The sequence below is a fragment of the Rhipicephalus microplus genome, chromosome 8, assembly GCF_043290135.1.
Source record: "Rhipicephalus microplus isolate Deutch F79 chromosome 8, USDA_Rmic, whole genome shotgun sequence".
Taxonomy (NCBI): domain Eukaryota; kingdom Metazoa; phylum Arthropoda; class Arachnida; order Ixodida; family Ixodidae; genus Rhipicephalus; species Rhipicephalus microplus.
The window spans coordinates 97,816,519-98,104,876 of record NC_134707.1 but is presented as its reverse complement, the minus strand read 5'-3'; the positions used below and the strand labels follow the sequence as shown (position 1 = coordinate 98,104,876).

The window sequence follows — 288,358 nt, the reverse complement described above, 5'->3', positions numbered from 1 at the left end:
ATGAGGAAATAGATTGATATGTGAGATTGATTGCCCCAAAACTACCATATGATTATGAGAGACGCCGTTGTTAAGGGCTCTGGAAATTTCGACCACCTGGGGTTTTTTAACGTGCACCCAAATCTGAGCACACCGGCCAACAACATTTCCGTCTCTATCGAAAAAGAATGAGGAGTCACTAGCACTGAAATATAGGAGCATAAGCTCTATTTTCCAAAAAAAAAACGGAAGAAGTGCTGGCGGAGTGGAGCTTTCCTAAATGCCACACGTTCCAACAAGTGTCAGTGTAGTGCATTACGAGAAAATAATGAGCGCGCAGCTCTGTTCTCGGCTTCGCCCGTATTCTACGAAGTTCCTTGTCTTGCACTCTGACTCGTCATACCTTCAAGGAGCTATCGTCGTTCTTGCGTCGAACTGGTCGTCGCAGTCTGCACTTGGCAAGGCACATCACGCGAGTGAACCATTCGCCCAAGCCAAGGTAATTGAAGTCATATTTTCGGCACGTCTTTCGTATACTTTAGATCCGACGCTTGCATAACCATGCTTATCGACGCGCTCCAAGAGGACGAAGTCGCCATCTGTGATTCCGTCTGCATGACAAGCGAGCCCTTTGACGTTAAGAATTTCATTCCAGCTACTGGTGTAGCACGTAAACGCCGCGCAGCTAGCCACGGAGCTCGACTCGTCGCAAGTACTTCTGGTCACATATACAAGTTTTGTGCAAATCAACCAGATACCGCAATTTCTCCCAGTCGCCGCAGAGCAAAAGACTGCGATACACCGAGGGCGGGACTGTGATGTCGAATCCCTGTGATCACGGACCGCGGCCTGCCCGAGTTCACACACGTTTTGCGTCGCTGATGTGTTTGCCCACTGGGCACACAGACGCGAATAAAGAACAGACCACCGGGTTGAAGGGCCTGCTTGGCGCGTGCCCACCACTGCGTCACAGTCACGGCCGCACGCCAGAACTATCGCCAGGGAAATTTGACGCCAAACCTCAGCGTCTTCAGTGACAATTCGAATGACCACGCTGACATACCTACTACTGACTACCGAATTCAACTCTGAAAAAGTTCCCAAAAATTCAAGCGTGATAGATACAAACCACTCCTATATAGCCCACACCGCCCACTGGATACATTGCCGTCAGATGCCCGCGATGCCAGTCATGGCTGAGTGTCATGACTGTTGACACGAAGGAAGACGCTGGGACTCAGGCATACATGCTAGGCTAGCGAAGAGGAAGGCGAAAATCAGAATAGAACAGCACGCCCAGGATCGGGCGCTGTCTCTTTCTACTTCCCTGATATATATATATATATATATATATATATATAATGACATATAACAGACAGTAATGCCAAGGAATGTACAGGGGAAGTTATTAACATTAATGGAATGTAAATAAGAAGAAAGAAAAGTGGATGAAAAAATTACCAACTGTAATTACCAAATGTATATATATATATATATATATATATATATATGTATATATATATATATGTATATATATTTACTATGGAGATATATCAATACTGGCTATATCGAACAGTGGAACAATCCCCTTGAATTTCTTATGCACAAGTACAAGACTGGTCTTCACGTCCATCGATCTTCTGCAGAAGATTCGAAATGGGGAAAATAACTGTTTTTCGGTTGTTTTTTTCCTTGCAATTCAAAAAATTGGCAAAAATTGTGGTGTGGCAAAACGCATTGAAATAAAACTTAGGCAGCACCCGGCAATGAACATGAAACCAAAACATCGCACTTTATACAAAATAATCAAACGGTTGTTGACCCCTCACCATCAACATCACAAAAAGTCAGGTTCGGCATCAGCTTAACGTAGTTTTGTCATTCGCGTGTGGTCATATTGCGGGCAGTTTATGATGTTATGTTATTCATTATTGTTCAAGTTTAAGTTTATTTCTCCTACACTTCTGCAACCTGCGGCGGAAGTCTACTTATAAAGTCAGGTAAAAGTAGCTTCTGCAATGGTCGGGCTAATTTCTGAAGTGGATGTACTTCACGGTCGAATAGACCGGTGGCAAGAAACGGGGACTCACTCTCAGTAAGCACTGCAACATCAGCTACGTTTTCCCCAATGTGACATCTTAACATGATGAAAAAATCTTCAGATGAAGACAGTGATACTGACTCGGAGTTCGGACTTCATTTTTTACCGTCGAAATTAATATTTCCATAGTCCCTAGTCACGAGAAAAAATACATTTTTGGGTTCTTTTTATTTATCTACCGTCACAATTCTGGGAAGGCGAAGCCATCAACAGAGGGCTAAATGAGTTCGCGGTGATGCTTCTGGCCTGCTACTGATCTGTTATATTGCTATATTTATTTCATAGAAGGGAGAAAGCATTTTAGTTTTGGCATTTACATAATGGAAGATACTGCTTTTGACACTTACCAATAAAATAATACAAAATGGCAATAAACCATTGCAACATGCCAAAAAAACTTGGTTCTCTCAAATTTGTTGCAATATTTTTGAAAAAAAAAACCAAAAAGGTGTTTTTTGACTGCTTGAAATTTCCGGAAACTTTAAACCTCCATGCAGACGAAAAATGCTCCACTATATCAAGCGCTGCAATGCGCTGAAGCTGAAAAACCGTATTTTTCCCAACAAACAGTGATTACACTTTCGCCGTGTTCTAACACGACCCTATCCCTGTTTTCACGTAGGTCGCAAAAATGCGGTGTTATTCCATCGCACTGACCTGGTTTATTTCGTGGCACTCGTGACTGCACTGGTGTGTTTGATGCGCAATCTGCATGCATAGTTTTGCGGGGGGCAGAGTGCTCTTCAAAATACAGATTGCCGAGGGCCCCAAAACGAGAATGCGGAGTCACTGAACGGCCTTGATGCCATGCACTTTGGCACATGGACCCGCAAAACACGGCCTTCAAAATCCTCGACCTCGTGGCGCATTTAGATATTTCATGTTTTTGAACTCGCATCTACTAAGCTACGCTTTTTTCTAGCTTTTCACTGCTTCTCGTGCCAAAAAAGTGAATGCCTGCTGAAAAGCCACAAGTGACAGCGCTGTGGCCAACATTACGATGGTGGGTGCTCCCTCCGGTGTTGTTAATAAGCGGGGTTGTATTTTGCAGCTTGTGGACTTCTCGCCTCTATCCCGATAGAGGCTCATTCGGTAGTAGAACTCAACATCGACTTGCTCTTAGCGGGGAAATTGGTGACGTAAGCTTGCAGTGACATCGAGTAAATCGCCATGACAGGCTGCTTCACGCTTTGGGGCCAGGTGTCGACTAACGGTGTGTCGTGACCGGTGACTACGGCGCATGGTGACACGCGTTTTCTAGCACCACCTCGGACAGCGAGTGTCTGCATCGGTGCATATCAAGCAGCTGTTTGTCGCTGCATTGATGTCGAGATCGTGGCTGACGTTACCGATGCCATGGATATTGGCTACCTGTGCGGCTGCTGCTCCAACCAGGCTAACCGCGCTACAGCTTGAGCTTGCGTCTGCATTCTGCGTCAATCAAAGCAGTCGTGGCCGAAGGAGCTGATTTTGCTTATTTGGACAGCCCCAATGATTTTTGAGAGTGACTTGAACTTGACAGCACGCAAGAAGTCAGACAAGATTATGGGATATTTTCGTGCGAAATAAAGTGCAGTAACTTCCAATGTTCACACCCTTTTCTTTATCATATCGTGAGCGGATCCTTCATGCACGACCGCTAAATAAGAGTAGTTTATGTTAGCGCTTGTTACCACTTCCGAAAATTGATTGAGGCCAGGAATGCGTTAGTTTAAGCGATATATACTGATGTTTTGTATGACGTATAAATGTACAGTTATCTATTTTTTAGCTTCTTCCTTATCAAATCGCGCTTAATCCTGATGAGTGATCTCTTACTCTCAGGTGAAATGCTCGAAATAAGAACGCAGCTGTGACGTCATTGTTGCTGCCACAGGACTGAACAAGGACTTCTGCCAGGGCTGTGACCAACACTCAACCTGCTGTCGGAAATGTTTGGCACACGTACTATGTAGTAATGTATGCGAGCATATTCAGGGCAATCACTTTGTTGATTGCGTAATTGTATATTTTTATTTTTATTTTGTTCCCGCTCATCGTTGCGGTTGCTTTGTGGACGTATTTGCGTATGTTCTCGCATTCTTTTATTTGTTCTGCCCGCTCCTGCCAAAGGCCTTTTTCAAAGGCTGGCAGTAAATCTGAAAATAAAAATAAAAATAAATAAAGTGCAGAAATCGCGTGATAGCTATGGCGTCTGAGTATCCACATACAACAAACACTGAAGGCCCGCTTTGAATGAAAACATAAACGCACAAGCAGATGAAATGAAAGAAACTTTACACCAATTGACAAATGAAAACAGCTTTCAGGGTATGCGTCCTAATGAGATTTAACATTTTGTGAACGTCATAAAAGAAACAGTACTAGAAATATTAAAGAAACACAACACACTCGATGACCTTTCATCTTACACTGAAGCTAACCGGCAAAATCTAAGTGGCCACGCGGAAAAGTGGCGTGAACTTGAAGTGAAGATGAACGATTCAAATAAAACGCTGAAAAATGGCTTTCATATCACGAATTTCGATGTCGAACAAACGAGAACAGCCTCAGCAAACTTGATGCAAGTGCAATTTACGCTATTTGCCAGTGAGGGGGGTGCGCTCAAAGAAACCCTCCGTAAAGAGCTGGGCGTTGCCACTAAGACAATCTGCACCAATTGCACGAAAAGAGTAGCAACGATTCTTGCAGGAAAGGGGGAAAAGGAAACTGGTTTACCTGCAATGAACATGGAAGTAATATTCACGTCAAGCACAATGGTGGTTAGGTGACGTAAGTTCTTTATATAGGGATGCAAAGCCATTGAAAACAGCGCACTTTCAGAGGGCTCTCGTCTTTAAGAAAGAGAAAAAGTGTATATCTCCGGCTATTGCCTGTCACTAGGGGTGCAGTTGGATAAAAATGGTGGGGACGTTACCCTGCACGTATACTTACAATTGCACAAGGGAGTTATCGACGATGCTTTCCACTGGCCGTTAAATGAGAACATTCGGTTCTCATTTAACACCCAAGGGTCAAACACCCTTCCGATAACAAAGAGTGCCAAGACGTTCTCCAGATAATAAGTAATATTGAGCACTTTCAAAGACCTGAACAAGAAAGCAACAAATAGTGTTATAAGGCGCACCCATCATTTCACTTGGATCAACTGGAACATCAAGGATACATAAGGAACGACCAACTTCGAATTGTGTGGGAGCTTTTTTCAAAATATTGAGATGTAACTTAGTCATGAAATTACTGCTTTGTATGAAATACCAAATGTCTTAATCTGCATAAAATAAGCAGCAGTGCTTCTGTTTGCAGCAGTGTTTCTAAAGCAGCAGTGTTTCTAAAGAAATCAAAATAAAATGTCCTTTTGAAGAGCCTATTCAGTGGGTTTTACGACGAGAACTGCAAAGGCGCTGGGTTCGGGCTAATTTGAACTGATTCATAACTTATGCAAGTGCTAAAGACATGTACGAAAGATGAGTGGAGGACACGGAAAAAGTGCTACTTGGACTAAAATTTTATTGAATGGCGGCATCAAATATACAGGTGTAGTTCCATAAAAAAAGCATATAAACAAGACTGAAAGAACAATCGAAAAAAGATCTTGTTATCACTATGCAGAGTTCAGTCGCCCCAACAAGTATCTAGAGCGCGCTCGCCGGTGCGGGTCTAGGTGAAGACTTCGTTAGACATCACGCCGGAAGCGTCTGCAGAAGTACGGAGTCCATGTAGGGCAGGTGGGTTGCTGTATCAATATCCGTCGAAAACCTTTGTTATACTGGCAGTCTAAACCGTGGTTACGCTAACCGCATTTACCTAAACCATGATTCACTGATGTTACACGTCACACGAAACCGCGGTTATGCCTCTAACTGTGAGTTTAAGAAACCAAGCTTTGGCAAGCTCGGTTAGGCCCATAACCGAGAAAATGGCGGCGCTCACCACCGATAAGTGCATGCCGGTGAGCGCGCGTGAAAAATGGACGAACTTGACGGCACGAACCACGCGTAAAGCCTGACAAGGATGTGGGAAGATCATTTGAGTGTTATGTAGAGCACGTCACGCAATTCAAATGTGTACGCGGCAATTACAGCCGAGTTGAACGCCGAACTGCCGCCTGACGCAGAGTACTCTACGCCAAAGCAAGTCCGGAAGAAGATAGACAATCTGAACATGAAGTACCAGCATAAGTACATGAATATACTAGGGGGGAGATATCACATTTTTGCCTGGTTGCTGCTAAATTTATTCGGAACATATTCACGCAAGGAAGTGGCTCTCTTGGTTGTTCTACGCCAGACGGCGTCAGCGACATTAACCGAAGATGCTTTCGCACTGTGTAACATCGGCGAACCATGGTTAACGCTAACCGCGGTTCAACGCGGTCAACCGTGGTAGGTCGTAATCGCGCTTGCTTTGCCTTTGTAACATGGCCATAAGTGAGCATCACAATAAGATGCGCGAAGGAACACATGGGCACCTCGCGCATAACTATCGAGATTGCGGGTGCGAACCTTTTTTCAATACTACCATGATGTTATAATGGATCTTGGACTTTAACTCTAAACAACATGTTGAGGCCGGTGAGATGAAAACGAGTGATTGAATTGTGGTTAGGTGCTCTTTGGATTTACTTGACAAGAAAGGAACTGCACATTTTGGAGTGTGCGCATTGAGACAGTCACGTATGGCGCTCCTTGACACTTTTCAGACGCTATTTGTGTGATGTCTAACTATGTATTTGCCCAGACCTGGGCCAGTGCGTATGCTCTGGACACGTGTTGGCGCGAATGAGCATAGTGATAGCATGATCTTCTTTGATTGATCTTTTTTTTTGTTTTGATGCTTTTTTCTGCAGGATGCACTTATATATTCGATGTCGCCAATTAATAAAACTTCAGTCGAAAGTAGCATATTTTCTGTGTCCTTCGCTCATCTTCCGTTCGTGCCTTTAGCGATTTCATGAGTTATAGATAACTGAGAGTGACGTAGGAGTACAGCGAATACTTCTAGTGGCATTATACTACAGCCAATATGATTTACTCTTCCAACATTTCATGACGTGTCGCTCACCATAAAAAGTGGCAACACGGTCACCTTCCCTCCGCATGCTTCGCATAACGTCGATTCCCAGGTACGTGGGATCTGCCGAATTTATCCTTTATACTATCCGCCACAGCTAGTACTCTAGTGGTTATGGTGCTCGAATGCTGACTTGCAGGTCACGAGATCAGATCCCGGTGGCGGTGGTCACATTTCCGATGGAGGTGCGTGCAGCAAAATCATCGTCTTTGTTCGTCGTAAACTGACGTATGTTGTGAAACCAATCGCGCCTCACGATGACATTCAGTATGTCTGCATCACTGTGAAAAAGAACAAACTCATGTTTACTCTCATAGGCGTTTATATATCGCCGTCCAATAATCTCCATTTCAGGAGAATAGCGGATATTTTGAGAGTGTGTCCTGCACCATCGGTCATTATAGGTGATTTCAATGCGCACCATCATGCATGGGGAAGAACGCGGACAAATGAAAGAGGACGCAGGTTAGCAAACATCGCATACAACAATGTCCTTACGCTCCTGAACGATGGTAGTCCCACTCTTTTACGAGAGGCGACATACGGCAGCCGTCTCGACCTTGACTTTGTCTCCAACTCCCTCACGACATACGTCAAGTAGTTTCCAGATGTTTAGACACGAAGAAGTGATCACACTCCAATCTACCTTAACATCAAAGGCTTGTCTAGTTGTGGTCCACGGACGACCATTCGAGCCTTCCAATGGACAAACTTCAATTCTGACATGGAAGATGCTTGCAGCGATGGCCTATGATCTAGGTTAGAGCAGCCAATTAAGAGCACAATGCAAAACGCCACTCGCACGGTGACAATATCTTCCACACGAAACAACTTTGACATAGAGTTGGAGCGACTTCGAGCACTTCGACGCCGGGCGGAGAGTTGGTATCGGCGCACAAAATCAATTCACGATCTTAAGGCAGCCAGGAGTATGTGAAAAAAGATTCGCCATCGCAAGGATAGATTGTCGTCGGAACTATTGACAACGTTTTTCCAGTCACTAGACCCTCTCAAGCCACTCTTACACATTCTGAAAACGGTGCAAGGTCTGCGTCACCCAACCGAACAGCGTTTTTCATTCAAAGCGCTCGCGCTATTTCAAGGGAGGCAGGACATCGATGTCGCAGAAGATTTCTGTGCGCAGATCGCCAACCAAGCCACTCATCCAGATTCTCCAGTGAGAGGTGATGTCACCCGTTCCCGTGACTACCACATGGACCTTCCTTTTAAAATATAGGAGCTTGAGGCGGCACTAGCTCTCTCAGGCGTTCAACTTCACTGGGCCGAGATGGTATTCTGTACCGAGTCTTAATTGTGCACTTTGGGGAAGGTGCAAGGAGAGAACTGTTGAGCCTTCACAACATCTCGTGGCCGGATGACAATGTTCCTGACGACTTGAAAGTAAGCCACTTGTTACCCATCTTGAAGCAGGGGGAAATCCCCACTCGAACTCGCCTCATGCCGCCCAATAGCGCTGGCCAGCTGCGTAGGGAAGATAACGGAACCGATGATACTAGGTCGCCTGGAGTGGTATCTCGAATACTACAAGATTTATCTGAATTCCATGGCTGGTTGCCGACGCGACCGCTCTTTCATTGACAGTATCGTTGATCTAGTTTCGTACGTTCAGTACGAAAGATCCTGTAAGTGACTATCTACAGCTTTGTTTCTAGATGAGGAAGGCGCGAATGATCATGTACTACATGAAGACATTTTGGGTGCTCTTGTGGCCGTTGGCCCTGGTGGTCGAGTCTTTCAGTGGATTTCGAATTACCTGGCAGCAAGATCATTTGTGTTACAGAAGATGGCCCAACTACGCGACGCTATACTTCCAGGTGTGTTCCTCAAGGCAGAGTTCTTAGCCTGACGCTATTCAATCTTGCAATTATTGGCTTTGCGGAATACTTGCCTAGTTTGATTAAAATCTAAATATACGCAGACGACATCTATATCTGGACATCGTTTGTCACACGTCCTCACATATGTTCCCGGCTTCAAAAAGCAGCAACTATGATTGCTAACTAGTTGTTAAAACAATATCTCAGCATATCACCAGAAAATTGCGCGCTGGTGGCCTTCACTCGCAAATCAATGACCCTTTATGTCGTCTTAATCTGCGAGCGACCCATTTCTAACACCAGAACCCACCGGTTTGTGGGCATCAATATTGATAGGGACCTCTGTTGGAGTCCGCATGTGGCCTCTATGAAGAAGCACCCGACCGCTATTTCCTAATTGTTCAAGTTTCTGACAGGCAAGACTTGGGGGATGTCAATAGACGCAATGAAGGAAGTCTACAGAGCCCTGTTTCTCAGTTTCCTGAGATATAGCTTGCCCGTGTTTAGCAATACCTGCACGACCAATGTTCGTGTTCTACAGGCAGTACAAGCCCAAGCACTGAGAGTGTGCCTTGGTCTGCCCATATGTACGTCAACAGAGGCAACAATTCCGATGGCTGGTGACTATTTCATACAAACTCACATTGCTGTAGAAGTTCTGAGACCTCACATTAGACACTTCACACGGGCTCCCTGCCATCAACTTGCAGTGTTGCCTTCAGAAAGGCGCCAAGCATCGTTCGCTAAAATGATTGTGGAGTACAACGAGAAACTTCCCTCAGGCTTCACTCCTTCATCTAAACCATTGATACCTCCTTGGTGTCTTATTCGACGCACAGAGAATCTTGGTGTACCAGGAATCCGGAGGAAATCTGAGCTTTCATCGCCCGCGCTGAAACAACTGCCTATTCTTCGTTTGGACGAGAAATATTCAGACAGTGTACATATATACCGATGGCTCCACAAACCGCCAGTGTTCGTCAGGTGCAGAAGTTGTCCAAGCAAGAGGTGTTACAATCAGCTTTAGGACTGACCACTCCACGGCATCTACGTCAGCGGAACTAGCTGCTTTGCGTGCTGCACTTTGTGTGGTCAATCGGGAACCACCGCAACAATGGCCGATTTTCAGCGACTCAAGACTGCCCTACAATGTGTGCTCACAGAACTGCATCGTGGACAGTACGAATAGCTTGTTTTCGAAATCCGATGCCTTCTCCACACTTAACACGAGAAAGGGCATCATGTGACGTTTCAGTGGCTGCTAAGTCACTGCGGCGTCATAGGGAAGGAACTTGCCGATACTGCCGTGCGGGAAGCTCTTGAAGAAACACGACAAGAAGCCATGCCACATTCGCAGACTGATGCAGCCAGTAATGTTCGACGACTGGCGCGTGAAATCACGTTTTCTCTATGGTGCCTACCAAACAACGAGACGAATCATCAACACCACCGGTCCTCTTTGATGGCTCTCCGCATGCCCACTGGCCTCGACCGAAGAGAAGCCAGCCTTCTTCATCGCTTATGGCTAGGAGTGGCATTTACAAAATCTTGTTCGTTTGTAATGGGAATGGCCGACAACGCTCTCTGCGATGCCTCTCATTGAGAAGAGACGCTACACCACATCTTGTGCGACTGTCCATTGTATGACATCCAGAGACAGTCCCTGGCGTTCGTTCATGCGCACATCGGCAACAGCCAAATGTCTGTGGACACTATTCTGTCAAGTGCCCGAGAGAAGACATTGCAACAGAAGGCGACAAAGACTCTGTTGAAATTTATACGCGGCACGGACTTGAACAAGCAGCTGTAACAGCAATGTCACATACCACGAAAGACAAGACTGGACTATGACTGAGCGTTCGCGCGTGTGCTGCCGATTGTGCTGTGTTTATCTCTCTTCGCTTTGTGCTCTCTATTTTTCATCTCCCCCATCCCCTTCCCATGTGCGGGGTAGCAAACCGGCTGCGTATAGGCTGGTTAACCTCCCTGCCGTTCTTTTTCTCTTATTTTTCAGTTGCGAGGTCGCCCAGGCTGCTGTTTGGTTTGCTGTCATGTATGTTTTTCTTTAGGGAGCACCTTGTCTTGGCAAGGAGCGCATTGATGAAAGAATAACCCTGCAGTTCAAACGACTGGCGTGATTTGTCGTCGCCCAAGCAAAATTGCTTGTTTTCAAACACGGCCATGCTGAATCAAACGTCTCAGCCACAGCCAGTTAATGTTTCTTTGTTTTTGTTTTCTGAAAAGACCTTGTGGTTAAGCAAACGAGATATTGGGAAGAGGTGTAGGAATTTTTTTTTGTTATTGACAGCAGCAAAGTAATAGTGCATGCAGTTTTCTGAGACGCTTCTGTTATCAGTGTGACAATAAAATTACACGGTAAAGTAGACAGCAGTTTTAAATACACAAAAAAGCACAGCAATGAAACTGACACCCAACCAAGCAATCTATCTTCACGTGTAGTAAAGGTTGGTGAAAACTAGATACCGTTCAAGGCTTGCCGGTCTCACCAGCGCGGAGTATGAAAGCGGCGAATCGCAGACGGCAGAAAGGTGACCACTACGCAAGAGCCATACAATGTAATTTACTGATCATGACTCGTGCATGAGCTCCTGAGAGCTTGTAGACGCAAACAGCGGCGATTCAGAGCTGGTTGAAGGCAAGTTCGAAGCGGCATCCTTCTTCGACGAAGGACAACACACGTGTTCAGCTGCGTTCTTGCGTACCGAATTTTACTGCCAAATTGGCCACCTGACCAGGCTGCTCACATAAGTGGCTGACGAGATCGGATAAACTTCTAAAGATAAGAGTGTGGACAACCTAAACTTTTTATTGTTACTATGGGAAGAGGTTATCACTTTGTGCATAGCAGCGTCTACCACCGCGTTGGTAGGATGAATCATACATTTCCCGTGCATGTTACTTTTCTGTAGGCATTCTCCGCCTTCTGTAACGCATGCGGACCTGTATACAGTGTAGAAAGTGTTCCCGAACTGCGAAGTTCGCGCTTGTGCCCTCTTTTATATACCAGTATAAAAAAGGACCACTTTCGCATCTGAATCGACCTATGGAATCATACGAGACTTGCTAACTCTATGAACGTACGGAAAGCAGCCAATGCCAAGCCGTGTTTCTCGAGTGGTCCTCTTTAGCCTTGTTTAAATACTTCCCTGCAGTCACTAATTGTTTCTTTTTAACATGGAAGTATTTTTATGCCGGGGTCCGCCACGGCTCCGCTGACGTATTTTCGTAATCCATATGATGTTATAAAAAATATACCAACAGATAGCGAAGCAAAAGAAGTTCCGCTACGGCGCGTCAATGCTAGTGACCTCGCGATTTTGAGCGCGAGCCGCTAACACCTACGGCTTAGAGCGAACGCTCTCAAACTTGTTAATGGCGAGCCATTCACATTTACCACGTACCGCTGATAGTCCTCAGAGCTCAGCAACTTGTGCGTGTTTTCGTCATTCGGAGAGAGGACACGACGGGCGTTGTGCCACCCTACCCCACGCGTCACTATGCGTTCGCCAATCCTCATGCCCTCGTCAAAGTTCGTATAGGTGTTCTCTAGTGGCTTTCTCTCTCGCGCGCTTATTACGCCATTCAGGCGCTTTGGACCTCGTGTGCTTCCACTGCGTTTTGTACGAAATTACAGCAGTTAAAGAGAGCAGGAAAGTCACGTCGCTCGCTGCCGCGGACGCATTCAAGAAAGTGGTGCGCTGCTCACAAACAGAGGAGAAGGAATTTTCATGGTTTAACTGTGCGTTCATTTTGCGCGTGTTTCTTTCTGTTTGAGCAGCGTGATTTAGGTGTCCATCTATGGCAGTGGTTTGTCCGTGGCCATCCTGTATATGCTCATTTCATGCGTGCTTTCTGCTTGCCGTTCATCGCGTGGCACTGCTCATTGTGGCTGTAGCATTGATTCGTTCGCCAGTGTGGTGCAACAATGCATAAGGAACGCTCAACTATATCCGCAAAGGCACTTTTCCCTTTTGAGTATTACCGAATTCTAAAACCTAAAGAAAGCAATCAGTCACGTGTTTTCTACAACAACACTGAATTTACCATCATTATGAGCCAGCTTTATCTACACTGCAGAACGGAGGTCTCAGCGAACATTCTCCAATGCACCCTGCCTTGCTCGCAGAGCTGTTTCCATTTCATAGCTTCAACTTTCCGAATTCCGTAGATCGACCTAATTTTTTAGAGCCCACACCCTCACTTCCCATCTCTTAGTATTCATTACATTGTTTCAGCTAACCATCTGTTGACCGTCCTCATGACGTTAACTCTTGAGGTCCATTTTTTCCTTCATTTTAATTTTCTAATAGGACAATAATATCTCTTTTTTTTTTCACTGATACACTCGCCTTTCTTTCCCCAACACAACAGAGAAAACTTCTACGCTCTATATCTAGGAACAACTACCTCAATCCCGTTCGTCGATAACGCTAAACATGGTTGCTATTTTAGACCGGACTAAGCTACAGACGCTTGTAAAACTGTAAAGTTACTTTTTAATGTTTATATACCTGAAGCATGAGTACACGCTGATGACGGTAGCGCAATTGAATCTCGACAATAGTGAGGCAGAGAAGCGAGCAGAGTCGAACTGACAACAACGTGCCGCTCATTTTACTGATAAATATTACATATACTGTCGAAATACGAAAGGGTAGATATTACGTGTATTGAATGTTTTAACTGAGCGTTGGTTTAGCCAGTTTATTTTTAGTATTTCAATAGTTTCGAGAACACAAAAGGCATGTGCACCACAAAGGAGACTGATGTGAAATTTCTCTTTATTGCTTTATTAGATTCAATAAAAATGCAATCGTAGGTCATTTGCCATTACTGCAAGATGGTCAAACCCTAGAAGAAAACATTCAAAGATATAGAAAACATTCAAAGAAGAAAAAGATAAGAAGTAAATTTGAACAAGAACATAGTTTCTGATTACATGCATTGCGCAATACTTGTTGCATGCTGAAGAGGACGAGTTTATACATATTCATTGGAATGGGTAAAATAATGCAAGTGGCACTTCCAGTTTACGTAACTTTTTTTGACTGGAAACATGCTGGGTATTCGCTTCTTAGAATATAATATAAAAGAACCAGGAACTTGAAGTGGAATACACCAACCGAGGAGCCCGACAGGATTGATTAGGGACTTTTCATTGCTTGAGATGGCACATGAATGTCATTGCTTTAAAGTAGGTGGCGATAAACTATAGTACACGCGTAAGCCTATATAAAGCTCGTCGTAATTCTGACGATGGATGGGTAAAATCAGAAGTCGTAAATAATTCATGAGGGCATCAAAGAATCACCCAAGACACAAATTTCGCGCTTAGGACTTGCTCGCACTCAGACTCATCATTTCTCTCTCAATATCACTTCGACTCAGAATCTTTAAAATTTTCTCAGCTATACTGACTCATGTGTTAATGGGAGTCCGAGTGAGTCTAAGTGAGCCGCTTCATGAATAAGCTTGCCAGCCTATGATCTTGAGGGGAGCAGCTTGTACGTTTTGAACTTGAGATGAAATGGACGTAACTGTTAGTTTGTTGAAGATCAGGACTGTATCAAATCAGCTTCTACATGCTGTATGTAAGAAGTCAGTTGAGGTATCCGTGACGGCTGGACTGAAATTTGAGCCTAAGGATCAAGATTATCTTTTGCCAACTCCATTACCTATGGACTTGTCATCATAGCAGTGCTGAAGCGCCTTGCTGCCGAGACACCATCTTTGCTACTTTTCGAAGCGTGGGTTGGGCAAGGTGTTGCGATAAAACCGTGGGTACGTCGGCCCGCTCTGGTCCTCGAGTGCTGCAAAGTGAGGGTTTTCGGTCAGTCAGAACATAAGAGGTGTCGCTTTGCAGGAAATAACACAAACATTTGGCGAATTATTAGCCTAGGCGGAAAAAATCGCTCGTTTGAATAAGTTGCAGTCGCACTCATCACACAGTGAAAAAAATAATAACGAGGAAAAGGCACATAGAAGCCAGCATCATTGTGGTGCGTGCCGGCACAGCTTTTGGAGAGAGCGAGAAAGGAATCGATTTCTCGAAGAACGCTGTGCTTCGAAGCAGCAGCCAAGAGAGCTAGAACAAGCAAGCAAACAAGCAAGCAGGCGGAGAGCAGCTCAAGAAGAGGTGATCGTCGCAGCTACCGCTTCGTTGCAGCACCCGTCCTGTTTAGCGGTGAACCTGCAACCAGCTACGCGAGCGCACGTCGTTGACGTAGAGCGTCATCAGCACAATTGTCATCTTTTCAGGGAAATTTGAAAAAATTTTGGCAAGATCAACAAGCACCCGAAGTTCACTTATTAGTACGAAGCTATCAATATTTTCAGCCATCGTAATTCAGTGTATGACATCCACAGTAGTCACAGGTTTGATAATTTAGAGAACTGTTCTTTCGAAACTGATAGCAGAAGTTTCCCGAGCTAAATAGCTCACTTTTACTTTCTACATCACTTTATACCTTTCTTCGTACCCTTATTCATGTCTTTATCGCAAATTGTTTTTTTACCTCTTTTCGACATGCTGCTGCGTAACTCTACTGGACCACCTAAACACAACATATTGTTACTGCATATGTGATCAGAGTATGAGCCTATGGGTAGCGGAGAACAGGCAGATTAGAGAAGAGGACGTTCGCCAAGTGAGATGGGTCTCCGGTGCAAGACACTTTCAAGTCTACCGGTACGCCACAGCGGAATAAACGCATTTCTAACATTAACAGAGTGGTGGAGGTGCCTGGGTACAGCACGTCGACGAACCATGGAGCCACATCTGTTTGAACTACGCCGGAGCCGTCGTCTTGCTGGTGTGCCACCGACAACTGCCATGGCCGAGAGCGATGGTAATGGCTTCTCAACCACGCAAAGGTCAGTGCCGGCTGCACCTCGGTATCACTACATGGAACCCCGCCCGTTCGTGGGAAGAGCAGGAGAAGATGTGAATGCGTGGCTGACACATTACAAAAGAGTGAGCTGGTAGAAATGCTGGGGTCCCACTGACCAAATGGGAAATGTCGCGCTCTTTCTCATGAAAATCGCCCTGATGCGGTACGAAATCAGCAGATTCCTTAACAGCATGGGATCGTTTCGCTCAAGAACTCAAGAAATGATTCGGTGACTGATGCGAAAAAGAAAAGCGCGGACCGAACGTTGGCTCAAAGAGCCCAGACTCATGGAGAAACGTGTACCACCTAGATAGAGGAGGTTCTGATGCTCTGCAATATCATAGACCCATATATGTCTGAAGAGGGCATTGTTGTGTCGTCAGGCGGTGTCCGAACAGCGCGAAAGGGCCCGACGTCTGGACGCGGAACTCGGCGCGCGCCGGCAATTGGCCCACCAAGACGAGCGAGGCAAACGAACTCCACGGAAACCAAACATTGACTGGACTCACTAGCAGCCATTTATTAAAACCACAGCACGACGTGACGCGTACACACGTAATTTGCTACTGACAATCAGGTGTGCCGGTCTGCAACGACATCTATATATAAAGCACACAACCACATGACACACATTGTGCATCCTTCTCAAGAATGACGCCACAACACCACGTCATCGCCCCGTTGAAGGAAACAGTCATCACAATCTCGCGAGTGTCAACACATCCAAAACACACCAACGGCGAGATGAGTGACCTGTCCGCACATCCATGAGTGGCACCACAAAACACATCATTCCCCGATCATGAAAAACAACACGCACTACAATACCACAGTCAATCTCCTAGATGTCCGCACTAAGTCACAAAGTCTTTAAACCACACTGGGCGGTTTGTCTCACGGAGCGGACACGAAGAGGCCACAGAACATCTTGGTGGATTGCGACCATTTTCGTTCGGCTTCGAAAATCACGGCACCCCTTCATTTACCCCCTCCCCGGGATTGATATGATTTTGAACAGTTATCATGGGTTTCCCAACAGGATCCTCTTGACATCCCAACGTTCCCTGTGGAACCACTGATTCAGACTTTAATTAACTGAGAGCTCTGACAATTGAGAGTCTGTTTGAAGATTTGGGGGGAAAGGCAACTAGAGCAGGTGAACTAAGGGGCTGACTATCACAACTGTCTATGTTAGAATAAGGGAAAATAATTCTTTAGGTGGGGTAAGACGAGCCGCCTTCTCAAAGGAACGCTCAGGAATTATTGTTCGCTTGGAAGCGTTCCACTTTATGGCGTCACTTAGCACAAAAGTGAAACGTGCAACTTGAGCCTGCACCCTATGAGGCTTGCTATACCTATAATTTCCTTTCCAATGGAACCTTATTTTAACTATGTCTCCTACATTTATGCGGTGTTTCTGAGTACCATTCCTTTTATCAAAATATTCTTCACGATTTTGCTGTTTTTCCGAGACTCTAATACGAACCTGAGGCAAATAAGCTTGTAACCCCGATAACTGAGGATGTATTCTAAACTTGCTAATGTCTATTTTAGAAAGAGGTTGACGGCCATGCAGCAAAAAAGCTGACGAAAGACCTGTCACCGCATGTGAAGTGACTTTGTATGAACTCAAAATTCTGTGATGCTTTTTGCTGGATCTTTACCTTCCAGTCTAGCTACCTGTAGATGTACCTTCAGAACACTATTCGGGCGTTCTATTTGACCGTTGGACTTGGGATAATAATTTGACGACAACACGTGACGAATGCCTTTTTCCTTAAGATAGTTCTCACACTGCTGCGACACAAACTGTGGACCATTGTCGATAACTAATACCTCTGGTAGCCCTTCGCAGCTAAATGACAAGTCCAACAGCTTAATGACGTCTTCTGCTGATATTTTATTCGTTCCAATAACCTCAGGCCACTTAGAATAGTAATCCACCAATGTTATCAGATACCTTGGAAAAGGCACATCTAATGGGCCGACAATATCAATACCCAATTTTTTCCACGGCCCGTCTGGCCATTCAACTGGCTGCAAAGGCGCCACACCAGGCTTGGCAGACTTATCTGCCAGCTGACAGACATGACAATGCTTTACATATTCCTTTACAGAACGATCCATTTGTGGCCACCAATATCTCTCACGAAGGAGTTGTTAAGTGCGTACTATTCCTTCATGATTTTCATGTGCTAAGTGCATGAAAGTAGTTATGAAGATATTCGGAATGACTACACGGTCACCACGCATGAGTAACCCGTCTACAAAAGAGGCATCATTTTTAACATGAAAATATGCAATTAAGTCATTATTTGGTTTCTTTGATGACCAACGCTTAGATACATACTCACATACTTTCCGTAATGTCTCATCCGTACTCTTTGCGAGCTGCACAATTTCCTTATCGTCTACTGATGTAACTAATGATACTATTTCTTTCTCCTGATTAAGTTCTGGACTGTTCTGTTATGGCAGTATAGACAAGGCATAGGCCACAACGTTTTTCAAGCCCTTCTAATACTCTACATCAAAATTGTAGTATAACAGTCTAGCTGACCACCTTCAAATTCTTAACGGTCAACGACCGGCATCTCCTGCTGCTAAAAAAGCAACTACTGCTTGATGGTCAGTTCTAAGAGTTAAACGCCTACCCCAAAGGTAAATGTGCCACTTTTCACAAGCGCACAGGCACGCCAGCGTTTCGCGTTCGCCCAAAAAGTATTTTCTTTCAGTTTATGACTGGGTTCTCGACGCGAATGCTACAGTTTGAAGCTTAGGACCATACCGCTGCTATAACACTGCTCTCGTACCAACGTCAGATGCATTGGTTGTAACTACCACAGGTAGATTAGGATCAAACACCTTAACCACTGGTGGGCAAGTAAGGCGCGTTTTCAACTACATGAAACTGCCTTGAGCACTCTCCGACCAACCAAATTTTTGGCCCTGTCTGAGCATGAGACAAAGTGGTTCGACTACATCTGCATAGTGATCTATGAACTTGGAAATAAGCCTATCAGCCCCAAAAATGGGCGCAACGACCTAATGTCTGTAGACGTTCGAGCATTCACGATAGCATTCACTTTACTGTTTAAAGGTGAGAAAAGCCCTCGGCTAAAATCTTGTGTCCCAAGAAACAGAGCTTCTTGACGGAAAAAAATTAACGTTTAACTTCATGACACTGTTTGCTATACAAGTCAAAACTGCGATAAGGCTCGCGTCAAGCACAGACTGAGTCTTCCCCCACACAAGAATATCATCAAGATAGCAACCGATGGATAATTGTTTGCGTCGACTACCACACACGCTACTGCGAGACGGCGGCCGTCCCCTCCGCAACTGCCAGTGAAGTCGCGTCGTTTTTGCTATAGTACGTCATCCTCCGACACGGCCCACCTCAGCTGATTATCTGTGATCGTGGACGACAATTCACAGCGGATGTCGAGGAGGAGCTACACCGTTTGTGCGAATCCCGCCTGCGTCACTCGACCCATACCGCCCCCAAACTAATGCGCTGACGGAGCGTACCAACCGCACCATTATCAACATGTTGTCTATGAGTGTCTCATGCGACCACTAGAACTGAGAGGACGTACTCCCGTTCATTACTTACGCGTTTAACACCGCGGAGCATGAGATTACAGGCTATAGCTCTTTATTTTTGCTTTATGCACGTTCGCCCCGGCTTATGATCGACACAGTATTACCTTTCTGTGATCACGGCGACGTCAATGTCGCCGAGACTCTCTGCCTCGCCGAAGAGGCGCGTCGCATAGCTCGACTGCGCACATTGGTATCGCAAGACAAAGCGAAGGCACGCTATGACATTCACCATTGACTAGTGATTTATCGCCGTGGTGATCTGGTGAGGTTGTGGACTCCGATGTGCAAGCGCGGGTCATACCAAAAGCTTTTGGCCACTTACGATGGACCTTTTGTCATTGTTGACAGACTTACAGAGGTCAACTAAGTAATAGCTCACCCTACGGCGAGTGGTCGACGAGCTGCCAAAATTCAAGTGATTCATGTTGCCCGCCTGAAACTGTACACGCCATGACAACTCGTCTGCCCGGAGAGAAATGTTGCGCACATGCACGCAGACAACGAAGCGTATACAGTGAACGCACCTGTCGCCCGGAGCGAGAAAGGAAGAAGCGAAGCAGGAGAATCTTTAACCAGTCGGCCGCTGCTCAGCTGCCCCTCATGACCTAATAAACGGCCCCTTTCAACTTCTACCGGTCTCTTTCAAACATAACAATATTTTATGAGAAGCTGTTAAAATATACATCCTCTAGTCCGCTAAAAATGAAGCAGCGATATCTTGCAGTGCTGAAGTAAGAGTTTTTTTGCCCGACTTCATTTCCAGTATAATTTTGGATAGTTGTTTCAATTTGCCACGCATATATAGGATATGCAATGAAATTGTAGCGTCGGCTGTACAGGAAAGGCTCGTTAACCAGACTTTCACGGGAGCGCAGGAAATGCATGAATCGGCTGTACAGCGATTCATTGAAAGCATGAAGGTACAAAAAAAGAAAAATGTTTGTGATACATCAGTACATTTTCATTTTCTTCAAGCAAACGCGAATACTATACCTATTGCTCATAAGACCAGAGCGAAAGCTACTATTTTCGTAATCCTGTGACTTCATGTCATCTTAATGTAACCACGGCACGAAGCTCTCTTATTTGATTATTCCAAACGTGTTCCGCTAGTACCTGCTTAAGTACCATTAGCACTACCACGCACGCCAGAATAGTTCTTTTTCGGCTAAATTGGCGTTGAACTGATAGCTCGTCTAGGCGGTCACAAGGCGGGGACCAAGTGACTTGCATATTGATGCAAATAGCGCCACCTCGTTCGGATTGTCAGCGAACGCTGTTTATGCTCTTTGTCATCGCACGTTTTCGGCGCCCCTCGCTCTGCGCGGTTTTAGGATTACACAGAAGTACCACGCTGGTGTCCAACGTGACCGAATTAGTGAGTGTTTGATGCCAACAAGCAATGCATATGCTCTCCAGAACCAGGTAACAAATCCCCATCATCTGATTTTCTAAATTATGGGGCTTTGAACTACCCTGTTCTACTGTATTCTTCACAACATGCATATACGCTGAGGGACCACATGTTAGTGAAACAGAAACAAGATTATAACACCATCCCTGCACCACTTGGGCCTAAAGACAGACGCGATTACGAACTTCAATCACATTGGCCTCTCTCGGGCACTTCCAGTAACTTTAATGCAGGAGGAGGAGCCTAGTGACAGACCAATGTCCAAGGGTTCCGAGACACTCTATTCGCCTATTATGTATTCACTAAATATTATCATATGTAGAATATTATTGTTCTCTCCCTATAAAAAACTCACATGATCACCCAATACCAACCTAATGATGCTTCAGACTGATTCGTATCTTAGTCTAGCCCTCACGTACTGCATTTTTCAGAACGTTCTTGCTCTCAGTGTTACAGTTTGGGGACCCGTCAAATATATATAACATCCTCTGGTGGTGACCATTGTTATGAGGGGACAAGGGCATTACTAATGAAGCACTGGGGCATGGGCACTAATAGCTAAAAACACTGTCTTCAGCTTCCGCCTACTCAGAGGGCCTGTGATGTAGTGGTTAGGTTGGGTCTAACCACCGTGGTGTGGGAGCAGCCTGAGTTACCACATTCAGGCCGGGCACTTCAAAGGATGTCTTTTAGAAAGTTCTTTGTATAAGTATTCATACAGTTGTCAATCACGTGCACCTATTTCCAAGTCTGCAGATTTTCCCGAGCGCACACTCTCACATCAAGACTGACTGTAGGCCTAGTTGGTACTTGCCTAATGACATACTTCAGCAGTGAAATATTACAAACGCAGTGTAAAGAAAGAAACGACGACGAGCCAGTTGTGCGTGTCGTTGTGTGTTCTTTTACTCTGCGTTTGTGATATTTGGCAGTTAAAGTGTGTCATTTAAGCACGCTATCGTGTTGCAAAAAAAACCACGCGCTTTACTCACCTATCAAAAGCGCAAGAAGTGACGCGCAGAAGATCACCGTGGCGCACAGACGTAAATAAGTCATTGCTGAAAGTACATAAAAGTTGCCTGTAAGGTGTACAACTCAAGAAAAAGAGTTTCAGAGTGAACCTACTTGTTAATGGTAAGTCGCTGCGTCCGCTCCGGTTCGTGGACGTCGCAAGGATGGAAGTCTGCGATGGCCTACTGGGAATAAATAGGCACGGTGGGCCTTCCGCAGAGCTTGTTGTAAGTACTCTATGCCTAGGTATGCCCATACCAAACAAAGAAATTTGCGCAATTCCTCATCACAAGGTGCATCTCATAGTGAATAGCCGTACATCATCTAATGTATGCACCTGGCACACAAAAAATTGTCTTTATTTCTTGAAGTGCGTCATTACGGTTCATTAAAAAATCCTATGTTTTTTTTTAATAACGTCATGCACAAGTGGGACTGTCAGAATGATATAGTGGTAGTTGGCGGGCGGAAATCACCAGAAAATAGAAAGCATGCAAAGGCGGCTAGACAAGAACAGGAAGGCAAAATGCACAACGATCGTGTTATCTATTTCTGTTGTAGTTTTGCCTACACGTGCCTTTTTTTTTCTGCTGACAGAGTCTGTGTGTGTGGCGCAACAATGATGCCAAGAGGATAAAGGCAGTAGAGGCCTTTGTTCACTGGAGAGTTACAGAAATGTGTACTTCATCATAAAAACACATACTTGAAAGCCTCATGTATTCGTGAGCTACTCGCGTAGCCGTCAGTCTATTCGCTTGAGCTTCTGCAGTGAGCATTGCTCGATCAACATGAGGAGTTTTCAAGAAAATATTGGTCTTCCAATCAAAATTTTCTATAACCGCTCTCTTTAGGTTTCTTGGTTTTATTGCTTTTTCTTCTACCAATCTCTTATAAAACTGTGCTTCTGGAAATGAATTCATCGCATACGTGGACCATTCAATGGAAAGTTGTTTTATCTAGATGAGCACGCCTAAGTTATTTCATGAAATCAGTGCGTCAAACCTTTAAATAAAGTTTTTGTCCTTTGAATTGGTAAAACTGCAAAGTAACTCTAGCCAAAAAGGTACTATAGCATTATAAGAATTGCCAACCCATGCCTGCCAAGGAGTAAATCACCGATGGTATATTTACTATCAGGCGTTGCCGTCCTGGTAGGCCCTAGACAGGTGAACCTATGACAAACCTACCGATATGCAAAAAAGGACACCATAAATGTAATTATCTTACGTGTAGATCTAGCGATAAAATGGTAGAGGGTATTTGTATTATCTGCTATGAAAGCCATTTATAGAAAAATTTAATAGGGAAAGAACCATTTGCTAGCGTTTAATAGCGAAGGCAACCTACACTCCACTAGCGCCATTCGACCCGAGAAAGTGATACCGACAGCAGTCTCTTTTTCTTCTAGGGCAGCGGCATGCAGCCTCGTCAAAATTATTTTAGGCCCGCTGCTATACGATGACGAAAAACATTTACTTCGGTGTGTAATGCAAGGGGAGGATGGGTAATGCTCTTTAGGGGCCACCCCGTACAAACACTATGTGAGCACACCTTTGCGGCAGCCCATTGGCGTCGGCAGTGGCTCGGGCCTGCTCAACCAAAGCCTCTTGGGCCATCAGGTCAGAGCACCGAAGAAGGGTGGCCTCCGTTTTATTGAACGAGTATGAACGCGCCCGTTTGCAGAAAAAAAATACCAACAAATACGGCAGTGCCGAATGCAAATTATCAGTGCAGCTTCCTACAGGGGCAACGCAAGCTGCGTGTGCAGCTATGGCTACGCGAACTTTTAGCAGTTGAACTCGAATGTACGCTACAATGTCCGCTACATATGACAGCAGATGGCGGAGGCTTGTGACTGAATAAATAGAATGTTAGATGTAGTCAGGAATTTTCAGCAAAATACAAAATATTATTGAGTGTTGTCTTTCATCAGCATAGATTTTCCACTAAACGCACAAGAGACTTGCGCACTCCAACTTTCATTGCGAAAGCAATTGAATAGACCCCCTCCGCTGCTTTTTTTTCTTATTTATTTGTGAGGGTAGTATGTACGTCGTGTGCATTTGCCGGGAAGTTTGCGTGCAGTTAGTTCGGACGCCGTTACACCAAGAAAGATAACCAAGACTACAAAACGTTAAGAAGGCTTTCGCGAGCTGCCTGGTTTCACATGCATGGTATACTCTTTCAGCACCACACTGTTTAATATTATCGAGTTAGTTAGCCCGACTAAGTGGTACCTTTCACAGCTTCATGTTTTACCGTTAAATTTATTGAGAAGTAACAGCTCAGACATCGACAGTTACGCCTTATAAGACGAAACTGTGATTCTTTAGGAAGTATTATATGTGGCATTGCAGTTACTTCCGAAAAGAAGTGAGCCGCAGACCCCTTTTCTTCCTATGTGTTTAACACTGTAGACAATATCTACAATGCACGCAGAGGAAAGCGCTTCATAAGCAGTCGCTATATTATTTTGTCTCGACGTGCTGCAGGGGGGCTAATGTGGCTTTCCGTGCTAATGTCGCGTCAGTCCAGACTCCGAAGATTTTCCTCCAGGGAAGGACCAATAGTTGAGTCTCCTTGAAGTTCACTTGATTTTACTGAATAGTCCGGCAACGGTGTTCAAAATACGCGAAAGCGACCCCAGATATGATTAATCGCTGATTCATAGAATTGTGATAACTGCAACTGTATATAACAGCACAAAAACATCAAGTTTTGAATATGGCTTAGCAATAGTAACCCAAAAGACTGCCCCAGGTATACTAGCGCTTGGATTAACATGAAATACGCCCTGCTTACTTATATGCTCCTATATACTCACTAAAATCAACTGGGTACAACCGTCGCCGTAGAGCTTCGGTGAAGCATCGGACGCGCTGTATGAAGGTTCTAGGATTGATTCGTGTGTGCTACAAGTTTTCTTTTTGTCCACTTTATTTCTTCGCAATATTTATCTCAATTATTACAGCAAACGTCACCTACACTTTCCATAGTTTCATTCTTTGTCAAGCCTCTCGAATGCCTGCAGAACAGACGTTCATAAGTGCCTCCGGCCGACGGGCGCCGGAAATACTGCATATTGAAAGACAGGCGCACCTTGATATAACAGCATTGTCGAGTTGCGACCTGTACGTTCATCCGGTTTCGTGGCGTACACCTGCAAACGGGATTTCACTAATAGCAGCCGGAAAGCACGTGCCGGAAAAAGTGCACATGCAAGGATAGACGTAATAATATATGGCCTGGAAGTAAAATATCAAAGAAATTATAATAGAGTAAGGTTTCGCTTTAGACTGTGGTTCTGTTTTGATATGACATAGAAGTCTGTCTGACGTACTGGGCTACGAGTCCCCAATATTATCTATATCCTCCAGAACAGCTTGACTCAAACATTATTCATCATTATGAAGCAACACAATTCGTCATGAAAGCAAGAAGGCATGCAGTTGCAGGTGCAAGAGAAGCGTATCAAAAAAAAAGAAAAAGAAAGTGACAGTGTTATCAGCTTTTCCTGCATTCTTGCCTAATGCCCTATCGCCATTCCTTCTGACAGAGTTCCGGAGTGGGGTTCACTCGATAAGCTTGTGAAAAAAAAGCAGAATCAGTTAGTGACTTGAAATTTATAAAACCTACTTTTCTGAAGCTCACATTCCTGTGCCTATTTATGAAAAAATAGGTATTAATCACAGCGAGCTGTATTATGACCGTTAATGTATATTGGCCTGATCATTGTAGTGTCATCATTACTATGCATTTTCAAGAAACCTATTCTGTTCCTATGATGTTTTATATGCTTATGTAGCACTCCAGCCAACGCAACATAATTTGGCAAAGTTCTTAATCTGAAGAAGAAATTCCTGTTCTCGGCACACACACATAGGTCCAGTACTGCCATCAAGCTGAAGTTACGAACAGAATTTGCCGCAAAACACACTTTAATGAAGGTTTTCTTGAAAATGCTAAGTGAATGAGCAGTTATTTTCTTCGAGTTCCAATAGTTATAGGTAGTTTTTTTTATTTTCAGGGATGTGTGCTAACGTTATCACGGTCAATAAATGTGCCCGCCTTTACAGCATCCTCGCTTTAATTTGGGCGAGTTTGCGCTCCGTACCCATTGGTTATGTTACGTGTCAAGTGGTGCTAGATGCAGTATTGGTCGTGTTTATTTTTCGTAGTTTGCGCGGCAAATAGTAAACATATCCACCACGGGACTTTCTTATGGGCCTGCTAGCCCTATTACTTCATTGCTCGTATCGTAATGCTATTGGCCGCAAGATCGAGCTGTATCGTCGCCTGGCGGCAACTGTCCGAAATTGTGAAGTGTGGACTGCTCCTTGTGTCGTCTGCTAGCCACGTCGTGTTTCTATGGGCAGTACGTCATGCACGTTCTCAAAGTGTGGTTTGTCTGGTTATGTCAGCGCGAGTGTAACTGTTTCTACGTATGCCTGAAACGACGTACGAAAGCATTTGCTTGGCTGCCAATACATTGTAATAAGATCTGCGAGTGCAACATTCCAGAGTGCTGTTTATTGTCATCGTACCCTGCATTAACCAGAATAATTCCAGAGTAGTTGCTGCTTTTTTTTTAAACACATCGAAAACGCTCTTGGTATCCTCCCAAACATGAGGGTAAAAGCTGTGTGAATACAGCATACTATAGTGACTTGGTTAAAAAAATGAAGAAAAAAAAACAGGCTCTAAGTCACGCACTTTCGCAGTGTTGTTAGGTGAACAACTTCGGCACTGTAGTTTATCGATCATGCGAGGAGCCTTAGTTGTGTCTATCTGGCTGTGGTACCACTACATGGAAATATAACTATCTCATAAACTATGAAACTTGGGTATTTACGCTGTTGTTAAAACAGAGTTAGCGTGCGCAACCATGTGCTTAAATTTAGGAACGCTTTAAAAAGCCCAGACGTTGAAAATTATTTCAGACGTCATGCCTTATGTACACTATCATATAATTTGCCTGAAAATTTATTCTATTTTACATTGTTTTCAGCATTGGTGTGGCATTGTTAGGGACTGACAGGAAGCAGTGATAATATTTTGACTGAGAAAAAACATGCTTGCCTCATTATTCAGGCCTTTGTTGTAACATCGTCATGCACGTAATCCATCGGTGAAAGCTTTTTGTTGTGCTCTAATATAAGATCTCTACTGGTGCAAGAACATGTGTGTGCACGTGGTAAACGCAGTGCTGTGCAAAGCGCCGTCAGCCACCAAGCTTTCCTGACTGGACTTATTGACTGTCCCACATTTCATGGTGAAAATAATGAGAAAAAAATCATATGCATATAAGGTGTCAACGGTGGTACTGAATGAACCTGAATCGCACAGATATACGGCCTTTGTACGATGTTTCGTTCTCTCTCTTTGTGGTACGCAGGTGACGAAGATGCAAATAAGTAGTTCAGTCACGCTATGACAGTGTGCAGCAGAAGGGACACAAGCTAACGATATAAAAACAACACAGAAAAGGCACAATTTAGTGCGAAAGCATGAACAGAGTCACCCAGGGCGAGCAGCCGAACGAAAGGCAGAATGCGCTTTACTCGAGGATAATGTTAACATTGCATAGGTGTCGTGCACCGATTCAGTAGGGAAGAGCCCAGATGTTAAAAGAAAACTGCAGTCAACGCATCTTATCCACCGACAATCGGCCCAAACGGCAGGCAACGAAGCGCCACTGCGTGTATACGCGCCGTCGACGGCCTATCCACACTTGCGCAGGAACGGTGCTGTCACCTATACCATGATCTCGCCGCGAATAGCGCATCTTAGTTTGAGCATAAAGTAAAGATGCAGGAGTGAAAAGAGAAATACAGACGACGGGATGAGCAATAACACTGTTTGTTGCCTGTATTTTCTTTCTTCATGATTGAATTCATTTTTGATGTTCGAACTGGGCTGTGCTGTAGAAGTACAATATATAATGCACCAGCTCACTCAATCTGCAGTCATTGTTCGTGTGTGTCCTCGCAAATCTGTGCTCAATCACAACTTCATCTGTACGCCTTGTGGGCTGTATCATACGGAAATGAGGCCCCTAATTTCAGTGTACATAAGGTCTCATTAACATGTCATTCTCCACCCATCCTCTCAAACTTTTCACCCACCAAGTTAGGTGGCGAAAAAACAAACAACAGTCTGTGGTAAATTTTGGGTATCGATATTTTGAAGTTGTTATATCTGAAATCAAAAAGTTATTTTTTCTTACTTTTCCGCACTTTTTGATCTGACGAAACGATTTCATCAGTCAGACTTTGTTAAACTGTGTTTTAAGTTTATTTGTCTTCCATGAAAAACTTTTTGCGGCTTCTGCATTTCATAAGTGTAACCTAAAATTATGGTGGTGGGAATGAAGGGCTGAACTGCAACTTGAAGTGTAGAGTAAAATAGGCAAAGTTGTTCTATTAAAGAGTCGTATCGCTTTATCTACAGCAGAGCAGTACAGTTTTGCTGTGGCCTGATACATTTGCCACGCCACGGCGTTGTTGGTGCTTTCTGCGGAGCGAAATTATCGCTTCTTCTTGTTTTTAAGCCTTTTCAGTTCAAGATTGAACTAGCGGGAAGTGCTACGTTAACGAATTTCGATGGCTGGGATGTAAGTACTGATCAGTTCATGCATTTTGGATTTAAACATTAACCCTTTTGTTGTAAAAGATCTTTCAATAATTTTTTTGAAAATGAATTGCCAAAATATTGCGAATTCTTTTTCGAAGTTGATATACTTGCCCTTATTGTATAAGGTGAGCTTTTTGCTTGTTTTCATGGGCCGGTTCAGTCTACGTTGGAAAAAAAACCATGAATGACCTTATGATCGCCGATTCCATCGAGGTATGAAATCGAGGTGATTCTGTCAGGATGGGTGGTTAATACAAGACCAAGCATATTGGCTGAATTTGTGGATTGTTTTGTTGTTGCATTAACAATTGAGTTAGGGAAAACGTTAAACCAGTATCGACAAAGTTGCTTTCAATGTTTTGTTTCGATATGATGAAGACTAGATCAGATCAATCTATGTTCGGAAAATTAAAGTCGCCGGAGAAGACAACTGTGGCATTAGGAAATTGAGTCTTCGAGGATTTAGCGTGCCATGGCACATGGGAATAAACGTGCTGTCGAAATCTGGCGGGCGATAGCATGCTCCTAAGTTCACGTGTGGATGAGCGGCTTTACAGCACACAAACAACATTTCAACCGCCGCGCCGGCTGTCACGGTCAGTACGAAAAACACTGAAATCAGGATGAGAAAGAAATACTTCGACGCTATTTATTGAAGAGTTGAGCCACGTGTCAGTTAGTACTATAACGTTTGAATCGAAAGAATCAATTAAGCTGGCTAAGCTATCCCGCATTGGTAATACGCTAATGATGTTAGTAAAACGAAACAAAAACTAGTCCTTAGCATCATTAGGGCGACCACTGGCTAACTGCTACGGGGCGTGAAGAACGACCTGTTGCCCAACTGGGTCATACACGTAGGTGTTCTTCCCTGCTACAAGCTTGTTGTTACAAAGGCTGCTGGAAAAATTTTGTGTTTTTTTGGATTCGACCAATTTTTTTTCTGGCTAGTCGAGTAGCTGGACAGAAGTCTTGCACAACATCAATGATTGGGTGTTTGTTATCTCTGCTAGAAAGAAGTATTTTTTTCTTTATCTTTAAAATGAGTGTACCATACCAAAATTGGTCTAGTTTTATTAGGCGAATAAGTTGCAAGCCTTTGTGCGCGTTCTATATTTCTCGGGAAAAGCGTTCATTCGAAGTGATTGCTTGAAAACCTGATAATATTTTTCCTCGGATTTTGTCCAATTCTCGTGTGACTCGTCATATATCCCTTAGAATACCAAGTTATTTCGCCTTGCTCTGTCTTCTGCGTCATCTGTGCGCATAGTTATATTTTCAGTGTGATGCGCGTTTGCCTCTGCAAGCTCATCTACACTCTCTATATATAAGCTTTGATTGCTGTCAGGGATTGGTACTCCCCTTCATTTTTCTTAAGTCTGTCTTTTATGTCATTGAGCATTTTAACGTTATGAGCCTGTTTTTCTCGAATACTTTTTATTTCTTCTAGCAGTATTGACTGGCCGCGTTTTGCGCCAACACACTAGAGTGTTCATCACTGGCCGAGGCATGAGTGGCAGGTCTTTGGTTTAGGTCAACATCGCCGTTGGTGTTGACATAACTGCAAATTTGTACACTGGCACACCCACTGTTATGCTGCCATAACGTTGCTTGCGCTAAAACACTAACCTATATTCATTCGTATACGCACATATGCATCAAACAAGTAGTCATAAAACCTCTGTACACGTTTACCAGTAGCAAAAGCGAAAAATTGCCATCAAAGAAAAAAAAAGTTTTCAGTAACAGCCGGCAATCTGTAGGTAGCTGCTCCTGCGCTGAATTTGATATTTTTCAGAGTTAAGATTGGAACACGTAAAAAAACAAAAAAACTTCTTTCTCTTGCCAATATGCGCATGTTATTAGGTGCCCAGCAGCCTTTAAATAGGTGAATGATGGTCGTGGAACTCGCCCACTGATAACATTATCCTTCAGGGCCTCCTTGTTTGTTTAGCCACATGACTTCAAGGTAGTTCAATAGCTAGCCAGGGTACTCATTAATCCAATGAATAGCGATGTATTTTTTTACCTTTGTGCAGGTAAAACACTAAGCTAGCAGACGATCTGGGCCCTTGTTTTGCGATAGGATTTGCGCGAGCTCGACTACGCAGAAGCTATTATGTATTTAAATAATGGATCCATATGTGTTCGATGTGCGTTAATCTTGAAGATAATTTTAATTTCAATCGTGTTATGTGAATATATTACTCAACCAACCTCTGTACAACGGTTTACAAAAAAATTGTGAACTGCGTGCGCTGAGCACATCGTTCGATGTTTGTGCCATACTGCTGGCGTCATCAGCTTTCACCGCCACTGTGTCATCAATTTGCTGTGAAGGCGGTACACTGCCCAACTCCAGTACACCACAGACATAAAACGATAAAGAACACCATATGATCAAACATTCCGGAGCCCATCGACACGTACCCCTCCAGCGGACACATGGGGACACTCCCACGCATGCTCTGGAAGTGTATAAACGCTCATGCCGACTCTGCTTCAACAACTAAGAGAGGTTCCTCGAAAGTTGGTTTCTAGCATAATAGCAATAGGCCGCCCAGGTGTCACAAACCGAGCGCTCAAAAAGGGCGCGCCGCCTAATTCTCGTGACGAGGCGCCGAGAGGTCAACAATAATAAAAAAGAAAAGCATCCAAAGACTCCCCGGGCGCGCGCCCCTCTCCCCACGGAAGCGTGGGTTCGCCGACGAACCTTCTCGCATCGGCGGCTGAGCAAGCCCTCGAAATTTCTAGATGGAAAGGGGCGTGGTGATGCCGGGTTGAGTCATCCGTCGCGGACGGCCCTCGTATTGTCTTGACCTTTCCCCCAGCCTTCGCTGCACATCGCGCCGACGAAATGATGCGAACTTTCTGGAATCTCGTGCGGAGGGTATTTAATCGAGCAGCCGAGACGAGAGATGAGGAGAAGACGGAAGTTAGCGCCAGAGCGCGTAGGGTATACCACCGTGTAGTCGGCGAAGGTTTTGTCCGTAGAGACAAAGCAGGAGAAGAAGATGATTTCCACCTGAGGGGTGACGACTTGAGCTACAGGCAAGAGTGTGTGTTTACCGCTATCGAGCGAAGACTCGTGGCAACAGCTGCGTGTGGAAAGTCGACGTGTTTCCCGCGAAGTAGTTTGGAGCCTGCAGAACGGTCAAGTGAAGAAGCGAGGTTTCCTGGAAGAGAAACTTCGGAGGCAGCAGAGCGATGTTTCCTGGAAGAGAAACTTCGGGGGCAGCAGAACGACAGAGGTTTCCTGGAAGGGAAACTTCGGGGAGGGGGGGTGGCAGCGGAACGACAACAACGCTGGACTTTGAGTGAGTGATTCTCGGAAGCGTATCATCCAGACTTTTGTTCCAAGAACTTTGGACATAATAGGTTTTCTATCTCTTTAGTCTTTAAGTGTCTTGGTTGTTCAATGCATGCGACTGCATTGTAGTGCGTATTGTCGTCTGTGTCCGTTGTTTCGAGTGTGGCTGATTGTACTGTGTAGTACGTTGTTTGATTGGTGACATATTGTACTCAACTATTGTGGAGTGTGCATACTTGTGTATTGTTTTGATCTGCCATTATTGAGAATAGAATTTTGTTTTGTTTATCAACTCTCGGCTCTGACTTGTTCTTTGGACCACAGCCGGCGTCCGCTTGCGCGCCAAAAAGGACCACTTCTAAATTGTCCACGCTTTCGTGGTGCGGTTCGGGGGGCCGATACCTCGGCCCTTGAAATTAGCCCGGCGATCGCCTCCCTAATTAACGGGACCTGTGACACCAGGTAGTCCAAGAAATCAGCCGCCAGGTATCGCATGTCGGTTTGTGCGTGCGCGACGCCCGCTACGCACTATTGCGTCCTGTTGGACGAAAACAATTTCACTACTTCCCGCTAAAGGGATCCAAGCATAGCATCTTTGGAACCTCCCCCCCTCCCCCCGCATCCTATAAGAAATGTGTCCAATACATTGGACATTGCAGGACAGTACACCACAACTTTCCAAACGCAAGCCTCTTTGCCAGAAGCGTTTTCTCAGCTGCCTGTCAGACCCGGGCTGCCACATAACCGACTTGGTAAAAGTCGGTGCGTTCCCGCCTTTCAAGAGCACTCACAATGGCGGGATTGAGAACAAATGGCTTTTACCCTTGGTGCATAAGAAGTGAATTTATGGTCATTCCCGGATATTCTAAAGCGTATTTAAGCATTGATTTGTGTTCGTAACAGGTTGAATCACACAAATCGATTCAAATATGAACAAAATATGCGACTGTTATTTTGAATACGTTCAGAATTCGACAATGTTTATTATAATGGTCATTGGGTCACAATGACCACAAATGTACTACAGTACGCTGGTGCACCCTTTTGGCGCTCTACACAGAGTAAAACATTTCACTGAACGTCTATCCTCATTACATCTAAACTTCATGTATTTTATTTCGTACTTCATAGTCCCTGTGTGAATAATGCCACGGCGAAGAAAAATTTGCAAACTGTGATTGCTTGCCTTTAGAAGTTGAACGCAGTAACAATATTCTCATGGCGTTAGTATCATTATTAAACACTGTGGCAAATTCGTGGTGCTAAAAGGAGGCCCAATCTTGTCTCTGCCTCATGGGCAGCCCCCAGTGCATTACATGTAATGGGTAGTGTGATTATGCGCAGAAATATTTTCGAACTTGCTAAGTATCCTCTACGCGGTATTAAGGAAATAGGCGCCGTAAAGTGTGTCAGTTGTAGCTGGTGGCGGCTTGAAACCAGGAGGTAGCTATAACAACCTGTTCTGATGCTTGTAGCACGCAGTATTACTGATTTACTAAATGTATTTTAAAGCCTGTATACAGAACACAAGTGTATGTAAAGCATGAAGGTTATTTTCCCTGCATTTCCGAGAACATAAAGTCATTTTCATTGTATACCCAGCAGGCGCTTAGAACACCTACTGGCCACGAAAACGACTCGGGTGCGATTATCACTCGGGCCCAAAAATGTTTGTTACTTATTTTATTTACATATCTTTAGTGACGTACCACAGCATTTTGTTTTTAAAGGTGGTTACGCTATTGAAAGCGAAGTGACGTGAGTGAGTGAGTGAGCAAACTTTATTTAACCAGCGGATTTAGGCGTAGGCCTAAGTCACGCAAGGTGCGTTGGAAAGACCCTGTCTCTCAGCCGCCTCCCGTGCTCGCTGGATGGCCCATATTTGATCTGCCCGATCTGATCTGATCAGAGGGGCAATTCACCGCGCCCCAATCTGTTCTGGGGAGACTGCATTGGAGTCCTGTATTTGTGCGCATTCCCATAAAATATGCTCTAGGGTGGCGTGTCTCATGCTACATAGCTTTCACGAGTCATCTGGGTATAGTTCGGGGTAGATGCGATTTAGGTGCTTCGTGTTGCGAAATGTTCGAGTTTGAAGTTGGCCACAGTCAACCTCCTGAGATCTGTCGAATGTGGAGCTGGGTGGCAGAAATCTGCTCCTCGACTTTTGGTAGAATTGGATATTGTCACAGAACCTAAATATTCTCGCCTTCTCCCACCACTCCTCTCCTCCCCGTACCTCATGTGAAGCTCCATTGCGAGTGCGGTAAGTGAGACCTCGCGCTAGGCGGTGAGCTTTCTCGTTGAGGTTGGGAAGGGGGGACGCACGCGGGGTGTGGGCTGGGAACCATATAATATACCTTTCTTCGAATTCTTCGGAAAATATGAGATTTGCCTTGCGGAGCAGTATGTCAGTTGCCTCGGGAGATATTGTTCCTGGTGCATAGTTACGAATTGCCGACTGCGAGTCGCTGATGACATAGCTACACTTTGGGGAAATTATGGCCTGTGCCATAGCCACCTCTTCCGCGATTTCCGAATTATCAGAGCGTATAGAGCACGCGTTTACGCATTTGCGGTCGATGTTTATGACTGCCGCAACGTAGGATTTGTGACTAGGGTACTCCGCTGCGTCTACGAACAATGCCTCCTTGTCTCTGCCGTAGGCCTTAAGTAGAGTTCTAGCACGGCTTTATCTTCTGCCCTGATTAAGTTCGGGGTGCATGTTTTGGGCAGATTGGGGACCTGGATCTTTTCCCTGATCACCTTTGGAACCGACACTTTAATTCTTTGCCGGCTATGGTAATTTATCCCCAACATGTCAAGAATTCTCCGTCCTTTGCACGTGCTGGCTGATTTCTCCAACTGGGCAATCTGTTGCACTTCTATCAGCTCCTCTAAAGTGTTATGTAAGCGCAGCTGAAACAGTTTTTCGGTGCCGGTGCTATCTGGAAGGCCTAAAGCTTGTTTGTACGGCTTTCGTAAGAGTGCGTTAATCTTGAATTTTTTGGCTGTATACCAGTTTACATATGCCGCTACCTATATAATATGACTTATGGTGAATCAATAAATAGGCCTGACGAAGTTAGCTTCTTTCATTCCTGGGTGTTTGTTTGTGACTCTCTTGATTAGCCGTTAAGCGTTGGTGACTTTGGTTACTAACCTCTTGGCGGTTTCGCCGTTTGTACCCTTAGACTCGATGATCAGTCCAAGGACGCCTGAACAAAACTTTACACAAGGGGTCGAATGCTTGCTTCCTTGCTTGTTTTTTGACACTTTCCTCCTGCCTACTGAAAAAGATTGGCCATGAAACATCTGATAATAATTCATATGCGATATGTGGGGTTTAATGTCCCAAAACCACCATATGATCACCAGAAACAATGTTGTGTAGAGCTCCAGGAATTTTGACCACCTGGGGTTCTTCAACGTGCATCCAAATCTGAGCACAAAAATTCTACAGCATTTCCACCTCCATCGAAAATATAGCCGCCACAGCCGGGATTCGATCCCGCCACATGCGGGTCAGCAGCCGAGTACCTTAGCCACTAGACCACCACGGCTGGGTGAAACATGTGATAGATATAAGACTATAGTCTTTAACTCAGGAATAAACAAACAATAATTTTGCCCCCTAAAGAATATAATAGAGATGGAGAGCTTTTAACGCATAATAGAGAAGCTCAATAGCGCAATTACATGCAATCAACAAGTGGAAAGAATTCGGAAGTGTGAAGAAGTATGTGTTGAGAACATCTTAAACAAGCGATTCTTGTGTGCCGGAGAAATCGGCAGACAAGTAAACAGACATTCGTGGTGCTGCAACCCAAAAAGCACTATTGCTGTCTTGCCTAGCTTTATCGCCCATTGGCAGCACTATCATGTTTAAAAAGGACATTGGCCGTGCTGTGAATTATTATCTTTTCTATACTGCATTATTGGACATAACTTATTGTGTGTTACTGAATATAAGTACCATTGTTTACTAATCACGTCGGAGCTGAGATTGAATAGCCATGTAGCTCGCATTCAATATTATTCTATGAAGAAGCTTTGATATATAAGGAGAACCTTGTTTAAATATATGAATATTATAATAATGTTGGTGTACATTCATTAGAACAATGTTAGAATATGCTCCACCTGTCTGGTGTCCTAACCCTCAGTAAAGCTTATGTTAAATGAAGAACATGAAGCAAAATCAGACAGATTCTCTACTCTTACGGTCGTCACACATTCGTTAGTTCTTTTTTACAGGACGAAAATGATAAAACTCTAGAAATACAAATCTATCAAAAGAGGCCTAAAACTGTATACCTAATTCACCATGAGGACTTCAAAGTAGACAGGGACTTGTACATTAAGCCACGCAGCCACCGCCCTACACGTCCGTCTCATTCGCTGAAGCTAACTAAATATTCTGCAGATCCCACGCACTTCGGAAATGAGCGTCATGGGAAACGTGTTAAGAGAAGGTGACTGTGTTATAAATGTTTATTGAGCAACCTGCTACGAAAAGACGGCAAATATATATAGAATATTGCACGCACAGAATGATGTTCAACATTTGCAAATGTTTATACAACCAGTTGTTTGCACAGCGAACAGCGCGTGGTTTCTTGCATGCCGCTGCCTTGCATGCCGGCTGTGCGTGCGCACCGTCGTCCGTTATTTGCGGCATTCTCAAACCTTCGCGTTCTTGCGACCGACGCTTACGGTAGACACATTCCTCTTAGCGTACTTGAGGGCGACAAGAAAGGCGGGAATCTCGAGGACGCTATCCTGGTCGTAGCAGTCGCACGAAAAGCGGTGATCTCCCTATTGAAAATCCTGGGTTGGTGAATGCTGGAATCGTTGGTGGATAGGGTGGAAAGAATTGTGGATACGGTGGAAACATTACTGGATATGCTGGAAACTGTAGTGGCCATAATAGCTGATGACGGCTAGAAGAGAACAAAATGTGGCGGATGGTGGTGGTGGTGGCGAGCCAATGGTGGGGACGGTGGAAATATCACCTCATGGTGGCGAGGCAAAACTTGTTTGGTGGGAAGCTTGGTGAGCAATGTGGATGACGGTGGCAAGATGGAAGCTTGGTGCATGATGTTTGCATGGTAAAAGCACATGGCTGTATGTGATTTTTATTCCTGTGGTGTCCACAACGCTTCAGTTTTTGGGGAGCATAGAATGTGCGGCCGGGAATATGTTGACATTTCGCGCGCTTACTTACATCAGTTCAACATCCGCGATGTGTTTCTTTATTGTGATGTTTAGAAGACTAGACTTGTCACTGTGAACTTAACAATAAATGCTTTACATCAGCGTGCAGTTGCCGACAAATAAATACGCTCCAGTTCGCAATTGTCCTTCCATGGTTAGAACTGAATACAGCGGTCACTTGATGTCGCCACGTTAGAAACGCAGGTCTTGTCATTCTTGCGCACTCTATTGTATGAGCCGTACCTTTGTGTTAAAAAAGTGCGTGCGAATATAAGTAAACTTTTACTGTCGACATGCGTCGAGATGAGCCCCAGCGAATTTGACTTTCACCCTTTTGTTCTACCACCATGATTTACACCAAATGTTTATCATGCCGACCAAGCCCGTACAAGTATTATCGGCGCTTCTGGGTTTCAGAATAAATAATTTTGACGAGCAAAAATGACAATACAGCACAGCTGCGGCGTCATTTAACCTAAATGAAGCCTTTTTATTGTGTACTGTGTCCGCGCAAGAAGCGACTAACATCGATGCGACACGCTTGCAGCACTTCCACCAGATGTACACCTTCCCTCAACGACAGCCGCCGGTTGCACTTGCCGGCACTTCACTGGCTCTTATTTGAGAACATTGACACGTCAATAAATATACTTACTGAACCAATATGATAGCATAATGTTTCTGGCGCACTGCATTCGTTTTGGCCAAGGCGTTATGTAGTTGTTTCTAACTAGAGAGGAACAGCGGTGGGCGGGCTTGACCGCACTGTGCGTTGCGCGAAAAACATCAATATCAAATGTTTGGGCGTATGTATCGAATGAGCAGAGAAGCGTCGTAAAGGCTGAAATGATATAGCCCTTCGGAAGGAGTGAGAAACGGATAATAAACTTGGCAGTAACCGTCAATGAACTCTATTTGATCCTCAGTCCACTGAGTTGTTTTTTGTTCCTTGCGGTTATAAATTGGAGCAAAATTATAGCGGTGTTGCCATTATCACAGTGACAATCGTTACAGGCAGCAGTTGTTCGTGTGTATCAAATGTGTAAATTTTAGTAGCAGGTGCAGATCCCATCCCTCCCGAGTAAACAACAAACAGAACTGAAGTTAAACAGTGATATTACGATTTGACTACTTCTTTAACACCCACGACGCCATCTGTTGGCATGGCGCAGTGGTTAGTGTGCTCTGTTCAAAAATCAGAGGTGGCAGGTCCGATTTCGCGCCGTTGCACTTTTTTTTCAGCTACTTTCTACGTCGTTTTTGTACACTTAATTTTATTTTTTTAGTGGCAGCTCGTACGGTGGTTCTGACGCTGCTTCGTGCTCCAGCATTGGCGGCTGGAGCAGTCCATCCACCATCCGCTCCACCATACGCCACCATACACCATGTGCCACCAAAATTTCAACCGCCATAATTCACCAAAATGGTTGATTGTGGAATCCACAATTCCTATGGTGGACGTTTTTTTCAATAAGGTTGGTACAAGGGCCGCAAGTTCGGCGTGACCACCATATTGCCACTTATGAAGACGATGAACGAAACCATGGCAAGCACGGACTTGCACGCTTGGCGTCTCAGCCTCGTCCAAGTTCCTGCCACCGGTGACGACGTCATTACCTTGATGACGATCATTTGCCGAAAATATGCTTTACAACAATGCAGATTTGTGGTATTTTTTTAAAGATTTTTGAATGTGTCTCACTAATCCAGAATGCATCAAGACTCGACAGTGAGGAAGCATTGTTGTCCGTTGTGGGCCCGTGACTCGATGTGAACAGCGCGCCTGATGGGGAACAGAAGCAGGGCTATATAGGGCCTGCACCATCCATCTAAATGTAGTCTTTGTTGTACTTCTGCAGATTTGATCATTTTTTCCTGTAACTACTTGCAAGTAATTGTCAGTTCGGAAGAACATTATTATTTCATCGGGTTATCATGTGTTTAGTTCGAAGTAATCAGCTACGTTGTGCTCTTTCATGAAAAGCTGGTGAAAAATGATGGGCTAGAGTGGTTGACTCGTCACAGCGCATATTTCAGGAATGGTTCATGCTTCTGCGGTCATTGCGAGGTCATTGAACTAGCTGCGGAGTCACACATTCACACGTTCTGTGCATGTTCGTCTTGGAGACGTAGACCCTCTGACCGTCATGGGGCATAAGGTTTTCTGTTCTCACATTGCACCATTGCAGAAACTTTGATTTCCGCGCGAGTGTATGTGCGCTGTCTGCCACTGTACAGCAGCAATCACACAAGAAATCGTCAGTCTCCGGACTCTGCCCGAATTCGCTCTGTCTAAGGTATATTCGATATGGCTGTTCCGTGTGGCCATGACCGATTGCGTAATTACGGGCTAGTTGTCATGAGACGCCGATGACTCGCCGGTTGGCTATGGATGTTTCGCTACCAGATTAGAGGTTGATAGAGTTTCTGCTCAACTGGCAATATAATAAAGCATTCCACAGCGAATGCAGCAACTGGCGTACTGCAGCTTTGCCCGCTTTTCTTCAGCGTATTATTGGTGCTGACAGTGATAGCATGATCGTTGCTTTGACATAGTGGTTATGGTGGTTTAAAAGACAGTGTAAGTACGGTTACCACAGAGGCTGATAGTATGCGTTCATATATTTTTCAGACATTTGGGCCAGCTGCTCGTCTTGCAGTATACGACGAGATTGCAGCCGGACCTCCTCCCGGATTCACACGTACATGTGGAGAAATGTTAAAATCTATTTGGCGACCATGTTCTGTCTTCGAAAGTTTCGGCGACGCTGGATGCACTGTTCTCTTCCTTGGTCGTCTCTCTGTACATGATTGCAAGATCTACTGCCAGGCACTGCATCAGGACCCGGTTTAACCCTATTGAGTACTGGTCTGGTGAAACCCCGAAGCCTTTGAAGGCGCTGACGTAGAACTGAACATTATCGGGCAGCAGACTGAGCTTCGGTTCTTCTGATAAGCTAATATTGGGCTTAGCGTGAGAACATTATTCACATGGTCGTTCACAAAAAGAGCCCACCGTCTGAAGCGCTCTGTGAGCGTCTTCGTTGCAACGTCGTTGTTTTGTTTAGCAAAGCGGATACCTTTGATAGCCCACTTCGCGCTGCCACTTAAGTAGTGAATCAGGCGCTTGATTTCTACTAATGTGTGGCAGCTGAGTGTTATAGCGGATTGTGGCGTCGAAATTGTCCCAAGAAGAATGCCATCAACGGAGACTAGCATGAAGAGCCAATATCTGCAGCTTCAGTAGCTGAGGTGAACGATGAAGGTGCTTTCTCACCTAGCCTGCTGTGTCGCTGGAGTTCGGAGATCCGAGCTAGCTACGCACGAGTTCATTTGCTTGAACCAGCGTTCTGGTAGTCATCTAACGTTCTTGAAACCAAACCAAGGTGCGTGACACCGCACACACAATCTTCTCGTTGTATTCCTACGCAGTTTCTACTTCCTTGTCGAGTTTCCTTCGTCTGTGGTCACAAGAATGATGTCGTCGAGCTTCGAAAGGGCTGCCTCCTTGTCCTTGAGGTATTCATGTGGCCATTAATCTGAGAAGCGTCAGGATCCCGTTGCTGCAGCAGGTTCATTGGAAGTGCCAGGGTTCGGAAAGAACCTGATATGATTGAGCCATGCTTCTTCTGATAGTGCTCAGAGTTCGCCGTAGCTGTGACAAGAAAGGAAGTCTTTCGACGAGCAATTGTGAGTTTCACGGCACCAGAAATATAGCAAAAATGTTGGTTGCCCAGACATGAATTAAAGAAGTGTGCTCATTGCCAATAGTAGAGGTGAGCTGCTGCACCACCCGCATATGCGTGCCCCCTTTCCATCTCTGCCACCTCAGTTTCTTATCTTCGACAGTGTGTGGCACGCTCTCAGTTACCCTGTTATTATGTTGCAAAAGATGTCATTTAACTTGCAAGCGCATTGTAAACCAGCCTTAGCCCAACGTTACTAGACTAGGTTCATTTTAAAAACTATCCGTAGACGCCCTGTTTTGCTTGCGTTTCAATTTTTAGTTGGACCAACAGATAGCGGGACCGTTCAATCAAGACCCGCCCTCGCCGCTCGCAAGGCTGCACTCGGCGGCCCATTGTGCGTGTGGGAATCTTTAAATACATCGCTGTAACATGCCTTAGGCACTGGCGCTTCTTCTGTGCTTGCTTTAAAACATTCAAACGCGGCATGCTCAACACTCTCAAGTCCACAGCTCCCGATACATCAGGCGTTTCACAATGGTGTGGGTTTGACTACCTTTAGTAACGTTGTTCACTGCTTTCTCACATGCCGTGCTGTTTTTAAATTTGCCTAAGGTTATGACGAGAGTCATTTGAACAAAACAGTTTGAATTTGTATTTTTATACAAAACAGGGGAATAGTGAGAAAAGTTTTTGGGAGGGGGTTCAACCATCATATATGCTGATGGGTGTGTTTGCATGTGTGCGTACATATGTGCATGTGTGCGTGCATGCAACCTTATCGCGACGAAATTCCAGTCAATAAACATTTTCGGCTGCCAATTTCGGTGGAACACGTGGAGAGCTTAGTCAGCCTGTGCTCTTACTGTACAAGTTTCCACGAAATTCGTCTACACTACCCATCCCCTTACGGAAGTGCTGACTGAAGAACGTGCAGAGTTTTTGGGTGAACCGATGAACTGTATTCCGTCAACTTACATCACTACTCAATACAAGACTACCCTATCTGCAACATTAGTTTTTGTGAACTACGTGCCTTTTTGAATGGATGATGCCGTGAAACTCTCACCCGCATTTGAAAGCCTACGTCATCACCTGTCAGCTGTTGTTGATGTTTTCGAAACAGCAGGGCTGCAACTCATTTCTTCCGAATACTGTTTTGGCTGCCGCGAAATCTCCGCACTTGGCCTCTTTGTTAGCGCTCAAGACGTGCGATGTGATCACGACAAAATTCGTGTCATAAAATATTTCCCGATGCCAAGTTCTGCGGAAGACTTTGGGAGCTGAGTCAGTCTGTGCTCGTGTTGTCCACGTTTTCTCAAGAGTTTCGTGTACAGTATCCATCCCCTCATGGAACTGCTAAAAAAGTACGTGTTCATTTTCAAGAGTACTAACGAACTGTATGCCTCCAACTTACGTCATAACCCACTTCAAGTGGGCTCTACTTGCAACTTTATTCATTTATTTATTCACAAAATCCCCACAGACTTCATGAGGAGTATTGTGTGAGGGGGGTATATACAGTGTATATTTACATTATTTGAAATACCAAAACATGTTTACACTCATTATATAACATCAAATCAACGTTATATAATTGTTAACAAGAGCAGGCACGACATGCAACTAATAAACAAAATGCAGAGAAACTCATTTGTAAGCGTGCAAGACATAACTATAACAAATTATACAATATACAGCGAAGACCAATATACATGGTTTAGTGGAAGGTTGATACCACTGGTAAAGAAAAAAATGGTTGTTTATTCGTGATGAAACAATACGGGATCCTAAATGTTGACAACATTATCGGGAAGACCATTCCATATTTCAAGAGCTACTGGTAATGCTGAAGAGTTGAATGCGTGCATGTGCCCGAGAATGCGTTTGAAAGAAGGCTAATGTGCAAACAGCGAGAAGTGCTTGTTGGCTGGGTGAGAGGTAGGGTGGTTTCATGCTTACCGGTTGCTATTTTGTGAAACAGGCAGATTAGGGGATCTTTCTGCGAGAATCTAAGAGAGGCAATGATAGTAATGATTTAATGTGAGTGATACTGGAATATCGGCTCTAATCTTTCGCAATGAAGCGTTTGGCGCGTATTTGAACACGTTCGAAGGCATTAACTTGGTAGGCCTGATGAGGTGACCAAACTGATGAGGTGAATTCAAGTTGAGGACGAACTAAGGTTAGATATGCAAGTGCTTTGGTTAAAGTTGGAGCGTCATGAAGGTTACGTTTGAGGTAACCGAGAGTGCGGGATGCCTGTGCTGAAATTTTCTTTATAAGCGTGGACCATGATAGTGAGGGTGAAAGATGCATGCCAAGGTAATTATATGATGATGTGCGCTTCACGTGACCGTTGTTAAGAGTATAAGTAAAAAGAGAAAATGATTTCTTGCGGGTAAATGTCATGAGCTTTCATTTGTCATTGTTAAGTGACATTTGCCAGCGACAGCACCGATTAGCTATGAGGTCTAGGTCTTCCTGAACAGCGAGGTGATGTGATGTTAAAGTTATCTTACGGTAGATGATTAAATTGTCGGCGAAGAGTCGTATGTTAGAAGAGATATGCGATGGTAGGTCATTGATGTAGATTAAAAATAACAAGGGACCAAGAACACTACCTTGCGGCACACCGGAGGAGACATCAGTCAGAGCAGATCAAGATTAATTAGCAACGGTATACTGTTTACAGAATGAAAGAAAGTTTCTTATCAAGGACAATGCCAAGGAGTCCATATTTATTGATGATAGTTTATATCTTAGGCGACAATGTGGAACACGATCAACAGCTTTAGAAAAATCGTAGAATATGCAGTCAACGGATGGGTATGTGGGGTTTAACGTCCCAAACCCACCATATGATTATGAGAGACGCCGTAGTGGAGGCCTCCGGAAATTTTGACCAACTGGGGTTCTTTAACATGCACCCACACGGGCCTACAACATTTCCGCCTCCATCGGAAATGCAGCCGCCGAAGCCGGGATTCGAACCCGCGACCTGCGGGTCAGCAGCCCAGTACTTTAGCCACTAGCCCAACGCGGCGGGGCGATTATGCAGTCAATGTCAAGGTATTTATCCATGAGCGTCAGCATCTCATTCGTGAATTCCATTAGTTGAGTGTCACATCAGAAATTTTTTCTAAATCTATGTTGGTTCCGGTAAAAAAAATTGTTAGCTTCGAGGTGCTGAGTGACCTTAGAGGCGATGACATGTTCTAGCAGTTTGCACGGCACACTAGTTAGAGATATGAGGCGATAATTAGTGACATCAGATTTATTCCCGGATTTGAATATAGGTATAATTTTGCCAATTTTTCATTCGTGTTGTATCTCACCCGTTGATATTTATTGATCGAAGATGTTGGCAAGTATGATACAAGAACACGTAATGGTCTGTCTAAGAATTTTAGTATTGATACAATCGACTCCTGCAGATGTTGATATTTTCAGATCTTTAATGAGTGCCGAAATTCCAGCTGTGCTGATGACTGTGGTATCCAGGTATCTGTAATCAACTTCTTCTGCTAATGGAATGTTGGAATGCTCTTCCTCAGTAAAAACACTCGTAAAATAATTATTGAGCAGGACGGCACAATCATCGGAGTCGACGTTTATTCCGTCATCATTCACCAATGAAATGTCCTTAATGGTGTTAGTAGAGGAGATGCGTTGTAAGAACTTTGTAGGGTTGTTTTTAATGAGTGATTGAAGGTCACAGGACATAAATTTGCGTTTTACGTTTCGAATAGCACGACAGTAGGTCTTTTCCTCAGCTTCGTGTTAAGCGCGAGACTGTGGTGTTCCCCTGAGCCATGCCGCTTTAAAGAGCCGTTTTTTTCTTATTTCTCATTGTGTGAAGTGATCTGTGGAACCATGGCTTAGATAAGGTTACTCTAAGCGAGATACGTGGTATAGTGCCCCTTACTTGCACACTTTTTATAGTTCCTTCTTTGTGAATATATTATATTATTAAAACTGCCTCCCAGATTATGTATTCAAGGAGACTGAGAATGACTTTGTTTTCCTGTCAGAAGGCCAAGATGACTTCTGTGAATAAGTGTAGTAATGTCTGCACTTTGAGACCAAGGTGTAACTGTTTGCAGTTTAATATGAAAAAAGCACTATTCATGTACTGAATCTACTCATTTACACATACTTATCATCACCAAGCTGGCCTGGGTCGTGAGGTTCAGTGTCGGCGAATACAAGAAGAGTATTGCGTCTTCAACGTCTCCGTACAGTATATATATCGGGCTTAATATCCATCTTGTACATTGTTGTATTTATTGCTAATTGTATTATACTGCGACCCATATTCAACTCACCCAATCAAATCTTTATGGCTCTGTAAGTCAACTGTAACTAGAAATACAATGGATAAATGAAGTACATTTCATAGCCATTTCAGTAAGGTTAGAGTAATTACTCACTACTTTCTTGTGTGTGCGATGTTTCGATGTGCTGTTACTAATGGACTAAAATCTTTGAGAAGAAATATTCAAAAGAATTTAGGCAATGAATTTCTATACTTTACAGCCCAGATGAAAAACTCGCCATACTTTATGTAATTCATTCGCAGAGTGATGTTTGTACTTTTCACTTTTGTACTTTTTCTTCACAATGAAGTACTCACTGATGATTTATACAATTTATCATGATAAAGCTGCCAAATCTGGGCAGTACACTCAATGCCTGTGAATGTTCTGATGCAAAAATGATGGGTCTAAAGGCACGCGTAATAGAACTTCGATGTTCGTGAAAATTCGTTGCGCAATGTGTTGGGGCCCCGCCTGAAAAAAAAGTTATTCTAATTAAAAGCCTTTTCATTCCAATCGAGATTAACTTGTTCAACAGTTAGTACAAAAACACATTTTAACGTATTTGTTTGAACAGTTCATTGTAGCGCAAGTTAGTCAAGTTTAGACTTTTATTGTGACCATGGACATGCATGCCCGACGCACTTCATTGTAAATACCGGCTGCAAATGCTGCAAGCTCTAGCAGGAAAGCGTGTTTCCTCTTCTCCGTGATAGGTTGTTACTTTGAGACGTTTTTGTGTCCCTCAGCTATAGTTTCCGTTCCAGGTACCTCAAAAGACGCGGTGATACAAGTTTTCTTGCAGACACAGTCAGGCACGTGAGCACCTCTAACAGTAACACACGCGTCGCAGGACCCGTGCATTTAAGCCACAAACGAAAAAATTGGCCCCGTACTTGCGTGCTAATCTGCAAATGTTGTAGAAAACGATAGTCTTGCATGTGAAGAGGCGAACAAAACATTTATTTAATGTTCGGCGCAAGAAAAACGGCGAATGGTGTTTTTGAGGCGCTGCGTTAGAGTGCCTCCAGCGTGAAGCGGAGGCGAACAAGCGCATAAAGTCGCGTTACACGTGAGACATCGGTGCCATCTGGCAGTTTTCTGGGAAAACAAAGCGCATTGGTCTGAGACGGGTGTGTGCGCCCGTCTCGGAGGTGATAAGGTGTAGCATGCAAGGTGACGGGTAGGTGCCACCACCGTCTCGTCTTAGCAAAGCGTTGGAAACACTCACATTTTCGTGCAAGCGTTGCATGGTCAGCGCAGCGTGATAAGCGCTACGGTTTTTAAAGTTACCTATGTGTGCCTTTTCTAGTAAAAGACGCACACGCAGATTACATACTTGTTGTTATGGTGCGCCAGACATGCGCCCGAATTGCTTTTTAAATGACAATTGCACAAGTGTGAACGCTAAATCTTGAACAACATTGATGGGCGCAGCGGATGGGATCGGCTGTTTCAAGTACCTGGTGCCGTTAAGAGTGGACAAACAGAGAAATGTACAGACAGACAGACAGACAGACAGACAGACAGACAGACAGACCGTAAGACGGACATACAGACAGACAGACAGACCAAAATTTTTTTGTTGAAGGTCCCCAAGAAAGACTATCGTCTCTAAAATTGTGCTAGAGAAGGTGTAAGAATTATAACACACACTAACGCGTTATACGCGTGGTGGTTGGTTATCCAGAGTAGAACGAGACTGTTGGTCTCGTCGCAAAGAGCTCCAGTCCACTGCGAATTCTGGGGAAAAGCCGTTCAAACTGCTTTCGACATGCGCTAGCTGCTGTATCAGTCATCAATGATAATTTAAGGACGATAAGTGCACCCACAAAGCTGCCTTACGTTATGCCATCATAAACATTTGAAGCAGCTGTCCTCCATACGCATAATGATGTTGTTAGCGTGGCGAACTTCTCCTTGTGAAGATGTGGAGAAATTTCTGACGACCTCGGGCTTACTGCAATTTTATAAGCACCAATTGTCATTCGAAAGCACTCATTATGTTCCACTAATTGGTGTCTTATTCTGAAAGACATGAAAGACGTGTCCTCTTGTATTTCCTGTGCGCGCGCTAAATGCAACGTCGATGCCGTCTCTAACTGATCACAGGTTCGAAGACAGATGCTTTCTGAGGGTTCTAGTGGCTCCAGTGGTTCTATGGAGGAATCCTTCACTATGAGTAGTTAGGCACCCTGAAATATTGGTGATATTACAGAGGTACCAATGATCGTGAGGCGGTAACACACTTCACTTAATGCCATTATATCCTCATACTTCGAGTGAAAATTTTGTATACATGTACTTTCTTCTAACAGACTTGCCTGATAATATATTCGTCTCAGTTTCAGTTCTTGTTTTTTTTCTTGGTATAATTTTACAGCTTTGCGGTAACTATGAGTGGGCAGCACGTCTTGGATTTAGAGGATTGGCCTCTAACGTCAATCTAAAGAGGGCAATAAGCTATATAACTGAATAAATTATAGCCATACTGGTGAGTAACGCTCAACATTTTTATACGATAGCGCTATGGCTCGTTTAGCAGATACTCTGTTCTTGGAGCCGCTGTCGGCGTCGTTGGTTGTGAACGCTAGATCTTCAGCAAAACTTCTAGAAAGTTGAGAAGAAATCAACATTATAAGGAATGTTAAACTCGCACTCAATAGAAGCCGTGTAGTCTCCAAAGCAAGCATGGCCTCGACCTTAGAACCATGACACTGCCTGGAAGTACTGACAGAACACCGTTTAGGAATTACATGTAGTGCGAGGAGTCTCCTAAAGGCGCATAATGTTGCATTACAGATGCGTAGAAAAGCATCAGCGTCAAGACGCTTAATGGGCACTAGTGACTGGTGTAAGGTCATTGCATAGCGCTTATGCAGCAGTGCCATAGTGTTATGTTGTGGTTTACAGATAGCTAGTGGGTATTTCGCTGATTCACGTATAGGAGGACTATGGCGTAGTAAACACTTCACAACTGTGCTTGGATTAGGAGATAATTTATAGGATTTGGATTTTATTATTGCATCAGCAGACATTCCTTTCTTCAATTTTTTTTGTTACCGTTGCAGTGTCTATTGAAAAAGCAGTCTAGAGCAGCGTTTGAGAAAGCTGTGCAAATGGGTCTCAACACGCCGTCGTGTTCAATTTTTGAGGGCGAAGCCGAAGCGCCCTCCAACTTTCTAAACATTGTTAGCAGTTGTCTTAAGGCTGAACGGCAAATAAAAGGTTTCAATTAGGGTGATTCAATGATCTTGTTGGAATGAGCCGAGATAGCTGGCAGTTTTATCGTCGTATTCCGGCACTTGTTCGTACTCCGCATCTCAATCCTATCGCATAAGATCAGTTCTAAAAGCATATGCTCTTATGCATATGTTCTATGCATAAGAAGTTCTATGCATAAGAGAATATGTTCTATGCATAAGAGCAGCATAAGAGCAGTTCGACGTTTACCTCACTTAGCTGCTTCTGAAGACGTAAACGCTATATGAGCGCATCTGCTGCAACGAAGTCAGAGACTAGTCAACTTCCCAGAATCCCTTCGGCCTCATTGTTGAAGTAGGCAGAGTGCGAAGCACGCATCGTTTTTTCTTCAGCATCTCTATGGCTCTCGTTGATGCTGTACGGCTTGGATTCGGTTTATGAGGTTGATGTGTATAAATAATTTGTTTCTAGAGTTTCGGCACCAGAAATGCTTTGAATACCCTCTATGCGATGTCGATCGGGGACGGCACAGTTTTACCAGAAAACACTGAATTCATTTACACTATACAAAGGCACTAAAATGTCACTTCAAACATCTAAAAGAAACATCTGAGTGGCTGTCAATACAATTTCTTTCGACCGGCCTTTTTTTTCGTCTCATACACTCCGTCGCCTTTTGACCTTCCGCAGCCGCCTCTTTCGCCCTGTGGCACCTCTTTCTGTGCACGGGGTAACTAAAGCGGAGTAACAGGGTCCCCGTCAACAACACGGAAAATATGTGCCATTCACAACAAGACAAACGCAGCACAAACCTACAATTATTTTGTTTGAAAGTTTTTGTGAGCTTTTATACAAATGCCCAGAGCACGTTACTCTTGTCCAGATATTTCTCATCAGACGTGTGTGCATGAGATGACTTGGTGCGAGATTGCTTACGTCATAGAGTGATGGTTTTTTTTTATTTTTTGGTCACTCGTCCGCGATGGCATAGGATGGTTGCCACTGACGAAAAAATTTCCGTTTTATAGAGGCATCTAATGCTTTCATTTGAAAAACATATTCGGTACGATATTGTGGCTTCTGGAATAACAACAGGAAATACTTCTATAGACTGACACGGCATACTAGTCGCAGTGAGGGGTCCGTACTTCAAATATTTAGAGGCGTCGGTTCATTTATAGTCAGAAATACTCTTTCCCGCCTTCTAATTGCGGAAGCTCAAAGCGTACGACGACGCGTCTGAATAAAAAAAGTCATGATTGAAAGCGCACATTATCGCTTTACATTACCAGATGTATAGAGAATGCACTGCAAAAGACCACTTCGCAGATACATACATGTGTGTCTGAAGAATTGTTCTCGTGCATATCGTTTATCTTAATTTTTCTGCTACTCGAAGCTCGTAAGCAGTTTCGAAAACGAAAACCTATGCGAAGCGCATGGTAAAGAGTTGACAAACCTGCGCTGCTGGCCGAGCCCGCTTAGAGAAGTTCGCTCTCTTGACCCTCCGTATGTCTTCCCCCTTGTAGAGTATGGGCTACGTGTAAGCAGCTTAACGGCAGGAAAAAAAAAACAAGCCCATGTTGCGTGATATTGTTGAGAACGACACAGAGGAATACATGAAGAGTAATTTTCCGATTGATTCTAGGTTTCTATTACGCAAACAGACTCTTCTGCGTATGTTTTCACACTGCGTTCACCGCTTGCGATAAACTGTTGCGAGTACTGGTGTGAAGAAATTGGGGAATACACAACTCGAGGAAATTATCAAAATGCAATATTAACATTCTGCACAACGCTTGTTTTCTTTCTGGTTTGTTGCAAACGGGCGGAAGCTTCGAAAGTGCGCATAATGCAACCTTAGTCCAATTCAATGTTCTCTTTTCTTATCTTTCAACGTGAAAGTGTTTCATGTCGGGCTCCACCGCAGTTAGGCTGACGTATTTCCATCACGAATATGACGTTGCGAAATAAACTACCAGATTGCAAAAAAAGCACTGAGTAAGGAAAAAGCATTTTAGCGGGACGCCGAGTCTTGAAGCTCTCACTCCGCAGTAAGTGACGCAAGCCACTAGACCGAAATGCGCACGTTGCTTACCTTGTTAATGGCAGACCCTTCTATACATACCATGTACCGTTGGCGATCCCCGGAGTTCAGTAACTTTTGTACAAGTGGCTCAAACGTGGTTGAAGTGTCAAGCCGTGACAATTGTTTTGACGCTGTCGTCTTGTGGACGCTCATTTCGTTCATGCTTCATTTTTGAGATGCGCGCTGTACGTTTCTCGCTGCTCGCCATTCATCGTGTGACATTGTGATTCGTTGCTCAAGCATTCATTGGTTCACCCTTGTTGCAAATTGTTGCACTGTAAACCCTCTATCACCTCTGTGAAGACGCGTTTTTGTGTTATGCCGATTACCGAAAAGAGGGACCGACAACGATCTTCTTTTGTAGCTAGCTTGCCTTCACAATCTCCCAGAGGAGCGTTGGTGACAAATTTCGTGCTTTGTTTCAATTTACAGGCTTGCGAGGGAAAGGAGGCTAACCTGAAGGAAAAGTTTGGTGTGGCTGCTTATGATGTGGACTTTGACTCAAATGAACCGTGCGCGGATCTTTACTTTTGCATTATAGCTGGTCCCAATGGCCGAACGGCAACTGCGAAGAGAGTTTCGGATTTCCTGTTGAATAGATTCCCCGACGCTTCGGCTACCGAAGAATGCAAATATGGGCGGGTACATACTCGTTTATGGGAAAGTGAAAGAATACACAATTCCTGCTTTAACTGTGTACTGATTGTATCACGCTTCCATCAATTTTCTGGACCGCAGCTTACAAACACACACACACACACACACACACACGCACACACAATCACACCCTCGCACACGCACACAGACACACAGGATTTATTTTAACCAGGACTGGCGCTTTGCATGGCGTGTTGGAGGCCACGTTCCTTCTTGGTGGTTTTATGTCGTGATTTAGCCCTGAAAAAAAAAGGATTAAAAAAATCTGACTCCAGGGACATCAAGAGGGGCGCTCGCTGATAGACTACCTGAGTTTGCAGTTTTTTTTATTGGTATAAGGCATGTGTTGCAAGGAACACCACAGCAGATCATGGTGCGACGTTGCGCTTCTCACAGTGCATTGCTGTGGCGAGATTGTCGGAAATATAATGCCGTATAAAGACTTCGAAATAGACATGATGGAAGTGTTAGAAACAGCTGTTGAGACCTTTCCTTTTTGGCATAGTGGGATATTTCGAAGGTGCCTTTAGAATATATAGAAGAAACATTGCGGAACTGAAACACACAATACAGATTTACGAATAGACATGAACATTTATTTTTTTAGCCGTGCAGCTGCCAACTTTTCACAAGTACCTTTTAAATGCACCATATGACTCTGCGTTATAGCTCACAAACACCCTAATTTCGTTCGAAAATATTTTGGCGGGTTCAACACCTGCCTTGCCAGAGATCTACATTAGTCAGCACTATCTCCTTGAATCTGCATCAGCAGCTTTCCGTTGTGTTTTGCACGGAACAATATGGGGGTGCCCACCGAGATTCGTCAGTCTTCATGTCGCCAATCGTCGTGCGTCTTTGCTTTTCTTAGCACAGAAATATCTTCCGTCCCTTTTTAAAAACACATCGCTCAATTCTGATAAAAAAAGTAGCGAGGTAGTCACATCTAGCACTATATTACAATGAAATCAATACACCATGAACTATTTCACTTCTGGCATCAAATTGTATATTTCAAGTGCGTCTCGAAACAGAAATACACTTAGTCAAAAGTATGAGACACTGTCGCAATACTGACACCCCAGGTTTGATGGCCTTAGGCACAATGACAAATAGAATGTCACAGACGTTCATCTCCAGTACCCGTGCTTTGTGTTGCCCCTAACTGTTGAACAGCAGTGGTATAAATTGTATTCGAAAACAATATCACTCATTACACTACCGAGTACACAGAGCCTTGCAAAATCGTGATAATATGTCGAAACGAATGATTGGATGACTGATTCATGATGGTTTCAAATACGAGCGCGATACCTAGACAGGGATAGCTAAGACAGAGGCATGAGCTTACTACGAACTGAGACTTTTATTGGAATGCCCTGAAATATATACTGACTCATTTATATATATATAAATATATATATATATATATATATATATATATATATATATATATATATATATATATATATATATATATATATATATATATATATATATATTATGAGACCACGTCCGGTACGGCAGCAACCAGGTTATCTTTTTAATCCAGACGCACGAGCCAGAGAGCCAGCCCGCGTGACATACGATGATGATCACTACAATGGTTGGACTTAGTAGGCGCTCACACTATTTTCCCCCCTTCGCGAAAGAGGGCAGCAAGTTAGAAAGGGTTGGGACGCCGACTATATCGTTTCAGTCGAGAGACGTGGGCGATCTCGGTGTGGCAGCGACGGTGATCAGGAGCAGCGTTGACAGGTGCAACGTGATAGTTAACTTCAGATGTTCGTTCCAAGACGGTGTACGGACCGAGATATCAGTGAATGAATTTTTCGCAGAACCCAGATACACGAACAGGTGTCCACAAAAGGACTTCGTCGCCTGGGCGGAACACAACAACTCGACGCTTCGCATCAATGTTGATTTTTCTCTTGTCCTGATTGGTGGCAGTGTTGGCACGGGCGATTTCACGGCAGCGGGCGACGCGAGCGGCGAACTCTTCCGGGAGAGACGAAGATGGATTGGAAGATGTGGACAAAAAGGCGGTGTCCAGAACAGAAGCCGGTACACGGCCATACACGAGAAAAAAAGGGCTGATGTTCGTCGTACGCTGCATGGCAGTATTAAATGCGAACGTGTCGAAAAGAAGTATTGTGTCCCAGTTTTTCTGATCTGGTCGCACGTACATAGAGATAATGTCGGACAACGTTCGGTGAAAACGCTCAGTCAGACCATTAGTTTCTGGGTGATGCGCTGATGTGGTCTTGTGGATGGTGTTACAGGCCTGTAAGACTTCAGCAAAAACATGTGAAAGAAATGCCTTGCCACGGTCACTAAGGAGAACACTCGGTGCGCCATGTCGTAAAATAATGGCGCGAAGGAAAAAATCGGCTACCTCAGAGGTAGTATCAGATGAAAGAGCTGCCGTCTCCGCGTAGCGAGTAAGGTGGTCTACGGCAGTAACAATCCAACGATGACCGGCTGGCGTAAGCGGAAGAGTTCCGTATAAGTCTATGCCCACAAATTCAAACGGAGTGGACGGGCTCGGCAGTGGTTGCAATGGCCCCGCGGGAAGAGACGTGGTACGTTTTAGGTGCTGGCATGACGCGCAGGAATCGACGTACTTGGCGACAGAAGTGGAGAGGCCAGGCCAAAAGCAGCGAGTCTTGGGGCGGTCGTAGGTCTTGTGTAACCCTAAGTGGCCAGCTGTCGCATCGTCATGAAACGCTTGTAGAACTTCCAGACGAAGTGAGCGAGGAATGACGGGAACCCATTGGTTACCGAGAGGATGGTAAATTTGCCTACATAATTTTCCCTCTTGAAGCTTGAAACGGGCAAGTTGTCGTCTTAGGTGGCTGTTTGGAGCACGCAATAAGCGAGTGAGCCGATCGATGATCGTGCAGCAGTAGGTATCGGCATGTTGGAGCGAGGCGAGGTCTGTGAACGAAAGAAGGTCCACCGAGGCAACTAACTGTTTCGAAGCAGCAGCCGTCTGTTTGGTCACTTTGGTGGGTGGTGACGAACAGATGGAAGGTGACAGTTCGGCGCTTTGCGAGAGCGGGCAACGTGACAAAGCTTCGGCATCTTGGTGCTCACGACCCGACCTATATGTGCCCCTGTAGTCATACTCTTGCAATCGTAGTACCCAACGGCCAAGGCGTCCCGACAAATTTTTGACAGACGATAACCAACACAGAGCATGATGGTCAGTCACTATTGTGAAATGCCGGCTGTATAAGAATGGGCGAAGCTTTTTTACGGACCACACGATGGCGAGACATTCTTGCTCAGTGATGCTGTAGTTTTCCTCAGCAGGTGACAGAGTACGGCTCGCGTAGGCCACGACTTGTTCTTCAGAAGCGTGGTTCCGCTGAAAAGGGCCATCACCGATGCCAAGTTCACTTGCGTCAGTGTGTAGCACAGTAGGAGCTGCAGGGTCGAAATGGCGAAGCACTGGCCGTGATTTGAGGCATCGCTTGAGGGTGTGAAAATCGGTTTCGCAGTCATCCGACCAGACAAAGGGTGCGCTCGTTGTCAGAAGTTTGTGCAGAGTAGCGAAATCACGTACAAAGCGGCGGAAGTACGACACTAAGCCAAGGAAGCTGCCGAGGTCTTTCTGTGCGGTTGGTGTAGGAAAGTGCAGTACCGCGGCAACCTTGTCGGGATCGGGCTCAACGCCATGTTTACTAACGACGTGACCTAATACCTTGATGCTGTTACTGGCAAACCAACACTTCTTAGCGTTGAGCAGGAGACCGGCCTTAGCTAAACACGTGAGGACTTCGTCTAGCCGTTCCAGGTGCTGTGAGAAGCTGGACGAAAAGATCACAATGTCGTCCAGGTAGCAAAGGCAGGTCTTCCATTTTAATCCCCGCAGTTCCGTGTCTATTATTCGTTGGAATGTGGCTTGGGCATTGCATAGGCCGCAAGGCATCACATTGAAGTCAAAGAGCCCATCTGGCGTAGCAAACGCAGTCTTCTCTTTATCAGACTCGTGCATTGGAATCTGCCAATAACCGGAGCGAAAGTCGAGACTTGAAAAACACTATGCACCTTGTAAAGTATCAAGAGCTTCGTCGATGCGAGGCATTGTGTAGACGTCCTCACGAGTGATTTTGTTGAGTGATCTGTAATCAATGCAAAACCGTACCGAGCCATCCTTTTTTTTCACTAGTACGACAGGAGAAGACCATGCGCTTGTCGAAGGCCTGATGACGTTGCGCGCAAGCATGTGGTTGACTTGTTTTTCTATAAGCTTGCGTTCAGAAGCCGACACACGGTAAGGGCGGCGGCTAATCACACGGGACCCGTTGGTGTCGATATGATGGGCGGTCACTGTTGTTTGACCAAGACCTTCAGAACAAACTTCAAAGTAAGTTTTGTGCTTCAATAATAACGCTAGCAAGGTATCAGTTTGCGTTGGGTTGAGATGTTCACACAAAGTGGCGTTGAGAGCAGGAAATGAATCTTCCGGTGGCATACACTTTGAGAATGACGAAGCAGATGAACCAGTGACGACACAAAGTGGTGCTTCTTCGGTAATGCTGGCAACAGTGGTCTCTTCTGGCAAACTAAATGGTTCTGGCGTCGTGTTGCAGGCCATGAAGCTTGCATAACCACGGGAGAACCGCAGTAAACAAATGCGATGGTGATCGCTCGAAAAATGCAGCGCTGGCAAGAAACAACCACAGCGTCACCATCTAGAATGTCTCGTGACTTGATCGTAAAGACACGTTCTTGTCCGCGAGGCAGGTGGAAATCTGCAGCTGTCAGAAGGTTGGGCGACGAAAGGTCGGCAGCAGAAGAAAGCTCAGTGTCCGTAATACGAATGAGGGGCCGACCACACGAAAAACAGCAGACGCCGCTGACAAGAAGTCCCAGCCTAAGAATATCTGATGAGCGCACGAAGACAGCAAAGCCAATTGTATGTGATGACGGATTCCATCGATGAGAACACGAGCAGTGCACAACCCGGTCGGGCAAATTGGACTGTCATTAGCGCCGCATAATATGGGATGGGCATAAGGATTTTGCACTTTACGCGGGCGAAAACACAATTCACGATCAATTACCAAAATCGCGGCTCCAGTTTCTATAAGGGCGTCAACAAAAACCTCTTCCGCACAAACAGGCAGTAAATTAGCTGGACGAGACGGAGGAGTTGTAACGTTCCGACCACAAGCAGTTTCCCCTCCACAATCTGCACCTTCTAGTTTTCCCAGTCCAGAGAGATCGGCGCGGGACGCAGGGTGATGACGTACGCTGAAACGGTGACGGAGAACGGCGGCGAGATGAACGAGAAGGATGAGGCCCAACATGAGACCGTGGAGGGGAGGGCGACTGATGGGAGGTGGATGGATACGGTGCGGGATCGTATTCATCGGGTCTCGGGGCAAAGTCTCTCTCGTAAGCTGAGTAACCACGTCATTCATCCTGCTGACGGCGGCGGCAGAAACGGGATATATGACCCCTTATGCCACAGTAGAAGCAGATGGGGCGCGAAAGACGCCATGTAGAATGGTGGGGTGGCCTTGACACTTGCGTTGTCATCGCAGCCACATGGTCGCATCCGACGTCCGCAGGCACGGTTGGAACTGGCTCAGGGGCCCACGATGCAACGTACGAAGGCACTGGGAAGCGCACAGGAGACGGGGCATATGCAGCGCTTGTCATTGATGTCAGTTCGTCCTTGATTATCTCACGCAGGTTGGGACAAGGCTGTGGACAGACTAAATGGTTGGGTTGCCTGGAATAAGGCCGTGAAGATCTTCTCTGACATTTGTGCAGATAAGGGCCCGCAATTCATGCTCCCTAGTAAAGCGAGCGTCGCAGGAGGCGTGTGGAAGGCGCATGGAATGAAGCGCGTCCAGGTGTTGGCATGTAGTGATGACGTCCCGGACGGTAGTCGGATTCCGGATCACAAGAGCATTGAAGGCCACAGAGTTTATACCTTTCAGTAAATGTCGTATGCGATCAGTTTCCATTATGTCATTTTGTGCTCGGTGACAGAGAGCCAGAATATCTTCAATGTAGGACGTACACGATTCGTCGTCCCCCATGATGCGGGTTGCGAGCTTCTGTTTCGCTACTGCAGAGCATCCTGCAGACGCGCCAAATACCTGACGGAGGTGCCTCTTGAAGGCCGACCAATTGGAGAAGTCGCTCTTGTGGTTGTAATAACAGGTTTTAGCGACGCCATCGTGGTAAAAAGGAACGTAGCGCAGTTTGTGCGCCTCGTCCCAATAATTACAAACGCTGGTTCGATCATAACTGTCCAGCCATTCTTCGACGTCTTCGTCGCGAAGGCCGGAAAATACCGGAAGGTCTCGATGAGAGGTGCTGACGGTGTAGTGGAGCCTAAGTGGCTGAGAAGGAGCGGTTGCAGCAGTGGACGCGTTGGGTTCTGCAATCGCTGTTGCTTGAGGGCAGAACCGTCGACCAGACCGGAGCTCCAGGGGTGACGGGTAGAGCAGGAGGACGTGGGAACCAAAGCAAGCTCCACCACTTATGAGACCACGTCTGGGACGGCAGCAACCAGGTTATCTTTTTAATCCAGACGCACGAGCCAGAGAGCCAGCCCGCGTGACATACGATGATGATCACTAGAATGGTTTGGTCATACAGATGAAGATGAAGTACGTAGTCAGCGCTCACAAGATGCACATACACACACACACACACAAATATATATATATATATATATATATATATATATATATATATATATATATATATATATATATATATATATATATATATATATATATATATATATATATATATATATATATATATATATATAGATGCGTGCGTGTTTGCTGGTGGACAAAACGACGCTAAAGGGATTTGGTAGACACCAGGTAGTGGAGCTCAGGCTGATCGAAGACAAACAAGGTAATCTTGCTGTTCGGCTGCTGAGAATCGCTGTGTCAACGTCTATCTGCGTTTTGTTGGCGTTGTACCACGACTCTGGTGAAGGTGCTGGGCCGCAACCCTGCCTAATGCTCCATTCTCCCGCTGGGAGCCGTTTATCTAGCCCGGACACATTGCCAACTATTGCGACGCCCGTGCACCGATTCGGTCGGCAGCTGATAGGCTTCGCGCCAGAGTTAGCTCCTTCTACGGAACCTTGCAGGTGCTGATTACCTCACGAAGTGGCCAAAGCCTGTCCGCAACCGGCGCCCCAATGTCCCCCGCCGACACAGCCTTCACAGGTAACCATCTTTCAAACGCTGGTTCCGGATCACTTTTGTGCTGGCGCCCGTGAAGACGTTGACGACTGGCTTGAGCACTATGAGCGTGTTGTCAAGATTGATCTGTGGCCTGAACAAGAAAAGCTCTCACGTGCCTATTTCTACCTTGACGGTGGTGCGAAAACTTGGCATGAGAACAGGGAAGCCAGTCAGTCAACCTTGGGCGATTTCCGACAACAGCTTGTTGACACGTTGCCATTGTCGATCAACGGGACCGCGCGCAGCAGCTGTTGGAGCTAGGGGTTCAAAAACCCAATGAAAGCGTTGCTATGTTCGCTGAAGATATGACTTGTCTTTTACGTTGAGCTGATCCGAACATGAGTGAAGATAGAAAGTTGAGCGACCTCACGCGTGGCGTTAAAGAGCAACTCTCACCGAGCTACTGCGCCACCCTTCAAGTACCATAGTGGTCTCTATCAAAGAGGCTACGGCTACTGAGCGGGCCCTCCAACAACGATGCAGGCAGTATCATCGAATGTCTAGCAGTGCCCCAATCAAGGCTGCCGCCGTACCTGAGAATCAAAGCTCCCTGCGAGACCTCATTAGGGAGATAGTTCGCGAAGAACTGCAGAAGTGCGGGACTCCGGTTGTTCGAACTCCCGTTGCGTCCATCGCTGAACTAATACACGATGAAATCCGCCACGCATTTTATGCCGCTGGTCCTGAGAGTGAGCACTGTTCCATGAGCTACGCCGACACTCTCCGACGCTCACCATCTGCTATATTGCCGCTATACTGCCAGTGCCAACGGCCCCTTGGTCAAAGCTGCAAGAACAGACCCTGAGCCGACCGCCAAGCCAACCGATGTACCACGGGCCGTCCACAGCAGCACCATGGACATCGTCTCAAGATGGGAGGCTCAGACGTCCACCGCTCCGAAGAACAGACGCATGGCGCAAAACCGTTTAACGTCCACTATGCTTTAACTGCGGAGGTACAGCTCATATTGCCCTTCATTGCTGGCACTGCAGTAATTCGTTTCACCTTCTTCGAACATGGTCTGACGATCGACATGAGAACGTAGAATACATACCACGCCAGGAGGACGGCTCTTTCCAATGAGCCCATTCTCACTTTTAAGACTACCATATTTCTGACGAGGAGGCAATACCTACCCACCACCAGGTTTGGGACGTCGATCCCGCTCTCCTTCTCCCGCGCATTCGCCTTCGTCACACCGACGTACCTCCGCGGATCTTAACGCAAGAAGGTCACCCAGCCCGCACCGGGGAAACTGAGGGTGGTGACCTCCGGAGGTAAGGTTGCAGGCCATGAACATGACGATGAAAAGCCCCCAATACACCATGCTGTAAAGCCGACAAGACGTGAGAGCGACGACATTGTGACCGCCGACCTTAGTGTTATTCTTGACAGCCAGAAAGTAACAGGCTTAGTCGACACTGGCGCCGACTTTTCTATTATCAGTCAGGACCTCGCCGTCCGCCTCAAGAAAGTGAAGATACCATGGACAGGCCCTCAAATAGGGACGGCAGGTTGTCAGTTATTGATGCCCCCTGGAAGATTCACAGTGAGAAGTGACATAGGAGGTTCTTCCTTCGTCGCGCCGTTCGTCGTTCTCGCCGCATGTTGGAAGGATCTAATTGTTGGTATAGACTTCTTACGAGGTATGGCGTCGTCATCAATATCTCAGACAGTTTGATTACGTTCCGCAACAGTTAGGGCACACCTTATTGTCCATAGGCATGACCAACCAATTGCGTCTAACTGGTGACGCTGTGGTTCTCCCTCCTCGGTCATGCATGCTTGTGTCTGTGTCAGCCGCTGTGTTTTTTGACGGCGAATGAGTTGCAGACTAAGTAAGCTCGCTCCACTTCACTCATGGAATTTCCGTTGCAAGAGGTATCGTCAGTAGCTAACGTGGTTGCTTGGGCGAGTTGGTATGACATGATTCACATAAAAAACAGCGCCAATAACGAGAGACTAGAAAAAGAAGGAGACAGACAGCGGCACTGACCGCTCAGTGCCGCTGTCTGTCTCCTTCTTTTTCTAGTCTCTCGTTATTGGCGCTGTTTTTTATGTGAATCGTATCGTCAGTGTCGCCGCTGGACGCACGGAGTTGCTTCTGACAAATGTTAGTGATGAGTGCCGGCACCTGTCATGAAAGTCGCTTACTTCGACGATATCACAGACGCAGAAGGCTACTTGGCAAGAGTCGACGATGCGACAAACCTTGACTCAACAACAGTTCTCGATGTTAGCCCTACTTTGCCTAAGAACGAGCGAAAGAGGCTTCTTGAGCTACTAGTCAAATTCAAAGACTGCTTTTCGACAACATCAAGAGCTGGCCCCACGCCTCTAACCAAGCATGGGATAATTAACGAGGACATAGTGAGATCAATTCACCAAAACCCCTATCACGTGGCTTAGCAAACTCCAAAGAAACGCGAAGTGATACAAGAGCAAGTCGACAAAATTATAGATGATGACGTCATTCAACTCTGAAAAAGCCCCTGGGCGTCACCTGTAGTCCTCGCTAAAGAAAAGACGGCAGCCTGCTCTTCTGTGTATATAACAGAAAATTCAATCAGGTGACAAAGAGAGATGTGTATCCACTTCCTCGTATAGATGACTCTCGACAGACTTCGACATGCTCGTTACTTTTCATCGATGGACTTGAGGAGTGGATATTGGCAAATCGAGGTGGACCCGAGAGACCACACGAAGACTGCTTTTGGGACACCAAATGTCTTATAAGAATTTAAAGTCTTGCTCTTTGGTTTATTTTCAGCGCCTGCTAACTTTCAAAGACTCATGAATACCGTACTTTTGGGGTTGAAGTGGAAAAACTGCTTGGTCTACCTCGATGATGTCCTGGTTTTCGCCACAACATTTGACCAGCACCTTAAAAAACTTAAGGTAGTTTTACAAGCCATACGGTCCGCTGGCTTGATGTTGAAGCCTGAAAAGTGCCACTTTTGCTAAGAAGAACTGAGATTTCTGGCCACGTTGTCAGTAACACAGGCGTTCGTCCTAATCTTGAAAAAATTGCAGATGTTGCACAGTTCCCGGCACCGACTGATAAGAAGGTTGTCCGATGATTCATCGGCCCATGTGCGTATTAGAGGCGATTCATTGCGGACTTTGCACACATCGCATCAGCATTAACATGCCTCACGGGAGAAGACGTTGCCTTCCGATGGAGCAACGAAGAGGAAGCTACTTTCAAGAACCTGCGCCAGCAACAACATACGCCTCCTGTGCTTGCCCACTTTGATGAGAAAGCCTTAACGATGCTACACACTGATGCCAGCAATGTTGGTCTGGGAGTTGTGCTTGCGCAGCTGCAAGAAGGCACAGAAAAAATAATCGCCTATGCAAGCCGAACGCTAACACGCGCCGAGACTAATTACTCCACGACTGAGAAAGAATGCCTCGCCGTGATATGAGCGTTCACAAAATTTCGCCTGTAGTTATACGGCCGCCCTTTCAAAGTCATCAGCGACTACCATTCAATGTGTTGGTTGACGAATCTTAAAGATCCTACCGGGCAATTAGTGCGTTGGAGTCTCAGGTTGCAGGAGTACATCATGACGGTCGTACACAAGTCAGAAAACCGCCACATGGATGCTCAGTGTCTATCCGGCTAACCCATTGAATCGGCAACTCTATCCGATGAGGAGGAAACAGCACTCCTCGGTGTGCTCGACATGACCGTCATTGCGCAGCAACAACGTGGCGACCCTGAGTTACTTGCCCTAATTAATTACCTGGACGAAAGATCTTTGATGGCAACAACTGTTTTCGTAAGAGCGCTGTCATCATTTGGCTTACGGGGTGGAGTATGGTATGAAAGAAACTTTTCTTTGACAGGATCTGCCTATTTGCTCGTCATCCCAGCAGCCCTTCGCTCTGAAGTACTCTAAGCATGCCACAACGAGGTGACATCAGGCATTTTAGTTTACACGAGAACGTTGGCCAGAGTACAGCAACGCTACAACTGACCAAGACTGACCATAGCCGTAAAGCACCACGTTCGTACTTGCCTCGACTGCCAGTGACGGAAGCCACGCCGACTAAACCAGCTGGCTTCCTGCAGGCCGTGCAGGTCCCAAGAACACCGTTTGACCAGATTGGAATCAATATTTTGGGCCCACTTCCTACTTCTACTACCGGGAACCACTGGGTTATTGTCGCGACTAATTACCTTACTCGTTATGCTGAAACAAAGGCTATGTAGAGAAGTACAGCAGTGGAGGTGGCACAATTTTAGATCGAAAATGTCCTGTGGCATGGTGCACCAAGCGCTGTAATCATAGACAGAGGAACCGCATTCACGGCAGCTTTTTTGTATTAAGTCCTCATGCTGAGAGGAACAACCAATCGTAAGACCACCGCCTACCACCCGCAAACAAACGGGCATGAAGAGCGTTTGAACAAAACCACTGAAGACATGCTTTCAATGTAAGTAGACGTCGAACACTAAAATTGGGGCGAAATCTTGCCATATATTACGTTTCAATAAAACACGGCCAAGCAAGAAACAACCAGGATGACTTCTGTAAGCCTAATTCACGGGAACTAACTGGATTCCCAGAGAAGGCAAGCGGGTTAGGGGGAGACAGAAGACTAGGTGGGCAGATGAGATTAAGAAGTTTGCGGATATAAATTGGCAGCAGCAAGCAGAGGACCAGGTTAACTGGCAGAACATGGAAGAGGCCTTTGTCCTGCAGTGGACGTAGTCAGGGTGATGATGATGATGATGATGGGGATGACGCAGATGTTCAGACTGAAGGCGCAATCTTGAAAACTGGTGCGGAAAAGTTCCTTGGCTTTTCTTTCTGTGAAGAAAGAAAAGCCAAGGAACTTTTGTTTACTCTGGCGCACACCCACAAAGGGGGATCGGCCAAGAACCGGGCGGCAGGATCTTAACTAAAAGGCTAATGGTTTTAAAAAGAAAACGTAATTTTGGGCTGAAAAAAATGTTGAAAGAAAAGCTGAAAAGCGAAACAGAAGTATATCTGAGCAGGGAGCGATGCAGGCTATCAGATGCGATTTGAGACAGAGGTAATGGTAGGTTTAAAATTATATATATATATATATATATATATATATATATATATATATATATATATATATATATATATCCAGATCAACTTGGCAATAGCTTTGTTTCAATTATGTATTCAAATACCGCAGAGCAGACGTTCCTGTGGCTTTAACCGAATTTAATGCTGCCAAACGACAAAATCACTGCCACATTTATTTCTAATCCCAATTTTTTAAGTGGAGCTACCAGGTATCTTTTCTACTGATGATAATATCGGCGACCGAACAAAAAGAAGTGATATATCGTTTCCATTTCTTCGCAAGTCTGACATAAAGGTGACGCCTTTAGACCAACTTTATGCAAATAATAATTCAGTTGCGGAATTTCGCAAGGTAATCTGGTAAAAGTAACTTCCAAGTGCCGTGTTGCACACCACTGTCTATTACAGCGGCATCTTAGATGTCCGAAATCTCGATATTTATTCAATGAGTAGCAGTCGTATTCATGCAAACTGAGGTTTCTAAACCTTTTTGCTGTCGCGTAAGCCGTATCAGGCAAAATCGGGATAAGGGGATCGCTAAGAGATACTTTGGCTAGTGCATCCGCCATCTCATTGAGATATATGCCACGATGGCCTGGTACCCATAAGAGCTGCAGTTTTTTCAAGTTTGTCGGTATGAGTTGTCGAAACATGTGCATAAGTGTTAAGTTGGCTCCTGAAGACAGAGCAGCACATACTGAAAAAGAATCTGTAATTACAACTGCTTCCGATTCGCCCAAAAGAAGTTTCCGAAGTGCCAGTACAATAGCAAATAATGCTGCTATGAATATTGGTGTGTAATCTGCGAGTCTAACCGAAAAGGACCAGTCAAGGGAACGTGAGAAGATACCTGCCCCAGCCTTTTCATTTGATACGGATGCATCAGTCGCAATTATGTTGTTCATGTTCACATGTGCCAAGTAATCCTGCAGCCGATCATTTAAATCTTGAAATGGCATTTGCTTTGCGTTAGAGGGATGAATATTCTCAAATTCTATCTTAAGATATAAATTAACGTTTGTTGTTGAGAAAATATGTTTGATTTTGACGTTCAGTGGTTCTAGCAGCGCTTGAACGAACAAGATCTGTGTGCAGTGGAATCGTGACCAGCAAGTTTCAAAAAATTAAGTTGGTTTTTTAATAAAAGCATAAAACAATGATCTCTGGGGCACAGTGTATAGTTTTAAAAATGTTTGCATAGTAACCATTTTGAATCTATTCAACAATGAAGGTAGACGCGCTTCCATGTATAGCACATTGTTAGCAACAAACTTGGGCAGTCCAAGGCACAGTCGTGAAGCCTCCCTTTCTAATAGTATTAGTGGTCTCATTTTATATGTCGCACTGCCCGAAAATAAGACACATCCGAATTCCATGATAGGATGAATGTACATTTTATAGACCATTACCAACGTATTTCTTTGCAACCCCCTTTTTCTGTTGCTGAGCTTGCGTAACCACCCCATGGCTCGTGTTGCTTTGGACGCAATGTGATCGATGTGGCTTTTCCAATTTAACGAGCTGTTATATATGATGCCTAAGTATTTGAGTGAATCCACCTGGGGAATCTGCTCTGTGCCATACATCAAGGAGATGTTGACAGGATCCCTGAACGAGAATGCTAGAAGCGCGCTTTTGTTTACGTTTAGAGATATTCCAATTTTTTCAAGCCATTCCTTTCTCATGTTTAGGTAATTCTGTAATGTCTGATAAAGTAATTGCAGATCACTGTTTGTCGCAAAGAAAGCATTGTCATCTGCATAAACATATAAATGAATATCGCTATGTGTTGGAATTGAATTGAGGAAGATGTTAAAGAACACCGGTGAGAGCACTGCCCCCTGTGGTACGCCACGGTATTGTCGATATCTGTTAGAAAAACAACCCCTTTGAAAGCAATAAAACTCTCTCTTCCTTAAAAACTCTGCTACCCCTGCTGTCGAGTAGTTTGGTAAGTGTGACATTTCCATTTGCTCTATTAGTATTTTATGCTCCACTTTGTCATAAGCCTTGGCCAAATCCAGAGTAACTAACGCACAATACTCTCTTCTACGCCTAGCCAACTGTATACGACTCTCCAAATCCGCGTGCGCACACCATATGGAGCATCCCGATTTAAAGCCAATTCGACTGGGGTTCAGTATTGATTTCTCGTCAATGTATTTTATTACACGTGCATTCAAAGCTCTTTCAGTTAGTTTAACCAAATTAGATGTAAGAGAAATTGGCCTGACATTGTCAAGTGTATACCCAAGTCCCTGTTTTTTAAGTTTCGGAATTATTTTGGAAAGTTTTCAATCCGTCGGTATCCAAGTATTTTTCAAAGAGTAATTAACCATATTACAGAGTTCAAGTGGGGAAATGTCATACAGTACTTTTATCATTGCTGAGGTTACTCCGTCTGGTCCAGGTGCTGTAGGAGGTAAGTGCCTCACTACACCCGCTAGTTCCGCTAATGTCACCTCGTTGAACTCCTCCCCTGCAATTCGCTTTACTGTGTGTCTTGGCATTGTTGATCTGAATCTTTCTTGTAATCCTTTAGCAACATTTTCTAATACTTCAGTGAGTTCGCTAGGCAATAGAATTGAAAAATCAATATTGTCTGATGGTGGTATCATTTTTCTGGAACGCAAAATTCTAAAAAGTGTTTTTCTGTTGTATGGTTTTGAAAGATAGCTAAATTTGTGAATGTCATAGTCATCGTTTGCATTGCGTACTGTACGTTTAAAATCTGCTGCCACGTATTTATAGTCACACTAGTTTTTTGGGCATTGGTTGTGGATAAGTTGCTTCCACGCCGCTTTTCGTTTTCTATACCCCCTCATACAATCAGCGTTCCACCATGGGCTAAACGACCCGCCTGTGCCTGAAGTTATTGAAAAAGTTGACTTTTTATTGCTCTTCCCAATACCGCACACAGACTCACAGCCCGACTGTCTTCCGGCATGTCCTTGCGAAGAACCAAAGTAGACTTTAAGTCTTTTTGTAAACGCTCATAATTCACAAACGAGCCAATTTTACCAGTTAAAAATATCCCGGGAAAGTTAATATCGAAGCTAATAGGAAGGTGGTCACTGTTTGTTGCGCAATCTAATGTTTTCCACGACGAAAGGCTTAGTGAGGAGCTGGAAAAGGTAAGATCTATCGCCGACTTTGGTTGTCTCCTAATAAACGTAACAGCGGAGAAATTTACACAAGATAAGTTATTATCAACAGTTCATTTCCACAAGCGCCTTCCATTTACATCTGTCTTGAAACCCCAAGACACGTGGTTTGAATTAAAGTCACCAGTTAATATTACATCCTTCCTGCAGGAAGCTAACATTGCATCTAAGCATCTTGTGTCCTGTACTCCTACCGGAAAGTATGCGTTAACAAAAGAAAAAGGGGAACAGCCCGGCAGAGTGATGTCTAATACCATAATTTCATAGTTAAAATCAATGCACAGGTAGTTTATCTTCGCTCTATGACTAAATTTAGTTGATATAAAAATGGCAAGTTCACCACCTCTGCTAGGTCTGTCTAAACGAAATAAGCGATAATTTTGTAGGTAAAACTTTTGTCCATTTGTAAGCCAAGTTTCTTGTAAAGTAATAATATCTGGGGAAATTTGCGAAGAAATACACGATAAATCTGTGGTAGCCGACACTATTGATCGACAATTCCACTGTAATACTTTTAAGAAGCCTATTTTCACTCTATAAACCCGCCGCAGAGACTGCTTGATCCAAAAGATCTTTCTTCAAAAAGTCTTTTTTGGAGAGGTTCTCCAAAAAGTCTTTCTTTGACAGGAATTTTGATTTCTGTGAAGACTTTTTCAATAGCAGAGATCTGGCACGCTTCAAGAAATTATGAGATTCCGCATCCATATCTGTGAATTCATCAGTGTCATCTGATACGGGTTCTGAATTTGCCCGCAGTATCTTATTGGAGGGTCCTGCTTTAGGAGATTTGCATCGTGTAGGAGCTATCGGACTTTCTGTCCCGGCACACTTTGAAACCTCCAAATCCTGTGAAGTCTGATTTTTCATAGACACTGAAGCAATTATTTGGGTCAACTGAGATGTTAACGATTCAGTCACGACTCCAATAATACTGCTGGCAAGACGCTCCATCGCCTTTTTCGTTGCCTTCTCTATAGCCTCTGTTATATATTTTGCTAACGATGCATCCATAGCAGTGGTATGTCGTGCTGTTACGCTTGCGTAACCTTTCGAGAGTTCTTGTAATTCAGTCACAGCTGCCCTCCGAGAGCAACGCCTGCGTTCCACAATTTCCAGCAGCTTAACTTCTCGTTCTTTCGCCTCACAACCTAAAGAGTCTGCAGGATGCGCTTCATGACATAAGCAGCACTTCTCTTCCGTCGAGTTGCCCTTACGGCTGTCGTGATTTTCTCCGCATAGTCGACATCTGGCAGTTGATCTGCACCCTTTCACGCTGTGGCCATATCTCCAACAATTCAAGCATTGCAGTGGCTTAGGGGATAGAGGCTCTACCTTATAGATAAGAGGCCAAGCTTTAATTTCAGATGGTCTTATCGTTCCCGCAAAGGTTACTATCACCGATCCGGTAGGTGATTTTTTATTGTCAACCAGACGCGTGCACCTGTATACTGACACTGCACCTGCTACCCAAAATAACTCAAGAATTTCTGCAGGGGTTAGGCTCGTATCTACACCGCGGACTATGCCTTTGGAACATGCAAGATTCGCTGGAATAAACGGGCTCACCGGTGGCGTTGCAAATTCGGAACAATTGAGAAGCTCTCGGACGCACCCCTGATCGGCAGAGCAGCACAAAATACCACCACGACCGAAATGCCGGACCTCAGTGATCTTTTGAAAGTGTGTTGTGGCTTTCCGAAGCTCCATTTGAGTTATCTTCGGGTTCTTCATAGGTATCGTACCTCCATTGGTCGGTACCAGAGCCACGGGGACGTTGATAACCCCACTGCAAAGAAAAAAATCAATCGGCCAATCCTTGGCCGGTATAGCTGCTAGCCAAAGTGAAGGCCCTTGGCCAGGCGAAGAAACCGACATCTAAATAGCCTGAGTTGCTTGAACTCAGAAAATCATATGGCACAAACCATAAACAACTGCCAAAAAGCACTAAAACCACAAAGAAGCAAACGTTAAACTCAAGTACGATCGCGCCGCCTGTCGTTCAAGCCGTTCCAACCCGTGAGCAGCAGCGCAGAACAGGTTGACTCGCCGTTCGCTCAGACAGCCTCCTTGGTTTTGTTCTCAGTGTTGACAGTGATTCTCCTTCTTTTTTACTTTCTTTTTTTTCTTTTTTCTTTCTTTTCCTTTTTATTCTTTTCGTCTTTTTTCTTCTCTTATTTCTTTTTTCTTTCTTTCTTTCTTTTTTTAGTTCTCTCTCACTCTCGCAAACATCTTCCAAGGCGAGAGGGACGCGGCAGCAACGAAGTTTAGAAGTTCATGTTAGTGTAACTCATCCCCTGATGAAGGGAGGACCCCTCCCTAAACTGTTGGGAAATAAATATATTTATCCTTGTTCACAACGCTCCCGTTGTGCCATATCCCAAACCTTCAAGAAAACTAAGTGGCCCATTGAATTATTACTCCCACTATATATATACATACATATATATATATATATATATATATATATATATTGTTATGTCCGGTGTTCCTCGAACGGTTAAAAACAAGTTTATTCCTATTCGGATGGAGACGGCGGCCGAACTGCCGGGGGAAACGACGGTAGCTCGTTTGCGCCGAGCGGGGGAAGGGCAGGAGTCAACATTTGGAAGCAGTTTCAGCAACCGGTCCTTCGCGGGTTCAAAGGCTTGCTCGTGACACAGGGGTGCTTGGAACACAACATCTCCTCCCTCCTTAGCTTGTCGCTTGGAAGCAATCTGGGGGCCGCCGTGGGCGCGTGGACGCTCTGGGCGCACTAGGAAGAGAAGCCTCCGCTTACTGGGTGTCGTTTCTCTTGTGTTCAGGGCCGGCGGGCGGCGGCGCCGATTCATCTGGTGCGAGATGCCAGGCTAAGTGGAACGAAGTTTCCGTCGAGGTGGCTGCTTGAATGGGAGGTTCCCTTGGCAAATTACCTGAACGGCGTAGCTGATTAAGGGGGCGGCGTGTGGCCTTTCCACCAATGTCGACGAGCCATGACCGCATATCTATGCGTTTGAGTGCCGTCGCTTCAACCCACCCGGGCTTTCTGTGGAACTGGCGGGCGTATATGCGCTGTCCACTTTCAATTCTCCTGCTATACAGGAGCTTTTCTTCCTCCGACGGTGCTTTCGCTGAGGGGTCCGGGACAATTGCTGTCAGCTGGGTTCTCATTTCTCGTCCGAACATCAATTTCGCTGGCGTTTGATCAGTAGTGCTTTGAACAGTGTTGTGCTGTCTGGAAAGAAAGCGCGCGATGCGGCGTTGCATTGTCCCAGTTTGGTCTTTAGTAAGGGCGCGCTTTAGCTCAGCCACGTAGCGCTCGGCTTGCACGTTCGTAGCCGGGTGGTAAGGAGCTCATGTAACAGACGAGACGCCATTGTCGCTGTAAAACTTGAAAATCTCCGTGGACACAAACGGAGTGCCGTTGTCTGAGACCACCTTGCGCGGTAGGCCAAACGTTGCAAACAACGACCGCAGAGTGTCGATAACTGCTGCCGATGTCGTTGTAGCTATTTGTTTTACCTCCAGCCACTTGGTGTATGCGTCTACAACCACCAGCAACGAACACCCTTTGATAGGTCCAGCAAAATCAATGTGCAGGGTGTGCCAAGGCGTGTCTGGTCTTTCCCATTCAGGAATAGGAGCTCTTGGCGGGCTTCTGTGGTTGCATTGGCAAGGCTGACAATCGTGAACTGTAACGGCGTTTAAGTCATATAGTGCAGATGACGTTAGTGCTGTTCGGCTTGTATCTTGCGTCTGGCCCTCCTATGCGTCGACATTGCTGTTCCGTTGCACTGAAGTCTTCCGTCCGAGCTGTTTGCGCTTCGAGATGCATGCCTTTTCAGTGTGTCCCAGTTTTTGGCAAAAATTTCAGGTCGCTGTCTTGTATCGACATACCTGGGGATCGTGCATGTCGTCGCATCGCCAACAGCGCTGTGTCTTTCTGCTTGATTTCGCCTTAGACGTGGAATGACCTGACTGCTGACTGGTGTGATGCACCGGCTTGACGTTACGCCGAATATCCCTCTGCTGGTGAAAAGTGCTCTCCACTCGTTGGGCGATGTCGTAGGCTTTGGAGAAGGTGAGACCCGCCTCCGCGAACAGGCGTTGTTGTAGGCCTGCGTCACGCAGTCCGCACACAAAACGGTCACGTAACATAACGTCCAAGGGGAGCATAGTGGTGTTAGCAGGTGTGGCAGTCGATCCTCCCTCCTGCGCAGTAGCTGCAGTTGTCGCGGTCAACATCCCGAAATTGCAGTCAGCAGCGAGCTTTTTCAGAGCCGCTACGTATTCGGCCACTTTTTCGCCTTCCAGTTGGTCTCGATGTTGGAAGCGGGCTCGACAGTAGACCTCCGATGGCCTTGGGTCATAGTGCTCTTGTAGCGCTGCTACGATGTCGTCGTAGTCAACGGCTGCTGGAGTGCGTGGCTGAATCAGGGCACAGACTGTGTCGTATGTCTGCTCCCCACACAGCGTTAGCAGGTTGGCCCTCTTTATTGCTGCATCAGTGATGTTGTTAGCCTCGAAGTAAAATTGCAGGCGTCCAAACCACGATGACCATGATGAGCCGTTGAATTCGGGTAGCCGATTTGGGAGCCCGTGCGTAGCCATAGCTTGTAGCTTGTCAATATCGTTGCGTAGCGTTGGTCCAAATCCACTTCCTCGTCGCCACTGTTATGTCCGGTGTTGTCGTCGGCCCATAGACGTACGCGTTGGTCGCTGTAGTCCAAAAAGCTCAGACAGCATCGAACGGTAAAAAACAAGTTTATTCCTATTCGGATGGAGGCGGCCGCCGAACTGCCGGGGGAAACGAAGGTGGCTCGTTTGCGCCGAGCGGGGGAAGGGGAGGAGTCAACATCTGGAAGCAGTTTCAGCATATACATATATATATATATATATATATAAGCATATATATATATATATATATATATATATATATATATATATAAGCATATATATATATATATATATATATATATATATATATATATATATATATATATATATATATATATATATTTATATATATATATATATATAATGAGATCTAACAGGCAGTAATGCCAGGGAATGTACAGGGAAAGTAATTAGAACAAATGAAATGTAAATAAGAAGAAAGAAAAGTGGGTGAAGAAATAACCCGCCGTGAGCAGGAATCAAACCTACGACCTTCGAATAACGCGTTCGATGCTTTAAACACTGAGCTATCACAGCGGCATTCCCTCCATCCACTTTGTGGGGTTTATATGTGAATTTAGAAGTAAGAGTGTCAGTTAGTGCCATCTATAAGCCAAGCGACGAGTGTGAAACACTCTTTTTATGCGCTTGTGTGGCGTCACGTAGCAGGTGAACTTATTACGAGGTGGCAGCTGATTAATTGTCCCTCGTATGCAACCTAATGACACCAAGTCTGTCAGTACGAGACTCTCGTTAACGAATAAGGGAAAGAAGTGTATCTCTAAGGGCTCGTTTTTCCGTGTTTTGACACAATATAATGAGATCTAACAGACAGTAATGCCAAGGAATGTACAGAGAAAGTAATTAGAACCAATAGAATGTAAATAAGAAGAAAGAAAAGTGGGTGAAAAAATAACCAGCCGTGAGCAGGAATCGAACCTACGACCTTCGAATAACGCGTTCGATGCTCTAACCACTGAACTATCACAGCGGATTTCCCTTCATCCACTTTTTTGGGTTTATATGTGAATTTCGATGTAAGAGTGTCAGTCAGTGCCATCTATAAGCCGAGCGACGAGTGTGAAACACTCTTTTTATGCGCATGTGTGGCGTCACGTAGCACGTGAACTTATTACGAGCTGGGAGGTGATTAATTGTCCCTCGTATACAACCTAATGACACCAAGTCTGCCAGTACGAAACCCTGGTTAATGGATAAACGAAAGAAGTGTATACCTAAGGGCTCGTTTTTCCGTGTTTCGACACAGTAATAATGAGATCTAACAGACTGTAATGCCAAGGAATGTACAGGGAAAGCAATTAGAACCAATGGAATGTAAATAAGAAGAAAGAAAAGTGGGTGAAAAAATAACCAGCCGTGAGCAGGAATCGAATCTACGACCTTCAAATAAGGCGTTCGATGCTCTAACCACTGAGCTACCGCAGCGGCCTTCCGTTCTTCTTCTTTTTTTTGGGGGGGGGGGGTTTATATGTGAATTTAGATGTAAGAGTGTCAGTCAGTGCAATCTATAAGCCAAGCAACGAGCGTGAAACACTCTTTTTATGCGCATGTGTGGCGTCACGTAGCACGTGGACTTATTACGAGCTGGCAGCTGAATAATTGTCCCTCGTATACAACCTAATGACACCAAGTCTGCCAGTACGAGACCCTCGTTAATGAATAAGGGAAAGAAGTGTATACCTAAGGGCTCGTTTTTCCTTGTTTTGACACAATAATAATAAGATCTAAATGACAGTAATGCCAAGGAATGTACATGGAAAGTAATTAGAACCAATGGAGTGTAAATAAGCAAAAAGAAAAGTGGGTGAAAAAATAACCAGCCGCGAGCAGGAATCGAACCTGCGACCTTTGAATAACGCTTTCGAAGCTCTAACCACTGAGCTATCACAGCGGCCTTCCCTCCATACACTTTGTTTGGGTTTATATGTGAATTTAGAAGTAAGTGTGTCAGTCAACGCCATCTATAAGCCAAGCGACGAGTGTGAAACACTCTTTTTATGCGCATGTGTGGCGTCACGTGTGGTCGCTGACCAACATGGTGTAGAAACAGATCAACAAGCATCTCTTCTAGAAGTTTTTAGTGTGGCTCTGTATCGGCTGGCCACCTAAACTTAGCCGCTCGTCTAGTTGTGACGCAATATTAACGTCTGCAACGTAGCCATCGGGACTTCGCCTCGAGTTAGCTCAACCTTCTCGAAGTCACCTGCAAGCACTAGCCTGCCGGAGCCACCAGCGTTGCAACACCGCCGATATCGCAGTCGTGCCGGAACTTTTTTCGACTTCTCGCATGCGATCGTCGGGGACGCAAGCTGCCGGTCATCACACGTATGCCTTCCCCTGTTTATATCTTCTAACTTTCTCCTCCGTAGTTCTATTGTTGTTAGTTTGTGTAGTTTGTAATAGTTCTCTCTCGTAAGCTGATTTATTATTTTTATATGTATATTTTGTTGCATCAAGTGTTGATGTATTTTGTTAGTTGTATTGAAGTGTTGTACTAGATCCCGTGTGCTGCAATATCACTAGAGTAAAGTTTGTTTTGTTTTCTCACGTCTCTGATCTCTTCACTGTCTCTGCTTGCGTACAGAACGAACTAACCTGCTGTCATTCCCGTCGCCGACTTCGCGCTGGCGACGCTAGAGTGGCAGCTTGTAACAAAACTGGTTACGACCTCTTACTGCTAAATTCACATATAAACCCCCGAAAAAGCATGGAGGGAAGGCCGCTGTGACAGCTCAGTGGTTAGAGCATCGAAAGTGTTATTCGAAGGTCGTAGGTTCGATTCCTGCTCACAGCTGGTTATTATTTCACCCACTTTTCTTTCTTCTTATTTACATTCCATTGGTTCTAATTACTTTCCCTGTACATTCCTTGGCATTTCTGTCTGTTAGATCTCATTATTATTGTTTCAAAACACAGAAAAACGAGCCCTTAGGTATACACTTCTTTTCCTTATTAATACATGCATTGCTTTCTCCGTCGTATTGCGCGAATGCTCCCAAAACCTAATTTTCTAAATGGATTTCCTCCGCGACCACGTAGCTGTTATTAACCTTCGCGACCTGCTCATAACGTTCTCTGACGACCATACAGCCCAACAAAAGGATGCAGCTGCGCTAACCACCACACTTCGAATTGCTCTCGACACCGTCGCACTTCTGCCGAGAGTTAGTATGTTGGTAACTGTGGAGAGCAACTGTGACAAAAAGAGTAGTGGCATCACCAAAACTAACCTCTAGGTGCTCTTCACTCGGCAGATTTGCGTCGCGCGTGCTATCGCCCAACTGAAACATCAGAGGACTGGGCTTTTGATCACAAATTACAGCGGCCAGTACCAACACTTGGCAAAGCGAACAGCGATCGTAAACATCGAAGCCATTGAGGACGAAAAATGTTTCACTATCACTACGATTGCCACTGCCGCCGAATGTGGCACTGCATTAGCCAGTACAGTTGACGTGAATTGTCAGCTATCCTCTGTGCAGCAGCAGCAGATACGCATGATTTTACGTAAGTATAGTGACTGCTTTCCGTCCACCTCCAAAATCAAGCAGGCCCCAAACGCGACGCACCGCATTATAACGCACTCTACCGAACGGCCAAAGCGACAGCACGCCTACCGCACGTCGCAAAAAGAACAATGGGCAATACGTATTCAGGTTAAACAGATACTGAACGACGACGTCATTGAACCCTCGAACAGTCCATGGGCGTCACCAGTCGTACTTGTTAAAAAGAAAGACGGCAATCTTCGATTTTGCATCGATTACCGGAAACTCAACAAAGCGACTAAGAAATTGTCTACCCACTCCCACGCATAGATGACTCACTGGATCGACTTCGACATGCCCGATATTTTTCATCAATGGGTTTGCGCAACGGCTACTGGCATGTCGAGGTTGATGAACGCGACCGGGAAAAAACAGCGTTCATAAATCCCAATGGCCTCTACGAATACAAAGTGCTATCGTTTGGATTGTGCTCTGCACCGGCAACACCCCAAAGGATGAAGGACGCCGCCCTGTAGGTATGAAGTAGAAATCGTGCCTCGTCTATTTATACGACGTCGTTGTTTTTTCTAAAACATTTGAGCAACATTTACAACGACCTCAGTTCGTCTTCGTCGCTATTCGACCCACGGCCTATCGCTAAAACCGGAGAAGTGTCAATCCGGCAACGAGGAACCAAAGTTCCTCGGACACCTTGTCAGTCACGATGGCATTGGACCAGACCCAGAAAAGACCATAACCGTTGCTGCATTTCATACACCTTCGAATAAACGTGATTTTCGCCGATTTGTACGGCTCTGCGCCTACTGCAGTCGCTTTGTGCAGAGCTTTGCTAACATCGCTGAACCCCTTACCCGCTTAACGAAGGAGGATACTCCTTTGGTCGGGGTCCATATCAGAGAGTCGCTTTTTCGAAGCTTCAACAGTGCCTTCAGGGCGGACCTTTACTGGGGCAATTTGATGATGATGCAACCACCAAACTGAACACTGACGCGAGCAACACCGGTCTTGGTGCAGTGCTCGTCCAGTGGCAAGACGGCACCGAGCGTCCCATCGCTTATGCTAGTCGCATTCTGTCATCTGCGGAAACTAACTACTCCACCACGGAGAAGAAATGCCTTGCTTGTAATTGAGCGATATAAACGTTCCGACCGTATCTGTATGGTATTCACAGTAGTTACGGACACTCATGCCTTCTGTTGGCTGGCCAATCTCAAGGACCCTTCAAGGCGCCTCGTGAGGTGGAGCTTACGCTTTTAAGATTTGGAGGTTACAGTCGTCTACAAGTCGGGCTGCGGTCACACTGATGCTGATTGCCTTCCGCGTGCTCCCCTCGCGACTAAATTGAGCGATGTTGATACCGATGGCCATTTTCTTTGTGCAGTCAGTGAATCTGACTTGGCCCATCAACAGTGGAATGATTCAGAGTTCTGACAACTAAACCAATACCTTCAAGGTCTCAGCTCGAGTCCACTATCGGCATTCGCACGTTCAGGGCCATTTTCTCTACGCGACAACACCCTCTACGAAAAGAACTTCGAACCTTATGCGACTGAATACCTCCTCGACGTTCCACCAGGCCTATGTGCTGACATTTTATCTGCCTGCCATGCCGAGCCTTCCTCCGGCCACCTGGGATTCGCACGTACCCTTGCCCAGATTTGGACTCACTACTACTGGCCAAAACTCACCCAGGATATCAAGCATTACGTTAAAACGTGTATTCACTACCAGCGCCGTAAACCCGCACCTGTGCGCCCTGTTGGTTTATTGCAGCCTGTTGCACCACCGTCAACACGTTTGAATGAATCAGCATTGACTTGCTTGGGCCCTTCTTGAAGTCACATGATGGCGACTGCTTGATCATAGTCGCTACTGATTATTTAACAAGTTACTACGAAACAAACGCTCTACGACGAGGCACCGCCAACGAGATTGCGTATTTTTTCATTACCAACATCGTCCTACGCCATGGAGCGCCAACAGTTCTTATCAATGACCATGGTACAGCCTCTACAGCCCAATTAATGCAAGATGGCACGAGACTTAGTGAAACAGCTCATTTCAAAATGACCGCATACCAACCACAAACCAATAGTCGGACGGGGAGAATAAACAAGACGCTCGCTGACATGATATCCTTGTACGTCGACCACGATCACAAAAACTGGGATGAAATTTTGCCATACGTAACGTTCGCTTACAACACTGAGGTTCAAGAGAGTACAGGTTTCACTCCTTTTCGGTTGCTTCACGTCCGAGAAGCAATTACGATGCTGGATGCCATGCTGTTGCCTGACATGACCGATATTCCTACTGATGCGAAGAACTTTATCCGGCTCGCCGACGCGGCCCGCCAGCTGGCACTCTAGCGGATCCGAAAACAACAACGCATCGACTCGCAGAAGTAAAACTCCCGTCATCGCCATGGTATTTACCAACCCTGTGATCTCGTGTTGCTGTGGATCCCCGTTCACCAAAGGGATTGCTCGGAAAAGTTACTTCACCACTACTTCAGTCCTTATTGAGTACAACGGTGCCTCACAGATGTCAACTACAAAGTCCTGCTTGAAGACACAGCTCGGCGATCTCAATGTTCCCAGGAGGCGGACATTGTTCATGTGTCACGGATGAACCCACCCAATCCCGAGCCATCTCACACTGCATCATCATGTATCTTTGTGCGTGTACGTGATTACTTTAACTTTTAATCGGCATTAACCCTTTTGTTGTGCGGTGGTGTCAATTGACAACACCGCACAACATTTCCCCTAATATCTCGGAAACGTAAATACAGCTCATTCTTGGTGGCATAGTTCTTTAATGATCACCACTGCAGTTGATATCAATGTTGCGGCACGTTTGTGAAGGTAGCAGCCCCAAAGAAGAAGAAGCACGACCAAGGTCTTTTGTGAAGCTGAGGCGCGTAAATTGAGTCAGGTAAGCGCGATTTTTAGGACGTCATATTGACGCTGATTCAATGAGTATTAGACTTAAAAGTAAGGCGTTGATTCCAATTTTGTGTACACTAATCATTAGAAGGAAAAAAGAGGACATTTTTTTATTATATAATTACTGAGCTCTGATTACCTAATCTGATGCCACATTGACTAATCCGAAATTTCTTGCACCGCTGCCTCAATTTTTCCTTGTTTTCTGAGGTCTTAGCTACGACGAAATCACGAAAAAAAATCTATCCGACCAAAATAAAGATTTTATGACTAAAACGGTTAAGCATCAGGGTGGTACTTTTTTCTGAAGGGGGGGTAATGCCACGGGCATCGAACAAGATTGAGCCATGCCAATGCGAGTATGTGCCATTTCGTGAAAAAGAAGACTGTTTGTTGTGCTCGTGGTCTAACGTTTGGTTTGGTTAGACGTCCAGTGCAGTTGATCCTGTGAAGAGACGTTGTGGTCTTTCCGTAATCACGTGTAAATATACACGCACACACACACATATATATGTAGCGGTACTGTAGCTTTAGAAAAGGAAGACGCTAAAGCGTTCTGTGAACACCTGATTCGGAAATACGCTTTTACACTGTCACAAGCTGTTTCCGTCTTTTGTTTTCGCTACACCATGACACTGGTGGAGGTGCTGGACTGCGACCCCGCCTGATGCTCCACACTCCAACGGGGAGCCGCTCAACCAGCCCGGGCCCACTTATAGAAACTCCCGCCCGTGAATCGCTTCAGTCGTCGCTTGCGAGGCCTCCCTTCAGAGTTCACCCCCTCACCACAGCCCTCTGCACGGCAGCGCTCACCTCTTTCAATGGCCACTGCCAGTCCACAACAGTTACTCCGAGACAGTAATCCTCCCGCCCCATTTCAGGTAACCCTTTTTCCACCACTGGTGCCTAATAGCTTTGGCGGCGGCGCAAAAGGGGACGTCCAAGACTGGCTTGATCACTATAAACGTGTCGCCAAAACTAACCAGTGGTAAATTGAACAAAGGCTCTCCCGTGCCCATTTCTATCTCGGCGACAGCGGTCATACATGGTTCGAAAACAGAGAAGGCAGTTTATCAACATGTTGTGATTTTACGCGGCAGATGACTGAAACACTTGCCAATGTTCACCGGCGCGACGGTGAGCAGCAGTTACTAGATTTATGAGTTCAGAACCCATCGAAACGGTCATATTGTTCATTGAGGACATGGCCCATCTCTTCCGCAGATCTGACTCGCACAAGAAAGACGACAAAACGTTGCGCTACGTCATGCGTCGCATTAAAGAGCAGTTGTTCGCCGGACTTCTACGCAACCCGCCAAGCACCGTGGTGGACATTATCAAAGAAGCTACGGCTATCGAGCGGGCGCTTCTTCTGCGATGCCGACAGTACAATCGCTTGTCCAGCAGCGCCCACATTGAAGTCTCCAGTGCGACATCTGGCAATCAAATTTTGTTGTGCGAAATAAGATTAATTATTCGCGAACAGCTGTACAAGCTGTGGACCCTGGTAAGAGAAACACCCACGGCTTCTGTCGCTGAAGTTCGCGAAGAAATACGCCGAGCGTTTTCAACCACTGATCCTACTCAGGATCAGAGACCCATAAGCTACGCAGCCACGCTTCGCCGCCCGCCACACGTTGCGCCGTCGTACGGCCAGCCATCGCCTGGTCACCACCACAACAACAGACACCGTGGCGCTCTGCCATCCTTCCGCCGAACGAATTGCTGCCATAGAGAGAGCGGTCTCCCGACATGACGGGTCGTTCGCTAAATTACGAGCCGTTGTGACGTCCACAGCTTCACAAACAGACGGCAGGCGCACTGTAGACAGGCGTCCAATTTGTTTTAACTTCGGAGGTTAGGGCCACGTTTCTCATCACTGCTGGCACCGCACCGAAACTTTTCTCCCTATTCTGCCGTGGCTTGACAATCGACGCGCCAACGACAACTATGTATGATGCCGAGACGAGCTCATTTTGAAGGACCCCTTTGTCACAACCCCATTTTCACGACCGCCGTGTCAACAATGAGGACTGTGTGCCTGGTTACCAGCCAGGTTTGCTACGTCGACCACGCACTCTGCCTACAGCCTACTCGCCTTCGTCGTGCCGCCGCACTAGTACTAACGTCAGTGGGAGGAGGTCAACTAGTCCACGCCAGGTAAACTGAAGGCGGCAACCTGCGGGAGTGGGGTTTCAGGACGTCAAGGTGACGAAAAATTGGCCCCGTATCTCCATGCTAATCTGCAAATGTTGTCGAAAGATGATAGTGTTGCGAGTAGAGAGAGTGAACAAAACATTTATTTGACGTTCTGGGCAAGAAAATTGGTGAATAGTATTCTGGAGGCGCTGCGTTAGTGTGCCTAGAGCGTGCAGTGGAGGCGAACAAACGCGTCAAGTCACTCGTGAGACATGAGCGCCATCTGGCAGTTTTCTTGGAAAACGAAGTGCGTGGCTCTGAGACGGGTATGCTTGCTCGTCTCAGATGTGATAAGGTGTAGAACGCAAGTTGACAAGTCGGTGCCACCACCGTCTCGTCTTAGCAAAGCGTTGGAAACGCCTTCTCGTGCAAGCGTTGCATAGTCAGCCCAGCGTGATAAGCACTACGGTTCTTAAAATGACCTATGTGTGCCTTTTCTAGTAAAAAACGCACATGCAGAATATATACGTGTTGTTATGGTGCCCCAGACATGCGCAATAATTGATTTTTAATTCACAATTGCACAGGCATGAACGCTAAACGTCTAGGAACAGTGGTGAGCGCCGCGGATGGGGTCGGCCGTTTCAAGTACTCGGTGCCGTTAAGAGTGGACAAACGGACAAATTTAGAGACCGACGGAGAGACCAAAATTTCGGCATCGAAGGTCCCCAAGAAAAGCCCCTGTTGCTTTTACCGCAGGATGCCGTGAAGCCGACTAGTCGAAACCCTAACGTAAAGAGTGGCCACTGGAGCCTTTTCGCGGCCCAGCCAAAAGGGGTCTGACTGACCGCTAGATGGCGTAGCCATTCTCGCTTTTACTCTTTTGTTAAGACATATAATAAACTCTTCAAGAGGATCTCAGATACCCCAGTTTGGCATAAAGTTTTCGCAAAAAAGAAGTCTTATTATTCTGTGCAATTTTTTATATCTGCTCCACATCATGTCCCGCGAACGACATCTAATGCCTTACAACAAAAACAGTAAATTATGACAAGAAAGCGTTTCTTTCTGAATTTGTTTAGCACAAAGAGGCACATTCATGTAGTTTAGATGTACTGTACATGTATTCACTTTCTGGAGGCATGCATGTGTAGCCTAGTGGTGAAGACACTCGCTTTCGGAGCATTCAGATACGAGTTCAAATCCCAGCATCGGAAAGATAACTTTTTGCTACTTTATTTATGGTGAAGACATTATCGGGTCTGACAAGCCACTTGTGGCGCTGAAAGCAGCACAGTAGCTGGGCCGCAGGGCCGTACGGGAGTGTCCTCTCTTAATTTAAGTATGTTTCTCTATAGCGAAACTGTGACCACAGATCATACCGTTTTGAAGACGATGGTCTTTCTTGGGGACCTTCAGCGCGAAAATTTTGGTCTGTCTGCCTGTTCATTTGTCTGGTTGTCCATTCTTCACGGTACCGGGCACTTAAAACGGCACCAGCGCATATCCTAAATAGGTAACCCCATCCGCAGCGCCCACCATTGTTGCTCAAGAGTCAGCGTTCATACTTGCGACATGGTCGCTTAAAAAGCAATTATCGCGCAAATCTTAGGCACCATAACACGTATATATTCTGTATGTGCGTCTTTTACAAGAAAAGGCATACATAAGTTATTATAAGGACCATAGCGTTTATAACGCGGCGCTCACTGTGTAACGCTTGCACGAAAAGGAAGTGTTTTCAACGCTTTGCTAAGACGACATGGTGGTGGCACCTGCCCAACGCCTTGCTTTCTACACCTTATCACGCACGCCCGTCTCAGAACCGCACGTTTTGTATTTCAAGATAACTGCCAGATAGCGCTCACTTCTCACGTGTGACGTGACTTGGTGCGCTCATTCGCCTCCACCGCACGCTCGAGGCACTGTGACGAAGTGCTTCCAGAATACCATTTACCAATTTTCTCGCGCAGAACGTCAACTAAACGTTTTGCTCAATCTTTCCAGACGCAAAACTATCGTCTTTCGATGGCATTTGAAGAATAACATGCAGAAAAGGGGTCAATGTTTTTTGTGAACGGACGGCAAGTAACAGCCTTAGTTGACACCGGTGCCTACTTTTCTATTATAAGTGAATACCTTCACGTACGCCTCATGAAAGTAAAAACAACGTAGACGAGACCTCAACTCTGGACGGCAGGAGGCCAGCTGTTGATTCCTGTGCGATGATGTTTAATGGAACAGAGGAGCGGCAACGAAGTCGCGACGGAAAATGGGCGAACAGCAAGTCTGGCAATGGCGGCACAGGTTCTCGCGCAATCAGAGCACGGGCTTTTTGTTGTCTTCCGAAGGCGCATACGCGTTGGTGCGTATGCTCCACTACAATACCCCCGGGGTGAAGGGTAGCCATCCTGGCGACTCAGGGAGTAGGCACAATGAGGGGGTCGTAGTAGGGCTTGAGACGGTCGACGTGTACGGTCTCGCGTCCTCGACGGCGCAAATCTGGTGATTGTGTTAATGGCTCGATGACGTAATTCACCGGGGAGGTCGCGTCAATGACACGGTAGGGACCATGGTACCGGGCCAGAAGTTTGGAAGACAGGCCAGGAACGTGCGGGGGCATCCAAAGCCACACAAGGGAGCCAGCACGAAATGTAGGAGCTATGCGGTGAGCGTCGTCGTGTCGATTCTTTTGTAGACCTTGAGCCTCACTTGTCAGAGACCGAGACAACTGATGGCAGTCTTCAGCGTATCTGGCGACTTCCGAAAGCGGGGAGCACTCAGATGCATCAGGGCGGTACGGTAGTATAGTGTCGAGTGGGTGGGAAGGTTCGCGGCCGTACAATAGAAAGAACGGGGAAAAACCGGTAGTCGCTTGCGTCGCGGTGTTATAAGCGAAGGTAACAAAGGGCAATACAGCGTCCCAGTTAGTGTGGTCGGAGGAGGTGTACATCCTCAGCATGTCGCCAAGTGTGCGGTTGAACCGCTCAGTAAGACCATTTGTCTGTGGATGGTATGCGGTAGATTTCCGGTGGATAATGTTGCATTCAGCGAGGATAGCTTGGATGACCTCCGACAGGAACACTCGACCCCTATCACTGAGTAATTCCCGCGGAGCACCATGACGTAGAATGAAGCTGCGGAGAATGAAGAGTGCAACTTCGTGGGCGGTGGCTGCCGGTAGAGCTGCAGTCTCAGCGTAGCGTGTCAGATGATCGACTCCGACAATAATCCACCGGTTTCCAGAGCTACTATATGGGAGGGGGCCATATAGGTCTATACCCACGCGGTCGAATGGGCGAGCCGGGCACGGGAGCGGCTGTAACGTGCCAGTAAGGTGCCGCGGAGGTGTCTTGTTCTGTTGGCAAGTGGTGCAAGACTGAACGTATTTCTGCACAAAGCGATACATTCCTCGCCAGTAATAGCGTTGGCGCAGCCTTTCGTAGGTTTTCAGGACCCCTGCGTGAGCACTTTGGGGATCTGCATGGAAATTCATGCAGATGTCAGAGCGCATATGAGTTGGGACAGCAAGGAGCCACTTCCGACCACCAAGCATGTAGTTGCGGCGGTACAGAATGTTGTCTCGTAAGGAAAAGTGGGCTGCTTGCCGGCGTAGCGCTCTCGTGGAAGGGACAGCAGACGGATCGGTAAGGTAGTCGACTAACAAGGCAAGGTATGGGTCTTTACGCTGCTCCGAAAGCATGTCAGTCGTGTCGAGTGGTGACAAGGTGGTAAAAGGGGGAGACAAAGAAGCCACATCTGGTGTTAATGGCGATCGCGAAAGTGCATCGGCATCCGCATGTTTGCGACCGGAACGATATACGACACGGATGTCGTATTCTTGCAATCGAAGTGCCCAACGCCCCAGGCGTCCGGACGGGTCTTTCAAGGTGGACAGCCAACATAGAGCGTGGTGGTCTGTGACCACGTCGAAAGGACGGCCGTAAAGGTACGGGCGAAACTTCGTCAACGCCCAGATTATGGCCAAACACTCCTTCTCTGTCACGGAGTAATTGAATTCAGCCTTCTTGAGAGCGCGACTTGCATAGGCGACTACGTATTCAGCTTGGGTGCCTTTCCATTGTGCCAAAACTGCACCGAGACCGATGCCACTTGCATCGGTGTGAATTTCTGTGGCCGCAGCAGGGTCGAAGTGACGAAGAATAGGTGGTGAGGTCAGCAGGCGGCGCAGCTGGCGAAATGCATCGTCACATGCAGGTGACCATGCAGATATGCCTTTGCTGTTGGAAAGCAGACTCGTGAGAGGTGCGATGATGGACGCGAAGTTGCGCACGAAGCGACGAAAGTAAGAGCAGAGACCGACGAAACTTCTTAGGGCTTTCAGTGATGTGGGCAACGGAAAGTCAGCGACAGCTCGAAGCTTATCGGGATCCGGAAGAACACCGTCTCTTGTGATGACATGTCCCAAGATGGTTAGTTTTCGTGCTGCGAAGTGGCACTTCTTGGAGTTGAGTTGTAGGCCTGCAGAAGTTAGACACGTCAGAATCTCGTGGAGGCGAGCAAGATGTGTCGGGAAATCAGATGAAAAGACTACGATGTCGTCCAGGTAACATAAGCAGGTTTTCCACTTGTGGGCACGCAAGATGGTGTCGATCATGCGCTCAAATGTGGCAGGCGCGTTGCAGAGCCCAAATGGCATGACTTTGAACTCATATAGGCCATCCGGCGTTAAAAAGGCTGTTTTAGGGCGATCACATTCAGCCATTGGCACCTGCCAATACCCACAACGCAGATCCAAAGATGTAAAGTACTCGGCGCCTTGTAAACAGTCAAGAGCATCGTCTATTCGTGGTAGCGGGTAGACATCTTTTTTCGTAATATTGTTTAAGCGGTGATAGTCCACGCAAAATCGAACGGTGCCATCTTTTTTCTTGACCAGAACCACAGGTGATGACCAAGCGCTTTGAGAAGGCTGTATCACTCCACGTTTAAGCATGTCATCTACTTGCTCCGTAATGACGCGGCGCTCTTCGGCGGAAACGCGGTAAGGGCGCTGTCGCAGAGGCGAATGTGAGCCGGTGTCAATAGTATGAGTGATAGTCGTGGTGCGGCCCAAAGCAGGTTCTTGAAAGTCGAAAGAAGAACGAAACTTGTTAAGGAGAGCAACAAGTTGGCGGCGATGCGAGAGGGGAAGGTCTGCGTCAATAGCATTGTCGAAGGCTGACGAACTTGACGGCTCAGACGCATGAGTGATTGCAGCAATGTGACATGGCGTTTCGTCGGGAAGAATAATATCATCGATATGGTCGACAGGTTGCACATATCCTAACGTTTCACCACGAAGTAAGCCAATGGGGTAGTTGCAGTGGTTGGTGACCAGCATTACGGTTAAACCAGATGCAATTGTAAGAACAGCAAATGGGAGAACGATGCCCTTGCGTTCAGTAAAAACCGGAGATGGCGTAAACACCACCGTGCCGTCAGGTTGCGCCACACATGAAAGGCTAATAGGGACCGAAGCTTCAGGAGGCAAGGTGATGTCGTCATCAGCGGTGAGTTTGCAGAGCAGAGGAGTGCGGTCGGGTGGTGTAAATTCACATGTTGGCACAAGGGACACTTCGGCACGGGAACAATCAATGATAGCTTCATGACGTGATAAGAAATCCCAACCCAGGATAAGGTCATGAGAGCAAGATGGTAGAACAAAAAACTGTACGACGTACAAAACGTCTCGGATGACGACGCGCGCCGTACACACAGCCGAGGGATGAATGCGTTGCGCGCTAGCCGTGGACAGCACCAAGCCACTGAGAGATGTGGTCACTTTCTTCAGCTTCCTACAAAATTTTGCGTTCATCACAGAAACGGCGGCCCCGGTATCAATTAACGCTAATGTGGCGACTCCCTCAACATCGACATCAACAACATTTTGCGGCGAAAATGGAGGCCTTGGGAATTGCGCACAAGGTGCAGTTCTTGCCTCCGGAACTGCACTGATTAGTTTCCCTCTTCAGGAGGTGGTCGACGACGCATAGGCGATGGCGATCGGCGACGAGGTGATGAGAAACGAGCAGTCGATGGGTGGTGATCCGAGTCGGAGTGCCTCTGTTCATATCTAGACGTGGTAGTCTGCTGCGGTGCGTAGGTAGGAGCTCCGAAGTATGCGTGCGCAGGTGTGGGACGGCGGCGGCAGAAGCGTGCAATGTGGCCAGCGATGCCACACGCGAAGCAGATGGGACGATTGTCTCGGGTGCGCCACTCATTAGATGGACGGAAAAAGCGAGGTGGGGGCCTGTAAACTGGAGGCGAGGCCGGAGGAGGTGGAGCCGATAAGGCGACTGGATGCGGTGGGGGCCGCGCGACCACAGCTGCGTAGCTGAGAGGTGAAGGCGGCGCCGTTGGTGCGTAGCCAGCAGTTGAGAGATCAGATGGCACCGAAGTGCATGGATAAGAGGCCGGAACTGTAGGGAGGGCATTGCAAATTTCAGTGCGTATGGCCTGCTGCATATTCGAAGGGAGGCTTGTCGTGGGCGCGTCGCTATGCGGCAGCAGGGAGAGCTGTCGGGCGACTTCCTCCCTGATGAAGTCTTTAATCTGGTTCGACAGAGTTCCTTGGTGAACGTTGCCATTTGCGAGTGCGACGGCCGAGATTGAATCTGGTGATGGGACACTCTGTCGGGCGATGGAACGCTGACGACGCAATTCATCGAAGCTCTGGCACAGGCTTACGAGGGCTGCTATTGTGGTCGGGCTTTTCGCCAGCAACATCTGGAATGCGCCATCCTCGATGCCTTTAAGAATATGTCGAATTTTCTCCTCTTCAGGCATGGATGAGTTAACACGCTTGCAGAGGTCGAGCACATCCTCAATATAGCTAGTAAAGGTCTCGCCAGGCTGCTGGGCTCGGTGGCGCAGACGCTGGTCAGCGCGGAGCTTGCGGACCTCTGGTCGGCCGAACGCTTCGGTCACGAGGGTCTTAAAGGTGGACCAGCTGGCGATGGCGGTTTCGCGGTTGGTGAACCATAGCTTGGCGACGTCAGCCAAGTAAAAGATAACATAGGCAAGCTTAGAGTCATTGTCCCATTTGTTGCTGGCACTCACGCGTTCGTACAAGGAGAGCCAGTCTTCGACGTCTTGCTCACCACTGCCGCTGAAGATTGGTGGGTCCCGCTGACGGGTAGCACCGGGGCAGGTCGACGGGGCAGCCGATGGTGCTGGCTGTGCTGGGATGGGCTGGTTGGCGACTGCGTCAGTCATGTTGTACGGTGGTCTTTCGGCCAACTTGCGAGAGCGGAGCTCCAGGTCTGCCTTGGGATCTCAGCAGCCTCCACCAAATGCGATGATGTTTAATGGAACAGAGGAGCGGCAACGAAGTCGCGACGGAAAATGGGCGAACAGCAAGTCTGGCAATGGCGGCACAGGTTCTCGCGCAATCAGAGCACGGGCTTTTTGTTGTCTTCCGAAGGCGCATACGCGTTGGTGCGTATGCTCCACTACACCTGTCGTATGGTGCACAGCGAGAGGGGACACAGGTGGCTCCTCTTTTGTGGCGACGTTCGTAGGCCACACCTCATGATACAAGGACCTGATTATAGAGATGGACTTCTCGAGAGAATATGGCGCCATCATCAACATCCCGGATCGTTCAGCTACGTTCTACAGCATCCCTGGTTTAGTCGACTGTTCAGGCCTAATGCCTAATGCTTTACCTATAATTGATGATTATGTGGTCGTCCCACCATAGTCATGCACTCTTGCTCAGGAGGGAAGGCGCAAAGTTTTTAACGGTGAAGGCATTACCGACTGAATTCTCTCACTGTTATTTAGCCATGCATTTTAGTCACACGAAGTATCGTCCGTCTCACTGGTGGACGCACGAACGTTACCGGCTGGAAGAGTGATTTTCAAGACAAAGTAACAAGAAACTTAGAGTCTGAAGATGAAGTTAAAACGAAGCTTGTCTTGTAGCCACGTCAATCAAAAATAAAGAGCACCTTGATTCATCATGAACAACCTTTTTGAATATTCACATTTAGCCTTTTCGAATATTCACATTTGTTCTTCCGCCAGCTGCTAAGTGTCCCAGACATACTGCAGTCGAAGCCACTCTATTCCACTACTGACATCAATAATTGCTATTACGAAGAATGTCCACGTGACTGCCAATTACTCTCAATCAACATATTCCAAAAGATTTTGCATCACATCGATAGGAAATCGACTCATTGGATAGTCTTCCCTAATACTACAGGGTTAGAAATATTTGACTTTTCCTCAGTTGACGGGGTTAGAACTATTTTTTTTTCCTCAGTTGGTTGACCAATGCTACACGCATGCAAGACTATATTCTAGTGAGCTTTATATCTTTGCAAGTGGTCAAAGTTTTCTAAGCTCGTGAACACTGCACTACACATATAGATAACGGTGTTTTGAGAAAAAAATAACCTAGTGAGTAGTTGCGAGCAGAACGCGTAGTCACGAAGTAGAAAAGAAGTTTGTTCGGTAACAAATTTAGGTAGGCAGCCATGAATACAGCTGTAGTACCTGATACAGATCGTAAAAAAGCAAATGACTTTAGGTAACAGAGAAAAAAACTGTCGCTGTCTCCATAATTTCATAATGTGCCACTCAAAAACTGAACATTAGGAATGGGGCGCGAAAGCCAATCAATAGTTGCTAATAATCAGCTGCAAATATGAATCAGATATAAGGTGTTGCCCTTAGGATACCTATTTATTTCATAATAAAGAAGCGTTTGGGTGAGCAAATAACCCTTCCATTGGTCCTGTATTGTCAAAGAAGTGCGCTGACTCACACCGATGGCAGTCTTGTCTTGATATATTTCACTGCACAGGTTTATACAACGCAAGATGATAAAAGCCTTGCGAAAAATCGGCAATACAGCTAGTTATTTGACATGAACGGTATAGCTCTTGTCTAAACGCACAAAAAATACAAAGGAACCCGAGACAAGCGCGTGTACTATGTTTCTTTGTAGTCTTTTTTGCGCCCAAACAACAACTATCCCATCCATAGTAAGCTTTGCGGACGACTAGACGGCTCGTTGAAAGGATTTCAGGATCGTAATAATACTTCTTGGAGTCTTAAATGGACCCTGAAAAGTTCTTGACGAATTTTTACAAACACATTGGGCTTGAAGATCAAGCCCCAAGGGTAATTTAGAGACTGATTTGTGCTTTCTGCTTAAAAGGTGTTATTAAAAGGCAGCAGGTGCACCAAATGGCTGAAGCGCATCGGATTGCCCGTATCGAACTGCTGGCAGGGTTCACGCGTATGTGGTAGTCACTTGAAGCTGGAAGACTACGAACACGATTCCGTGCTTATGTAGCCATTCGGCACCGATATGAAGAGGCATGCCCTCAAAGCCGACGCACTGTCGAATTTGTTCCTTCCCGGTGAATAGGTAAGTTCACGGTCAATGCAGATCGTGTGACATGCACAGAAAGCGTGGTGCGCACGTAGGCGTTCCGAAAATTCTATCTAACCTTATTGTTTATGACAATAACGACTATGTGTCTTCAATGCATTGTGGTCAACTTCGCAAAAATTTTAAACACGCTGAACAATTTTAGCCGGTTTGCGATTGCCCGAACAGAATAAACAGAATACAAAATAGCAGGATGCTTGTGAATCAAAAAATATACTTTTGAAACGACTGCACAAGTATCATTGGACCAGCTGAAAAGTCGAGGTTCAAGTGCACCGGCACGCGTTTTACCTACACGATGAGCACAAATAAAACCCTAGTGAAACACGTATTCGAAGACGTTGATACGGTACGGCCCGATTGCTCGTGTTGTATTCACGACAAATAGCGATAGCACGGCACGCTCGAAATTGATTTCTCAGTGCCGGTGTCCAAAGTGCGTTGAATTTTATGCTTCAACTGTAGCGCATAGGCTTTTGTACTTTATTTATTCATTTAATTGCTGGTGTGAATGCACTTTTACATATGTGTAAAGGCAGTCTTGCAAGAAAAGCGTGCGAAGTGATGGTCGGTTTGATTCATCGACTGTGCTTGCGGACATTCATTTAAAAATTTTAAGCTAGCTTACGGAGCTGATTGTGAGCATGGTGCTTAACGTTGTAGCATGTCAAGTGAAAAAAATGAAGAATCTAATAAATATTTTCACCGGAGTGCCCCCTACTTCTTTATAAAATTTTATAGCTGAAATATTTCAGTTGTTTGCGTCATAATGCGTGAGCACCAGATCACAGCAGTGAAATCAAATGTTGGCTTTTCATTCAACAGAAGTTAGCAGCTCATCAATGAAAGACAGAACTGCTATTTAGAAGAACTGCAGGCTAAGCTAATGCGCTTATTTCATCCGAGATATTAAAAGAACTAAAAATGCTGAGGTGGTGTTTATACGAATACAATAAGCTCTCCACTATATTTTAGCTTTATACCAGATTTCTTGGCAGTGGGTATTAGTGCAAACAAAAAAGAATTCATTCTATGTATATGAAATTATTGCGCATAAAATGTGTGAATGAAAATGAAAAGACAACACTTAAAAACATTATCATCCAGTCTGCTTCTGGTAAAAGAAATTGTTCTTTTTTTCAGTATCACACACTGCCCAAAAAAGCATCATATAGTGTGGCACAGTCTTAGAACCTTCTGCCGGCCAGGTTAGTCGTGCTCTGTGTGTGTACATTTTCACTCCACAAACGTTAGATTGGAATGTACATGTGTTGCATGTCATTGCTGCGTATTATGAAAAAAGACTCAGTAATATATTGCCCATGCAGCCACACACTGTGCAACAAGCGGATGCTGAATGAGGCAGCGCGATTTCCAAAGCTAAAACCAGAATCATTTTAATATACCTTAGCGTGTTGTTTAAAATAAACACAAGATAATTTATAAAAAAAAGTGATCTTAATACACATAGCTTCAAAGACACCGTGTGATGTATAAAATGCAAAGTTTAGGAGAATCGAAGGTGTAACATAGTATGTTTATTTCAACTACCTCATATCCTGAGAACCATGCAAAACACTGCGCGCAAGGCAACCACATGTACAAGGACAACTCAGAAGACAGTGAAATGCCGGTCTGTTATTAGTTGACCTAATCGTTGAAAAATGCCCATTGAAGGTCAAAATTTACAGTCAATGTTCAGTTACAGGATCCACACCTAAGCTCTGAAACAAAAAAAAAAACTTGTAGGAAATATTGCTTAACGATGAAGAATGGGCATGACACCAGTCAAAGAAGTTTTGTTTATTGGAGTGTATCATAACCATCGCAGCTACGCAGGTGAACATGACACTGAGGAGGCTCGTTTTGGCCTATACACTTGCAGCAGCTCCCGTCATCTTACAAGCTGCAGATCAGACAGAGGGTGGTGCTTCTTCACAGGAAAGAACAGTAGCAGCTGCAGTCGTTGTTGCTTCAGCGCAGCAGCTGCCAGCAGGTTTCAGGCCTCTCGGTGGCTGAACACCTGTTCGATCGGGTGATTTTTTCCCGCTGAGATAAAAATCCAGATGCTGAAAAATCTCTCCAATTGGGTAAATCTTTTCCTGCCGAAGGAGACCCCACTGCTGAAATTGACATTGCGTTCTTGCCCTCATTCAACGAGAGTTTACGCAGGTATTACAAGCATTAGCTTTTGGTGGACGAACAACAAAGTTTACCTCGGTGAAAATATCAGATGCTTTGCAATTTAGTGATCTTTTAACATGTAATGGGCATGTAGTCACAAACTAGTTAACGTAATGAAATCATCACTTCAGACAGTTATTCTCTGGGGTTGTGCTTGTCTTTTCATGTTTTTACTAAAGAAAGCTGAGCCCCATTCTTCCCTGAACTATTTCACCTCAGAGTAGAAGTTCATGACAGTTTACGTATTTCTGCCTAAACACAAATGAATCATTCTGCAGTGCATGCTCAATTTCACTACCTGTGTGTTTCAAAACTAAGCGAGTGTTAAAAAACAGTTACATTCCTGTGAGAAGCCTGCCGAGACACTTCCATGTATTACAGGGCAACCTGCGGGTTTTAAGGAAGTAGTACATAAGAGCTTGTACAATTGAACGTAGGCCTGTAGCCAGGATTTGTTTCTGGGGTGGTCAACCTGTTGATCGCCAAGAAAAACCAATATTTTGATTATTCATTTTTGGTAGAAAACAGCCCTCAATTATAATTCTGAGTTATTTGGGAAAGGCTCTTTGGGCACTCTTCTGGTTACGGGCCTCGTTGAATACCTGCATAACACACATGCACTAAGTAGCAATTGCAGAACCATGCGAGTTCTCTTATCACCACAATATAAATGTAGCCAAAGTGGCTTCGATTATGCCACTTTGTCTTTTATATGAAAGAATCTTATAAAGGAGTTCATCTCTATAAGCAGCATTTACAAAACCTCTTCAATGACCTCAGCTAAAGAAGAGATTTTTTATGACAACAGCAGCAAAGAATGTTGGTGCTCGTTTGCAATCACGATGCTCTATATACAGCAGCGTTTTTAGTTGTTGCCACATCCTCTACCTAGATAATCACGAGCATAAGGTGCCGCGTTCCTTTGAAGTGAGTACGCTTAGGCCCAGCTCCAAGACAAGCACAGCAATTATGCTGAATCCTATGCGTGACTAGAATGCAGCCCTGCCGAAAGGCTTGGCCAAGAGCACCAAGACTTTCTGAAGTAGCGAAATTAGGTATTCTCTGCTAGTGTTAAGTGTTCTCTAAAGAAAACGTCACCGCTCGAATGAAATGCATGTGAAGAGTCCATCGAGTTGTGCCCTGCTTTTCTTTCTTTTGCATGGCTAGAACAGAACTTCTAAAATGAATGCGAATGAGGGGACGTTCTCAATGCATTTTTTATACATGTTGTGGTTTTCCAGAATTCCAGAAGGTTGGTATAAAACGCAATGTCTCTTTAGGAAAGCAAATGATCTTCTATAAAAAGCAGTTCTCAAGAAATGAAGTTTGCTGGCACTAAATTGTCCATTTACACACCATATGCCATTAGCCGCGCCTAAAACGTTTCGATTGCTTAAATCTCAATGGCAGTAGTCCTGACAACGAACGAATCATGCTTTGTGTGAATCTCACCCGGTTTCCATTGGCAAACATACCGTGTCAGGATGCCTTCACTGGTGTAAAGAGTTGCCACTACTTCCTGTTTCTTCAAGTGCCAAGCATTTCTTAGCAAACTTCGGCAACTTTGAGCGCATCTGGCTATCTATCTATCTATCTATCTATCTATCTATCTATCTATCTCCGGCTGCGGCGACTGCATTTCCGATGGAGGCGGAAATGTTGTAGGCCCGTGTGCTCAGATTTGACCCCAGGTGGTCGAAATTTCCGGAGTCCTCCACTACGGCGTCTCTCATAATCATATCGTGGTTTTGGAACGTTAGACCCCACATATCAATCATATCATTATCTATCTATCTATCTATCTATCTATCTATCTATCTATCTATCTATCTATCTATCTATCTATCTATTTATCTATCTATCTATCTATCAGCCGCCTACGACTTTTAGCTCTCCTGGCCGTTTCGATAATGGTATTTATACCAAACTTGGTATGGTATAACATGGCTGCGTGAAGCACATATATGACTAGTCATAACATGACAATCATGATATAGATGTCAGTTCATGGCCCTGCAGTTCTTGCGGTGGTTTCGTTCACATGGCATGTTGCTAAACTAGTATGGTATGACAGGACTGTATAGCAAACACAAGCGACACACCCTAACAATAAAATTGTTACCTGCGTGCCATGTAACAACATAACTACGTGCCTAGCTCATAATGCACTCGCTGCTGTTTTGCTAGCCTCATATCTTCGCAATTTGGTATTAAGGTACGTGAATGATTGACGAAGGTATGTGACCGGTGCAAACATGATAGTCATAAGATGCGTGTCATGTAACATGACAACATTCCACGCTAATGATGCGCTGGCGCCGTTTTGCTAGCTTCCCTTATACCAAATTTGGTATTACGGGACATGAATGGACGACGAAGGTATGATACTGGTGCAAACATGATAAACATGCGATGCCTGTCATGTAACAGCATGACTACATGATGCGCTCAGGATGCACTCGCGGCCGTTTCGCTAGCTTCACATCTACCAAATTCGGTAGTACGTCACGCTAACGGACAACGTGGGTAAATTACACATAAAATGTAGATAATCATGACATGGTGTTATATACCAATATGACTACAGGCCATACTCATGATGCGCTCGTGGCCGTTTCGCTGGCTTTCCACATGCAAAATTTGATTTGACGTGACATCAATGGATGACGAAGGTATGTGTCGGGTGCAAACATGATCATCATGAGTTGTGTGTCATGTGAGAACATAACTACATGCCACAGTAAAGGCACCATTATATTATGACGTGACGCGGGGCGTGTGCTCGCCGGCGTTGCGACGCCAGGTGCTGGTCCTGCCTTATACTGGCAGGTGCGCACTGCGCTGCGTTCCTTTAACGCATGCGCGTTTCAGCGTGTCCCTCCATCACCAAAAGAGGGAAAGGCAGTGTTGTCTGGGTAACGCATCAGCGTGAAATGCAGCATGTCGCATTTCGCACCGGTTGCAGTCAGGGCGCGCCGACGGGTGCTGGTTGCACTGGTCGCGCCTGGCGTCAGACGATATAGTGCTCGGGTCTTGCTAACGTAGCGTTGTTGTGTCCAGCGCGCGCACGCGTAAACGCTGCATTGCAGTATATTGGACCCGTTATGATGCACTCTCGGCCACTTTGCTAGCTCCACATATACCAAATTTAGTGTTAAGTGACGTCAATGGATGACGAAACTATATGTCTGATGCAACCATGATAATCCCGACACGCGTGTCATGTAAAAACATAGAAGCATACCACGCTCATAGCGTTCCCATGTTCTTTTCGCTAGCTCAACCAACGCCTCCTAAAAAACTGTGCCTGGAACGTGAGCCGCGAACGTGCTGCCGTACCCTCTGATTTTACCCTTCTCCTTCGGTACTAATGCTAGCATCTCCAACGGCCGTCCCCTCTGAACACAACAATGCTCCAACAGTTGCCTTCGATCAGCTCTAATGTCACGCGACAGAGTGGTACGTTTATGTCACGTGACCGAGCGGTACGGAGGCAAGCGGTCTCACGCGGTGGCCGGTCGCATTACAAGGCTCTGGCAAGGCCTCCGAGATTGCGTGCTGGCCGGAGGCTCCCACTGGAAAGTGGAGCGACGTTTCACGCATAGTTTTTCTAGGAGGTGTTGGGTACACATATACTAACTTTGGTATCACGTGACGTGATTACATGGTGAAGGTAAACAACACATTCAAACATGATAATCATGACATGGAAGTCACTTACACCGTCATTTACCTTTACCTCCTAACGTTATGCTGATTTTAAAGCGACATATCAACATTTCTCATTCGTGCTTCGCAAATCATCCGTTCGCACTGTACGCAAGATCTGCCAATTGTTTTTAGCTGCAATGAACAAAATGATCTATGAGGCACGAAACATTCAGTACTCAGTTGAAGAAGGCTTGTTTTAGATTTTTTATTTCATTTGAGAAGGCTCGGGAATCTGCAGCGCAGGTAAATGATATTATCGGCCAAATTATTGACGAATCCAGCTAGAAAGCGATTCGACAACGTTTTTCTATGTAACGTGATGCCATTCGCGCCGCTTGAAGGAAGGAAACCCAGTTGCTTACATGTTTTCAAGGGGATAAAATCTACATCGTAGGCAGCCAGATCAAAGTTTAGAATAAATTTAGCCTGCTTTGCAGAATATGCCTGCAAAACGAAGAAACGCAACCCACGTGTCAAAAGTTAGCCTAATAAATTTTGAAAAGAAAAAAAAAGTGGTCTTGAAAAGGAATTAAGAGAACATTGAAATGGTCGAAGATTGCGTTGAGCACACCTCCGAAGCCTACACCTCTTTGCACCGTAGCCAAAAGCGAGTGAAACAGCGTAATTTTTAATGGGTGTATTCAAAATATCCTTGACTTGTGATTTGCTCAAGCGTTTTACGCTGATATTTGCGGTATTTTGTTAAAATATGACTGAAGCCGTGCAAGAATATTTACAAGAGTATATTTTGAACGTACATTTGGCCCTAAAATCAACACTTTGGTCATGTTTTTTTTATTCTTCTGCATGATGCCGTGCTAAAAGGGCATGCTTTGTTCGGCTGCCAAGCTGCTTACATGTAGCCCATGTAGTACCAGTGGAGATAAACGCAGAGAGTTAGGACGGTGCACCTGTCAGAGCGCTGGACCTGTTGCGCTTGTTTTACAACTCGGGGAGAGCGCCCTTAAACTGTGCATTTCCGGAGTTAATTGACGAGACGACGGCTCAGGCGAATGTGCTTGCGTTCACGTTGTGTGCCAGTGCTGCTCTAATAGAACGCGTAGGAGAGCTGGTACTGCAGACAGCTAGAAACCAATGTGGCGTAGCGGGTTCATGCTGGTGAAAAATGTCCGAGTTGAAGGCAGGCGCATACAACCAAAACGCAAGTAAAGCCAGCCAAAGTGGAACCCTGAAAAGGTGAAAGGTCTGCCAAAATACTCCTTTCAGTTAGTAGGCCGCAGTGACGCTGTTTATTTTCCGCAAGTTACAGGAAAACGTTAACGTGGGAGCTGGTTGGGGGTAGGTAGCTGCTCTGGCAATAGGGCATCTGACTCAGAGAAGCCCACAGCTAGGTTGAGGAAGGTTCGAGCACATACGTGGTGATCCGACTGGGCGGGGACTCAGATCAGTTCAATTTGGTGTGGCTCGTCTCGCAGGAAGCCCAGGTGAAGGAGCCGCATGTTGATAAGGAAAACAAGGCCTCAGGCGAAGTTAGAGATTGCTGGATGAGAATCTCTGAGCATTGCAGAGGCTTCGGTAGTCGTGGCAGTTAAGGCGATGGCAACCTCCTCCATGCCAATGTGGCCAGTTGTGTGGACGGTGATTGCTGTGACACTCGATTTCGTGGGTACGCACAAGGAGGGCGAGATGGCGACGATGGCAATTGCCTCGTCGGGCGTGGTGCAACCAGCGCATTCACAGAAATGACGGATGGATGGGTGTTGTATTTGTTCCAAACCACGGCCACGAGCCTTAATGGTTGGCGTATGCTGGCAATAAAGCATGCACCTGGGTAGCGGATTGACGTAAATGACCGCCAGAGGGGCGTGCGGTATTGGGATATGGTTATGTGGATAACAGAGAAATTAGTGCTGACGAGAGTATACCGTCCAAGAAATCTGCACAACGTGCAATTTTTGGGGCGTAATTGCACTATTTTGCGTTTCTCATAATCATATAGTGGTTTTGGGACGTTAAACCCCACATATCAATCAATTGCATTAGTTGTTAGTTATAGCACGTAGCTCTAATAGTTTACAGCGGGAGAAAAATTTGTATATTTTGGAGCAACGCTGGAGTGCGGTAGTGGGCAATGGTTGTATGGACAACAAAGATATGTGTGCTGACGCGAGCAGGTATCTTTCAAGACATCTGCACAACCCCAATTTTTTTTGGGGGGGGGGAAGGGGCAGAATCGTAATATTGGTTAGTCATAGCACGAAGCTCTACTAGTTTACAGCGATAGAGAAATTTGTACATTTGAAGTAACGCTGTCTGTGGGGCAGCCTGTTTGAGCGGTTATCGCTACAAAGGCGCAATCGGGAGAAAACGCCTCTTACAAGAACACGCGGTGTGAAAAGCAATAAATGAGTATAGCTTAAGAATTAACTGCTATTTTTTGTATATGCCTGCGATAGGAAAAAATTCCGTCTTTTAATGTCCTGGCGCATCAAATATTACGCTGTAGTTAAAATGTATGTTTGGAATATGAGGATCTGCATAGCTGAAAAAAAAAGTAATTCAGTTTGAATGAATGAAACAACTTTATTTCAAGATCCAGCTTGTTGCTGACGCGGGCTACACCGCTCACATGGAGTATAGAAGAGGCTGTCTCCCAATAGACTCCCTGGCCTGCTGGATGGCGCAGGTTTGGTCTTCTAAATTTCAGCTAAGCAGCATTGTATGCCATCACTCTCGGAAGGTTCTGGGGAGTCTGTTTGCGTCTTGCGACCGCTCCAGATAAAGTGGCTTAGAGAAGCCACTTATACTTCACAGGATTTACATATAGGCTCTGGGTAAATTGCTGGAAACGTTTTGTGTAGCTGAGTAGGGCTGGGAAAGAATAGGTTTGTAATTTGCACCAGTCTGTCACCGTTTTTGATCTAATTTTGCGTGAGGTGGAGGATGAAGGGAAAATCCTCGTCAAGTTACGATGACACTTGGTGTGTTCTGCATAGCTGTAGATTCTGCATATAATTATGCCATCAATTTCCGCAGCACTCTCCCGATGAGGGTACTCCTTGGGCTGGGTGGTAGGTTAAATTTTTCGACAGCGCATGGAGTGTTCCGTTTGAGTTGCATAGGTGATGGTAGGGAGTTTTAGTTTGTACGTATACTTCTTTACGTTACCGTGTTACCGGATACCGGATAGAATCTGCGCATGCGCGAGTCTTTACGGAACGTGAACCTTTACGTAACGTAAACTACTCGCCGGATAGGCTTTACGTTCACGGCCCGGAGCAAGCCACCGAGTCAAGACAAGCCAAAGCAGAAGCGCCAACGGCGAACACGTTGTTTACATTCGCTCTGTCATCAGCGGAATCGATGTCTGGGCGCAAGCGATTTACTCTCAGAGATGACATCGCCCTAGTAAAGGAGGTATTATATGTAAACCCTTTCCTTGACCCTGCAAGGTGGCTGAAGATAGCCGATCGGCTCTCCGAGGTGCTCGGCAGGTGCTTCAGCATTCGCAGTGTCAGAGAAAGGCTTAACTTATGCCTCCTGCATTTTCTGCGAGATCAGAAGAAGAAAATTGAGAGGTAAGTGCGTCTCGTATTGAACTTTGTTATGTACTGTTCTTTCCCATTGACAAAAATTGTGATTACTGGCTCCGCAATAGCTCCGGTACAGAAGAGGAGCAGTCCGAACTGGAGGACCTCCTGCAGCAAGCGGCTGACATAGCGCGCGAGTGCGGCTACACGCCACCGCCGTCAACCGCACGACAGCTCGCTGAACGCGACGACATAAAAAATAGAGCCACAAGAAACTCGGTCGCCCGACCGCCAGTGAAACGTCGCGTCGACAACAGGGAAGAAGATGCCCTGGCGGCCTACGCGGAGTTAACAGCGGGGGACGGTGTTGAGCCTGGTAAGAAATGTGCTGATTTCGCAATTCTTACTCGTAATTAACTGATAGTGTGCCGTACACTTGGCCTGCGTTGAATTTACAGGTGGTGTCATTTGATCAATTGCATGATACTACAGTGCTTCACCGGTTGAGTAAGTTAAGAAGAGAGTAACAGACTGGACAAATATTTGTAAACGTTTGCTTTCAGCACGATCATAGCAGGCACAACCTCTGGAAGTTTTCTGTGTGAAATCTGAAGGCAGCAGCCATGCTTGCAGCACACTTGGCGGCCTGTTGTATGACTTAGTTAGGTGCTACCTGTGTGGCAATGTGGTATATTTACCAGATAGGTGGAGACAGAGATATAGCAATGTTTAATAAGATTCCCGGAAATGTTTGCTTGGTTTCCTAGCTTGCTACTTCTGGTGTCAGTTGATTACCGTGATGTAAAAAAGGATCACATGTGCAAAAAGATATGTTTACTCGCAAACACACACATGCTCAGAAAAGAGTCACGCAGAGAACCTCGAACATGAGTTATATCAAGTGGCAAAATTGACAATGCTATAGACATGGCATGCAGTCTGCTTGCACAACATGTGCGAATTGGAATATCTTCATGCAAGCCTTCATCCTGCAGTAGACATGAAATTCTTATGAATATGCAATTGTTTCCTATGTTACATAATCATTTCACCAGTTACATAACATTTTACTAGGTCAGAGCTTGAACTATTCTGCCAAAGGTTGAGGAATAGCTGTCTCACCAAAGAAGGCTGTGATGCGCCATTTAGTGTCTAGCAAAGATTAGAACAACTTCACTCTTCTGAACCAAACAGTGGGATTCGATGTCAGACAGATTGTTGGGCTGAGGTACTGGCTAGATTTAGGATCAAGCAACATGTGAATGTGATGATTTTTTTTTCAAGGAATTAGGTGACACTTTTGTTTTCAGCAGCTTTGCACAAGGCTGAAATAGACTATTTATAAGTGTACCTGAAATAATTGTCTAGCTGGAGTTTGTAGATGTTTTTTTAGCATGGTTTTCCATTTTTCTATAATTATTCTTATTTATGTGTAACCTACTACTTATCTATAAGTACTTGTATTCCCTCTCTTTTGTTTCTTGTTCCTTGGTTTAGAGCCCTTATGTTATAACAAATCAAATATCTGCTGACTATATTAAGTAGAGGTCAATAAAAATTTGTTTTCTTCCTGACCAGCAGATGGTGCAAGCACGTTACAGGCTCGCTCGGACACTTCTCAATTCAATGTATGAGCCGGAGAACATAGAGATTCACATGAATCTGCCTGACTGTGGTGAGTGAAAATACAGTGAGAAACACTAAAAGTTTTTCATTACACACGTGCTGAATACACTGTTGCATAAACTAATGGATGCTGTAGCATGCAAAATTAGGATAGTTGGTGTTAATTCATTTTAAGACTGGAAAATGTACGTACACGAACACACGGAAGAAATGGCAACACCATGGACCCCTTAAAAAAGTCCTAAGTAGTCATTTTCAGTCAGGTGAGCCTCTCAGCATGGCTCATTATTTTTCTCTTTTCTCCTACCTGTCATTTTTAGCCTTGCAGTGGGTTTTTGAAGCTACCAAGGCGGCAATAGGGGTTAGTTGATAGCTTGTGCATCACCCTGTGTTGTTTGTCATTTTTAGGTCCATGTTATACCTGAGAGATCATACAAAATAAGGTTTTTCAAGTAATTGCACCGGCACTATTGAGCCCTAGCCTCCAGCATGTAAATAAGGCACTAGGAAGAGCCTGTATTTCTCATCAAAAGAGCTGCTGCATGAGAGGAGTTATTGCCGATGTGTATTGTAAATGAAAGCTGGGTTCAAGCTCAAAGCACACAGCACAGCTCTTAAGTTGCTTCACTTGTGATGTACAGAACTCGAAGACAACCGGACGGCCTCATGCCCAGCACCTGACCGCATCACAACTGCTGCACCCAGTCGAGCTCAAACTCCAACATCTAGTCCTTCAGATGTTGCTTCTGCAGGTTTGTAATCCCTAGTTTTGTTGGTGCATGCCTACAGACTCAAATGATTTTCGTCATTAGTGCTTTCAACATCAACAAAAGCAACTTTATGTGCAGCTATTGAGTCTAGGAAATCATTCAAGATGGCCTGAAAAATTCTATTTTGTGCTATGAAAGAAATACAGGGTCAGATTTTAGCTGTTGCTAACATTTGCACCAAGTCCTTAATTAAATTAATATGAGCTCAGCGAAGGACATTGTTTTGTTTTTCAGTACAATATTTTTGTCCTATGCAATAATAAATTAATAAGAGAATAAGTACCTAATAAGTGTAAGTAGTTTCAGTATGTTCAAAAACTAGTTGCATAGTTTCATCATGGATCCACTTCTTTTAGTTGCCCTTGCTGCTTTTCTATCTTTTCTTTGTCTCCCTGAGAATAAGTCTGCTTTATGTGCATTAGACTCAAGTAGCAGCCTCCTTCTAAACTTGTTTACTTGTGATCTCTTGGACTACCAGGCAATGCAACTGTGCATGGGAGCCCCCCTGATTCCCACACTGGTGAAACCAGATGGGTGGCCAACACTCGTGTGCCTCTGCAAGATCTGTAACAAAAAAAAAGAAAGCTTGGTCATATGATTGTATCTTGTATTTTGCCTAGTAGAAAACAAGACTATCATTCAAAATACAGGTACACAATTGTAAATGAAGATGCTTGCTATTGAAGGCAAGAGTAAAAAAAACACTTTAATTGTGTAGTAAATCTTTCTTTGAGAAAGCTTATTTCTCTGTCCCCTAAAATCTCCGAGTATATGGCTTTATCGCATCTTTAGTCTTGGCCAGGAAAGGAGACATGAGCAAACTGGTGTCTCATGTGTCCTTTTATGGTAGGCAAATATATGACGTGGCATGTGCTTAGGTGTGCCATTGTCGGGGTGCTCTTGTGGCCTTCAATAGATCCACACTCTCAGGGACATGTGGCCACTCTCACTGTGAGAAATGTTTGAGCACACGTAATCATCTTCCAGTCGGTTGCAATGATGTGAACTTGCAGTGAAGTCTAGGTGGCAATAAAAGGTGCTACTTTTTAGTGCAGTGAAGTGTTGCATATTACGATTGATATGAAGCATTTGCTGCACTAGGAGACTATGGAAATATTTCATTAAATATTCCAGAACTAAATTGTTAATAAAAATGTCATCACCTTTGCTCCGCTGCCAGAAAATATATAATGTGTGTTGCCAGAGGGCCTTTGCATTAACTTTAAAGAGCCATAGACGTGAAGTAGGTCATCTTTGTTTTAAGATTAATTTTTGGAAATTTGTGCATGATTATTTAGCACAAGTCCATGCAGCTTTCTGAGTAATACAGAACAAGCTCGTTAATTTGACCTCAATGAATTAAGAAAATTGGATGACTTGGGAGTTTTTCCTGGCCCTGGCCAGTATTTGTATAGTTTATTGCCATCAAACCTGTTGATTCGGTTACATTTGGTTCCAACGTGGGTAATATGAATGATCTGCGAAGCCCACCAAGCATGAGGTGCCGCATCCCCACAGCGGATGTGGCCGCAAACTGCCTGAGGGAGAGAGTAGCGAGAGTTGTTGATTTATGACTTGTTTTAGTATATAGCAGAATTCCTTATAATAAAAACAATAGTTCAAAAATAGTATGAGGACCGCTTTAGGCAACAGCGTATTTCTGTGCAAGGCACTGGGACCGAGGCTACAAACTTGGTCAAAGCGAAGTGAGGTTAGGGAACGCGCTTGCCAGCAAGTGTACTTTGCGGCGAGTGACACTAAACTTGCTTGTGTGACAACGCGCAAATGACACTCGCAGCTAAGTGTACTCGCTCGAAGTGCACTTATATTGCCTGGTGTGATAGGGGTATAACAGGAATTTCTTCGTTTTCTTGATACTATTGATAATTCAAGATTAAATAACTAAAACATTTTTTTGGTCCTGTGTTGTTTGACTTAACGAGCTTTTACTGTATCGGAAATCGGACAGAATCAGCCAGTTAAAAAGGGGGAGGGGGTTAAATGTATTGCATGAATTCGCATGACTCAGTTACTGATTGCCCTTTCAGAGTTGCCAGTTGATTCGCAGCAGCGCAGGGCTCAAAGTAGCCCATGCTCACCGTTGACTGCTGCGACTCACACTTCAACTCCAGTGCGCCCCCGAGCCACTCCAATCAGAGGTATGCATGTAGGCAGTTGTAATTGCACTAACACCGATTTTCAAAGCTGGGTTTACTCTCTTATACAAATCTCCTGTGTACAGACACGTCTCTGAGCGAATATAAAGGTCCGGAAATGCTGCTACGACTTGAATGGTACATGCATGACGTCAAGCTACAGTATCAATTCTGGTGACTTCACACACCCAAATGAACACAAGCGATGTCACATACCAAAGCATACAAAATTGCTGCTTACATGTTGCTTTTCCTGTCACTTCATCTCGCCGTTCGATTGCAGTAGTTCATCATACCTTTCAATCGAGCAAAGTAAAACATAGCTTGTGTCATTGTGTGTGCATTCCAACATCGTCTAAATTGATCACAAGGCAAGGAAATAATTTTATTGTGATTTGTTGTCATGACAGCAAAATTTTGCCCTGTATAAACTTTCAGTAACAAAACAGGCCGCAATAGATACAAGTTCCCTAGATTCGTTCACTATTGGGTGCTACAACAAGTGTGCAGCAATTGGTTGCCAGCCAGAACAATACTTGGTCTTTCTTTGACCCATATGTGTATAGCAATAGATGATGGAATGCCCGTGTAATGTCACCATATCACCATATATAGCGTGAGCATGTCGCCAACTCATGTGGCTACAGTGTGTCTTGACGTCAGTATACAGTATATGAAACAGAACCAGCTTTTTAAAAACGTGTTGCATTTGCTTTTTAAAGTGTAGTCAAGTGTATAAGTGAACTTTCTTGGTTTTGAGGGCTTGACCTTTCATTTGATGCATAGAAACAACTTATAAGATTTCTCCCAATACTTTTTTAAGTAATCGCAACAATTTGTTGCAAGCAATTTTGTGTGTACAGAGGCAGCTTGACTATTATTACAGTATTTACCTGCCTGTGTTTAATAGGTCTAGTGTTTTGGAATAGTACTGTACAGTAGACTCTCGTTAAATGGAATGTGAAGAGACTAGAAAATGTTTTTCATTTAACAGTAGCTCCGAGATAAAAAAAAGTGGAGAATCTAAGCACGAAAGCAACCGTGTTGAATGAAGTTCTTTCATTTAAGCAACAATTCCCTTTAATATATTTCAGTTTTCTGAGAGTCTACTGTGTTAAAAAAAACCATGTGTGCTCAGTAGAATATCATGGTGCTTTGTAAACTGTTGCACTTGCTCATCCATTTGAACCTAAGACAGTTAACTGTTCTTTGTAAATTTGTGCAGTTCCACAGCGGTACGCTGAGGCAACATATGCCCTCATTGAGGCCCGCTGTGATCGGGACACTGCAATCGAGAACCGCCGCCTCCAACTTGAAGAGGACCGGCTCCGGTTCGAGATAAAGCACCATGAGGAGAAAATGAAGCTGAAATAAATGGAGCTTCAACAGAGGCAGGCGAAGCAGGAGGCGAAATTCAAGCTAAAGGAGCTTGAGCTAGAGGCGCTAGCTGAGGAGCGCAGGCACAACAGGAGCTATCAAGAAGCGCAGCTTGAAATCATAAAGTCATTCATAAATTAGTAGATGTATCCGTTTAAACCTCCATGTAACTAAGTCCGCCATAACTAAGTACTTATTCGGGGCCATGACAAGGTCACCCTTCGTACTGCTATTCTCAGCTAAAAATTGTAGAGCGTCTATTGTGCCTGTAAATGTATGAAAAACAGACATTAAAAAATAATATCTAATTGCTAAGTCAGCTATAGAAGTCTCCAGCTATAAACTCCGCCCACTGCCAGCTACCGTTATGTTGCCATGGGGTGTGGGACGTCATGTGTTTCATGCAGGAGATCTGTCTTCTCCCGAACTTCAGCCAGTGCAAATTCTTCAATTTTTCAATTCCAAGGCATACAAAAGTTGAAGTAGCTCCATTGTACCGCAACTGACCATGAAACAGTTGTTGGGCGGAATAGATACGCTCAAAAAACAAGTGTCTTATGTCATGGTTCACATGTACTGTTGTGAGGCTACCGGGCCACATGCGTGTTTATAAGAATCCTCATTGTAAATTAAGCATTCAGCCAAATGTGCTGAAATTTCTCCAGCTCATTTGTCAACAGCAAAGGACCAACTTTTATAATACATATTATGAAAATTGCTTGTCATGGCTCCTTGGAATGAACATTAAAGAGATACCGTCTTCCTCTCTCGCTACAGGTGGATTGCCACTGTGACAGATTATGCAGCAAGATACGCCATTGCACAAGCAATGCCGACCAGCTGTGCAGCAGATGTTGTGGACTTTCTATTCCCCGATGTTACTCTACACCACAGCACCCTTCCACAGTTACTAATGGATCGTGGCCATTACTTATTGTCAAAGGTCGACGATGGCCCTTTCCGGTTTTGAGCTTCTGAACACAAGATTGCTACCGCATACCACCATCAAAGGAAGGAGCTCACTGAGCGACTAAACCACACTCCTAACTGACATGCTGGCCATGTACGTTTCCGACAATCCCCATCACATTGTCCACCGCCCTACTGTACAATCATTTTGCTTACAATTCGTCCTGTCACGAAACCGCTCGATTTTCCCCATTCTTTTTTTGTATGGCTGCGGCTCTGTCTTGCCGTTCGACACATTCCTACCATCTGGTGTTATATTCTCAACGACCAATTACGCCCACTATGCAATCACTTCGGCCGTCCATGCCCGAGAGGTCGCTCGTCAAGACGTCGCAACCTTCTCAAAAGCGACGCTACAATCATCAGCACAAAGACACAATTGCCTCTTGGTTCTCTTGTACTGCTCTGGACGCCCTCGTGCCGTGTTAGCTCAGCGGAAAAACTGCTCTCTTGTCATTCTGGTCCGTACAAGACCTTACGCCAATTTTGTGACATGGTATACAAAATAGCACCAGCTGACGTGTTTTTGCTACGTCACGTCGATAGTGACGTTCATGTCGCCAGGCTCAAACCATATATACTTCGCCTTAACTAATGCTCCATGATTTGTACCCGGATGGAGCTACACTTGCCGGGAGGATGATGTTGCACTAAAAAGAATGAGAAAGCTCACTTAGATTGGAGGAAATTGACCTGACTGATCACACCCTGTGCAATCACTACAAATACTGTCAAAACACCAACTCTGCACTCGTGTGCATGTTTTTTCCTGCAACAATATGGCTACTTCATCTGCTATTTCCGAATGTTCCATGCGTATGCTGCCTGTAATTTCAGCCTTGAAACCTGTCTATTCTTACGGCAGTGTAATTGTGACCCTTGTCACTATTACAATACTCTGTCACGTCCACAAGCATGCAAAAAACAAATCAAAGCCTCGGCTTTGGCCTTTCGTCGGCCTCTGTTGTAGTTGAGGTGCACGTGTCCATGAATATTAGCCACTGCAACAGTGTTTCCAATTTTTGTTGAGATATAAATTTTCTGGCCATGCTGGTGGTAAATTGTGCCAAGTTTGTTCATAATTTGTTTTCTTATGGTAGTGGTTGACACGCATTCAAGCTACGAAATGCAATGTGCTTTGGCTATTTCTTTTAAGGTGTTGTGCATACCCAGCTTGGTCAAAAGCTAGATGAAATTTTTTGGCTGTGCAGAAAGTGTCTTCATTGCAGGGGCTATCATGATATATTATTGTGATACGAGATGTACCTGAAATTCGTTACATGTACTTAAGATCTTGAATGTCCCCCAGCTACTTCTCAATAAATCTAGTCGGTTAATCATGTGATAGACAATAAACTCATGTATATTTACATTGCTTAGCCGGCTCTTGTTCAGATGTTGCCTCTTGCTTTCACTATGTAGATCAAAATTTCTGGCTGGGCTAAAATAGTTTTCATTTTGTGGTCTCATGTGATACATTCTGTGATGCTTGTTGTACCTAAAATTTTACAAAGATGCTTTGGAAACCTTGAGTGCCCCAGCGGAGTAGTGACTTTAGTAATGACATATGTTAAACAAAATAAAACCAAATATTTTTTTCACCAGGTTTATGTCACAATTTCATGCACACTTTGCGACTTTGAGTGAGCAATGAGTCTCTACCCTAGGCCATGATTTTTCTACTCCAGACTACTGTATGCCATTTCAAAACATCGACACTGGGTGAAATACCGAACAATCCTTCATTTTCACACAGCTGCAGAAACCTGCATAAAGTATACACATCTTTCAGCACCAAACAGATATACATCTATGCAACTGCAAACATCCCATCAAATTATACATCAATGTAACCACAAATCCTAAAAATGCATAACCTAAAAGGCACAAGGTACTTTAAAGGCCTTTTTATGTGTGTTGGGTATGCATGAACAAGATATGCTGAAACAGACACAACTGAAGCCTTCAAAGTCATGTACGAAGTCTCATCAGAAGCACTCAACAAGCATAATTAAGCGTGCCATCAGTGTTAAACTCTACGTGGTGCATAATTTTGATTGGGTGTCTCATTTTTGGCACTCTCTACTTCGCAGACTTAGCACAAGCAACCTTTGCAAAATATTTGACCATTATTGCCCAGCTATGTGCATCAAAATGGATATATATATCTGCATATTTTGCGAAATGGGCATAAAAGGTTGCTCTAAATACATTTAAGGTGTGTTGCAAATAAATAAAAATGGGTTTAGAGCACGAGCATCGGCAGAGGGTGCTGCTACAGGTAGTTTCTTTCACTCCTTCCACATAGCAAGGTGTCTGGCTCTCATCCCCGTATTTTCATTACATCGTGGTTCATAAAAAAAGTTGGAGATTTTTAGGTGTGGAGCGACCCGATAACACCACCATGATTACCTTGTCATGTGCATACACACACACATTTAGTTCACCAAACTTAATCGCGGCCTTCAACAGACCATCTTACAATAGACTAATGGGAAAATGCAGACTTGAGTAGCTGTTGGTTCTGTTGGCACAACGAGCAAGTTTTGTTATTTTTGGAATGTCAGGGGCATCTTCTAAACACTCCTTGAAGAACTGACACCACTAGAGAACAACTGCACTTAAACCAGAGCGCATAACACCTAAAAAGACAGAAGATAACAGTGTAGAAATAATCACCCCTTCATCTGAAGTTAAGTCATGAAGAAAGGCATAAGCTACATGCCTAGTGTCAGACAGTTGGGCACTACTTTGTTTTTAACATACTGTTATGTGCTGAGAGAAGGGATGACACAAGAGCTGATCTCATCAAGGTAAATTATGAAGAAGATGCCTAAAGCGAAGCACAGCAGCCAATAAAGGATACCTTAGCCATCGGTGTCTAGCGGCTCAAGGATTTGTCATATCGGGCAACCTCCCACAGATCGGGCTATAGGTGCCAGCACCGCACCCGCGCAAGTGTGGATAGGTGGTCGACGGCGCATATACAAATACTCGCAGCCGCGCTTCGTTCAGTGGCTCAGGGGCTGACACTATACTGCATTTACCACATGTACACACATGTTCTCGCACCAGTAATAACATAAAATCTTATATAAGAGTTCAGCAGAAAACTTTCATTGATTGATTACGTGCATGACAGTGCTACAACAAAAGCCTAATGAATGAGACAAGCATGTCTTTTTTTTACAAAAATTATTACCGCATTCAGTCAGTCACTAACAATGCCACATAAACGCTGAAGACAATAACAAAGATGAAATTTTCTGTTAAGTTACACGACATTACATATAAGGCATGCCGTCTGAATTATTTCCAATATCTGGCTTCTTTAAAGCATTCTTAAATCTAAGCACACGGTTGCACGCGGTAACTCTGTTTTCGGTACAGTTTAAGTACTGATGTGTCACTGTTTATGTGGTAGTAATATTCTTATGTAGCGATACCACGGCCAAATAAACACAACTAAGGCTCCTAGCACGATCAATAAAGTACAGTACTGTAATTGTACACCTACCAACAGCACCCAAATGTATGGCCTAGAGCCTGTTTTTTTTTTGTTACTGACTCTCTATAGTAACACGCTCCATTTATACACTATTTAATAGTCCTCATGTTTGGGAGGGTGCCCAGAGCATTTTGTGATATGCTTGAAACAGAAAGCGACACCCACTCTGAAATTATTCTGGTGAATGGAGGGTACAACGACAATAAACGGCACTTTGGAAAGTTGCACTCGCTGATCATATTACAACGCATAAGCATCCGAAAGATAAAATGCTCTCGTACGTCGTTATAGGCATAGGTAAAACAGTTACACTCGCACTGACATGACTGGACAAACCACACTTTGAAAATTTCCAAGACGTACGCGCACATAGAAGCATGACGTGGCTAGCAGACGACGCACGGAGCAATCCACCGTCGATACCCATCACGCCGTTCTCGTGAAGGTTCCTCCGCGGCTGCGGCTGTGTAGCAGATCCATATTCAGTAGATCGTCGATGTACTTCCACGGTAGATTTTGAGCCAGTAATGGATCTTGGAGCACACTCTTTGCCATATCGACGACCACTTCTTTGCGAATGCGGCTAGCCGCTGACCGTTCAACCAGAGAGGCTTAGCCAGAGAGGCTTAAAGAATTATGCGGTGGCTCCTTATAGTCTTCTGCACGCAGCCAACTTTAATGGGTTAGGTGATTATATAGCACCAAAACACTTGATAATTTTACATGTTAAAAGTTATTATATTTGCGCCGCAGCGCTGGTTAAGTTTTATTTAAAAGAAAACGAATATGTGTGCATCCATGATCATCATCATCGGCGAGCGTAAACTTTTACGAACGAACGTAAAGGTTCCCGTATGTGTAGCAAAACGCTGCTGAAACTCGGGCACCGGTAACACGGTAAACGTAAACCGGTAACACGGTAACGTAAAGAAGTATACTACAAGCTAAAACTCCCTGGTATTCGTCTGTGCCGGGAACCATATTAGATTTATACGTTCCTGCGAACTAATGAGTTTCTGGCTTTTCGCTAGAATATATAGGGCATTTAGTGATATGCGTCCTCACGTCAAAATTCTAGTCATAACCTGTGAGTCACTCAGAATTAAGCTAGTTTTGTGGAAGTGAGAGCAATGGCGATGGCCACCTCGTAAGCTTCCCAATTTGTGTCGTAAAGATAGTGCAAGCGTTAACGCAGGGTTCAGTAACGTCTACAGCCACTGCAACGTTCGCTCCCTTCTTGGAGTGCAGGCTCCCTTCTACAAACAGACTTTACTCTGGTGTCATGTGTCTTGAGCAGTGCTTTAGCTCAGTGGTGTCTGAGTTCTGCGTTCGAGGTGTGGTTCACGTTAAGTGTGAAGCAATTTTTAGCGAACTTCGGCGAGATTTAGCGTATCTATCTATCTATCTATCTATCTATCTATCTATCTATCTATCTATCTATCTATCTATCTATCTGTCTGTCTGTCTGTCTGTTTGTCTGTCTGTCTGTCTGTCTGTCTGTCTGTCTGTCTGTCTGTCTAGCCACCCATGACATTTAGCTCTACTGGCTGTCTCGATAATGGTATCAAAACCAAAATTAGTATGATATACCATAACTGTATGGCGAGCATAATTAACTCCTAACAAGATAGCCAATATTTGTATGACACGAATGTCATGAATTACATGTTAAGGTGTTGTCTTTTGCGTTGGTTTCATTCCCATGACATCTTGCAAAGTGAGTATGGTATTACATGACTGCACAGCGAACATGAGTGACAAACCCTAACCTAAAAATCAGGACATGCAGGTCATGATTTTCTTTTTATGACTAGTCATGACTACGAACTACGTTTGCGGTGCGCTCATGATCGTTTCGCCAGCTTCACGTATCCCGAATTCGGTATTACGGGACGTGAGTGGATGACAAAGATAGATGACTGGTGCCAACATGATAGTCATTAGATGCTTGTCATGCGAGAGAATGACTGCATGTCACGCTCCTGATATGCTCGTTGATATTTCACTAGCTTCACGTATACATAAGTTGGTGATACAAGGTATCAATATATGTAAAAAGCATACGGCTGGGCAAACATTTTAACCATGACACGCATATCACAAAAAAGCTTGACTACATGCTACGCTATTAGCACACTGGCAGCCGTTTTGCTAGCTCTACCTTTACCAAATTTGATATCAGGTGATGAACAAAAAAATAAAATGACACGTCAAAAAATAATAGTAATGATATGTATGTCAAGTAAACATGACTACATCCTATGCTCATAGCGTGCTCGCGGCCGTTTCGCTAGCTCCACATATACAATATTCAGTATTCGGTACGTGACGTGACTGAACGAAGGTAAATGACATGTCCAAACATGATAATCTAGACGTGCGTGTCATGCAGAACATGATTACGTGCTACGCTCATAACGTGCATGTGGCCATGTCGCTAGATCCACATATATGAGATTTGTCATCACGTTACATGAATACACGACGACTGTAAATGGCACGCCTAAAAGGAATAATCACGATATGCGTGTCATTTGAAACATGACTATATGCTGCGCTCATAGCGTGCTCGCGGCGGTTTTACTAGCTCGACATATACGAAGTTTGGTATTACGTGACGTGAACAGACGACGAAGGTAACTGACGCATTCAATCATGATAACGACAGCATGGAATTCATGCACGGCATAATTTACGTCCACCTCATAACGTTGTATCATTTTAAAGTGACATATCAACCTTGCTCATTCGTGCTTCGCATGTCATCGATTTCCACAGTACGTGGGATCTGCCATTTGTTTCTTGGCAGCAGGTTTATCTGAGTTTTGGAGCGGATGTAGGTGGGAATTTCACAATGCTCGCCGTGCTGAACGTGGTATGTGATACCAAATTTCGCTAATTTGTTTCTTCCCGTTTTGTTGCTGACAGCCTTTCTAAATACGAGACGCGCTGGGCTCGGCAATCTCTTCTTGCGTTTTGTGAACGCCTAGTTTCAGGAGTAGTTCCGTACTTGAATATTTTGCATTGCATAAGGCTTGTATTTAAACTTTTCTAATCGGGACGTTATTGTTGTTTCCGTGGTATACCGACTGCGGACAGCCGCTACGTATGGAACTTGGCTAATTACAAAAGTCTGTGTTAGGCGCATGAGGCTGCCCTTGCCCTTGACTCGGTACCCGTTTCCAATCCTGTGCACGAACCTCATAGTGTTGGCGAACTTAGTTTGTAGCTTTTGGACGGTTTTTTCATTGGACTAAATAATCAATACAAAAACTCGTGTAAGCGTCAAAAACGTTATGCCACGTTGCTCCCCAGGCGTTGTAATCATAGTGAGACCCGGCGTCCTGTCCCTTTGGGCACTCGTACCAATGCACGTGTGTGCACTGGGCTCGGTGAATAAAGTTCAGTTCTCGTTCTGTAAGCTATGCCCTAGATATGAGTATAGGTTTACTATCAACCGTTCTGCCAACTACTTGCGTACGATTTCGGCGGCATGCTTCTAACCCCGGCCTTCAAGGTGTCTCTCCTACGTGGCTAAGGCTTCTTGAAGCCTCTGCTTCATGTAGCCGTCACTAGCACCGGCTGTTCAGATGGTAATATCTCCATAGATGGAGTGGTGAAGTCCTGATCAAACTCCTTCGGTAGACCTATCATTAGCAAACTAAAAAGCATCGGCGAAATCATGGAGGCCTGTGGCATTCTGGTGCTGCCGAACACGTACAGGTCTTATTCAAGGTCATTTATGGTGACCATCATATTGCTGGTTGACAGGTAGTTTTTGAGATAGTTCTACGCTATCTCACCCTTGTCTAGACTACACAATCGAGCTAGAATCGCCCTATGTGCAGGGTTATGAAAGGCTTTTTAGAGATACAGTCCAAGAATAGCCTGAGTCCAGCATTGTGCCTGAGTACTTACCTCCATCCTCTAGGTAGTCGTTTACTGAGAAAGGTGTGCTTCATTATGTTTCCCACGCACGACATGGTCGAGATTGGCCTGAGGTTTGTTTTATTGGTTGGTTTGCCTGATTTACAAATTTGGATTACTGCGGCGTCTTTCCATGACGCGGGTATTTCGCTGCTAATCCAGAGCTCGTTTATATGCTCGGTTAAGAATTTTGTGGAGTCCTCGTCTAGGTTTTGGAGCATGTGGTTTGTAACACTCTCCGGCCCCGGTGCCAATTTCGAATGTGGGCAACACCACTCATATCTCCGCCATGGTGAGTTTGTGGTCTAGTGTTATGGTCTAGGCGTCTCCCGAGTAATCTTGGTCTCACACAGGTGAGGCCTGTGCAACGTATAGAGCCTTTAGATCCTTGATCAACAGCTCCATGTTTCTCTTGTGATTGTGCGTTATTTCCGTTGTGTGCCTCTGTTGAATTTTGGCTTTTGACGGGTCTAAAGGAAACTGAAGTCGCTTCCAGGTTCCAGAAGCTCCAAGCTGCCTGCCCATGTCTCCACACATCTTTTCATTGTTGCTCGTTTAGTTGCCTTGAATAGGCCTCAATGTGCCTGTTGCTTGCGAGATCTCTTTTTGTAACCCTCTTCGGAATCTCTGCTTCCTACAGGTCGCTTTAAGTTATTCTTTCGTCTGTTATAGGTGCACAAGCTTACTGTCTAGCCTGTCAATGTTATGGTCCGCCTGCACTTTCTGCGTGGCCTGGCGAGCGTTCCTTAGTACATTTTCATACCAGCTATATATATCCAATGTGGGTGGGGAAGACGACTTTGGTCTTATCTCTCTGAGTGTGTCTCAGTCAACAAGTCGTTTTTTTCGAGTTGATGACCGAGTTTCGCTGTTCGCGTGCGGTATGGTCATCAAGAGCACTGTATGGTTCCTACCCAGGTCGTCAAAAAAATTATGCCGCGTTGCTCCCAAGGAGCTTTTAGTCATAGTGAGACCCGGCGTCATGTCCCTTTGGGCACTCGTACATATGCACATGTGTGCACCAGGCTCAGTGATTAACGTTAAGTTCTCGTTTTGTGAGCTATGCCTAGATATTTTCTCTAGGGGGTGTGAAGCCGTAGGTAGCTCAAGCTTCGTGTGGCACATTGTGGTCTCCGCCTACTAAACATGGAGCGTATCCTGCACACACAACCGCTTTGTTGAACAGATTATTTTTGTCATTAATTTGACGAGTTGCTACAATAATTTTGGTATAAAAATACTTCTCACCCGTGAACTTAGATGGATGAATTCTGTCATTAGGTGATTGTGTTCTGCAGCAAAGTCATGCGTTTTCACTGTTAGTTCTCTGCTAACTAGTGTCGGGAAAATTGTTTCAATTTCGCCCCATCCGGTGCCTATGAATTGGTGACCTGCCAGTTTGGCAAGGCCATGCATTTTCTGGAGCAAAAGAATGTCCGGTTTACTGCTGTGCCTAATATATTGTTGCAGAAGGTAGGTTTTGGTCCCGTATCCTCTACACTTCCGTTGCCAGATTTTTAATACTTCAAGTGACGTTTGACGGAGGGATAAAACTAGTTTATCACAGAATAGCAATCGGTGTGGCCGCGGTTGGAGTTTTGAGGAGTGCAGTTGTTGTGGCTGCAAAATGGCTTCTGCAGGTACGATAGGCGGTGTTGTCTTTGTGCTATTTTTACATCGTTCCATTGTTTCGATTCCGGTAACGAGTGCTATAATATCCCTGGAGGCATTCCTCGTAGCCTCGGCTAATGATTGGATCCTGGCTAGTATTTCTTCTACCTTTCTCTAGATAGTATATAACCTTTGCTGTTCGGTGAGATCCTGCCAGGAGACTTGCGATTGCATGATCTTTTAACTTTTGGTCTTCCGTTTTAGCGTGAGGTGGGGTCGTTACCTCCATGCAATTCTCACCTATTGAAGTTCGCTATTTGTTACCGTGGTAGGAGTGTACCATTTGAGTTTCTGGTTCTACACTCTCACGAAAGTTTTTCAACTTTGGCATCCAACCGTGCTCTCATCTCTCTCATTTGGGTATTTTCTGCTTTGAGCTTACCGAGTTTCTTGTTAGTGTGTTGAACTGCCTTCCCCTTCTCAGGTGGTCGTGACGTGCGTACTTTGTCTGCCCAGGTCACCATGTATGGTAAATCCTAAGGCTATGATCCAAACTAAAACCGCGACTTAGCAAGGGTGGAGCTTCTAGAGGGGAAACCCGTCCCTCATCGTCCCCTTGATCTCGACCTCGAGCGGAATTTTTTTCTTGCTGGAGGAGTCGCCTGTGTCTGGTTTTCTTGTATCTCTGTGCACTGTATTTGCTTCACGACGAAAGGCTGATTGTACTTGGTTTTGCAGTTTGTCTGCGGTGGCGTGATCGTTGCCGCGAATCCGGCTTTTGAGTTTGCACGTGTGGTCTCTGTGTGGATTGAAGACACTGCGACCAGGGAACAGTCTATCCGTCGGGTACGAGCGCACATCGCTCCTGCGCCGATCTTGTTACACTGTGTGAATAGAGCACACAGCCTGTGATGACCCCGGCGTAGCACACGGTAATCGGGAACCTGTTTCCGCTCAAGAGCACTTTAACAGTCGTGGTGTTTCCCAGCCTATTTGCAGTGAAGACCATGGGGTTTCTAGCCGTAACAAGCTACGATATAATATTCGCTGGCGTTTCCTTCAGATAAATCCCTCTGAAAACTTCCTCAGATGTATCCGCAGGCGCTGTCTCGTACGCAGCCACTTAGTGTACCTTGCCTCTGGTAATAAGGGTTGCAGCGCGAGAACGAATGTGCTAGAAGAAACAGACGAAAGTCGAGGCACGGAAAGCAAAGAGGACAACAGGAGCGCTGTGCCTTTCCGTGCCTCGACTTTCGTCGGTTTCTTCTAGCACATTCGTGCTCGCGCTGCAGCCCTCATTACCATAAATTCAAACCAACTAGCCCAAATAGCCATTCTTCTTCTTGCCTCTGGTGTTGATCTGCTCGTTTTATCTGTACTAGTCAGCCCGATCAGGATCAGGAATGCTCACCACTAAGATGTCCTGAATCTTGTTGGGATAGGTGACGTCGTACTGTCTGTCCTCGAACGATATGTCAGCTGCTTCGTAGATGCAACTGCTGTTTTCTGTTGGGCTGATCTGAGCTACCCATAGTCCTTTTCTGAGTCTAAACACCCCTTACAGTCATCAGCAGGTAGCCAAGCAGCCTGTTTCTCTTCTCGATTCGGCCGAGCAGTATATCATGAGTTTTGGTTTGCGTCTTGCCCGTTATCCACGCTTTAGCGTTGGTGCCATCTCCTTTGCCATCAACATCGCATTCCTTGTATTCGCCTCGACTGCGTCGCCTTTTGACAGTGCGCCATTCCTTTTTATCTGCCGTTTCATCATGCATTTCGTAATTTTCTTCTTTTAAATTCCTATTGTTCGCCTCGACGTCATCGCAAGGCGCTCCTACTGCCGGCGAGACCAGCTCCATAGTGTCTAGTGCCGCCTTGTGCATTGAGAAGCCCGTTCGCGCCTCTTCGTGCTGCACCACGAGCAAGAAAGAGGCCATAAAATAGTGAAAAAAGGTCAACTTATCTGAATGTTGGCATGCACTGATTCCTGGTAATGAGGTGGTTTTGTTGAGATTCAATTTATGTGGTTGCGTGGTGATTGTCGCTGCCAACGCATTCGTAGACGCAGGAGCCCACTTGAAGTGTGTCCGTACCTTTCGGCTACCACAGGGTCTCTCTAAATCCGTGTGTGCATTCGTATAGGTCCACTGCTACATTTGTATACCGCAACTTTTCGATGCGGCAGCATTGAAGAACTCGTTTTGCGAAAATTCCTGCGTTGGAATTGGCGTCGTCGGCGTTGTGAGCAAAAAATAATCTTATGCCTTACCGCCAGATTGAGAATAATGCCAACAAAAGAATTGAAAAAATTTCCCGATCAGAATGGGCACCGACCAGGGTTGTTTGAGTCCCAGTGGTGATCGAAGCTGGCATATGCATGGCAAGCGGATGTTCTGCCACACGGCCACACGTCTGCAGTGATCTAGCTTGAATATTTTACGACCACGCGCGTACTGCATACATGCTTCACCATGCTACAAAAATATTGCAGTAATAATGCGTAGTACAAGCGTTCATTGCCAGGGCGTGTCATAACGTGAGATTATCATAATGGCTTAATGATTTTAAGCTGCTAAACTACTACAATAGGCACTCACACCGCTGCACATATACCCTTAACGCCACAAACATGGGCGCATAGCTTGGAAGAAGTGTTTCATGCACTGATTGAAGTACGCACTAGGAACAACATATCGCGATAGCGCTGAACTCTTAAAGGCGAAGATTTGAGGTTCCCTATTTTTCGCAAATAATTTTAAAGTGATCTTGCCACAATACCCTGTTAAAGCAACGTAAATGTTTCGGTATCCTATCTTAAGCTTCAACACGTGCATTTCAATTTCTGTATTCTGGAGCCCTTTTCCAAGTACCTTGGCCCATCCCCTGATGTGTTACCAGCACAGCAGCGCAGAGACCGAGGAATTTTGTTTGCGGCAGACAGCGGACTTCACATTGCACACCATGACATAAACGTGCCATGGAGAACGCGATTCATTCACAAACATATTTGATGCGTTTTTTTAAAGCTGCAATGGACAAAAATGGTGCAAGAGGCATGAAACATTTACTACTCCATTGAAGAAGGTTTTTTTATTTTTTTATTGCATCCGTAAAGGTTCTGGAATATTTAGCGCTAGCAAATGATATAATTGGCTGAACTATTGCTGAATGCAGTCAGCAAGCTATTCGACAACGTCCTCGCATTTAACGTGATGCTATACACGCCGCTATATATTACGGAGCATTTTCCCGGGTACCTCAGCCTATCGCTTGCAGTGTGACCAGCACAGCATCGCCGGGGCAGATGAACACTGTTTGCTGCAGGCAACGAACTGCACTCTGCAACCCAAGAAATAAATACGTCATGCAGGACGCTAGTCATAGACAAAAATATTGAGTGCGTTTTTTTAGTTGCATAGGACAAAAATGATGCAATAAGTATGAAACATTAGTACTCATTTGAAGAAGGTTTTTTTATTTTTTAGTTCATACTTTAAAGACTGAGAATCTGCAGCGCCAGAAAAACTTGTCATCGGGCAAAGTAAAGCCGAATTTAGCCAGCAACTTCTTCGACAACGTCTTTGTAAGTCGCGTGAGGGGATACGTGCCGTCAAGAGGAAAGAAACCCAGTTCCGTACATGTTTCCAAAGAGTCGAAATCCACATCATAGGCAGCCAGAACAAAGTTTAGGTCAAAGTAAGACTGCTTTGCAACACATGCCTGAAAAAGAAAGAAAAAGCATGTCTTGTGTCACAAAAACGGGAAAAAGACTTAGAAAAAAACATTAAAAAAGGAATAAAGAGAACATTGACATGTTCGAAGATTGCGTTGATCTCTACTCCGAAGCCTAAACTCGCTTGCAACGAAGCGGAAAGCGTAACAACGTATTGTAGAGAGTGTCTATTGCAATATCCCTTACTGGGTAAATTCCACAAGCATTTCACGTTGATACTCACGGTACCCTATTGCAGTAAAACAGATGCCGCGCGGGAATACTCACAAGAAAATATTCAGAAGCTACAAGACCCTAAAATGAACACTTTGTTCATGGGTCGTTCTGTGTTCTTCTGCGTGATGCTGTGCTAAAAGTGCTCGTGTTGTTCGGCTGCGAAGCTCCTTACATGAAGCCCATACAGTCCCAGTGGAGATAAATGCAGAAAGTAAAGACGGCGCACCAGTCTGAGCGCTGGACTGTTGCGCTTGTTTTTCAACTCAGATGATAGCTCAGGCAAATTTGCTTGCGTCCACGTTGTGTGAGGGTGCTGCTACAATAGGACAAAGAGAAGTTCGTGGAACCACAGACAACGAGAAACCCATGTGGCCTATTGGGTTCGTGCTGGGGAAAAATCTCCAAGAAGGAGGCTGGCGCCCACAGCAGAAGCGCGGGTGACAGCAAAAGCGGAACCTTGAGAAGTTGAACAGTCACCCTAAAGTCTCACTTAGGCTAGCGGGCCGCAGCGACGCAGTTTTCGGCCGCATGGTACGGGAAAACATGTGATTGTGGGAGGTGGTTTGGTGTAGGCAGGTGCTCCGGCACTGGTGCGTCCGACTCAAAAAAGCCCTCAGCTAGGTTGGGGAAGCCTTGAGCATAGCATCTCGCAGGAAGCTTAAGCGAAGGAGCCGCAGGGTGGTAAGCGAGACAAGGCCTCTCGCGAAACTCCAGATCAAGTGATGAGAACCGCTGAGCACTACTGAGACTTCGGTACACGTAGAAGTTAGGGCGACGGCAACCTCCTCTACCTCAATGTAGCAGGTTATGTGGACAGTGATGGCTATCACACTCGGCTTCGCGGGCAGCCGCAAGGAGGGCAACGTGATGATGATGCCAAATGCGCTGCCGGGCGAGGTGTAACTAGCCGCGTAGACAAAAATGGCGGATGGGTGGTAATATTTCTTACGAATTAAGGCCATAAGCCTTGACGTTGGCCGTGTACAAGCCCGGTAGCCTGTACCTGGGTAGCGGATTTACGTAAACTGCCACAGGGGCGTGCGGTAGTGAAAATTTGTTCGGTCAATAACAGAGGTGTTATTGTGGTCAATGGAGGACCAATCGACAAACGAAAAAGGCGTTGTCATGAGAGCTGCCATCAGCTTCAACCAAACCGCGCCTTTGTATACCTCTAGGTGAAGAGGCGTTTAGTTGACGCGTTGGAGGATATCCTAAGGGCAGTCTTGTGTGACCAATGGGTATGAGCACGTCGATCATGTCTCGTTCAGATTTTAGATAAGCGTAGGCAAGCTGGAGATGAAACTTCAATTAACTGAAGCGTCAATTTGGCTCAGCAGATCGCGATCACGCATGCCCGCTTACCACGCTCCAACGCAAGCTAACAAGCTAGTCCGCTCAACCCAAACTGAAAGCTCGTCGATGGTGTACGTTCCAACGATTGCATTGGTAGACCAACCCCAACTCATGGAGATGCGAGACGATGGGAACGGGTTCGAGCTGGAGAAGGCCACAAAAGGGGGGTGAGGTTTCTTGTGGCGGGCCCTTTGGTCGATGAAGAGAACGACTGATTATGCCACCGAGCCGGAGACACTGGCCGCCTTCACATGGGGCACACTGGGAGGTCTGCTCAATGGTGCTGTCGCAACCTCACGTGACCAAAAAAGTAGTTATCCGGAAACACAGCTTGTTTTTGACTAGAGATGCTTTCTACCATTTTGGAAAACCAGTAGAGAATGGGTTTCCAAACAAAGAAATTAACAATACTGCACCTTAGGATGCATCACCACAGCCGAGAGAGTATGATGAAGGATCGCCGACAATGAGCTCGGCGGTATCTTCTGTAAGAATGAAGAGACCATATTTTAGGAGTTGAGCCCGGGAATGAGGCCCGCCAGTTAAGTGAGAATAGCCGAATGAGAGCCCTGAAGAAAGGGCTTATGAGATCGTGACTCTGGAGAGCCTTCGCGTCTGAGAAATTGAATGAGTTGTGGTGGTCTTGCATTATGAGGCTAGGGCAGAAAGCGAGCACAGTGTAGGGAAGGAGGCTCATGGTGTCTGTGTGAGTTTGCAAGCAAGCAAGAATGACGTGTTGCTTAAGCGTTACGCCGGGGACGAAGTGACGAAGCACTGTCTGCATGTGTTGTGGTGAAGTTGATAGCAGGTGAAATCACATGCAGGTAAGCGTAGCTTTGGTCACAGCGGCGCGGCGTAATGCCACGTGGTGGTGCTTCCGGTCGCGGAAGCTCGCTGACTGCTACAAATCATCCCATAATTATTTGGTAGACGCTTCCAGTCTCTCCACAGCGTACTTCATTTCAATGGGCAGTCAGGAGACGCACTGCGGTGAAGAGGTGGGGTTCGAAGTCACACTGTAGCTAGGCTTGAGTAGGCTTACCTCAGCACTTGGCACTGTTAAGAATTCTGAAGTCTTTCCTTAGCCACCGCCTAAATTGTTAAGCATGAAATCGGTGCCAAAATAGCTTGAAATATTCACTACAGCTCTGCCCACTCCTGAGAAAATAGTCGGGGTACGGCCTCCAGAATCAGCCTGAAAGCTAAAGGTTTCCGTAGTCAAGGTGAGGTGCGGTGACAGTAAGAAACACCTCCTACTGCCCCATAGGGGTCAATAGAAGCGCCGAAGGCCATCCTTAAGAGTTCCCAGTGGAAAATGGAGTGCCAGCCCAGGCTTTGTGCGTTGCGGTTCCTGCGAATGAATGTGTGTACAGTGGGTATTCCTTTGGAAAATATTTTGGTAGTGGTGCATTGCTGGACATTCACTGCGGGAATATTTCAACGCTGGCAGAATGAGGCATCATTTTTCGAAGAAAAATAACAGTGAATTGAAAGCTCGTTCTTGCATATTCTCTATAGTGGATCTGTATAGCAGCATTCAGTGCAAAGTTGCCTGGCTGTTTCAATACCTCGCCTCTTTCACAAGGCCGTCAATGTACAACATAGTAAGCGCCGTATGATTAACCATATTCCATATTTTAACTTTTGTAGAGCTCGGTACACGCAATTGCAGTATGTGGTGTTTGCCAAGATAGCTGTGCGAAACTCTCTTGCGAAAATATTTATGACGAGCAAAAGTATCTCCTAGAAAAAAACAAGAGGTTAGTCTACCTGGTTTAGTGTTAGAACAAGACCGATGCATTGACTCGGATAACAGAAAACGTTCGTGATTATTGGTGTCCGTTTTATGTATCTTCACCTTTGCCCCCTTTGTACACCTATTGTTTTAATGGTAAATCTGAATTTGCTACCTTTCATATTTCCTCAGAACAAGAGCCGAAAAAGCACTTCACAAAATTTTGGTGCGCACGTGTTGGTTCGCCAGGTAAATGCACATGTTGAGCGACTGCACACGGGCAGGAGAAACAACTTCACACCTACAATGCGGAATCTGAGGACTTGCGTAGTGTGCTGTTGGCGTGTTTGTGAAATTCCAAACTAATTGCGTAATAATAATAATGCCTAATTGTCGATACCTTCTGCCCATGTACATATCACGCAACCTTTGTGCTCGCAATAATGGAAATGACGTGAATATAATTACCTAGAATCCGAATTGCGTGAAGACAATATCTCTCTTGCACATATGTAGTTGATAAAAACTTGGAGCATTCATTAGTATACGATAGAGTGAAGTAGGAAGAACCCTTACGGAAACGCCATACATGGCCCATATATAAGTTACATGTGGCCACATATAAGCATATGTGGCAGCATATGCGGCCACATATAAGCATATATGGCAGAATATGTGGACACATATAAGCATATATGGCAGCATATGTGGCCACATTTAAGCATATATGGCAGCATATGTGGCCACATATAAGCATAGATGGATGTATATCTGGTGGAGACAGTTCATGTATGAGGTTATATACGGCCATATATGACGCGGTTGGCCCATATAAGGAGTCAAATTGGGCCAAATAAGGCACAGCCACACCATATATAACATATCAAGTGGATCCTTATATGTTGAAGTGCTCCCTTGTTTGGTATGAACTACGTATATATTTAGCACCGTGATCACACTATTATGCGGATTGTAATATATAACAATTTGTACACAAAGCTGGCCTGCTTATTTTTTATAACAATAGGGGTAATAATTATATTTGTTGTTTCTGCCATGCAAAAAAAAACGAAATTTCAGGTCAGCTTTGTGTACGTGATAGTTGCGACTCAGTTGAATGCATAAATGCATGCATTTGTGTAATTTAACTTGTACATTTTACATGGCATTTAGGTTTGAAACAATAAGTTGCAATTATTACGACGTAAATAATGTATAAAAGTGCAGACATGTCTTACGAAGAAGGAATCGTGTAAAGTCACAAAACGTATTGAAGCTTCCGAACCTCGCTATTATTAAAGAGCAATCCTATATAGTACTATGTAAACACAAAATGCATGCAACTTATATTGTTCACATTAATGCATTGTTTAAAGTGGCACCAAGAAATAGTAATTTCAATGCACTTTCAGCTTCCACATCGGTGGACAAAATTTCTGATTATTTGAAAGTTTTGATGGGTATGTGCTCCCTTCATATAAAAGATTTCAATTAATCCTGTTGAGCCCTCATCTGCGATTGCATTCAGCAGCCATTTATTATAATTGCATGTGCAGTGCAATGTTTAAGGGAGTATTTTCAAAAACAAAAAAGAACTTACGTGAATGCAACTTGCAGGCACTATTATGATTACATTCAAGATGGAAGTTGTACTAATTTATTGCAAAAATACATCTTGCGTTTCCTTTGGCTACGTATAATGTTCCTGGCTGTGCACATAGTAAATTTATCGAAAATTTTATGATTGCACTAGTGAACAATTAATTTGGTGTAATGTTTGCAAGCGTGAAATAAATCTCACGTTATAGACATGTACGTTAGGAAAGGTGCAACTGACTCACACGTGATACATAATTAATGGACCATATAATGAAATGCTGAAGCTTTATAGCAACATTTAACGTAGGCTGCCGAATTCACAAAACTTCTAATTTGTGTAGGTGTGTCATTACTTGGTCGAGGTCACTAATGCGCACGTGCCATCATCAGGATTAGCCAAAATATTACCTTGCGACTACAAGTAGTATGACACATTTTTTTGCGGGCTGGCGTGATACAGAAGCCAAACTCTACATTATGTAAACAGCCCCTTGCTGTGCAGGCGCGTAACGATTCAAACAGCTTGCGAACATATATTTTCAACACCAACACGATAGTGCACTTGATTATAAGATATGTATACCGGCTGGTACATACCCACCAAACTGCGCAATTGCACACTCGCGTATAGAGATTCATGGGCACCCGGACACTAGCATTTCATTCAATGTGGCCAGATATTTTCGGCCATGTCAGAATGATATGAGTGTATTATTATTATTACTATTATTATTATTATTATTATTATTATTGTTGTTGTTGTTGTTGTATCTCGCAAAACGTCCAACGTTTCAATTCCATATGCTGTAAATACTGTGTCGTTATGTAAGTTTTATGAGATCAGTTATCTTGGTGTTCTTTTTGATAGCATGCTGAATTTTTTATACTTGCATTAAATGTGCTGCCATGCGAGGCCTTCATTATCTTCCTGTTGGCTCAACATCTCTCGAGAATCTGGTTATCCTACAGCCTTCTACAAATTGTACACCGCGATATGTCGAGCTCAACTTGAGTACATATGCATATCTGATTTGGAATGGCCTTGCTAAATAAAGCAGTAGCGCCACTGAGTGAGTCCACAAAAATTTCATAAGCATTTTCCCCCATCGTTTCACTAGAATCCTTTCAACACTGCTGGAATATTATATTTGCCATCAGTTAACGGCCGGCAAAATTGCACTGAGCTGTTATTTCTTTACAAGCTAGTTCAGGGTGAGATATTCTGCCCTTCTCGGTTGTAATCATTTTCAAACTTTGCGTACGTTATCGAGAGAAAATCGACCGTTGGTTGTACGTTCCAGCTTCTTTCAACACTCTAACCTTTACAGAATACCGAGTCTCTCTAAAGTCAACTTTCTTGATTCGTTATGTTTTTCATAGTCTACAGTCATTTTTTGTCAGTGAGGGCTGCCCTGTCCTAACGTAGGTTTGCAAATGCACAGATTCTTCCCTTTTCCGTCTTTCAGGAAGCCTTCGGCACGATTGTGTATATTCCACATTATTTTGCAGTCCCATTTCATGAATATCTACTCTTTTATTTGTTGTTCTCTTTGTGCGTTGATTTTTTCGACTGCTCATTTTTGCTCTTTTCATTGATTTGCTTTTCTGTGGACAGTCTGTAATGTATTGTTAATTTTTTTTATTTTCGCGCGTGCCAGCACGAAAAACCCAGTTGTTGTTCTTGGATACGTTAAAAATGATTGATTGGTTATTGGTGTAATGAATAATATTATTATCATTATAAATCCTTGCATAATAAGATGAAATTGTGGCTGAAACGCGTCTTCGTAGCCAGCGTACACGACGCAGTGATTTCAGCTCCACCATGGAATGCCTGTCTCAAAGGTCCTGCACGTGCAGCTTTTGTGGCCCGCGGGAGGAAGTTGAAGTTCATTGTCCGAAAAAACTCGACTGCCTGCAAGGTTGCAAGGGGTGCGCACAGTAAAAAAAATACAAAAAGGGCGCCCGTCGGATGAGTGGAAAATTCGGAGAAAGTTGTTCGAAGGAGCGCACGTAGGCACCGTGCAGCCCTGCCGTGGCTTACACCAGTCTGTCGACAGAGCAGGAAAGAGAGTGCCGCGGCCCATTTCATGTAACGACGAAGAAAATAGTTTACACAAACATTCAGTCGTATGGTAATAACATTGCGTCAATAATAGTTAAAAAATGAAACGTCGTTCGCCTAAAAGCTCAGGAAAATTTAGTTCTAGTTAAAAGTGCGTAAACCATTGATCTCAAGGAGTAATGTAATGTTTATTGTGATGTTCATTGTCAAGCCTGCATGCACTGTATTCATCCGCGCCATTGTTGCTTTTTTGCTCGCCGGAGTCATGGGTGTCATGCTGATCGAGTTTGTTACTTTTCATTTCTTTTGCTCTTATTTCGTGTTTAACTACTGCTCCAATTTACACAAGATAATCGCGCATCTCTCAGGAATCTACTTCTCTGTACGTGGCGAAATTGTGCACAAACGTTGAAGTGTTTTTACGTGCGAGTGCGTCTATACGCTGCTGGATTGGCGATCGTCAACTTTTCGTGCGAGAAAAAAATGGATACCCATGCTTGCGGGCAAGCGTTCCTTCAAAACTTCTTCCTAAAGCAGTACGAATGAACGTGGTGGCTTTAAGGTGTGAATAGGTTATCAGGATTAACAGGCTTCTTGAAAGACAAGTCTTGGTTAAATGTTAAGGTAAGTTCATCATTTTCATTTCCTTCGCACGTTGTTCATAAATATTATGATAACTCGAAATAATAGCACATTGCTTGCTTGCTGAGTAAATAACTTCATGCTAATCGTGGTTACGTCATTAGGCCGTTTTGTTTAAACGATACGAAAACACTTTCTTTTTTTCTCTTGATCCAGACAGTGCTCTATTTATTCAAAAATTCCACGCCAGGAAAATGTTGGTTTCGTGCCATTGTACTTTTCATAAACGTATTGATGTAAATATACTTGTGTTGTATTTTTCTCATTTTAACGCTTGAGGAAAAACCAAGAATAAATTACAACTTGCGCAATTACAAATAAAAAAGAGTTGCATATCTCCAACTCCAAGTGTGTCGTGAGATTTATGAGCCCACGTTTGAATTTGTCTGGCGTTTGAATTTATCTTTCTTCGTCTACGTTCCACTTGTTTTTATATTTACGTGTGTTTTGATAAGGACACGAAGTTAAAATTTTGTTGCTAGTTTGATTCTTCAAAACAGGGTGCTATGTCACGGATATAAATGGAAAAACTTAAGAATAGCCCGTAATTTTGTTTCCGCCATCTACAATCAGGGTGATATAAGTGTAAATTTGACTGGAATGCGTACATCACAGGCGACATTATCGTTACTGATGTCGCAACATCGCGTGGTTATCTTGAGGCACTGCGCATACCCGCATACAAAGTTACCCAAAATAATGTGATGTCACGTTTTAATCCGTGAGCACTGTAGATAGTTTTACGCAAGCCGACACATTAACTGGTGTGATGCATTAGGGCTTGCTACTGTGTGAAAAAAACTGGAGGACCGTTAAGCTCCGTTTTTCAAAGTTGAACGTAATAGCAGTATCGATCCTGTTCTTGTGCGTAATTCAATCACTTAGTGTGTACTCTTTATTGCATGATGCCACTTGAACAATTTTAATTGTGGAATAGTACTGTGTAATTGAGAAGGTTGAAAGTGTCTCAATGAAGGTTTCGCACACGGCTGCATTTTGTGTAAAAAAGGGGTAACATAGTTTAAAGAACGAAAAATATTATGTAATTACTAAGTTGCGCAAAAAAATTGAATTACAAAAGGAACACACCTAGACGCATCACACACTGACAACTGAAACATTGTTGGAAAAAACAGACATACGTATATATGCAATTACGAGAACACGTGCAGTGAAAGAAAAGGATTAGATGAGCAGACAGATTGTATAAATGATGCGCTTCCAGGAAAGCTACCTCAGTAGCAAGCAACATAAGAGAGAGTTTCGTCACACGTGAATCCCCACCTTTGTTTATGAAATACGCCTCTATGATTTCCCGCGCTATACCGTGTCACGGAATCTAGCTTTACCTACCGTATTTCAAACAAGGGCGCGCAGCCACACTCTCTACAATATGATGATTGGTTAGAGAATGGTTGTTCCTTTAGAGAAGCTTTGTGATCTACAATTATATAAATGAATTCTAAATAATACTTCCCACACGACAGCGCAGTGCCTTCCACCACACGATGTCCACACTGTGAAAGAAAATGATGAGATGTCTCCTCATCTAATCATTTTTTTCCACCTCACGTGTTCTCGTAACCGCATACATATGTCTGTTTTCTCCAATAAAGTTTCAGTTGTCAGTGTGCGCTGTGTCCAGGTGTCTTCCTTTCGCACTTCAAATTTTTTCGCGCAACTAAGTTAAGATGAAGTACCAACTCGCCCAGCAGAACGTGCTTTTCAATATAATGTGTGTAAAATGTTTTAAAACTTTATGCATCCACTACGCAGTCGTGAGGGAATACGTGCAGTAACGTGTGTGCCTTTTGTAATGGTTGGCTGTCTTTAGACCGCGAAGTCACGTTGGTATTAACGTGTTGTGATGCCCGATGACGATGCACGCTAGTATCATGCAATATACCTGCGATAATAAATGTTTTGTTGTGAAACCTGTATGCAGGATACATTTATTTGTTAAGCATGACAGTTATTTTTCTTGCATTTACAACAAGAGGAAGTTATTCATGCTTTATTTCCACGCAGATGCATAGCTGTGTTGTAGAGCACTTGCATGTCATGCAAATTGCCTGCATGATTTCCATCATCACTCAAACCCGAAAATTTATAATATATGTTTTATTTGCATTCTCCCAATTTTCGATCATTGACAAGACGATTTTTCACGGAGAGCCACCGATGCCTACGCCGGAATTTCTGCAGAATAATCTCTTTACCACTGTTACGTTAACGATGCATTATTGGCAGAATGCAAAGTGGATTACGTTTACAAAGTGCATTTTTATTTAGTGTCCCGTTGGCAAGAAGTATTGCTAAATGCCTCCGTTCACACGCGCAGAGACCTATGGACACCACTTTTAGCAGTCGTTCTATAGGCCATCAGTCGCAATACTTGTACATAACAAGCTTGCATACAAATTCCTTTTGACCGAACTCCTTAGAAGTTGATTATCAACTCATTTAAGTTATTAAATGCACACGCAGTTCATACGGTCAACAGTAAGTCCATCTTTCGTTTTGACTGACTATGGCCGCTCCAATGACACGCGAGAAAAGTTTTAAACAAACACACTGTGAAAAATATCTTTATGAAACTCAAATTGGGTTCTTTTATGCTATTTATTTTTGTCAAGTCGGAATCAATAACGCGGAATATTTACTTGCACCGTACTATGTCTCAGACCGTGTTGACCATAGGTTCAAGATAAGAAAAATCGCATGCAGGACTGACGTGTTTCAAAATGATTTTTTACCAAAGAATTACAAGATGGATTCCACTGCCTTCCAGCATTGCTTCTAAACTCTCAAATGTTTGTTTTATTTCATGTTAGAATTAGTGCGTTGCATTTTTGGGGTGTGTCACATTTTTCGATTTATGTATGAAATTCTCTTGCAGATTGTGATTCAAGTGACTACGATTATTTGTTTGGCTGACTATGTATTTTTTGTATTTTACTTTTTGTAAATGCTGCCCCCAGTAATGCCAATTAGTGCTGTGGGTAATGAAATAAATGGATAAATAAAAAGTGTCAATAAGTAAGCAATAAATTTAAGCACAAAAAGTGTATCTCTTCAGGAAAAGTGGACAACAGTGACATGTGCCCGCCACAAACTTTAAATATGAAGCCAAGTTACATTTTTAGCAATTAGTTATTGAGAATAACTCGAGATATAATGAGGATAACCTGATTAAACAGGAATGTTCAGGAGGTATGTACTGCCTTTATTTTGGAGATGATGGTGACTTCATGCAGACCTTTCAACAAACAGCTATATTTCTAGCTGAAGAGTGATTTGAGCAGCTATATTTTTTGCCTTCGACACAAGCTGAACTAATATAGATTAATTATCTGAACAGCTTTATATAAAGGTATCTATATAGGGCTATATATGAAAGCATCCATACAAGACCTTATATAGATGCTTTTATATATAGCCATATATGGTCATATACAGCAACACCCGTATATGGGTATATAAGGCTCATATATGGCTATATCAGGAATAGGGCTTATCAGGTTATATAGGGCCCATATATGGGGATTCCATATAAGGCCAGATATGCCCAATTCCTGATGTAGCCATATATGGGGATTTTTATACAAGTCCATATATAAGATTTTTGTAAGGTAAATTACGAGCACTTGTACAATGTTTTTACGTTGATGCGGCCACGGCCCAACGTTCTTGGCGCAGCTCGTCCAAGTATACCGCCACTAAGACTACAGACTCCCTACATTCGTGTCTAGTAAACAAAAACATACATTCAAATAGAGGTTACGCCGATTAAAACACCACAGTTATGACAATGAAGTGTAGATACTAATGTGAATTTTGATTAAATTCGTGTGTAATCTTCCACGCAGAAGTCTTTCTGATACAGTCTAAGCGAAATTGTGCTATCACATTTAAATTCAAAAACACGCATATTGAATACACACAACACAATATGATATTCGCTTTCATTGGTTTTCTCATGAAACGCGGTCCAGCCCTGTGCAAAACAAGGCAATGTAATATGGTTAATATAATTGCGCTTGACACGAACCCATATGTGCCTGAGGTACGATTATTACAAACTGTCGTTCATCTTTTTATGATTACGACGACACATTTGTTCACGGTAAAACATTAGGTGCTATGACGTATATAATTTGGAAAATGAAAATGAGCTCGTTTTTTAAGCACTCGCACAAGTATGACTACAAAGTGTGGATACTATTGCGTATTTTGATCATTTTCATGTGTAATCTTCCACGCAGAAGTCTTTGTTATGCGGTCTCAGCGAGACAGTGCTATCACATATGAATTTATTGAAATGAAATAAGCTCGTACTTTTTAAACGCGAAAACTCATGTATTCAATAGAGTCGACAAGAAATATTTGCTTTCATTTGTGTTTTATCGTGGAATGGAAGCGACCGCCAGATGAACACGGAGTGCAGACACGCATGTTGCATCGGCTCCGCAGGTTTCGAGTGATTCACAGCGTTAAATCTAAGTATTGGCGGACGCCTATTGGCAGAGAAGGAAGTGGAAGTTCCAAGAAACCCCGTAATACCGCTTTGAAGTAGGTGGCTGGTTAATTTTCGGCACATCGATCACTTTTGTTAACGCCGCCAAACGCACGACACCGTTGTCTCCTGCTGCTGTGCGAGATGCACTTGGCCTGGCCCACCGACGATGGCGACTTGAGTCCCTCTAAGGCGACGTCTTCTCGGGTGATTGCCACAGTATGGCTACGATGAGCGTGGACGACGAGGATACCACGCAACAAGAGTATGAGAGTGAAGCCCACCGAGTGAAGCCCACCGCGCGTTGTAAACACGAGAGGAGGATCCAACTAATAAACCACAATGCATGAAGCCAAGGACCAACAAATGCACTTCTCAAGCGAGAACGTGGTCAGTAATAGGTGGAGGAAGAGGCTGAGAGCAAGAGAAATTGTGGCTACGAGCAGGATGCCCGTCTGCCAAAAGAAGAGTACAAGATAAGTGTGCGCCCACGTGACAGCTTCAAGGTCACTGACTACGGGATCAATTGTCTAGAATGCTGCATCGCCAACGTCGCCGAAATACCCAGGAAGCAATCGGAAGGAGACGCGGTGTGTGCCGGCTATAAACAGAGCATTCGAGTGATTAGCACGCCATCGAAGGAGCGCACTGAAAAATACAGAAATATCACTTAACTGCAGATTGTGGACAAGGAATGCGAAGCCAACGTGTACGATTCAGCTCCGGAAGATCTAAGAGGTGATCGGATGAGTAACGCAGGACGTGTCTCCAAGAGAGATAGTGGAAATTTTAGTATTTCTGAGAAATACGACACTCCCTATGGCCAAGAAGTTGGGAAGCACCACGAACGTCATCGTGCTTTTTGATGGGCATCGCGTTTTATGTTATGTGAGATACGGAAGAGCACTGGCCAAGTGCTCACTGTACCACAAAAAAATAGATTTGTGCTACCAATGTGGATGCCTTGGTCACGGAGATAACATCTTCCCGAGGCCGAATCGCAGATTATGCAGAAAATGTGAGGCTGAGAACTCACCGCAAGATAACGGGTGGGAAGTGAAGTGTCAGCTGTGCGGCAAAGACAACCCGACAGCGCATCGCTATTGCAAATTCAGATACAAAGTACCATACCTGGTGAAACGACGCTGTTGGGAACGAGCCCCACGAGAGGAAGAAGAAGCGATGTGCTACGAGACGGAAGCAAAGTCACTGCACAGGCAACGATGGGACGACTCGAGTCAACGTTCGGAACATCGGACGCGGGACTCATCTGGACCGGAAGCCATCGCCAAGCTTCAAGCACAAGACAAAAGCCGCTCTACGTCCACTACCACCACATCTAAGTCGAGATCCAGATCGAGGTCCAGATCGAGGTCCAGACCCAGGGCCAGCATTACCACGTCTCTCCCAGAACAGGGTAAAGGAGGATTCAAAGCCCAAAAGGACCGATCGGCGTACATGGCACCGCGGTATTTTTCCAGGTGAACTTGGCTGGTGTGGCTTCCGGGGTGCGCGTGGAGGCAGAGGCTGCTCTTCGAAGTAGGGTTAAGGCACGAGAACAAATGGGTGCAGATCATGCAGAGAAATGTTACATTTATGAATGACATTAGAAATTTAGGGAAGAAAATGACCTTCTGAAAAGCGGGGGGGGAGGGTTATACGCAACGATTAAACCTTAAAAGTTATAACAGAGAAAAAAGGCACAGCAATGAATGATGAGGTTATAGCCCTCTTTCCCATTAAACGTAAACTTGAATACGTTGCGTTTAAAAGCGGGGCAAAGAAACCAAAAGCAGTGACGACGCCACAAGAAGAACGGGAAAAATTCGCGAAAAAGTTGAAAGCCAAAATAGAACATATTTAAAAGCAAACTGCAAACTAAGCACAAGAAGTTAGATTTGAGGTAAACATAGAGGCAGAAATCAAGGCATATTGTAGAAAGTGCAGCAAGTGTTGGCTCATTTCGACGCCACACTGCAAATCATTTCACACCCTTAAGGGTGGATTTTTCAATAAATCACCCATCTTACACCTAATATTTTTGCCAAACTTATCCGCACGGGTGTAATTTCTGCAATTCCACCTTTTGCACACCCTTTTGTCATTTTTAGGTGTACTATAGGTGTATGTTCGCAAATTACACCCAAGCGTGTTTCCTTGAATGTTACACCTTTCATATATGCATATAGTTTAGAGCATCAATACATATCACATCTCAACGGATGCAAGCAAACCGCATGCCAAAGTTCTGGTGAAAATATCGATGTTTTGGCCTTTGTTTTCAATTCCCGTATCATTCGCCAAAATATATCGTGCTATGTATTATATCTATTATACCACCGCCTATTTACATTATTCAGAACATTTCTCACATGTTCAACGACTTAATTCATGGGTTACGTTTTTGGAATTCTTACTAAAAATATTTTGCTGCCGCTCATGTCCATTCTTCCCTACTTCTCACAGAGACATCTGTAAAACAGATTAGGTTGCGCTTAAACATAACATGAAACGATTACACATGGTTTTCGACAGGCTACCGTGCGCGCCTTCTCAATTCAAATCGCACTAAGTTTTTTGTACCAGAGCTCCTGGTTTATTGAAAACGATACTCCTTCTTGGGAAGGCGGCTGCATTTCCGATGGAGGCGGAAATGTTGTAGGCCCGTGTACTCAGATTTGGTTGCACGTTAAAGAACCCCAGGTGGTCAAAATTTCCGGAGCCCTCCACTACGGCGTCTCTCATAATCATATCGTGGTTTTGGGACGTTAAACCCCACAAATCATTATCAATCCTTCTTGGGAACCTTCGACACAAAAATTTTGGTCTGTCTGTCTGTCCGCCTGCACATTAGTCTGTTTGTCCACTCTATACGGCATCTGGTACTTGAAACGGCCGACCCCATCCGAAGCGCCCACCAATGTTGCTCAAGATTAAGCGTTCATGCTTGTGCAATCGTCAATTAAAAAGCAATTATTGCGCATGTCTGTGGCACCATAACAACACGTATATATTCTGCATGCGCATATTTTACTAGAAAAAGCATACATAACTAAACTTAAGGACCGTAGCGCTTATCACGCTGTGCTGACCATACAATTATTGCACGGAACGGGGAGTGTTTCCAACGCTTTTCTAAGACGATACGGTGGTGGCACCTACCGTCGCCTTGCGTTCTACACCTTATCACCTCTGAGATGGGCACGCACACCCGTCTCAGAGCCATGCGCTTTGTTTTTTTTTTCAGAAAACTGCCAGATGACGCTCATGTCTCATGTGTGACATGACTTGATGCGCTCGTTCGCCTCCACTGCACGCTCGAGGCACTCAAACGCAGTGCCTCCAGAATACCACTCACCAATTTTCTTGCGCAGAAAACCAAAGAAATGTCCTGTTCACTCTCTCCACACGCAAGACTATCGTCTTTCGACGACATTTGCAGAAACATGCAGATACGGGGCCAATATTTAAATGGGGGTCCACATATTTCCTCACACTGAAGTATTTCGCATCAATACACAAGTCCCTGATTTATTCAGTGAGTTATATTTAGATCCATGAATATGGATGAGTTCGAATCAAATGTTTGCAGCATTCGCATTGCCGTGGAACTAGGCATGTTTACAAATAACAGGTTAAGCTTACTCTAATGCAGCTGCTGTGCACGCATGCCGCGCCGCAGGACAAGCTTAGCGCACATCCGCCAAGAACGGGTGAACTCGTACAATGATATGCACCACTCTGTGGGCACCTACTGTTCTTTTTTATATCCTTGATATGAACGCTTGCGCGTCAATTAATATACACGTGAACGATCGTAGACAACACTAGCGCAATGTACCCGTGCCACAAGAATGGAGAATAGTTGACTAGTTGCAGCATTGTAATTGATAGCTGTTACTGTGGCGTTACAATGCACTGATAATCGCACATTGCTATGCGCGCACACAATTTAAGACTTGAAATAAAAGCAAGCGTCATTCATACTTTGTCAGTAAAAAAAGCCTAGTCCCCTGGTTCTTGCTGAATGGCAGAGTGTTATTTAAAAAAAGCTAATAGCACAGCGGGGGTGTTGCTAGGATTTATGCATGCAGGGGGATAGAAAGAGAAAAAAAAGGGGCCTGACCCATTTGCGTGTACATTTTTGCCTGTGGTTGCATACTTAAGAAACCAAATCGGGAGCTTTCATTTTTTTTCTGCGAAATGGGCCAAATCCTGACCCAAAAGTAGCACCAATGACACTCAATTGGCTCATACATACGTTCACCTTTTCTCAGAAGCAGTAAAATTAAAACATTCTTTATACCTATCACTGTTCTAGAAAAACGTTGATAGCATGTATATGCCAAGGCAGCTTTTTTCTGTTCTAGATTTGCCCCATTTCGAATAAAAAAAGCTCCTCAAACGAACATAAGAAAGGGGTGGAGTTGTGTCAAATATAGAACAACCTCCCGGCCGCCCTTCCCTAACTTTTCATTTATATCTATGTTGCACAAATAACAAATTTTGACTCCAAAATGTCGAAACAACGCCACAATCACGCCTCCCTCGGGAAAAGAAAAATGAGCATTACGAAGGCTACGCACTTGCCACCTGCACATCAGTGGCAAAAAAACGACTTTGAAGCTCTGCAAGCAAATAAATATATTGTCAAGCATAAAATTTACACTACATCTTGGAGGCTTGACATAGCTTGGAAATTATATCATAAAACAGTGCTGCTATGAATTTCGGTTTCGGTTTTGAGGTCTCGGGGCAACTGCGCATCGCCATCGTCAACAGGCAGACTTTGAATTTGGTGGTAACATGTCGTATGCATGTTTGCTGCAGGCTGACGGTGGTTTATTATTTCACTATTCACTTGCTTTGTCCAGGATATGTACTTATACGGCTTGCACGGTTCAACTCGCGCTTACAGTAGGTACAGTACGAGTCACTGCAATCTGTGGCGCGTCGGCAAGTACAAAACAACTTCGGTGCGGCGAAGTGTGTCTCCTCTGTCAACGGCTTTCGTTGAAGCTTGTGCACGCTGCAAGCAGTGTTTCCAATCAAGCAATCAACGGAGTGTACGCTGGGAGCTACATGGAGAACGCTTTTGGATTTCGTGCTATTGCTGAAAAGGTAAGCTTTCGTGCATGCGAACAACGAAGTGCAAAAGTGCGTGCCTGCCTGCCTGCCTGCCAACTCCCGATTTGCCCGCGATACTCGTCATTGCAGGAAGCGACTGTCTCATGGCGCCGGTAGCTTCGTGACCTTTGTTCGCTGTGTGCTTATCAGCTGCGATGTCTCAACAGTCGCAGCGTTCGTGAACCTTGCTGTCACGCATGGTTAAAGAAAACGGGGGGATGTGCCGCGCGCAGATAGACCGCACGGCATGCGGCAGCGGATGAGAAATAGGGGGGCGGGGGAGCGAGCCGAGGTGGGCGAAAGAAATAGAATAATAATAATAATAATAATAAAACGAAGATAAACGGTAAAGGAGGCGCTAGTTGTCAGTTGGCGGGACTACAGTGGACAAACTAGGCGCTTTTCTTACGCAGGAGAAAAAATCCAGATTTCAGTGACTGAAGACAGGGGTGCGTTTTTAATGCGAGTAAATACGTTATTTAAAGCAAGAATCCGAAAATACTTAAAATTTGTATCGGTACCCCTTTGATGCTTGCGCTTTGCAGTGGCGTGACATGTGTTTTGTTACAAATCGTGCAGCTAACCAAAAAATTTATATGTACCTTGTTTGGTCAGCGATTTGCGCTTTTTATGCCTTGTTAGGTTAGTTCATATTTATACTAGTATATCGTAGATAATCAGGATATAGAAATATTAATGTGTTCTAATAAGGGATTGAACAGGCACACTCAATTGCACACATCTTTTTGCATTTTTGCACCATTGTAGTGCGGCACATAGAATATTGTAGAATAGAATATTTCTGTATATTTTGGTGTAGGGTTTCGGCGCTGTGATTACATATGGGAGCTTAGCCAAAGTGTACCAACAAACACCCACGAAAAACTTTCAGTTAAGCTGTTACAGCACAGATGATAATGGTGTAGGCATAGTTAGCCACTAAAAAACACGCTCGCGAAAAACGAAATGAGGATGGCGACACAGGTGGCTGTAAATGAAAGCAGGCAGGCCTGACAGTTCTTGTCTGTTCCACGCATTTTGTCTGTGCAGGTTTTATCCTTACGAATGCAAACACACAGATCCAACTAATAAGCCCTCCATGCATATATTCCTGTTAGCTACTTCTCCAATAAGTCGTGCATTTTTTTAATTATACATATTTATAGTCCAGCAGTTCAGAGCTTATTGAGCATATATTTAACTTACTTGTGATACATTATCTGTTGCATGGCTGTTTTTATGAACTAAAAAAATCAACTGCAAATTAGCTGCTTACGCATGCACTCGAAGAATAAGATTAGCACGTCTTATTGATTTTTTAATGTAGTCAGTTTTACTCAAGGGCTAAAGTAATCATTTTTTTGACCAATAAGCAACCTGTGAAAGACATATTATAAAATTATCCAGTACACCAAAATTATGTAACTGGAGAAGAAATAAAGAATTGAGCTTCCACAAATACACAGTGCTGTGTTTCCAGCAGCAGTTGTCATTTAACAAGTGCTGTTGATCCTTTCAGATTGGGGCTTGCTCGATGTTTCACACTAGTTTCACACAGTAGATTGTACATCTGTGATGAGTACATGTCTACAAAATAATCCTTCAAAGTAAATGATAAATATTGCTACTTTTCTGTCTTAATGGGTTTATATAATTTTTTGTATCACCCATTGTAGTTACCAATTGGTTAGGGTATTCTAGCTAAGCAAGAAAAATTGGTAAAAACGCTGAAATGTGAGCATCCCAGTATATTTCAAACTTCTTGGTAGGTGCATGATTCAAGAGAGAAGCACTTTTTCACCACCACCATGGTGTAGACTCAAACATGGCATTTGCATTCGTACACTAATATGCACAGATGCTTGTAAATGTATAAGTGAATAGTGGTAAAGCTGAAGGTGGGGAACTAGAGCTTTTTATTACATGACACACCATAATGAGGTTCTGATTGTTCCCAGTATTTTTTAAATGCTTAGTTGAATGTTGTGCATCTCTTACATGCAGAATGTTGAAAGGAAAGCACACTTCGTCTTCTACGATGAACTTGGTGCTGACGATGCAGTGCACTCTTCATCACAACATGAAAGCAGCTGTTCCGGGCTCACGACCTCACTCAAAGGCTTGCAGCAGTGGTGGATACTGCTCATAGGGTGCACCAAATATCTTGTACATTTTAAGAACATTCCACTGATGGGAAGGCTTCATATCAAGCTATGTGTTCTATATACCTATTTATTTTTCCAATATGAGTATCAGTTTGCCATCAGATTAACAGCAGTGCATGTAGAAAACTGTGTACAATGCATAATGTTAGAGTTGTATTATAAACTGGAGACGGCCTACATGTCTCCAGCTTAAAAGGTTGATTCACTAATGGGTCATTCCACGCCAAACATCCCAGCTATTTTAGTGACCATCTCAACTGTATTCAAAAAAATTGTAACAAATTACTGCCTCAAAAACAGTGAAACAGTAAAAATTTCTGAAAGAAAAAATTTTTGGTCACGTAGTTGCCTTATGAACTTACCGGAATGTCGTTTTATTCTTGTTTGTGCAAAATTTTGTTTTAAAAGTACTGCTCCTTGCTTCTATATCAAAATTTGTCTACATGTTAAGTACAAGTTCATGTGTAAAGTGTTTGAAGCGCAGTAATATTAGTGCAGTTTCACTGGCACATATGCCTCCAAGACTAACAAAGTGCTTGATACGGCTGGTTGGTGCTGTATGGTAGACAAAGAAAGTGCTTCACAGCGCAAACGACAAGAAGGGAAAGAAGAGACGAGGTGAGCCCTGAACAAACAACCAAAGTTTATTGCAAACCAACTCCAATATATAGCCCCGCCTCGGTGGTCTAGTGGCTGAAGTACTCGGCTGCTGGCCCGCAGGTCGCGGGTTCGAATCCCGGCTGCGGCGGCTGCATTTCCGATGGAGGCGGAAATGTTGTAGGCCCGTGTACTCAGATTTGGGTGCACGTTAAAGAAACCCAGGTGGTCGAAATTTCCGGAGCCCTCTACTACGGCGTCTCTCATAATCATATGTTGGTTTTGGAACGTTAAACCCCACATATCAATCAAATGCAATATATAGAAAACAAAATCTGCGCATAACCACGCACCATAAGCCGAAACGCACATACATGCACCATACAGCCTACCTTATCAACAACCGGTCATATAAGTGGACCCCAGATAACTAACTTCACCGCAGTTAAGAAAAATTGAGGGTACGCTAACACAGTAAGCACAAGTTGTTGAAAGTGGAAGGCTTCACTAATCTCGTGATCGCGCCGATTTTTATATCCCCCCATGATCAAACACTGGTCAAGAATTGGCTGAAAACAAGACTTATTACAATGGTCTGCCAAGTGGCTAGGAAGAGAACCTTTTAGAGAGTTAGCGTGCTCCCTCAACCGATCATTTATGCATTGCCCTGTTTGGCCAATGTAACCGTGCCCAAAAGTAAAAAAAATATCTTGTAGAGAATCGCTAAAACCCATTCAACATGGCACGTAGCGTGTTTCTTAGTGCATGCTTCTTTCTTAGGTCCTTCGCTGTTGACCCAGCGACATAGCCCAGTGAGTTTATCACGTGCGCAGAACACAATCCTTACACCTACTTTGCCAGTGACCTTCCTTAGCCTTTGGGAAACTTCGTGTACGTAGGGAATAACAGTCTTGCTAGAACGAGGCTTGCTAAGTTAGCTGTTGCTTTGTCTCTTATCAGGCACTCTTAGTGATGTTAGGAGAGTCTCGGCAATGGAATTCAGCTCGGGATTAAAAAAGCCTGCTTGTTGAAGGCGGTGAACTTGGAGCGAGAAACTGCACTCTATCTGGCGGTGACAAGAGCCACTTAGAATTGCCTTTAGGCAGAAACAAGCGACGCTTCCCTTGACTAGCTTAGAATGGGCGGATCTAAAAAGCAGGTTATTTTTTGAGCATGGCTTGTACCGCCAATATACATGATCAACAAAAAAAGCATTTCTAATTGTAGACATCGTAGGGTGTCATCAGAAAGAAACTCCGACGTTATTTATAGTTTCTTCATTTCACGCCCGAAGACGTCAAATATCTCATCGGTGGTTCGCCGAGGGTCAGATTCATCGATGCGGTAAAACAGTAAAAAGTCGTCAACGTAGCCGAACACTTTAACTGTACTCGTATGATCGAAGTTAGCCATGAGACTTCTTTCATACCACGCGAGTAAAAGGTAACAAAGAACCGGCGCTAAACATGAGCCAATGCACACATCTGCACTGGTGAGATATTTGACGTTTTTCAGCGTGAAATGAAGCAACTGGAACTAAAGTCGGAGTTTAATTCATGAACTGACGACAAGTTACAATGTCTCGACTTCAAAATGCTTTTTTTTTGGTTGACCATGAATATTGGCGGTACGAACCTTGCTCAAGAAAAAGCCTTCTTTTTACGTCCACCCATTCTAAGCTAGTCAAGTGAAGCATCGCTTTTTCCTGCCTAAAGGCAATTCTAACTGGCTCTTGTCACCGCCAGATAGAGTGCAGTTTCTCGCTCTAAGTTCACCACCTTCAACAAGCAGGCTTTTATAATCCCCTGCTAACTTCTATTACCGAGACTCTCCTAACGTCACTAAGATTGCCTGATAAGACACAAAGCAACAGCTAACTCAACAAGCCTCATTTTAGCAAGGCTGTTATTTCCTACGTACACGAAGTTTCTCATAGGCTAAAGAAGGTCGCTGGAAAAGGTGCCGGCTTCAGTGTGTGACACCACTGATCGTCTGCGCAGCGCATCGAATTGCGCACACACCGGCGGCGGCGGAGTATTATTGCGCATGCGCAGACTAGTGTCACGCGAAATTGGCTCATCGAGGCCAGAGTAGCTAACGCTACAAAATAGTGTAAGAGTTGCGTTCTGCGCACGCGACAAGCTCGCTGGCCTATGTCGCATGGTCAACAGTGAAGGACCTAAAAAAGAAGCAGGAACTCAGAAACACGCTATGTGCCATGTTGAATGTGTTCTAGCAATTTTCTACAAGATATTATTTACTTGTGGACATTGGCCAAACAGGGCGATGCATGAATGATCGGTTGAGGGAGCACGCTAACTCTCTAAAAGGTTTCCTTCCCAGCCACTTGGCAGACCATTGTAATAAGTCTTGTTGTCAGCCAATTCTTGACAAGTGTTTGATCACGGGGGATATAAAAATCGGCGCGAGCACGAGATTAGTGAGGCCTTCCATATTCAACAACTTGGTGCTCCCTGTGTTAGCGTACCCTCAATTTTTTTAATGCTGTAATGTTAGTTATCTGGGGTCCACTTATATGACCGGTTGTTGATAAGGTAGGCCGTATGGTGCATGTATGTGCAATTCTGCTTATGGTGTGTGGTTATGCGCAGATTCTGTTTTCTATATATTGCAGTTTGTTTGCAATAAACTTTGGTTGTATGTTCAAAGGTCTGTTCTCTTGTCTTCTTTCCCTTCTTGTTGTTCGCGCTGTTAAACACTTTCTTCATCTACCACGCCTTCAAGAACTTAGCCAAAATGTGTTATATTTGTATTTTTTTCTATTGTAATACTGTACTTTCTATGAATGTCTGAGTAATGAATACTAACTACACAAAAGGTATATTTTGAGGAAATATTATTATGAGACCTCCTAAACTGCTAAAAATTACGACAAAAAATAACAAATTTCGCAGAATCGTCATTTTCGTCTGTATTGAGACGCGATTTGCACTGTCGAGTGGTCCAAATAAATATGACCTTCAAACCTAAATCGAAAGGAAAAAAAAGGTATTTTCATATGCTAATTGTTTTCATTACGTATTTTTGTTTTAAGGAAAAAAATAAGTTTCGAACTTTCCCATTGATGAAATTAGGAAATTTCAAGGCGGCAGCTGTCGTATGACCAAATGGGAAGATAGGTGCCAATGGGAATGCTAAAAAATATTTTCTTCATTAAAACAACAAATGTAATGATGGTATATGAAAAGAACTGTTTATTTGCTTTCAATTTATGTTTAAAGGTAATTTTTAGTTGAGCCACCACATGGTGTAATAGTTGAGCCACCACATGGTGTAATTGCATCTCAATATGGACAAAAAGTACAATTTCGTAAAGTTTATGATTTTTTATTAAGTTTACCAGCTTGAGAGGTCTCAAATATTTTTTTTCTCAAAATATACTTTGCGTGGAGTAAGTATTCACTACTCAGATATTCATACAAACTGCAGTATTGCAATAAAAAAATTGCAAACATAACACATTTTGGATTATTTCTTTGAAGCATATGTGCCAGTATATTTGCAATAATATTACTGAGCTTCAAACACCTTACACAAGAACCTTACCTCAACTTGTAGGCCAATTTTGCTATAGAACGTACTTTTAAAATAAATTTTTTCACAAACACCCAAACGACATTTCGGAAAGTTCCGAAGGCAACCACGTGACTGAACATTTTTTCTCTCCGAAATATTTTACCGTTTCACTGCTTTCAATACAGTTAATCAGCACAATATTTTTCTAATGCATCTGAGATGGTCGCCAAAATGGCTGGGCGTTTGGCATGAAATCACCCTAACAGCATGTTATGAGCACAGAAAAAGGTCCGATGCTTATTAAGCCCTTTATTTACCAAGAAATGTATTGAAAGTGCCTCCTCTGAGGCACTGTATAACGTTGCTTTTTTTCACAGTTCTAAGGCGGCTGCACGTGCTGCTGTTGTTTACATGTGCAGCAGTGCCGTTCATATCTAGTAGAACTCGCTGTTGGGATAGTTGGTGCATGTTTGCATTAAACATTAGTAAATTTTGCGCCAAAATGACGACCACACAAACAAAGAAAACACATAAACGGGATGGGCACTCATTTGCAATTGCTATTTCTTGAGGAAACGGGCTGATATAAACCCACTTTTCGTCAACGCATGTGCAACCTACTTGGGCCGTCCCTTACCTAATCACGCTATAGGACACATGATCGCTAGATAACGTGCTTCCAGCTCATACATGATGAGTGAAGTTTTGCTAACGCAATTGATACCCCGTTTCTTTTGTGAAAGCCCTTCGAAATTGCTTTTGGTGTGAATATACATGAAGTGACATGCGCTCTTGAACGGGCACCGTCGTTATTCTTTGCCGTAAGGGCATGTTTCCTCGCTCGATCATTGACGCAGCGCCTCGTCGTTTGGCTAACATTTCTCTTTCTGCACGATAGGGGTATTTTGTAAACCACTTCAGTGGCAGACTTCGCGAATGGCCACGCGTGCTTTTTTTTACAGCCTTTCAGCTGCTCAGGATGATTTCCAGCGATGCACCGGCGCAACTTTGCTAGTTTGTTAGGGGCACGAACTCCATCAGTACTTCATGCCGACTCGCCACCTTTTAAAGATTGTGTGTATGAATATATTGTTACGCACAAGGAGGACCAGGACGTATACGGCTGAAGGGGGCCGTTTATTTTGGTCGCGAAGAGAAGCGCCGGAGCGGCCAACAGGTTGATGATCGCAGTCTCGTCGTCTTCTTTCTTCCTCCAGCTTGGGGCAGTCAGCATGTTCACCTATCTTCTCGTTTTCTTCCAAGGCATGCGTAACATTCCTCCCCTCGCAGACGAAGCCCGCCGGGCGAGGTAACCGATTCACCTTGGTGTGTACAACTTCAGTCGAGCGACATGGACTGCTTGGGTTTTAGCGGCTCTTCTACCACTTCTCGTGAGGCGAGCTATTGTGTATGTGACTTCCGTGATTTTGTCGAGAACGACAAACGGTCCGTCGTATGTGGCCAAGAACTTTTGGCATAACCCGCGTCTTCGTAGCGGAGTCCACAGCCACACTAAGTCGCCTGGGTGGTAAGTTACAGGCCGGTGGCGGACGTCATAGCGTACCTTCGATTTTTCCTGTGATGCCAATGTGCGTAGACGAGCAATACGACGCGCTTCTTCTGCAAGGCAGAGGATTTCGGTGACTGAGAGGTTCTCGTGCGCCGAGAATGGTAAAACTGTGTCGAGTGTGTGCCGTGGCGGTCGTGCGTACATCAAGAAAAAGGGGCTATAGCCTGTTGTCTCGTGCTTAGCGGTATTGAACGCGTACGTTATAAATGGTAGCACGTCATCCCAGTTCTTGTGGTCGGATGCCACATACATAGAGAGCATGTTTACAATTGTTCGGTTGGTACGCTCCGTGAGCCCATTTGTTTGCGGATGGTATGGCGACGAGTGACGAAGGCGGGACTCACTCAATCGAAGCAGCTCTTCTACTATGTCTGCCGTAAATTGTCGCCCACGATCACTGATGATCACCTGAGGTGGGCCATGTCGGAGGATAACGTGCTGCAGCAGGAACACAGAGACGTCGCTGGCAGTTGCGGTTGGTATGGCCGCCGTCTCGCAGTAGCGCGTGAGGTAATCGACACATACAATTATCCAGCGATTGCCCTTAGCCGACTTTGGAAAAGGGCCCATGAGGTCAATGCCCACCTGTTGGAAAGGTGTGCTTGGAGGTGGCAAGGGCTGTAGAAAACCAGCCGGAGCAGTAGACGGGCGTTTGTGGCGTTGACACTGTGTGCAGCTGGCCACATACGCCTCGACTGACTGTCGCATTCCTGGCCAATAAAAGCGTTCCTTAGCACGGTAAAGCGTCCGCGCAGAACCTAAATGTCCGGACGTAGGATCATCGTGCATCACACCTAAAATCGCTGTCCGAAGGGTTTCTGGCACTACCAGGAGGAAACGTGCACCAGTGCTGGAAAAGTTCTTCTTATATAGGAGTCCGTTGCGTACACAGAAATGGCATGTCGTAGGAGCTGTGCAAAGCGATGATAGCCTGGTGTCCTTTCGCTGTTCATCTTTGAAAGTACTGAGGTCGGGAAACTTCGGTGACACAGAAGCTACGAGGTGATCGAGGTCATCGGCGTCACACTCTGTAGTGCTCAGTGGCATGCGCGAAAGGCAATCTGCGTCGGCGTGTCGTCGACCACTCTTGTACGAGACTATGAAGTTATACTCTTGGAGCCGAATTGCCCAGCGCGCTAGACGGCCGCAAGGATCCCGAAGGTTGACGAGCCAACACAATGAGTGGTGGTCGGTGACAACTGTAAAAGGGCGTCCGTATAAGTAAGACCGAAACCGCTGAATCGCAAATACTACCGCGAGGCATTCTTGTTCTGTGACAGTGTAATTCTGTTCGGGCCTACTCAAGGAGCGACTTGCGTATGCAATCACGTGCTCACGGTTACCACAGCGTTGAACTAGGACGGCACCAATTCCTATGCCGCTGGCATCTGTGTGCAGTTCGGTTGGAGCTGATGGGTTGTAGTGTTGAAGAACAGGCCGCGACGTCAGGAGGAACTTCAGTTGACGAAAAGAGGAGTCGCACTCCGGAGTCCACTCAAAGGGAGTATTCTTCCGTAGCAAACATGTCAGCGGATACGCGACATCGGCAAATTTGGGTATAAAGCGGCGAAAATAGGAGCAAAGCCCCAAAAAACTGCGGAGCTCCTTCACAGAGCGTGGCACATTGAATGCTTCAACGGCTGCTGTCTTTTGGGGATCTGGACGGATGCCCTCCTGATCGACTAGGTGCCCGAGAACAAGAGTTTGTCGGTCTCCAAAGTGGCATTTCTTTGAGTTAAGAACAAGGCCAGCGTTTCTTATGCAAGCCAGTACAGTATCCAGACGTGAATTGTGTTCGCTGAAGGTGCGGCCAAAGATGACGACGTCGTCGAGATAGCACATGCAAATGCTCCACTTCAAGCCACGGAGAACAGTGTCCATAAATCGCTCGAACGTCGCCGGCGCGTTGCACAGTCCAAATGGCATCACGTTGAATTCAAAAAGGCCGTCAGGTGTTACAAAGGCTGTCTTTTCTTTATCTTCAGGATGCATGGGAATTTGCCAGTAGCCCGATCTTAAGTCTACAGAGGAAAAGTAAGAGGCCGAATGCAGACAGTCTATGGCATCATCAATACGTGGAAGTGGGTACACGTCTTTTTTTGTTACAGCATTCAATCGGCGATAATCGACGCAAAATCTCCAGGATCCGTCTTTCTTTTTAACGAGAATTACTGGAGCTGCCCATGGACTTACCGACTCTTGAATGATACCATTTTCAATCATTTCGTTCACCTGCTCATTAATAATACGCCGCTCGGATGGCGAAACACGGTATGGCTTTTGTCTAATCGGATTGGCCAAACCCGTGTTGATAGTGTGACATGTCCGAGAAGCAGGGATTAGGGGCGCTTTGTCTTTCTGCGCAAAGTCGAATGCAGAGACGTGCTTCAAAAGTACATTGACCAATGTTCGGCGTTCACTTGTGCTCAGCGACTTATTCACCATTGACAGAAGAGCCGTTTCGAAACTGTGACTACGATGCTCTTCCGGCGCATCTCTAAGCTCGGTCACCAGCTATATTATGAATATATGCTACAAACAGCTGCTAGTGAGAACCCGTCCTGCCCATGTGTTTTCTTAGTGTGGTCGTTGTTTCCTCGCGAAATTTACTATTCAATTCAGGCATTCATGTCTATTTACAGCACATGTTTAATGTATGTAGCACAATATTACATGCTATTTTCGTATTCTATTTGCATGTTCAAGAGAACAGCAGCCGCGCCAATTGTGTCAATTGGATACATTTTTCTAATTTTGCACGAAACCATTATGAAATGCCCAACCAGCTTCAATTTTTTTTCAGTATTGATAATTTTATCAAGAAACATAAAATCCATTATTCAACGTAAGTTTGTGCATCACCATCCAATTGAATGATGTGTGCAGTTAAATGTCCTCAAGCCACCATTTGATTATAAGAGGCCTTAGGGGAGAGCTCCAGAAATTTCGGCCGCCTGGGGTTCTTGTGCACCCAAATCTAAGCAAATGGGCCTACAGCATTTTCGCCTGCATGAAAACTGCAGCTGAGTACCTTGGCTAATAAACCATCGAGGCGGGTTTATCATCATTCAATCTAATACAGATGCGCCAATCGCAATTATAACTTTTAATTGACTATATTCTAACCTCACAGCAAAAGAAAAGAGTAGAACGGTTCAAAAGAAAGTTCTCCCCCCTTTTCTATGACGTTCATAGCGCTTTTTAAGTCGCTTTTGCCAGAGTACGCTTTCGCTATGCGGAAACGCGTTTTATGATTTGGAAGTGGCTACTAATACTCGCTGTCACAGGGCACAAAATATTTTTTCCCTATATTACTCTGCCATGCAGATGCCATTCAATAACGAGTACTAGTATGAGGGCTGGCCGTCTTTCATAGTGAATAATGAGGTTTTTGCAGCCTTAAGCGACAATAAGGAAAATCGTAAGCGACTTTTTTCTTTTCGCCACCCCCTTGAGCTCCTCCTTTACGAATATCTGCAATTTCTGGGTCCCCTGTCAAACAGTTTGACAAGCTCGGCAAATACTACTGTGAGTTTTACCCCCGTATTTTAGAACGGCCCATCAATAAATGCTTCGCCTTGACTAGAGAAAATTGATTCCAGCGCAGTCTCTAGGCAGAGTAAGTCACCCAATATCAGTGATAATCTGCAGCGATTCTCGAGAAACGCAGCATCATTTTTAGACAAGCGGTGGCGCTGTGCTCAGCTTGTTCAAATAAGGACGAGATTCGAGTCGAGGAGCGTTCGTTAATAGGGAGGTTAGCATTGTTTGCACAGTGGGACAGTTCAAGAGTGCTTTTATTGAAATAGCTGTGCTCTCGTATATTTGGAATGAATTAGCTAATGTCAAATAAGTTCTGCATATATTTTTTCTTTTGTGGGATTTGTCTAATTTGTTGTGCTACTTTAAATTTGGAGCCCCACCGCGGTGGTCTAGGGGCTATGGTACTAGGCTGCTGACCCCCAGGTCACGGGATCGAATCACGGCTGCGGTGGCTGCACTTCCGATGGAGGCAGAAACGCTGTAGGCCCGTGTGCTCGAATTCGGGTGTATGTTAAAGAACCCCACGTGGTCGAAATTTCCTGAGCCCTCCACTACGACGTTTCTCATAACCATATGGTGGTTTTGGGACGCTAAACTGCACATATCAATCAATGCTGTAAATATTGAATATCAGGCACAAAAATGCTGCGTTTTGTTTTTCCTGAAACCTGCTCCAAATTTAAATTTTCTCCCTGGAAAAGCAAGATTTGATGCTCCAAAATATTGCTCCAGATGATAGCTTGGCTGCTGCACCTCTGCTATCTGTAAGTGGTTACTCTTTCACCCTGCTTTTGTGTGTCCATTTTATATTCTTTGATGTTGCATTGTTTCAGGGAGACATGTGATGCGCTTGATATTTTACATCTTAAAATCAATTATTCTGCAGGGTTAATATCTAGTGACTTTGTTAAGCTATTGTAACTTTGCCTATTGTTTTCACTCCTGTATTATTGTTTCTCCAGTATTATGAATGTCTGAACACACAAGGCTTATTGTGAAATGAAAATGCCAATTTAAGACTGTTTCGTCATTACATTCATTAGAATATCACTAGCCTTGCATGATATGCATAAGGCATGCCACAACACATGCAAACTGTGGCATATCAATGAGGCAATTGTAGTGTGCATTGATATATTATTTCAGTATATTGGAGGAATAAGGCATGCTGCATTGCACTACTCTTCTTGCTTTTTGTATGCTTCACTGCACTGTGCTTTTGTGCTGCATTGAAGCATGTTAAAATTAATTCTTCTTTTTTAAGTGCGAATAAAGGCTCTCCTGTTGTACTTTTGATATGCATGCAGCGGTAGTTAGAGCTCCATGCCGTACCATTGATGTCTTATTTTCGGTCTTTTGTAGCAAAGGCATTCTTTTCTGCACAATTGAAAAAGGCCTTTGATTAAGGTACATTTTGTCTCTGAAGCCTGTATGTGCTCTGTGTCTAATAAAATGAAGCTTAATTTTATTTTGCACTAAGGCATCACTTTGTGAACATTCTGTTATGTGTGACAGCTCATTTTGAGTGATGCCTTCGCATTCAGCTAGGATTACATGTTATATGTGAGAGTCTTATATGCCGTGCTTCGGATATACACCATAAAAGCTGTGCTAGGGCCAGGATTACCACACTGTGGTAGGAGCCACTACAATAGGACATCTGCACATGAATGGTAAAGGGTAAGCTTTCACGTGCTTCCACAGGGGCCTACTGGAAAGGGGTAACACTCAAACCATGGTATTTTTCGCATGGCTGTTGGGGCATTATTCAGCATGAACACCCCCACACCCTTTTTGCTGTTTGGAAGAATTACACCCTTACACTACTTTTGTTGTTTAAGGGTATTAGGGGGTCAGCAATATTACACCCTTACGCCCTTAAGATTGTTTGGGTGTACATTCGCTTTTACACCCTCACTTCCTTAAGGCCACTTGGGTGCACATTTGTTTTTACACCCCAAAAAATGTTTGTGCCATAGGGTGTAAATTAGGAAATCCGCCCACGGTAATAGGTGTAGTCCTGCTTGATACACCCATTTCGCAGGGTGTAGGGGTGTGAAATATAGACACTATAAAACACTTATACGGGTGTAATTTAGTTTACAGTGCAAGCTAGCAATATGGAGATCGTAGACAAGTGACAGAGGCCCAGGGAAGACATCTTTTAGACCGTAGGCTAGGACCTCGGTGCCTACAGAGGGGTCGGAGAGCCTGTAAACACCACCATAGACAGACAAAATAGCTAAACGGTTTGGCAATTGATTGTTGAGGATATAATTTCAAACGATACATTTTGCAGCAACACGTTTAAGACACCATCAATTCGGATGTTCTGTTGCTGCATGAAACTCACGGGTGGGCCAATTTGTATGGATACAAGTCATTCGGCAGTGCCTATGGGAAGACATAACAACGTTGGTTATGCGAAATCACGCGGTGGTGCAACACGACATGAAAATTAAGGCAATAATTCACATTCTCCTCAAATTCATAATCATGCGGAAAACTGAGGTCAGTTTTTCACAATAAATATTTACAGAAGTTCTAAATGCAGACAACACTAATTCTGCACGTTGTTTTCCAAAATTCTTGCTATAACGGGCAACCGAGGGGTAGTGATTAGAGGCAATACTTACGCCCGCAAGGTGCATTGGGACACAGGATCAAAACTCGGAAAGGCAGGAACTTGCGGTTGGACGCGAAGGAGGAGGGCCAGACGCTTTCGACCAATCCATCGATTTCTACGAGTACAGATACTAGCATTTGCGTGGATATCACGCCAAATTTGACGTTTGCCTAAAACATACTCGACACGCAGTGGCCCAACACGCTACGTGACTTGGGACACGATCATTTATACTTAAAATAATGGTGAAGGCAGGTACACGGAAGAAAAAGGCAGAAAACTTAGACTTGTCGACTGGGACAAGTTCAGGAACATGAGAGAAGAGCCCGACGAAATGATACAGAGTATTCAGGAAAAGACCGAAAAGTGAAAAGGACACGTGGAGGCAGCTACGCAAACGTTGCTACCAGAAGCGCAGTTAGAGTCTGTAGATAATGAGCTTCTCCACAAGTGGATAGCTAAGAAAGTGTTACAATGGAGGTTGAAAAAAATTGGCAGATCCCACGTATAGTGAAAATCGATGATATGCGAAGAATAAAGGAGAAATGTTGATATGTCACTTTAAAGTCAGCACAACGTTAAGAGGTGGATTTAAATGATGCCGTACATGAGTTCCGTGATGATAGTCAGGTTTGGATGTTTCGTTTACTTCGTCATCTATTCACGTCACGTGATATCAAATGTAGTACAGGTGGAGCCAGCGAAACGAACGCGAGCACGCTATAAACGTGGTATGCTGACATGTTCTTACATAACACGCGTGCCAGAACTATGATGTTTACACCAGTCATACATTTCGTCATCTATTGATGTCACGTAACACCATATTTGGTTTATGTGGAGCTAGCGAACCGGCCGCGAGCGTATCATGAAGTGCCCAATATACTCCTACGTAGCATCGACGTACGCACCCGCTGGGCACAGCGACGCTACCTTAGCGAAACACGAGTACTCTACAGTCTGACACCAGGCGCAACCAGCGTCCGTCGACGCGGCCTGTCAGCAACCGGTGCGAAAAGCGGCATGCTGAATTTCGTGCGGATGCGTTACCCAGACAACACTGCGTCTCTCTCTTTTTGTGACGTAGGTACGCTGGACACGCTGAAACGCACATGCGTTAAAGCAACGCAGCGTGGCGCGCGCCTGCGAGGAGGAGGAGAAAAACACTATTCATCCCAAGAGGGAAAGGTGCGGTGGTGGAGCGTCAGAGAAGCCTACCCAGCGTAGGTCTCCGCTACCCTCTTGGCTCAATCCAAGATCTGGTCCTGGACCTCGGGCGCCAAGCTGCACATAGCAGCCTCCCAACTGCTCCATACTAATAATATGTAGAGAATTAGGTGGTGGGTTTCGAGTACACCCCCACAAGTTATAGACTAACCCAGGTCACCACATTTTATCGTCTACCCGAATTACCTTAACCTCGCTCACCAATGCTAAATACAAAATTCCCCAAAACATTGACAAACAATTACTCATACCGCCTAAGAGTAAATCGCAGGGCCGGCTCCTTGCGGGGCAACGCTAGCATGACGCAACGAAATGAATGCCGGCATACACGCGCACCGCGTCAGGTAGAAATATTATGGCACCTTCACTGTGGCGTGTAGTCATGTTCTCACATGACACGAATCGCAACATTATCTTGTTTGCATCAGCCACATACCTTATTCATTCACTGATGTCCCAAAATTCCAAATTTGGCATATGTGAAGCTAGCGAAGCGGCCACGAGCACATTATCAGTGTGGCATGTAGTCATGTTGTGACATAACACTCATGTCATTATTGTCATCTTTTGATATGTCATTTACTTAATTCGTCCATTTGAATCACGTATTAGCGAGTTTGGTACTTCTTAAACTAGCGAAATGGCCGAGAGCGCATCATGAGCTTAGCATGTAGTCAAGTTGTTACATGACACGCATCTCATGATTATCATGTTTGCACCAGTACCATGCTTTCGTCGGCCATTCACGTACAGTAATACCAACTGATGTATATATGACGCAAGCGAAACGGCCGCGAGGGCATCATGAGCGTGGCATGTAGTCGTGTTGTTCCAAGATAGGCATGTCATGATTTTCATGTTAGTTTTTCGCTTGCATTCACCATGCAATCATGTCATACCATAGTAGTTTGGCATTTTATGTGAACGAAACTACCGCAAGAGCAGCAGGACCATGAAATGAAAATCATGACATTCGTGACACATATGTCATGACTTTCATGTTATAACTAGTCAAATACGTTCTCCATACAGTCATGGTATGCCATACCAAGTTTGGTGCCGATACCTTTATTGAAGCGGCCAGGAGAGCTAAAAGTCGTTGGCGGCTAGATAGATAGATAGATAGATAGATAGATAGATAGATATATAGATATATAGATAGATAGATAGATAGATAGATAGATAGATAGAGAGATAGATAGATTAGATAGATAGATAGATAGATAGATAGATAGATAGATAGATAGATAGATAGATAGATGGATAGATAGATAGATAGATAGATAGATAGATAGATAGATAAGCGTAAAGTCGCCGAAGTTCGCTTAGAAATGCTTCACAATTAGAAAAAAACGCAACCTGACTCTTCGTAGAAGAATAGGTAAATTGAATAAAGGGATATAGAGCAATACGCCCAGCAGCTGTGCAGACAACAGTGGTAGGAAAAATGGCATGACATGGACAACTAGATAAGAATCATGAAAACGTGGGACATCCTTAGACCTTTGTTAAACCCGGACGGGAGCAAGTTGACCTTAAAGCACAATATAATCAGTAATACAAACGTATCAAGGTAAATCACAAGATTTTATCATGAAATTAAGAAAACATACATCTTTCAAGCGCTTCCCGCTCCAAACCTTGATTACAAGGGATGGTATATGATGGTTCAGACAACGAGATCAGTGAGGGAGAAGTGAGGGACACAACGCAAAAACTCAATACTAAGTCAGCACCTGTACTAGATGGCATAGCTAATAAAACGCTAGGCGATTTGGATGATGAGTCCAAAGCGAAGGTAAATGAATGCATTAAGAAATCATGTAAGGCAGAACAGATTCCACAACACTGAAAGACGGTGAAAATCATGTTTACGTCCAAGAAAGGTAAACGACTGCAAGTAGCGAATTTGAGACCCATATCTTTCACATATTTCGTGGGGAAACTCATGGAGCACGTAATTCTGGAGGGGGTAAATACCTATCTCGGGGACCGGGACGCACTCCAACTCACATTGATAGGATTCAAAAGGAACCTCTCAACGCAGGACGCATTGCTACAGTTAAAATGTCAGATTATAGATGATCTGGGAACAGCGACAAAGGCCATTCTATTGTTAGACCTCAAGAAGTCATTGGATAGTGTAACACAAGCAACAATGCAAAAAAGGGTAAACGATTATAACTGGTACAACAGACGTACAATTACGTGAGTAATTTCCTGACGGGAAGGAAGGCAAAGATTATGATAGGGGGCCTAGTTTCGGAGGAAATTGAGATGGTTAGTGCAGCTACGCCAAAGGCTTGGTATTATTGCCTATGTTACTCAATCTGGCTCTAGTTTGACTGCTGACTAAGCTCAAAGCAATTGAATAACTCAATCATACAAACATTGGCAGATCGCACGTACAGTTGCAATGCATGCTATGCGAAGCACGAAAGAGAAATGCTGATATGTCCCTTTAATATCAGCACAACGTCACGAGGTGGAGTTAAATGATGCCATACACGAATTTCGGTCATGGTTATCATATTTGGATATGTCGTTTACCTTCGCCATCTATTCACGTAACATGACACCAAATTTGGTATAAGTAGAGCTAGCAAAACGGCCGCGAACATGCTATTAGCGTGGTATCACGCGTGTCATGATTATCACGTTTGCACCAGGCATTTATATCATCATCCATAGACGTCACGTAACACCGAGGTAGGTATATGTGGAGCGAGCAAAACTGCCGTGAGCTCATCCTAAATGGCCCACAATACTTCAATGTAGCGTTGAGGCACGCGCACGCTGGCCCAGCGACGCTACGTTAGCAATCGATGGTAAAACTTATTTCGTCAGAAAGCAGCTGCGGATAATTACGTGTTAGATGGCCATGAACCCAAGGTTGGCGGCAACTTGTGTGGTCCACTCCACGACCCTTAACTGGACTGGGTCTGAGCTGGTCAAGACGGCCTCTCAGTGCTCAAGAGAGGAGTCACGCATAATATCCACCGGTGGTGGCATGTGATCATATGTTGCCACAACCTGACACCATTTGCATTGCGGCTTATCTCCTCCAGGTACAATTGGTTCAACACGTAAGGGTTGGGGAAAGATCGTGTCTGCTGTTTTCTCCAGACGCATTCCTGCGCCTTAGTCAACCACTTGTTCGGAGCGGAGAAAACCTCCGCTCTAGTTTATAATGATTCGTAATGTCATGAAAGGACACCTGCCCATCTCTCGCGGACCTCCCCGGAACTCGTGGCTCACCTACCCGGCTGACGAAACCTCGAGCATTGAGGTGAGCCGTCTCGTTCCCAGGGTTCCCAGAGTGTGCTGGTACATAGACAATTTCTATTTCTCTAATTTCTCGTCCCGTTGCCCCTCGCAGAAATCGTGCGGCAGTCGCCAATATTCTGCCCCTCGCCAGATTTTCGATGGCTGTCTTTGAATCACTGAGAATCAGGTCCGACTGCGAATTAGTTATAGCTAGCGCTATGGCCGCTTTTTCTGCAGTTTGTAAAGAGTGGGTTTTGACCGATTCAGAGGCGGCCAAGCGTCCCGCCTGTCCACCGCCACAATCACAAAAGCATCTTTGCTTATATTCAGCAACATCTGTAGAGACTGCCGCTTTGTACTCGCCGTACTCAACGTGTAAAGCTCTGGCTCTTGCCTGCCTGCCTGCGCTGCTTATGGTGAATGAGGTGGATATTTTTGGGAAAGGTTTTATGTACAGGGCCTTATGTAACTCTCGCTGCACCTGAACTTTAGTGTCCCCAGTGGGAGCCTCTGCTCCAATGCCAATCCTTTCCAATATAATCCTGCCCGATTTGGTTGTCGAAAGCCTAGCGTGCTGCATCACCAGATGCGCCTCCCATAACTCATCCAGAGTGTTGTGTACCCCTAGCTTTAACAGCCTTTCTGGAGGCGCGTTGTAAGGCAGCCCAAGCGCTGCCTTGTAAGCTTGCCGATCATAGCCTCGACCTTGCCTTTTAGATGCGGAAGCATCTTATACTCGCGCCTTGTAGTGCGCCGTCCGCGCCGTCCGCACCACTTCTCGAACATTCGACAGCTGACGCGCGCGCATGCGCCGTCGCGCCGTCGCCCACCATCTGTGCCGCGCGCGCTTCTCCTTCGAGAACATTCGACAGCTGACAGTGCATGCGCCGTCGCGCCGTCGCCATCTGTGCCGCGCGCTTGCTTCTCCTTCGAGACCATTTGACAGCTGACAGCGCATGCGCCGTCGCGCTGTATATATACGTCGACGAGGCCGTGCAAGATTACAGAAAACAACAACCGCAACATCGACCGTTCATGCTAGTTGGCGAATTCAACGTCGACGTCATCAAGGACGATTGGATAGTCGAATACATGGCGTCGCGACACTCGCTGAAACGCGCAACGCACGACGACTGCAAACACCACCAGCCGACCACCATTCGCGGAACCTGCATCGACCACGTCTTTGCAAATTTCGACCTACGACCGATGCAACCAGATCCACTCACTCTTTACTTTACCGACCACAAAGCCATCGTCCTCAAAGTTCGTCGCAATAAATTAAACACCGCCCTTTCGCATACGTGCCGTACGTGTTCACTCATTTAACACCCCATTTCACAACCACGTTAACCAATTTAGCCATCGACCCAAGTAAGTCGCAATTTAACACCCGTTAACCAATTACATGCTTGCGCATCCTCCTCAGTGTTCCCCCGAGGGAAGCTGCGGGCAATTTTTTTCTGCAGCATCCAACTTCATATAAGTTGTCACGAAAGTAATCCTGCTGAGCACAAACGCCTGTACCAGCTTACAGAATTCTTTTTCTTTAACCCCACATTTACGGTTAGCAATTCTTCTGATAAGCCTGACAGTAGCATTAACCGTGCTCTTAAGTTTTTCAAGGGCCACCCTATTCTTCCTGTTAGTTTGCAGATATAGACCAAGAATCCTATTCATTTGAGCTTCAGCTACCGGCCTACCCCCTACCTTTACCTCTAAAGGCGGTGGCGGAATATAGTGTCTTGCATGTAGCCCTCTGGGTTTTTCCCGAACCACAAGAGCTCGGACTTAGGCTGAGAGCATGAAAGTCCCGCCTGCCTGCCAGCTCTTCGACAATGCTAACTGCCTGTTGTAGTGTTTCTTCCAGATGCGCGTCACTACCCCTGGTTACCTATAGAGTAATATCATTTTAATAAAATGTGTGTTTGAGTCCCGCTATCTCCCCCAGCCTCGGCGGTATTTTAAATAAGGCGCGGTTAAACAGAAACGGCGACAAAACTGAACCCTGAGGCGTTCCTTTGTCTCCCATTGCAAAAGAGTCCGATTAGATATCTCCTATTGAAATTTCGGTGGTTCGGCGCTCCAAGAATGATCTGATGTAGCGGAATGTCCTGTACCCTGGGCCAATTTATGACAAGTTATTCAATACTGCCTCATGCAAAACATTGTCGAAAGCTTTATTCAGGTCAAGCCCCAATGCTGCTTTGGTGCCCTTGCCATGCCCGGGATCGACTACAGAATGTTTCAACTGTACCATGGCGTCCTGTGTGGACAAATTGGACCTGAAACCTATCATAGTTGGGGGAAAAATGGCCTCGTCCTCTGCATAATTCTTAAACCTGTTGAGAACCATGTGTCCATCAATTCGCCCACGCATGATGTCAGCGATATAAAGCGCAGGTTTTCCAAGCAGAGTTTCTTGCCAGGCTTAGGAATAAATATAATTCTAGCATGCTTCCATTGTGCTGGGATCTCCCCGGCCACTCAATACTAATTTATCAAGTCAGTGATCGCCCAACCGATTTGAAATCAGGTTTCTCAGCATTTTATTAGTAACTCCATCCGGACCTGCGGCAGACGTAGTACGCAGCTGCCCCATGGCAAACTTTACCCCCGCAATTGTGAACTCTTCATCTAGTTCTGAGTTTTCCACCCCCGAGTAGTGTGGTAAGCAACCGTCTACTCCCTAAGTTATGTAGCGATTCCGGAGTTCCTGTATAAACTCCCCAATTGTGCCTTCATGTTGTTGCATTGACCGACTCATTTGTTCCCGTTGCGCCGATTTTGTTGCTGCCGGGTCCAAAAGAAGCCTTAACAGCTGCCATGACATTTTGCATCCAAACTGTCAATTCATGCGATCTCAAATCTGGCCCCACTACTTTGCTCGCAACTAAATTGAATAATTTTCGATTTTACGCTCTAACTTGGCAGTCCTTCTGCGAAGGACGCCATTACGTTTTCGCTTCTTTCCCCTTCTCCAGAGACGCGCATGCGCTTCCCACTTATGTAAAAGCGTAGAGTCAGCGGTAAACTCCTCCTGCTCGACTGGCACTTCTACCGAGGTATTATTTACGTCATCCTTGAGCGCCTCTACCTATGCGTCTAGGTAAATAATTTTCCCGTTTGCAGTGTCTGCTCTGTTTTTTCTAAATCTGTCCCAATCTGTAATTCTATGCCCCCTCACTTTGTCTTTATGCTTCACAGCGCTAAACGTCGTGGAAAGGATATAGTGATCACTTTTTAGTGCTTGTCTCGTGTTATCCACTTTGCACTGATGCCTCTAAAAACGTAAGGTCTGGAGAGGTATCCATGTTTATGCTGTTGCCTATGCTCGTATGATCTTGTGGATTGTTTAACAGCGTCCATCGCAGATCCCGGGCAACTTGCCAAAGGCGATTGCTCTTTGGGCTGGCTCGGATATAACCCCACTCCGGTAGAGGCGCACTGAAATCTCCTACCACTATAAGCGGAGCGCGAGCTGCTAACCGTTGAGTTTGAATCAGGAGTTGTGGCAAGTTCAATCCGTTATCTTTTGGAGAACTATACACATTAAGTAAAAAGAGACTCTTCTCCTACTTTCGTTTAGGCAAAATCTCTAGCAGGTCATAGTCTTCTCTGCTGTTATTTACGAAATGCTGTATGGCAGTGATGTTACGATGGACTAGCACGGCTGTGAAGACGCGTGATACACCCCTTGAGTCAATTCCTGGCGCTGTTAATGCCTTAAATCGAGGTAGTTTTACGGAACCACTAGCCTCCTGTAAGGCTATTTTGTCTGGTTTGCAGTCCAGATTTTGTACGTGCAACTGCAGGTTACCTCGCTTTTGACGAAAGCCCCAGCAGCTCCACTGCCAAACCTCCATTTGCTTTCGAGGCGCCATGATGAGGCACCAGGATATCTAATGACACTTGGCCACCCATGGGAGGCAGGCTTGCCTCCAATAGAGTATGAAGCTGCTGAGACATGCCCATGACCTGGGTTTCATAATCCCTAAATTCACTGGAGAGCATGCCGAGACGCTCCTCTATTGTGTCTAATCTGGCTTCGATCTTTTCGACTGGAGCCTCCAACCTATCCTGTCTTTTTCCTTGTTTGCCTACTTTATCCGCAAGTGTAGTTACATCCGACTTAAGACTAGTGACCTAAAAACAGGCTGTGGCATGTCTACTGGTGATGTTTCGGCTAATCGTTTTCCGTTAGCTTCCTTATCCCCTTGCAGTGGTCGCTTCACTGTCCCCCGATTCTCCACTCCCATAGCTGCACTCTCCTGTACGCGAGCAGACGCCTCTTGCGTCGCTTTCTGTAGGCCTTGCACTGCTGGTGCCTGTGTTCCCTGCCGTTGGTCATTTCTAAGTGCGCGTTCCATCTCTGCAATTTTGTTTTTCATTCTTTCAATCAAATCTCCCTGTCGCTGAACCAACACTGCTAACTCCCTCTCTCGAGCGGTTTCGTTCAGGGAGGCCGTGCCTGACAATCTCGCCTTTTTGTTGGTGTTGCGTGCGTAGCTCTCGACTAAATTTCTATACGGGATCACAGTGTACAGACAGTTCCAGTAAGTATCCTGTCGGGGTATGCGTTTTCCCCCGAACGTAATCTGAATCGCCTCTGACTTTCGCTGAGGTCTCGCGTCCAGAATGTCTATGCCTTCATCCTTCTTCAGGAATACCACCCGAACTTCTTCCACTGGACATTCTTCATAATCATTGTAAATCACTCCCCGCACGGAGTTCTCCAACGGCGCCACGAACGCCAAAACCGGCAGGTCACGATCGACCAGCTTGAGCGTCTTTTCTGTCGCATATGCCCCACTGCGATTTATCCATGGTGTGCTCACCGTCAACGTGTTGTTTGTGCCATTAAATCACACAATGTCTTCTTCCGCGGCAATTGCACTCGATAGACGCGCTGCTGCTCTCAGTGCACATCCGACTTTTCTCACTCTCACAACACTCAAGTCCCAGTTCTGGGGCCTGTACACAACCTTGAAATCCGTGGCTGGCAACTTGAGAAATGGTCCACGTTTCTTCCACACCGGCGCTTTCCCCCGCTTGACTTGCTGCGTTCCGTTCGTCTTGCACCCTGCCGGTCTCCGTTTCGCAAGGCTTACTCTTGGCGTTGTCGCCATGCAGAGTCTTCTTAAATCGGTCCTGTGCCTTCAGCACTGGAGCCCACTCACCCTCTTCAAAATCTTCGGGCGCTATAGTCTCTCCTTCGACGTAATATTCTATCTTCAGCCTAAAAACAGGAGATTGCGAGTTATTTCCATGTTCTTTTGCTTTCTGTGCCCTTGCTCTGTTCATTCTGTATCTTTTGTAGTACTATGAACCACAAATTTGTGCCATATGCTCATGTTTTTGTTTCTACTTGTTATCACCTGATCATTTGTATGTCCACTCCTGCAATAGCCCTAATAGGGGCTGCAGTATGTATAAATAAAATAAAGAAAAAGGCCCACGGTCACCAGGTGCAAGCCAGACGCCCGGCGACGCGGCCCAGGCTTGGCCTAGGAGATAGGCCTAGCCTTTCCGCCACGGCGTTGATAGGAAAATCTCGAAAACTCCGAAAACAGGGACAAATTTGCCTATACGAGTGGCATCCGTAGGTACAGGGCAATTTTCTGCAGAACAGCCCACTGACAGCAAGTCCAAAACAAAGCGCGTCCCACTACGTTAGCAAAACCCGCGCACTCTATAGTCGGAAGCCAGGTGAAACCAGCGTCCGTTAGCGCGGCCCGATGACAAAGGGCGCAAAATGCGGCATGCCGCATTTCACGCAGCTTTGTTACCCAGACAACACTGCGTCTCGCTTTTTTCATGACTCATGACGGCAGGACGCCAGACGCGCTGAAAAGCGCATGCATCAAAGCAACGCAGCGTGGCGTGCGCCTGCGAGTAAGTAGAGAGTTTTAGTAATGCGTATGCTGCGTACGTAGCGGCGTTGCGTACGTAAGGACGCCACGTTCTGCGTAGTGCGCACGCGCAGACCATAACGCGCACGTATCGCATTACGTACGCAGCCGCTACGTACGCATGCATGAGATGGGTGCGTGCGTACGTATCAGGTGATCGCGCCGCTCTCGAACAAACTCGCCACAGCGCGAGACTTGATTTGGCAAAATGGCGGCACCGAAGGCAAGCAGCAACCGGTGCTGTGGCTTAAAATATGGCCATAATCTGGCTATAACACTTGGATTGGCTCACATTGGCTGTCAACGACACGTGCTTCTATTTTGATCTACCAGTTGGCGCAACACGCTTCACGCTCGTTACGTACGCGGGTACTACGGCGTACTAAAAGCCGATTAGTGGCAAGCGACACCACGTAACGCAAGGCGCTTGCGTGATGCGTAGGTAGCACCATTCCGCAGTACTAAACTCTCTAATGGCAAGACCGGCGCCTGGCGTGGCAACGCCAGCGTAACGCGACGAAATGAACGCTGGCGAGCACGCGCACCACGTCATGTCGAAATGTTTTAGCGCCTTGACTGTGGCGTGTAGTCATGTTCTCACATTACACGCATCTCACGATTGAACGTAAACATTTTGACAGCAATCTGTCTGGCTGGGTAGAAAGGTTTAGAAAATTCAAATTGCTCCAGCCACAGTTCACATAGAGTCCGACGTTTCGAGATCGACTCGGTCCCTTCCTCAGGGGGTGACTGTCTTGGTCATGGAAGTGTCGTCGCGTCGTGTTCTCTCACCACGGCTCCGCCTTTCCCTTTCCACCACGTTTCGGAGACCGTGAACGTACACCGAAGGCATTGATCCCAGCGAGAGGTTCACGTTGGCAGGCGTATGCTGAATGTGCCAAGACTCGAGCAAGAGCCTCTTTCCCAAATTCCGTTCTGTTTCAATAACAGAAGCGCCGTCTAAGTCAATTTTATGGTCGTGCTTCTCGCAGTGCTCCGCCAGAGCGCTACGTTGCACTTCCATCTTCCTGACGTCGTTCTTGTGTTGGCGCAGTCTTTCCGGGAAACACTTGCTCTCGCCTATGTAGCAGGCTGGACACCCAGAACACGACACTTTGTAGACAACGCCCGGGTGTAGCTCCCTCGGAGGTCGGTCTTTCGGCCGCGGTAGCAAGCGAGCGAGCGTCGAAACAGGTTTGTGGATTACCGTGACCCCGGCTTTTCCTAGGACTCTCGAGAGCTGTTCACTTATGCCCGGCACATATGGAATGGCGACGCGGTTGTTTGGCGCCTTCGTTTTTCTCGTGTGCGGTGGTGTGGCCAGGGCGGAAAGGGGGTCGGGCGGTGTGTCGCTTGCAGGTGTCTTTCCGCGGTGCGGTGGTTGTCGTCTCGACAAACGGCGTGACGCCCGGCGGATGAACGCTTCTGTGTAGCCATTCCCTCGTAGCTCGGCGACAATCCTCTTTAAGAAAAGAGGATTGTCGCCGGCGGTCAAACTGCTACAACTTGGCCTGCACAATACCATATATGAGCTCATTGCGGCTACCGTACGGCACATTAGGAACGTCTTTCTAAGACACGAGCTTAAATACATATCCTAGAGCGACTAGGCGTAACGTATCACACACAACACGCCGTCAATGTAGACATCCCAAGAGAGACCAGAAAAACATTGATGATAGCCCCCTTGCCAAAAAAAAGTGCACCCCGAACACAATAAGGCCAGACGGGAGACTGTAGTAAAGCAAATGCAAAAAAAGTCTGGTAATGACAAGGACGCAGTTTTCGTTGACAATGCTCGATACAAGTGCAGACGGGGATTTACGGCAGCAATTGACAGCAAGAAACGCTGTACGACGTGCGCGACGATACGGACCACAAGTACCGAGCCAACGATAGAGGTAGCCAAGCGCTTGCAGTAGCTCAGACAGATGCAACCCTGATAGTCAGTGACTCGTAAGCGGCAGTGAAAAACTTTGCCAACGGCCGAATTTCACCAGAGGCACGGCGCAATCTACTTGGAGGGGATCAAACAAGCAACACAAATACATTATATGGACAGGTGCTCACGCCATCACGGGAGACTACAACAACGAGGCTGTACATGTTGCAGCCCGAGGAGTCAACGACCCAGCTACCCTCTCAAGTTCCGCCCCAGCATCCTCCACTGTTGACAGCGTGGCACACGAGTGGGTTCGGGAAGACAGAATTACCAGATACGATGACATAACTAAACATTATAGATTACAGAGGAGCATATTATTACCCCCTCACCCAAAATTAACAAAGATACAGCCTGTCAAATGGCGGCAGTTACAAACTAGGACGGATCCCAACCCTGCACTCGCGCTTATTTACCCCGCACCTCCACCACTTGCGACAGAGTCCTTTACAAGCCCTTATCAGGCCTAGAAGATGTGGCCAAAAACAGTCACCTCCGAGGCGCAGAACCGACTCAAGAGCCATATCCACTAGCGATGAAGATGGAGAACACTAGTTTATGATTGTTTTATGCAGGTGATGAAGAAGCGTGCTTTATATGCCCATAATATTCCGATATTTACAAAACGAACAAATGCAAGTGTTGTGACTGCAGAGCCACTTTGGGGCATATATATGTTATGGGAATGTGGAGGGATTTGTGCCCATAACGAGTATGTGGCCTCTGGTGGCAGCCTTCGCGCGCCCTGAGAAGCCTCAATGCTCAGCCCCGTCCTCGAAGATCATATTTTGGCCGGCCGTCCAGGAGGCTGAGGAAGCCCCAAGGGTTCAAGGACTTCTGGCCGCAACCTAGGCGAACCATTGGCCCACCCCACCAACTCACCGGACTCTAAATAAAATTCTTTCCTCCTCCTCATGCAACGGAATCTAGCACTGTGCATAACAAGGTATTGTAATACCTTGTTTTGGATTCTGGATTCGTAGGTTGTAGCTTTTCGATGACCAACGTCATCTTCTCCACTGGATGTGAGAGGGCCATGGGGCGCCCACCTGTTCGACAACTTTATTGTCGTTTTCATCATAATCACATTCTCTTGCCACTACAGAAAAAACGCTCCTGTTCATAATGTTGAATTTCGTCTGCGCTGCGCGACATGGTCCCATTTTATGCATGATAATTTTACGGCTAGCTACATCCCATAGCATCTCTTGTCCCCGATAACGATTCCCCTTTCTATGAGAGCTTCGCATTGCTTTAAATGAGACCAATTATTTGATGCTCAACATTGCGATAACTCCTAAAAAGTAATAGAAAGTTGAAAGAAGCTTGAGCTTCGCCTTCAAGAATTGAACACGATAGTGCAGTCGAGACCCGTTTGCGTGGCTCTCTCAAACGCTAACCTAGCTTGGGTTATCAGTCGAAATTTCTACACTAACAAAAAAATAACGTCGGTGTATGCAACATGAGAAGCCTAAACATATCGTTTAGTGAGTTTTGTAAGCGCAGTGGCGATGTGCCCACTTCGCCATCATGTGAATCAGCCAAATACGCACAACCCGTCTGCAAGCCAACAAACCAGACTACTCAACAGCTGCCTCAGCGCTTTGCAATAGTCCGGCTTTCACAGCCGCCACTCATGGCACGATTCAGATGTCAACAGCAGACGCGATTCCAAGCTTCTTTAGCACAACATTACATTAAGTAGGTAGACTCATCGCACTGGATATCAATCGTAAACGGTGTTGCAGCAGGACTTCTTAGCAATGCATTGGCTCGTTCTTAGAGGACCTGCTTGCCACGCAGCATGCATGAGTTCATTAGAGGTTTCGCTGAATGACGACACTCATTTTTCTGTAACCACCGACGTTGTTGACACCGATAACAGGTTATGTGCAAAACGCACTATTGTGCCATTGTATGAAAAACAGTGTGGATTACTCACCAATTTTTTCACAATCTGGTCGGTGACGAAGGTGATTGCCCTCTTCTCAACGGAGTTAGAGGCGAATCCCTCCACTGTAGAACGGGCATAAAAAACGTAGCCGCCACAGTACTATAAAATCAAACCAAGCACCATTAGAATGGACACAGAGATGATGACAATACTAAAATGTATGTTAAAATACAAATCGTATAAACGGAAACTTCTCACAAAGTAAACAGCATAACCACAAGACGTGCAGCGTGAACCAACCTTAGAATTGTTGGCCCCGCCTTATTATTGCGGTGTGAACGTGTTGTTAAATCAACCTTATGTTAGGAGCTGCCCTATTGAACCACTCGAACCAGCTGAAAGTGTGTGTATTCTAGTGGGTGGTCAGTCCGACAAGGTGCCGTTGATGTATTTCATCATCATCATCAGCCTGACTACGTCCACTGCAGGACAAAGGCCTCTCCCATGTTCCGCCAGTTAACCGGGTCCTGTGCTTGCTGCTTCCAATTTATACCCGCAAACTTCTTAATCTCATCTGCCCACCTAACCTTCTGTCTCCCCCTAACCCGCTTCCCTTATCTGGGAATCCAGTCAGTTACCCTTAATGACCAGCGGTTATCCTGTCTACGCGCTACATGCCCTGCCCATGTCCATTTCTTCTTCTTGATTTCAGCTATGATATCCTTAACCCCCGTTCGTTCCCTAATCCACTCTGCTCTCTTCTTGTCTCTTAAGGTTACACCTACCATTTTTCTTTCCATTGCTCGCTGCGTCGTCCTCAATTTAAGCTGAACCCTCTTTGTAAGTCTCCAGGTTTCTGCTCCGTAGCTAAGTACCGGCAAGATACAGCTGTTATATACCTTCCTCTTGAGGGATAGTGGCAATCTACCTGTCATAATTTGAGAGTGCTTGCCGAATGTGCTCCACCCCATTCTTATTCTTCTAGTTACTTCAATCTCGTGGTTCGGCTCTGCGGTTATTACCTGCCCTAAGTAGACATAGTCTTTTACAACTTCAAGTGCACTATTAACTATCTCGAAGCACTGCTCTTTGCCGAGGTTGTTGTACATTACTTTCGTTTTCTGCAGATTAATTTTAAGACCCACTTTTCTGCTCTCCTTGTTTAACTCCGTAATCATGAGTTGCAATTCGTCCCCCGAGTTACTCAGCAATGCGATGTCATCGGCGAAGCGCAGGTTACTAAGGTATTCTTCATTGACTCTTATCTCTAACTGTTCCCATTCTAGACTTCTGAAAACCTCCTGTAAGCACGCGGTAAACAGCATTGGGGAAATTGTGTCCCCCTGCCTTACACCCTTCTTGATTGGTATTCTGTTGCTTTCTCTATGAAGCACTATGGTAGCAGTTGATCCCCTGTAGATTTCTTCCAGAATGTTTATATATACTTCATCTACGCCCTGATTCCGCAGTGTTTGCATGACGGCTGATATTTCTACTGAATCAAACGCCTTCTCATAATGATGTATTTCACGTGACCGTAAAGGCAATGCAGCAGGATACGTCATTAATGTCGCTTAGAATGAGAGACGCTTTATTAGAAGACATTGAGTGCTTTCGAATTTCATTCTGGTGGCTATGGAATCGCAGCAAGTTGGGGGTATTAAAAACTCACCCCGAATGTTCAGAATGGCGAAATTGTCACGCTAGTGGCACTCTTATGTGCATGAAGAAGTACAGTTTTGAAACGTTCATAATGACGTAAATTGAGACACCACAATTAACGCACATACACAACGTCTGCAAACTATCAATGAATGATACAAAAGTGAATGCATGTTTAAACCAATTTAAAAAAAAGTTGACTGCGTAATTCAGAGCAGAACAGATCACTTTGTGACATGATTAAATACCCCGTTTTATAGATAACAAAACACATCTATAACACCTAAACTGGGCTGCCATTCTTACATAGACTCTCTACCACACTTTTCACGGTGGCGTTCAAATGCACGCGGGTCCGTGCGCAGAGCTTACGACACGTGCGTTACTGTTTTGAGTGCTCACGTACATGACTCAGTTTGCAACAACACTTCCATTTCTGGTTCCTATGAGTTCCTTGAAACCAAAACCATAACTGACAGCTACAAAAATTTTCAAGTAAAAACCCATCACCCGCCGAAGAGTGAACACACTTTCCTGGACGACCTTGCCGTCATGCAACGACGTGTGTCGGGAATGCATGTTCGTAGTCGTATAATGAAGTCTGAACCTAATTCACGCCACAATGAACTGTACTGCAATGTATTTTATATTAACGTGTACTTTCTTGATCCGTTAGACAAATTAGTATTAGTTACACAATGAGTGCTTAGATTAGGCTGCAGCGTCATCATCATTCATTATCATCATATTTTCTCAGCCACTGCCTCTCGTTGGGGAGGTCAGTCATAGTGGGGCTCCACAATCATCCCCGGAGTCTCTAACGCTGCATGAGAACTACATGACGCGTGTCCACAACGCAGGTCTTGATGGTCACAACAGTGACAATGCCCAATCCTACTGCTTAACTACCAGCTGTTGCACCAAGTCAACGAACTCATCGCACTTGGAACGAAACAGACTGGCCCTTTTTCGGCCGTCCAGCTACGCACCCACGCGTTGCAGTCATGCCCTTCAAGACAGCGTCTACAAGGTTTGGTCGACGCAATTGATTATCACTTACAGGGCACCTGACTACCCACAGTGCACGTGGTGCCGTTAAACGAGCATGTTTCCTCATCCGTCCGCTCGCGTAACCACGCAAGCACACCGGACGCAACTCTGAGATCCGTGCTGCGTGGACACCGACATCTACATAACCGCAGCCGACCCACTGCCAACGTTAGCAGCCAAGCCTCACCACACATGTTCCGCTTTCGATCTATCCGAATAGGTCATTGTGGGACACGCTGATGCATGACCATTTACTTCTTCGTATGTTCCGGTTCTCCCACTGTCGACCATGAGAACATCCATGTAGACCCAGCGCCATATTATGTTGACGACCTGTACTATCCCCATTACCTTTTGTCTCGCGTCACCACCCTTCTTGTATATAAGTCCCCATATAGTTTTTCATTTCGGTTTATTGTCTGCCGGGAGGAGTAATCTGCAGTGTTGTAATCATCGCCATTATTCATTATAATTTCTCAGCCACCCCGCCGTGCCATTAGAGTGAGCAACACAACGACTTCACGCACCTGGCGTGTCTGACGCTGGCAGCCACAGCCACTCCGCTCCTGTTTTACGAAGAAAGTGGCAACATTGGCACTGCCGCATCAACCACCTTTACAACGCTGTCTCTCGTTTCTCTCTCACTACAAAGTTCTTTCGGAAAAGGCCCGCCCTATTGAAAAAACGTCCATCATGGGAATGAAGGATTCCACCATACACCATTTTGGTGGATAATGGTGCCGGAAATGTTGATGGCACACGGTGTATGGTGGCGTATGGTGGAGCGGATGATAAATGGAGTGCTCGAGCTGGCAATGCTGGCGCGCGAAGCAGTGTCAAAACCACCGAGACGAGCTGCCACTATTGAAATAATACAAATAATTGTATAAAGAACAATGTAGAAACCACACGTAAAAAAAGGGTGCGACAGCGCGCAACCGATCCTGCCACCTTCGGATTCCTAAGTTAGACTAACCACTGCGCTACGCCGACAGATGGCAACTTTGTTGTTAAAGAAGTAGTCAGCTCACAAAGTCACTGTTCAACTTCATTTCTGTCTCAGCTTACCTGAGATGGACGGGATGTGCACCTGCTATTAAAATTTTCACATTCTATAAACCCAAACAACTGCTGTTTGTAACAAATGCCACTGCAATTATGGCAACAGCACTATGTTTTTGTTACAATTCACAACCGCAAGAAAAAAACTCAAAGAACTGAAGAGCAGGTAGAGTTTATCGGCAGTTACTGCGAAGTTTCTTGCTCCTTCTAACGGGCGATATCTGTTCAGGCTTTATAACGCTTTTATGCTCATTCGATAGATTCGCCCACACAATTGTTTGTGATGTATTTCGTGGAACGCACAGCTTATTCGTGCCAGCGCACTGCTGTTGCTCTGTCGTTAGGAACAACTACATAACGGCTTGTTCAAAACGAATGCAGTGCGCCAGAAACACTATATATGCTATCATAATGGTTCAGTCAGCATACGTACGAATTGACGAGTCTGTGTTCTTGCATAAGAGGCAGTGAAGTTCCGGTGAATGCGACCTGCGGCTGTCGGTGAAGGGAGAAGTAAATTCGGTGGAAGTGCTGCAAGCGCGTCGCCTCGATGTTTGTCGCTTCTTGCGCGGACATCGTACGCAATAAAAAGTTTACATTTAGAAAATATGATGCCACAGCTATGCTGTATTGTCATTTATATTTGTCAAAATCACGTATTCTGAAACCCAGAAGCACCGATAACACTTGTACGGGCTCGGTCGGTATGACTAACCTTAGGTGGAAATCTTGGTGGAAGGGTGGAAGTCAAATTCACTGGAGCTCGTCTCGACGCATGTTGAAAGTGAACGTTTATGCGTATTTGCATGCACTTTGTTAACTTAAAAGTACAGCTCAAGCAATCGAGTGTACAAGAATTGCCAGAGTTGCGTTTATAGCGTGGCGACATCAAGTGACCGCTATGTTTTGCTTTAACATTGAAAGGGGATCTTGCGAACAGGAGCTCATTTATTTGTTGACAACTGCGCGCCTATGTAAAGCATTTATTGCCACTGTTCACAGTGATACCTCTAGTCTTCTAAACACCACAAGAAAGAAACACATCGCGGATGTCAAACTGCTGTTTGTACGTGCGCGAAATGTAAACATATTCATGGCCACATATTCTACGCTCTACAAAAATAGAAGCGTTGTTGATACCACATCAATAAAAAGAATAACGTGCTAGAAAGCGTGATGAACAGGATTGGTTTATTTTGAGAGTAAATAAATATATCTGCCTATTCAAAAACGAAACACTACAACTAAGTAATTTCACATACTGTCATGTACTTTTTCATTCTCCTACCATCATCCACCAAGCTTCCATCACGCCACTGTCACCCTACTTGCTCACCAAGCCTTCCACAAAACACGTTTTGCCTCGCCATCATCAGCCGGCATTTTCCACGGTCGTCATCGATTGCTCGCCACCACCACGACCACCTGCCACCATGTTTTACACTCTCGCCGTCATCAGCCATTATGCCCACTACAGTTCCCACCATATCCACTAATATTTCCACCATATCCACTAATATTTCCACCATATCCGCTATTCCTTCGAACTGTCGCACCACGATGACAGTCACAGTCACCATTACCCGTCCGTCCACATCAACGCACCGCGCACGACCCGCCTTTGGGTTCCATGTTGTCAGTGGCTTACTCGGTAAAGGGTGCTTTATTAGCCATCCATTTACCCAAGGTGCTTAGAATGTAGGACGGCCGTCAACTAATTACCACTGGAGGACACCTCGTATCCCCGATAGGAAGATGCACCACCAAGCTTGAGGTTTGTGCGTCGGCTTTTGTAGCGTCATTCCTTGTACTGCCCAAACGTTCTCGGCTGGTCATTTTCGCCATAGATTTTCTGGAAGAGTATGGAACGATAATGAATCTGCGTGATGTGATCGCCCGTTTTGCCAACTGTGTTTCTCGAGATTCCGACATCGAGAACGAACATCGTGGCGCGGCTTTACGCGTAGTTGATTGCGTCAAGTTACACCTCGCAGTAGTATCTTCGTGCTTGTTGAGTTTCCACGGGAGCCGTCAATTACCGGCATCACCGAAAGTAACCTCACATTATAGCATGATCGAGAAGTCATCATTGCTTGAAGTCTCGTTCAAGTCCGAAATGGCTAGACTACGCTTTTAGTAACGAACTTCAGAGGCAAATACATGCATTGTGCGAAGCGCGTAGCCATAGCTTACTTGGAGGCTTTGGATGATTTGGACGCCTTTCCTTTGATTACGACGATCTCGACTGAGAACAGCTGTTATACTGGCATGACCAGTCGCTACGACACCCATCGTCGGGTAGAACAGCCTTAGAGGGCAACGCTCCTCACTCTCCTCTTATTCTTTATTGACCGTTTTCCCATTACGTCGAAAGTCCGGCAGACCCCTCTAATGAAGCACGGAATTATCACTGAGCCGAACGTCCAACCCGTGCGCCAACACGTTTAGCGCGTGTCGCAGAAGGAGCAGGATGCCATCCGTAATCAAGTGAAATAAAGGCTTGACGATGACGTAATTAAACCATCGGCTAGTCCATGGGCGTCACCAGTTGTTCTGGGTAAAGAGAAATATGATTCACTACAATTCTGCGTCGACTACCACAAACTGAACAAGATAACGAAAAAAAGGCGTTTGTATATCCTCTTCCTCACAGTGATGACTCCTTGGATCACCTGCGGCACGCCTGTTATTTCTCTTCCATGGATCTGCGTAGCGGATATTGGCAGATTGAAGTAGATGAAGGGGAACGAGAAAAAACAGCGTTTATTACACCTGACGGTCTTTATGAATTTAAAGTTCTCCCTTTTGGCCTGTGCTCCGCTCTAGCCAGACTCCAATGAATTATGGACACAGTTTCATGTGACCTGAACTGGCACTCTTGTTCAGTGTACTCTGGCGACGTAGTTGTTTTTTCTGCGACTTCTTGACAGCACATTGAGCGGCTTGGGGCAGTACTTCTGACTATTCGCACTGCCGGCCTCTCTCTGAAACCGGAAAAGTGTTATGTTGGAAATGAGGAACTCAAATTCCTTGGCCACATTGTCAGTAGCTGTGGTGTTCGCTCCCACCCTGAGAAGGCTATGGAAGTTGCTTCGTTCCTGATACCGAGAACAAAGCATGATGTATGCCGCATTCTGGACATATGTGGTTATTACCGCCGCTTCGTGGCCAATTTTTTGAACATCACTGACCCTCTACAACAACTCGTCAAGGACAACGTCGCCTTCATCTGTAGGTCCGAGCAGGTGTGTAAGAAAAATGTGCCGTTGACGGCGCAGAGACGCCTAGGGCATCCGCGTAGGAAAGCGTCGGAGGTTCAACTTGCGATGGTGGTGACGAATGAACGAACTGCCTGATTTTGTTACGAACGACGTCCATAAGAGCAGCAATACTCGAAGGGAACGCTGCATGAGATTTCCGAAGGTCTTCGCGTACAACCTATCGTAAGAGTTCTGTGAGGACCTCCCTGTTATCACCTCCTGGTACAAGCGAGCACGCAGTGGACATGGCCGTCTGACACTCATACTGCGACAACCACTGCCGAAGCATGCGCTCTAAAATCGTGACTTCACGTATGAACTCCGGCACAGTCCTAGGGGGGTTGCGCAAAAGCCCCGCGAAAAGCTGCTTCTTTGCGGCGCGCATTAGAAGGTGCACTTTTGTCTGCCGGCATGCGGGGGTAAGCTCGTCACAAAAATCGCGACAACTCTTTGACAAACGTGGTGACGCTCTTGTTCGGCATTTGAAACCACGAAGAAAGTGCCTGCTCCGCTCTAACTTTCCGTTCGGGGCTACTGAACGCCTCGTGAAGCTGCCGATTGAATTCCTGCCAACTTGAGAATCAAGATTCGTGGTTCTGGTACCACACTCTGGCCGCATCTAAGAGGGAGATGTACACGTTCTTCAACTTACGGCGATTGTCCCAGTCGTTGATGGCAGCGACCCGGTCAAAATGGTCGAGTCAGTCATCGACATCCTCACCGGCGTCGCCGTAGAATGGGTTGGGTGTGCAAGGCGTTTTGATGACACAGGGTACGCTAGCGAATGGGTCATGCTCGGTTTGGGTTGTGAATGTTGCAAACATTCTGCTCATGCAACTTTCCAAGGGGCCGTACTATGGTGGTAGTCCTTCAAGGCGGCGGCTGCTTCGATGGATATCAGCAGATCCTGGTGCACTGGTGGTGGTTGCTCCTGTTTCAGGACCAGGAGGCATGAAACGTTGTAGTAGAGTACCCAGCACCTCCACTAGTCTGTCACGAGAGGAAACGATAGAGAGAAACTCGAAGTGGACGACTGTTTACTCAGCCACAGCAGCGATTCATTTCTTCGCTCTCTTATTTCTCCACGTAGCTAACGTGGCATTATCCACCAACCCAGGCTTTCCAATAGGGTGGATGCACTTTCCTATCAACTTTCACGAACATCAACGTTGTAAACCGCGTGCCTTACCCTCATGCTTTCCACTTGCAATAAAGTAAAAAGATATACGAGTGGACCATTGAGATTGACCAGCTGCATTAATGTATTATGGCATCAATCTTCACGAACCCTCTCACCAGTATCAAAGAAGAGAAATTAAAAAGTGCAAATTGCAGGCCGCGAAGGGACCATAAAAAGTGTGGCGAGGTTATCTTTTCGCTCAGCATGTCACGGCTACTATAGATGAAAAAAACCGGAGAGTTGAGCTCAATTCTGGGTGCGGCGTGACCACCTTTTTTGCGCATGCACGCGCTCATCCACTGCTCTCTCTCTGCTCTCCCATGCTCCCTCTTCCCTCGTTCTGCAACGCAGATGCAGTGAGAGTCTGATATCCTGCGCTAGCACCCCCCTCTCCCTCCCCTGCGCTAGCACCCCTTTCTCTCTTACACCCCCCTCTCTCTCGTACAGACGGTGGGGAGGCTTTCCTCCCCGCGGCCTGTACGACCCCGCACTGCGACTGAGCTTCGCGTCTCTTTGCTCTATGCTTTCCTCCCTGCGGTGTTTACATTCCTCCCACTACGCAGGTGCGTCCCCTCCCTCACCTCGCAACGCCGATGCAGGCAGCGTCTGCTAGCGAGTTCCTGGCTAGAAAAAACTTCGCCGGCCACGTTATTCCAAGGGGGAACTCGAGAAAGTACGTCTCAGAGAAGGGGGGGATATTGCATGAATGCTGCGTAGTTGGGTTTAGTTTGAGAATTCTTATCTCTTATGTCGTCTGTTATTATTATTTATTGAAAAAAGAAGAAGCATTTCTTCAAACGTCAAGCTAAAGTAAAAAAAAAGGCAGATCCCACTTACAGTGAGAATCGATGATATGCGAAGTACGAATGAGGTAGGTTGATATGGTATAACTGTCAGTTCAAGCACACGAATAAACAGAAAGGAAGAGAGGACAAGTGCTTTTACTCTGTTACTTTCTGTTTATTCGTGCGCTTGAACTGACAGTTATACCATGCATATCCAACTAGCCCAACTTTCGATTCTGTAGGTTGATGTGTCACTTTAATATCAGTACAACGTTACTAGGCGGAAGTAAATTATGTCTTACATGACTTCCATCTCATATTTATCATGTTTGGAGCTGTCATTTACCTTCTTCATGTATTCACGTCACGTGAAAAGAAATTTGGAATATGTGAAGCTAGCGAAACGGCTTCGAGCGCATCATGAAAGGGCCCAATATACTCCAACGTAATGTTGACGGACGCTACGCTAGCAAAACACGAGCACTCACGCCGAGTGCGACCGGTGTCTCTCGAGGCGGCCTGGCGGCAACCGGTGCGAAACGCTACATACTGCATTTGGCGCCGACGACGTCACGCAGAGAGTAGTGCATCTGCCTGTCTTTGTGACGGAGAGACACCAGGCGTGCTCAAACGCGCATGCGTCAAAGCAACGCGGCCCTGCGCGCGCCTACGAGTGTATGGCGGGCGAATCGGTGCCTGGCGTAGCACTGCCAGCGTGACGCGAGAAAACAAACACTGCTGTGCACGCACGCCGGGTCATGTGCATTGTCGCTCAGTGTATTGGCGTCATGAGTATGGCATATAGTCATGTTCTAATATGACACGCATCTCATGATTATCATGGTTGCACCAGTCACATAACTTCGTCATCCACTTACGTGACGTAATCCACATTTGGCATACGTGAAGCTTGCAAAACGGCCGCGAGCGCGTCATGAGTGTGACATTTAGTCATGTTGTTACATAACACGCATGTCATGATTATCACGTTTGGACATGTCATTTACGTATGTCATGCGTTCGTGTCACGTAATACCCAATTTAGTGCATGTGAAGCTAGCGAGACGGCCATGAGCGCGTCATTGGTATGTTGTCATTTTCTCACATGACAACATACGAGCATGTGCAACTATCTGGGGATTGTTAGGTACTCTGTAGGCACGTCGGCCTTTTATTATAAAACTACATGACATGCAACACCGTTTTCAATACTAAATTTCAGTTATCGGCTGGTATTCGGTCATATCTGCTCAATGCAGTGAAGCCACTTGAGCCAAAGCCAGAGAGTTGTACTTGACAAGTTCTTACATGATATGCATCTCATGATTATTTTGTTTGCACCAGTCACATATCTTCGTCATCCATTCACGTCCCGTAATACCAAACCTGGTATTTGTGAAGCTATCGAAACGCCCGCGAGCACGTCATGAGCGTGGCATGTAGTCATGCTGTTACATAACACGCATGTCAAGATTTTTATGTTAGGGTCTGCCGCTTGTGTTTGCCATGCAGTCATGTCGTCCCAAACCAATTTTCAACATATCTATAAACGAAACCGCCTCAAGAGTATCAAGACCATCAAATTTATATCATGACATTCATGACATGCATGTCATGCTTTTCATGTTATGACTAGTCACTGATGTTCTTCATATATTAATGATGTGCCATACCGATTTCGGTATCGATAACATTATCGAACCGGCCAGGAGAAATAAAAGTCGTAGGCGGCTAGATAGATAGATAGATAGATAGATAGATAGATAGATAGATAGATAGATAGATAGATAGATAGATAGATAGATAGATAGATAGATAGATAGATAGATACGCTGAAAGTTGTCGAAGTTTGCTAAAATTGCTTTATAAAAAAACTGCCAGTGAGTTAGCGTAAACTCCCCGTGTGATCACATTGCGATACCCAGGAAACATTAGACCCTCTCGGGAAATCTTGGTGAGTTTACGAGTATATGTGACAATAAATTCGCACCATAACGATGTTTATGTCCGCGGCCCGCTTCGTCCGCTTGCGCTCGGCATCACGGGCCCTTGGCCGCGCTGCCTTTTCTTCAACCGGCGCGACATGTTCAACGACGCGTGCAATGCTCGCATTCGATTGCGTTGTTCTGGTTGTTGGAGGTATCGCAGTCGAGGTTGATGCCTGCGATGGATTCTTACTTGTGACAACTTGCCGATCTCGAACAAGTCGTCTCGAGCAAGTCGCTCTCGAGCAAGTCACTCGAGACGACTTGCTCGAGATCGCGCTCCGTGACTGCGCGCGCCCGTGCAGCCACGGAGCGGAGCGGAGCGCGCGCAAGCACGTGGTGTGTGACGTCGTTGCGCCGTAGCCACATATGCTCCTCTCCGCTCGTCGCGCTGTTGCTAGGGGAGAGGAGGAGGTGCTACACAGACGGCAGATTCGGGGTCGCTTATAAAGTGCATTCGCACTTAAAAGACGCTCTTTGCTGAAACCCCAATGCGTGGTGAACGGGTGCGCTGCGCCAGCAGTCGTTTTCCAGCGAACACTTATGAGATCAGAACTCGTGTCACGCACGGCGCCGTAGTATCCACCACCGCCACTGCTGCCGCTGCCGCTGCTGCCATCGGTGTCCGTAACCACATCGCACAAAATTATAAAAAAAACCTAATAATACTGACACAGTGGAGCTTGAACCCGTTTTTGCTGGTTGCCAGCCCAACACTTTACCACTGAGCCACGCTGGTAATTTTTTCTTTATTTCCGGTTACACTTCGCACGTGGGGTGATAAAGTATATAAAGATAAACAAGAAACCTAACAAAAGTAACTACAGCCATCAAGCATCACTACAACACATCACGTCCTAGCATTCGTTCATGGTCAGTAGGGCTTCTACCCTTTCTGACCATAAAGGTACACATTCATCTGTTCTTACTGCCTCGACAAAGCTTGAGGTATTTTGTTTTAAATACTCTTCTGCTGGTGTCCTGTCGGGATGACAATGAAATCCAGCCATTCCTGAGCACCAAATACTGTGCAAGGGATTCATCATGATGAAATCGAAAGGTAATCCATCATCATTCCCTATTGCCAAATACTTAATTCCATGAGAGTCTAACAGAGACTTTTTTTAATTGTCCATTGTAATACGTCCCAAAAGTATACTCCTTCCCATTAGTGCAGGAAAACAATAGTTTCCTGTTTGTTACAGATTAAACAGTGAGATCCCCAAGGTAAGGATAACGAAGCAGCGCGAGTGTCTTTTGTTCTCGGCCAAAGACACTCGCGCTGCTTCGTTGTCCTCACCACTGGCACATACGCGCGTCAATATAAAACCTACGTTCCTCTAGGAAGGTTCTTACAGGAAGTGTTCCGGTGTATAAATAAAAAAAGAACGTTTCTGCACTTGGAGCTGCCGGCATTTTTTTAACTTGTTTAGGTAAATTTTGACCCTTGCGTGCTGTATATAGAGCTCTGTACAGTGGGATGATGAGCCTAGTGTCACAAATTTCTTTGTACAGTTTTCTCTTTCCAACAGACCACAGGTAAACAGTTAAAAACCGAACACAGCGTTGCCAAAAACCGCACGCTGGAAACAACTTTCTTCGTGTATTCTTGCACAGCCCCTGTAGTAACATGAGTGCTTACAACAAACTCGGGAAACAGTCTACTTAGTCTTGTTTGACACACTGTTAGTAAGAAAGGATCTGTTGTTTCGCGGAAAATGAAAAACCTATTTATCAACTGTTTGATAAACAAATGTCCTAGCCCAAGACCTCCACACTTCACCCGTCACAACAAATTCGTGCGGCCACACTTTTCCCAGTTAGACCCCCACACAAGTATTGCATACACCTCATGTAATCTTTGCACGTTGAGCGGTGAACAGTACAGCACTTGCAGCACATACTGTAGCTTAGACACAAAAAACAGTTGCGTGCAGCAGCCCTTGCAAACTTGGACAGATAAGTTGCATTCCATCTATGCGCTTTCTCTTACATTTCTTTTGTTTGGTGTGTACAATAATCGTCAGTCTATTTGTATGACTCGAGCGAATAACGAGAGATTTAAAAGGCGTTTTCACCGATTGAATGGCAGCAAAAAATTACGGGGTGAAAGCCCCATATCTATGCCAAAAGCTAAGGCATTTACCCCAGTTTATGTGGCTTCCTTGAACTTGAGCTGAAGATTTATAAACTGTGATTGATTCTTAAATACCGCCTCAGAAAGTACTTCTAAACCCACTATTATTATCTTTCTGCAGTATCGACCGCCATAATGTTTCAATGTGGACGCACAACAACAGGCGACTAACACGGCCAGATTTACGCTCTGGGCGCTCAATTCTTAGGGGGGGGGGGGCGCGCCCGTCATGTTAAATATTAGTTTTGTACTACGATTTTGATATGTCATGGCTACAGTGTCTATAAATATTTTACCAACAATGACGTGCTCCATACTGCAAACAAAAAAGCGTTGGCGACGCATTCAAATTCTTTACAGATCCAATTGGAGTGGTGCGACACGAGCCAGATTCATGTTAACACATTTGAGAACAGACCGCATTTTATGAACATTTGTTACTTTGGAACGACCGCTGATTTCACGTGTTTGGGGTGGCCCAACGATATGTTTTATTACTCACTGAAGTCTAGCAGCCAAAATTTTTATTATATTTTGTAGTCTACGATTGTCAGTGCGATTGGCCTGTATGCTGTCACGTGCCTCAGCTTTTCAACCTCATATGTCTCTGGAATCAAAACGGTACGTGATTCATGAAAGGACGGCGGTATTTATTTTATTTATATGCCTTATTGAAAACGCCTGCACGTTTAGGAGACAATTTACTTTAAAGCACTTCTGCCATATGGCACAAAGACATTCTGGTCCCGGAGACTTGCGGGAATTTAACTGATCAATCACCCGTTCAAGTTCAGATGCAGACATGCTTTTTACTTCCTCACTCACTTGCGGCATGCGCCCTAAGTATTCTGCTTTAAATTTTCCTTGGTGTACCTTTCTACCAGCAAAAAGGCTTTCATAATGCCTTCAAAATATGCATGAAATGCTGCCGATATCAATTACTTCGTGACCAACCTACTTTATTTTTTTTCATTGTGATTCCGTCGAGAGTTCGTTTTTTCTACCGCCAACGCTCTTTTGAATGGCGTCTTTCCATCAGCTGAAGCCTCAGCTCTACGCACAAATGAGTGCACCGTGGTTAATGCGCAAGAAGGATAAATGGCTGTTATTTTTATTCGCTGCTTGAACTGTTCCCATTGTCTTGCAAGTTTACCTTCATCATCCATTTTTATTTCATTGAAGAAGTTCATACCCTGATCTTAACAAATATTCGTCTGTGATCAAAGTGAAATTCACCACAGCTTCCATGACGAAATTCCACCTTTTGTTTTCTCTCCCATATCGCATTTAACTAAACAGTGGTCGCTAGAGTGTATTGGGTAGGCACCATATGTTTACGGGGGGTTATTATTTCAAGCGACACGTAAATGCAATCAAGGCGTGCTTGGCTGTTCAAGAGAAAATGTGTGAAACCTGCTTCCCGCCTTCCCTCCATACAGCCACTCACGTCTTCTAACTTGAATTCCCTATTGTGTCTGCTAGCGTCTTACTGCTTTTGTCGTACATGACGTGCCCGTTTGATCGATCTCGCCCATTAAGGACGCAGTTAAAATCACCAAGTTATACAGATTTCCTTTTCAAACATAAGTAAGCTTTGAGCTTTTAAAAATGTCATCGTTCTTCGCAAATGATTGGTGCATAAATAAACACACACTACTGGCATTTATTTAACACAATAACACAGGAAACCAATCTACCAGACAGGCAAGAGAAAATAACTTACACTACCATGCCCGGTAACTTCTTAATGAATAAGACACAGCCTGCAGACGTGCCTACTGCCTTGCGCAGTAACACGCCGGAAACATCAGCATCATGTGCCGGGTCTCTTCATTACCGTCTACTTTCATTTCTCATACAGCTAATACATCCACAGCATAATCCACGAGCAGCTTATAGACTTGGCTCTGTTTCCGCTTGTTGGCGAGACCTCGAACATTTAACGTTGCCAGTCTAAATTTTGTGGCAAAAGCTATGTATACACAGTGAAGAAGTTAGCCTTGGGCATGATGCTTGCCTTCAGCGCATAGCACGGAGCTAGACATTCTCAGAGCCTCCAGGTGGTCCTGTGCCCCTGGAAGACAATGGTGACCCGTGTTTGTCCGAAATCAGGTTCGGACGCAGCCTTGTGCTACTACATCGGAACGACGTCGCTTTCGCAGATGGCCCGTCTTCATGCTTTCCACTGGGCACCCCACTCCTTCCTGTAGACTGTTCGTAATGTCTTTTGCTCGGTGCCCCACAACTGGTACTCTCGTTCGACACTGAAAGTTGTTCGGTTAATTCCACCGGCTCGAGTTCCTTCAAGGGGTACTTGTGTAGCCTTCCTCGGTTTGGCCAGCTGGCTTTTGAGTAACCTCCTCAGGTGCCTTGTCAGCTTGCACTGTTAAGCCATCACCACCAATCGGTGTAGGTGTACCTGTTTAAGCATGTGGGTTCACCACGTCACTGTCCCTTTCACCACGCCCTCAGCCTTGGTCGCATCCATCACCAACTCTGCTGTGTCTTCACCTTCAGCTGGTACGATAGCTAATGCGTACGTGCGCATACACTCATCTTCGCTGCAGCTGAACCAACGGCAGCGGTACCGTCGGGGAACCTTACACTCTCTTCTAACATGGCAGGTACTTTGGCAGCGCAAACACTGCATTGACTGACCAGGCGCAACCACACGTGCCAGTTCACCAGCCACCCTGATTTGATGCGGGGGTTCTTCAACCTTAACGCCACTGTTGAGCTTAAGAAGCACAGACCACGTAGTTAACTCCTTGTCGCTGACTTCTTAAACGCGAAGTGCGGCAGCTTGGGCTAGTTGGTATGGCATGGCGATAGTTATAGCACGAGAACAAAGCGACGACAAAGAGGCAAGAATGACACGAACGACACAGAGACAAGAAGATCAAAACGACAACACAGAGACAAGCCAATGTTACGGGGTGACTTGTATGACCTTCCGAAAAGCTGCTGACGCCGTTCGGAAGTCTTAATCGTTGACGCCATAAAACAACCAATGAAGGTGCAGCAGCGCCTGCTATACTAGGGGTCTACGGTGATGCAGCGTTGGTCTCTGACTTCCAGCTCCTTCACGACCAGCAAGCGTTTCGTAGCATCCGTGGTGATAGCCCAGACATGATTTATCTGGTAGGCGTCCAGTGCCAACACCTCCGGCAGCAGAACCGTGCAAGTGAGTGCGCCTCGTAAATCTAGTTGATACGGTCTGCCTCGCACATCACCGTGTAAAAACAAGGTGTTTTGTGACATGCGTCTCTAGGGAAGTTGTGGCAAAATATTATGGTAAACTGCGTCTTGATCTTCGGCTATCCTGTTACCGTGGCTAGTCTGTGCCGCAAACGCCGCTTCTACGTAGCACAAGATCTTTGCGCCCGACGTGCGTCAGTGCCGACGAAAGAAAGACTGAGCGACGCCAGTGCTTGGGGCTTGTTTGCTAACTTGCCCCAGGCTGGCTTGATGTCGGGAAAACTATAGCGTTAAATATACGACTTATAAAGCAATATGAAACATCGAACGAACAAACAGTCGTCGCACAATACGAATAGCGTAATGAGTGGGTTCCCTAATGCTTCAACCCACTACGAAATTTTGTTCTTGTCCACTTATTACCTGTGGCGTATACCCACATCAAGCATAATTCTTCATCGTTGTCAACCACTGAATAAACAATTGCTACGAAATTCGTTGCAAGGACTTAGCGAATACTACGCTTTTCAGAAGAATGACTAAAAATAGCATAGCGAATGCCAGCCTACTACTAAAAATTTATAATAATAATGCCATAGTAGATATCAAGCAAGTGTGCTTGCAGCAACTACCCATGAGTGTTTGATGATATGTGGGGTTTACCGTCCCAAAACCACCATATGAGCCCAATGAGTGTTTAGAAAAGCGCCATAAAGTCCTCTCTTCGAGCTTTCACTGTGACTGTGCTGCGCCTTTTACGCAGGCCTGGCGTTTGTTTTTTTTACTAGCAGACGCTGCCTGCGTTGTCTTGAGAGGCTAGAAAGGGGGGGGGGGGGAGACGCAACAGTTTCACGGGTGTCTTTTTGAGTCAGCCTAAGCGAGCATGCGTAGTGGGGGTGTGAACGGCGCCAGCGCCTACGTTGAAGCGCAACATATCGTGCGACTAAGAAATGTTCCGCATTTACCAAAATTAACTTCCTTCTGGAAAACTGTCAAGTAGCCACTGGATCTAGACCTCCAAGGTAGTGCCGGTGAAGTATTTCTCCAGTGCGTTGTTTCACAATCTAAATTTGCACCGTGCACATTACCTAAAAGTGGACTATCGGGCTCTCTGTTCAATCAGAGTCTTCTGAGTATGATCGCCCATTAATAGCGATTGGCGTGTTCCAGTACGGAAACATTCATCCATCACTGCGTGCTTTGCACTTTCTCTCGTTTTTCTCCTGTGCAGCGTCGCGCTGAGTGGGAGCATCGACGTCGCCACCAGTGTAAGCGTTAGCACCCACTGCTTCACATATAAGCAAAGTTTACCTTAGCGGGAGATTACGTATTTTTTAGAGCCAAGCTCCTTAACCCGTACGCTGAGCGCCCCGTCGTACTCGTATGTAGCCACTTCTCGTTAGTTCTTGAACCGGCCGTAGAGGGTGGTACTTGTACATATTGGTACGTCAAAATGACACGAGGCGTGTCTATTTAGAATCTATATTGAAAAACGCGTATAGCATCGACTAAGGTGGAAGACAGCACGCACAAATGACAGACCTCTTCCTTGTTGTCGTCTTCTGACCATTGATATGTCAGCTACGTTGCATTACACCCCTCCCCCTTGGTGGTAAAAGTTCCGCCTCGGGGAGCATTAAATGTGTTCTTCAAGAGTCAGGTGGTAAGGTTTTAGCCTGCTAACGTGCAGAACATCACTGGGTGTGGTTGCAGGCAGGCTTGTGGTCTCAGATGCAGGAATGATCTCACAGGTGACGTCGGTTACCTGGCGGATGATACGGTAAGGACATATGTAGCAAAACAACAACTTCTTTGATAAGACAACTCGAAGAACTGGGCACGACAGGAGAACGTGAAAACCGGGTGACAAGCGAACATCAGCATGCCGGCTGTCGTAGATGGATTTCTGGGTGGCTTGCGAAGCCGAAAGTCTAGAACGGGTGATCTGACGTGCGTAGTCAGCACGAGCAATAGCGTCGCGTGCATATTCGGTTGACGGCGTTGTAGTGGTTGGAAGTAGGGTGTCGAGTGGTAACGTCGGATCACGGCCATAGAGCAAATAAAAGGGCGAATAACCAGTGTTGTCGTGGCGTGAACAATTGTACTCGAAGGTCACGTGAGGTAGCGCCAGGTTCCAGTCATGATGGTCGGAGGACACATACATCACGAGCATGTCCGTGAGGGTGTGATTTAGCCGTTTGGTAAGGCCAATTGTTTGGGGATGGTAAGAAGTGGTCAATTTGTGCTGCATCAAGGAAAGCGCAGAACATCATCGATTACACGGGACAAAAATGCACAGCCGCGATCCGTGAGTAAATGGCGAGGAGCGCCATGGTGTAGGATGACATCGTGGAGCAAAAAATCTGCAACGTCAGTAGCAGTACTGGTGGGGAGCGCTCGAGTTATGGCATACCTAGTCGCGTGGTGTATAGCAATGGCGACCCACTTGTTGCCCGATTTCGACTCGGGAAAAGGACCGAGAAGATCTATACCAACACGGAAGAAAGGTTCGGTTTGGATAGAGATCGGTCGAAGAAGTCCAGCCAGGGGCGCAGTAGGTCGCTTCCTACGTTGGCATTTATCGCAGGAGGACACGTAACGGCGAACGGACCGGGCGAGACCGCGCAAAAAGAAGCGGCGAGATACACCCAGATGACCAGCGGCTTGTTCATCGTGAAGCTCGTGCAGCAGGGTTGAACGCCAATGTTCCGGCACGACAAGAGGGAGCTCAGGGCCGTCTTGCTGGAGGCTACGACGGTACAGCGTGCCATTCAGGAGGACGTACACGCGAAGCGATGCGTCGTTCGTAGCATATTCGAGACGGTCAATAAGTTGTCGCAGAGAAGCATCACGCCGTTGTTCATCACTAATCTGAAGAAACTGGGACACTGACATGACGCTGAGGCTAGGCTCGATGTCTGATTCGTCGGGCTGATCAACAGGGTAGCGGGATAAGCAATCGGCGTCGAGATGGAGACTACCAGACTTATAAGCAACCGAGTAGGAATACTCTTCCAGGCATTATGCCCAACGGCCAAGTCGTCCAGTGGGGTCCTTCAGAGAAGACAGCCAACACAGCGCGTGATGATCATTGATGACACGGAAAGGCGTTGTTGAACAATTAAAAATTTGCAACGTGCGCGTTACCTGCAAGCCGGATTCTCCTGTCTCTCATTCCTCCTTAGCAGCCATTGGCATGTACATTGAGCACTATCTGACAAAAAAAAGGTTGCTACGTTATACTCGCTGGACATAACCTCCTTGGTTTTAGAAAGGTTTAGCGAGCGTTGGGCCGCAGTGCCATGAATACAGTGAACTAGTATATACGATGAACTCGAGGTGGTTAAAGGTAGGAAGTAGACACGAAGCGCAAGCCGTAAGATAGTGTGCATGTGCCACCTCTCGTTTAGTCCTTGGAATGTCCACTGGATGGCGGTGCAGATACGGAATATGTGATGACATTTGCGAAATTGTGGTACTTGGAGAGTTGAATAGATGGACGAACGGACACACAGACAGATGCATGGACGGACTCACGGGTGGCGGCACCGACGGATGGACGCATGGACGGACGCAGGGACGGATGCATGGACGAACGCAGGAACGGACGCACACATGAACGTGCGGACGCACGAACAGACGCACGCACGTACGGGCGAATGAACGCACGGATGGTCACACAGACAGACGCATGGACGGACGGAAGCAAGAACGAATGGATGGACGGATGCTTCGCCCCACTCTCCATCATTCACTCCGTGAATATGCTTTCATTTTTTTTCTTTTCGTTCTCTATGATATGCATCTAGTTGTAAGAATAAAAATGGCTAGAAAATGTATTTATTTACTATATCAATTTATTTATTTGGTCACACTTACGTCGCCATAAGATTTTCTAGAGACTGATGCACACAGGTGGCCACATAGAACAATTATAGGTGCATAGAAGAATACAAAAGGATACTATAGAGGGAAAAAACACTCCATACATATGAATTTTAGGACTTGCGAAAGGGTGACGTTATGACCATATATTTTGCACATCACTATGATTTCAGATGATGAACCATTATTATTCAAAGTAATGTTGTGAGCATTCTTCCAGAACAGAAAAAAAAGTCATCCTTAGTTTCAAAGGCGATATAACTTTGGACGCAGTGCAAATGATGTCTTAATTTAAGAAAAGTAATCTTGAAATGAGTAATGTACTAAATGTGCCATATACAGTTAGTCAGTACGCTAGAAAATTTCCATATGCTTCTTCAGCACTTCCACCAGAAAATGGCCAATGTAGGCTAATTCTCGACAAAACGTGGAAAGTCGGAGCACAGGCTGACAAAGCTCCGTAAGCCTCTTGCGAAATATCGCACCGGGAACCTCTGCCGACTCCAATATTTTCTTTACGATCTGGTTCTATGCCTAGAGCACTGTCTATGTGGCCAGTCACAGTAATTTGAATGGCGGCTGTTCGGAACAGGTGGCGCTGGATGACGCACTCATGTTTAGGTGCACATATTATACTCCATATAATGGACGGGAAGTGACCACCACCGTAACTCGATGGTAGAAAATCGGACGCCTTGTTTGAAGGTTCAAGGTATTGAGCCTGTCGGCGGCAAGTGACCTTTTCTTGGTCTTCTCCTTTTTCAGCTTCTCATTCAAGTTACTTCTATATGTTTGCTGTCAATGGTTTTGTTAGCTTTAACACGGTGTCTCACACAGAAAACGAACCATTAAATTTACTTTCTCCTTAAGAATATCCTAGTGTCTTTAATACCTTCAGTTATTCTCACCAAGGTATAAGTATACGCCAGTATATCAATTTAAAAATTTAGGTTGAATGGAACAGCATTTGTTTTAGCAGCGTTTATAAAAACCGAATTCACCTCATCCCACTTCGTAGTTGTTCTACCGCGTCTAGAAATAGTGTACTTAGATGAAACGAGTCGTCGTATTCAAGGACCAAGCTTCGTCGGAACGAGCAGTTTCGTGATTATCCGCTTATTATTTATTCGTAAAACACAACTGTTGAGTGCGAAGCATTTATTAGCGAAGTGTGGCGACTTTAAGCGTATCTATCTATCTATCTATCTATCTATCTATCTATCTATCCATCTATCTATCTATCTATCTATCTATCTAGCCACCTGCGACGTTTAGCCCTCCTGGCTCTCTCAACAATGGTATCGATACCAAACTTGGTATGGCATACCGTGCCTGTATGAACAACAAATTTTATTATTCAAAACATGAAAATGATGACATGTATGTCTTGAATATCTTGATTAACCTTTCATGGCCCTGAAGATTTGGCAGTGGTTTCGTTCACATGGCTTGTTGCAAAACTGGTATGGTATGACACGATTGCATGGCGAACACAAGCGACAAACCCTAACATGAAAATCATGACATGCGTGTCATGTAACTTGACTACATGCCACGCACCTGATGCGTTCAGGGCCGTATCGTTAGCGTCACATATACCAAGTTTGATAATACGTTACGTTAAGAAATGACGACAGTATGTGACTTGTGCAAACATGATAATCATGAGATCCTGTGGCATGTAGTAATGTTGTGACATGACACAGCATCTCATGATTATCATGTTAATCATGAGATGCTGTGTCATGTTACAACATTACTACATGCCACGCTCATGATGCGCTGGCGGCCGTCTTGCTAGCTTCACATATGCAAAATTTGGTATCACGTGGCGCCAATGGATGATGAAGGCATGTGTCTTGTGCAAACATAATAATCATGAAATACGTGCCATGTGAGAACATGACTACATTCCATTGTCAAGGTGCCAATACATTTCGATGTGACGCGGTGCGCGTGCTTTTTCGTTGCGTCACGCAAGCGTTTCCACGCCAGGCGCCGGTCCTGTCATGTACTCCCAGGCGCGCACTGCGTTGCGTTATCGCATGTGCGTTTCAGTGTGTCCGGCGTCCCTCCGTCACGAAAAGAGGGACACGCATTGTTGTCTGGGTAACGCATCGGCACGAAATGCAGCATGTCGCATTTCGCGCTGGTTGCCGTTGGGCCATGCCGACGGTCACTGGTCACTCCGGTCGCGCCTGGCTTCAGACTATGGAGTGCTCGCGTTTTGCTTACGTATCGTCGGTGTGCCTAGCGTTCGCACGCATCAACGCTGCATTGGAGTGTATTGGGTCCTTCATGATGCGCCCGCGGCCGTTTTGCTAGTCGCACATACCAGATTTGGCGTTACGTGACGTCAATGGATGACACTGGTGCAATCATGATAATCCAGACACGCGTGTCATGTAAGACGATGACAACATACCACGCTCAAAGCGTGCTCACGGGTGTTTCGCTAGCTCCACGTATAGGCACCGCACACTGACCAAAGGGAACTGCGATTCACACTGCCCCATCTCAAAGTTTCTGACATTCACCGTTAGGGGCACGCCGAAAAGAGACGCGTGCTCGCTTCCCCAGTGTATCCCGAACACAATCCGCCGGCAGAGTCAGGGTGCGAGACACGCGTGTCACTTTCCATTTTCACTGATGCCGTCTCAAGGTTTGTTTTTTTATCCGCTAGGTTATGTATTCTGGCGCTGCAGTCAGACTGGAAATCTCGACTGAACGGTGCCTATACTAAATTTGGTATCACGTGACGGGAACAGATAACACAGGTAAACGACACATCCATACGTGATAATCATGACACGGAAGTCATTTAGTAACGTTGCGCTGATTTTAAAGAGACATATGAACCTTTCTCATTAGTGCTTCGCATGTCATTGATTTCCTCTGTACATGGGACTGCCAATGCTTTATGGGCTAACTTGTAACGAATCAAATAAATTTTGCATCTATATGAATTGGCGCATTTCATTCCTTTAAGGGCTTATTTTTACTTGGTGATAACAATCTTGCTCCTTTACTTCTTATTTTAGAGACGAGAAAGTTTTATATTGAGTTTCGAAAATGGTCAGTGTATATTTTTATCTGCCTCCTCCTGGAGGCCCATGCTGTTAGCAATGCCATATATAGAAAATATAAATAATAGTTGACTTCTCTCACCTCCTTTGGATCGGCATAGTACGGCGGCGGGTGGTCTGTGCAAGGCATGAAATACTCGTAGTAACTGCTGTCTGTCGGTATTGCATAACTTTGGGGGACGTAGTATATTCCTTTATAGCTGAATGAGACGGCAAGTGGAATTGAGAGATTCAGATTATTGACTTCCCGAACAACCGCCATGGCCTCGTTCTGCAATCATACGTGAAAATAGAGATACACTCTGATTGGCTAACATATGCGTAGGTGATTATGCTGTGTGGAAAAATGAAATAAACCAGTGCACTACTGATCGCTATAAGGCATGCTGTCTAGCAACTGCATCCCATCTTCGGAATCAAAACTCTGGAGCACTCACCCTGTGCGAACATTATGCAGGTCTGTGAGTTCATCACGTTTACTTGTTCCTCTCTTTGTTTCTTTTTTTTCTGTTTCTTTCCTTTTTTTCTTTCACCTATTTAGTTACAAATCACGATGCCAACTCACCCAACCCAGTCGGCATTGTAGGCACCGACTACCTTTTCGCTGCCGTTGTCGTAACGTTAGACGAACCCTTCATATTTAGGGGTCAATGCATTGTTGTAACGTGAAACGGGAAGGTACCTCGATATCACACGGTGTTTCGGTAGCCGGAAACGCTGTTCGCCGAAAAGTGCGCTATTGGAAGAGGTTGAATTATTGGAAAATAACGTCTACAAATTGGCGAGCACAAATAGTCCAATAGTTGAAACATATATGTGACCGGCACAACTTCATGGGATGCCATCATGTGCTCTCAGAAAATTGGCTGGTTTCGCCACAGAGCCCGTATTTTCGTGCGAACGACCACGCTGTTCTAGAACGTAGTCCATAAGCCTCGATAGAATGTTTCCAAAGCCTAAATTTACAGCAGCAATAGTGTTGTAGGTTCCAGAGACGGCACGTCTGCGAACAACATTTCGAACTAAATTCCTTCAGCCTCGCAATAAAAATACTGGCAAGCGATTTCTACGCGTGGACACCAATGTCTGTTGGCAGCTGCACTATATTGCATGACGAGTGGAGTCCATACACGTAAATATGAAAACTGTTAGACAGTAATAAAATAGAAGAGCTAATTAATGCAAAATTCTTCGTTAATTGCTCACTCTTTCCTCCCATGGTGAAAGTATGCACTTCATCTCGGAGGGATACCTCCAGAAGATTTGGGGCAGTGCAAAAAGAATCACTTGCATACGCTTGAAGGGGGTATCTCAAGAACAAGGAAAGCCTCATAATACTGAACAATGTCGTTTAGATTGTATGGCTGATTTCGCATGTGCTATAGTGTTTTGTTTCTCAATAGCCTCTGGAGCCTTTCGTTCATAAATATCTGCCGGTATACCTCGTCGCTGGGCCTACGAAGCCGACGCCGACGGCGTAGGCTCTGACCAAAAACTAAATTGCTCTGGCGCACGCAGTGCGTTCATCGCAGAAAGACATGGTTTACTTACAAATAACCCTTCAAGCTTTTCAAAAGTAACGTGCATTATCGTGATTGTATGGTAATTTTAGAAATCATTCATATATCCTGATTTATGCATCATTTAAACAAAGCGTGGTACATTTTCAAAAGAAAATAAAACGCTATGGTTTGACTCAAGCTGATCTTAGAAATGAAGTGGATGTACTAAACGGTCAAGTAAATACGTACGAACGGTCAAGTACGTACCCATGTATAGCCAAGCACATAAAATGCACTAAAATGTCTAGTACACCACAGTGCCCATTCACCATCATCATCATAAGAAGCAGCAGCAGCCTGACTACACCCGCAACAGGGCAAAATCGTCTCCCTTTATTCACTAATCAACCCTGTCTTGTGCTTACTGCTACCATGGTATGCCTGCGAACTTTGTATTTGCTTCGGCCCACCTAACTTTCTGTCCTTCGTGAGTTCGGCTTCTCTGGGAATCCCTTTATGACCAGTGGTTATCCTGCCTACGTGCTTCCTGGCCGGCCCATATTTATTGCTTCTTCTTGATGTCAACTATGTTATCCTCAACCCCGGTTTCTTCCCTGGCCCACTCGCTCTTTTCTTGACTCTTAAAGGGGCTTTGGCACAAAATTTCGTGGCCGAGATAGCCTGTGGGGTTCATTCTCAACCACTTTCGTCTATCATCTGCAAAATATCAACAGTGAACATAGCTGGGAATGTATAGTAAAGGCTTCTGAAGTTTGCAAGAGCTGCCGACTCCATCGCGCTATTGACACCCTCGAAGGGCACCCTGAGGTTACCACCTACTTCCATCGAGTTACCGTGCTGCAGTCAACAAAACAAATTATGATGACGCCATAGCCGCCATATTTTTAACCGTGTTTGTTCCCGCAGTCGATACTTTTTGGCGGCTGGTTGCGAGTGCGTGGCCGTGGTGCACACTTACAAAGGTTTGCGTTCGGCGACACTGCAGTCCCATTTCCTATACGAAATTATTTCATGATGCGGATTGTGCGGAAGTGTGTCACAGGTTTGTGTGGTGGCGTGGTCAAGATCTGCACACGCTAGCTGGTGACAGTTGCGCCCAGTTTTTTGAGCTCTCTCAAACCGAATCTGAAACAGATCGATAATGAGGGACCTGTAGTTATTTTCTGTCGCATGCTGTAGCAAAACATTGTGTCATGTCATGACCAACAGGCACCCATCAACGCATTGCAGCCGAACAACGCGAGGCCAATGCTTTATTGTCGGTGCTCCTTTAAGGTTACACCTATCATATTCTCTTCTATCTCTCGCGGCGCCATCCTCACTGTATTGTGAACCTCTTTTTAAGCCTCCAGGTTTCTGCTCCGTAGGTAAGTACCGGCAAGATGCAGTAGTTATATGCCTTCAACTTCAGGGTTGCTGGCATATTACCATACACGATTTTGGAATGCTTGCCAAGTTTGATCCACCCAATCCTTATTCTTCTAGTTATTTCATTCTAATAGCCCGGCTCATCAGTTACTACTTGTTCTTAGTACACGTATTTCATTACAACTTGTAGCGTCTCTCTACGTATCGCCGTGTGCTGTTGCACGGTAGCTTAGTGTTGTGCATCATAGGTTCAGACCTACTCTTCTGCTTTCTATGTCCAGTTTAGTAATCATGAGCTGCAATTCGTCCCGTGAAATACTCGTCAAGGCAATGTCATCAATTATTGAAGGTTACTAAGACACCTTCTAATTACTATTATCGCTCACTACTCCCAATATAGGGCCCTGAAAACTTTGTGTAAACACGTGGTGAATAGCATTGGGAAAATCTTGTGTACTGCCTTGCACCCTTCTTTATGGGGATTCTTTCGCTTTTTTATGGAGAGCTATGTCAGCTAAAAATCCACTGTAGATTTCTTTCAGTATGTTTATGAAGAGTTTCCAAATGCCCTGATTGAGTTGTGCTTGCATTACTACTGTTGCCTCGACTGAGTCGAACACCTTCTTGTAATCTGTGAAAGGTATGTATAGATTTGGTTGTATTCTGAGCATTTCACTATTACCTAGTTATTAGTATGATAATGGTGTATTTTTGAGTAGCCAGTACGAAATCTTGCTTGGTACTTTGGTCAATTGAACTGTAATGTCGCCCTCAATTTAGTAGATGATATAGTAGATAATACGTAAGCTGATCGGCCTGTAAATTTTCAAGTCGTTGACGTGTCCTTTCTTATGAATTAAAATGATTTTCGTGTTTTTCGGGGATTCCGGTACCCTTTTTGCCAAGCGCCACCTGGTATAGAAGGTGGCGTAGTTTTCTCAAACGATTTCTCCGCCATCTTTCATCAGGTCCAATGTTACCTTATTCTCACCAGCGTATTTGCCGCGCTGCATTTTTTCTAGGCATTTCCTTACTTTCCCTGTCGTCACTGGTAGGAAGTCAAATTCCTCTGGGCTGATTGTCGCTTCTTACGACATTACCCTGGTTGTTTCGGCCTTTGTACAGCTCTCGTTAGAAATCTTGCGCCACTTTAACTACCGTATCAAATTTGGTTATTAGATTGCTTTGCTTGTTTCTGAATGCATACATCTGAATTTTGACTATGCACAAGTTTTCTTTGGCAGCTCTTATACCGGCGTCACTTGGACACTTAATCGCGATAAAGGTGAGCCGGATCGGTTTTCTTCATCGCGATCAACTTTATGACCACTGCTAAACGGCACAAGCTAATCCTGTTCGAGCTTGGGTCAGACGAAATGCAAGAGGTGGTGCTTGCATTTCGCTAAGCATGTCACTGAGAAACCTTGGCAACCAAGATAGCTATAGAGCCCTTTATCATCAATGTTTTATTCGTGTGAGAACCGCCCAAACGTCAAAAACTTTCCGTGCCACAACAAAATTAGTTTCATAAATGCATTATTCAATAGAAAATTTCTTGCCCTTTCCTGTATAACCGTGCGAGAGTCTTAATATGTTTTTGCTATTTCTGATGGCTCCCACTTGTAGCCGTTTAGTCGCAGCGAATCGTCAACCTCGTTGTACGCGCCAGAGTTTCACTTCTCAAGTCTTCCAGTCACTCCCGCCAGCGGTCAATTACTGTAAAGATGTCTTTATTCGACCACGAAGTGCGCATACGATGCGACGTAGTCGAAAGGCTCGTGACACTCACAATCAGTTTGCTTCGAGGTGCTCCGACTGCTCCGATGGTGCGAGAGTTAAGCCAAGCGCGGAAGGCAATGGTCATCTGCTTATCGTCTGCTTCTCCCATAATTACATGCGGTCAATACGAATCCTAAAATATGTGACATTTCAGGCATAGTTCAAATTTAAAGAGTTTAGAATTGACTTTTTTATTATCATCTTGTTGACTAATTGTTTCTTTATTGAACTAAGCTCAATTTTTTTATTTATTGCACTTTCAACAAGAGTGGCCAGGGGATGCAGATGACAGTGGAACCTCAATCTCCCTGCCAGATTGCGATGCGCGGATCGCGATAGTCTTGATCCTGATCGCACCTAATCGAGATTCAAAGTTACAGTGGAGCAGCACCTAATTCCGATCGTTCTCAATCCGGATCGACATTGATCGCGATAAAAAATGCCCATGTGACACCGGTATTAGGCTTCTGCCTCTTTTGCAGCCTGCTCAATTCAGAAGTCTTTTTCTGCCAACCTTGGCTTTTATGTAGAATTGAATATGCGTTGTAGTTTTCCGAAAAGGAGCGAAAATATGAGAAAATACAAGTTTGAAGAGGTGAAAAATTCATGAAGCAAAGTATGAGGAGAGTATGCGTTTCCATAGGCAAGCTTGTCTTGCCCAAGGCTGGGAGCTCCAGAAGAATAAGTCTGCTTGAGCTGATGTTTATTCTAGCAATACCCCATGTTCACAAATATTTCCCTGACAGGTTTTTTTTCTGTTATGTCATAATGAATGTATCCAGTCTACACTTTAGTTAGTGATGCCAGTAAATACGTACGAATGTGTGTCCATAAGTGTAATCTTTGCCACGGGTGAGGTTCGAAGGTAGACTGTCCACGACCACCGGGAATATTCGACAATCTTTGAACTTCCTCACTGGGTAGCTAAGGTGTGCAATGGCGACGAACATTGATGGAGTGAACACGGTTCTGAAAACAAGCAATCAATACAGCGACATTGATTGACTGAACGCAAACTACGTTCTAGATTTATCCACTTAAATCTAGAGTGCGCGCCTTCGGTGGGCATACATACTCACCGGTAAAGCCTGGTGTACTTATACAGGAAAATATTGCTATAGCGAAGTAGCACCCTAATTAGTTCTACTATCAGACAATTTAGACGTGTAGCCTGTCCAAGAATTTAATGAGGTGACTTCACGGTGCGACACATAATTGTTCCTTATAAGTGAATACATGAACGTCGTCTTTGCCTTGATATAATTTACTGATATGGAAGAAGAAAAGTTTGGAAAGAGTATTGTGCAACACAATGAAATAGAAAGTTGTATATGTGACGGAACATGTAATTCCCATGGGGGTTTCCGTTATTCCCTTAGGTGATGGGCTCCTGAGTTCGTTTGCGTGCTTTTCGTAAGTGAGGCCGGAGTGACTCTGTCAATTTTATTCCTGCAGCCTTTACTAGAATTATCAATATTCGCAGAAGCAATAAGTGGATGAGAAAATTAGCTGCCATCTTCGTAAATGAATAAATGTTGCGACATGATCAGGTAAACAAATGCCATATATTCTTTCCTCATCTCCGCTAAAGAGAGCTCAAGTGGTTTCTAGCCCAAAGATACAATTTTAATACGCGTGGATTAAGCTGAAGTAAAGCTGCTCAGCGGCACGTGCGTGTCAAATATTCACTCTCGTAATTCTTAACGGCCTTCGGTAAAAGAGGTTTGGTTTGTCAAAATCACACACTCCAGCGTACTTACTCCTGGACCATTATCAACCACATACCATAGAATACTTGCTGTAAAGTGCTAAGATATGCAAATCATATTGTCGAGGACTCACTTCATCAATTTCAGGATCGGGTAGCCGGCTGGATCATCAATAGACATGCCAACAACATAGAATAACGTCCTCGTGCTTGTAAATCTCGGCTTCAGGTAGAGATACAGCGCCTGGAAACAAGAAATATGGTGAGCAAAACTTGTTCTCGTTTCGCCAGTCGTACTGACTTACAGTAACTTATGAATGACGTCTCCGCTAGCTTACACTTTGCAAATGTTAGAAGAAAAACACGATGGTGGAACTGGCGCGTGCAACGACCAGCCCGTGACTAGCGATTGACTGTTTAGGGCTAATAACAGCGAAGTTGAACCTTAATACTTGTGAGACTACTCAATATACGTAACATTGGGTGTGGCTGAAACCAGTCATCTGACAAATTATCTTGTCTTCAAGGCCACGTGTGCTTCTCCAAAAAACCAGATGGCATGCCATCCTACCTTTAACGCAGCAAAAAGTTACATCTCGTAACAGGTTGTCTGAGGAAGATGCCGCTATTGCTGCATTAGAGAAGACGAATTGTCGAAAGGTAGGCTTCAGTAAACGCCGTATTCAATATTTTTTACCTTGGCCTCAAGCTTCAATCTTTCTCTTATTCGGTATCTCACATGAGTGAAATGGCACCATGGCATTTTCATGGTGGGAATGGTATTAAAAAAAACATTCTTCGTGGTGTGTTATTCGAAGAGAGGAATAAAGAGCGAGCTTGAGGAAACTGGCATGAAGTTGAACGTGACAATAAAATGGAGGTCACAGAAAACGTTCAATTATTAGCAGTTCTCATTTAGCCAGAGCTCCGAGTGTTCATAGAGTCATAAAGTGTGATGAAAAATAAGTCTTATGAAGGAGAAGCACGGAGTTCTTTGTTGTTCTATTAAGGGAGGTGAAGTGGGACATTGAGGTCAACAACTAGGTTGTAGGTAATGTGGAAGATAAATCGCAGAACCATGTAATGGGTTTATTGAAAGGCTTGGGATCTACATGGCCACATTAGGTGTCTGAAATAAACCCTTGCACGATAACTAATGCTTCCAAAAAAGCAACTCATACAACAGCCGCTCGAAAAACATCAGAGAGAACAGATATTTTATCTGTTGGTGGAAGTCTTCATGGATCTTTTGGCGTAGCGTCAAACTGTGCCCAGAAAGAATTGTGCTATGATGATATAGATGAATCGCAGGAACTGGAAACGCGCTAACTGAAGTCTCAAGCAGCCACGGAAAACGCGCGATGTTCATCGAAACCCCGATATCACTGCATCAACAAACAGATTTTAGTTGAAAAGGCAGTTGAGCCCTGAATAAAATGTGAAAATATCATAAACGGCATTTGCGTCAAGCGTTTTACGCGTAATATGCGTATCACGCGTATTACCCATGATGCCGCTAGTCGTCGTGGTTTTCAGTTTGGAAGAACTACCAAACAAATACACCTATAGCCGCCGGCTTAACACCAACAGCCCAGCACAGACAAGAAAAACTATGTTTGCGAGGACTGATCAACAAACCACTCCTGTAAAAGCTCTATAAATGTGGTTGTTGAACTCCCTTTTTTCTAAAAACCCAGCAGAGCTGAAATACCTTGTTGTATAAAGAGCATTGCCACCTCATCCTGCTACATTACTCTAGTGACCTTAGCTGGTTTTGACAGTTTAACTGAACCTCAGGTGGTCTGAATTTCTATAGGATTTTGCAGCATGCCTAATAAGCATGACACACTTCCAACATGGGTACTTGTAGAAATAAAATACGGCCTCATTACATAAAAAAATTTCGCTGAAAGTCTTTTAACCCTCGCTCACCTTTCTAAAGTGTTTCACGAGGCAAATGAAGATTCAGAGTGAGACGAACATTTTGGCATAATACGGAAACCGTCGATTCAGAGAGAAGCTAGGTTCGTGATAATTTCAGCCAAAAGCAGTAAACTTTTATTGCATTCTTCTTTATAAGAAAACCAAGTAATGGTGAAAATGTAGAAAAAATCTAAAAAGTTTGTCAAGTTAAAAATGAACTCTTTTACGGCGCATATATTGTATAAGAGTAATAAATGCAGTACTGATTGAAAAAAGAAAGTCTGATGTTTAGACAGGGTAGGTAAGCTTCAAGTAACAAAAAGTCACTGTCACAAGATAGAACCTTCTATCAAAATACGACAGTTACAAGAAGTTATCTTGGCTTCAGTGTCCACCCTCTGCTCAACTATATCTCGCCGAGCGTTAAAGCTATGAGCTATGATATCTTTGTCAGACCCTGGATGATTTAGATTATGATTCTCCAACATTGGGTAACATTACGTGTGCTATCTTCGTTCATTTTTACTGGAGAGCTAAACAACACTGTTATTGATAACTGCACTGTTGACAAATAATTATAAATTGCATATATTGCAGTTTTCTGAAATTGTAGCGAGACTAGTAACATAATACCTTACGAGAAAACACACGCACATTCTGGCATAGTGGGTGCGCGTAGACAAGTCGTAGCTGCAATTATAATTGATAATTAGAACACCTTGATAACTCAGAACACCTTTTCTGACTTTATAAACGAAACACGACAGTCGAACAGGAATACAGGAATACAATGTGTGTTGAGCTGCATTAACTTTTAGAAGGAGTTCAAAACGTGAGGCTACAGCAGCTGTATCTTTTACGTATCTTACTATATTCAATAACTCCGAGGAATATGGGATGCACTGAAAACAGAAGCAACTACATAAACTAAATAAGCTAAATGACTTGTTGGCCGATAAGCTCTGAATTTATGGGACGCTATGCAATAGACCACAGAAGATGACAACTATATTGTCGCGACAGGAAACGATAGGCAGAAACTCGAAGTGCAGGACTGTTTACTCAGCCACAGCTGCCATTCACTTCTTCGCTCTCGTCTTCTGCCACCAATACAGCGTTGCATTAGCCTCTCCCCCCCCCCCCCCCCCAAAAAAAAGAAGAAGAAGCATCGCATGAATACCACGGCTCCGAAAAACAACGAAAGGTAGTCAGAAATGTCTGTGTCCTTAGAAAAGAAAAAGGACGAGATAAAAAATAAAGAAGCAAGAAAGTAATGCACAATTGTCTTGAAGGCTATTGCCACATCACAAAGTTCTTGACTTGCAGTCAACGCGAATAGTACGGCTTCATCCAACACAACCGAGGAGCGTGGTCTGCAAGAACGGTGTGACGTGTCTGCTGGGAAAACTTCGCAGTTCACTTCGCCGAAGCGATGAAGAACTCGGTAGGGTCCGAAGTACCAACATAATTTTTCTGAGCGTCCCCGTTGACGTATAGGAGTCCAAACCCAGACTAGGTCGCCGAGTTCGTATATTACTGCTCTGTGGTGGGTGTTGTATCGGCGAGCATCTTGATTTTGCCGTGATAAAATGCGAAAGTACACCAGATGCCGGGCGTCTTCGGCAAGATGAACAAATACATCTGCATCCGGGGTACTCGTGTCCGGCAGAGTTGGTTGCAGGATGGTGTCAAGCATTGTGGTGACGTCACGGCCGTAAACCAGATAAAAAGGAGCAAAGCCGGTGGTTTCCTGCAAAGACGTATTGTAGGCAAATGTTATATACGGGAGGATTTCATCCCAATTCTTCTGATCCTTGGCGGCATACATCGAAAGCATATCTGCAATCGTTTTGTTGAGGCGTTTGGTTAACCCGTTCGTCTGCGGGTAGTAGACAGCTGCTGTTCGGTGCGTCGTGCCGCTCAGCAACATGATCTGTCGGAGCAACTGTGCCGTAAAAGCAGTACCACGATCTGTGATGACGACAGCGGGAGCACCGTGGCGGAGAACGATGTTCTTGATGAAAAAGTCAGCCACCTCGGAAGCAGTTGCTCGCTGGGCGGCTTGTGTTTCGCAGTATCTGGTAAAGTAGTCGGTGGCAACCACAATCCAGCGGTTACCAGCCGTAGACTTCGGAAATGGGCCAAGTAAATCCATCCCGACCTTTTCAAAAGGTGCGTGGGGGGGTCGCAAAGGCTGTTGCAGACGGGCTTGTTTTGTCGTTGGAGTTTTGCGGCGCTGACAGGCTATGCATGTCTTGACGTACTACCGGACGGTTTTCGTAATTTTCCGCCAGTAGTATTTGTCTTTGATCCGCGCCAAAGTACGCGTGGAGCCAAGATGCCCTGACGCTGGCTCGTCATGACAAGCACGCAAAATATCATCGCGGAGAGCAGCAGGAACGATGAGGAGGTAAACAGTTTTCGTTGAATGAAAGTTGCGCTTGTAGAGGATGCCTTGGCGTAGACAGAAAGATGACAAATCACACACGAATTGACGTGGGGGTTGTGGGCGACGTCCCTCAAAGTATTCGATCAGTGGTTGTAATTCTAAGTCTTCGCGTTGCTGCTCAGCCACGTTTAATTATGCGTGAATAGCAAGGCAGCTGAAGTCTTCATCTTTGTCTTCTTCAGTGATCTCGACGGGTGCGCGGGAAAGACAGTCAGCGTCGGTGTGTTTCTGACCAGACTAGTAAACCATCGTTATATCGAATTCTTGTAACCGAAGGCTCCATCTTGCGAGACGGCCCAAAGGATCTTTCAGATTCGCTAGCCAGCAGAGAGAGTGGTGGTCACTGAGGATTCGGAAGGGGCGTCCATACAAGTAGGGCCTGAATTTCGTTATGGCTCATACAACCACCAGACATTCTTTTTCAGTCGTCAAGTAGTTCTTCTCCGCAGATGACAACGTGCGGCTAGCGTAGGAGATGATGCGTTCCACTCCATCTTGATATTGCACGAGAATAGCTCCGAGGCCAAGGTTGCTCGTGTCAGTGCGGACTTTTGTGTCTGCTTCGGTGTCGAAGTGACCTACGATCGGTGGCGTTTCTAGGCGTTGTTGAAGGTCGCGGAAAGCGCTAGATTGTTTGGGGCCCCAGACGAAGGCGACGTGATCCTTGAAGAGTTGTTGTAGAGGGTCGGCGATTTTCGAAAAGTCGGCACGAAGCGGCGGTAATAAGCACAAAGTCCCAGAGAGCGGCGTATATCATGCTTTGTTTTCGGTATCGGGAACAAAGCAACTGCCATAGCCTTGTCAGGATCGGGGCGAACACCACTGCTGCTGACAATGTGGCCAAGGAATTTGAGTTCCTCATTTCCAACATAACACTTTTCCGGTTTCAGAGAGAGGCCGGCAGTGCGAATAGTCAGAAGTACTGCCCCAAGCCGCTCAATGTGCTGTCAAAAGTTGCAGAAAAAGTAACTACGTCGCCAGAGTACACTAAACAAGAGTGCCACTTCAGGTCACATGAAACTGTGCCCACAATTCATTAGAATCTGGCTTGAGTGGAGCACAGGCCAAAAGGGAGAACTTTGAATTCATAAAGACCGCCAGGTGTAATAAACGCTGTTTTTTCTCGGTCCCGTTCATCTACTTCAATCTGCCAATATCCGCTACGGAGATCCATGGAAGAGAAGTAACGGGCATGTCGCAGGCGATCCAAGAAGTCATCAATACGAGGAAGAGAATATACGTCTTTTTATCGTTATGCTGTTCAGTTAGCGGTAGTCGACGCAGAATTGTAATGAACCATCTTTCTTTTTAACCAGAACAACTGGTGACGCCCAAGGACTTGTCGATGGTTGAATTACGTCGTCGTCGAGCATTTGTTTCACTTGATGACGGATAGCATCTTGCTCCTTCTGCGACACGTGGTAAGCATGTTGGCGCACGGGTTGCACGTTGGGCTCAGTGATAATTCTATGCTTCATTAGAGGAGTCTGCCGGACTTTCGAAGTAGTGGCAAAACAGTCACTAAAGGATGAGAGGAGATGGAGGAGCCTTGCCTTCTTAGTGTCTTCCAACTAGCGATTGACGTTGAGGCGACTAGTCACGTCAGTATCGCAGCTGTTGTCAGTCGAGATTGTCGTAATCAAAAGGAAGGCGTCCAAATCATTCAATGCCTCCAAGTAAGCTATGGTTGTGCGTTTCACAAAATGCCTGTATTCGCCACCGAAGTTCGTAACTAAAACGGTAGTCGGGACATTTCGCTGTTGAACGAGACTTCGAGCAATGGCCACTTCCCGATAAAGCAATAACGTCAGGTTACTTTCGGCGATGCCCATAATAGACTGTTCCCGTGGACACTCAACAAGCACGAAGATACTACTGCGAGGTGCAGCGTGACGCAATCATCGACTACGCGTAAGGCCATGCCACGATTTTCGTTCTCGATGACGGAATCTGGAGAAACAGGGTTAACAGAACTGACGAACAAATCACGCAGATTAATTATCGCTCCATACTCTTGCAGAAAATAAATGTCCAAAACGACCGGCCGAGAAAAATTGTGCAGTACAAGGAATGATGCTACAAAAGCCGACGCAAAAATCTCAAGCCTGGCGGTGCACCTTTATATAGGGGATACGAGGTGTCTTCCAGCGTTTATTAGTTGAGGGCCGTCCCACGTTGTCAGCACCTTGTGTAGATGGGTGGCCAATGACGCACTCATCACCGAGTAATCAGCTCCCGTGTTGACAAGCGCAGTCACCAGATAACATTCGACCGAAACGGTAGTGGCAGCGGGCGTTCTATTGGCGGTTTCACAAACAGGCTTTAACGGCACGTCGTAAGGCAGCGGCGGAGGGTATTTGTCGGTTCGCGTGACACCGGCCTCACCTCCGGAGGTCGCCGTTTTCAGTTTCCCCGGCGTGGGCTTGCGCCACTGACACCAGGGAACCCAAAGGCGGGTCGGGCGCGGTGCGTTGATGTGGATGGACGGGGTGATGGTGACCGTGACTGTCGTCGCGGCGGGACAGAAGCGTGATGACTACCTTCCAAGTCATCCGTAATTTCTTGTAAGCGCTCACCATAGCCTGGACAAAGTGCATCTTGGTGGAATCCGCGTAGGCCTATTCGTCGGTAGTAACAGTCGCGGTACATGTGTCCAACGTCGCCACAATGGTAGCACAAAGGACGATTGTCGGGTGCACGCCAGACGGTGGACTTCCGCGGGCCAGGACGAAAATCGGCCTGAGAAGGCAGGCGATGGGCTGGAGTTGGAAAGCGTCTGGGGATCCCAGTAGGTTGATGAGCAAAATGTCCCGTCGCCGGCGTAGAGGCGCGTAGGGCATCCGCGTAGTAAAGAGTGGGAGGTTCGACTTGCGATGGTGGTGAGGAGTGAACGAACTGCCTGATTTCGTTACGGACGACGTCCGTAAAAACAGCGCTACTGGGAGGGGACGCTGCATGAAATTTTCGAAGTTTTTCGCGTACAAGTTGCCGTATGAGTTCTGTGAGGACTTCCCTGTTATCACCTCCTGGTACAAGCGAGCATGCAGCGGACATGGCCGTCTGACTCTCATACTGCGACACCAGCTGCCGAAGCATGCGCTCCATAATTGTGGCCTCACGTATGAACTCGGACACAGTCGTAGGAGGGTTGCGCACAAGGCCCGCGAAAAATTGCTCCTTTACGCTTCGCGTTAGAAGGCGCACTTTCTTGTCTTCTGTCATGTGGGGGTCATCCCGACAAAACAATCACGACATTTATTCGACAAGCATGGCGACGCTCTCGTTCACTATTTGAAATCGCGAAAAAAGTGCCTGCTCCGCTCTCTCTTTGCGTTCGGGGTTACTGAACGCGTCGCGAAGCTGCCGATGGGATTCCTGCCAACTTGTGAATGAAGTTTCATGGTTCTCATACCACACTCTTGCCGCGTCTAAGGGGGAGATATACACGTTCTTCAACTAACGGCGATTGTCCCAATCGTTGATGGCAGCGACCCGGTCAAAATGGTCAAGCCAGTCTTCGACATCCTCACTGGCATCACCATGGAATAGGTTGGTTGTGCGAGGCGTGTTGATGAGACAGGGTACGCTAGCGAGTGGGTCATGCTCGGTTTGGGTTGAGGATGTGGCAAACATTGTCCTCACGGAACTTGCCAACGGGCCGTACTGTGGTGGTAGTCCTTGAAGGCGGCGTCTGCTTCAATAGATGTCAGCAGACCCTGGTGCACTGGCGGTGGTTGCTTCTGGTTCAGGACCAGCAGGCATAAGACGTTGCAGTACAGTACCCAGCACGTCCACCAGTCTGTCGCGAAAGGAAAAGATAGGCAGGAACTCGAAGTGAAGGACTGTTTACTCAGCCACAGCTGCCATTCACTTCTTCGCTCTCGTCTTCTGCCCCCAAGACAGCGTGGGAATATGTTGGCGAATTTAGAGCAATACACGAGAGTATGTCTATCAATGATAGCCCACAGACACGATTCACCCCAAGAGACACTAATAACGTCGAAGGGAACTGTCTATATCCAAAAAGTAGAAAGTACTTGTCTTCGTTTAACAGAAGAGCCCCGCCGCGGTGGTCTAGTGGCTAAGGTACTCGGCTGCTGACCCGCAGGTCGCGGGTTCAAATCCCGGCTGCGGCGGCTGCATTTCCGATGGAGGCGGAAATGTCGTAGGCCCGTGTGCTCAGATTTGTGTGCACGTTAAAGAACCCCAGGTGGTCAAAATTTCCGGAGACCTCCACTACGGCGTCTCTCATAATCATATGGTGGTTTTGGGACGTTAAACCCCACAAATCAATCAATCAATCGTTTAACAGAAGAGCCCCAGAGATGATACACCAACCAATCCCATGCATGGTAGGAGTCGATTTCACTCGATGGCGTTTCTAGCTTTCAGACATTGTTTACGACGTGGCAAATTCTTTTGTGTATTCTGACAAGTTTCGTACAGTCATTCGACACTCGTCAGAAAGAGTGAGGCTTATAGAGTAGCTTATAGTCCACGGATCACTTCACCAACGGCAGCAGCCAGGTTTCAGCACACTGTGATATTTATGCCAGATAAAATACTATACGAGTCAGCTGGTGGACCTAATTTCTAAAGTATAAAACTTTTCTGCTCTTGCATTTAGCGCCCAGCCCTATCACATGATTGTTTTAAGAGTGACGGCTAGGTAGGCCGACCAAAAGGCAGTTTTCATTTTTAGAGCAAAATAATATTACCAACTCTGAGGGGCAAAAGCATCCATGGGCCAGAGCGTTTGTGTGTTCCAAGTCTTTTAAAGATGCGGCCTGCTACCACAAATTCTGAAAAGTACGCTGCCTTTTTTCCGTCATCGTTTCAGTGCATATGCTCCTTTTCTACAATTATTCCCTTATCGGTTGAATATACGCAACTGTTATCATTTGCATTGTTTTTCATAAGAAAATTTATCACCAAAATTCCTTTTTGCAATTTCCAAGAAGTAAACTGGCGTTTTTTCTATCATAATTTCGGCACATATGCTCATTTTCAACAAATCTTTCCGAAGGGGTTTATTACACGCTTTTGTTATGATTTACACTCTCTTTCATAGAAAAATTTATCCCCAAAATTAATTTTGTGCAATTTTTAAACAGTACGCTGCCTTTTTCCATCATCGTTTTAGTGCACATGCTCCTTTTTGATAATTATTTCCTTATTGGTTGTTTATACTCACCTGTTCTTATTCCCATTCTTTTTCATAGGAAACTTTATGATCAAAATTCAATTTTGCAATTTCTAAAAAGTACGCTGGCATTTTTTTCACCATTGTTTTGGTGCATACGTTTATTTTACACAAATGTTTCCTGATTGGTTGAATATATGCAGTTTTTATCATTTTCATTTTTTTCATAGAAACCTTTATTACCAACAACCATTTTAGTGAAATTGTCGCTGTAGGTTGTGAGCAGATTGCACAAGTGTTTTTAACATTGAAGGCGTGGTTTCTTCAAGATCAGTTTTTTTTAACTTTTGGCTACCTGATATACTTTTTTTTGAAAATTATCCGACCAATCTGACTAAGACTTTTTCAAAATATACCTATAACCACCTTTCAAATAGCCTGAAGGAAATGAAGAGTACAAGTAGGGACTCACTTTTTTTTGTTGTACACAATGATAATAATCAGATTCATCAAACAATCATGCCAAGATTGTTCATGCCATATGACAATGTTATTAGAAAGAGCTGCATTGTAAGCGTGCCCCGCCGTGGTGGTCTAGTGACTAAGGTATTCGGCAACTTGCCTGCAGGTCACGGGATCGAATCCCGGCAGCGGCGGCTGCATTTCCGATGGAGGCGGAAATGTTATAGGCCCGCGTGCTCAGATTTAGGTGCACGTAATGAACCCCAGGTAGTTTAAACTTCCGGAGCCTTCTACTGCGGCGTGTCTCATAATCATATCGTGGTTTCGGTACGTTAAATCCCAGATATCAATCAATAAAGCGATGTAAGCGTAAAGAAGCAAAAGCGGAAGAAAAGGCACCGTGCGATTGGCGGGGACGGAAGCTATAACATTCCAATAGCGCGTACAACGCTTTACTAACGGAACTACCATGGTTACTAAACCGCCGTCCACTTTATCAAGTATATATGTGCATCAATTGTGGGAGCATCCGTGGGCTCCACCATGAGCCATGACAACGAGTGTAGACCACGTTTTCCGCCTGTTCGACGTCATGCAGCATGCGGGCTTTTTACGAGATGGCAGCTGAATAAGTTTTTCTCGCATACTACCCCAAGGCAGAAAGTTTGCTAGGAGACCCTCGATTTGAAGGGAAAAGAAAGAAGAGTGCGGTTAAAAGTACATTTGCTTTGTTGGAATCACCATAATGAGATCTTGCATACAATCGTGCCAAGGAAAGTGTAAGCGATGTTGTTAGAAGTGATTACAACGCAAGTGTAAAGGAAAAAAAAGTCTCACAAACGGGAAATACAAACTTCAGCAATGAATATTGACACCTCAGCCAGGCCACGATGGCCGCTTACATTAAAGAAATCATGGTCATCCGCAATTCCTGTGGCGTGTAAAATTCTGACGAAGCCGCAACGATGACAAAATTACCTCAACCACCTAACTACGTCAAGTAGTCTTTCGGCTCACACGCTGCAGCAGCTCTGATGTCATTTTCAGCAAAAAAGGACTTAGTATTTGGGCGTTTTATAAACGCCACTTGCCATGCACCGGATCTTTACGGAAGCAAACGCTCGACCATTCCGTGAGAGTTTCTGCACGGTCGCGACGCGAGAACGGTGAACTTTAAGGTGTCAAGCCTGTTGACGGCGACCACATGATATATTACAAGCTTTATTAAGCCTGCGGTACCTCCAGCAGTCTTGCTGAAGGAAGAAGGATTTCCTGTTAACTACCATGGCCTGAACAAAACCACTCAGAAGGACGTATATGCATGCCTACTAAAAACAATGGTGTGGATAGACTTTGGAACCTGAAGGATATTTTTGATAAAAGTCTGCACTACTAGTGATTAGCTAAGAAGCTTCGTCATTGACGTGCTCTTGGCCGACATTCTTCTACATCTTGGCTACGTGCCAATATGTTCCAAAATTAGTAAGATGAAACATTTTTGCACGTGGTTGAGTGGATGACATAAAAATAGTGACATGCATGGCATATACAGCATGACCTACAATCCCCACTTACAGCGCGCTTGCGATAATTTCGCTAATTTAACCTGGGGCAATTTAGATAGGTGGTTACACGAAAAGCATTAAAAGAGTATCGAAAGGTGGCCGAGTTGAAACTTATTTGTAGTGGGCAGCGCAAAAAATGACAACACACGAGGAGGTGCGAGGACAGCGACTGGTTCAGCGCTTGTACCGCTTCATTCTTTTGTATGGTTTCATTCAGTGTCTTGCTCAGTATACATGAAAATTATAACACACACATCATGTATGGCTTGAGTCGCATGCCCTGCTCATGGTAAAATGGCGGCCGTTTCACTAGTTTAATACCTTAACGCTATAATTACGCGACTTGACCGAATGACGAGTCTTAAGAACAAGCGGTGTTATGAAAATCATCATATGCATCGGATTTAGAGTGTGACTTACATGCATGGCTCGTGACGTGCTCCCGGCCGTTTTGCAATAGCTCAATATATACCGTAACAGGTTACGTACGACAGTAATTTAATGAACGACAGGTAGCACATAAAGATCAATGTATGCATGCAAAGTATGACATAATTTTTACGCCACGCTCACTATGTGCTATCAGCTGTTAAGATAGCCTGACATATTTTCCGAATGTTATATCACAGGGTGCTTCCAAACGATCATACATGAAACGTTGGAGCATTCAAATGGTATATGCATATTAAGCACAGCACAATTCACACGCTATGCTCCTGATCTGATCGTGGACATTATGGTAGCTTGACACATAGAAAACCTCGTCTGGCGTGATATAACAATGATGAACAAATGACAGGTGCCAACATGAATGTCACTATAAGTATTTAACGTGCGGCATCTTTTTCGTGTCCCGCTCATGATTTGCGGGTGACCGTTATGGGCCCTTGCCCAATATCAAAATTGCTATGTGACACGGTTATGACGAAGACAAATGAGAAATAGGAACACCAGAACTCAGGAATTCGTGTCATGCATGATGAACATAAAAAAGCATGTCGTTACGCCAAGAATCATGGCAGGCATGTCATGTGCAGAACGTGTCCCACGAATGTGCTATGAGCAGTTCCGCTTTCTTGACATGCAGCGAAAGGCGCATAGAGCGACGTGAATCTAAGATGAAAATAAACGACAAGTATTAGCTTGAAAAACATAACACGCATTTCTTGCGTGGCATATTTCACACGCCACGTTGTTTATCTGTTAGTGGTAGTTTTATAGCCGATGCAATACGAAACTTCTACAATGTGCACAAACCCATTCACCTGATATGACATGCTGTAGCATATTAATTGAGAAATTGATGTCATGTACGAAATTACATACATTACAAGTCGTTTTGCTAGTGCGATATATAGCAAAATCGGTATGGCTTGGCACAGCTGCATGGTGAACATATGTGAAGTTCGCAGAACGAAAATAGTGGCATGCATGTCATGTTCGCAATAACTTACACACCACGTTCAATCATAGTACTTTCATGGTGATTTCATGCACTTGTTAAACATCAAACTGTGTATCGAGCGAAATAAGTCCAATACCGAACCTGTGCAAGTAGCAGCATGAAAATCATGACATCCGTGTCATGTGGAACACCATTTACATGCTGCGTTCACGGTGTGCTCGTGGTCATACTGTAAATGTGGTATCACAACATATCAATATTTTTTGTGTTATGTAAAATCTCTGCAAAACAGCAATTGGGGTGGATAATATTAAAATCCCGATATTAATGTCGCCTAGAGCATAAGTTCAGCGAGTAATTTGTTGTTCTCTTGGTTATATTGTTAGTTTTATACATACCCAAATGCATGGGGATTGTCAAAAGTGTTTCAATAATATGAGCGACAAGTAGTAGGATAATAACGACTACATTTATGGGATGTACGACTTTAGTTGCCGCAAAAATTCTAGGAGAATTTGCAGTCATTTCTTTACAGCAGATATCTAGATTTGAAATAGCGTGGAATAACAGTCTGATGAACACAAACTGAAGGTCTAGCATGACATCCGTAAAAAGCATGGGATGTACGCCATTTTTCACGTGTAATCTTAGTGACGTTCTCATAAGTAGGATGTCTTGCTTTGGTCAGAATAAGAACCCATGTGGTATGTGCAGTTCCTCCCTGACTGTTCTGCATTGCATTGGTTATCGAAATACGCAGGCTGCTCCGATCTCTTGTGGGCTTTATTGCAATATAAAAATTCACTTTGTTTCCAATTGCCTAGTGCACAAATAAAATATACTGCGAAAAAAAGTCACCTTTAGTACGTTGAAGACTTGAGTCATCACGGCAACATCCGTGTACTCTCTGTAGATGTTCAGCAACCCAAAGTGGGTGATATTGTCATTCCAAAAGGTGACTATACGTCCGAAGAATGCAGGGTACTTGGACTCTCGCAGGAAGTTGGGCCTGTACAGAGGATGGTCACAACAAATTTGTTCGCAGAGACAGAAGGCACGATTACACGTTGCAGTGTACAATACTAGCACAGGAAGTCGTCACCACTATTTCTTTTTCGCCAATGTGCGAGACTGCTCAGAAGGCGAAAATCTCGGATGCCTAATCTAACGAGAAAAGTAACCGCCAGCTTCAGTGCCGATACACGCAGTCCGAATGTTCATAACATAATGACGTAAATAACTTGACTGAACAGATCGCCTAAATTAGCGCCGTCCTGATGACATCGCCTACGCTGGCTTCACATCTTATTAGTCACGCATGAAACCGGCGGATGCTCAGTGGTTAGGTGGTCACGGATGCAGTGCCAAAACATGTGACGCATCGAAGGCTTGCTAATACATGTGCTCCCAGAGGTGGTAGGTAATCATATCATGTTTGAAAAGCTTTCACCGGTGCACTGAGTAAAGGGTGGGGGGCTGATGGCATCGAATGACGCGTTCACAGTAAAAAAAAATCTCTTGATGGTCCAAAATTTAAATGCCAACTTGAACAATGCGCACACATTAGAACGCGAAACCAGGAATTAATGAAATGACTGTAGGGCTTGGGTTGATTATTGTCAGGTTGAGCGCACAGAGCAGTGCGCAGGGTTTGCTTCGCGTTATGATAGTGAAAGAACCCATCTCGCTATCGAACCGCTATGGTGATCTAGTGCTTATGCTACTCAACTGCTGGCCCGCAAGGTCTGGGCACTAATACCGGCGGTTGCGGCTGCAAGCTAGAGACCAGAGACAGCTGGATACCTGTGTACTTGTTAAAGCAATACTTCTTTGCATATTAGTTGGTTCATACTTGAAAAAAAATTGCCCGCAGCTTCCCTCGGGGGAACACTGAGGAGGATGCGGAGCATATAATTGGTTAACGGGGTGTTAAAGTGCGACTTACTTGGGTCGATGGCTAAATTGGTTAACGTGGTTGTGAAATGGGGTGTTAAATTGCGACTTACTTGGGTCGATGGCTAAATTGGTTAACGTGGTTGTAGGAGGGGGTGTTAAATGAGTGAACACGTACACACGTATGCGAAAGGACGGCGCTGGTCGAAGGGACGTCGATCATTGTGTTTGTGGATTCGTTGAAATTCATTTCACCGCGACCTTGGACGTCGACGCGCCGTACAAACCAACCGACGAGCGGCAACTGAGCGAGCGAGCGCCGACCTTGAGTATATATACAGCGCGACGGCGCATGCACTGTCAGCTGTTGAATGTTCTCGAAGGAGAAGCGCGCGCGCGGCACAGATGGCGACGGCGCGACGGCGCATGCTCTGTCAGTTGTCGAATGTTCTCGAAGGAAAAGCGCGCGCGGCACAGATGGTGGGCGACGGCGCGACGGCGCATGCGCGCGCGTCAGCTGTCGAATGTTCGAGAAGCGGTGCGGATGGCGCGGACGGCGCACTACAAGGCGCGAGTATAAGAAGCTTCCGCATCTAAAAAGTATTTGCTGCACAAACTTGAAAGAAAGCGAGAAGGGAGACAGTTGGTAGCCCGCGCTCTTTCCTGTCTCCCTTCTTGTTTTCCTTTAGGCTGCGCAGCAAGTCGATTTTGCTGTATACATAGTTCACTTTCTTTTCTGCTTTCCCTTGAAATCTATTTTTGTCAGGGCCAAGTGTACCATGCACATGGCTTTACGCAGACGCTACATGGGCCTTGGGGATCATATTTTCTACACGCCTTCACTACTATGGCTCTCCTAATTGTATCGTGCTTTTCGGAACTGTTACAATGGTATCTGCTTCCTGCGTTTCATTGTCCTAAATGTGTAACATGTGCATTATATATTATAAGTCAATCGCAGAAGTGCTCTTTAGAGGGCTGTTAAGTTCCCTGAAATAATAAGACCTTACCCAAGAAGAACAGGAGAACTTGAAAATATTGGGATCTATATATATATATATATATATATATATATATATATATATATATATATATATATATGCTCACGGCTGGTTATTTTTTCACCCACTTTTCTTTCTTTTTATTTACATTCTATTGCTTATAATAACTTCCCCTATACATTCCTTGGCATTACTGTCTGTTAGATCTCATCATTATTGTGTCAAAACACGGAAAAACGAGCCCTTAGGTATACTTCTTTCCCATATTGATTAATGAGGGTCTCGTACTAGCAGACTTGTTGTAATTAGGTTGTATACGAGGGACTATCGATCAGCGGCCCACTCGTAATAAGTTCACGTGCTACGTGACGCCAAACATGCGAATAAAAGAGTGTTTCACACCCGTCGCTTGGCTTATTGATGGCGCTGACTGGCACTTCTACTTCTAAATTCACATATAATCCCCCCAAAAAAAGTGGATGGAGGGAAGGCCGCTGTGATAGCTCAGTGGTTAGAGCATCGAACGCGTTATTCGAAGGTCATAGGTTCGATTCCTGCTCACGGCTGCTTATATTTTGACCCGTTTTCTTTCTTCTTATTTACATTCTATTGGTTCAAATAAGTTCCCCTATACATTCCTTGGCATTACTGTCTGTTAGATCTCATTAATATTGTGTCAAAACACGAAAAAACAAGCCCTTAGGTATACTTCTTTCCCTTATATATATATATATATATATATATATATATATATATATATTTATATTCACGCATTAAAAGCCGTAGAGACAAGACAGGGACAGTGGCGCAAAAAGACACGAGCGTGTATCTTCAAACGAAGCGCTAACACACACTTCTTCATTCTCTTTGCCCTTTTCGGCTGGCTAGTACTTGCCGGCTCAGAACTCTAGGTGACGTTATTACCCCTCCCATTAGATTATTGACTCTATGCTGATACACATTAGGACAGCAGGAGTCATAAGGAAAACAAATGGAAGAAACTATACTTATGGTGCAGAGGGCATATGGAGGGTCCAAAAAATTTCTGTGGTTGGTCATAAGAAAAAAAAACATTAACACAGTTCACAGTTCGTTGAAGACCCAATGAACAACATAAAAAAAGAAAATGTTTGCTGCCAGGGCACAATCAGGCGATTTTCACCATGTAAAGTAAGGTTTTAGGCGGACGACATGCACAATCTCTGTTTGTGATGAGTGGCGCTGGGTAGTTGCCGAGACTCCGTCTGGAATAGCTTCACAGTTGGCCTCGTTCAACCACCGAAATACTTTGTAGGGTCCGAAGTACTTGCTCAGGTGTTTCTTGCTGAAACCTCGCCGTCTAACAGGAGGTAAACCCACACTTGGTCGCCAGGTGGATAGGTGACTCGTCGATGGTAAATATTGCACCTTCGGGCGCCTTCACATTGCTGCGATCTTATTGGCACATGAGCTAGATTACGTGCTTTTTCTGCACGATGAATGTAATCCATCACGTCAGTAGTTAGCAGCTCGTGTTGGTCGATGTCAGAAGGAATCATGGCAGCTAGCATGGTTTGCACGTCTCGAACGTAAACGAGGCGGAAGGGTGCGAAGCATGTTGTTTCCTGGGTTGCGGTGTTGTGCGCAAACGTTACGTACGGGAAGATCTCGTCACGCGTTTTATGCTGCACATCCACCTACATGGAAATCATGTCCACCAGCGTTTTGGTTAGCCTTTCTGTCAGACCGTTACTCTGGGGGTGGTATGCGGTTGTCTTACGGTGGTTCATGTAATTGAGCTTGAAAAAGTCGTCCAGCAGTTGGGCCGCAAACGCCGTCTCTCGGTCAATGATGATACATGATGGGGCGCTATGACGAAGCACAATGTGGTGCATGAAAACTGGGTGACTTCAGATGCTTTACCGCGTGGTAGTGGCTTCGTCTCAGCGTACCGCGTCAAGTAATCAGTTGCGATGATAATACACTTGTTTCCGGAGTGAGACAAAAGAAACGGTCCAAAAAAGTCTATCTCAACTTGGTTAAACGGCGTATACGGTGGGTCGATCGGTTGTAGGAGGCCTGCAGGCTTCAGAGGCGGTGACATGCAATGCTGACATTCGCGGCTTTCTTTCACGTAGCGTTTGACACAAGCTGCGAGTTTAGGACAGAAATATAGCTGTCGGACCCGGTCAAGCGTCTGTGAGTATCCCAGATGACCGGAGGTCGGCTTATTGTGGCAGGCTAATATGATGTTATCACGAAGGTCTTGAGGAACGACTAGAAGATAGGATCTGCTGCCGACACCAGCATTTCTCTTGTATAATATGCCGTGTCACAGGTGAAATGACGGCAACGTACGGGGAAGTGCAAGATACATGTGGTGCTGCCTTCTAAACGAACGATGATGGGTCTTAACTCGGGGTCCGCTCGTTGCTTACTGAGTAGGTAGGCGCGCATAGAGATAAAGCTTGAACTTTGTAATCGCGATATTACCGTGAGACATTCCTTCTTTGACGTTGAATAGCTGGTCTCGGCACGTGATAAGGTGCGGCTCGCGTAGGTAATCACACGTTTGGTCCCATCTTGTGTTTGCACCAAGATAGCTTCGAAAACAATGTTGCTTGCATCAGTGCGCACCTCTGAGTCGGCGTCTTAACCAAAATGGCCAAGTACAGGGGGGAAGACGATCGATGCTGCAGTTCTACAAAGGGAGTCGCTTGTTTCTCAGTCCAAAGGAACAGGGTGTCGACACGCGTAAGCCTGATGAGCGACTCCACAATCTTCAGAAATTTTCAATAAAGCGGCGATAGTATGCGCAGAGCCCCAGAAATTGTCGAAGACTTTTCTTTTCTGTCGGAGCCTTAAAGTGGCCACAGCGGCAGTCTTCTCGAAAACGGACGGAATACCTGAAGCGCTATCAACGTGACCCAGAAACGTCAGTTCTTTGTAGCCCAAATGACACTTCTCACGTTCGAGCGCAAGGTCAGCGGATCGTATACTTTCAGGAACACTCAGAAGGCGACCAAGGTGCTCGTCAAACGTTTTTGAAAGCCCCGCCGCGGTGGTCTAGTGGCTAAGGTACTCGGCTGCTGACCCGCAGGTCGCGGGTTCAAATCCCGGCTGCGGCGGCTGCATTTCCGATGGAGGCGGAAATGTTGTAGGCCCGTGTATTCAGATTTGGGTGCACGTTAAAGAACCCCAGGTGGTCGAAATTTCCGGAGCCCTCCACTACGGCGTCTCTCATAATCATATGGTGGTTTTGGGACGTTAAACCCCACAAATCTAAACGTTTTTGAAAACGCAACGACATCAGCTAGATAGATGACGCAACTTTTTCACTTGAGGTCAGCGAGAACGGTATCCATCATTCGTTGGAATGTGGCCGGATTGGAACAGAGGCCGAATGGGAGCACACTGAATTCATGCAGACCGTGAGGAGTCACAAAAGCCGTGTTCTCGCAGGCACGTTCATCGACTTCCATTTGTCAATAACCTCTGTTGAAGTCGATTGAGGAAAAGTACTTTGCTTGGCTCAGCTCGTCAACAGAATTGTCCACTCGAGGCAACGGGTACACGTCTTTTTTGAGACGTTATTCAGTTTCCTATAATCGACACAAAAAGCGAAGTGAGTGTACTATCCTGCTTCTTTAAAAGGATCACTGGCGATGACCCTGGGCCGCTTGATGGCTGTATTACACCGTCTTGAAGCATTTCCTTCACTTCCTTTGAATCGCGCGTCGTTCGGTTGATAAAACGGGGTAAGGCTGTTCCGTATACGACGCGCGTCGATGTAGGTGATATTACGGTGCTTGGTAATCGATGACTGACAGATTCTCGATAAAGAGCAAAACAAGCGTGGAATTATATATCAGCCTTCGTTCGCTTTCGCCAGAAAGCGTTGGATTTATGTCGACGTCCTGGAGAGGTGCTTTGGCAATATTGGTTGCTATGGAAGCAAAACACTCAGTCACATTGGTTACTCGGTAGGCATAGACAATGACAGTACCAGGAAAAAAGTGTAAGCGCTCAAAGCTGAAGTTTGTAACAAGAACCTCGCAGTGGCCAGCCTGGAGGTGTAATAGGCTTCGTGCTACACAGACACCTTGGAAAAAACAGTAGGGATTGATTGGTCTCCGCCACCATTTCACCATGTGATGATTTGTTACAGGCCACTTGAAACATAACACTTGAGCGCGGTGGTCTCGTCGCAGCATCGTCAACTGCACACAGACTGACTCGGTTGTGTCTGGGATCATGCTCTGGTGTGGCGCTTTTTGTCAAAAACGTGACAAGCCGTTGTCAAATGTCGATGATAGCGCCGTGCTCCCTCAGGAAGTCCATGCCAATGATCAGGTCAAGAGAACACCGACGAAGAACGCTCAAGCTGACAACAAAGGTAGAACCGCGATGCTGCACTCGTGCCGTGCAAACGCCGAATGGCATGACGATGCGCCCGCCATCAGTACGAATTGGCCTGAGGTTCCAAGGCGTCATCACTTTCTTCAGAAAAGCAGCCTGTTTTCAGTTATTATAGAAAAATTCGCACCAGCGACAACTAAAGCACTGGCTTTGCGACCGTCGAGCAGCAGTGACATGTCTAATGAAATCTTAGCGAAACCAGCTGGTGTCGTCGTCGTCGGGGAATCGTCAATTTGCGGAAGCATCGGTAGGAGGCCTTGAGTTTGTCTAGTATAAGCGGCCACGCCCTCGAAGGTTGCTGTGGTTAGTTTTCTCGGCATGGTCTGAGTGACCGACTCTGCGCCGCACTCGAATAGGTACGGGGACTAGGAGAAAATCAGCGATGTGACGGAGAGCGTGACTTTGCAATGATGAAGTTCCGCACTGCTGAGCCACATACTCTTCACTTTCAGGGGGCAGCTGACCGAACCTGGGTGGTGGTGAGTCCGTAAAAAATCCGCGTTGTCAAAGTTGTCAATAAGAACACTGTCGGTACAGATGCCCAGCTTCGCCACAATGGAAGCAGATATGACGTCGATACGGCTGTCACAAAACATAGGCTCAAAAAAAAGGCGCGCCGCCAAATTCTCGCGACGAAGCACCGAGAGGTCAACGATAAAAAAAAGAAAACAAGCATCCAAAGACTCTACGGGCACGCGTCCCTCTCCCCTCGGAAGCGTAGGTTCGCCGACGAACCTCCTCGCATCGGCGGCCGAGCAAGCCCTAGAACGTTCTCGATGGAAAGGGGCGTGGCGATGCAGGGTTGCGTCATCCGTCGCGGACGGATTTCGTACCGTCTCGCCCTTTCTCCCAGCCTTCGCAGCGCATCGCGCCGACGAAATGATGAGAATTTCCTGGAATCTCGCGCGGAAGGTATTTAACTGAGCAGCAGAGATGGGAGATCAGGAGAAGAAGGAAGTTAGCGCCAGTGTGCGTAGGGTATTCCGCAGCGTCTTTCGGCGAAGGTTTTGTCCTTAGTGACAAAGCAGGAGAAGGAAGTTAGCGCCAGTGTGCGTGGGGTATTCCGCCACGTCTGTCGGTGAAGGTTTTGTCCTTAGTGACAAAGCAGGAGACGAAGAAAGTATGCGCCAGAGTGCGTAGGGTGTTCCGCCTTGTGGGCGAAGCCTTTTGTCTTTCGTGACAAAGGAGGAGAAGAAGAGGATTTCCACCTGATGGGTGAAGACTGGAGCTACAGGCAAGAGTGTGTGTCTACTGCTATCGAGCGAAGACGCGTGGCAACAGCTGCGTGTGTGAAGCCGACGTGTTTCCGGCGAAGAAGTTTGGAGCCTGGAGAGCGGCCAAGTGAAGACGCGAGGTTTCCTGGAAGAGAAACTTCGGGGGAAGCGGAACGATAACAACGCTGGACTTTGAGTGAGTTATTCTCGGAAAAGTATCATCCAGACTTTTGTTCCAAGAACTTTGGACTGAATAAGTTTTCTAACTCCTTAGTCTTTAAGTGTCTTGGTTGTTCGATATATGCGTCTGCATTGTAGTACGTATTGTTGTCTGTGTCCGTTGTTTCGAGTGCGGCTGATTGTACTGTGTAGTACATTGTTTGATTGGTGACCCATTGTATTCAACTATTGTCGAGTGTGCATACTTGTGTATCTGCCATAACTGAGAATATAATTTTGTTTTGTTTATCAACTCTTGGCTCTGACTTGTTCTTTGGGCCACAGCCGGCGTCCGCTGGCGCGCCAAATAGGACCACTTCTAAATTGTCCACACTTTCGTGGTGCAGTTCGGGGGGCCGATACTTCGGCCCTCGGAATTAGCCCGGCGATCGCCTCCCGAATTAACGGGACCTGTGACAACGGCGCACGCTAGATGTCCGATTCCCGGGAGATCAGGCGAGGTGCGCTGTAATATGGCACCGCTTGGACCGTCTGCAGCATGGCTGGGGCCACGGTGGGATGCGGAATTGCCGGTGTAAAAGGTTGCCGCAAAGCTTGAGCATTGGACATTAGGGGTAAGTCACTGGGTGGTTGATAATTCCGCATGAAAGACGGTTCTCCTAAGGCAGGCTGAGCTTCATCTCGAACAACACTGGAGAACAAGGAGATAGGGGGCTGTGAGGGCATTGACAGCTTTTGGAGTTCTTCACGGATGACTGAACGTAAGAGCTCTCGGAAGAAATTCATTTGGCCACTGAGACCTTCCAAGTAGTCCATAGTTGAAGCGTTGACGTGCCGTTCGTATGACGGGGCCTGGTGCCTAATAGTGCTTTCGATGGTGACGGCTTCTGTGAGAAATTCTGACACAGTCTTGAATGAACTGCACACAAGCCTACCGAAAATATGCTCTTTCACCGCGCGCTTGCGGTGCCGTACCTTCTTTTCTTCTAGCAGACCGGAGTCAGCTCGATAGAAAAGACGCGTCATGTCTTCAACATACATCGCAACCCCTTCCTTTGGCGTTTGTATGCGGGACTGCAGGTCGCACTCAGCTCTGTTCCGACGGTGAAGGCTGACATATGTCCCAAGAAGTCGGCCTTTCAAGCTTTCGCATGAAGTAAGAATGCCTGCCTGGTTTTCATGCCATACACATGCGCTGTCCAAAAGACTGAAATTGACGTGCCGCAGTTTGTCTGCGTCATCCCACTGATTGTGCACGGCAACAAACTCATGTGCAACAAGCCAATCTTTGACATCCTCAAGTGCAGTGCCGTGGAAGAGATTTGGCGTTCGTAGTGTGAATAAGGTTGAAGTAAGGTTGAATAAAGCATTGAAGTAGCGTTGTGCCGTTCGTACCAATTGGTTTGGTGTCGGTAGGGCTGGTCGTAGCTGCCATGTTGTTTGCGAGCAGTCCAAACTCAGGGAATCGCCCTCGAATTCTTCTGCTGTTGCGGTGCACAGGAGTGACCACTGGTACGACGCTTGAGCTCTTGCTACGTGGAAGGGTACGGTGCATAGATTACTTTGCACCTCCACCTGCTTGTCACACAGCAACAGCCATGGAGGCTAGGCAGGAACAGTGGGGCTGAAAGACATGAGCGTGTATCTTCAAACGAAGTGCTAACACACACTTCTTCTTCGTTCTCTTCGCCTTAGTCTTTGTGAAGGTATGGCATATGGCGCAATGGGAGCGTTGTCAACAGGATAAATATATTTATCCTTGTTGACAACGCTCCCGTTGTGCCATATATATATATATATATATATATATATATATAATATAAATATATTTATCCTTGTTGATAAATATATTATAATATATTTATATTTATAATATATTTATCCTTGTTGACAACGCTCCCGTTGTGCCATATATATATATATATATATATATATATATATATATATATATACTTGAAAGTGGATATGTGAAATTCAAACAAGCACCCATCCCGTTTTGGGGTGGTTGGGGCTTCGAAACATGCCACGCGTGACAGGAACACAAGCAGTAACCATGGTGACAGTTGTGAGTTTGCACTAGCTATATGTTTACCTGTGCGTTCTTTTTGTTTGTGTTTAATGGCACCCCACCAGGGGTGTCGAGTTGCGGAGGTTTTCACTAGTGGTGTGTGTGTTCTTTCTGCGCGTCCTTCAGGAATCACCAGCGTTTGCCGTTCTTCGTGAAGCATTGCAATTGCTGCAATAACTATCATTATTTCTCCCTTACAATGAATCAGACATTTTTTTCTACAAGAGCTCTCACAAATCAACGTGACACGTTGAGACGTTCGTAGTATTTTTACATCAGAATGGCTAGGTCATGCGTGTACTATATAAAAAATGTTATTTTCTTCTTTTTAATGACTTCAAGAAAGGAGGCAAAGTCTCACAATGCCGCATCAACAATACGTTCTAGCCTTGTAGTCAAATTCAGAGCTGAAGAATAACGTTATTGCCTCTGCGTACACTTCTACTTTGCCATATATAGCGCAAACTTTCACTACGCCAAAATGTGCGTGATGTGCAAAAGAACATCTCGTGCAAGTTCGTTCGGGCGGAAAAAAAATCCTAATGGGGCTTCTAAACACGGTGCATTCGTTGTAAATGTTTACTCACTCTGGCGCAAAGGAAAAACCGATCGCGGTCTGGCTGAACTTGGACGCCTCATCAAGGAAGGTCCTCGGAGCCAGGTCCCAGCTGCTGGGACCACCACTAATGGTGTTCCTACCGTCCTTGTAGAGAGATTCGTAAAACATGACGTCACATAGGCCATCTGGAGGCAGGTAGAGCATACTTTTGCCTTTCGTATTGCGGACCGGCTCGCTCACAGTGCACAGGAACGTGGAGTTGGACATAACCGGGAGCTCTGAAAAGAAGATCCAGATGATGAAGCGAACATTACAATTCACATCCCACACGCCTGAAGGCAAACTTTTTTTTGAGGTGGGGATAAGGGAGCAGGGTGCCTAATGCACACTTTCCTGTGCCTGTAGAAATGGAAACAGTTGAATTTGTACTAACGCGTATGCCATCTTCTGCAAATTGAGCAGGCCGAGCTGAACACGTTCGCCACGCGAAACTGGCCGTGCTCTCTATACGCATACGTTTTTCGTCGTGATATTTTAGAGAGCGGGAGGGCACGAGGAATGTAGTCACTTTACGAAATTCTACTTTCCCCATTTTGTGTTTCAAAACACACGTATATAATATTCACCATCCATTGCGCCATGTATATTATGCAAGCTTGACGTTAAAACCATTAGCACGAGTGTTCAAGCGCTGGTACTGGTGTTTGCTATTTGTGGATTCGCAAGATAACTTGCTCGCGCTACTTTTTACGAAAAAGGGTTGCCCAAGGTACGGTTCGAGGTCGATGCACGTACTATTGCTGCTGATTGCTTCCTGATTCGTTCTTTTCAAAACTACCGGAACTCTATCGCGCGCCATGGGCGGTAAGCTAGGATGGTGATTGGTGGAGTAGAAAGCTTAGTCCATTCGCACTTCTATACACTGCAGGAAAAAAGGGGTCATTGGTATTTCATTTTTCACAAGTAATACGCAAAAACTTCTGGGAATATTTCAACACGACGTGATTTGGAATGTCTTCTCACCGAATGAACCATTATCTTGGAAGTAAAAGGAACATCAATTTTCGCTCGCATTGATGTGACATCGCGGTATTCATTATCACTAATAAAACCCTGCCTACTTTAGCATATTGCTTTTTAAAGTGATACTTGCTTGCTATCTAGGAAGTCTTGCTTCAGTAGGCTAAAAAGGTCGTGAGACAAAATGAGAAATAAATCGCCGAAAGCTGCCACCGAGAATTCATTACGGCAGGACACTGCATCCTCAAACCAAAGCTGCGCATTGTTAGAATGTTCGGTCCTCGAGGCAAGAAAAGCACTGGAGGCTTCTGCCTATCGAAAATGTTACGAATATTCGGATAACAGAGAAATTTCCAATATAGTTTTAGGATGCAAGCGATGTGGTAAATAGACAACGAAAGTCAGAAACTGCACTGCTGTTTCATGACTCTACGGAATCCCACACAGCGTCGACCTTTCGGAGGCAAACCAAAACCCCTGCAAAACAGCACCGCTCCCTCTCTTCGGACAGCGTAGCTGCTGCAGCTTGAGGTAGGGTTGTATCTGTTGGCAGCGCAACACTCTTCCTAACTCTGCACTGTGGACCGGGTGCATCGCACAGCCAAGTATAGTAGAATACAGCGAGACGCCAAAGAAAAAGTGAGGTTGAGGATGATGAAAAAAAGTTCAGAAAGTAAAGCATGGCATAGTTTTGTATAATGTAATTAAACAGAGGGGTGATCACAGGCTTTGTGTGTCGGTAGGTGACAAAAGGAAGAGGAGACGGCGAAGCATAGGACTCCCTCGCATAACACTGTATACTATAGCAAGGCGGTGAAAAGTAGTGATGCGCGGGTACGGATGACGGAAAAAAAGAACCGATGCGTTTTATTTAAGGTCTCATATTTGCAATTGACTAGCACATTTAGGTACCGCGCCGTGTCCTAATATCCCGCACTAATATATTTTTTTTTGTTCTTGGTCTACCCGCCTCTTGCACTGCAGTGAATGGAATTTGGTCTGTGATCTCTACAAACGCATGGGGCACAAATATATTCAATGCGTTGAAGAAGGGAAGGCCACTTGTCGAAACATTGGTTTCAGCAGCAGGCGCTGTGCGACAACTTTTCATTTATTCCTGGAATACCTAATACTCTCGACATCATTTAAACGCTCTCTATTTCATACTCCTTACACTGCAGCTCCTGATTGACATTGCAGTCTTGCACTCAGAGGAATTTGGAGTAGAAACCAAGCTATAAAAATTTCAGGTCCTATATAACATTTGAGACAAAACAGCATTCTTTTGAAATTCCTTACGCAGACGTTTCAGTGTGTGACAGCATAAATTTGAAAAACTGGCTAGGGATGGTGCTGACTTACGTAAAAATGGCGGCAGTGTGGTTGTCTTCCGGGTTCCTGTAAACAAACAAAAAACAAATTTAACGACTTGCAGAAACAAAAGGCTGCTGCAAACTTTTTTCTAGCCCTCATTGAATTACCTTAATACGTGTGTTTATTGTTCCGGCAATCTATTCCCGCAAAATGTTTTTCTCTGATGCTCTGAGCTCATAATTCCGTTTAGTGTCAACGACAGCGCTGAAACATACACAGCGGTCATCATGAAGGGCAATTATCTCAATCAGTGTAAGCCACTATCTTGAACACATTGCGTTTTTCTTTGCAATCATTACTTCAATTTTGTTGTGAGCCAATGTATCCCTTATTCTATCGAAACATAACCGCACGCACCGCAGAGTGACTGTCACACAGGTCCCGTTAATTAGGGTGGCGATCGCCGGGCTAATTCCAAGGGCCGAAGTATCGGCCCCCCGAACCGCACCGCGAAAGCGTGGACAATTTAGAAGTGGTCCTTTTTGGCGCGCCAGCGGACGCCGGCTGGGGCCCAAAGAACAAGTCAGAGCCGAGAGTTGATAAACCAACAAGATTATATTCTCAATAATGGCAGATCAAAAAAACAATACACAAATATGCTCACTCCACAATAGTTGCAGACAATAGGTCACCAATCAAACAACGTACATCACAGTACAATCAGCCACACTCAAAACATTGGACACTGACAACAATACACACTACAATGCAGTCGCATGCATTGAACAACCAAGACACTTAAAGACTAAAGAGATAGAAAACCTATTCAGTCCAAAGTCCTTGAAACAAAAGTCTGAATGATACTCTTCCGAGAATCACTCACTCAAAGTCCAGCGTTGTTGCCGTTCCGCTGCCCCGAAGTTTCTCTTCCAGGAAACCTCGCGTCTTCAATTGGCCACTCTCCAAGCTTAAAACTTCTTCGCCGGAAACACGTCGGCTTCACACACGCAGCTGTTGCCACGCGTCTTCGCTCAATAGCGGTAAACACACAATCTTGCCTGTAGCTCGAGTCGTCACCCCTCAGGTGGAAATCATCTTCTTCTCCTGCTTTGTCTCCACGGACAAAACCTTCGCCGACTACACGTCGGAACCCCTACGCGCTCTGGCGCTAACTTCCGTCTTCTCCTGCTTTGTCCCTACGGACAAAACCTTCACCGAATACACGGCAGAATACCTACGCGCTCTGGCGCTAACTTCCGTCTTCTCCTGCTCTCTCGTCTCGGCCTCTCGATTAAATACCTTCCGTGCGAGATTCCAGAAAGTTCTCGTCATTTCGTCGGCGCGATACGCAGCGAAGGCTGGGGAGAGGGCGAGACGGTTGGAATACCCTCCGCGTCAGATGACTCAACTCGGCATGACCACGCCTATTTCCTTCCAGAAATTTCCAGCGCTTGCCCGGCCGCCGCTGTGGGGTGAGGAGTTTCATCGGCGAAGCCACGCTTCCGAGGGGAGATAGTCGCGCGCCCAGGGAGCCTTGGATGTTTGTTTTCTTTTTTTTCTTTTGACCTCGCGGCCCTCTCCCGCGCGTAATCGCAAGAATTTGGCGGCGCGCCCCTTTCGAGCGCTCGTTCTGTGACACTACCCCCCACTTTAAAATATTATCTTATAATATTCAAAACCACACAAACGAGCGCGAACAGTCCCCACACACTCTGTAAGACTGTAACACAAACCGTCGCTCATGACACTTCACATTAACAATAGATCACTCAATATAATTGGACATTACAATTCAATCTCACACACATGAAATATAACCGCAGGTACATGAGTAAAACGCTTCCTCACTCATTCCAAACAATACAAATGTACAAAGTTCTCTCATTACAACAATTTGTACAACACTATACATCACATCACAGCACAATTACTTCGACACTTGTGACACAGGATAACACAACATTAACACAACATATGACACTCAGCACTGCCAAACACATTCTAATTCGACCTCAGCACTTATCCTGTGTACTTTGAGCGGCGCTTGCGCCCTTTGTTGCAGTGCTCGCTCGATCTCTTCTTGTGTTTCCACGTTCTTTTTCGGCGAGCCCTTTCCAACGACGGTATATGAGGCGGCGTCTCAGCCATCGTTGTCACTTCCGACACCGTTAACGGGTCATAACGTTGAACGAGTCCTGTCGGTTTATTTACCAGCTTGTTCATGTCACGGCATTGGGCCTGGCTGGCCGACTCCGGCATTTTTACACTGTCGGTCGGTTGGGGTCGTGTCGACGTACGTCCAGCTGCCCAGCACATGAACTCATTCAACACGATCATCTTATCATTCGCTGTCTCTTGCGCCGCGGCTTCACCTTGGGCTCTAGTGAGATCCGTCACGGGATGCTCCTCCACTGTATGTCGCGGTCGCTGGGTTGGCGAGGGCTCTATCTTAGGGTCTTCTCCCAAACATTCCGGATCATTCAGTCCTCGCGCCCCGTCGATGTTTCCGATGACAAGGTCGTAAAGGGGGGTCGTCATACATAGAGCGGTAACCTTCCCGCTGAAGTACGGGGTTTCCACCTCAATCTCTGCTTCGGGAAGCATCCGAACTGTACGGTCAATTAAGCAAACCGGTTTCGTTTTGCCTGTTAACTCACTTTTCCGTACCAAATCTCTCCGCACGATGACAGTGGAGCTGCCGCTATCTCTTAACACCGTAATCTTTTTGTCCGCAACTTTTCCAGGCAGCGTTGGCATTCCCTTCGAAACACCGGTTGGCTGTTTTGCCATTACGGCACCCACGATAGGAAATTTCTCCCCATTTTTCAACTCCACAAATCCATCGGTGACGGCATTATCCCCGGATTTCGGTGCCGCTTGCACACAGGATACCTGGTGAGTTTGACTCGCTCCGTTTCGACTTGCGTCTGCTTTGTGCCCAGCCTGTCCACACTTGAAACATTTTACAACCGTAGGGCTCGTAAAGATCGTTAGACAGTTTTTCGCGCGATGACCCACTCGGTTACACAGAAAACATCACAGAATGTTCTCCGGTGCACGCTTCTTTTCTTCGGGAGCCGATTTCTTTGAATCTTCAGGACACTCCTTCTTGACCCTGGCCAAATTAGTTCCACCTTGCGCTTCCAAGAATTGATCAGCCAATTCAAGCATTCCTTCAAGTGACTCAGCCTTCCTCTCTTTCAAGTAAAGCGACAGGCTTGGGTGGCAACTAGTAAGAAATTGTTCTCTAGTTAGGAGCTCCCTAAGCTCATCGAACTCCTGTGCTGTCCCTGAAAGTTCAATCGATCTGTCGAAATAATGACAAAGTCGGGCGGCATACTGCGTCGCCGTCTCACCATCAGCTGGCTTTCCAGTCCGAAATCTGTCCCGGAATCCTTCCACAGTAAATCTAAATCGCTTCAGCAAAGCAGCTTTCACCTTTGCGTAGTTGGCTGCATCGGTCCGCGTCAGCCTGCCGTACACACTGAGCGCTTCACCACTCAACGAAGTACTCAAAGCAGTTGCCCATTGATGTTCCGGCCAATTCTGGCTCCTTGCAATCGTCTCGAATCTGTGAAGGTACGCGTCAACGTCGTCCTTCCTTTCATCAAATGCTACGAGCAGCTTGCTTGGGTTCAAGCGGAATCCGTCGTCCTCCCATTCGCTGCTTTCAACTCTAGCTTGGACCGGAATTTCACTTCGCTGTTGCAAACAGAGCCGCTCGAGTTCTATCTCGTGCTGTCGCTGCAGTTCTCTTTCCTCTCTTTCTTCTTTCGCCCTCTCAGCTGCCAGTCTTTCTCTCTCCAGCTCCGACTTCAATTGCTGCTCTCTTTCTTCTCTCGCCCTTTTGGCTGCCAGCTTTTTTCTCTCCAACTCCAACTTCAATTGTTGCTCTCTTTCTTCCTTCGCCCTCTCCGCTGCCAACCTCTCTCTCTCCACCGCATCTTTCTCCTTCTGGCTTACCCACTTCTGTAGTTCGGCGCCAGAAAGACCCATCTTCTCACCAAGAGCAACTAACTTTTCGAGATCCATTGTGTCTCGCGAATAAAACCTTGCCGCGTGCAAAAAGTATCTGCCTAGATCATCTATCGAAACACTCCCCTGCACTTGTTACGAGAACACAGAGCAACACACAAAATCGTTCCGATAGCACTATCAACAACTCGAGGCTCTTTCTCACTAATTTGGACACACTGTACACCAAAAGGTCCTGTGTCGCGGACGCCAGATTAATTGTCACACAAGTACCGTTAATTAGGGAGGCGATCGCCGGGCTAATTCCAAGAGCCGAAGTATCGGCCCCCCGAACAGCCCCACGAAAGCGTGGACAATTTAGAAGTGGTCCTTTTTGGCGCGCCAGCGGACGTCGGCTGTGGCCCAAAGAACAAGTCAGAGCCGAGAGTCGATAAACCAACAAGATTATATTCTCAATAATGGCACATCAGAAAAACAATACACAAATATGCTCACTCCACAATAGTTGCAGACAATAGGTCACCAATCAAACAACGTACTTCACAGTACAATCAGCCACACTCAAAACAACGGACACTGACAACAATACACACTACAATGCAGTCGCATGCATTGAACAACCAAGACACTTAAAGACTAAAGAGATAGAAAACCTATTCAGTCCAAAGTCCTTGGAACAAAAGTCTGAATGATACTCTTCCGAGAATCACTCAAAGTCCAGCGTTGTTGCCGTTCCGCTGCCCCGAAGTTTCTCTTCCAGGAAACCTCGCGTCTTCAATTGGCCACTCTCCAAGCTTCAAACTTCTTCGCCGGAAACACGCCGGCTTTACACACGCAGCTGTTGCCACGCGTCTTCGCTCAATAGCGGTAAACACACACTGTGGCCTGTAGCTCGAGTCGTCACCCCTCAGGTGGAAATCATCTTCTTCTCCTGCTTTGTCTCCACGGACAAAACCTTCGCCGACTACACGGCGGAATCCCTACGCACTCTGGCGCTAACTTCCGTCTTCTCCTGCTCTCTCGTCTCGGCCGCTCGATTAAACACCTTCCGTGCGAGATTCCAGAAGGTTCTCGTCATTTCGTCGGCGCGATACGCAGCGAAGGCTGGGGAGAGGGCGAGACGGTTCGAATACCCTCCGCGTCAGATGACTCAACTCGGCATAACCACGCCTATTTCCTTCCAGAAATTTCCAGCGCTTGCCCGGCCGCCGCTGTGGGGTGAGGAGTTTCATCGGCGAAGCCACGCTTCCGAGGGGAGATAGTCGCGCGCCCAGGGAGCCTTGGATGTTTGTTTTCTTTTTTTTTCTTTTGACCTCGCGGCCCTCTCCCGCGCGTTATCGCAAGAATTTGGCGGCGCGCTCCTTTTGAGCGCTTGTTCTGTGACAGTGACTCTGTGTTGATTGATTTCTGCATAACCCAGTTAGGCGTGGGTGCATTGATGCACTCTTACTGCGGTCTCACTTGAAGCCATGAAAAAACTAAAAAAAATGTTTCATCTGGTTTTCTGTATTTAGCCACACATAACCATGCCCTCATTAGGAGTTTATGAAGTATTTTTCTTTCCTGAAATAAATAGGTCGCCAGAAATGCAACCGTCATGTCGTTTTTGTCTTCTTTGTTATCGTACAAAGTGCTTCACTTCACTATAGTGTATATTTCTCATTTCTAGATTATACAAAGGCTTCTACAGAGGCTTTATCTTTCAATCTAATCTCACTAAAAGTATCCCGATGTTTGCTTTCGCAATTCATGTCATACAGAAGGAAGGTGTCAGTTAGGTTGAGCAATGCCGCAGCTGTGCCGCATAGTCATTCATAGCTGTCGGGATTCTGCTCCCTGAAACCAAAAAGTGCCAATGATAGTGTAGGTGGATTCGCGCTTTATGACAGACCTAACCTTCACCAAAAGCCATACAAGGTGGGTCCTATCTCGGTGCAGACTACTACTCAATCTTGATGGTAATGCGTTCAGGCTTTGTCTATTCGCTGCTCAATTATAATGCCACTGAGGTAAAAAGAGTGTGCGGGAATTGCGAGACAAGTTTCTAGGGAGGCCTTAAATTGTGGCGGCTGTTTTCTTTGCGTTACATCGCCAAAATTTGGAGAACTGCGTTGTGGTCTAGCAAATTTACTGTCGGTGTGGACGCCAACTTCTAAGCCTCATAATGTAGGAAACATCGCGAGCGTCAGTGTTCCGTAGGTACGAGCTTCACGCCTTTGAGATTCACTAGTAGTAAGAGATTATTTGACAGCAGATGGATAGAAAACAAAGTGTTCTGGACAGCGCTCTAATCGCCGCTGACTTCGTAGAGGTGCAAACAACTTTTTGCACTCTTGGCAAAAAAAAAACAATAAAAATGTCACTATTTTCGAATACGGTAATTTTGCCACAGCAGTACCGCATACCGTACTGCAGCTCAATACACCCAACATGTTAAGGTAATTCGAGTTTTTCAACAAGCTTGTGATGGAAAACTTCTTGCAGTCACCACCAAGAGGCTGCACTTTATATTTTCGTATTAAATGGCCGTTTTGAACAACAAATAAAGCACGCAAACAGAGGCGCCTCTTCCACCGAATTCACTCTTTTCGCCTGCTTAAGGCATTCCGACAACCGCAGTTTCCAGGTTACTAATATTTAAACCACAGGAAGAGCCAGGAAAACCCCATCACAGGCGCGCTTCCAGCGTAAAGCCAGCGTTGTGTGTGTGTGCGCGCGCGCACACATGTTCTACTTGTCCGCGTTCAATCGCTCTGTTCAGACTTAACAGAGAAGAAGCAAGGATGGAGTTAGTACGAGGCACCAGTTACCAGCATGTTGAGTGTAGCGCAATCAATGCGGCTGATGTAGAGCGCGTAGCCAGTTCCCGACCAGTCAACTAGCGACGCCGATCGGTTCCGCGAAGGCGAACGCGGAAGACCTCGAGCATGGGAAAGAAAGGAGCCTCCTTCGTTCGCACGGTTCACGAGCGGAGCCGTCAAAGTCAACCCCGTTCAGGACTAGAAAGAGAAGGCTTACTCGGAAAAGCGTCTGGCGAGAGGCAGGTCAGGCGCCACCGTCTGATTTTAAGCCACTGTTGGCATGCACGCGTGCCATTGAGAATGACGCGGGGACGCGACCACTTGGCTGACCGAGACATACTGGCGGCAGGGAGACGAGCATAACCTCCCCTGCTGTATGTCATTACCGAGTGCTGCTAATAGGGAGTTTTCGTACTGGGTACGCATTCCCTTGGGGCCTTGCGGGCTTGGGAGCGCGCGGCGTTGCGTGCCGAACACATAGCCAACCGGAATGCCTTTTAGTTGGCGCCACGGTGGCACGCACACAAACACAAGCCGCACGAAGTTCACACGCGCTCGCAGAGCCATAGTGTCTTGTCGCGTAAGTAATATTTAAGTGTTTTTATGATTTAAAATGTTAAATTAAACATCATAGTGACCAGGACAATTTTCTTATTGTGTACAGTAATCTGGTATACGCAAAAAAGTGAAAAATACAAGGTTACTGTAACGAAAGTGTCGACAGCTTGTAACACTTCGAGCAACTGCAGTCATGAACATGTTAGCTTACGTGTAATGTTTTTGAGGTGAAAATGAATAAAAAGGTTACTCATCTGTAATATTGTCGCTGCGCAGTTTTTGCACCAAATGTACAATGCACAATGTTTCTGCAATAACAAATTTGTGGTTGTCTGTTTCACTATGGCCGCGCTAGATGGCGGCACCTATTCAGCTGGTCGGGGGCTGGCATGCGCCTTTTAGTTTCTATGTTCCACGCCATTCTAGCTTTGGAAATCTGACTGAAACCGTGTAATCACTATAAGTGCTTGCACTTTGGCTTATTTTAAGTCGACGGCTAGAGTATCCGCAGTGCGGATACCATGAGTTCTTGTGAAGGTGAACCGCGCGGACGCATGGCCTCATCGCCCCAGCGATCTTGCGACGCATCTGTTTGGGGTTTCGCGCATGCGCAATGCCGCCGCCACAACGTCCTGCGTACGCAAGCCGCTTGGGTACCCAGCACTAAAACTCCCTAATATGTCGGGGCGCCTCGCTGTCGCATGCAACCTGTTAAGCGCACGGAGCCCAACGGTGTACCCACCGCTCTTAGGGAGGGTTCTACGAAGCAACAACAATGAGAGCTGACGGGGCTCGAGCGTGAGAACGGCTGCCGACAGAAGTCGGCCGACGGAGGCAGCATGGCCTGGCATGGGAGAGAGTGTCACACGCGCAGGACCTATTCCTTTGCGTGTTTTATTTTGTAACGTGGTTTTAACCAATCTAGTACCTGTTATGAAGGTGTTTCTGCGATTGGTTGTGATGATGCGAGTCCCAACATGTGATTGGTGTTTGTAAAGACTCTTTGTTCAACCAAGGGCGGGCTGAAAAGAGGTTGTTTGAATCTGAAATGAGAGCGGATGTTCGGGCTTAGACTCTGGCAGTAGCCTGGGGCTGCAATAAAGCATCTCTTCACCGGACTACGGCTCTTCCTTCGCGCTGCCACTGTGCACTCGAGTCATCGAGGGGAGCCATTCCGAACCTGAAACATCTTCCCTCATTAGCTAGTGTAGAAGCTAGTCGAGGAGGAGGAAATTAACTGATGGGATCTTACATAAAGAGTGGCTCAGTAGGATTCGCCAGCAGATATGGAACGTGAGTTGCCTAAACTGAGAAAAAGTCAGGCTTCATCGTGAGAAGGAAATCGAGAAATGGCAGTGAGCCGAGTAGACAGAGGAACAACGAGACGTACGCCTCGAGAAGCGTATGCATGCACTAACCTTAAAACTGATTTATTTGGGACGGAGCAAAGGCTCTGCGGACGCATCCGGCCATACGTTGGCTGCTGCTATGCAAAGCATGCCATACGCAAGACGCTGGCTAAGTCTGGAAAGCGGGTTGTGGAAGCTCGATTAAACCTGCCCAATACGATTAACCGTACCATAGGTTATAGAGACCTAGGCAAAACTGAGTTACGTGAAAGCCAAATGTTTTCCGTCCATGTTGTTTCCTGTTGTAACCAAAAAATAAGCTACTTTGTGACGTTGTCCAATAATTTTTGTCGCAATCACCAATCCGAAATTTTCAGAAGAGTTAAGCCCGAAAATTCTTAATGTTAGGCTTAATTTTAATTTCAATGTAATTCTGCAGCTGTCTGCCTAGTAAATGAGTTAACCAGGAAGCTATTGTTAGACAGCGCAAGTATAAAATTTCCGACTGGTGAGAGACACAAAAATTCGAAAATGAGTTCTGTGTAATGCCACTTGGTGACCCACTGATTAAAAAAAATGTGGTCTTGTGCCACAAAATATTGACGTTTAATTCTTTTCCCTACAACACCGGTTGCCATTTTCGATTCTAAAAAAACCTAATTAGGAATAAATTCTGACGATTATGATGGAATTGTCAATAATTTTGCTTCAGTTCACAATAACTCGCTTCCTGGTTTGTTAAGTTGATAAAACCTGTAACCGCGCCAACTGGCATGACGTCAGAGGAGGAGCCTGTAAAACCGTTTTGCAGCCTTGTTGCCACTGAAGAGTCGACGCTCTGTGTGTGGGGGCGTGGGGGCGTGCTAGTGTGGGCGTACGTGTGTGGGCGTGCGTGGGCGTACGTGCGTACATGTGATCTGTTCTGTCCACTCTCAATCGCGCTGTTCAATCTTATGTAAGGCGGACACAGCAGTACATCTTAAGTACGAAAAGGCGGCTCAGTGGGATTCATTGGAAGATATGTAAAGTGAGTAGGACAACCTGAAAGAAACCAGGCTTCGTCGTCGGAAGGAAATAAAGAGAAGGCGGTGATCGAGGAGAGGGAGGAAGGAGGAGACTCACGCCTCACGAAGCGCGGCCCTACAGAGAAACCAAGCTAAATAATAGATACATGTTCTCAGGTGTCTACAGATGCTCTTCAGACGCAGCCTGCCAGCCTTTCCAAGGCTGCGTCCACAAAGCTGTTGCCGACGCTCAACTAAGTTTGTTCAATAAAATTAACTTTACAGCTGACTAGACACACTCAGGCTAAACGAGTTAAGCCAGAGTAATTCTTTTCTTGTCACTTTATTCACTCTTGATCTAGCATACGTGTTAATATTGTGATGTTATCCACTAATGATTACGGAATCCACCAACCCAGCATTTTAATAGAGTTTAGAGTGTGACAGAGAGAAAAATGAAGAGTAAGGCAGGAAGGTGAACCAGAATTGAAGCATACGATATGCTACCCTGCATTTAGGGAAGACGCAATGCTGAATAAAGATGGGAAAAAACAGAGCGAGAAGTACACAAGCAAAAAAGAAAGCTGGTATTGGGGGTGCACAAATTTTTGCTTATTCTCGGATCTACACCGAGGACAGTGCCATTGCACGGTGGTCTACCTAGTTGATTAGTTCACCAGGAAGCTACCGTTTCACAGTGTGAGAAAGGAATAGTCGGCCAGTCGTAGAACGTGGACATAAAATTTTGCGAAAGAGCTCTACCTAATCTGGAAAGGTGGCAGAATGATTACGAAACAAAAATTAGCTTCGTGCCGCAAAATACGGTGGTTCGAAACATACCGGTCACTTTGTGCGATTCTAAAGAACGTCATTTGCAATATTCTGTGACCATGTTTGTGGAGTTGTTGATGATTCAGCGTTTCTTTGAACTAACTGATTCCTGGATAACTGAGTTGGTACAACGACCAGAGCGTCAGCGTGCCGGTCCTGTGTTCATTGTCCCGACAAGGCCCTACCTTTCTACAACAGCATAGAAGCATTTTTTCCGACAAGTGCATCCTGAGTGTCTCCTGCCATTGTCCTACAAATACGCAGCCGCGTATTTATCTTGCGCAACCTTTGCGCCACCTACGGAATTCCTCAGAGATAATTTGAAAGAACCTATTTTAGGTTTCTGTAAAATAATGTGATCGTAGCAAATGGGATACAGAATTAACAAGGGGAGGGAATGAATGAGAAAAATTTGGTTGAATACATACGCAAAATGTACAAAATATCATGGGCAAATACAAACTCAAACTTATTTAAAATGAATCCTGATTGCTTGATGGTGTGAAATACAGCGCATAAAAATGACACACATAAAAAAGTGAAGGCATAGCCCTAACGCTTTGTCTTTTTTTTGTGCATTGTCTTTAGGTGCTGCGTTTTGCACCGTGAAGCTAAACGAACTCGTCCAATTTTCTACGCTGCTGCAACCTTAAACGAATACCACGCGTGTGACCATACCTTCATCCTTCACAAGCCCTCAACCACGTAGCGGGAATGAACAGAACTAATTTCAAAAAACCTCCTTTAGAACTTCTTGAATTTATGTGAATGAAGAGCACTGATACAAAAATTGAAAGGCAACATAGGTAATGAGTGAGTTCGGAGCCCCTCGCTCTGCTGATGTCGACGTGGCGGTATTGTTAACTAACCCTACCTCCCGAGTTTGTGTTTGCTTGTTTCGGACAAACTCTTTGCGCCCACGCGTCCCGCAATTTCTTCATCTGTGACGGCGGCTTTGCGTGGGCTGTGTATTAGTGCGGCGCCTGCTGGTGAATGCTTTATCGCGCGTTGCCGCGTCACAGTTACGTGCTCACATGGGTAGTTGTGTTCTCCTTCCTGCTTGAACAGCGACTACCTATCGCTGAGCGCTTTATGAAACCAAAATTGTGGCTAGGTGCTCTCAAAACTCCTGTACATAACAAACTGTCCCGCGTGCAAACGAGGGTTCCGGTTGTGATAACTGGGTCATCATCTATACATGTCAGCAAAAAAAAATGAATGTGTCTGTGCTCTTTTAACGCTAGGAGACTTTCGTACACCTACCAATATTTCAAACAGTCGCACAAGATATATCCAAAAAGCATAATAGTGAACATATGATTAGCTGTGTAAGTGAGTCTTAAGATATATCCAAAAAGCATAATAGTGAACATATGATTAGCTATGTAAGTGATTCTTAGTATAATCCTGAAAACACTTTCACTTGGTGCAATTGCACATAACGCAGCTGCGTGTTCGATGGGCGTCATGGTTTTCAAGCTTGCTGTCTTGGACTTATGGGGCTCATTAGTATGCTCTTTCTGCTTGCAGTCACCGTATTTCTAGCACAGTGTTTTTCCCACTGTATAAACGTAAGACTCTGGAGATTTGTAGACAAGTAGGGGCACCCGTTGGTGCAGTTTAGTGCATTACAAAGCCCGACAACCTTGCGTAGCTTGCTGTGCAACCAGGTGCAACTAGCACGGACGACAGTACGATTGAGCAAAATAGTAGCGGTGTTTGCACATTGTACACTCCGAAGAAGAGCTACGAATTTCTTTCCGCTTTTCGGACGCGGCATCAAACAGCCACGACGTGCTTGTCAGTCCACTTGCCAGAACTACGACAAAAACAAGAGCAGACCCAACAGCTCCACGCACTACGAAGAAAGATCGCGGTCGACAGTACTGCTGCATTGTGAATTGCCACGAACGTAAAAAAATTCAGGTTTACCGATTTCCGTAGCTGCCGCGAAGCAGAACGTCGACAGCGCTGGCCCCAGACCATTGGAAACGTGTAGGGTGAGCGAAATACTCGCCTTCTCTACAACAGGTGGTCACAAGAGAACGTGTGATAACGTTAGCCTTCGATTATTGTTTTGAGTAGCCTTGACATAACACGGTGGTAACATTGATTATAAAGCTCACCACAGCCCCTGACCATGGTGCGCGCGGTGGTGTGCGATAACCATAGCACAGCTTGCCAGATCAAGGATTTTCGAAAAACCATGCTTCAACATCAATGAATGTGAAGTGCTTATGCGCGTTCGCTGTGGATGGCTCTGATTGTAGTGCCCAGTTATGGCCAGCGCGGCAACGAGGTCTTACGATTGGCCTGCATGCCTGGCTTGACGCCGCTTTGACGCATTAGACACTGGGGCTGAGCGTACCCTTATTTCTTCCGAGTCTGTGCTCCCAGAGATGCACCAAATGCGGCGACAACAGAGAATACAGTGGGCACGGCGGACCATCGAAGAACATGTGGCTCAAACCGCTTTGCTACTTCGTGCAGGTTCTTGTTCATGGTCTGCCCGGATCAACGTTTCTGCAACTACCGAAGACTAAAGCAATCGACCAGGCATATCTGCCTGACTTCGCCACGTGCGCTTGGTTTCCAACTGCGTCACTCATGTCGCGTCACTGCTCGTTCCACGCCTCACCTACTCGTGGCGCCACTTATGTTCCACGTGACGTCGACACACCATTTAAAAAGACACCAGCTCCAGACCTACGCCTTTTGTGGGCACGGCGGACCATCGAAGAACATGTGGCTCAAACCGTTTGGCTACTTCGTGCAGGTTAGTAACTGCTATAGCACGATTAGGAGTGATTGTCGCGGTCTTTTGGTCTTGCCGTGCCCCCAACGCTGTGCTTCTATTGCTTATGATGTTTACTGTGTATGTTTGCTGCTGTTGTGCGGTGACGTCGAGTCAAATTCCGGCCCCACTAATAGTGGTGGGGCTTCTGTCGAGTCGATGTTGAGGGAGCTGCTGTCTGGCCAGAAAAAGTTGACAGCGGATGTAACTGCACTCAGAGAACAACAGAATAACGTTGAAAAGGTTATAGCTGACTGGGGAGCCAGATTTGTCGAATTGGAAAGACGAGCCTCATGCGTGGATGACCTTGAACGTACTGTAAAATTGCTAGAGGCGAAGTTGACTGATCTCGAGGATAGGAGTAGGCGATGCAATTTAGTAGTCTTTGGGGATATGGGTGAAACTGAAGCTATTCTTAAAAATAAGATTCTTGAACAAGTTTTCTCCAAGAGGCTTTCGGTTAGTTGTAAATCTGTCGGCCGAAGTTATCGCCTCGGTAACGCGGGTAGTAGACGACCAGTCATTATTCACTTCCAGGATGTCACTGAAAAACAGCATATCTTAAAAAATGCTCATAAACTGAAGGGTACTCGAATATCAGTTCAGAACGATTATTCGCGCAATACGCTAAGGAAACGTAAACTGCTGTGCGATAGCGCTAGAACTGATAGAGAGCAAGGCAAGAAAGTTAGCCTGCGTAACGATAAGCTGCGCATTAACAATGAACTTTTCACATGGGATGAGAGCAACAACTTGAGGATCAAAATCGACGGTCGTCAAAACAGTACCAGAAATACTTGACTTTCCTCCGTGGAGGCCTCCCCTGAATTTAAAGAACTTCGAGTTTTAAACATTAATGCCCGCAGTGTCGTTAATAAATCGGAAAGCCTCGAGGCTACTATTTTAAGTTACAACACTCATGTAGTTGTCATAACGGAAACTTGGCTGCATGATAATATTGAAGATGCTGTTGTGTTTCCTCCGTCGTACAGGGCGTATCGCCGTGACAGAAGTACTAGGGGGGGGGGGGGGGCGGTGTGGCTATTTTGTTAAAAAACACTATAGCCGCTACACCATTACGACAGGCTGATAACTTAGAAACCTTGTCACTAAAGTTGTCTTGCTGGGGTAAATCATTCTTACTTTTTGCTGCTTATCGAGCACCTGACTCTCCCCTTGAATTCTTTCGCGATCTTTTTACACACATGGCGTATTTTGCAAACGATAAGGTGTTTCTTGTAGGTGATTTTAATCTGCCAGATGTCGATTGGGAAAACGGATTTTTTTGCACCGCGAATAATTCACATTTACAATATTTGCATGACATCATCCTATCTCACAATCTGGATCAGATAGTTAAATAGCCAACGCGCACCTGCGGTATGTCAGCATTAATACTGGACCTTGTGTTTATTAGTCGTTCATTAGAAGACTTTTCTGTATCGGTTGATCCCGGAATTTCTGATCACAACCTGGTATACTGTTCTTTTTCTTTCAAGGTACCTAACAGCAGCAAATGTAAAACGATAACGGTTAAAGATTTCTCTCGTGCCAGAGAAGAAAGTGTTTTGGATTATCTGGAACTATGCCTTGAAAATTTTCAAAGTAACAATACTGCTGTACTTTGGGATGAGTTGAAACAATTTATTGCTTGCTGTCTTAGCAACTTTATTCCCAACAAAACTAAAAAAGCATCGAAAACTACTCCTTGGATAACGAGAGAAATCTCTCACCTCAAAAGGAAAGTAAAGCGCCTAAGGCGACGGCGGGCCTCCCGTGATTATTCACCAAATGCAACATAAATTAAACCTTGAAGTACAGCTAGCTAAGCGCTGGTATTTCCAGCACACGTTGCCAAACTTCATTCGCATGGCGCCCCAAAACTTTTGGTCTTTTATAAGCAGGAAAACTAACTCAATTGACCAAATCGTTCACGAAGGCCTCGTCGTTGTCGATAAGCAATGTATCGCAGAGCGCTTTAATCATTATTTTCACAGTGTATTTTCTAGTTCTAATACCATTGTAAACCCTAATCGCTTGCCATGTGACTCGAACACTGATGTTGTATCACAACCAGGTGTGGTATCAATGTTACTGAACCTTAAAATTAAATCATCTCCAAGACCAGACAACATACCGAATGCCTTTCTGCGCAGATATGCTGAAGTGTTAGCCCCCTTTTTGGTAATCATTTTTCGTTCTTCGTTGTCGTCAGCTATTCTTCCTGCAGATTGGCTAACTGCGCGTGTCGTTCCCATTCCGAAAAAGGGCGACGCAGCACAATTAGCCAATTAAAAAACCATTTCAATAACGTCCAAGTGCAGCAAATTAGTTGAACATATTATTGCTAAAGAAAGAACAAAGTTTCTAAATGATAACAATATACTTTCTTCTCCTCATCAGCATGGTTTTCGCAAAGGGTTATCGACTGCAACACAATTAACGACAATTATTCACTACTTTGCTAGTACACTTGACAAGTCGAGCCAAATCGACGTGATATTTCTGGACTTTAAGAAAACGTTTGACCTTGTTCCTCACAGTAAACTTATTGAAAAACTGCAGTCAATTAACCTTCCTGCATATATAGTTAACTGGGTAGCAGATTGTCTGTATAATCGCAAACAGTTTGTATCAATCGGTAATTACTCTTCTAATGAACTTTCAGTAACGTCTGGAGTAACCCAGGGTAGTGTTTTGGGACCTTGACTATTTCTAATATATATAAATGACATCGTTAACGAAATTTTCCCCCTATTCAAATTAGGCTTTTCGCAGACGATTGTATAGTGTTTAACGAATTTTGTTCTCTTAATGATCAATTAATGCCTAATTCTAATCTTCAAAACATCTTGTCGTGGTGCGGGCGATGGGGTATGGAATTGAACAAGGAAAAAACAGTCTACATGTCTATAAAAAAATCAATATGATGTCGTTTGCTTATAACCTAGGATCTACACCACTCACCAAAGTAAACAAATACAAGTAGTATCTTGGAATCACGATAACCAGTGTCCTAAGTTGGAATAACCACATTTCCAACATATGTAACTCCTCCTTCAAAAAACTGTGTATCCTCAGGCACAAACTAAAGCACACTCCTCATTCTACTAAAATGCTAGCCTACACTTCACTCATTCGCCCGAAACTCGAATATGCAAGCATCGTATGGGATCCCTACACAAAAGTTAACATAAACGCTCTAGCGATGATTCAACGCAGAGCAGTTAGGTTCATTTTTTCTAAATACAGAATAACTGACTCTCCCACTAGCCTAATGAAACAACATAATATCAAGACACTTCAGCTTCGAAGGAAAATACACAGGCTAAAATTTCTCCACCAACTGAAAAACAACTCTCTCTAAACCCACACGCGTATGTGACACCACCTGCAGCACGTCTAACACGGCATCGTCACGAATTTTCTTTACCACCATATAAGACCAGAACTAACCTTTTCAATTATTCTTTCTTTCCGCGCACTATAAACGATTGGAATAATCTGCATTTATCATAACTAGTAAGCATAGACTCCATTGAACATATATCTACTTGGTGTTCGCCATTGTCACGTTGATTAATCTTTCATTTTTTTATTTTTAGTGCTCCTTTTTCTGTATTTCAATTCTTTTTTGTGTGTATTTCAAGTGTCTTGCGGGGGTATTGGCAAATGTTTATGCGCATATTATGTGTTCTTACTTTTGTTCTCTCTTTCTGACGTTGTTTTCATTTTTTATGTTTTTCGTATTTCTTCAGTGTACATCTTGTTTAGTTGTGATTTTCTGTTTTAATTTTTTTTGTGATTGCTGTTCACAGATATATACATATGCGTATATATATATATATATATATATATATATATCTATATGTGTGTATGTGTATATTTATATTCATGTATTTGCCCTCCTGCTTGGACCCAAATAGGGTCTGCAGTATGGTATAAATAAAAATAAATAAAATACGTTCTTCTAGTTATCTCATGTCGTCGGCACCCCTCGTAAAACCCTTTGGACACGCCTGACCAACTGACGGATTAGGAAGAGTTGTTGGCCGTGGAGGCGGCTTGCATTGTCGTCAAGGGCCCAGCGTCTCGGAACTATCTGCGTATGCATTTCTCACGTTCTCCGTGGCGCCTTGATGCCGCTGTTTCTACAATTTGTGGTCTGCCTGGCGCCACATACCTATCAATGCAACAGACAACAAAGTTGAGTTCTACGTAGGACTCAATGACTTCGTGCTGTGCTGTGTCGTGCCCCGTGTGCAGTGTTTTTCCCCTCGCCATGGGCTGAACTGGGCATCCCTCTTCCCCCTTCAGTGGGTTGGGAAGGAGGTGGCGTTTCACCTTCCCCTTTCGGGGGCAAAGGTGAAGATGTCATAATTTATTGTACAGTCCTCGCCTCCATTGGTTTTTCCTGCAGGGAATTTGGGAAGGCCAGGTAATAAAATGCGAACGCCGAGGTGCTCCCTAGAAGCTCTCACAAGCTCCCAGAAGCTCCCGTCATGCTTCCATCGAGAGCTTCCATGATGCTACCACCATCATGTATCACGCTACCTGTAAATATTGTAATTAAAAGTAGCTCTTAACAGATCCGTCCTCCTCTCCTCGACATCTCGCCGAGACTCTGGCTGGCTCAGGTCCTCTGGGCAGAACACCGGCTACATCAAAGGGTAATGGTATAGCAGCGTTTTTCGCAGCACCACCTGTTCGCAGCACCACCTGCGAAAAACGCAGGCGGTGCTGCGAAGTGACGCCTATGGCACTTGTGTCGGCTGTTATATTGTAGCACATTTGACAGCCCTTTTAAAGACCACGCACCTAAAATTACGTGATCTTCTCGTCAAAGCCACCAAACGCTCAAAACTATTCCATACGAATTGTTACGGTAGTCCAGGTAGTATTTATATTTCAAATAACAAAGCCATCATCTGAAGGCAATTATGTTAACTTACTTCGTGTACTTTTTGCAGGTCGAGGTCGTCTTGTGGTCACTGGTGCTTGAGTAGTTGTGCTTGCAGTTGTCCGTGTGGTAGTGGGTCGTGGTGCGGGAGTAGTTGGGCTTGCAGTTGTCCGTGTGGTATTTGGTGGTGGTGTGGGAGTAGTTGGGCTTGCAGTTGTCCGTGTGGTAGTGGGTCGTGGCGTGGGAGTAGTTGGGCTTGCAGTTGTCCGTGTGGTAGAGGGTCGTGGCGCGGGAGTAGTTGGGCTTGCAGTTGTCCGTGTGGTAGAGGGTCGTGGTGCGGGAGTCGGTCTCAGAGTCGGCCTTGAAGTAGTCAGCCTTGGAGGGAAAGTCAGTCTTGTAGTCGCTGGTTTGGTGGCCGTCTGCTGTGTCGGAGTTGGTGTACTCAAAGTCGGAAGTGTCGTGAAAGATAGTCCACTCGGAGTCGCACGTGTGCTAAACGCATGCGAGCTTGGTGTTGCTGTTGTAGGAATAGGGCGTCTGGTAGGCCTACTTTGAGTTGGAGCCGGTACCCTTGGAGTGGGACGAGGGACAGGCGGACGTGGTGGCCTGGTAGACGCATCAGTTGGAGCGAAATTGGTGGTAGCCGGAGCAGTAGTAAACAGCAAAGAAAAGGGAGTTTCTCTTGCCGTTGAAGGCGGTGTACTCGGAGTAGCAGCATGCGTATGAGTGATATCCGTGCTCAGCTGGTGAGGATCACTTGACGGGTAGATTACAGGCATGGTTGTATCTCCAGCCTTAGTTACTGGGGTGTGCGGAGTTGGGAAAGAAGGCACTGGGCCACCACCTCCGCCACTTCCTCCACTTTCACCAAGAAAGTTGTCGTTTTTATCGGTGGTCAGTTCATCGCCTGATAAAAAATTGTACAGGAAGTGTTATGTGTAACCCGGTGATGTCGAAAAATGGGAAAAAGCACAACCGGTTTTCTTCTAAAACGCTTTTGGCGTTCCGAACAATTTCCATATTCCTGCTATTGAAAAGGTACAAGTACAAAGGTCAACGCTGCTGTTTTTTTACTGTATAATATTGTGTATATTGCAGCATAGGAGCCGAGTGCATAACACAAAGTTTAAAGAAATCAATTTGGTGGTTTTCGTATGTTGTGACAATCCTTGAACAATTGCCACTGAATGATGACCGCTTTAGTTACTGCATGGCATTAACTAGGATGTCACTGACTTTAGCAATGTTAGAGGACCAGGTGATCATGTACGTTAAATAATGAGTGCGTCTTCGCCCGAGATGGCACCTTGAAAAGAATGCAGTAAAGCGTGGAGTTTTTTTTCACAAGGACATAGCAGATATTAGTTTCATTGATGTAGAATAAATGAAAGCCTGAGCCACTTTCTGACAGTTCTTTTTCATATTGAACTGGTGCGCCGAAAGAAAGATCGACAACTCACAAAGCCGACCCACAGTGGCATTAATATGGAAGTCATAAGACACAGGCAACTACCGATAGCCTCACAGCCATTGCATATCTATCAAGAAAAAATAATGGCGAAGCAGCCTGCATAATGAATATGATAATACTACGCAAAAAAACAACACGTGCACACTCCAATACAAGTAATCACATGTTTCTTTACTCTCTAAAAAAATGCAAACCACAACCATGCAGGGCCATGCTGATACAATGTTTATCCCTTTTGCTGCTGATGTATTCCCTAATTATTTCTTTTATTGAACGTATTTTTTATCGAAGTACAACACCACACCAACAGCAAACTAAACGCTTAGAGGTGCTTTTGATTGTTCGTATAATCAATATTTGTGAAGCACGGACTGGTGGCCCAGTTTGTAATTCATCTTTACTGAAGTGCGCGAAAAAATTAGAACACAAAAACTAAAAAAAGACACCTAGACACAGTGCACTTTACAGGTGCCCTTCTGTTGTGCTTTAATTTTTTTTTCTTTCACCTCAGTTAGAACAACACATGTTGCCTTCACAGTTTATAACATAAATATAAAAAGTTAAATTGAAAACAAATAAAAACAGTGCTTTAATCAAAAGCCTGCAACGTTAATCACGCAACTTATTAAAACGCAATAAAGTAAATAATTATCAAATAAAGTAAACGATAATTAAATTGAAAACGCAAAAGGTAAAAATGTAGTGCTTGAAGAAGCAGGTTATTCCCATCTATTCACCTGTGCTGAACGGCTTCATTCAAGTAGGTCATTTTAGGCAATGTCTAGCCGAAACAACCTAATCGAACTGACCAATTTCGTGACGTTGGCGAGTAGGTTTCGTCTTAAGTTGTCTCATGTTACATCATCTTCGAGCAGTACTGTTTGACAAATCAGAAAGTAATTGGAAAAGATTCTTTCGACGCGCTGGAAGTGTTGCAATAATGTTTGCCCTCATTAGATCAGTCGGCTGTTTGAGCGTAAAAAATTTATTAGAAGCGAACGATATAGCCATCATTCAAACCAGTCTTTGAATTCTCGCAAGTTTTGTTATGTTACATACCGTGCAAAGTTAGCAACACTGCTGGCCTACTCGAGATCCAATCGAATTTGGTAGGAAACAGAGGCAGTCAAAATACATTTCTCTTTATTCATTGCACACTTTTCTTTAGCTTTGAATGATAAATCATTTACAAAAGTGCTTCTGGTCATGTTCAATGTTACTTTCGTATTGCTATCAAAAAGAAACTGCCATCATAAAACGCTCGTTTCCAAGTATAACACGGAAAAAATTCTTACTTGTGCCACTCATTACCGTGATGATCGCAAAGCCGAGGAACATAGATACGCAGAAACAAACAGCGATAGATATGCAGTGCAACGACTTCGATGATTCTCTGAAATGGGAAAGATGGAAAGCATAAAAAAATCTGGCAGATCCAACGTACAACGGGAATCGGTGAAATAGGAAGCACGAATGATGACGGTCGATATTGACGCCTGTGCTGGTGTGGACAGACTATCTTTGCCACATGCTGCCTGTGTTGGTGGTGAGTGCTTCCATTTTGGGAGATGCTTATTTCTTAGATAAGCCGGGCGCACGAGAATAAGTACTGCGCAGGCGCCAATGTCGAACCAAGTGGGCGAGGAGAGTGCACGAGAGTTGTATTATTTTGGAAAAAGAATAGAACCTGGGCAGTTGTTGCGAGGCGGTGTTCCCTTTCCGCTGGCTATCCGCGGCCGTGTGATTTCCGAGAAGCTGCTTCTGTGCTACTTTATACCCTACAGGGTCACTACACCGCTAGGTTCTCTTGTATACGAGGTTGTTCTTGACGGAACGGCACAACTTCAAGGACGTCGTGTGCGTTCAGAAGCAGTTCATATCGTGCTTCTTAAGACGTTCTACGGCCATTAGCAGCCAGAGGTGAATTACCCGTGAATTGTAACGCCTAGCCCTCCCCCCGCCCCCTGCTGGCCGAAAAAAATTCTCTTAGAAACAATTCTGCGGTGATCACCTTTCCTCAGCATGGGCTTCAATTTGCGAGAAGCGTGAGGCGTTGGCACATACACCCAGGCAAGGCTTAGTAATTCCAATTTTGAATGCTGCTCGTAACAATGTAAGACACTAGAGTTTGAGCTGGGAGCATTAAGTGTGCAATGCGTGTGAAGCGCACCAACTTCACCGAATAATCATCATAGAAAGTAATTGTTATGAATCAAAACTGCCGTATGTTGGGTGGCTGATTTGAGACAAACTGACACAGGTTTAATAAACTGGAGTGAATATAATAAACTGGACGAAAAGCTGCAATGTGATTCTCCTCAACATGTAGTTTCACAGCATCTTTTACAGCGCACTCCCCCGCGGTGGTCTAGTGGCAAAGGTACTCGGCTGCTGACCCGCAGGTCGCGGGATCAAATCCCGGCTGCGGCAGCTGCATTTCCGATAAAGGCGGAAATGTTGCAGGCCCGTGTGCTCAGATTTAATTGGGTGCATGTTTAAGAACCCCAGGTGGTCGAAATTTCCGGAGCCCTCCACTACGGCGTCTCTCATATTCATATGGTGGTTTTGCGTACCAGCCTAGTGTTCTAACACAGAGCCAAGACTGCGCTTGAAAGTCCGCCACAAGCTGACTTGAGGTAGGCTTGTGTTCAGCAAAAGAATCACGTTATTGTAATAAATCATTTTAGAAAAACTGAGACCGAACGTGGCGTCACACAATGCGAATTGCGTAACAAGTAGGTCATCGAATGTTCGATCCCTATTATTGAAGATTCGGGCGTAATTCGTCACCGTCGTCAGAAACAGCATCAAACAATTGCAATAATATTTCTCGCAAGTGCGCAGCGGCTACAATGCTTATCGGAATAACGAAGGACGACACAGTGAATGCCTGCTCACTACGTAAAATAATGTAATGTTTTATAGTGTGGTGGGTGCCTTGCAAAGTCGCTTGGAGCGATTAACCAAGTAGTGTTGAAAAAAGGTTTTAAAAGGTTGCTTTTCCAGCTTTCGCTGTGACTGTGCAGCACGTTCCGCACAGGCCTGGCCGTTTTTCATTTCCGCAATGAAAGAGTTTTCTTCATGCGAGCGGATAACAGTGTGAACACGAGTGTGCCGGGCATTTACTAGCGAGTGTTCACACCACTCGCTATCTAAATTTTGGGCAGAAAAGTACTTTTCCACGAGAAATGACAAACTCCTGTGTAGAAAAATGAACCTCTCGAGTAGTGCTGTGTATTACGACGTTCGATGTATCAGGTGTTGCCATTATTTTTGTTTTTCGTAGCCACAGGCTTTACTAGGAATTCACTGTATGAAATTGGCATGTTTTAAAATAGTTTGAAACAAAGTGTAGTTTTATATACCTGATTTTGATATACGAGGGTTTGACAGCATCGCGTCACTTCAAAACAGTGTTTGGCCTGTCATAGGCTAGCATATGGACAAACTAGGCCACGAATGATATTGGATTCCTTAGCTTCGAAGAAAGCTAATATTTGTAAGAAGCATACTTACTCAGAAGCATCTGAAACAAAATGTTGTTCCGTAAAATATTGCAGTAGAAGCCGACATAGCTCAAAAGTGGCAGCAGCTTTTGTATACTTACATGGTGAGCTCATTTGCGACTGGCTTCCTGAATTTGATGCAAAAAAAAAAATGTTTGCAGGTAATATTATGTCCGCAGTGTAGTGGCCAAGCTCTTTTCATATACATGCAACAGCATCACATTTGCATGTACGTGGAGTTTCTCTCAATAGTTCAAACGTGTCTTTGTGAGAATTCACTCAGTAATAAAGAGAAAGGTGTCTAACTGACAATCGCACAAAGATTGTACTCCTCACTTCTAACGGATTTCAAAAAAACATACTCATCAGCTGAAGCTCTTATGTAAATCAGAGACACTTTGTACATGAACGAAAATTCGCATGGTCCTTGTGAGGATTGCGAACTTGGAAACGTGATTGAGATTGTTCATAAACATGTGGTGTTTTAGTCAATGTATGCTACACACAAATGAATTGGGCTCGTAGCAGCCCCGTAGCTCGAACGTGTTTTCTCTATTGACTTTAAAGGGGTGGTGCCACCAAATTTGTGGCATGCGTGTTCTTTGCTGTAAGCGTTTCCTTCGGTTCCAGGAAGCATGATACACGCCCCAAAATTCGTGTATTTTCGCTAAATAATTTAATAGTGTGCTACTTATGCGGATCATTTTCGGTTTTGGTTTCGTAACGCCGAGTTGGGAAGTGACGTCATGCATAGGTGGCTTGGTCCCGTGACCACACAAGGCTGTGACGAACATCGTGCTGAGCTTCGTCTGCTCTCACGGACGTGCCACACAAACACTAGCAAAAGAAACGCGCTGACAGTCGTCGTGGCCACCTGCAGTAGCATTCAGGCACTGGCAAAGCAAAAGGCAGCAAGGGAACAAAGCGTCTATATTTACAACGTATGTATAGTACGCAGAAGGAGGAGGGGTAGCCCCGCTGTTGGACGCGATTGGCGTCTCTGACGGATGCCTTTGTTGTCAGTAAAGGACGCGTAGAGTGTCTCTTCGAAAGCACCCAGTGTCCTCGAGCGACGCGCACAGCCTATTGCAAGCGACGCCAGCACGCTCCTAAAGCCTGTTTCACATGCGAGCGATTTTGGTCCAAGAGCGGAGCGACAGCCGCCGCGCAAGGCTAAAACAGGTTTCTACCGCGGCGACTAGACGCCCTTGTGAAATTCGCCCAAGTTGGAAAAATTCGCTAATGGCACAAGCGGCAGAGCGACCAGTGACGTCGTTTGACACGTGATGACGGGGGTGGAGTCGAGAAATTGACGCGCGCGCTGCGAGGAACTGGTTCCACAGAACAGCTCACTCCGACTGAGTAGCAGACGACATCCGTCCTCTCCCAAGCCCACAAATGTCTCGCGCTACTTTCAATGAGTTGTTGATTGCTGAAGTTGCTAAACGACCTATTCTTTGGGACGTAAAGAGTAAACATTTCCGGAATAAGCAGAAGAAGATGATCCTCTGGGAAGAAGTTTCCGAGATTCTTAAAGAAGTCGATGAATTTGGTAAGTAAACAATGTCTTTTTGCGTGTATACGACCATGTGTGCGTGTGTGCATAACTGAAGAACCAAGCATGGAGTTATGGGGTGGCACAAAAGTCCATCAATTCATCATTTTGAATGCTCACACACATTCCCATCTGCTTTTATAAAATTTAGGAACGAGATGCGTCACGTGTCACATGGGATTATTTCTCTACCGTTTGTGAACATTTTCTTTTCGTACACGTTGTTCATGTAAAGACTTATTTTTTTAACTTATAGTTTCAAAATAGATGTGCCAGGCATATAATATTCTAAAAGATTTGCTCTAATGTGAAGTTTTTCCTATTAAGTGACAGCAGACGAACTTCAAGCACGTTGGAAGAACCTAAAGGACACATTCAGGAAAAAAAGAAGAAAAAATAAAAAAGAGCGGTGCTGCAGCTCCATCGAAGACAGCATATTGGCCGCACACTGAACAGATGACTTTCCTCAGAGACGTATTGGAACCTAGGCGGTACGTGACGTAATTGTAAATATCATGTGGCAATATTAAGCACGAATTTTAAATAGCCAATGTAACATAGTACTCGTATGCTTGCTGTCGTTTTTGTAATGTATAGTCATTTATTTACTGAATTATACATTGCTTTCAGGAGCATCAGTAACATGGATGCCAGCGAGGAAACAGCGGTTCCAACGTCCTTGCCTGTGGAGCCACTCGACCTCCCATCGCAAGCTTTCCGGAAGGGTTCAGATGTTGATAACTGCCCCGCCACAAGAAATCCGTTTGAAATTATATTCCAAGAACCTAGCGTACCAGAACGGGTTACAACACCCCCTAATCCGCCACCCCACCATCCGCCTCCCGGCAATCCACCGTCTTCCAATCCACCACTTTCCAATCCATTACAGGGTGCCAGCTGCCCAAGAGAAAGTGAGGAAGTTTCATCGACGCCACAACAAATGTCAAAGCGGCAGCGAAAAAGAGAATTGGAAACTGTCGACGATGAACTGAACGCAGTGCGCAACGTCATTGCGGCTCACAAGGCGATGGACGCTAACGGGTTATTTCTTTTGTCTTTGAAACCATACCTGCAAAGCACGCCACAAGAAATGCTTATAGATTTGAAGATGGATCTACTCCATATTTGCTACACCTATAGCGAGGGGCGCCGTTCTCTTTCACTGCGTTTATACGATTGGTGAGTGCAGATTGAAAATAAAATAGAATTAGGCAGTGAACTTCATGCGTCAGTATCTGTATTTATTGAATGGCCAATTCAAGCACATTGGTGTTCAAACTCGCGTCCCTACGTCCCCTAATGCGCTGCACAGCGCTCAAGCTGGCAGGCAGTCGACAAGTCCTGCGGCACTGGCCAGTTTCTAGTGCCGGAATGCGTGGCTGGCCAGCAAACATACGTTGGGTAGCGAGCACAATGTACAATGCACAGATTACGAAGAACAGCCGTTGATTTCAGGCACCAGTACAGCAACACATGCCTAGGAGCATGCATTTAAGTTTCACGGCCGAAGGCTACCAATTGAAAGTTAAATCGCTGAAAGCAAAAGCAATGAATCGGAGAAACATGGGAAGTGCTGCGCAAAACACGCTCGCAGTTTCTAAGCATTCGCCTACCCGGAATAGCTGTATAAAAAACCCATACAAGCAAACTCTTTCCTTTTTTTTTTTGCTTCTCCATGGTCGATTATTTGGGCGCGCAACACGAATCATACCTGAAAAAGACAGGACAAAACAAAAAGCAACTGCAAACGTTGCTTATTTGTTGTAATATTCGTGTTACAAATAGTTCAATCAGTGTACAGACACGTAAAAGTCGAGCGGCTATTGATGATGAGCCTCGTAGCACGGGGCGCCAAAGGAAGGACACTTGGAGGAGAGTGCGGCTTTCAGATACCGCTGAAAACAGCGGTCAACCGGCGGATTCCGCGGACAACACTGCCCGCTACCGCTAGAGCGGCGGGTGTCGCGGAAGAGCAGCGGTAGCAGCGGCGCATGTGAAACGAACGCGCGTCCGCGCGTCCTCCCGCCGCTAATCGCTGTGACCGCCGCCGCTCGTTCGCTCGCATGTGAAACAGGCTTAACAGTAGCCTCATTTCGGAGATATCGGAGGTCACTCACGTCACTACAAAACTGGTGTGACGTCACGACAACTGACGTTGCTTCTCCTATTATTTAGAAACGTCAGTGTTTCTGCGCAAGCGATGGGACTGGATCGCTAGAGTGAGCATTCAGGTACACTTTTGGAAGTGAATTAAAACATATTTTACGCGTCTGTTGTGTCCGACTCTTTGTGTGGAGAGTCCTTGCATACAAAGAAAACCCACAAAAGGCTTGGGGTAGCCTCAAAGTTTGCTGGCACCACCCCTTTAATAAATTTCATCTCAAAATAATTCATGACGCGGACACGGTATCATGCATTTTAGTCACATGGGTGTTGAGCGCTCCTTCATAGGAGTATCTAAAAAATAAATGTGTCTTCATACCGAGCACACAGCACACAAGCGGGCAAGTGGATTTTGAAGCTGAAAGGCAGCGAGTGCGCGCAGCTATTCAGACTGAAAATATCGCCTTCTGGCTTCTTCCAGCTCCGCCACGGGAAGGTGCAATACACCAACCCACGGTAGATGTGTCGCCATCTTGCGGCACTACGCAGGACTGCGCACGACCATCACGGGCGCTGAGTGACTGCGGTTCCGGCGCCATCCCGAAAAGCGACTGTGGGGTCACTTTTATTGCGTCGGCTTAAGCAGATATTCCACGTTTGCTTTCCAGAACCACTTCTCCGCTTTCCGAATCCGGACTCCAAGTGAACGTACTCTAATAAACAGTAGTACGTAGCTTAATTATATGCGTGGCCGAGCTATATTGATGATATTGATAAATGGCTGATACCACTTGTTCAACACCGGACACGGCAAGGGCACTGACACACAGCTCATGTGTTACTCCCAATATTCCTATCAATTACGAGTTGCTAGCTGCACTTGTCCGCCTTTGCATTGTTCTTCATGTGCCATACTACACAAAAGAATAGTAGGAATAATCGAAGGCATTAATTCTCAAAAGCATTCAACCCCACTTTTTTACAAACACAAACTATTATCGTTTGAGAAAATCTTAAAGAAAAATAAAAACATAGATGATCATATGCAATAAATGTAAATCTAATGCGGTCGCATTTCACAATCCATATTCTCGAAGACGGATTTACAGCCATCCTTAAATGCATAGGTTACTACAGCGAAAGGATACAAACAAAATACGGTACACAAAGGCAACAGCATATGGATCCCTGAAATGTTGAATGCACATCCCGAATACCACCTTAGTGAAAGAAAGTCGCTCTGTTCTTGCGTCTGAAAAAACAACGTAGCATACACAAGGCAGCGAATGTTTTACTCCCCACGAGGGCTCCCGGCGCCCTGGCAGACGGCGCGCAGTGCCGTGCACCGGGGACACGCCGCGAGAGACGGCCGTTCGCGCCAAACGCCACGCGCGAAAGAGACTCGCTCAAGACTCTCGTGCCGCTAAAAAGGCTTGCCCAGAAGGCTTGCCACCAGGGGTCATTGCCAGCTACCGATCTAACCATATCAATAATCATGGCGGTGATAACAAACACTTGCGAGCACAATGCACCTACTGATCGGAAGTTGTGAACTCGCACTGCGGCTTAAGCGTGAAACAGGTGTGCGAAGTGGCGCAAACAACTTAACAAGGGGTGTCAGCATCTCTATAATGCCAAGGGCAACAACGGATGAAACCTCTGATAATAGGATACAAACGTAGCTCACAAATAATAAGGCTCGTAAAAAGGATAGCAATCAAAACGAGTGGCATGAGGGAGGAAAACATCATAAGGTTAATGCAGGCATTTGTGAAAGGTAGAATGGTATACGTAGCACCGTACTTCAAATGACAAGTCACCGAAAAAGATCAAGTTATACTGCCTCATCCACATCATATTCAAACTAGCAATAGGACTACCGATTAGCACAAACACGGACAGTCTGCTACAACTAGGATTGCACAATGCCACAAATGAGCCCATTGAGGTGCAAGGTACGGCACAATATGAATGACTCTTTAAGACACGAGCAAGAGAGCAAGAAGGCACGTCATAGAGCGACTAGGCATAAAACCTATCACCGACAACACGGTTTAAAGGAGGATATCCCGAAAGATCGGGGACACAATGATGATACCCCTCTTGCCAAAAAACATGCACTCCCAACACAGTAAAGCTAGACGACAGACCAGGAGAAAGGAAACAAAGAAAATACTCGTTATTAAGAAAGACGCAGTTGGTACGTATCGTCACGTGCGTGACGATACGCACAACGATTAGTGATACAGCGAAAAAGGTAACCATAGCACTACAAGTAGCTCACACAAACGCAGCCGTGATAGTCAGGGACTCTCAAATTGCCAACGACCGAATACACCCGAAGGCGCTACGCAGTTTACTTGGAGGCTGTCAAGCAAGCAACTGAAATACATACATTACATGGACATCCGCTGAAGCCCTCACAGGAGACAGCAACAACGGGGCTGTACATGACGCAGCTCAAGGGCTTTCCTATCGATCTGCCCACTCAAGTGCCGCCCCAGCATGCTGTGGTGATGCCGGCGCTGTCGACGAGTGGTAGTGCGAATACAGAATGACCAGATACAACGATACCACAAAAGATTATCAATTACATTGGGGCATATTGCCGCCTCCTCCCCGAAAATCAACCAAAGAAAAACCATCCGTCGAATGGCAGCTCTTGCAAATTAGGAAGTATTCGAATACTGTGCTCTTGCACAATACATATCCCAGTATCTGCGCAACGGAAAGTTCAAGCATTGCGACTCCGGTGCCGCTTTGGAGGATATGTTATGGGAATGCCGAGATATTAGACCCCATAACGAATACGTGGCCTCTACTGACAGCCTTCCCCAATGCTAGGCTCCGTCCTCGAATTAAGATAAGGTGGAATGTCCAGCGGACCAAGGAAGCTGCCAGGATTCAAGGACTCCAGGCCGTCGCCTAGGTGGAGACGTTGGCCCACTCCGCCAACTCGCCGCTCTTTCAATAACGTTATTCCTCGTCCTTTTCCTATGAAATCACACAGGCTTTTCGCTATAGTTTACGTGTATGAGTAATCGTGACATTTTAATTTAGTGATTTGTAATGGCAGGGCTGTTATTCAAAAAGTCTGAATATTTCCACACATACATTGTTTTTGTGACTTTAAAAAAGTATTACACTACACCGTTATATAGACTAAGTCTTACTGGCAGGTCTCAAAGTATAAGTGTTTTTCTAACGATGTTTTATGAACTGTTGTATAACAAGTGAAACTCTCGGTATTCCTCTGTTTAGTAATATTTTAACACGTGCACGCTACTGCTACTTATATGCCTTATTGACTGGAACGAGCCATGACACCTATCATATATTAATTTTTCATTCGGCCAACTTTGCCCCTTACATGTCTATATTGCACTCTGTAACTGATTTATCACTGATTGATTGAATAAAGATTGTTGAATAAATAATAAAGATTAGATGAGCCCATGCTACCGAAAATTTATCATGCAACCATATCAAGGATAAAGCATAGCGAGTAGAGGATTTGAAATGTTCCGTGAGATACCCGCCGAACAACAATTAAAGCGCGTCCCTCAGAGGATCAGTGGCGAAATGAGCCTTGAGGACGAACACTTGGAAGGCAAGTGCTGTTGCTACATAGCACACTAGTCTCCTGAAATTTTGCATTGTTTCTATATAAGTGAAGTGTATTGAATTCTTGTCGTTATGCGATCTGAGCAAGCATTCGGGACATGCGTTTCAAAAGTTTTCTCGAGGACACCTCAGTAAATATTCTTGAGAGATTCCTGTATGATAGATTTCTGCACATAGATTCCTGTATTAAACTGATATATGAAATTTTGCTGGCTCTATGTAACTATTGAGCATGAGTGCATTTCTACTGAGATTGATCGCTTTGTTCGGATTTGTGCTTGTGCGCTGAATTGGGAACGCTTTGCGGCTTGTTCATTTAGCCTTCTATTTTCTGGGTCTAGTAAGCAGAGTAGGGCATTATGGCGTATATGAAGTCGGCGGTTTTCAACAGCGAAACATAACATGGGCTCTGTCGCGCAAGCTGGGTACGTGCCACAGAACAAATGCTGGCTCGACCACTGAGTGCAGCAGATCAGCAGATGTGACCGTTAAACTAAAACTCTCCTCAGTGAAGTTGACCACGCAAAGTGTGTGAAAGAGAGATATCATGATAGAGAACGATACGGGTATCAAGCAAGAGAGAAAGAGTGAGCAATACATAGAGCGATAGAGGTGAAAAGAAACAGAACTGAAAGAAAGAAGAAAACAGAGATAGACGCAAGAATGAGAAAGACCGATGAATAGATAGGCAAAATGATTATAGGAAGAATTAAAGAAATGAAAACACGTGCAAAACATATAAAGAAACAACACAGAAAGACAACAAAAAGTAGAAACAAAAAGAGGCTAATTTAAATAGACACGACAACTTTAGAAATAGACAAAGGTGCAAAGAACGAGAAAGCCAAAGAAATATGCACACATTTAGGGAAAGATAATAAAACAGGCCAATATAATAAAGATATTCAAAACAGCGAGGAAAAACAACAAATACAAGATAGGATAAAGAAAAAAAAAGAAAGGCCAATCAAATCAGTCATTTTTTTCAGGCCTGGCACCACTGCTGGAAAGCTGCCGTAGTATTCTCTCTGATAGTACTGCAAGGCGCAAGAAGGCTGGACCAAAAAAGGTGCCCGAACACTTGCGCCGCCTGGACTGCTGTGGTATAGGAACGTATAGAATATTTAGACGTAGTATATGATCTCTCTTTACCTAAGTAAAAATTAAACTACATACATTGACGGACGCTTTTCTAAAATAAACTACAGGGTATATCTGTAGTCGGAAAGATACATGTATGCCAAATATTCTGCCCATTCGAGACGCCGTAGCATGTACTCACTTAACAGCTGCTTTGGAGAACGAAGTGAAATTTGGCGGCGTACTAACCCACAGTTGACTGCCCTGCCGAAGAGTAGCCGAAGTTGCTCTCTTCTATGGTGGAGTCGTATCCGCTCTGGAATGCTGACTCGTCACCTGTACGAAAAAAAGGAAATGAATTGCTGAGCCTGCCCTCCGCGTTTAATGTCGGCATCAAAATTGGCAAACAGTCACAGCTGTGTTCATGGTTCGTGGAAGCTCAGCACAAGGATTTCACCTAGCCCTGCCGAAGAAAGCTTCGTAATGGCGGAATTTAAAAAAAAAGGAGTACTGGGAGTGCTTATCAAAAACGCCTGCATTTAAACACCAGATTTTCGGCAAAAGTGAACAGTACGTTTTTTTGGGCGGGATGGTTATGCAACACTGCGGGGCCCTGGCCACTATTGTCAGCATACTCTTACACGGCCATAATGCTCCAATTTGCGGATGCAGGACTGCGCGCTGATGGCGGTAGTAAAAAAAGCCCTCCCCCCCGCCCCCTTACATCTTTATTCTACCCTTTGCCGGACGCAACGCGACAAAGGTGTGCCGGCTTCAATATTGTCACAAACGCTGTTTTTCATCTTGGCTGTGTTCTCTGTGCTCGTGACAGTCAAGCTGACCTAGCTCACATGAGCGGTGACAGCGGTGATGGAAGGACGCCCCCTTAAATCTTTATTTTACCCTTTGCAGGTTGGTAAACACAGGTTAATTCCTGACAGGACTTGTGTTACCCTGTACCTTATGCCACCGCCACCCCCATCGCCACCATGTTGATATTTCTTTTGGTGTGAAGTGCCCTGGCTTTTTCGTACTCTTTTGCACTACGTGTATAGTGTCGATTTTCATGAAAGGGAACACGGCGACGCATGGCCTGCGTGCTCCGGTGGCTTTTAGCAGCGCGTTCAAGCGGGAGCGGGAGCAACCACAGTCTCTTTTCACGTCATCTCCGGGTGAGCAAAACAACCAGTCTTAGCTGATATCAAACATCCAGGTTTGACCCCCTCCCCCCTGCTTCAAGGTGATTATTGGCTCTCGCGTATTCGGCTCGAAGGGGAAGGGTGTACGTCGCAATTTCGCCGCTGCTTCTATATCAGCAGCAAATGGTTGTTTTCCTTGCCGCGAGTTGACCTGAAAAGAGACTGTGGTTGCTATCGCTCCCGCCTGAACGCGCTGCTAGCAGCCGCCGGAGTACGCAGGCCACGCGTTCCCATGTTCCCTTTCATAAAAATTGACACTGTACACTTGATGGGCGAGTGAAGATGCGGTGCCGGTCCCGCAACGACTCCCTTCATGGAGATGAACGCTGCCTGAAGTGCTCCAATATGAGTACGGCTACCATCTCAGAGATTGTTCTGGCTGCAGTGAAACCACGTATAAAAGTAAAGGCGGGAGTGGGCGTATGACGTGGCAATGTGCGTTATGCAGAGCACTAAAAGCTAACACAGCGAAAGGACAGGCGATAGATACCGACCTTTCTGTCACCTTGGCTGAGATAGCTCGCAAGTAAGACATGCTTACCAGCTTGCCACAGCAGGTCGACGACGTAAAGGTCGCAATCCAACCACTGTCTTAAAAATGCGATGATATTATGAGTCGTCAAACTGCCCAGAAAAAAGAACTAGCTAGGTTGAAGAAGAAAGTAGCCAAGCTCGAAACCTATTTAAAGTCAAGGGAAATTCAGCAAATCAGTGCATCTCTAAACGACCTTGAATAGAGCAGCAGGAAGCTTAACGTTGAAGTGCATGAGATGCCAGTCACCGACTACGAAAAATCTCGTAACAAAGCTAATTGAAGTAGATAATTTAGTGAACTTGTCACAGCTGGCGGCTACTGATATGGAAGTGGTACATAGGTTGCCTTCGCGTCAAAGCAAAGTACCGGGATTTATCATCCGATTTCTACAGCTATCACTGCAAAACAAACGAATCGAAAAAAACGAAGTTCTACGTAACAATAAATTTAATGTTTTAACTGTGAAAACATGAACCTGCAAAATCGAAAATAGCTGCGTGACGTCAAAGAATGGACAGATGCCAATGATTGACCCATCATCAAAGCGCATAATTTGTGCAGACGATGCAAGCATGTTTTTTCAAGGTGACTCAGGTTGTGAAATGTCTAATCAAGCTAATAAGGTGCTTGCAAGTATACACAAGTGGACGACAAGCAATTGTCCTAAAATAATGTAGGAAAGAGAAAAGCAGTAATGCTTCAGCCGCGTTGTGCGCAATTTCAATTAAGCCCGAAATAATTAAACAATAATGAAACAGAAATGCTGTCACCTTTCAGATCACTTGGCGTATATCTTTCTGAAACTATGCCATAAGATTGAAAAATGAATTACTTAGTCAATTATAAATCTAGAGCAATAGGTACTATGCGTCATCATTGCAGTTATCTTCCCACATGCATTAGCGAAACTATGCAAATAAATGTTTCTTTATATGGTTCAATACAAAATTCTGGTCTGGGGGACCACTACAGCCGAAAAATGTTCAGCGAATCAAGGTACTACAAAAAAGAGCTGTACGCCTTGTTTGCAGAGTGTGATATCTTTTGCATACTGCTTCTTTTTCACAAATCTTAATATCATAAAATCAAATCTTTGTACAGATATCGGCTTTGTTGCATGTATAGACTGAGTAAAATTAAGAATGATGACAACAAGCACCTTTACAGCAACATAATTGCTTTTATAAATTTCGTCACGTTGAACCTTGGATTGCCAACAAAAACAGAACTGTATATGGTGACCAAATGCTACAGTTTTGTTTACCAACAATTTTAAATCGGTTAAAAAAAATGCTCTCGGTGTATCCACTCTTTCTCTGAAAAGCCTACGTAGCATATTCGTACGATTGACTGTGTCACCGTGGGTGCACCTGGTGTTTTATTAGCTTTTTTTGCCTCTGCGACACTACGGGTATTTATTTTTACCTCGGTTATTCAAATGTTTCCCCAATACCCTTGTTCATTAGTTCTTAGGAGTGTATGTTTCTTAGGAGTGTATGTTGTTCATTAGGAGTGTATGTTTACTGTTTCTGCAGTTCTGTTCATGCATCAGGTATAGGTCATGCCTTGAACTGCTGTAAACACTCAGTGTGTGAGGTGACCAGGTTCTCCTGAAGCTGCCCAGTGCAGGTTTTTTGCCTGGTCTCTCCGCAACCTTGTTGCGCTACAAACTTAATTCAAATAGATTCAAAAAGTACCGTATCAGTCCCGTCTTGCAATATGCCTTGACTGAAAAAGACATCCCTCAAAGGTGGTGACTACAAAGCACATTGAAAATTGAGCACCCCGAAAATCTCGTGCGTAAACACAGGCAAACAAGCGCCCACACTGACATGAACAGCGCTCAACTCTCATGTCTACAACGACAAAGCGTCATGCACAGATCACCACGAGTGACACCTGAAGTCGCAAAACGCCTCATCTGAGCATGCGCGGCGCTATTATTGTGTCTGCCTTCCAGTTTTTACCTTTTATCTCAGCGCCCGCGACGACTGCTTTGGCCCTCGAAAGCGTTCTGAACGTTCGCGTTAGATAAAAAATCAAGCGAAAAAATAAAGAAAACGGATTGAACCGTTCTCACTGTTGATTGGTATTACGAAACAAAAATAAGTTTAAAGTATAAAATGTGTCTATAACGTTGACAGCGATTCAACGGAAAACTCAGTCATCGTAGCCGTAGAGATAATCAAGGGTGAATGCAAGGCAGGCACGTTACTGGAGCCGCGCATCCTCTGATGTGGTGTATTTGCGATTCAGATGTCACTCGTAGGCTTCGTACGCGACGCTTCGCCGTAATGGACATCAGAGTTTGCTACTATACACACGCACGCCTACACATGCCGCCATATTTTTTTTATTTATTCATACTGTTAGCATACATGCCAAAACAGGAGTTGCTCAACTGGGACAACTACAGCCATTTCAAAAGCCACTTCAAAAAGGGAAGAAAACCTCGCAACTTGACAAAACGCAAAAAAAAGAAAAGAGAAACAAAAAGAACTGCAGCATTCAATGCGCACGTTGCAGCCGATTCTGCACAACATAGGTTAGCAAGTGAGTACATTTTCACCGGTACACTTAATCCAATGACGCGCTTTTAAAACCTTTAACATCGTTATACCCAGTACAACGTCCTTCCGAAGCTTATTCCATGTGTCAACAGCGGATACGATGAAAGAATTTTTGATGTCGTGCTTCAAAAGTTTATTATGTTTACTGTGCTTTGTCCGCAAATAGGACGGATCTACAGTGAGAACGTTTGTTATCTCTGCTTTGTAAATGCCATAGAATATCTGCAAAAAGAAGTTCATGCTGTTGATGTTCAATTTTTCATGCTATGTAAGAATGTGAGGCTTTGTTCTTAGGCTTGTTACAGACTGCGTTCAACACTGATATCTAAAAATGAACCTTGAGGCTCTATTTTGAACCCAGTTACATTTAGCGATGTTATTTTGCGCGAATGGCTTGATGATATGATATGCGGGGTTGAACGTCATAAAACCACGATATGATTGTGAGAGACGTCGTAGTGAAGTGCTCCGGAAATTTAGACTACCCGGGGTTCTTTAACGTGCACCCAAATCTTAGCAGAAGGGCCTACAACATTTCCGCCTCCATCGGAAATGCAGCCGCCGAGCCGGGATTCAAACCTGCGACCTGCGGGTCAGCAACCGAGTACCTTAGCCTCTAGACCACCGCAGTGGGGTGCGTAAATGGCTTACAACGTGCCACATTATATGTATAAAAGAGACACTTAGAACTACATAACAGCAAGCCCTGACGTTAACTCGGTAAACGAAAACTTCGCCAGTGACAGACACACGCAACCGTATGGCCGCGTGAGCATCACGCGAAACACGCCCCTTCCAGCTACCCCAGGTGAAGAAGGCCCCAGGAGGCTTGTATTGTCACGCCAATCTCGAAGCATGCGGCAGGTCGCACGGTGTGCGCTTTCATTAGGCAGCCATGATAATGCTCTTGTGCCTAATTGCAGTGCTGCGATTGAGCCTTGACCTCTATTACTCGAGTTGTGGCGGCTCAAGGTCAATAGGAAGCGATGGAGGACGTTTGAACACCTGAGCTAAAGGAATATGTCGTGTCGTGCACAGCCGCTATATTTGACAGATCAATAGAAACGTTGATTCCTCATGCGTCATTCTATCACCGTTGTTTTTGCTGAGACGGCTGCCGAGCTCGTTTCATCTCGTGGTACCATTGTCGGCAGTGAAGCCTTATATCGCAGCGTAGTTGAAAAGCTAAAGGAAAAGCACACAGAGACAAAGGTGTGACATATAGAGTCGCTGTATGTGTCGTGTCTTACTCCATCGTTTTTTTTCGTGCTCTATAGATCTACACTGAAATACCAACCTCACGCCCAAAGTGCTGTGAGGTATGAAGCTTACGCAATAAAATAGTGCACATATACATTAGAAAAAAAGAGTGCAGCATATCAACGGAGTGAATGATGGAGAGTGGGGCGAAGAATTCGTCCGTCCATTCGTTCTTGCTTCCGTCCGTACATGCGTCCGTCAGTGTGACCGTCCATGCATCCATCAGCCCGTCCGTGCGTGCGTCTGTTCGTGCGTCCGTCCCTGCGTTCGTCCATGCAGCCGCCCCTGCGTCCGTTCATGCGTCCATCCATGCATATGTCTATGTGTCTGTTCGTCCATCTATTCAACACTCCAAGTACCACCATCTCGCATCTTTTCATCATATATTCCCCTTATAGAAGCACCGCCATCCAGCGGACATTCCAAGGACTAAACGAGAGGTGGCACACGCACACTTTCTTACGGCTTGCGCTTCGGGTTCACTTCCCACCTTTAACCACCTCGAGTTCATGGTATATACTAGTTCACTGTATTCATGGCACTGCGGCCGAGCGCTCGCTAAACCTTTCGAAAACCAAGGAGGTTACGCCCAGCGAGTATGACGTAGCAAACTTTTTCAGTCAGATAGTGCTCAATGTACATGCCAATGGCTGCTAATGGGAAATGAGAGGCGGAGAATTCGGCTTTTACTTTCTTACGGCTTGCGCTTCGTATCTACTTCCCATTTTTAACCACCTCGAGTTAATTCTTGGTATATACAAGTTCATTGTATTCATGGCACTGCGGCTGAACGCTCGCTAAACCTTTCTAAAGCTAAGGAGGTTACACCCAGCGAGTATAACGTAGCAACCCTTTCTTGTCAGATAATGCTCAATGTACATGCCAATGGCTGCTAATGGTGATCGCTGCCTGCGCGTTAACTAAAAGGCGAATGCTCCTGTCTCTCATTCCCCATTAGCAGCCATTGACATGTACATTGAGCAATATGTTTTACTGTTCAACAACGCACGGAAGAAGTCTCTCACCGGCACCACCTTGAAGGTCAAAATGTTGTACTTGTTACATACTACGAGGGACGAACGGGTGCCGCTATAAGTAGCTTTGCCCCTAAAAGAGGGCTAACAAGACAGACAGAACCCACAATGCTACAAGAGGCCGCACTGCGCCTACATTCGAAAAAGGAGATGCACTGCTGAGCTCCATGAATGCAAACAGAGAGAAGTAACGACATCCCGCTTTGCAGCGTCGGCACTCTCTAGTAGACTTTTTCTGAAATAAATGTTTTTTACCACCACCACCGCTTTGTAGCAGACAAGCTGGTTGCACTCACTCATTGTGGTTGAAGCTGAGGTCGTTCCCGTGCTATCCTTGAAAAAGCAGACTGCTGCGCAGGTCCGGCTGTGGCGGGTACGAGACGACTGAGAAGCGAAGGCAGACTCCTTGTTCTTCTTGTTCTTCTTCTTCTTCTTCTTCTGCTTCTTCTCATCTCATGGCTCTTACTCATTGCAGGGGATTTACCGATTTTTTTTCATGTTTCCCCACAATACTACTCGTATATGCTAGAGATAGGTTACACAACAATTAATTACCGAATAATAATATTTAAACATTGAAAAGAATCAAGAATTGTTATTCATTTAGTCTTATATAAATATATAGGTATATGGATATATAATTATATACCTCTCTATTCTTTTAGTCTGACGGATAAATTTCTCTATGGCCTAGTAAACATCCCTGAGACTGGCCTAGAGTAGAGACGCCGATTGATAGAACAACTGATTCGGATATTTCCAGACCCTAGTTTCAAACAGGTGGGGCTATGTATCTTCTTCTCAATGACGTATACCGGCGACAGGATAGAAAGTGATGACTGATTGTTTCCTCCTACTTACAGAAGGTACACGGAGGAGGCAACGTTGCACTTTCTCTATGCAGTAAAAGTTAATGGAGCTAACCCGGCAGCGAAGTGTGGTTAATACCACTTTAGTTATTCTCGACCACGATAACTCACTGTTCCAGGTATTCTATAGGTGCTTATATTCTGGGGAAGCTGTCAAGACAGGGACTGAAAAGCATTTTTCGAAAGTTAGAGTGCCGAATTATGGAATTGTAATCTATGTTGTCAGTTGATTGACTGATTGACTTGTTGGGTTTAACGTCCCAAAACCACCATATGATTATGAGAGACGCCGTAGTAGAGGGCTCCGGAAATTTCGACCACCTGGGGCTCTTTAACGTGCACCCAAATCTGAGTACACGGGCCTACAACATTTGTCTATGTTGTCAGTGGGAAAACCGAATGATTGGCAATAAATGCGCCACCTCTGCTAAAGAATCAGCGCTTTTGTTTAAAAACAATCCCTTGTGTCCTGGTACCCAAATTAAGGGGAGACATTGTAGGTGCGAGGTAACTAGTAGTTTGAAAAGCTTTAGAAGAGGCGTTTCAACAGACGCAGAGAGAGAACACACAGATAACGAATCTGTGATGACTGCTGCTATATACTGCATTGAAACAGGGTAAGTTCTGAAAAGGCAATATTATGGCCATGAATTCAGCTATAAAAACTGGGATAAATCCGGCAGTCAAAACGAAAAAGACCAGCCAAGTTGAGCGCAGAATATCTATATGCCAGTTTTTCCTCAGTTTGCGAGGCATCTGTTGCAATAACCACATTTCTTGGCAGAATATTTAGATGCTCTTGTAATAGCCCATCTAAAATTCCGTGAGGTACTAATTCCGCGTGGTTCAGAAAAATATCGTGGTAGACAATGTCTGTGAATTTAGCTTCCATGGTCAAAGGACGCACATCACGGCGGCACCGGGCTGGCTCTTCTCTTCTCATGGCTCATGCCCAACGCAGTGTATATTTCCTTCTTTTCAGAATTGTTTTAAATGCGAAGCATATCCTAGCAAATTTCGGCGAGTTTGAGCCTATCTGTCTATCTATCTAGCTGCCTACGACTTTTATCTCTCCTTGCCGCTTCGAAGAAGCTATCAATACCAAACTTGGTATGGCATAATATGACTGTATGAAGAACATATTTGACGAGTCATAACGTGAAAATCATGACAAGTATGTCATGTATGTCCTGATTTACATTTCATGGTTTGACAGCTCTTGCGGTGGTTTTGTTTACATGGCAAGTTGCAAAGGTGGTATGGTATGGCATGATTGCATGGCAAACACAAGCGACAGACCCTAACATGAAAATCATGACATGCGTGCCATGTAACAACGTAGCTACATGCCACGCTTATGATGCGCTCGCGGCCGCTTCGCTAGCGTCACATACACCAAATTTGGTATTACGGTACGTGAATGAATGATGAAGGTATGTGACTGGCGCAAATATGATAATCATGAGATGCGTGTCGTGTAACATGAGTACATGCCGCGCTCATAATGCGCTGGTGGCCGTTTCGCTGGCTTCACTTATACCTAATGTGGTATTACGGGACGTGAATGGACGAAATAAGTAAATGACACGTCCAAACATAATAATCATCACATGCGTGTCGTGTACCAACATGACTACATGCCGCACTGATGATGCGCTCGCAGCCGTGTCACTAGCTTCACATACGCCAAATTTCATATTACCTGACGCCAATGAATGACGAAAGCATTTGACTGGTGCAAACATAATAATCATGAGATGTGAGTCATGTGAGAAAAAGACTACTTGCCACAGTCAAGGCGCCCGTACATTTCGACGTGACGCGGTGCGCGTGCTCGCTAGCGTTCGCTTCGTCGCGTCACGCCGGCGTTGCCACGCCTAGCGCCAGTACTGCCATGTACTCGCATGCGCGCGCCGTGCTACGCTGCTTTAACGCATGCGTGTTTCAGCACGTCCGGCGTCCCTCCATCAGGAAAAAAGGGAAACGCAGTGTTGTTTGGGTAATGCTTCGGCGCGAAATGCAGCATGCCACATTTCGCGTTGGTTGCCGTCGGGCCGTGCCAACGGACACTGGTTGCGCCTGGCGTCAGACTGTAGAGTGCTCGCGTTTTGCTATCGTAGCAGCGCTGTGCCCAGCGTGCGTGCGCGTCAACGCTACATTGGAGTATATTGGGTCCTTCATGGCGCGCTCGCTGCCATTTGGCAACCTCCACATATACGAAATTTGGTGTTACGTGATGTCAATGGATGACGAAATATATGACTGGTGCAAACATGATTATTCTGACACGCGTGTCATGTAAAAACTTGTCAACATACCAGGCTCATAATGTGCTCAATTCCGTTTCGTTAGCTTCATCTTACTAATGTTGGCATCACGTGACGTGAATAGATGACTAAGGTGAACGACACATCAAAGCATGATTATCATGACACGGTAGTCACCCGCGGCTTCATTTCCCTCCACCTCTTTGCGTAGTGCTAACTTTAAAGTGTCATATCAACATTTCTCATTCGTGCTTCGCATATCAGCGATTCCCACTGTACGCGGGATGTGTCAATTGTTTTTTGTTTTATTTACTTGTTACCGCCTTCAATGACGCGCATTTGGGACGTGTTTGTGCTTCATGCCTTAGCAACGACTTTAGACACCGTGTTCGAGACGCGTTTGTGCTGCATTGGAGGCTGTGGATAATCAAGATAAATTCAAGAGCGTTTCTGAATACGTCCTACTTTCGCAAATACTCCTCGTCATCTCCGCGCAGCTCCATGGACAGGTGGCTTGCATGGCCGGCCAACTCCCGCAATCGAAGGGATGACCACACGCACCACCGGCTTTTTTTTTAAGACGGTAGTCTTTCTTGGGTACCTTCGACGCAAAAATTTTGGTCTCTCTGTCTGGCTGTACATTTGTCTGTTTGTCTACTCTTAACGGCATCTGGTACTTGAAACGGCCGACCCCATCCGAAGCACCCACCAATGTTGCTCAAGGTTTAGCCTTCATACACTTGTGCAATTGTCAAATTAAAAGCAAATATTGCGCACGCCTGGGGCACCATAACAACAGCTATATTATCTGCTTGTGCGTTCTTTTACTAGAAAAGGCATACATGAGTAATTGAAGGACCTAGCGCTTATCACGCTGCGCTGACTACGCAATGTTTGCAAGAAAAGGCGAGTGTTTCCAACGCGTTGCTAAGACGAGATGGTGGTGGCACCCAACCGTCGCGTTGCGTTCTGCACCTTATTACCTCTGAGACGGGCACGCACACCCGTCTGAGAGCCACCCGGTTCATATTTCAAAAAAAAATACTGCAAAATGGCGCTCATGTCCCAAGTGTGACGTGTCATGTTGATGCCCTCGTTTGCCTCCGCTGCACGCTCGAGGCACTCCAACGCAGCGCCTCCAGAATACCAGTTAGCAATTTCCTTGCGCAGAACATCAAATAAACGTTTGGTTCAATCTTTCCAGACGCAAGATCATCGTCTTTCGATGACCCTGGCAGAATAATTGGAGATACGGTGCCTTTTTTTTTCTTTGGATGCATCTCTTCTGCCAGCGCGGACACCTTGAAGCAGCGCACCAGCACCACGACAATCTCATGTTCTTCGCTTGAATCGAACTCCTTGGTGCTGTTGGGAACGCTGTGCGAGAATGGACGAAACCAATAAACGCGACGCGCTTGGTTTGCTCCACTCGCTCAGCTGGCGGCGATCAGCTGATTGGTGTTGGTCTCAAAACTTCTCACTGATAACAAGATCCGGACGCGACTATCTGGTTTTGCGACTTCCGGTCGCTTGCATGCAGGCTCTGCCGGTGTGGACATCAGTCGCTTTTTCGTCTCCTGTCGCGAATGGCCGCGCGACTACTGCTAGTCGCCGGTGTGCACCAGCTTTAATTGAGTGCAGCAATAGCGTTTAACACATAAACAGCACCAGCATGACACTGAAAACGAAAATTAGCGAAGTTACTGTATTACCACTTCGCTTACAATGCCTTGATATATTGCTTGAACAGTCGGTGAGCCAGCATCGTGTAATCCAAGTTGGGGGCACTCAATTAGTTCATCAAGCACAAACTGATGCTGGCAGGTTATACACATGAAAGTTTTCAGTGCCGCTACGCTGGTGAATTGCGCAGATAATACAGCCCGGATTTCGCCGATAATTTATATATATATATATATATATAAAATGTTTGTGTGTGAGAGAGAGAGATCAAACAGACACTAATGCCAAGGAATGCATAGGGGAAGTTATTAGAACCATTGTAATGTAAATACAAAGAAAAATAAGTGGGTTAAAAAACAACCTGTCGTGAGTAGGAATCGAGCCTACGACCTTCAAATAACGCGTTCGATGATCTAACCACTGAGCTATCACGGTGGCCATCCCCCCAGCCACATTATTAGGTTTATATGTGAATTTACACGTAGCACGTGAACTTATTACGAGCGTGCAGGTGACCAATAGCCCCTCGTATACAAACTAACGGCACCAAATCTGCCAGTACGAAACCCTCGGTAATGAATAAGGGATATAAGTGTATACCTAAGGGCTCGTTTTGACGTGTTTTGACACAATAATAATGAGATCTAACAAACAATAATGCCAAGGAATGAATAGGGGAAGTACCAGACCCACTGTACTTTCCCACTATATATATATATATATATATATATATATATATATATAATGAGATATAACAGACAGTAATGCCAAGGAATGTACAGGGGAAGTTATTAACATTAATGGAATGTAAATAAGAAGAAAGAAAAGTGGATGAAAAAATTACCAACTGTAAGCAGGAATCGAACCTACGACCTTCGAATTACGCGTAATTCGAAGGTCGTACTTCCCCTGTACATTCCTTGGCATTACTGTCTGTTATATCTCATTATTATTGTGTTAAAAACACGGAAAAACGAGCCCTTAGGTATACACTTCTTTCCCTTATGTGTATATATATATATATATATATATATATATATATATATATATATATATATATATATTGGTTAGCCGGAAAAGATAAACGCTGAGACTAGGGCCCACATTAACAAACCAACCTCGTCCTTACCTTGAGTTTTCTTTAACAGTTTTAAGCCTTCATTGCGCTCGATAGACGAAGTAGGCGAGTGTGCATGAATTAATACCGTTGTTATCTTTTACCCTGTAACCTTTTTGTGTCCTTATAACGAAAGTAAACAGTACAAGAACTTCAGAAAACGTGAGGTAAAGGCAAGGTTCGTTTGTGAATACCTGCCTAGGTCGGCAAAGCGTCGCCTGAGAATGTAATTTGTGTTCCTCATGAGCCGTGTCTCAGGCAAACCGAAGCATCGGGGGCTGTTGATGCGAAGAACCATCCACCCGTGCATCCGTTTATATGCGCCTCCTTGCATTCATCCGTTTGTCTTTCCGTCCGTCCATGTGTCCATCCGTGTGTCCGTTTGTGCGTTCGTCCATCCACCCATCTGTCCGCGCGTCCTTCTTGCCAATCATGTTTTCGTCTGCCCGTCTGTGCATGAGTGCGTCCATGCATCCGTCCGTGCTTCTATTCGTTTGTCCGTCCATGCGTTCATCCGTGCGTGCGTCCTTCCATCTAGTGAACACGGCAAGTACCACCATCTCTCATCTTTTTTTCATATAGTCATCATATAGAAGTACCGCTGGTTAGCAGACATTTCAAGGACTAAACGAGAGGTGACTACCTACTACTACTACTACTACTACTACTACTACTACTACTACTACAAATTGCGTACGCACGACCACGGCATAACTAGCTTCGCCCCTAAAAAGTGCGTATTGGTGCTCGCGTGCCTGCATGGTCCCTAATATAGTGAACTAGTTTATGAAAGTCCCTCTGAAGGGGCGATGAAGGTTTAACTTTTAGCCGCCACAATGCTGTGTGAGCAAGGCGCTGATATGTACGTAGAAGGCGCCACGTCGTTGGTGTCGGGTGGTGGCAGAACCATGTCATTGTAAAGGCCCCTGCACGTCAGAACTGTTAGTAACCGTGGATTGGAAACTAAAAGGAGGTAAAACCAGCTGTAACGTTGTGCGACAGAAAATGACTTGGATAAACTGGCAGTTAAGGAAACAAAAGTTGAACGCGTGGCCAGGACCGATGACATAGTAAAGCCTTTCTTGGCGTGGTATTTGTTTTAGTCATGCTGTTCGTTTGTCCAGAGGGCGACTACTCTTTATTCGTCTGCGAATTGTTATACAGTGGGTTATAAGCTTTTTATTCTGGTCGCCTCGTGATCTGTGACTTTCTACTTGCAGGGAACAAATGGCGAATAGTCTGTAAACCCCAACGGACGCAGCACAACGCCAAAATTTTTTGCGTCGAGTAGGTAATCATTGCAACACTGACCGCATTATTAGCTTCCACGGAGAGTTTAGTTGTGTTAGTTCGGCACGAGACTAAACGTGGAACACGCCTTATCGGGAGACGAGTATGAATAATTTATGAGGCATCATACATGATTACGCGCTTAGGCGTGTTGTGGAATGTATTTCGAGGAATCATGTAGTCCCATTAACACATCTTACGATGTTGAGTCTTGTACGCTTATATCGCGCTTTTTTTACTGGCTATTGTGCCACTGTTCACTGATTATTGTATAAACACTCTATCAATCTCAGACCATTGCTTGGTCATGTCTACCATAGGCAGCAGAAAAGAAAGAAAAAAAGTTCAGTTGGGATTCATGTAAGCTGAATAACGATCTGCTTGATGATGACGATTTCCAAACTGTAGCTTTGGAGAGTATAGAATAGCTTAATGGTGACAACAGCTCTAAAGCTGGACATTCGTGTAAACGTTTTAGACAAAAACTGAAACTGAAAGTATTAGACAGGTGCACAATGTGTAAACATGAATGGCGCAATAATGAGCACCTTTGTGTTGTAGGGCTGTTCTCAAAGAAGAGAGCGAAATGCCGTGTGATTTCAAGCAAGATATTAGCGTGATGTGAGAAAAATTGGAAGTTTTAAATAAGAAAATGTTTTATGGGTTATATATTGTGTAGGAGCGGAACAAATAGTAACTGCTCATACCCCTACGAAACATGTTCTGAGTGTGAAAAGGATAACGCCCAACCTATTTCAGTAAGGGCCAACCCTCATAAGCGCGAAAATGCACGTGACAGCGACAAGCGATGCGACGTAGATTGTCTTCGCGCGATCAGTCGCTAGCGCAGGCAAACCTCATTCACGCGACGGCTTCGGCGAGCGAACTCCAATGTTGCTGGCATGAGGCCGTCTACTCACACCAAAAAAACCGCGTAGTGAGCGGTATGCAATTTAAAAATAAGATATATTGTTGTGTAATGGAACGAAAAGTGTTTATGAGTGCCTTGCAGCACTTTTTTTATATGCACATGAGTAAACATTGCGTTATTTCTTGTTGCGCATACGTAACTCGGGAAGGGTCACGTGCACCTATGTCGTCTTTGTATTTTCCGGTTTTTCGCTATTGGCAGCTTGAGCCTAGCACTTCCGGACGATGAGCGACGGTTTCAAAATCTGGAGAACCGAGCGATCTCGCGAAAACGAGCACGCGACACGTCGCGCGAACGCCCTGTTTCGTCGCTCATAGCATCGCTCGTCGCTGTCGTGTGCATTTCGCGCTTATGAGGTTTTCTCTTAACAAATATTGAGTGCAATGGCAGGGTAGCCAACGCTAAGCGCTCGCTTTTACAAACACTATTGTCACGTAGTGCAAGAGGGGGAACACACACACATTGATTTATTGAGGGCGAGCTTGTGCCCAGAAAAGTAGCTATGACACAAAGAAGAGTCTGCTAAAAGCGTTCCCCCTACGTGTCTCTTTGTGAACAACAACTACGTCAGTCTTCCCGGCTCGTGCTCGTGCACCAGAGGCATGCACTGCTCTGTGCCAAGATGCGTGAGCACGCGCGAGGCACTGTAGACGCCCACATAGCGTCTCGTTAGTTGCGAGGCACTGTAGACGCCCACATAGCGTCTCGTTGGTTGCGAGGCACTGTAGACGCCCCAATAGCGTCCTGTTGGTTCTCTTCGTAAAATGATTCGTAGGGGCAATCTCTGTAGCATTACGCCCCTTCCGAAATGCGCATCGTCTCGATGTGTGAATTCGGAAGGTTTATTGTCGAGGGGGTAGGTGCCTAATTCTCTGTCGTGGTATGGCTTCATGCGGATAACGTGTGCGACCTCCGCATGGTTCTGCCGTTTCGAGCGCTCTTTTTTGTCTACGATTACTTCATAGGTTAGGTCACTTTACCTGCGAAGGACCTTATTTCAACCAAAGCACCGTCGAAGGAGCTTTTCTGACAGGCCGCGGCGTCGTATTGCTGTCCAGATCCATACTTGATCACCTGGCTGGTACTTAACTCCCCTGTGGCACAGGTTGTAGTAGTCGGCATCCTTGAACTGTTGTTGACGTATTCGGTGCCTTGCCAACTGGCGTGCTTCTTCAGGTTTCTGCAGAAATTTGTCAATTTCGGATGGTTCATAGTGGTCATTGTCGACTGGGAGCAATGGCGTCGAGAGTTGAAATGACTATGCGTCTATATACAAGCGGAAATGGGGTGGCGCGGGTGGTCTCTTGAATGGCCGTATCATAGGCGAACGTTGCGTAAGGCAGAATTTCAACCCACATTTTATGCTCCAAGTCCACGTACATCGACATGTCAGCGATCGTGCGATTTAGGCATTCCGTTAACCCATTCGTTTGGGGATGATACGCAGTGCTTTTCCTATGACCGGTGTTCGTCACTATCATGAAACACTGCAACAACTCCGACGTGAAGGCTGCTCCTCGGTCGCTGATTACTACCTTTGGGGCGCCATGTCGAAGAACTATGCTGTGCACGAAAACTTGGCTACTTCAGCTGCCGTTCCTCACTCAAGGCAGCCGGTCTCAGCGTGCCGCGTCAAGTAGTGAGTGGCGACGACGATCCACCTCTTGCCCAATGATGACATTGAGAATGGTCCAAGAAGATCTATTCCAACTCTTTAAATGGTGTAGCAGGTGGTTCTACGGGTTGGAGCAGGCCGGCCATCTGCAGTGATGGTGTTCTGCGCCTTTGACATTCGCGACATGTCTCCACATATTGCTGCATGGACGCCAGCAGCTTGGGCCATTATTACTTCTGATGAATTCTGGCAAATTTCCGGCTGACGCCGAAGGGACCAGACGAAGGTTCATCATGACAAGCTTCTAGGATTTTGAGCCTCATTGCTAACGGAACGACGAGTAAGAACTTCTTTTTGTTATGCTCGAAGTTCCTTTTGTATCGCACACTTTCACGAAAACAGAATGAAGATAATGTTCTCTTAAGTACACGTAGGACCTGAACGCCAGGCCCTTCAAAGGGTTCGATCAATGGTAGCATTTGTGCGTCAGCTCGTTGATGCTCGGCGATATCTGAGGCTTCGATCACACATCGAAGTGTCGAGTCTTCTTCTTCTGGAGGAGTAGAGTTAAGGGGCGAGCATGACAAAGAATCGGCAACATTGTGTTTTCGCCCAGACCGGTATACGACAGTAATGTCGTATTCTTGCATTCGGAGGGTTCTACTAGCAAGACGTCCCAACAGGTTTTTTAAGTTTCCCAGCCAGCAAAGTGACTAGTGGTCGCTGACGGCACGAAACAGCCTTCGTAGAGGTATGGTCTGAACTTGCTGATGGCCCATACCACTGCCAAACACTCTTTTTCTGTCACGGAATAGTTTTTTTGGCTTTTTAGAGGATGCGGCTGGCGTAAGCTATCACATTTTCTTCTCTATTTGAACATTGTACGAGGACTGCGCCGAGACCAATATTGCTTGCGTCTGCATGGAGTTCCGCGTCAGCGGTCTCGTCGAAGGGGCAAATATCGGCGGGCTTTGAAGACGTTGCTTTAATTCGTTGAAAGCTGCTCCTTGTTCTGTACCCCAAGCGAATGATTCTTCGTCTTTTGTGAGTTTGTTCAAGGGTTTTGCGATTTTCAAGAAATTTGTTGCAAATCTTCTGTAGCAAGCACATAGGCCGAAAAATCTCTGCACCTCTTTCTTGTCTGTGGGTTTTGGGAATTCTGCGACCACCGCAGTCTTGTCTGGATCAGAGCCAACACCTTCACCACTAGTAACGTGTCCCAGAAGACGAAGCTTGTCGAATTCGAACTGGTACTTTTCTTTTAGGGGCGAAGCTTGTTATGGCGTGGCTTGTGCGTCCCTCGTTGTACGTAACCACCAGTGGCACATACCCGAAAAAGGTATAACATTTGACCTCCAAGGTGGTGCCGGTGAGAGATTTCTTCTGTGCGTTGTTTAACAATAAAAGTAGTGCTCAATGTACATCTCAATGGCTGCTAATGGAGAATGAGAGACAGGAGCATTCGGTTTTTAGTCAACGCCCACGCTGCGATCCCCTTTAGCAGCCATTGGCATGTACGTTCAGCACTATCGGGCAAGAAAGGGTCGCTACATTATACTCGCTGGGTGTAAACTCCTTAGTTTTAAAAAGGTTTAGTGAGCGTTGAGCCGCAGGGCCATGAATACAATGTGCTAGTATATACCATGAAAGAATTCGAGGTGGTTAAAAGGGGGAAGCAGATACGAAGCGCAAGCCGTAAGAAAGTGAAAGCCGAATTCTTCGCCTCTCATTTCCCATTAGCAGCCATTGGCATGTACATTGAGAACTATCAGACTGAAAAAGTTTGCTACGTCATACTCGCTGAGCGTAACCTCCTTGGTTTTCGAAAGGATTAGCGAGCGTTCGGCCGCAGTGCCATGAATACAGTGAACTAGTATATACCATGAACTCGAGGCGGTTAAAGGTGGGAAATGGACCCGAAGCGCAAACCGTAAGAAAGTGTGCGTGTGCCACCTCTCGTTTAGTCCTTGGAATGTCCGCTGGATGGCGGTGCTTCTATATGGGGAATATATGATAAAAAGATGCGAGATGGTGGGACTTGGAGTGTTGAATAGATGGACGAACGGACACACAGACAGATGCATGGATGGACGCATGAACAGACGCAGGGGCGGATGCATGAACGAACGCGGGGACGGGCGCACGAACAGACGCATGGACGGTCACACAGACGGACGCATGGACGGACGAATGCTTCGCCCCACTCTCCATCATTCACTCCGTGGATATGCTGCCATTTTTTTATTGTCAAGCCGGCCGACTGGATAGCCTGAAGCACTGACCACAGTCGCTCTACGTGTTGGTGAAATGTCACAGAAAATACTACAACATCGTCCAAGTAGACTAGGCATCACTGCCTTTTCAGACCCATGAGGACACTGTTCATCATGCGCTGGAATGTCGCTGGCGCGCAACAGAGGCTGAAAGGTAGTGCTTTAAACTCATACAAGCTATCCGGGGTTACGAAAGCAGTCTTTTCTTGGTCTCTTTCATCCACTTCGATTTGCCAATATCCGCATTTTAAGTCGAGTGAAGAGAAATATCTGGCGTGCCATAGCCGATCCAACGTGTCATCAATACGTGGTAAGGGGTATATATCGGGCTTGGCTTTGTGTTTAGTTTCCGGTAGTCTACCCAGAATCTCAACGTTTTGTCTTCTTTTCTCACAAGAACTACTAGCGATGCCCACGGGCTGCTAGATGGCTGAATGACGTCGTCCTGGAACATCTCTTGTACCTGATATTTTATAACCTCTCGTTCTTTCGGCGAAACTCTGTAAGGGTGTTGATACACTGGCCTGGTTGTTTCCTCTGTTATGATCCTGTGCTTCACGATCTGAGTGTGACGTTTTTTTGATGAGGTGCAAAAACATTTTGCGAATTCATCTATGAGGTCTTGTAGGATTTTCTCCTCGGCTGGCGATAGACTTCGGCTGATTGAAACTGATGTTCCAAGGTCATGCGTAGCTTCCGAAGCAGATGGCTTTTGTGCAACAACACATAAGTTGGTAACTTCAGTAGAGCTGTGCAGAAAAACGATGGCAGCGTCTTTTGCGATATGCTGAATTTAATTTCCAAAATTGGAGAGCAGTACGTTGGCAAGCCCACCACGTAAGCGCATAATGCCTCGAACTATGCAAATGCCTTTCTTTAGCAGCAGTTTGACATTCCCATCTGCTATTCCTTCAGACTCGGCGAATGCGCCATTCCTTACGCCAACCAGGACGCTGCATCACGGAGGCTCGGTTACGTCGCTGTCAATAACACGCATCGCAGAACTTCCTGTCTCCTCGTCTATGACCAGCTTTGTCGAGAAATACTACAATTCTACAGGTTTGTTATGGCGCCGTTAGCTAGCAGGAAATCTATGCCGATTATTACATCTCTCGAGAATTCTGCCTGAACTAGGAAATCAGCGACATAAGTATCACCCTGAATGCTGATCCGGGCGGTTCATCTTCCCAGAGGCGTTATAGGGTGGCCTCCAGCCATTCGAATTATTGGTTCACTCCATGGCGTCAAAACGTTATTCAAATCTTTTGCGATTCCATAGCTTACGACTGAATAATCGGCCCCTGTATCAATCAATACGGTAAATTCCCGCCCGTCCACTGTAACATGCAAGCCTGAAGAATTTTTTTCGTTACTTATTTTGTCGTCGCTTTCTGCTCGTTGCTCCTTCGCTGGGGCCTTGACGTAAGATCTTTTCTCTGTCAGACATCAGCGGCCTTACCTCACCAGGTTGCTGGCTTCAGTTTTTCTGGCGCGGGCTCGTTGACCGATGGTTTCGTGAATGTGGTGGCGAACTTGAACGTCGCGGCCTTGGCGATCCATAACGATTTGGTGCTGGTAACTTTGGCTGGTGCTGGAAGCTAGCGGCTGGAGATCCCTGCCTTGACAGGTACTCCTCTATTTCTATAGGCATTTCACCATTACGCGGGCATGGAGCATACGCAGAAAACCCACGCAGACAGACTCTTCGTTATGGACAGTGTCATTGAAGATGTCCAGCTTCTCCACAGTGAAAACAGAGTGGTGTACTGTCCGGTGTGCGCCACACACCACTTTTCCTTGCTCTCTGCTCTCCGAGAAAAGGTGAGCTGGGCGAAGCTGACTGGAGGGCGCTGGGAGACGCGAACGAGGCATTCTGGACGGCAGGTTGGCGTAAATCATCTGCGTACGTTAGTACATGGCGTTCCAGTAGTTTGTTGAAGTCGAAGGGGTTGCATTTCTGGTTCCGGCTGAAAAATGGCGTGCCAAACTTCTTCACGCATGACGAATGTGAGGGATAAAACTGTCGGCATGACTTGCGGTTTCAGAATGTTTCGAAGCTCCTCTTTTACAATGGAACGCACCAGTTCCCTCAGTGTCTCGTTACTGTTGTCTCGTTTTGCCAAAAGGACTTCCGCGGGCTCGCTAATGGCATCCCCATTCTAGTGACGGGCACACTGCAGCAGTGCTCTTTTTATGGTTGTGGCTTTAGTGCGGAATTCAGCAACGGTACGTGGAGGATTGCGAGCCAGGCCTGCAAATAAGTCCTGTTTGAATCTACTCATCAAATGGCACGCTTTCTTTTCTTCGGTCATGTTCTGATCGGCATGTTTGAAGAGGCGGGACTTGGTCTAGATATACTTGCTGACACTCTCGTTGTTGCGTTGGTTCCTTGATTGAAGGTTATTTTCTGCCCTTTCCCGGCGATTCGTGTTGGCTTACGCAGCAAACAAATGCTGCCGAAAGTATTCCCATGTCGCTATTGCCCCTTCGTGGTTCTCAAACTATATTCTTGCTGCATCCTCCAACGCAAAGTACACGTGGCCCAATTTCCTTGCCTCAACCCAGGCATTGGTCCGCTCGAAATGCTCCAGCCAGTCGTCCACATCTTCGTGCGCGTCACCGTGGAAGGGTTCAAGTTAGCACAACGGAGACACGATGAGTTCAGATGTTGAAGCTTGGTTGGCCATTTCTCTGAGATTGGCGGTTACCGCTCCCCGTGTTGCTGGAGCAGTAAGGTGTGGTCCAAGTTTAGGTGACTCACCTCGGAGGCAGTGGCTTGAACGCTAGCGTACTGGGGAAAGTTCGCCAGGCTCCAATCGTTGGGGGTCAGGGCTTCTTTCTCTTACTCCAAGGGGACTTCCAATCATACCCAGCACCTCCACCAAAATGTAACGCAATGCAAGAGGGAGACACACACAATGATTTATTGCGGGCGAACTTGTGCCCAGGAAAGTAGCTATGACGCAAAGAAGAGTCTGCTAAAAGCGTTCCGCCTACGTGTCCCGTTCTGATCATCAACTAGGTCAGTCTTTCCGGCTCGTGCTCATGCACCAGAGGCATGCGCTGCTCTGTGTCAAGATGCGTGATCACGCGCGAGGCACTGTAGACGCCCGCATGGCATCTCGTTGGTTGCGTGGCATTCTAGACGCCCACATAGCATCTCGTTAGTTGCGAGGCAGTGTAGACGCCCACATAGCGTCCCGTTGGTTCTTTTCGTAAAATAAGTCTTAGGAGCAATCTCTGTGGCAATATAGCAAGCTGTTTTCAAAAGTGCTTTTGATCAGGATCACTTCACGAGGGAATTCCGGACGTTGATGCCGCAGTTAAACGATGAAACTGAAGATAGGTTGAAACTCTAAATCGCTGCGAGAGAAGTAGAGACAGGAATTAATAAAATAAACTGTGCGATCACTGTTTCCGAAGGTCTAAGTGCTGCTTTCTACAAGAAGCTTACGCAGAAAGAATCTTCCATTTGGGCATACATTTTTGATAAAGCTTTGGTAGTGAAATCTCGTCCCTTGAAATTTGTGTCTCCTGATACTATTCTGGTACCTAAAACACATAGTTCAAGAAAACTTCTACAGGTCTCAATGTATCAGCCGACCATTTCGGCCAATGTAGACAAGAATATACTGATCATTATGGCTGGCATTGCAGAGCGCCAGTATAACCACGTCACACATATGGAATATTGCGAAGGAGCATCTTTACGAACATTCATAGAGACATGCATATTAGAATGTACTCATATCAGGGGCTCTGCGGTGGCTATGCTTCACATCGACTTGGAGAAAGCTTTCGATCGCGTGCCGCACAATTTGCTTATAGCTGTAATAAAGCACGACGTTATTATTCTTCCTCAGCAGATAACTTTCTTTAGTCCTTGGAGCAATCTCAGAAGCACCTATTATAGCCAGCCAAGTTAGATCCCTGCATTAGGCCTATATATGTATACGCAGGGAGAGTAGCCTTAGCTGAGCCGAGTTCCTAAATGAAAAACAACCTATGGCAATGACTGTCTGCCACTTCCTTGTCCTTCCCACGACGTCCATCTCCTTGCCCATGCGCGTCAACTGACTCCCCCTCTCTCCCTGTCGTGGCATCTCCACTCCCACGGTGGATGCACGTCCCTTACACTTCTCTCCTCTCCAACGCTCCCCCCTCTCTCTGCTTTGAACATCCTCAACTCTATGAAACATCGCCTAAAGCAGGCAAGATAGTGAGTACCGACAACCTGAGGCCTATTGCACTAACTCTTTGTGTGGGTAAACCTATGGGGAGAATGGTTCGGAATCGCCTCTCTCTATACATGAAAACTAAGGGACTCTTTGCAGACACTATGTTTGGGTTTCGCTCACATATGTATACTCAAGATGTCCTTCTTCGCACCGTGACATAACAGAATCCACTTTCATGCGACACACTGCCAAAGCCATTCTTGCTCCCAATCCTAAAGGAACCTTCGAAAAAGTTTGTCATGGTAGCATTCTGGCAAACCTGAGCTCTTCAGATTGCAGTGAGAAGGTTGCAGCGATTGCAGTCTACGTAAGAGACTTCCTCTCGAAGCGTCAGCTTTTCCTTAAATATGAGGATGATGAATACGGCCCATACACTATAGGCACAAGGGGTACTCCCCAAGAAGCGGTCTTGTCACCGCTCCTTACAACAATTCTATGATGCAGCTTTCATATCATTTGGCCCGATGGAAGAAATTAATCACACACTCTACGCAGATGATATTATCACGAAGTCACAGGTATGCAGGTACAAAAATAGGGCGCTTACTTTTGTAACCCAAGGGTCAGAAACGCGAGCACCAGAGCGCAAGCACCCAGAACTACATCGCTGTCCTCCTCAGAGGCTGGCTACTACAGTTGCCAGCCTACCTTGCGTCTATTCCCCTCTTTCAAGAAGGACCGTCCCGGTCGACTGACTAAGATGCTACAGGTGGCCATGAAAAAAAATTCTCACGTCAACGAAAAAAAGCCCACGCTGTTGTGGATAATAGGAAAAAGTTCGAAGTGTTTATAACTCGCTGGCGAGGTACGGTTTCATCCATACTACATGGACTACCTCTGGACGTGGACGTCTTCGGTTCAAAGTGATGTCGGAGCTTTGGGGAGCAACCTCGTAATTCACGTCACTGAGGCAGCGAACAACTTCGTAAGGGCCAAAGTAGCGTCGCAATAGCTTCTCCGAAAGCCCAGGATGTCGAACTGGTGTCCACACCCATGCATAGTCACCTGGTTGATAGTGGACGTTCCTTCGGCCTTGGTCATAACGGCGAGTGTCGATATCTTGCTGCGTGCGAATGCGGTTCCGTGCAAGCTGCCGGGCTCCCTCGGATTTCTTGACGAAGTCGTCAACGGTGTCATTTCCGCTGGTTTCCTGATCTACGGGGAGCATAGCGTCTAAAGGTGTTGTGACGCGACGGCCATAAACAAGCTTGAATAGTGTTAGTTCTGTGGTCTCTTGCACAGTGGTGTTATAAGCAAACGTGACGTACGGCAAAATTTAATACCACGTTTTGTGCTCTACATAAACATACATAGATAGCATGTCGACCAGTGTTTTGTTTAACCTCTCCGTCAAGCCGTTTGTTTGGGGATGATAAGCTGTTGTTTTCCGGTGGTTGGTGTGCGTCAGTTTGGCGACTTGTTGCAATAACTCTGCCGTAAATGCTGCTCCGCGATCGGTTATGAGTACAGCAGGTGCACCATGGCGCAAAGCAATGTCGTGGACAAAGAATCTCGCGACTTAAACTGCAGTTCCCTTAGGCACAGCTTTGGTTTCTGCATAGCGAGTCAGATAGTCGGTTGCGATGATTATCCACTTATTTTCTGAGGATGACGTAGAGAAGGGACCAAGAAACTCAATTCCCACTTGCTGAAATGGTGCTCGATGTGGATCTAAAGGTTGGAGAAAACCGGTGGGCTTTGCGGGTGGAAGTTTACGCCTCTGACAGTCACGGCAGGTGCGAACATAGCGCTGAATGGACGAATACAGCTGTGACCAGTAGTACTTCTGCCGGATGCGCGCTAATGTCCTGGCAAAGCCTAAGTGACCGGCCGAAGGATTGTCAAGGCACACCTGCAAAACTTCCTCATGCAGTGCTGTTGGAATGGCGAGAAGGAAAGTTTCCTGGATGCTCTCAAGATTTCTCTTGTAGAGAACATTGTTGCGCAGGCAATACGTGGTTAAACCACGCGAGAGGTGGCGTGGGACGATAACGTTGTCTCCTTGAAGATGCTGGATGACAGGAAGTAGCTCAGTGTCCTCACGTTGAAGCTCAGCCATCCGCACCACATCAACGATGCCAAGAAACGGTAAATCTTGTTCAGTGTCAGATGACGTCGGGCAAATAGGAGCACGAGACAGGCAGTCAGCGTCTGTATGCTTATGTCCTGATCGGTAGACCACCGTTATGTTGTACTCTTGAAGGCGGAGACTCCAGCGGGTGAGGCGGCCTGATGGATCCCGTAGATTGTCAAGACAACAGAGTGAATGGTGGTCACTGACCGCTCGAAATGGCCGGCCGTATAGGTAGGGTCGAAATTTGCATATGACCCAAACGACTGCTAGGCACTCTTCGGTGGTCGAGTAATTACCCTCTGCTATTGTGAGACTGCGGCTCGCGTGAGCGATCACACGCTCTGCGCCGTTCTGCCATTGAACTAGAATGGCTCCAATTCTTACATTGCTGGCGTCTGTGTGGCTCTCGGTGTCGGCAGTGTCGTCGAAATGTGCCAGCACTGGAGCTTTCTGCAGTCGATTGCGTAGCTCTACGAAGGCTTGTTGTTGTTCTTCCGTCCATACAAAAGGCATATTTGGCCATGTCATTCTTGTAAGAGGTTCCGCAATTTTCGAAAATCCTTCGACAAAACGGCGGTAGTACACACAGAGTCCGAGGAATCGCTGAAGAGCCTTTTTGTCTCCAGGACGAGGGAAATCGGCAACGGCAGCCAACTTCTCCGGATCTGGTCGAACACCCTGTCGCGAGAGAGGAAGACGGGACGGCAGCCAACGTGGTCGAGTCATTCTCTTGCCACTTTATTATCCAGGGCGATTCGCTGAAGTGGAGCAGCGGCGGCTGCCACGTCTGTACCGCCAGGCCAGAAGCTCGTTCTCCACAGCTCGTGCCTCGAGCTGTCGCATCAGCTGCACGAAAGGCGCAGCGCGGTGGCTAGAAAAATAACGTTGATAATGAATGGTGATGATGATGACGCTACAGATTACTCCCCCCACATAAATGAAGCCGGAATGAAAATAATGAGAGCGTCTATACAAGCGAGTTAGGTTTGCAAAACGAAACGGGGTCCGTGAGCAGTCCAGGTCGTAAACTGGAAGGGACAATCGGCAACCAGTGGGTCTCTGGCGGGTGACACTGGGAATGGCGCAGCGGACGAGGGTTACTACGCAGGCACGCTGTTGGAAGGAGCGGGCGAGGGTCGTGATGAAATGACACTTTTGTCGATAGCGAGTACCAACGACAAGGTGAAAATTGTCAAGGGCCGAGAACACACACGGGCCGTTTCGGTGCGGTCAATTGTCGCGCGCACTCGAACAATGAGTCTTAAAAGATGGACTGTAGCATTAGCGTGGTACGGAATTAACGGGACCCGTGACAATTAATCTGGCGTCCGCGACAGGATCTTTTGGTGTACAGTGTGTCCAAAGTAGTGAGAAAGAGCCTAGAGTTGTCGATAGAGCTATCGGAACGATTTTGTGTGTTGCTCAGTGTTCTCGTTAACGAGTGCAGGGGAGTGTTCCGATAGACTGATTTAGGCAGATACTTTTTGCACGCGGCAAGCCTGAATTAGTGAGACACGATGGATCTCGAAAAGTTAGTAGCTCTTGGTGAGAAGATGGGTCTTTCTGGCGCCGAACTACGGAAGTGGGTCACCCAGAAGGAAAAAGAAGAAAAAGAGAGGGCCAAAGAAGAAAAGGCAGCTGAGCTGGAAAAAGAAAGGTTGGCGGTTGAAAGAGCCAAAGCCGAAAAAGAAGCTGAGTGGGAGAGAGAGAGGTTGGCAGCTGCCAAGCAAGAAAAAGTAGCTGAGTTGGACAGAGAGAGGTTGGCAGCTGCGAGAGAGAAAAAGAAAGGGACGTAAAGGAGCGACAGCTGAAGGAAGAAATAGAGCAACAATTGAAGTTGGAATTGGAGAGAGAAAAGCTGGCAGCTGAAAGGGCGAAAGAAGAAAGAGAGGCAAAGGAGCGGCAGCTGAGAGAAGAAAGAGAGCAGCAATTGAAATTGGAGGTGGAGAGAAAAATTTGGCAGCCGAAAGGGCGAGAGAAGAAAGAGAAGTGAGGGAGCGACAGCTGAAAGAAGAAAGAGAAGCGGAGATGGCTGAAAGGGAACGGCAGCGGCAGCACGAGATGGAACTCGAGCGGCTCCGTTTGCAACAGCGAAGTGAAACTCCCGTCCAAGCTAGAGTTGAAAGCAGCGAACGGGAAGATCATGGCTTCCGCTTGAACCCAAGCAAGCTGCTCGTAGCGTTTGATAAAAGGAAGGACGACCTTAACGCGTACCTTCACAGATTTGAGACGATTGCAAGGAGCCAGAATTCGCCGGAACATCAATGGGCAACTGCTTTGAGTACTTGCTTGAGTGTTGAAGCGCTCAGTGTGTACGGTAGGCTGACGCCGACCGATGCAGCCAACTATGCAAAGGTGAAAACTGCTTTGCTGAAGCAATTTAGATTTACTGTGGTAGGATTCCAGGACAGATTTCGGACAGGAAAGCCAGCGGATGGTGAGACGGCTACGCAGTACGCCGCCCGACTTAGCCATTATTTCGACAGATGGATTGAACTTTCAGGGAGAGCGCAGGAGTACGATGAGCTTAGAGAGCTCCTAATTAGAGAGCAATTTTTACTAGTTGTCACCCAAGCCTGTCGCTGTACTTGAAAGAGAGGAAGGTTGAGTCACTTGAAGGAATGCTTGAATTGGCTGATCAATTCTTGGAAGCGCAAGGTGGAACTAATTTGGCCAAGGTCAAGAAGGAGTGTCCCGAAGATCCGAAAAATTCGGCACCCGAACAAAAGAAGCGTGCACCGGAGAGTGTTCCGCGATGTTTTCTGTGTAACTGAGTGGGTCACCGTGATAACCATTGCCATACTAACTTCACGAGCTCCGCGGTTGTAAAATGTTACAAGTGTGGTCAGACTGGGCACAAAGCAGACGCATGTCGAAACGGAGCGAGTCAAACTCACCAGGTATCCTGTGTGCAAACGGCACCGAAATCCGGTGATAAGGCTGTCATCGAAGAATTCGTAGAGTTGAAAAATGGGGAGAAAATTCCTATTGTCAGTGCTGTAATGTCAAAACAGCCAACCGGTGTTACGAAGGGAATGCCAACGCTGCCTGAAAAAGTTGCGGGCAATAAGATTACGGTGTTAAGAGACACCGGTAGCTCCACGCTTATCGTGCGGAGATATTTGGTACGGGACATTGAGTTGACAGGCAGAACGAAACCGGTTTGCCTAATTGACCGTACGGTTCGGATGCTTCCCGAAGCAGAGATCGAAGTTGAAACTCCGTACTTCAGTGGGAAGGTTACCGCTCTATGTATGAGGACCCCCCTTTACGACCTTGTCATCGGAAACATCGACGGGACGCGAGGACCGAATGATCCGGAATGATTGGGAGAATACCCTAACATAGAGTCTTCGCCAACCCAGCGACCGCGAGATACAGTGGAGGAGCATCCCGTGACGGATCTCACTAGAGCCCAATGTGAAGCCACGGCGCAAGAAACAGCGAATGAGAAGATGATCGTGTTGAATGAGTTCACGTGCTGGGCAGCGGGACGTACGTCGGCACGACCCCAACCGACCGACAGTGTAAAGGTGACGGAGTCGGCCAGCCAGGCCCAATACCGTGACATGAACAAGCTGGTAAATAAACAGACAGGATCCGTTGAACGTTATGACCCGTTAACGGTGTCGGAAGTGACAACGATGGCTGAGACGCCACCTCAGATAGCGTTGTTGGAAAGGGCTCGCCGAAAAAGAACCTAGAAACACAAGAAGAGATCGAGCGAGCACCGCAAGAAGGGGCGCATGCGCCGCTCAAAGTACACAGGATAAGTGCTGAGGTCGAATCAGAATGTGTTTGGCAGTGCTGAGTGCCATATGTTGTGTTATTGTTGTGTTATCCTGTGTCACAAGTGTCGAAGTGTTTGTGCTGTGATGTGATGTATAGTGTTGTATAATTGTTGTAAAGACAGAGCTTTGTACGTTTGTATTGTTTGGAATGTGTGATGAAGCGTTGTACTCATGTACTTGCGGTTATATTTCATGTGTGTGAGATTGAATTGTATTGTCCAATTGTATTGAGTGATATATTGTGAATGTGACGTGTCATGAGCGACGGACTATGTTACAGTCTTTGAGAGTGTGTGGTGACTGTTCGCGCTCGTTTGTGTGGTTTTGAATATTTTGAGATAATATTTTTAAAGTGGGGGGCAGTGTCACAGAACGAGCGCTCAAAAAGGACGCTCCGCCAAATTCTCGCGACAAAATGCCGGAGTGACGCCGCGAGGTCAACAATAAAAGAACAAAAAAGAGAAAACAAACATCCAAGGCTCCCCGGGCGCGCGACTTCCTCCCCTCGGAAGCGTGGCTTCGCTGACAAACCTCCTCACCCCACATCGGCGGCCGAGCAAGCACTCGAAATTTCTAGATGGAAAGGGGCGTGTTATGCCGGGTTGAGTCATCTGTCGGGGACGGCCCTCGTACAGTCTCACGCCTTCCCCCAGCCTCTGCTGCGCATCGCGCCGACGAAATGATGAGAACTTTCTTGAATGTCGCGCGGAAGGTATTTAACCGAGCAGCGGAGATTAGAGATCAGGGGAAGACGGAAGTTAGCGCCAGAGCGCGTAGGGATTCCGCCGTGTAGTCGGCGAAGGTTTTGTCCGTAGGGAGAAAGCAGGAGAAGACGGAAGTTAGCGCCAGAGCGCGTAGGGATTCCGCCGTGTAGTCGGCGAAGGTTTTGTCCGTAGCGACAAAGCAGGAAAAGAAGAAGAGGATTTCCACATGATGGGTGAAGGCTCGAGCTACAGGAAAGAGCATGTGTCGAGCGAAGACGCGTGGTAACAGCTGCGTGTGTGAAGCCGACGTGTTTCCGGCGAAGAAGTTGAAGCTTGGAGAGTGACCAATTGAAGACGCGATGTTTCCTGGAAGAGAAACTTCAAGGGTAGCGGAACGATAACAACACTGGACTTTGAGTGAGTGATTCTCGGAAGAGTATCATCCAGACTTTTTTTCCAAGAACTTTGGACTGAATAGGTTTTCTATCTCTTTAGTCTTTAAGTGTCTTGGTTGTTCAATGCATGCGACTGCATTGTAGTGCGTATTGTTGTCTGTGTTCATTTTTTCGAGTGTGGCTGATTGTACTGTGTAGTACGTTGTTTTATTGGTGACATATTGTACTCAACTATTGTGGAGTGTGCATACTTGTGTATTGTTTTCGATCTGCCAATATAGAGAATATAATTTTGTTTGTTTATCAACTCTCGGCTCTGACTTGTTCTTTGGGCCACAGCGGCGTCCGCTGGCGCGCCAAGTAGGACCACTTCTAAATTATCCATGTTTTCGTGGTGCGGTTCGGGGAACCGATACTTCGGCCCTTGGAATTAGTAAAGTGTGGGATTGGGCTAGTTGGTAATCCATATAAAACTTCTAGGCGCGTAAAACTTCAGACAACTAACATAAGAGACAAGGACGAGCGCAACTTTCAACTGATTTTATTACTACTACGACACACATATATATATTAGAAAGAAGATAAGCAACACACAAAATCAAAAGGCGAAAAGAGAGATTGCAAAAACATCACGTGCTCACCCTGGGCCCTCACGTGCCGAATTTAAAAACGTCAATTCTTTCCCAGATAATGCTATCGATGGTTTGCTGATACAGCTACCTCGAGCAATTGCTGCAGCTTCAATCACAAGTCTTGTGCCTTCATTAGGGTGGGACGCGAGAACCCTTGTCTGTTCGAACAAAGGCTGGCATCCACATTCGGAACAATGAGCGGCCAAAAAACCGTCCCGTCCTGCATTTCTTACTTTCTGGCAATGTTCTTGAAGTCTTACATTGAGGCACCTGCCCGACTGACCGACGTACTCAAGTCCACAAGACAAAGGTACGCCATAAACAATCCCTGTTGCACACTCAACAAACTTCTTTCGGTGCTTAATTTTGCAGCTACTCGTAGTGGTTCCTACGGGGCTTGTTTGGACAGATAATTTTGACAATTTATTCGGTGCGGAAAAAACCACTGACACGCCCGCTCTCTGGCCTATTTTCTTGAGTTTATGCGAGATACCATGTAGATACGGTATCACCGCCACCCTCTTGGGAGTTGCTTCTTGTAAAACGTCCCCATCGTTACCGGCCCTTGATTGTCTGCGCAGCTTCTCACACACAGAAACTAGCAACGAACCGGGATAGCCCGCTGCCTCTAGACGGAGAATCTGCCTGTCGAAACTTCGCTGGACTGAGTGGAAGCAAGATTTTGTTAAAGCGTTATATAAACATGCCTTTACAATTCCACGCTTCACCAGTTTGCTGTGAGAAGACGCGTACGGTAAAAGGGGTTTTTTCCCCCGTGGCTCATACGTCCAACACACGTGCCCAGCGCTCGTCCTTGTCTCTTATGTTAGTTGTCTGAAGTTTTACGCGCCTAGAAGTTTTACTTGGAATTAGCCCGGCGATCGCCTCCCTAATTACCGGGACCCGTGACACCAGTCCAGAGGGTCTAGTGTTACTTCCTTGTTGGAGCTGGTGGGAACGTCGACAGGGAGTGCGGTCAACCTTGTTAGTGTGTTTATCGTGCTGGCACCGTCACTTCCGGTGGCAAATTACCGTTGCGGCGGCCGCCTGGTCGGCCGAGTAGGGTGCAGATAAGTTGGAAACGGTGCGCTTTGGACCGATGAAGTGCGACATGATTTACAGTGATAACGAGCCGGCTCAAAGAGCACTGATAAATTGCTTTTTCCGACCTTTGACGACGTGTAACGCGTAGGCGTACGCCGATGAGTCGTCGCGTTGTTCGAGCTAGAACCGACGTTTGGTGATGCGAGATCGAGCGGCGGGTATGTGGCGCCACAGTTGTCAGGGGCCGTCGACGGCGTTTAAATGCTCAAGCACGAGTACGTAGTGGTAGGTGGATGGTTTAACTGCGCATCTGTTGGGGCATGTACGGTGTGCTCCACCTGTGGTGAGCCAGGCGTGCGGCCCTCGGGATTTCCTGACATCGTCACTGCATCATGCACGTTCAGCCGTGCATGCTCCGGGGCTTTAACTTCTGTAAGATACATCGAGGATGATGTTAGTAGTTGCTGGCAGTCCACGACGTTTTGAGCCGCAGGCACCGGTGTGCAGGGGAAACTGATGACGTGCAGTGTCACAGCGGGCTCTGGGTCCATAGTGTGAGTGGTGTCGCAGGCTTCACCAGGTTCCGGGACAGGCGGGGAGTCTGCAGAAAGGTCAGCTGGCCCAGCTGAGGTCGTCGAATCACCTGGGACAGACAGTTCAGCTGACCAAGTCTCTGCAGCGAATGCGACGGTGTACGGGGCAGCGGCCTGTGTCGAATCGATGCGACCAGTTGCCGGCAAGGGAATGGTCTGGACTGGCTGTTGGGCGAGAGGCGTCCTGGAAGGTGATGAGCCAGGTGAAGTTGTGTCATTTTTAGGAGGAGGAGCATGTTTAAGGCCGTAAAACTTGAGCACGGCATCTCGCAAGTGATCGTACGGGCGAGGGCTCCATGAGAAGTATGTGAGGTGGTGTTTGAGGTCATGTGGAAGATGGTATTCCAATACCTCGTACATGAGCTCTTGGATCCAGATGCCGTTGTGATACAAGGCCGCCGCAAACTCCTCGAACCACGACTCTAGGCAAGAGATCCGGAACGGGGGCATTGGCCAGGCTTGTGCATTGGCCAGGTGGGGGCATTGGCCAGGCTTGTGCTGACTGGAGCATGGCTGCGTAGCTCAGTGGTAGTAGTGCAGCGCCGGTCGCTTGTTCGTGTGTCCGGGTCACCAATGTAGCGAGAGAGGAAGACGGGACGGCAGCCAACGTGGTCGAATCGTTCTCTCGCCCCTTTATTATCCAGGGCGACTTGCTGAAGCGGAGCGGCGGCGACTGCCACGTCTGTACCGCAAGGCCAGAAGCTCATTCTCCACAGCTCGCGCCTCGAGCTGTCGCATCAGCTGCACGAGAGGCGCAGCGCGGTGGCTAGAAAGATGACGATGATGATGAATGGTGAAGATGATGACGCTGCAACCCCTTGGGCTCACCACGTGGCCGACAAACTTGAGTTCCTGATAGCAGAAGTGGCACTTTTCGGGCTTGATAGTAAGGTTCGCTCTTCTTATTGCAGTGAGGACACTTTTTAGCCTTGAATGATGCTCATCAAACGTGCTTTAAAACACAACGACATCATCCAAATATGCAAGACACGTCTGCCACTTTAGTCCAGCTAGTACAGTGTCCATCATGCGTTGAAACGTAGCGGGAGCAAAACAGAGGCCGAAAGGCAGCACTTTAAATTCGTAGAGCCGGTCAGGCGTCACGAACGCGGTTTTCTCACGGTGGCCCTCGTCAACTTCAATTTGCCAGTACCCTGACTTGAGATCTAATGATGTAAAGAACTGGGCGTGGCGTAGAAGGTCTAAGGCGTCATCAATCCTTGGCAGGGGGTAAACGTCGCGTTTTGTGACTTTGTTAAGCCGTCGATACTCGACGCAGAAGCATAGCGTGTTGTCGTTTTTGTTTACTAAGACAACAGGTGACGCCCACGGGCTTGTCAAGAGTAGAACGACGTCATTATTTAGCAGTTCTTGAACTTGACGCTTGATCACCTCTCTTTCCTTAGGGGACACACGCTATGGATGTTGGCGAAGAGGCCGCGCCAACTCCTCGGTAACAATGCGTTGTTTTGTAACGGTGGTATGCTGAACTTTCGATGCTGTGGAGATGCAGTCCGAGAATTCCCTCACAATGTTTAGAAGCCGTTCTTTTTGTGAATCTGGCAAGTCTGGATTACCGTTAATGCGGCTTCTCAGGTCAGCACAAGCTTTTTTATGTGGTGAAGTCGTATCCCATGTGCCGATATTGGAAAAGTCGGCGATTTCACTGAGAAACGCGACAGTAGTGCCTCTAGGGACGTGTTGAAACTCATTTCTGAAGTTGGTCTCGAAACTCGAGAGCGTTTGTTCTCTAAACGAACAAGGCATCGGGCTATGCAGATGTTTCGTTTGAGCAGCAGCGGGATATTTGCCTCTGAAATGCCTTCATAGTCGTTGAATTCATCATAAACGTCGCAGGCTACCAAGGTCAACACGCTACTCTTTGGTGGTAACGTGACGTCATTGTCAACAATTCTCAAAGCATTGATGTAACTCCTGTGAGGGTTGCGCGCTAAAGCGTGTGCCGTAGAAAACGTCACCTGCGACTTTTGCAAATCAATCACGGCTCCATTATCACGCAGAAAGTCCAGTCTGAGAATAAGGACCCTTGAGCAACTCGGCAGTATTACAAAATCTCCGAGATACGTGAATCCGTGAATACTGACTCGCGCTGTGCACTGTCCAACCGGAGTAAGAAGATGGCCTACTGACGTACGTATCTGCGACCCAGCCAACTGGTTGAAAACCTTCTTCAGCCTGTAGGCAAGACCCATGCTCATAACGGAAGTGTCTGCTCCAGTGTCATTTAGCGCCATTACTTCTTCGTCGTCCACAGTTACCGTAATGTTTGATGTCACCACTCTTTGTACCACGTTTGCCTGCGTCTGTACATGTTTTTGCTGCCATCGCTGTCGTCGTAGTGGATGATCTTCCGTAGAGACAGCGTCAACGGCCTCACCTCCGGAGGTCACTGAACTCAGTTTTCCCGACTTGCAGGACTGGGTGAACGGCGTCTCGGAGGGCTGCGTGAATAGGCTGGGCTCGGTGACCTGTAGCGAGCAGGTGACGATGAGCGAGACCTTGGCGACCGATGTTCGATACTGCGACGATTCGAGATAAAACTCTCTATTTTCAGTGGTCGCTCACCACGTCGTGGACGAGGGGCATTAGGCGAAAATCCACGGAGACCCACACGACGGTATGGACATGTTCGGTAGACGTGTCCGGCTTCCCAGCAGTGCAAACAAAGGGGTCTGTGGTCGGGTGTACGCCAGATGTCACTCTTTCTCGGTCTTGCTTCGGCGATCAACGGTGAGCTGCGAGGACAGAAGCCTATCTCCATTTTCTGAGCGTTTCCATCATTGGGGTAAAATACGCTGGTTGAACTGTACGATGGAGGACGTCGCACTGCTTCCGCGTAGCTCATCTCGACGTAGTGCCTCTGTTGTGGCGCCTCGGACGGTTGGGGAGCGTGAACGGCTTGCCGTAGCTCGGAGTGTACCATCTCCGCAATGGAGAGCTGCTCTACAGGCGAAGCAGTCACCTGCATCTTTTGTAGCTCTTCCTTAATGAGAGCTCTGATGAGCTCTCACAACGCGCTGATATCATTTCCGAGAGTGACAGAAGTGACCTTACTTGGGTGTACACCACGGTTGTACTGCCTGGCACGGTGTTGAAGGGCCCCCTCCATGGCAGTGGCTTGCTCACGGAACTCCGCATGTGTCTCAGGTGGGTTTCGAATCAGGCCGGCAAAAATCTCTTCTTTAACACCACGCATTAGCTGGCGAACTTTCTTGGATTCGGACATTGCGGGCTCCGCACACCTGAAAAGCCTACCCATGTCCTCTATGTAAGTCGTCACCTTTTCGTTAGGGCCTTGAGCCCTTGCCTCCATAGCACGCTGCGCTGTCTCTTTCCTGTCCTCTCGGGCAAATGCCTTCAGGAACTGCCGGTGAAACTCATTCGATGACGTAAGCGCTGCTTCATGGTTCTCAAACCACGTTTCCGCGGAGTCCTCCAGGAAGCAGTACACATAGCGTAGCTCACGCTCTGTGTTCTAATCGTTGATGACGGTGACCCGGTCGAAATGCTCGAGCCAGTCGTCGGCGTCTTCAAAAGCAGCTCCATGAAATGTCTTCGGCGTCTTGGGCTGGTTGATAACCAGGTGCACTGGTGCTGGTGCGGTGACGTTAGGCGGTGTTTGATTCATAGTCCTCTGACGTTCAGGCAGCAAACCGTGCTGTGGGTCGAGTCCCTGGAGACGACGGCTGGAACGTACGTGCACAGGGGTAAGCTCGGCTGAGCTACTCGATGGACTTGCGTCAGGGGTGCTCTCAGAGAACCGCATCATCAACCGTACCCCACACCTCCACCAGGGAATGTCACAAAGACACAGGTATTTAGGAACATAAATAGGGCGTTTACTTTCATAACCCGGAGGGCCAGAAACGCGAGCTACAGAGCACGCGCACCCAGAACTACTTCGTTGTCTTCCTTAGAGGCTGGCTGCTATATTTGCAAGCCTACCTTTCGTCAATATAACAACTTAGACTACTGATGGGAGCATTGGAGATATGGAGGACGACCTCCATCGGGCCACCTCTATCGTCGATAGCTATGCTCTCGGCTGTGGTCTCCAATACGCTCCTGCAAAATCAGAGCTTCTCCTCGTCAAAGCCATCCCCAAAGACAACACGAAATTACATATTTTTTATGAGAGCTCCTGTCAGAGAAGTCGAGAACATCTAGATCCTGTGCCTGTTCATTATATACAGACTCAGACCGGACTCTACCATATAAAATTGTAATGTATAGGCGAACAGGTCGGACGTATGACCCACCGAGTTTCCAACAAACGCGGCAGGTTGATGGGCAGGGATACGCTTCGACTCGTTCATGTCTTTTCACTCAGCTGGATCCTCTACTCCGTACCCTATCTTCGCAATACAAAGGAACACGATTACCGCATCGACGCCTAACAAATTGAGCTTTACACTTACTGGTAACCACCTCCAAAGCCAAGTTATTCGCTCTGGGGGTGCTAAACTCGGTATAAGAAATTGAAAAAGGCACACCTCGTCAGCTAATATACGCGACTTTCGCAGATGGTGTCTGGACGCTGTTTGTTGGACCGACTACACATAAAACAGGACTTCATTCCAGAGGAGAGATGCAAACTTTCTAAGATGTGGCACCACAAGTTC

General features: G+C 45.6%; 1 protein-coding gene and 1 long non-coding RNA gene across 2 annotated transcripts; both read right to left on the bottom strand.

The window, feature by feature from the left end:
- Positions 1-13,776: 13,776 nt before the first annotated feature.
- LOC119186563 (uncharacterized) lies at positions 13,777-22,189 on the bottom strand. Its single transcript, XR_012885391.1, has 4 exons — positions 22,051-22,189; positions 21,918-21,983; positions 14,688-14,822; positions 13,777-13,863 (listed from the first exon to the last, which is right to left on the bottom strand). It is a non-coding gene; the product is annotated as an uncharacterized LOC119186563 (long non-coding RNA).
- Positions 22,190-95,278: 73,089 nt separating this feature from the next.
- Positions 95,279-218,342, bottom strand: LOC119165110 (uncharacterized). The gene is made up of 7 exons (XM_037417299.2): positions 217,745-218,342; positions 207,262-207,412; positions 193,591-193,700; positions 192,567-192,717; positions 187,161-187,349; positions 163,837-163,947; positions 95,279-95,534 (listed from the first exon to the last, which is right to left on the bottom strand). The coding sequence occupies exons 1-7, from the start codon at positions 217,981-217,983 to the stop codon at positions 95,301-95,303; spliced, it is 1,185 nt and encodes a 394-aa protein (XP_037273196.2). The 5' UTR covers positions 217,984-218,342; the 3' UTR covers positions 95,279-95,300.
- Positions 218,343-288,358: the final 70,016 nt, after the last annotated feature.

Bases quoted from the DNA above. Each gene is read 5' to 3' on its own strand.
- LOC119165110 (XM_037417299.2), bottom strand. From the start codon at position 217,983: ATGTCCAACTCCACGTTCCTGTGCACTGTGAGCGAGCCGGTCCGCAAT. The intron at 193,701-207,261 runs GTGACTTTTTTT...TCTTGTTTCCAG, and splicing joins AAGTCTTCAACGTACTAAAG to GCGCTGTATCTCTACCTGAA. The intron at 187,350-192,566 runs GTACGTATTTAC...GTATGATTGCAG, and splicing joins ACACTTATGGACACACATTC to AACGAGGCCATGGCGGTTGT.